We start from the raw sequence: 221,785 nt of genomic DNA, 5'->3' as shown, positions 1-221,785 counted from the left end.
TGGATATTTTGGGAAGCATTTAGCATTTAGTATTCATTTGCACTGCAGTAACTCATGAGAAACTCGTCCAAATCCTGTTCACATTCTAGATAACATTATGTCTAGATAATGCTTGTTTTGTTGCTAATTTCATGTTGTCATTAGTTGATTCAAGTTGAACTGAGTAATGCAGGACTGGGGGGCATCAATTCAGTTTGGCTTCCAAGGGGCGCCTGAAAATAAAAGATCTACTGTATTTGTGGAACCGAGGATGAACACATGAATCTACCGTTTCCCATTAGGCTCTGTCAAAGAGCAGGCATTATTTGCTTCAGTTGTAGCATGTAAAGCTGTGGCAAGACGCACTTCCAAGCACTGTAAAATGTCTGACATAAATACCAAAGCAGCCAAAAATATTTAAGTTGTCTGAAAGAGATGAAGACCATCAGACCCAGGCCATGCAGAAAAATCAGACGCTGCTTCTGGACCACACGAAAAGCTCATGAGAACAGGATCTGACCCAGCTTGGACACCGGTAAGCAGTGGCGGCTGGTGAATTTTTGTCTTGGGGGGGGGGGGGGGGGGCGCACTTAATTTACCAAACCAAAAAGCGGAGTCGGCCAGACCGCAAGAATTAATGTATATTACGTTTACAACCATTTGATGTGCTATTACTATGTATCACTACTAGGGTACACATAAGCACTACTGCTGAGTCAAATAGACAGTTAAATGCAGGTGAATGTTACCAGTTACTGAATTTAAATTTATCAGTGACTTCACTGAATTTTCTCTCTCCATTTTCTCCTTTTTCGGCTCTGTCTGTGACTAGCTAATGATCTTGTTTGCTAATTACTCCGACACTCTGCGCTCAACGTCACTTGCTTGGCGGCTTTTATTACAGGCTTGTGGGTGAACAAACCGTTCGCTCTCTGCTGCCACCCCATGGCCGGTGGTGTGTAAAGCGATCAGAGGGAGACAGTGGGGCGCAGTCAGGAACAAACTGTGCATGTCAAAGTTATAACAAGAGTCAATGGGGGAAGATGTGTGCGCCCGTGGCGCAGCTATTAGTAACTGTAGACAAGGTAGGACATTTCTAATCTGACTATTTAGTGCAGATTTTACATTTTAGTAACTCACTTCAGACTATATTATTCTTTTTGCCTATTTAAAACATAGAATATACATGTAAAAGTCATTTTAAAAAACGTTTAATTAAAGGAAGGGCTGTGTTATTCTACATGATGTGAGACAGAGGGGGTGGGGTCCTAGCGCCCTCTATGGGCCAGCCACCCCTGCCAGTAAGTAAAGTGGTGCACTCTAGCTAGCTTATGTAGCCAGTAATAACTGCAGACTACACAGATGTAACAATCATACCCTTCAATCTATGCTCATATGATTAGCTGAAAGTGAGGGAGACATCTGATAAATAATAATAATAATTCCCTTTTGTGAATGAATTACATAGACTGAACTTCAGGGAACAGTGACACCAAGTGGTCAGGAGGATGCAGGTGACTCATCAAACAGAATTATTAATAACATGACACCAATTGAACTGAAATAATTAGTCAATATATAAGCATAAGACGCAAGGGAAATAGTTCAGTTTTCCACTTTTCTTTATTCAACATTGCCCCGAAATCTTAAAGCAATTCAGGCGTGAGCTGTGGTCTGAGCGTTGCAGCCACAGGCGCTATAGCATGAAACACCAAGAGAAAAGTGACTCCTGTTTAGGTTCTGTAAAAACACATTCCTCCACCAGACTCCATGTTTGTTCACTGTGGTCATGAAAATGCTCTGTATATCACCATAATTTGGGGCTGGCACCCAAGGTGACCACCTGGACAACGCATTTTCATTTGTGTTTGTGTACTTGCGTGCATCACAGCTGTTTCCAGGAAGAAGAGCTTCTGTAATACTCTCAGAGCTTTTATTAAATGCACTTTCATCGCCAGTTTTTAAATGTTAACATTTTAACACATGCATTTCTGCTAGGTATCACAACTGTTAACATTATTGTGGGACTGACACTACTTCCCTTTGCGCCTCGATGTGGCACTGATCACCCTCCATACACATGTGTGGGCGGTGTTGCGTGGAGCCACACCTCCACTGGCGCTGCTGCTGCTGCTGCTGCTGGACTGAAACTGAATGTGCTCGCTTGTTCTCAACCAGCCAGCAGCAGCAGTGGTCGGACCGGAGTGTGATCGCTGTCCGGAGAGCATAGATGTGCAAAACCCCTGGAATATCCGTGCGCTGGAGAGGCCAGAACAGACCACCGTGGAGGACTGCCTTTATCTAGTCGTCAAAAGGGAAAGAGCCACGGGGGAAGCATGGCGGTAGAAGAGGAAGGACTCCGCGTTTTCCAGAGCGTTAAAATAAAAATAGGTAAGAGGAAAAATCCCTACCCCCAGTCTGAGCGCCTCAATGGATGGCTCCATATTAACGGGCCAAGCAGGCAGGCAGTGCGGGCTGGAGACCGGAGGGGGGACTGGTCTGTCTTGTTCCTGCTGTTATTGTGATTCAAATCACACGCTTTCCTTTCTCAGACTGTAAACCGCAAATTGTAAAACTGAAAATGTAAAAGATTCAAAGCCCTGTGGGAAATTATGGGAATTTGGCAGCTGGCATAAGAAAGCAGTGGTAGAGGTCTACATATGAAGACTTGAAGTGAAATGAGAGACATAAAGGCTCCACAGCTGCTCATATCCAGATGCCTTTTCTGGATATTTCACTTCAAATAAACCTTTATTACACCTTAACTGCAGCCGCCCATTCATGTCATTGCAGCCCCGTCTTCTCTCTCTGCCTCGCACCCCCCCAAACAGCTTCATGCTTAACTGTCTAGCTATTGATTGTTAGCCCAGATTTCTATTTTTAGATATCTAGCTGGTCTCCAGTGGGTTCCCTGGGTTTGTAGGAGGCATGTGGTGCATGCATATCTTGTGAATGGAGCCATGAGGAGGCTGAATGATAGTGTGCAATGGAGGATTTAGTGTTTTTTTTTTTAATGCAGTTCGCAGATTGACGTGCCTGTTCAAAAAGTTCATTTCCATGAGTAAAACTGCAGAAATTAAACAATTGAAAGTGGACCTAACCACCTCTATCTCATGGATTATGATAGGTAATAATGACAAATAATAATGAGAACATCACGGGGAAGAAATCATAGTGATTGATGTGAAAAATGTCAGAAAAAAATGAGCAAATAATTATTTCCTGGCACCCAAGGTGACAAATAGGAAAAAAAAAAATCGAAAGATTTTCATTTTATACTGACACAAAACCAACAAATGATACAAATCCTCATATTTAAGAAGCCGGAATCAGACAATTTATGGCACTTTCGCAATTTCGTCAGTCAACTAAGTCTAAAATGCTGCATTGTGACATGTTTGATAACTCTCTTTACCCTTTTAACATCAGAACGTTCAGACAGTCATTTCCTCTGCATGCTCTCAACATGAGACGTTTGGAACAATCTCCTCCTGTTTTCACTGACGTCTGGCACCCAGTTCATCCTGGCTGTGCTGTCCAGTTTGTTTTGACTCCAAACATGCGACAGAAGGGATGAGCATAGGGAAAAAAAACAACAAACACACCAACCAACAAGCTGTGGGGCTGTGTGAGGATGCCAGCCAGCATGAGATAAAAACACTCCGCTGGGCCTTTTTTTCACTTCAGCTGATGTACAAAGTTAGTCTGTGTTTCTAAGCTCCTCACCTGCTGTTGAAACTGGCTGCAGCCACCCTGAGAAACAGCTGGAGGGAGAACCACCCTGTCTGGAGTTTATCAAATAGTTCAGCCCCTGTGAAATGATACGCTCAGACCTGTAACTCCAGGGAGAGTTGAAGTGTTTAATCACAAAGACTCGGTTAGTTTGCTGCACTTTCTGAATGAATGTTCAGTCATCCAGCTGCGTCGAGTTCCTGGGAATGAAAGCTGAATGAGTGGACTTGACATCACAAACGCCTTTCCTAGATGCAAGCCTGCTTACTAATCACACCAGTAAAATGCAGGGGGAAGTATTCAGATCCTTTACTAACTGGTAAAAGTAGCAATACTGTACTGTTAATTAATGTGTTACAAGTCCAGTTTTTCAAATGTTACTTAAGTAAAAGCGCAGAAACATCCTGACCAAAATGTACTTAAAGTATTGAAAGTGAGTCAGGAAATGATGGGGCAGAACAGGCCCCTTGTGAATGTTATATATGCTGTAATATTTTATTTTACTGCACTATTACTATTGCAATCATATGAAAGCAGCGTTTTACTGTTGTAGTTGTCAAGTCTGATTAATTCTCTCTTTAAATTCCTTTAAGTGTAAAATCATAGTTTGTATGTTACCTAGTAGAGCTGCAAAAATGAGTTCATCAATCATCAGCAAAATAGCTGATTAACTTTGTAAATAATGGATGAAGTAATTTCTCAAGCAAAATTGCTATTTTCAGCCACTTAAAATGGAAGATTTTCAGTTTTTATGTAATTGTAAATTGAATATCTTTGAGTTTTGGACCAATGGTGAGACAAAACTAAACATCTGATGATGTGATTCTGGACTAGATCGGACATTTTTCACAATTTTCTGGCATTTTATTGACTAGACCAGTAATTGATTGATTGGGAAATAATTGGCAGATTGATTTAGTTGTGAGTTGCAAGCGTAGTGACAAATAACTTACAGCTTGAAATGGAGTAGAAATATAAAGTAACGTCTAATGGAACTACCCAAGGAAAGTACAAGTAACTCAGTTTGTACAATACATGAGTTTCTTTGTTACATCCTCCACCGGCAACATGACATCATGTAACCCAGAAAAGGGCTTTACAAGTTTTATCAGTCTGTCAGGACTTGTTATTTACAGGCTAGTGACATTCATGAAGAACATTAATGTTGTCGTCACTTCCAAGCCTGGACTCTGGAGTTTCCTCACTCCTTGTACTTCTGTAATGTCGCACAGTGATGGCGGTACAGTTTACACCGTCTTGTTACCTAGCAGCCGTCGTACTCGATGTCAGTCTGATCCCCACGGAGCTCTTCTCCCTGTAATGTCTATGAAGCCCTTGCATCACATTGTTTTCATCAAAGTCTTGTCCTTTGGCGTGAGACTACAGTTGGCTGATGACTCAGAGCTGAAAATCTGCCACATATTTGTGGAAGAGAGAGGCAGAGGACGTATTATTGTTATAGTGAGGACTCTTCTCAGTTTCCTGGAGGAACACATGAGTTTCGGAAACTGAATGGGGCTACTGGGCCCAGGTCCGTACTGTCTGGGGAACACAGGAAACAGGAAACTACCCCCAATTCACTTCCTGATTGGCTGGAATAGACTACAAAAGAATTGTGTTTTTTCCTGCATGGCAACAGGCTAATGCAAAGCAGATGTAGTGAGACACAGAGCGAGGGACAGAGGTGGTGTCTCACATACAGGAGCAGGCTGTGCTTCATCTGTCAGCGACTGTGTCTCCGTCAGCGCTCGGAGAAATGGGAATTCTCGGTGGCACAGCTGGAGTCGGGACTTTGCACTAATTAACAACAACATATGTGTGTTCGACTGCTCTGTCAATGCTAGAAACAGAGTGACAAACTTGGGTGTATTCAGAAAACTGGGAAACACACCAGACTATATCTTTGCACAGATTGTTATACACTGAAAAAATAAATGGCATCTTAAACCCGCCTCCCAGCAGGTCACTCACTGCAAGCTCATTCTGTGCAGCCAAACTTTGCTCCAACCCACAGAACTTAAAGGTACCCCGTGGAGTTTTTGACCACTAGTAGTACTAAAGAGCAGCGTTTTCATGAGTGTTCATCTTTTGTTTGGTATCGTGCAGATGCTTAAAGAGGCACATGCATGAGCACGAACACACGGGTCGCATCCAGTTCACATCCTGCCGTTGGTTTCATGCTATGCCACTAATCGACAGCTGGCAGCATTAAAGCCCGAAGAAACGCAACAACAAAGTCGGTGAAGAAGAAGACTTCATGCTAGCAAACATGGCCGTAAGCCATGCACATCTGTTTAATGTGGAAGGAAGTGCAACATGTTTGTCAGACCTCAAGGAGACACACGATATTATTTGGCGAGAAACACTGAATGTGAGAATGGCGTTTGTTGGTTTACAGAAAAACTCTACAGGTCGCCCTTTAATTCGAAATTCCACGAGAGATTCTTCAAATTCCAAACAGTCGCAATAAATCAGACTGTACTTTGGGGAAATGCGTATGAAATGATCCACCAGATCTCTGATATTTCCACTGGATGGAATGTTGCAGCCATAAAAACGTCGAGTCTCGTAAACATCAAATAGATTAAATGAGGAGTGGAAAGAAGCAGATATGGCAGATTCTGTCATACATTCTGTCAATGCTGGTGCTGTTAAAGCCAAAGTTAAATGTTCAGATCCTTCCTGTACCTGGTGCCAGGTGACGTGGCCAAGGAGAGGCTATTGTATTGGCCTGAGAATAGATCTCCACTGAATATAGCACCCTCTGGCATCAGTCCACCGCATAAGCTCCTCTAGCTGCGTTGCTGAGGCTGTATAGTGTTACTATAGCACTCTGTTGTTTAATAGTGTTATAACAACACCAGTGTAATTTGGGATGTAGTGAAAACACTGTGAGTGGACCACAGAGGAAGAAACTCTAGATTACATATTTTGCAGAGGAGGTAAAGTGTCGGAGTGGGCGGCTGAATTCAGGCAGCTCAGCCTGGACGCCTCGGTGAGCCTGGGAGGGAAGTGTTGGTTTGTAGTGACAGAGGCCCCCCTCCCTCCCTTGACAGCTGGCCAACAGAGGTTCCCAAACTTCCTCCTGTCCAGACTGAATAGGAGACGTGGAGTGACGGGGCACAGGGAGGGGGAGGAATGTTTTAGAAACACTCTGTTTCTGTGTGGACTCTTATTTAGGTGAATAGTTCAGATCCCATTTAGTTTGTTAAGAAAAATAACAAGCTTCATATGAGCCTATGATTACATTATGTTCAGGAGAAGTTCTTCATTTTTTCCCCCAGAAGGCCAGCTCTCTGGGAAGCAGTTTGCTGTAAACATGTGTGTTGACTGTTTAGACGCAGACTGTGTTTCGGTCCAGGCAGCTTTAGGCTGGTGGAATAATCCGGGTTGGGTACAGCGGCTCTCCCTGCTTGCAGTAATGTGCCCTCCTGCAGAACACAGTACTAGGAATAGTGGGGAAGCATTGCCTTAAGCCCAGCATGCAGGGTCAGCAGGGGTAAATAAAGGGCTGGAGAGCTCACCCAGAGTGCCGCTCCTTCAGGATGTCCTTCAGATGCCCCGTGGGAGACGTTGACTCGATCCCTCCCTGGGATGACCTCTACCTGCTGACAATGACACAGGCATGAAAACATCCCCCATGCTGCACAGTAGAGAGAGGAACTCCAGCGTCGTGAACACATCATATCGTGTCTATGCTGTGAATAAACTTTAACAGAGTCGTTAAAAACTTGTGCAGCAAACGACTCTGCGCGCACGCTGATTAAATCAGGTTTTGCAACAGTGGTTCTCTCCTCTGGCAACGCAAGCAACGTCAGCTTGCCACATACAGAGGCTTACACCCAGTGCACTCTGCTTTTCCTGTGCTTGCAAAAGATATCGTATCTTCTCACCATTGAGTATGTCGAGCCTGTTTTTCTAGGGGTAAGAAAAGAAACACAAACGACTCTGAGAATTAAGTAAATGAATAAGGGCTGAGGTTGAACTGTGTCCTCTCCTCATGCTTCTGACTCCGCTGTGACACCAAAAAGACTGCACTCACTCACATCCTGCATGAACAGAGCAGGTTTCTGACCCCGGCACTTTAAAGCTCTGCGCCGTGCGACTGTTGTGCCCTTTTTTGTGTGCATGTTTTCAGTCGTGCATTTTTGTTTTGCTCAAGTTTTCCATCGAGACTCACAGATGCGTTTGAACATTAGCTCTGGAGAGAGAGTGAGTTTGATCAGTAACTGAACACTGGTTTATCACAGAGAATGCGCTGTGCAGCGCAGCCAGACTTTAACTGTAAACTCCCTTTTTTTTTTCTCCTCCTCATCCTCCTCATGCTGCGCCAACAACTGTTGTGGTTGTGTGGAAACTTCGGCACTGAACAGCTCAGCTGGTTTCACTGTGGGTGTATTTGTCAGGGGGTGACGAGCAGCGTTGCTTTTAGCAGAGGATACTGCAGCTAATAAACTGATCCAGCTGTTAAATATGAGAAATCACTGTATTTAGCCTGACGCTGTCATGGAATGCGTAGGCTATTTCCTGATGTGTTCTCAATCAGTTAATCAGACGATGGACTGAAAATGAATTTATTCCAATAAATGATTTAGTGCTGACTCGACAGTTTTACACAGATATTTTGTGCCGGCTAGATTTGTTCAAGCCCAGAGGACATTATTATAAACTGTAGTCAAGATCTGAAACTTTCTAAAGCTATATCAGGCTAGATTCAGAGGTCTGTGTGGAAGCCGCGGACGGCTGCGCTTGCACTAATTTTTTTTTTTAATGCTGTCATCTCAAGATCATGACTTGGTCTCGAGAAAACGAGCTTTGTTATCTCGAGAGAACGCGATAAACGACATGTCATCACGAGAAAGGTCGTTGGCTTTTATTAGTTATGTTTATCAGGAGTGCCATGCCAGCGTGCGTACATGGCAAATGCCAGATCAAGGAGTACACATTATTGATCAATACATTATTAATTAACTTGACCAGCTGTATCACCACGCATGCATATATTCCCCTAACCCTTGTCTGACGTTGGTAGCTTGTGGTCCAAAGGCTTGTGGTAGTTTATAACTAAATGATACTGCTAGGTAGCGTCATAGCTCAGCCGAGGAGGACGGCGTTAATGTTTACATGTACAGTGATCCTCCACCCAGTCTCCATCTTTTCTATCAAACATTTAGCCCATGTATGCATGCAAGGTGGCTGTAAAAAGTTTTAGCGTCTGGCATGTCTTGCTGGTGACGGTGTGTTCAGGAGCGTGTTCAGACAGTGGAGAGGTGGATTTGTGAAACCTTGTCACTCTCTGATGTCTCTGTAGCTGACATGCAGACTGAGCACAGCCACAGTTCTTCCTAAAAAGGACTGGACCACCATCAAAGCCTTCAAGTGGGCGTGAGTTTGAAACTGAAAAGATTCAGGTGGAGTGAAAATGTAAAGGTGAAACCAGAGTTTATGAGGTTAACATGTTTTCAGTGGTAGTGGGTTTCAAGATGAGCTACAGTGAGTGCAGTGGTGGTGAATGTGGCTGCTGTTGGTGTTTGACATCAGTCTCGTACTCATGTCAGTGGTGTCCACAGTACAGGCGCGAATGCAAATATGTCCTTCTACATTTTCATATCATACCACATATGAGGGTTTTGGTGTTGTAAGCTACTTTAAAGGGACATTCCAACAATTTGACATGTAAAGATCTGTTAATGAGGAGTACCGTTGTGTCATGCCTGCAATTAAATGGAAAGATTGAGGTACAAACTAGGCCGGGAAGCACTGAGGCATGAAGAGAAGTGGATACAAGATGGCGCCCCAGTCTAAAGGTTTTTCAATGGAAGCATCTGGTGAATATTGTCTATCAGACCGTTTCAGGCTTCTGCATTTCTAGGTCTAGAAATAGCATGTGTTTAAAAAGGAAAGTAATCAAGGTGGCAGCAGTTTCCTGTTTTGTCACAGTGATCACATGGCGAACAGTAGAAATTCAAGCTACAAAATAATCTGCCATTGACGAGCGTTTGCATGTATTTGACTGACCAAAGCAGCGCCTCGCTGGATGACATCACACTGCAGCAAATGTTTAGCCTGGTTAAACTTTTTTTTGTTAGAGCTTCTTGTGTTGGCACCTCTGCCATGTTGACAAGCTTGCTTCATTCAAATGAACGAGGGCGTTGCATGTTTTCATTCAGGTCTACAGTCACTCTGACTTCCTGCTGGCTTCCCTCACGCGTGAATGGCACCAAAATATGTGACTGATTTGGCTTTTTCAAATTTTGACATTTTTATTGGACCCATTAGCTCAGATTTGACAATGCAGAGAGTTGTATTACAGACTTTTGAAAAAAAAATATCCATAAGCAGATGTCTTTTTGGACCATTTGGGGTCACATGACCCGCAATTACGCTTTTACTTGCATTATGGGAAGTCTAGGATTCAGAGTGTGGACCATAGAAGAGACTTTTTAAAAGTCAGGCTGTCTCATTGTGTGCGGCATTGATTTTAACAATATTTCTTTAAATCAGTCCCTCACAAGTGCCCCAACTTTACAAGAAACTTTACTGACTTTGTGTTGTTGCCTGTATTTTTTGACATCAGTGTTAATGGTAATAAAAACAAATGCTAGTCTCAGGCATAGTTTCAGTGATAAAGGAATATTTTACAGTATTGCTGTGCATGTCCTCACGTGTGTGTGTGTGTGTGTGTGTGTGTGTGTGTGTGTGTGCGTGTGCGTGTGTGTGTGTGGGTGGGTATGGGTGTAATGTTTCAATGTGTAGTCACTGTTTCGGTTCTTGTTTTGATTCTGCGCTGTGCATCAAAGGAACTGAGTATTAGCTGTGGGATAATAAATTGTGTTCTTACAAGTTTCAGTCCTTCTTTCCATTCTCACGGTGCGTCTCTGTCTCACACACACTCACACTCACACTCAGGGGTAACTGGGTTGTTCACTGCTTTTAAACTACATCTTGGATCCAGTTGAAATTCCTTTCACCTCATCTCATTTCCTGTTGTAGCTTTCTCCAAAGCTAACCGCTCTCCAGTTTTCTATCTGACTGACTCCCCCCCCCATGCAGTCTTCCTCCTCTCTCACCCTTGATTGAGTACACTGCTTGTATTTTTCTCAGTAACTACCCCCTTCCTCACTCTCCTTAAACCCTGTGTTTCCCAGGCCTGCTTGACGAGCACGCAGCCACTGAAAGCATTCACGCCTGCGTATCCTCGAATGTGTTCATGTCAGAGAGGATTAGAATAACGAGCGGCGCCTCTGTAACTGTACGCACGAGCGTGGCCGACTGAAACTAGTCAACAGAGGAGGAAGAGGAACAAAGCAACACATTCACTGCATCCATTAGGTTGCTTCAATCACTTGTTTCCTCATTTCTTCCGTCTTTTTGCCTCCCTTTCTTCACTTTCCTGTGCAGGGATGAGGTAGGAAGTCGACCTTTTTTTGACGCTCTCGCCCTCGTTGGAGTGTTCCTGTCATCATTAGTTCTCTGCAGTTGTGCTCAACGCCCCCGTGTTTTGCGTGCACACCACACAGCAGTCGCACACACGTGCCAAGAGTGTGTCTTTGCGCTGTGTGTTTTGCTCAGATACTAGGGCAAGATATTCTCCACGGGCAGCCGCACTGTTGCTTGATGAAAAGAGAAAGCTGCTGCTGTTGTTTTTGTTGGTGGTGTTGTTTAATTTTCTGCTTATTTTGAATCTTGAGATGACGCACATGCCTCTGGAGGAAGTAAAAGAGGGAGAGGTGGGGGGGGGGGAGGGGAAGCAACCAGATATAGAGAAAAGTGAAATGAGGTTAAAGCTAATTTTGAAGAAGGAAAACGAAAGCGACTGTGAAAAAGGCAAGAAAGCGGGTTCAGACAAAAAGAAGAGGAAACAGAGGCACATGGACCAGAATAAAAAGAAAATAAGAGAGAACGATAGACGGGCTGAGACAGAGGATTACAGACTGGTTTTATAATGAAGTCTTTAATCTAACGTGTTGAATGGAGGTTACTGGAAAGGCTTATCTTTTCCTTTGTAGCAGACTCACTCTCCATCACACATAAACACACAAAACTGAAACTTGCATCCTCCACCCTCACTGTCATAGTGAAGAAATTCTCCAGTATCTGCTGCTTATCCACTCATCCAGAAAGACACCTGTCCTGCACTTCCATCTCCACCTAAACAGGAAGCTGCAAGATGTCACCCTGTAGCTGTACCTGTGGTGACGACTGGGCTGATGCTGCTTGAGGGACACTGCTGGTAGCTTAGCATCTTTTTGTCTAATAGCTACAGACTGCGTGCTTTTTCTGTTGCAGGTGACCATTTGCTAAGCATCCATGTAGTATAAAAATCAACATACAGAAGTGAAGGTTTGTTGCAGCTGTCTTTATCTTTGTGATGCAGGTGGATGCAACAGTTATTCCAATGAGTTTCCAGGTGATGTGTTCAGATGCTCAAACGCCGTCTTGCTACACATATATAGCACTTAATCATGATACTCAAAGTGCTTCAGTGAAAGTGGAAAATCACCTCAACTGCCTCGAATGTGTAGCGCCACCTGTGATGCACGGCAGCCATTTTTCAGAGGAATGCTCACCACACATCAGCTTCAGGTGGAAAAGGAGGGAAACATGGAGCTGGTTATACAGGAGGATGATCAGGAGGCCAAGTCAGGTCAGGTTGGCATTTTTGCCAGGACACCCCCTACTCTTTGCGATAAGTGCCATGGGATCTTGAATGACCACAGTGAATCACAAGCACAGCACTGGGATCTTTTATTAGGACTAGAGGGAAGCATACACCCCCACCTGGCCCACCAACGCCACTTTCCAACTTCCTCGTGTGGTCTCCCATCCGTGTACTAGCCAAGCCCACACCTGCTTAGCTTCAGTCATTATGCCGGTATGGCTGCAGACTACTGTGATTACTTTTTTGTAAGGGAGTACAGTTTGAAATTACATTACAGCTACTAAGCCCATCTATGCTCCATTATCTTGACATTTTGTCCACTTGTCTTTTTGGGAGTTTTTGCAGTATTCAGTGGACAGCCCGGTCTAGGATGTACTAGCTTGTCACAGGGGCAGGAGATGGGGGGAGGCGGTTAGCTGACAACAAGAGGACAGACGTGACTCTTGGTAATTCCACGAGTAAGATTTGGCGGATGTGTGAACTGTGCGGCTGAGGTTGGGACTTTTCGAGAGCCGTGTGCAGTCACAGAGGCGAGAATGTGACTTGTGGGTCCGGAGGTTTCATAAAAGTAAAGTTACAATTATTTTTTCAATTCATGTAATTTCATTCCACTGTCTTTCATACAGGTGTTGCAAATGTTTGTTACTTAGCCAGCAACTTATGTACACACCGAAACTGCTCACGCAAAATCGGCTAAGGGTGATATATAGTTCAGAAATCAGTTGGTTTGTTATTCTCAGATGTTGAGGCTTTCATCTGCACATTCATCCACCTACTCAGAAAGCTTTATACCTGCATCACCACGCATCAAGAAGACTAGATGTTCATTGTGATGGATTGCTTATCTCAAGGAAGTTTCAAGTTTGTGCAAGTTGATTTTCATGCCATGTTGGCATGAGTTCCAACTGCTGGCTCCTGGAGGAATACAGAAAAATGCACTGGTTTGGAGAAAGGTCAGCAGTAATGGAAAAAAACAAGTATAAAAAAAATACATGTACATGCAGTTAATGTGATGTACCTAGATGCCATAAAATATGAAGATAAACTTAGTATGAATTGCATGTTCACATCATTTTTTGTTGATGTTTTCCACTCAACAGTAGCTCTGATTTTGGTCTAGAGATTTGTTTCTACGTTGCAAGTTGAGTCATTCAACACACACACGCACACTCATTCATACACAGGGCTGAGAAAGCTGTGGTAATCCCATGATGTTTTGGTTACTAGGATGACCCTGATGGTGCAATCCAATCAAGGGCCCGAACAGGTCATGAATAAGAGAGGGAGGAAAATGGAGATTGGAGGGAATTCAGGAGTGCAGGGAGAATGAGAAGGATTACAGGAGGGAGATAAAATAGATGTGGGAGAATAAAGCAGAGAGAAGCGGAGGAGAAGAGGAGACAGGAGGGAGATCTAATAACAGTGGGAAGAAAAGGGATAAAGACAGAGATAAGAGAGACTTACGTCATCCATCTGCTCTCTCACATAAACACAGACAGAGCGGCGTTCTGTAACAACAAACTGAAGCGGCGGAGCGTGCGTCACGTTTTACAGCTCAGGTGTCTCTTCAATATGTGAATGAATGCTGTTATTGTGAATTGTTGTGTAATGGGCCACGTACTGTATGAATCAGTCCCGAGAGAAGCAGTCATAACACTGTGTTGTATTACAAACCCCCACAGCGGGCACTTAATCACCTCTGTTTGTCTCAGCATGGTCTTATATTTATCCTCTGTGCTGAAAGGTAGAGATGTGGGTCCTCTTTCATGGCCGGCGCGTGTCACTCGGATTGCAGATTGAAATCATGTATTTCTCAAAGGCTTTTTAGGAACAACAGCACATTGTGAAGAAGAGCAGAGCACGCGAAAATGCTAAGTCTGGTGTTTTTTATACATTTCTTATCTTCAACACATCCTCTTAATGGTTGGTCGAGCAGCTTCAGAATCTGGCTTGACCGGGTTTTTGAAAATGACGGCTCACTTGACTGCAGTTATCTGTACTAGCTGGGCTCTTACGTGCTTGCTTATAGCTTGAACAGTTGGATCATTGAGATTGACAATGTTACGAACATAGACAGACAGACACTTCAGAGTTCACTTGAATGCATCAGTTTTGGCCAACTTTGTGCAGAGGTGTTTATGATACCAACTGTCTGTGAACTTTAGATTGATTATATTCAGGCAGCCGTCTTCTCTGCGGGGAAAAGCTAACAACAATCCTCCCTCCCGTGCATGATGATGTTTTGATTCAGAGGGTGCATGCAGAGGAGGGCAGATTCAGACGGGTCCGTTGTCAGTGTGTTTGTGAGAGAGAGAGAGAGAGAGAGAGAGAGAGAGAGAGAGAGAGAGAGAGAGAGAGAGTTCAGAGCGCGGCAAGGAGGCAATGTGAATCAATGTGCTGCATGCAGCTTTGCAATTAAATAAGCTTTTACCCATTTAAAATAGTAGAAATAAGAAATAGAAAATCAATATGTCAACACTGATAGCGTGGCAGGCCGCCACAAATGCGTAACTGTGTGGGAAACACGAAGAAAAATACAGAATATCACCAGGCATATCCTTTAAATAGTGACATTGCAGTGCAGGTCTTTTGCTGATCTGGTTGGTCTCATGGCTGCAGAACAAGCCACCAGTGTGTAAATAAATCACAGGTTTTACCCAAACAGTGTAATTGCACGTTAGTGAGTGCTTCATGACTAATGTGATTGCTCAGCTCCTTCCAGCGATAGCATATGCTACGTTTTCACAGTTGGAACACAAGCTCTTCCTTCTCAAGTTTAAAACTGATAACCTGTCAGAGCTGGACGGATGTGGTGTGGTGTTTCCCACCCAAAGAGGTTACTGGAGAAAGAAAAAAAAACATTTCACTGCTTATTGGACTTGAGAGTGCAAATTGATTGACAAGTCAAATGGGACTGCTGCGTTGATGTGCAGATATATTAAGAGGAAAATGGCTTCTTTAATCTGAAGGAAGCTACCTGTTGTGCTGTTTTACAGTCTGTTATCTAGTATCAAATGTCAGCTCTGTTCACCTCCCCCCCCCCAAGGGTTGGAAACACTACACTGTGTATGACAGCATTGTTTGTTCTGCCATAAATTAGCTCAGTCGTTTCTACTGCATAGTGTATTTCAAGCGTTTCTTAGTGCAGCAACAGAAATGTTTTTCTCTGAACACACCGTAAAAATGATAATCGACTGTTTGAGAAGGTTTATTGTTAAAGCATTAGCACCCCTAACCAAAGGAGAAGCAGAAAAGCCACTCTGGTGGTACATTTTTACTGCATTTATTCCAGTTCTTTGAGAGCAGTGGTTCCCACAGCGTGAGCCGTGTCCCAAGATAAATGCACGGGGTCGAGATGATTTTAAAAAGTATTATATTGTTTGAAATGTTGTTTTGTTCTTATTTTTTTTCTCACATGTATCAAGAAATGTTAGAAGCCTCTGTTGTGAAAGTTTGAGGGACTCTGTCATCATGAAGAAGCTACTCTTATGAAACCAGACATAACAGATTTGCTGCAGCTCAGCTTGTCGGCTGAATGGCAGCTTCAGATTCCCGTGCAGATTATGGAGCAAACAAGGACAATGTTGGACCGACGCTTGTGTAACTACAGACTACAGAGTCCTGTGGGTCCCCAGGGCCCAGAGAAACACAATCAGGAGCAGAGCACTGACAAACACAGATCCATGGCTTCATAAAGGAGAATATATTGCTCCTGAGGGACTGGAGCACCACCTCTGTGTGTGTGTGTGTGTGTGTGTGTGTGTGTGTGTGTGTGTGTGTGTGTGTGTGTTGGTGGGTGGTTGGACCACATTCTTGTGAAAGGGAGTGCTGTCACACATGTTTGATGAACAGATTGAGCTTCAGCAGGATTCAGGAAATGTCCCACGCAGATTCTTTCATTCACAGATCTGATGACACACACACACACACACACACACACACACACACACACACACACACACACACACAAAGTTTTTCACGTCATTTTGAATGCTAAATTGTTGTTTATGTGTCTGTTGCTGAGAGCGTGGCTTCATATTTGTGCATTCAGTGTAAAGGTAGTCACCCTGGCAGAGCTAAGCTCATTATACGTGTTGTCAGATTATTTAAAGCTAAGACAGGTGTGAACTTACATAATGCTATTTTCTGTTAAACTTTGCGTGCATTCAGTATGCATAAATAAATAATCACTTATAGCAGTGCGCCTGAATAAACCCACTGTTATTGCTTACCACAGCGTCCCTGAATATTAACTGCTCACTCTCTCCTTCCTGCTCCTTCTCCTCCTTTGTCTGTGCAGGAGAAGCAAAGAACATCCCTCCGTACCCGGGGCCAAACAGGATGAGGGACTGTTACTGCACTGTTAACCTGGACCAAGAAGAGGTCTTCAGGACCAAGATCATCGAGAAGTCGCTTTGGTACGTTGAGGGCGCTTTCCGCTTTCTCATAGGTCAAAACTCAAAGGCTCAAACAGTAATTCAACATGCCGATCATGTAATCTCAACGTGGTCACTCTGCTCTGTTCCTCTCAGGTCTTCACTTTTCCCTGTCTGATATAAGCTAAAATGTCCAACAAAATGCAAAGATATGAAGCATTTCAATAGCAAAACACCTTTATGATTAGCTTGATTTTGATTTGAAGTGTATCACTGAGCTGTACTCCAGATACTGATCGACTCAAAGCCTGCTAATACCTCAGAGTACTACATAGTGCATCAGAGGTTAATGAACGAATGCTTATGTCTTGAACTCTTTGCCATCTGCACTGCATGTCTCTTTAGCTAACCGATAAACTTGCTCATCTGTTTTTACGTTAAACTTAATTTGAGCAAGCACTCAGCACCTAAGTAGACTCATACAAATGCCCATGGTGGAAATGCAATTTATCTTTACTTGCTTGTGCTCTCTCATGAAAATACACTTGATGTATGCGCAATTCTTAATTTTTTTTTGCCCACTGCATCAGACTGCAGTGGAGGTATCACATATGCTAAGCCTAATCCCCCTGTCTGTCTTTATGGGTACTAAGTAACAGAGGAAGTCAGTAATTGTTGGCAGTGGCCCTCAGGGCTCGGCTCACGAGATTCCCATTGCCATGATTTCTATGGTTGTCATTTAGGTAAAGGCAGTGTGTGTGCAGTTGATGTACCTTCCAGCCACTGGCCACAAACATGCTGATTGTTGTACGCATACACAGTGCACATGATTCATGACAGGATGTAAATTCATGTGGTCTGTTTATTTTCTATCTACCCAAATGATTGAGTGACAAAAGCAGTCTTCTGTTGACAAGAACGATGAACGAATCTTGTGACGTTTGCATGAAGGTGCACCTACAGCCGACCAACAAACACAGAGTCAGACAACACTGAAAAAGATATAAAGTAAAAAGTCAGTCAGTTAATGAATGTTTTAAAGAATGAGTGAGAGCAATAGAACGACATGGCGATTGCACCGTTGACGGTTAATCGTACACAATTATCACACTTATCTAGGTGGGCGGACAGGGCATGTGCTTGATGCACAGTATTTATAGATGGACAGACTTAATAAAACAATGTGCAAAAAAAAAAAAACAGTTGTGCATATGTAGCCAATAAAAGATGACACAAAGCAGCAGATTGTCTAATATATGTGGTCAAATGACATTTCTCTGTGTTATGCTTCTGAATGGTGCTCTTTTTTATGACATGCCACATTCAATTACTTAATACTAAAATTAAGAAATTTGCAAGAATGACTTCCATTACTGGTGCTTTTAAAGACAGTCATGCCAAGTGCTCATAAAATATTGCAGTTCAGTATGTCTCATAAGATAATATAAAGGCCCGTAAGTCAAATTTCTGCAGAAGTGTATCGCGTTTAATCATCATGAGGAAAGATCTCATAATGATCTGATTGAGATCTCATAATTACAAGAAAAGTATCTTGTAATTAAGAGATATTTTTCTTGTAATTATGAGATACACAAGTCATAATTACGAGCTACCTTTTTTTCTTTGCTGAATGAAATGTGCTTCCGTAGATTTGTGATTTTTGGTTATATAATTAAGTTGGCTTGACATTTCCGATCTGGATGCTGTTGTAATCTCTTTGCACTGCAGTTTGTGCAGAATGTGTTACAGAGACATGACTTCAGAGGGTTTTTGGTTTTTATTTTAGACGTGCATTTTTTGACACATCCACCATACAGTTTCTGCAGGAGATTTTATTTTCTTCAATTTCTCGTCTATCCACAGCTAAATATAGAAAACTACGCTTGTGTTTGTGGTAAAACATGCTCTATCAGAGAGATGAATCTCTAATCACAGTTTTCCTTGTGTCTCCGCTCGCCTCCAGTCCGTTCTATGGGGAGGACTTCTACTGCGAGATCCCACGTAGCTTCAGACATCTCTCCTTCTACATCTTCGACAGGGACGTCTTCAGGAGGGACTCCAGTATCGGTGAGTAAACAGCTGCTACATCTGCTGTAAACTCCCCTTATTCCCATACCCCAGCTTAGAAAATGGATGGAGACTTGATGCACGGTGAGTGTTTGGAAGGAGAAGTATGTGTCAGGTTACAGGCATTACAGTGATTTTACAGCAGCTAAAACAACACGGCGTGCAGCTTTTTGCCTTCATGGAACAGCAGTTGTTTTAAAACAACTAATTTTTTGTGTAATTCATGTAATGTGTAATGTCTGGGTTGACCTCAGACTGTCTTTTCAAATATATACTAACCACTGAGTTCTTTTAAAACAGCCAAACAATTGAAACTTCAGTTTCAAGCATTCAAAAAACATTCAAATGTTCAGGTTTAATTTAAATTTTCTGCTTGAATCTTATAATTTCAAACAATGAAAAAAAGTATTGCTGCCTTTATGTGTTAGATAACACTGTAATTGCTAAACATTTAACTGTGAAAGGACCCATGTCATTTTGTGCTTCAGAAATCTTTTTTATTTTCTGACATTTTATTGACAAATAATGTATTATTTAAAAAAAGACATTTATTGATATTGAAAATAAGTGTCTCAGCTCTAAGATTATTCAAGTAAAGCAATTTAGTATTTCCACAACAACTAAGCAGCTAAATCCAACAGTATAAATATTTTATATCTTAAAATATTTAAACAGTGAAATATTTAAATGAGCTTTGGTTAGAGTTGTGCATTCATCAAATACAGTACGATCATATAACTCAGCCAATCAAACCTGGTGATCAGAATATAACGCTTCAGTTTGTTTTGATTGGCTGTCACTGTTGATGGGCCCCAGGTGGTTACATTCTGACAAGTTCTGATTGGCTACCAGGCTGTGTGTCCGTAGCAACATGGTGGAATGTGACTCTTGTTTAGCAAGCAATAAAATATGGCTGCTCGCTTCTGTTGGTTGCTGAAATACGTTTGTTTTCTTACCAAGAGTTAAATGAGAGGCTCAGTACTACTTTCATGTCTGTATGATTAGTAAAAGGTAGCTCTAGCACTTAGTTAGCTTAGCTTAGCTTAGCATAAAGACTGGAAACAATGGGAAACAGCTAGCCTGGCTGTCTGTGAAGATAATAAAATACAGCCATGACTTTAAAACTGCTTTGTTGAATTTATACAAAACAGTTTGTGGTTTTTAGTTGAAGAGGTTTTAGTGGTGAGGGATGGATTTTGTTACGTTTAGACAGACAAGCTAAATGTTTCCCCCGGTTCCAGTCTTTATGCTAAGGTAGGCTAATCGGTTGCTGGCTGTAGCCTCATATTAAACAGACAGACATGAGAGTAGCATTGATCTTCTTCCAACTGTCAGAAAGAAAGCAAATAAGGATATTTCACAAACCATCTTATTATTCCTTTAACGCCATTTTGCAGAGTAACTTCCCCTGAACGCGATCTAAAAAGGCAAATTTTTCAATGAAGTCTGGTACCGTCCGACCTTAGCGTCATTTTTAGCACTGAAAGGGTGTGTGGGTGGATGTTTTTAGCAATGTCACTGGGTGTGCCACTGTGTATATTGGTTGGTTTGTATTTGCGCGTGTGTTTGTGAGACCACAAACTGAAAAACCTCCCTCAGGGTGTGATTTGTATCTTCAACACTATCACTGCTCCTGTTTATGTGCATTTGGGTGTGGGTGTTAGTGTGCGTTAGTTTCAGGGTAGAAATGACGGGGTCATTTCCAGGCCACTGACAGCGCACTGTGGGTATTTCAGCACCTGGTGCCTACGTGCATTAAAAAAGAGGCAGGTGTGTGAATTGACAGTGAGCAGGCGTGTGTGTGTGTGTGTGTGTGTGGATGTTCGTTGAGTGTTTGTGGCAGCTTGCGTCTGAACACGTAGGCTTTAAGTTACGTTTTGAGCTCATTTGTCTTTCTGTGTTAATCTGTGTGTAGGCAAGGTGGCGGTGAAGAAAGAGGACCTGCAGAAATATCATGGCAAAGACACCTGGTTTCAGCTACAACCTGTCAGCGCTGACTCAGAGGTGCAGGTCAGTACAGAGAGAAAACACACACACACACACAAACACTCACACAATTTCACAAAAATCACAAAGCACTCTCTTTTGTTCATTTTTCGAAGAATCTCAGGTTGCTTTGTCTCTCAGCTTCTCCGCAGAAACCACACGACTCTTATAAACTGGATGCTTTAGGGTATTGACCTGGTTGGTTTCAAAAGCTGGCATTGAGCGCTTGTACAGCTGCTTGTGGTTAGACAACATTTACAACAAGGCTACTGTGAATTCTCAATAGTTAGCCCAGTGGTGAAGTTGCAGAGAGAATCAGGCCTCCATCTGGGAAAGGCTAGTTGTAGAGACAGGACTTACTTTCTAATTAATGCAGACTTCAACTGGACAATGTTAAGGTACCATTTATGAAACACAACACTTATACCAGAATCTTCACATTAAAAGCAGCTTTCCCTTAATACAGGCGTGTCAAACTCATTCCACAAAGGGCCGTGTGGCTGCAGGTTTTTCCTCCAACCAATCAAGAGCACAAAAACTGACCAATCAGCTGTCTGAAGACTGAGATCAGCTAATGAAATGAGTCAAGTCTGGTGTACTGCTGCTTGGTTGGAAAAACATACAGTCTTAACTAAAGTTTGATTATATTCCTTATCCATCCATCCATTATCTATACCGCCTATCCCTTTCGGGGTTGCGGGGGGCTGGAGCCTATCCCAGCTACAATGGGCGAGAGGCGGGGTACACCCTGAACCGGTCGCCAGCCGATTGCAGGGCCACATGAAAGGACAAACAAACATTCACATTCACACCTACGGACAATTTAGAGTCATCAATTAACCTAATGAGCATGTTTTTGGTCTGTGGGAGGAAGCCGGAGTACCCGGAGAGAACCCACGCATGCACGGGAAGAACATGCAAACTTCACACAGAAGGGCCCCGCCTGACCCGGGGATCGAACCGGCAACCTTCTTGCTGTGAGGCACGCGCACTACCTGCTGCGCCACCGTGCAGCCCTATATTCCTTATATAATGTCAAAAAAAGTATTGTTTTGGTATTGGAATCGAAATTCATGTATTGTAAATGCACTCATCTCAGAAAATTTAAAACGACACCCAGCCTTAGACGCTTTGGTGCAAAAGAAGATATTGTATGATATGCAATCAGTTTTGAGCCGGATTGGCAGGGACGAATGGCAGACAGCGGTAGACTGGCGAGGCGGGGCAGAGAGAGTTGGCTGATTCTAGATCCAGGTAGTGTATAGCTCAGGGTTTTCTAGCGTGAAGAGACAAAACACAGGAGTCAGAGCACTTGGAGTAAACACACAAACTAGGTTCAAAGGAAGGCTGAGACAAAATACCACAGAGGACACCTGACAATCCAGCCTGGAGCGAAGGACTGTGTTTTATACTGAGCAGATGATTAGTGATGAGCCACAGGTGTGCAGGTGGGTTGGTCACAGGAGGGGCAGGTAACCACGCCTGGCTGAGCTCAGACGAAGACACAGAGAGAGAGAGAGAGAGAGAGAGAGAGAGAGAGAGAGAGAGAGAAAACACACATGACGCATAAGGGATGAGACAGGCAGGAGGATACTGCCTGATCCTGACAGTGTCTGCTTGTTAATGTTTGAAGCAGGGCAGAACTCAAACAAACACAGCGTGTGTGCACCTGAAACATCCGAGCCTGCAGGGTCAAAGTCACCTGGCTCTCCGTGGATACTGTAGATCCCATTCGTTCACCGCCATCACAGCCCAGTTTGTGATCAGCTGGTCAGAGGTGAACACAAAGCTTTTATAAAAACAAGATATGACTGAACGTTACAGAAACATGCTCACGGTTCTGGAGGCAAAGTCAGTTATAACAAGTTATAAACAAGCCAAAAAGTGAATGTTGTTGTGCACACATGAGTTTACCGACTTAAGCTTGGGAAAATACCATAAAGACAAAGACATTTCTGCAGCCACGGACTCGTCTGTGATTTCTGAAATTGTCTCGTAATCGTGTTTGCTGTTAACCTCCATGCTTATTTCATACATGTGCAACATTTCTATTATTCAGTATGCAGTTGTCTCACTCACCCACTTGCATGGTTACACACACACATGCATGCACGCACAGACAGGAACGCACACACCCAGCAAATAGTACCACACACACACACACACACACACACACACACACACACACACACACACAGACAGAGACAGTCAGATACACAGTGAACAGTAACATCTGCAGACAGATGGGTGTGTGTAGCCCTGGAGCAGGGATCTGAAACAGAGACACATTCATCCGAGGAGCCGGCGAGAGGAAGGATGTGTGAGAGAACGAGAGAAAAGAGAGAAAGCGAGGGAGATGGATCAAATGAAGTAGGAAGATAGAGTGTCTCTCTTCTCTTTTCAATAGAGGACACATTGTTTGGCCTGTGTGCACATGTGTAAGTCCGTGCGTTTGTTCCCTCTTGCTTGAATTGGCCACAAAGAGAAACGCCTGTGAGTTTGCATACTGATGCTCTTAATTAATGGCGCTTTTCTAGACAGCTGCAGCACTATACTGTCATTATGTCATTAATCCAATCACTTCAGAGGGAAAATAACTTCAGCATGACGTTCAGGCTCGCAGCTATTTTCATAGTGTCTTGGTGGAGGAATGCCACTTTTTTCACGTTGCTGTAGTTTTGTTTTGAATGGGGATTAATTACACAGGAGCGAGTGTTTTTATTTGTATTTTTACGTACTGTCTATTGATCAGGCTTTTTCTGACAAACTGTGTCCACCCTAGGCAGCCCCATACAGTATAGACAATGCATAAGATATAGGATATGACATATATTCCTGATTTCAGGCAGTATTCGTGAACTGGCATTTAGATCTAAAAGCAAAGCCGCTGGACTCCACCCCGTCTCACAGAAACCACTGATCTGCATGTTTGGTGAATAATATGTGTGAAGGATTACATGTTTTTATGAGTTGCCACCCATGGTTGAACCTGTTTTATTCGTTGTGAAACATGGATTGTCAGTAAACCAGAACAGGTTTGAAAAGATGATATTTTTAGATTGGATTAACTTGCACATTGTTATCGTATTCAGCAGAAATTTCACTTCTCACGCTCACAAACACATTGGAAGATAGTTTTTACTGCACGGTGACCATCCCACCTGTCGCTGAGCACCTGGCTGTATGATGGACATCGGTGTTATCCACGCTGAGGTGTTCTCTGCAGGAACTTGAACATTTAAATTCAAAAGTGTGTGAATTAAAAGTGTCTGTTTGCGTGTTCTGCAGGGAAAGGTGCACCTAGAGCTGCGTTTGAGTGAAGTCATCACGGACAGTGGAGTCATCAACCATAAACTAGCCACACGGTGAGACCGCACCTCCTTAGACACACACACACACACACACACACACACACACACACGCACACACACACGGTCTGTTGCTTTTGCAGTGATTGCCATGGTATTTTGTACAGACATTCGAATTACCCAGAGGAGACCCCTCTTCTAAACCATGATGCATAACATTATGTCTGCTAAACATCAGCACAGTGATTCTGAGCAAGTTCTCAACCTGATTCCCACTCTGTAGTTTCATCAGTAGTTAACACGCTCTTTATTGCATCATCAGTTTGCATGATAACTGACAGCTGTTGAGTCATGCAAGTGTAATTTTCCCATCTCTAAAATGTGGGCTTGTCAGCAGGTAGTAGCGTACATGCCATGAATGCTACTTTTTCCGTTGCGCTGTGGGATTTTTGAGGGTGCTATATAATGGATGAATTTACCCAATGCAGCACATCATCCTCGTTCCAAGGTGCATGGCTTGTTGCCCAGCAACAGCTTTTAACTGGCAGTGAGATGGTTGGAGGTCAGAGCTTTTTTTTTTAGAATAAATCTGCTTTTCAATGTGTGAATCAGTACATTGTGGATGTGACAGTGATGAACTCGTTAATCAGCTCTTACTGCGTTGTTTCCCTTTGTGTTGCCGTGTGTGTAAAATGTGATTATACACGCATGTGATGTGTGAACTTCAGTGTTTGAAGGGGATCAATGATATGCTTATGGATAGATTATTCTGTGTGTGTGTGCGCTTGTTTGCTCTCCAGTTCTTCCTCTGTAACATTCAGCAGTAAAGTCTGATGATGAGCTAGCATGGCTCCGTTCCCAGAGCACATTGTGGGTAAGGAGCTTAGAACAGGAGGTCATCTAGTCAGATTTCTCTAGGAAGACACGTGTACAAGGGAGACAGAGTGAGCTACGTCCATTCACCTCTGCAGCCAACCAGCTGAAAGAATGCAGGCAGAAGAAGTACAAGAATGAAACCACCTATTTCCATTTGATGCTACTTTATTTTAATACTCCATTACATTTTGGCGCTTAGTGTTGTACTTTTTACCCCTCCCCATTTGTCTGGTAGCTATAGTTACCACTTTGAATTATACAAAATCTTATAAAATATGATGTGTTGTTACAGATTGTGCCACTCAACAGTATACAAAGTTAAAATCAGCACAGCTTCCAGAAACTGCAATGCTGAACAGTGCTTACACATTCATGCATCAGCAATAATAACCAAATGATACAATGTGCAGTGACATAACACTCTTGGTGGTCAGTCTTTGTATTGCAATTACTTTTAACTTTTTAAAATACATTGTTTTGCCCATACTTCTGTACTTGTACTTAAGTAATAATCTTAACTTAAGAGAGTACTCCACTGATTTGCACTCCTTTAAAGCTGTTGGACTCACAATGGACAGTTATTCCACACGTTCCTTTTCCAATCAAAGCCTGGCACCTACACTGCCCACAATGCATCTTGGCTGGAGATTCAGCTGTATCGTGCTAGTAGTGGCTAACATAGCCTCGGACTGTTAGTTGAGATGGAGATGGAGTGGGCTACAGAGGTCTGGTAAGCTCACTTTTCTCTAACCCCGCACTTTCTGATTATTTTTTTTATTTCCAAACTCGTAGTCTTAAGCTCCATGTGATGCTGACTCAAGTGACATCACATGAGGCGGCTGGCTCTGGAGCCACAAAGGCTTTCAATAGCTTTTTTTCACATATTCAGCAGAACTACCCAAGACCCTAAAACAGCCTTATACAGTGACAGGAGTGCACCTTTATATACCTCTATAGTTTCAACAGTTTTCACCTGTAATTGTATTTTTCTAGAGTGTGGTTTTGTCAGTTTTACTTAAGTAAAATATCTGAATACTTCTCGCACCACTGGAAAATGCTGAACATGGGTATTAGGGTATTAGGCTGAACAATACGATGAATGACATTGAGGACAGGAAGCACCTTATAATAAAATACCTTTGAAAGATACTCATACCCTTGTTTAATTTCATATGTCATTTCACTCACTTGGAGAGACCCGCCTATGACACTGTCTCATAATCACATCCGCTTGTGTGTGTGGTTTTTGGCACTGTGATGTAATTCCTTTCACTCTTATTTGAGTAAAATTGTTTTTGACAGGATACGTGGGAGTAGAAAAGAAGCACATTAACCTAATATGAGTAATGTCGACTAAAACAAATAAGTCTGCTTTACCACCACTGTCTGGCATGTCAGAGCTCACAGCGGTGATGAGAGAGAGAGAGGGAGAGGGAGAGGGCTGGATAGTAGGGCAAACAGGGGTTATATAAACAAGCTTATTGGACAGGAAGCGCTCTGGCATTAGTGATGCTTAACCCAGCCCACCCCTTATTCCTTATTAGGAACCTGTGTGTGGGTGTGTGTGTCAGCAGGATGGTGCAAGCTGTTGCATGTGTGTTAGTTCAGTTGTGGGCAGCGCTGCGATGTGCTGCGTAATTCATCATGCGGTGTGAGTAGTGGTGCATCACCGTGACACACAGGAAGTGATTCGTCCCGCTGGGTGTCCTGTCCTGTTTGGGTGCTAATCCCCTTACAGCATGATGTCATCAGACAGGAAGAGAGATAGAGAGAGCGAGAGAGAGAGAGCGATAGAGGGAGAGAGAGACTTTCACGCAGATTGACCGATGACACTGTTGAAAAATAGGTAGAAATTATTCTCATATGTGTGATCAAACCTGAGAAAGACCGCTGTGCAGTCAATGTGCAGTCGTCTTCATTTCAATCATGGTTTCCAGATATATCCAAAGACAACACAGGAGCAGGGAGATAAGGAGCATTGTGAATGGCAAGAGTAAAATACCACACCATAGATCTAAATTTGTGCAGTCAGCTTTCTCCAAAACCGAGAAATCAAATTCATTCCAGATATAAAATCTTTCACAACAAAGGTTAAGTGTCTGCTAAAAGCAAACCAGAGCTGTGCCCATTTTTAGCTAACTGGTGCATGGTCTATGTGTACTGGTGTACTGTTTTATTTTATTCATCCGCGAAATGTGCTTCAACGATCCATCTGCACATTTGCCATATTTGAAAAGTACGTCCACTAAAAGTGTTTGTTTTTTGCCACTGACAGGCTCAGATTGTTATTGTAAGTGTCTGGCAACATTATGGAAAGGAAAGAGTGGAAATTAAACATTTGGGGTTTTTTGTTGTTGGTTGATAATATCATCTTTACTGGCTTAGTATATCCTTACTTTTTTTTTTTTTTTTACATACTTTTTACTACATGCAATATTTGAAGATATGTACGTAAAATAAAAAGCATATGTCCAAAATTGTATGGGCTACACTCTCTTGGAATGATTTGTATGCAGTTATCATGATAATAAATTTTGAATATAAAGAATACAAATGATATGTTTTACTACATCTTTACATGCATAAATATATGCGATGTTATTTGGAAAAAGGAACTTCTGCTGAATTAGATAGAAAAATGATTCCCGCTGCTTGTTTTGGTGGTCTGAGGCGCTTGAGTCGTACTCTGGACCCACATTTGAAGATTAAGTCCTACCTGAGCTTTGCTTTTTTTCGACATCTCCCTCGTACGCTGATCTCTCGACCATTGAATCATGAGTCCTCAGGATACCATCTCTTCTGCTTTTTATTTTATTTTTCTCTAGCTTCTCTCAAGTGGTCTTTGTGCTGTGTGTGTAGCTGCTGGATCACACAGGATTTAAAATATTGGCACAACTCTGCGCCAACAGCTCAAATGGAATTACTTCCCTCCATCTCGTTTCATCTGTCCCGCTCTGTTTCTACCCTTCATACATACTGACACACCTAAGATTGACACCAGGGGACATTTTACATGCCGAGAAGACTCTCAGAGAACTCATAACGGGGCCAAAATTCACTTGCAAGGACTCCCAGCGTAGGAGTAAGCTCCACAATGAATGGACCAGATGTTGTATGTCTTTGAAAAGGGGGAAGTTGACTGGAGCGCTTGATATGATGCTCTTTTTAGATGAAGTTTCTAGTCAATAAAAATGCCTTTTTCACTCACTCAAACACTACAGATCTTTACAATTAAGGGTGCTGAGTGAGCTGTCAGTCAAACCATGGTGCGCACCAAAAAACACCCCCTTAAGAGGAGGTGGTCACGGTGAAGGAAAATGCCCCTGTTTGTATGTCCACGTGTGGATTCAAACTAGAAATTAATGCTCTGTTAAGCCATTTTTTACCACATCATCTGCAGAATAATCATGCTCATCTGTTTGTTTACCTGATAATGTAGACCCAGTTGTGGTCTTTTAGCTTCCTGTTGTTTTATAAAGTGTAAGAGGGCAGAGGAGAGCAGCGAGGCTCATGCTGTCTGTGTGGGCCGGTGAAGCTAAAAGCTTTACAGAGGTGTCGGACTGGGTGTTAATTCGCACTGGTCTCTGCAGTGCTGTTGACCCTTTCACATTAGTCGTTTGACTAAGTGATAGTACGAAGATTAATAGAGCTTTAAGTGTCTTCTGAGAGTATATTTCGATTGTTTTGTGTGACTCCTGATATGTAGCATGTGAAAATTTTATTTCCTGTTCTTTTTATATGTACTGCTATTTTTCCTGTTGCTTAAAAAGAGCAAAACTAGCTCCTCCTAACTAGCCATAGAAAAGGTACATTAGCATCATAAAAACACCTTTGCATGGTAAAGATACTGCACTGTCTATATTAGGTTTAAAATGAACATTTTTTTTCACCATCTAACTTTTATACTAGCACATTGAATTCGATCATATTGTGCTAATGGGGCATTAAAATTAGCATCATATTAATGTGTTATTATCTTTTGTGTGTTTCTACAGGGTGTTGGAGTGCCAAGGTCTTCCAATCGTCAATGGCCAATGTGATCCCTACGCTGCTGTCTCCTTACTAGGACCTTCAAGGTAAGATCTCTCACACGATTGGACATGAGTTCACCAGCCACCAGACACAACTGGATTAACTTTGGATAAACATGTGGTTTTTATCTCCTGCCTTTCTGCTTCCCTCAGGTCAGAAGCCAAGAAGACCAAGGTGAAGCGGAAAACCAACAATCCACAGTTTGAGGAGGTTTTCTATTTTGAGGTATGTGTGATTTGTTTGACATTAAATTGTATGTTGTTATAAAGATGTGTCATCATGTTGTCAAAGCCAGAGGGATAGTAAGGCTTCATAACTACTCCTTGTGGTCAAAAGTTTGTGGACACCTGAACAATACAACCTTATGTAATTGTTTATATTCTCATTACAAAGCCACAGGGATTTGTATGCTGTTATAACAGCCTATGCACTTCTGATTTTGGCACCTGGCTGCAGGGATTTGCTCCCATCAGCCACAAGAGCATTAATGAGGTCAGCCACTGATGTTGGGCCACAAAGCCTGGCTTGCATGCAGCATTCCAGTTCATCTCAAAAGTGTTTGTTGGGGTGGATGTCTGAGCTCTGTGCAGGTCACTCAAGTTCCTCCACACCAGACTGGGAAAAACATTTTGAAGGACCTCATGGCTGTGTGCACAGGGCCGCTGTCATGTCGGAGCAAAAAAAACATCAGATTTCTCTTAATTGGACAGTGGTGTCAACATATTTTTGGCCATATTTCTGAACACAGAGAAGTTGCTTGTATCTTCTAAAATTGTGTATTGTGGAACACCCACACAGGTTTTTTTACTTGTTTTTCCTAATTGGACTTCTTCTACTTAACGCAGGAGTGTCAAACTCAAATACACAGTGGGCCAAAATTAAAAAAATTGTTCCAAGTTGAGGGCCGGGCTGGTTCAGTGTTTATTGAAAACTGATTGAAATGACCATATTGCACATATTGAACCTGGAACTAACACAGCCTATAAGGTACTGCCTATAAAACAACATTAATCATGAAATAAATTAAAAATCAGTTGCATTCATTTCTTATGCAATTATCTGCATAAGATAATTTTTCCTTCAAACAAAACCCAAAAATGCCCAAAGAGTGCAAAAAATCAATATATATTAAACCTGAGTGTGCTGCTCTCTGATGTACACTACTCTAAGCCAGACACTTGAACCTGGAACTAACACAGTTTATAAGACCGTTTTTTATCTATAAGCAATATTAGACATTAAATACAAGAAAAATCAGTTGCATTCATTTCTTCTGGCTCTTTTTGCAGCTTTTCCGGAGTAATTTACCTGTCACGGTGTTTCGTTTCATAGTGTCTTCTTATGTTATATTCCTTCATGACGGCCACACTGTCTCCGCACAGAAGACAAACAGCTTTGTCCTTCATATCTGTGAACACATACTCTGTCTCTCACCTGCTTTGAAAACCTCCATTTTCAAAGTCCACCGTCCGTTCAGCCATTTTTCGGGGAGAGGGTAGCTGAAAGTTGACCACAGGTAACGAGCTCCATCAGGCTGCTGATGAATGTGTGGGGCAGGGACTCATGCATGCGGGCCTTTGATTGACGCACCAACGCACTGGCAGTGCATTGTTGGACTTATAGTACTAGTGGTGCGTGCAATATACCGGTGGGCCAGCTCTAAGTAATTAGATATTATCATGCAGGGCGGTTTTGGCCCGCAGGCCTTGAGTTTGACATATGTGACTGTGGGTGTGCTTGAACTGGCCTTGATTTACTTATCTCTCAGCATGCAATTGTTTTTGTTGCACCTGCTTGGGTGGGTCAAGTTACACCTTGATCTTTCTTATGGATTTGTGAAGTTCATGGTGTAATTCCAGCAGAATTCCAGAGGTCTGATTAAGCAAAGAGGAACACCTGTGTGGGTGTGCAGGTCCTGAAAGTAACCACGCAGCAGACCAAGCAAGAAAGCGACTTGTAAAATCAAAAATCTTTGTGAGAAGCCTGATTTCTTCTGAATGTAATCACATCTGCTACTTCTGCTTTTTTCTTTTCTTTTTTTCATGTTCTGATCTTGGGATGATAGATTTCTGTCTGCAGTGGTGGCTTGTGGTTTGTGATTTGTGGTGCGCTTTGAGAAATTAAGGTTCAAAGTATGACTTGCAGTAAAGCCGTATTTTATTGGCCAAACTAGCAGCCGTCCACACTATACTTCAAATAATAATATCAATGTCCTACTACAATTGTTTTTTGTTTTTTTAAGAGCAGCCTTCTAATACTGAGAGCACATGGTGAATGCAGTTATGAGAAAGGATAATTGCGCGTGTTTTCAATTTGGATACCAAAACAGTTGATTAAATCATCGAGTTTCATCGACAAATTTGAACTGATGATACAAGTTTTACTAACAAAACTGCAAAAAAAACTTCTGTCCTTTTCTATGCTCCTCGGGTCTATTTTCTAGGCTGCAGGAGAGAAGTTAAAGCCTGAGCCCAGTTAGCAGCACAGTGGAGTTAGCCACTAAAATGTTCAGCAGCTAGTTAGCTAAAAACCTGAATTCATCTCATCTTCCTACTTATTCAGATTTTGGTTTTCATTGCCTTTACCTCTACAGTAGTCACAATAACTTATAGTTACAAAACATAACATTAATTCTTGCTAATAAGCAAACATTAGCTTGTCCTGTGTAACTGACATCAACAAGCTAGCTGCCTCGCTTAATAATGTTAGCTGGCACAACGATAAAAATCAGCTTTTCACCAAATTCAAACAAATGTGAAGAAATGATTCATCTTTACTAGTTGCCATAGAGAATACACGAGAATACATTACAGTATTTCATTTCAGCACACAATCCTCTACATACCATTATGTAATTATACTGTTTAAATCCATTTGCTAAAAGTTCAGAAACCTGGAAACACATTAACATTTGTCGTATTTATTTGCAGTATTTTTTTTCTCTGATATCTTTTTACATTCAATTATATTCAGGAGTTTATATTTATAGATATTTTTCATACACACACACAGACACACATGTTCACACTGTCCCCGTTAACCCTCCATCAGCAGCAGCACAGCTCTGACATTTTTTCGTCGCCCCTCCCTCTGGCCTTCCCGCTGCAGCACTGGAAGACAGCAGGACAAGAGTATGATTGATTCAGACAAACCACCAAACAATCTGGCCCATTGATTTCAATCCGACAAGACCATCTCATTTATTCCCCACCACATGAGGACCCTGCATGCCCTGTGGTGCTGTCTGCCTTGCAGTCCCCCTCTGAGTCACAGGCAGAGGTCCACGTCCACATGCAAACACAGGCCCATCTATAATGTGTCTGTCATGTGGTTGTCCTTTTTTATTGCTTCAAATTTTATTTTCTTATTGCTCCAAACTTACATGGAGCAGGCCACATTCCAGTCTGTGATAATTCCCAGCTGGATCCAAATCTGCCAGATAGTGAGCTTAGAGTCAGATCCAGGCTCATTTTGGCCTTGTTGAAAACAAAACAACTACTAAATTCAGCAAAATAATGTGCAAATGTGCACATTACAGAACAGTATCACATGCTTTGCAATTTAATGACAAAGCACCTGATCTCTCAATTAGGGCTGCAACTTACAACTGGTGTCTTCATTCTGCCCATTATTTTCTCAATATATTGTTATAATTTCCCAGATGCTAAGTTGCTTTGGCATCATAGATGATAAAGGACCACATGAAGTCATCACAATTGAGAATCAATCAATTAATTGCTTCAGCTTTTGTCTAAATGTGGCTCAACTGTTTGCTTCTACCACCTAATTTTTCAGGATGTAGATGATTCAGTTTACCAGGAGGAAATACTAACTTCAGCGTGGTTTATGCTGAATGTTTACTGTCTGCTTTTCTAGGTGACACGGCCCTTAAGCTACACAAAGCGGCAGTTTGATGTTGAAGAAGAGGACGTTGACAAGCTGGCGCTGAGGTGAGCCGGTAGCTTTCTTAAGGGACAGAGCGCCAGTGTCTGTGCTGAATCTGGTGTCTTTTAAAGCCTCTCCCATGTTCATGTTCAAACTGTGGTTTGTGCTTAGGGTGGATCTGTGGAACGCCAGCAACCTGAAGTTTGGGGACGAGTTCCTGGGAGGCGTGCGCGTTCCTCTGCGGGTCTTGGGTCAGGCAGGGGTCCATGATGCATGGTGAGAGGAACATCGCTCAATCTGTCATCTCTTTTCACACACTCCCCTCTTGGCCCATCAATCATTTCGGGTTCGTTTTATGTTTTTTCCACTGAACACGGCCTGACCCACTGCTGGGGCTGGTTGGGTTTGATTTCATTATCATTGACAACAGCAGAGCCATAGCAACAAGAATCAGCACTGGCCACAGACCTTGTTTAAAGTTTTTTATTTAACCAGGGTAGATTTCGCTGAGCATGAATGCTCTTTTCCAACAGTGCTAACCCAACAGAGTCTGTTTTTGTATTCTGCCTCGGACGACATGATTCTTGTGGAAAACTCAACACTTTGTCTCAATGAATGATGAGAGCGCTGCTTTAGAAATCTGAACAAAGAGGATAAAAGTCATGCAGTCCAACTCAGACCATAACATTTTATTTAAAGGGAATATATTCAGTATCTCAATTTTCTAGATTTCAATCACAATAAACTTTCACTAATAGATTTTTCTGGCCAGCTGCAAACACAACATTGACATATGGTATTATGAAGTTCATATGGTGAGCGTGTAAGCAACAAGTTGCTTATTTACACATTAAGTAGAAATGCTGCAACATTATCATTCATTTGTTGTCATGTTTGTTGTCGCCCATAGAATGCAACTTGGTCTCCACCTACTCATATGAATTAAATATTTGTATTTTAGCGGCTAAATGCTCCACTATGTTCACCAGCTAGTCGCTAACTGTGTCTGTCTGCCGACAGGTGTTGGGCAGGTAGTGTGCAACCAGTTTTTAGAGGTTTGTTCCTGAAAACAGCTGTTTTTTTCATCTTCAGGTACTTTCTCCAGCCCAGGGAGAATGGAGGGAAGTCAGTGAAGGTGGAGGAGCTCGGCTCTCTGCGCCTGAACATCGTTTACACTGAGGACCACGTTTTCCCCTCCGAACACTACACTCCCCTCAGAGATCTGCTGCTGCACTCTGCTAACGTAGGGGTATGTGCACTTGAACGTGCCTCTGCTCTGCTTAGACACATTTGGGTGTTTTGCAGTATCTTGTTCTGTTAACTGCTTTACACTTTACACTGAGTGCTGCATGTTTACTCCTCTGCTCAGCCCGTGTCGGCGTCCACGGCTCATATTCTGGGGGAGGTGTGTCGGGAGAAACAAGAAGCCGCCATTCCCCTTGTGCGTCTGTTTCTTCACTATGGCAAGATTGTGCCTTTCATCAGCGCCATCGCTCACGCTGAAGTCAACCGCACACAGTGAGTGTCCTGTTGCATGAAAAACACCAGAAACCACAGCTTGACATCTAATACTTGTCACAATTCAGCTCTACAGTTGTACCAGCTGTTGCGTAAATTTAACTCCCATATTGTGGACATGCTGTGCAGTGTATTTATCAGAGGAAGCAGAGGAAGTTGCTTCAGATGTTGGAGATTTTCCTTATTGATCCCTTTAATTTCACTCCTAAATCAGGTGCAGATGTAGTCTTGAATCACCACATTGTCTTTATGAGAGATTGTTAATTAAAATGACTTAAGAAAAGAGCTCGTCGTCACATAGCTTAGCATTTTGATTTGACATTGAAAAAATAGGCAGCCACAATGATGTAATTTATTAAATGACTCTTAGAAAAACATGTTGTTTGTGAAGCTGCTGCTCTGATCCATACTCAAAAACAAACACTCCCTGCCCTCTTTGTGTAGGGATCCTAACACCATATTCCGGGGAAACTCGCTGACTTCCAAGTGTATTGATGAGACCATGAAGCTGGCAGGAATGCACTATCTGCAAGTCACACTCAAACCCATCATAGATGAGGTATGCACTGTTGTACTTACCTATTTTTGTCCTTTCTTCAAGTATTTGACTGACTCTTTTTATTGAGCCCATGCATTCGATGCTCAGGCATCTTGTGGTTGCGGGGATTCATAATTTTTGAAAATCCCTTTTCATTGACTGCTCTGTTTTGTACTCCTCGCTTCTCTTAACCTGCCAGAAAGTGAGCAGTTTTGAATCTGGCTTCCTCTTCACATTTTGGCCTTTGGCGTGGCTCTAAAACTGACATCCATATAATGGTGTGGTCTCCATTATATGGAATCCATACCTGATGTATTATGATCCATTGACGTTAGGCATGATGATGCGAGATGAATAAATTCCAGTTTTTGTAATTTTCGCCACCATCTTGACTGTAAGCTTGGTGGACATTGGCACTGTACTGAGTGCACTAGTTTAATTTGTGTCACCATTATCAGTATCTTGTTAAATCAGTTATGAATGGATATTTCAGTACTTTTATAAATCTTCACAGATCTGCACAGAACACAAACCCTGTGAAATCGACCCGGTCAAGCTCAAAGAGTCTGAAAACCTGGAGACGAACAGGGTAAAAACATGAGTGTGTTTGTTTGTTTGTCTGTTTGTTTGTTTGTTTGTTTGTGGTCACTGTGTTAACTGACATACGTGCCCCGTCTGCTCTCCTCAGGAAAACCTTCGCCATTACGTAGACCGCATCTTCAACGTCATCACCACTTCTGGCGTTCGCTGTCCCACCGTCATGTGTGATATCTTCTTCTCTTTGAGAGAGTCCGCTGCCACCCGTTTCCAAGGTAGCTCACCTCCTGAATGGTGTATAAGAGACGGGAAGAAAGAAAGCAAGCTGCTAATAAGGAACAGGAAACAGACTATAAAGAACAGGATGTGCAAGATGTTCAAGGACGCTTTGTGTGCTCTGCTATTTGTGTCAAGCCTGAAAACAATTAAACCTCCTACACACTTATTATGGTTATGTGAGGAGAGTTGCATATGTACCGTGTCATGTATTGTGCTGCCCCCTGCTGGCAGCCACTGGGCACTGCCTTCACAGGAAAAACAAGCTGTTATAAAAATCTTTGTTTCTGTATATATTATTCAGATCACAAAGGACAAATCCCCTTTTCTCCATCCAGACTGACTGTATATGTAATGCCTTAGGTCTTATTTAAGCAAGTATAATCTGTATGTTAAATCCATGTTTTTGTCTTTTCTTTCTGCTATCTAGTCGACCAAGATGTACGATACACAGCAGTGAGCAGCTTCATTTTCCTGCGTTTCTTCGCTCCAGCCATCCTCTCCCCCAACTTGTTCCATCTAAGACCACACCATCCAGTGAGTCAATAACTACTGTATACTCTTCACATGTGTACATATTTCAAGAGCTGCTGCTGGAAATATATATTTAATATTATATCACCTTAGTTGTCCCAGTTTAATGTTTTTTCACAGTCAGGATGTCTTGTGCCTGCAGTTCAAAGTTCATTCTTGACTTTGGAAACAGTGATTTTTGTAGCCAGCCAGGTCCAGGTTAAGACTGTACTTGACTGATTTTATTTCATGTCTTTTTGTCTCTCTAGGATCCTGCCACCTCTCGAACCCTCACCCTCATCTCCAAGACGATCCAGACTCTGGGAAGTCTCGCCAAGTCCAAATCTGTGAGTTTAAAATATATTTTTCTACTTTCATCCCAGTGGCTTCATTTTTATTTCACTCTAAAAAGATGAATTCAAACACAACTTGCTGATTTGTCTCTCGCTGTCTCGCTTTCTTTCCATGCTTTTATTCCTGCCAAGGCCAATTTCAAAGAGTCTTACATGGCCGCATTTTATGACTACTTCAATGAGCAGAAGTATGCGGACGCTGTGAAGAATGTGAGTGTTCGTTTTCTATCCTTGTTACATGCAATAAATCTCAGCTGGTATGGAGACACGTGATCAGATGTCCTCTTCTAGACATTTAAAAAAAGATGTTTTTTTGGACTTTGCCTCCACGATCATATATGTGACATCCTTTACTTCCCTCCACAGTTCCTGGACCTGATTTCCACCTCTGGCAAATGGGATCAGAAGAGTATTGAAACACCGATCATGCTCAAAGAGGGGTAAGGAGCCTACTTACTGTTGAACTGTTAAGAAATACCAAAAAATACCAAAAAAAAAAAAAAAGCCCTCTCACTACAACTGCTAAGGACTTCCACACATGTGATACTATATTAATTTAGACAGTAATTTGAGCTTTTGTAATCATGGTAATGTCAGTGATAATGTGATACTGTGATAATGTCAGTCCCCTCTCCACTGTGAACTAAGCAGCTTCAATGTTTGTCTTTTTAACTCCTGATGGAGGTTGTCTTGGCACTTGTTTCTACCGTTACACAACGTAGTTGGGTTGACCATTAAGGCTGAACTGTCCAGACTCAGAGAATAATTTAAGAGAATAGTTTGCCATCTGGGGAAATATTTGCTATCTTGGCTGAGTTATGAGAAGACTGATATCGCGCCCATGTCTGTGTGATACATGTGATGCTACAGTGAGCAGCTGGTTAGCGTAACTGGAAAAAACATGGGCACAGCTAGCCTCCCTTTGTGCAAGGCAAACAGAATCACCTACTAGCACCTATGAAGTTCACTAATTAAAATGTTACGTATTATTTGTTTAATCCATGCAAAGTCCCCATTTAATACCTTACCATTTCTTGGCTGGCCTGAAATCAGTAACTGGGGTCAAACTGGTTGCCTGCAAACTACCCAGAGGCAGGAAATAGTCCAGTATATGAAAAATAAAAATGAAATACACTTCAGTTTCTGCACAAATTTGACAAACAATACAGGTCTAACATGTTAGTTAGTGAACATTAGCCAGATTTTATAACCGTTGGACAGAGCTACACATGCTATCTTCAGTCTTGATGCTAAGCTAAGCTAACTGGCTGCTTGATAGTAGCTTCATATTTATCATACAGACAAGTGGTATCGATCTTGTCATCTAACTCTGTCAGAAAGCAGATACCTGTATTCCCCAAATGCTCAAACTAGCCATTTAAGTTCTCTCTAAAGTGGAGTTGAGTTTTTCCTTTCCATGTTTGACCTTCATGGTTTTGATTCATTTCCAAAAGGACCGGTTACAGTAAAGATGCAGACTGTAAACTGAGCGCTCTCTAACAACGCATGGGCTTTTGTTTTGGATATATTTGTAATGAGGCTGTAAAGGGGAGGAGAGTTTCCAGTTGATAATAGTTGTGCCAGCGCCTCGCTCATCAACACCCCCACCCTCTTTTGTTTCTGCAACCGGGCGTAGGAGTGTAAAACTCACTATAAAGAGGGTTGATGGGAAGGGGTCAAAAGGCACGAAGGGCAGGTAAGAGCTTCTCTGTATAAAGGCTTTGCCCTTGTGACCCCCTGTGTGTGCACTGTAACCCCACCCCACCCCCCCAAAACCGAGCCGGCCATTTTCTCTCCCACCAACATGCGCTACTGTAGATGCTGCTGCACTTTACTTTATATCTGGCCCGTACGTACATAAGCAACCTACCAAGCGACTGTCACACTGTCTGACACTGTGTGATGGATTTTAGTCTCTGCATGGCAGTGGACTGACGCATACAGTGACTGTCATGGTATAAAGTAAAGTGTTAACTTCTAAGCCTGCTTGCCTCGGAGGCGTCGCTAGTGCTGGTAGCCCTTCTCGTTCCTCGCCGTGCCAGACATGCTTGGTGTGACAGTGACAGCAGGGGTTGGTTACTGTACAAACATTTCTGGGATCTCATATCTGACCGCATCCTGACCCATTATACCCTTCCTCCAGACTGTGACCATATCACTACCATACACAGGAGAGTTTCAGCACAGCTCCAGGCGTTATAGCAGACGTGAAACCAGCACGTTCTTGGCTCAGTAGTGCGAGAAGAGTACGAGTCATGTGTGGGGGAGTAGTAACTTTATAACCCTGGTGCTTCATATTCCATATATCCTATGGCCCTTAAACTCTAAAACCAAGACATCCTGGTGTTTACTTTCCCTTAAAGGACCATACTGGTGGTTTTACATGTTTTAGCCCATTAACAAGAGATCCTGTCAGACATTTTCAGAGCATACCATCATTTTTTAGATTGATGTCAGGTTACAGGCGCCCGCTGGTTCCATTTGTTTCATTAGTGTGAATATTAATTTAGAGATTGGAAACTTCCTTGACGTTGCTAATCCATCAGAGTGTATATATTGGTAGATATATTGTAAGCTAACAAATAGTGCATTCATGAGGCTTTAGATGTTAGAAAATCAAACCCAAAATGGAAGGAAAGTAAGGAAATATGATTTTTTCTTTCTTGTTGATTGTTGTTGAACAACTAAATGATAAATTGACTTATTTCATCTTTAATTTCTTGCAGCCGACATTCTGAGTGTCAGTGCCTTTAGCACATCAGCAGAAAGCTTTTACAAACGACTGCATTACCACATGACATGATAACATAGCATTGCATGAATAACATGAATTTTTCAATGTTGTGGATTTGCTATCAAGTTTCAAGTCTCTGCAAGTTGATTCTCATACTGACAAAAAAAATGGAAACCAGTGGCTGATTGGAAGGAAAACACTCTAAGATATTGTGTTATGATTTGGCAAAAACTCAGTAGTGACTTAACACAGTTCATAGGTGATGGGGTAAAATATGCAAAAACACTGGTACCTTTGATCTGCTGACCCATCTCCTTTTGACTCATAGACTGTTGAATCTATGAGTGCTGTACTGGAGGTTTCTACATGTACAGCAGCGATGAATACAAGACAAGCATGTAACTGGAATGACAGACGTAGAATATCGACTGCACAGGATTCCTTTAACCCGAATGGAACGATAGTTAACAGTATTTTGTGTAAAGTTATTCGTTTACACTCTTATGCAGTTCAGGCACTGCAATGTTTTAGCACTGTGGATGTATAAGGGGTGCATCGCACCGGAGAAATAAAAATATTGTGAGATATTTAACCATTTCTCTGAAACACAAGCTCATCTGTCAAGGTTTAAGTGAAGTTTCTCTCACTCATTTGTCCTCAGATTTATGATAAAGAGAGCACAAGGAAGAAACCGGTTTGGAATGAAGAACTTCAAGAAGAGATGGTTTCGCCTCACCAACCACGAGTTTACCTACCACAAAACCAAAGGTGAGGTCTAAGGTTCATCTGGATCTTTTTCCAGTTGCATTGTTTCCCTGTCTGTTTATGTCATCATGCGTGCTTGCGTAAGAATCAGCAGGAGGCTCAGAAGGAGGGAGAGAATCTGCTGAACGTACATTTAGCAGGAACACAGTGTGCATTCAACACATGTGGTGGAGATTACTGAGCAGGCAATATGTTTGTGCTGCATCCAAACAAGCTCGGGTCAAAACATGCACATGAGCCGTTTCTAAATTAGATTGTGCTGTTGATGAAACTGTTGTCCCACAATGCAATGCACAAAGGGGGGAGAAGTCTGCTCACAGCTGTTAGAACTTAAAGTAAATTGCATGTATTCTGGAAATATGTGAAAAAAATTAAGTTGAAGTAAAATATTTTGCTTTCCCTTGAAACTGAACAAATAAGCGTCATCCCAGTTTGAAGTCTAACACTATACACACACACACACACACACATACACACACACACACACACACACTTGGTATATATACTTTATACCAGAGGGAGAGACGCGAGACAAGGATGGGTGCACAGTTGTTACGCTTTTCAGAATATCATTATCTCTGAATCGTCAATATAAATCTGCATAGAAATCAGAGAAATAATACACTACTTATGACTTCAGGACTTGTCTGAGAAACATTGTGTTTGTAATCCAGTCAGAGTTGTCAGGACATCCATGGGTGCACTGCAAACAGGAATGAGGGGGGCCAGTGTCAGACTTTAAAACCCCTGCTGTGTACAATTAGTATGGAATTGTGATGCAGCTGTGGTAATTTCTCATGTCTGATGTGTTGCCTTTGACCTCCAGGTGAGGGCGCTCTGTGCAGCATTCCCATAGAAAACATTCTGGCTGTGGAGAGGCTAGAGGAGGAGTCTTTCAAGATGAAAAATGTAAGGACCCCACACAGTATCCCCTATGAAATCTTTGGAGCTTTTAGCATTTGGCCCAAGTCACTCCTGCATATATTTAGATTGTTCCCTCACTTCCAGTCCTTGTTTCCCTCCTCCAGATGTTCCAAGTTATTCAACCAGAGCGCGCCCTCTACATCCAGGCCAACAACTGTGTCGAGGCTCGCGACTGGATCGACATCCTGACCAAAGTCAGCCAGTGCAACCGCAAACGCTTGAGCACCTACCATCCTTCAGCCTACCTCAACGGCCACTGGCTCTGCTGCAAGCTGTCTGCAGACACGGCCCCTGGGTGTACGCCCTGCACTGGGTACGTAAAGCTGTCGAAGTCTTTCCAGCAGCAGGTTCCTGTCCTTTGTTTCCACTCTCTCATTCTCCTGTATGCGTCTGTTTTCAGCGGTCTCCCAGCAAACATCCAGCTGGACGTAGATGGAGACCGAGAGACTGAGAGGATTTATTCCCTGTTCAGCACATACATGACCAAACTGATCAAGATGCAAGGTCAGACAGTGAGGAGTGTTTGTGAGCATGACTGCATATTTCCTACGTCTGTCTTCTGTGTTTATTTTCACCCTGACACGCTTGTCCAGCCTCTCACTGTTCTGCCTGTCTTCCCATGCAGAGGCCTGTGGCAGTAAATCTGTGTATGACGGGCCCGAACAGGAGGAGTATTCCAGCTTTGTCATCGATGACCCCCAGGAGACCTACAAAACCCTGAAACAGATCGTTTCAGCCGTGCAGACCTTGGAGCAGCAGCACACCAAGTACAAACGTGACAAGTTCAAGAAGACAAAGATAGGCAGCCAGTATGTGGTTTGTTGTTTATTTATGCATGTATCATTTTACTGTACTGTTACTGTATATAGATATATATATAGCTGCAGGAAAACTGTTAAATCTAGTTCAATACCAAGCAACTTCCTTTTTGGGCCAGCAGGTGGTGCAGCCGTACAGCCATAGTCGCCTGTTTAACATGTATGAAGTATGTTAGAGATTGAATTTAACATCTCAGATAATGCTAACATCCTTTCTTAAACCTCCTCTCTGAGCTGTTGTCTGGATTTTCCCTTCAGCCCGGTCATCTTTGTAGCTATTTTGGCCTCCAACTCTGAGCATCACCGAATGATCTTGACAGAAATTTTTGTTATTTATGCCCTATATTTTTCCTTTCTCCAAAGACCAGTCTGTAATCTCCTGCCAACAAATAAACAAAGTCCTTCTGTGTGTCCTCAGGGAGCACCCGATTGGAGACAAGAGTTTTCAGTGCTACATCCGCCAGCAGTCTGAGAGCTCCACCTACTCCATCTAGCCATGGCCCTGTGTACTGTTTCTATGATGCCCAGAACCAGCATATTTTTCTTTACTGCACAGAAATCCATCTTAACAATGCTCTGTGTCTAGTATTGAGTTCCAAATCTTTATTTTTCCTTAAAACAAGATTTTAAAAAGTCATTACGGTGAGTCACTTATTTCACGTAACTGGCTTCAGTTTTAAGGAAAATAAGAGTCAATACCAGACTGGATGAGCTGTGTGGATGGACTTTTTTTTTTTTTTGCAGTCTCAAGGTGCATCACTCCAAATTTTGGAGAACAGACCTCAGATCAGCAAGAAAAAAAGAGGAACAATTGTGGAGGAAAGGAGGGATACGAATGAAGAGATAATCATACCATGCATCTATTTGGGTCTCCTTTCTGTGACGAGACGAGAGAACAAAGAAACGTTTTCACTGGACAGTTTTGACAGTGACCAACACGCACTTTAATCGCCTCCAAATCTATGGATGAACAAGCCTCGCAGCACACTTTCAAAAAGCTTATTTTATCTGTTTGATTTGTATTTGGTTATTTTAATGGTTGTTGAATTGATCCGTTGTATTTCTCTTTGGAAGGAAGGAAGGAAGGACTGCAATTCCCCCCCCCCCCCCTTTTGGGTGGTGTTGTCCTTGCTCTTTTATTTTAGTTTCATCCCCAACCTCCTCAGGAAGGCTGTGAAGGTCGAGGACACACAAGAAGGAATTGTCGGGACCAAGCGCAGTCAAGAGCAGCTTGATGTTTGCTATTAGAAATCACTCCACAGACAATTTTATCCCTCATTTTTAATCCTTATCATCAACGTGCTAATAGGTGTATAGGCTCGAGTTTTCCCGTTTGGTTTGAAGCCTTGTTCTGTTGTGGTTGGACATCATGCCCCTGTGTAACCAGTACTTGGGTTGAAGGAATAGCTTGTTTTTGCAGAGTTTCTCTTGTTTTTATTCAGCTTACACTGAGTCAGACAAACTCTGTGGATTCCATTTTTGTTTCTTGGTATGCCGCTTGAATGTATGTTCAACAGCTTGCTTAGCATAGCTGAGTTCATGGATGTCAGGTGGCAGCTTCTCTTCTAAAAACAAAAAAAATATGCTGGACTGGCTGATTAGTTCAACTCCATCTTGATCTTCATCTATGAGCAAAGAAATTAGATTATGTATATATATATATTTGTGTAAAAATGTGCAGTGGGTCCATGTTGATTCCCGCAATCTTTAGTCAGTACAGTGTATTGTCTAACTGCACTATAAACCGATACACATTCATTGCCACTTTATTAGGTACACCTGTACAGTCTCTTACTATTAAATACAATAGCTCTGCTGTGATTTCTACCTTTAGAAGGTTTCTAATATTCAGTTCTTAATGATGTGTAAATCCAGATATATGTTTGTAACCGAGGTCATGCTTAAAGGTGTACTGGACTACATTATAATGAGTAGTGTTCTACGTGTTTTGTTCTCGAAATGTATGTACATTAGAGGAGCGGAGCATTTTAAATACATCCGAATATAACGCAGTCCAGTAGAACACTGTCTCTATTACCTCAATGCCAAACATATAAATGACTTCTCTATGAACTAAACATTATAAGAGTCACAAAGGTGGACTTATGGCAGAGCGGTTGTAGGATTGTACAGGTGTATCTATTAAAGTGACCACTGACTGTGTATAGAACAATGTGCATACAGAATTAATAAACACTTTTGTAATTAAGAATCATAAAAAATTTGTCACATGCAGAATCTAGAGCTATAAGGGCCCCTGTAGGTCTGGGGCCCTTGCCCAGTTAGTAGTCCAACCATGGGTGACATGCACACACATCCATGGTGGATAAGTATCAGTAATTCCAGATAAGTAGCTTTAACCATAACATAGCTGTTGCAGGTTCACATACAACAGTGTATTTTTCTGTTTTTAAGAGGTGCTGATGCTTGTTTGTGACATCCAGTAATTGAATTTAAATATATGTTGAAGACGATTGAACATACCTTCAAACTGCATACAGACATAATAAAGAAAAAAGTAAAAGAATAAAAAGCACAGATTTTGTTTTACTCTGTGTAACTAAAAAAAAAAGTAGTTAAAGCCAAAAACTAAAACTATCCCTTCAGCTATCACAAAGCAGAAACTACGTGTTACCACAGCTCATTAATAAGGATGGTTTTTAGCTTAACTTCTAATTAATCAATATACTAACATTTTAACCAGTCTTGTCTCAAGTTATGATTGTGAAATGGATAGTGTGTTACTGGTTGTGTTGCCCTGTTGGCTGCCTAATAATGTAGTTCTTCTGTTTTGTGAGTTTAGCTCTGTCTTACATTGGTAAAGCTGCACCCTGTAGTTTCAAACCTATTTGTGTGCATTCCTCTGAGAAACTGCCTGCTGTGAATCTTATGTCAGCACCCCAGAATCTGTTGAAGGTACAGGATTTATTGTTGTTAAGCAGTTGTGTTTTCCTATGCTACCCAAAGGCGACCACTCTCATTAGCTTTCTCATTCGTCAGCACCCACTCTCGCCAAACCAGTGCATGTGAAGTATAGTTGCAGTCACAGCAGTGGTAGCCTCCGCAGTCACTTCTGTGTGATCAGGTGATCACAAACCACGACAAGATTTTTGTGTTTTGCAAATACCGGGTTATGTAGCCTCGTGATCACAGGATCCCGAACAGTGCCAGTCATCACTTTTATAAAATTCTCTTTTTGAAAAACAAACAAAAAAAAATGATTGTTTAGATATGTTTTTTTTTATATATCTCAAAACCTGTACTGTTTGAAAAACAGACGAGTAACTATTCCGATGACATCTTCTTTCTTTGTCGAATATGTTGATCTGCGAACTAGAAGGAAGGTTTTCAACAATTTGACTCTGTTTTCTATCTTTGTCTTGTCATACAGAAATCTCGCTGTGTATCTGAATCGAATGACTGAGGTGTGCGTGTTTTGTGTGTGTTTGTGAGTGTGCATTTGTCAGGCTTTGCACGAGTGACTGACATAAAGGGTTGTATTGCCAATTGAATTAACCCAGTGTTACAGGTCAGGAAAGGCAGAGTCCCCCTTGTTAAAAAAGAGAAAGTCACTGCCTGTAATTATCTGATTGAGTGTATCTCCTCTTTCCTCTTGTATAGAACCACTGTTCCATTTCAAGGAACCTTTGCCAATTTATTCACCCCAAACATTTTATGTACGTAACTGAGTAACGACATTGATGAAGCATTAAGAGAGCATTAACCTCTGAACTTTGGTGAGTGTTTGTTTCCACTAGTTACTAACTCTGCTCAGGTTGATCAAACTCAGCAGTTTTTTTGCCAAGACCGAGGAGACTCGGACCGAATTATAAACCACCAAACAGCTCTCTCTCATCCCTAACTTGGGAATCATATTTATTATCATTTTCAGCAAAACCTTCCCAGAAACATCAGCTGAGTGAGTTGGTGGGGAAATGGCAGTTACAGTAATGACACCTCCTCCACCCCAAAGACCACAAAGGAATGACTTATGCAATAATGGTGTTTCAGCATGCAATAATATTAATAACCCCTCAGTAAACCCATCAGATTATCTCAAATTAACAGTGCACATTTGTTGACCTTTTGCAGTAAAATAAATGCCTCTTCAGATAAACACATATTATAAAGGGAGAACAGTGTATTTTGTACAAATATTTTAAAAGTATTAAAATAAGCCTGTTATATGTGTACATAAAACTGAATGAATGGTGAAAATGTGATGTGTTTTTTTTCTCCTGAATAACTAAATGAAACCAATATTAATGCCACTGCTGGTGTTTGTGTGATTTGTTAATCTGTTCAGTCTCTGCCTCTAAGCTACACTGTGCAGACTCACATTGAGAGCTTCATTTTGTTTCAGTTAGGAAAGACATTTTGTTAAAATCATGGAAGATGTTTTGATGTTTTTGTGTACTGCTTTAAAAAGCTCTACAATCAGTTTCAGAGAAATGCCTTTTAAATGATGTCAAGCTTTTTTTCCAGTGTGGTCCATCGTTTTCTCATTTGTCTACAATTACGTATGGTGAATCATCAGATTTTTGCCAGGACAAGTTAAAATGGATGTCTTTTTGAATCAAACCCCCAAAACCTGTTTGCAATTGTCTACAAATCTGTGTCTGCCTTGCATTTACTGTATGTCATATGTCATGCATATGCCATTCTGTGTGGATAGTGACGGTAAAAGATCCCAATTATGCCAGTCTGGAACAGCAGATGTGGAGAAATGTTGATGAGAAATTGTTCCCTAGTGCATTAATTTTATAATATTATTATATTATTCAAGCACACGTTAACATGAAGCCAAGTTTTTATCTGAAAAAACAGCGTTTCTGAGAGTAACAAATGAGGTAATTATCTGTACATAATAGAATAGTGGTGCTTAACCCACTGTGCATTAACATGCAGCCTGTACAGCAGTTTTTTTTTTGTTTTGTTTTTATCTTATTGTAGGGTGAAAAGAGAACAGTTTATCAGGTTCAGGGGATTTTTTTTCACAGCTTCAAATATAAACTGAATTTAAGTGTACATATATTTATAATTTTGCAGTAAAAGTACAACAGTATTAGCATGAAAATATACTTATATCAAAAGTAAAAGTACTCATTTTGCAGAACAGTTTGGATTAAAATTATCGATGCATGAACATGTACATCGCTTCAATATTGCAGTTGGTAAATGCGGAGCTAATTTTAATTTCTATACATATATAACTTATTTTTAGAATATTAATGTATTTGTTGATTACAGTCTGTTATCAAATGAATGTAGGAATATAAAGTATAATATTTACATCTGAATTGTAGTGTATAAGTAGAAAACAGCAGAAAATAGCAACATTTAAATGCATATGCAGGCTATAATATGGAAATGTGTATTTTTGCAGTGACTTTAAAATACCAGTAACGTTAATTTTGACAAGCGAAGAAGAAAGGTTGCCAGTCGCCTAGCAACAGCGCATTATCCTGACTTTTGAACGTCAGTTGGACTTTTAAAATATGACATATCACCATGTAACGTTACTTTTTTCACGCCCGCTTTATGTAGCTTTGTGAGTTTAGGACACTCCTACATATCTTGACTTATAGACAGTGTGCTTGGTCAAGCTTTGTTAAACTATTTTCTGCATGAGCCACTGAGAGCAGCGACATGTTGGCATGTAAGTAAACAATAGCAGTGCGCGCGGCTGTGCTAGCAGCGCTCCCTAGCTGCTCTCCCGGCGGACCCCGCCACTCCCCCTCTCTCCACGAAAACACTTTCGGGAAGAATAAAGTTTTTTTTTCCTCACACGGACCTGTGCTCAGCCAGTCATTACCCAGAGCCAAACCGTGGCCTAGCAGGAAGAACGGCTCGACTATGTGGAGAAAGAAACGGGAACTTGGGGAATCCTTGGCTTGTCTCGTGTTACTTGTGACGCTCGTCGATGCTTATCGATGTAAGTATGCTCATGTTTGGTTTTTGCGGTTACATTTTGAACCCTGCGTAGTAAAGGGATTCGCGGAATAGCCCGTTACAGTCTATTTAGTGCCTCAGATTGAAAGCAGCTTTCAACCTGGATGTAACCACTTTGGCACGGTTTCAGGACTTTTTTTTCACCCAATAACTTTTAACATGAGAGCAGCAAATGGAGAACAGAAAGTGTGAGGGGTCATGACTCTTTTCTGCACCGTGAAACAATGCTGGGTCAACACGGGCTGCTTGTTATAGTAACTAAGGGGTAATTTCTGGGAAATAACGGTTTCGCAATGACCTTTTTTTTTTTTTTTTTTCAAGCCAATTCACAGAAGAGTAATTAGGTTGTCCACTTTGTCCATGCAGGCACCAGCCTCATCAGCCATCTGTCATGAAGAAACCGTGGACTTAAATTCCTGCTGGGATCAGTCATGTCTTATTATAATGTAGCTGCATACGCCTGGCTGTATTAATCACACATGTGAGAGTATCAGTCATGGTAGCGTGCACAGTATTAGGCTTGTCCACTTCTGAACATGCAAACAACAACAATGGAAAGACAGCTTTGCACAATGTATTGAATGACTAAGTGTTTATGTCTCTCTCTTAAGTCCTGAGCCAGAGCACGGCCTCCCAGTTCCTGAGCAGGCACAAGAGAGCCAACTCTCTGTTTGAGGAGAGCAAAAAGGGCAACCTGGAAAGGGAGTGCATCGAGGAGCTGTGCAACAAGGAGGAGGCCAGGGAGATCTTTGAGAACCAGCCAGAGACGGTAAGAGGAACAGCAGCTCTCTGATCTCACTGTGTCCTGAGGGTGACGTGGTCTGGTCCCAGACCTCTAAATCTCCACCACATCCCTGTTTTTAACAACAATTCAAATACTGAGTGAAGTGAAACTTCAGTGGTAGTTCTGATGATCAGGCAGAGGGGATGATGAAGAAGAGGAAGTGGAAATGCAGGAATGAATTATGCAGTGAAAGGGAATGAGAATACAACAGATTATTAACAGACTAATCCTGCAACTAATGATTATTCTCATTATTGATGAATCTGCTAGTTATTTTCGCAATTGTCACAATTTCCCAGAGGTCTTCAGATGCTTTTTTTAGATTGTTTGTCAGACCAACAATTCGAAATCCAAATATTTTTTTCATTTACTGTCATAGGGAAATAAGTAAATCACAAAACATTTGCATTTTTTGGCACTTTTGCTAAAACATGAAATGGTAAATCTCATGCCTGTTGTGCTTTTTTTCCAGGAATATTTCTACCCCAAATATGTTGGTAAGTTTGCAGAATATAATGTTTTTTCACATATTGTGATGTCAGTTTTGTTTTCGCTTTTTGAGGCTATTTTGATAAAGAACACTGTTTGTTGCAGCGTGTCTGGGTTCACATCGTGTCGGCATCAGCAGCCAGAACTCTGACTCTGCCATCCCATCAAATCTTCGCACCTGTGTGAATGGTAAACGACTTTTTAGTAGAGATGCTTACAGTTTTATATCAGTTAGCTTGTGAGGCTAAGCGAGCTTAGTCTCACCTGTAAAATGCCTTTATCAATTTTATTATTTTCATCAACATCCTGTTTGTGTGTCCAAAACTGTTTGTTGCATGGCAGAGATCAGTAACCAGTGCACACCATTTCCGTGTTACAAGGAGGGTTCAGAGCGCTGTGTGGACGGCCAGGCCTCCTTCACCTGTGAGTGCAAACCCGGCTGGAAGGGGCTGCGCTGTGAGGACGGTGAGTTCTGGTGACAGTGATTCTAAATGTTTAAATTCAGCTTTTGAATAGGCACATGTGTATACTCTGGGCCTTACCTCTATTCGCATCCTGTGTCAGTACTTAATTCAACTTAAAGCGTACATAAAATCATGCATTTAGCATTTTGAAACGACTGAGCTGGCTGCTGATTAATGTTGTTGTGTGATGTGTTGACTGCACAGACATTGATGAGTGTTCAGATCCTGAATTTCAAGCTGGATGTAACCAGAAATGTTACAACTTCCCCGGTAGTTTCCAGTGCCTGTGTGAAGATGGCTACTTCATAAATAACAAAATCAACTGTGTGGGTAAGACTATATTCATTTCAGTTAAGCTAAACTGCAGTAATGATATGAATTGGAAGGTATTATGTATCTTGTGTGTGTGTGTGTGTGTGTGTGTGTGTGTGTGTGTGTGTGTGTGTGTGTGTGTGTGTATTAATGGATTATGTCACATGTATGGCCCTATGAAAGAGGAACATATAGTGCTACCAAGCAGCTGAGCAAACGCAGATGCTTCTACATAGTATATTATCCTTTTTGAGTACTTCCATTTTATTTATTCTTATGGACAGTGGAACCCTATGTACTTCATAACAAAAACTGTGTTGTCCAGCTGTCGCCCTCGGGGCCCGACCATTTGTTATTTCTAAAGCTGACCTGAGGTGACCTCTTACACAACAGCATGTGAAAAGCTTTTAAAATCTGAAAAGATGGTCTATCCTTTTTACTGTAAACAGACCACCAGTCTCATATCTGTGAGCTGTTAGAACCAGCTTATAGTTTGTGGATGGTTGTTGTCTCATTTCCGCTTATTTCTGCTGGTCCCATTTTGTGTGGATAGCTGACTCAGTGTTTGTCTTTGAGTATGTTGAATGCTTGTTGAGTACAAAGTCTTCACAAACATGGACTGATTTAGTTTGGTAAATTTACTCTGTCCGTTTTTTTGATGTGCTGCGGAGATTTAGAGGACCATACGGATGATTTCCACATCACCCCTCAATACATATCCCAAATGATAAATCAGTGTTGAGCAACTGCAAGCAAACACTGTTATAACTGTTTCTCGTTGGAGCTGCAATTAATAATTCCTTTAAATTAATCTGTCAACTAACTGCAAATTAAGTCATTATTTTTTTAGTCCATAAATGTCAGAAAATATTGAAATAGGACCCTCACATTTTCCCCAAGACCAAAGTGACATCCTCAAATTGCTGATCTTGTTGGACAAACCCAGAGACGATCAGTGAATGACTGTTGACAGAGAACAGCAGCAAATATACACAGTTGAGACTCTAGAACCTCATTTTTTATATGACTAAAGCAATGAGACAGTGAAAACTGGTTGGTGGTGATGGTTTTCGGTCTATCAACAACTCGTTTCTGCATTACGTGGAAGGAGATACTGCTTCTCTGATATTGCTTCTCTGCCAGGTTTCATTTCACATGAACATATCTTGTGAAAGCTGTGGTTTTCAGCTGCTGACTTCTTACTTGAATTCACTACCAAGGAAGAGTTCTCAAACGGTTTCTGCATGCAGATGCACTGTGTTATTGCATTGTGACAATGTAACTTTCACAAAAAATAAAATCTGCATGAAAACCTCTGATATGAAATGATTTGAAGAATGGCGGTATAAAGGATAGTAGGTAAGATTTTTTTTTTTTTTTAATTTCATCCAGAGACCAATATCACACTTTTAACCACTCCATATAGTTGATTTACATTTTATTTTTTAACTCAGGACTCAGACAGCTCATATTATAAAGTCTCACCAGTCCATTTATGCATTGTCACATTCAGTTTACTGTTTTCCAGATATCGATGAATGCCTGATGTTCCCCAGTATCTGTCAAGAACCGGCTAAATGTGTCAATACCCCGGGCATGTATGAGTGCCAGTGTCCACAGGGTTTCAAATATAACTTCACCTCCAAGACCTGCAGTGGTAAGTCTTCAGTTTTTCTATGTTCAAACCTTACTGATGGAACAGTCCCATTAAAAAACAATAAAATAAAAAAATAAAGAGACATTTCGCCTCTGTCTAAATGTTTCTTTTCCTGTTGTTGCAGATGTAGATGAGTGCGAGTTGAGCGTATGCGATGGGATTTGTATAAACACAGTGGGCAGCTATGAATGCCACTGTGATGGTCGAGAGGGTCTTCGTTTGGCTGAGGACAAGCGATACTGTGAAGAAATCCCTGTTTGTGTTGACCTACATGACTACAAACACCCTGAGATGCTTTACCTGGGGGAGCAGTTTACAGGCCTTCCTGTCATCTATCTGCGCTTTCGTCTGCCAGAGAACACAAAGTGAGGGTCAATGGCAAACACGTATACATGCAAATGTAGTGTGTTTATTGTCTTAAATGGTCATAAAAGCGCTTTAGTGCACATATTTACAGATTTTTAGTGATAGGTCTAAAACATTTACATGGCAATTAGCATTGGAACTTTTCCACCAGTCAAAGGGGCAGAACTCTCTGTTGTTGGTGCCTTCAGGCTCCGCTCTGATGATTGACCAGCAACGGCAGTAAGGGTGATTTGTTGTCAACCTGGCCAGGATTTCTTCCAGTGCTTCCAGTGGACAGTCCAATTATTCGCTTGATTATTGAGTTGACTTTTTCCAGGAACAATTAAACCATTTGTTAAATGCCCCCATTGATTACCTGCCACCATGGCTTGTAGGTTGGTCAAATTGAGCTACCACTTCACACATTCACCCGCATTTCCCCAGTGGTAGGTGCGAATTTCCAAACCTGATGGTCAGTGCTATTACATTTGAGTGCAGTGAGATTACCTTGTAAACTCATATTGCTGTCTAACTGTTTCCGGCCATTAGGTTTGCAGCAGAGTTTGACTTCCGTACATTTGACCCAGAGGGAGTTGTGCTGTATGCAGAGTCCTCCCAGGACTCGTGGTTCATGTTGGGCCTAAGAGGCGGTCGCATTGAAGTCCAGTTTAAAAACCAGCACACATTCAAGGTGACCAGCGGAGGAAAAGCCATCAATGATGGGCAGTGGCATGTGGTAAGAAACAGCTGTAGTCCAGTAATTCCCTCCATATACTCGACTTGTTTCCTTATGGCTGACATAGTGAAAGAGGAAGTCCTAATTGATAAACTCAACTGATGGAAAGTGGATTGTGTGGTGCTAAACTGTGTTATAGCACAGTGAGAAAGGCTTATGATGTGTAACGTGCAGATCTCTGTGGATGAACTGGAGAGCAGCATCAGTGTGAAGATCAGCAAGGAAGCCGTGATGAGCATCAACAGCCCTGAGAGTCTCTTTACTTCAGTTAATGGCAAACTGGAGACCAAGGTCTACATTGCTGGTCTGCCCAACCGCACTGACAACATCATCAAACCTGTAAGCTGGTCATCTGAAAGCATCTACACACAATGAATCACACAGCAGACATGGACTTCCTCATTGACACATCTAATATCTATCAGAATCACCTTAATACCATAATGAAATGAATATATATATGGATTTATGTTGGAGCAGCACCAATCTAGTGCTGCATTCAGTGTGTATCATTCCATCCATTAGATCAACCCTCGACTTGACGGCTGCATCCGGGGTTGGAACCTGATGAACCAGGGGGCGTCTGGTGTAAAGGAGGTCATCCAGGAGAAGAAGAGCAAACATTGTTTTGTGTATGTGGAACAAGGATCTTTCTTCTCTGGGGCAGGACTGGCACACTTCGACAATGACTACAGTGAGTAAGTTAAGCTAGATTTGATTTATCCAAAAGGGAAAATTTGGCCTCTACATTCAATCCAGCCGAAATATCTAGGAGCGGTGAGCAGCCACAGCAACAGGGCCAAATGTAGTTTTGAGCATGGTGCCTTGGTTTAAAGGCAGTGACATGAGTGTTGCCAAACATGCATGTATTATGGGGTGGGGGGAAAGTGAAGCACCCAGAGGAAACATATGACCAATGGGAGCTTAAGAATCCTCACTGAAAGCCCTCAGTTGGCCCTGCTTGCTTTCAAGCGAAGGACTTTTTTATGTAGTACTAGAGGGGAACTTGGAGAGGGCAGACCTCCGCCAAAGCCAATAGAGGTTTGAGCAACTACGTTTGTAGGCTACCGCAGAGGATTGCTGGTACCCGTGAATGTGGATTGTGAAACAGCGTCATCGTATTTCTACACTTGGCTATGTTTTGTCACTCTTGAACTTTACTACCATCTTTTGGATTTGAAGATGTATGGCAATGGTGATTTTGATCCACCACAAAAACAGGCAGACCAACCAAACCAAAAAACATAAAATGTAAATATAGACCACCACAGGTTCCAGGTAGATACACCTAGTTGGTTCCACTGTAGCTGTTATATGTATGTATGCTTCATTTATTCCATATCATGACAGAACTTCAACTTGTGTTTCCTTACATCTTTGGATGTGTGTGACTAGATGATTCTGGGAGCTGGAACGTGGATATAAAGATGAATATACGTCCCTCCAGCAGCACGGGTGTCCTCTTTGCTCTTGTCTACAACAACACAGTCCCTCTGTCGGTTGCTGTGGTAACGCAGGGTGAAGAAGATGCTGTGAGTTCATTCAAAGTTTTGATGCGTGTCTCTGCATCTCGAACACTGACTATATATAAAGATGGACGATATGACAGCTCCCCAGAAGTGAAGCCAAGACATCTCAATCGCCCCTGGTGGCTGGCTGCAGCATAGGTCATAAATCCCGCCCACTCCATGTTAGTGGATGGGACCTGGGCAAACTGAAAAATCTGGCTCCAAATGACGTCACCAGTGCAAGATGGCTGCGCCTGAATCTGGAATATTTTGACTTGATTTTTGTACAGTGGGAGAAAGTGGAGACACATTGTCCATCTTTATATACTCTGGGGTCTATGGCTTCAGACATGTACAAGCAAAAAACACACATGATTAAACTTCTCAATGTTATTGCCCTCCATGCTCCAGAACCTGCAAGTGTTCTTGGATGGTGTCTCCGTGGCAACGCTGGACTCACTCATGTTGTGTTACCCCGACCGGCTGACGGTGCAGCTGAATGTGACTCCCACAGAGATCCAAATCTCAGCCAACTCCTCTACTGTTACCTACATGAAGTCTGATGCCCTGCGGGAGGCACTGGAGCGCCTCAACGCCACCATGCAGAACCCCATCAGTACATATATTGGTGGGATACCAGGTTAGTCAAAGCAGCAAGTGCAAAAGTGTTTGGAAGATAAGTATGAGCATAGTTTATTAGCTATGTGATCACCATGAAGGGTCCAGTGTGGTTCCCTGGCTATAATCATTTCAGTATGAATACCAACCAGTCCCAGTCTTTCTGTAAGAAAGCTTCTCCATATGCCAGAAAAGAAGTTCAAAGCAAACCCAAATTGAATATCCTCTCAGTTATGCTGTAATAGCATAACTGTAAACTGCCTTCGCTGCTGGCCCTATGACGCTGTACTTAAAACAGTGGTGCTTTGAGCTAAATGCTGATCTCAACCTGCTGTCATACACACTGCTAACATGCTGATGTTTAGCACATAAAAAGCTGCATTCACATGGATTCAGGCATATGGTAGACGTTAAACCAGATATCATTGTAGTGGATAAGAGCAGGAGTTTTAGGAGAGGCCGGCAGAGAATGCTGGCAAAGACAAAGGTAGACAGCATCCATGTCCTAAATTAAAATATTTTGATTCCACAGTGGGATTTACAACCAGATGTTTGTTATATATCTCCCCTCACATAAGGAGAAAACACTTGTGATCTGGACAATGAGAAGCTAATAACTGAAATGGAGCAATACTCAGAATTATATGACCATGCATCCTGCTGAGATACTACAAGAAATCACTATCCATGTTTGAAATGAAGGAGTGACCCGACATTGGTTTTGCAGGATTTTGCTTATGCACCAAAGTACTGGACAGTTTACATTTTTGACCAGATGATGGCGCTACATTAAAAGTTACCATGAGCACACTATATCATGAGGGGAACATGAATGTCTGTACCAAATTTCATGGTAACCCATCCAATAGTTGTTGAGATATTTCACTAAAACCCAAATGTCAACCTCATTGTGGAGCTAGAGGAAAACCAGGGGAGCAGAAAGGTCATTTTTGAAGGTCTGCACAAAATTTCAAAATGTCATTAGTTACTTTTCCTCCCTTTGAACAAACAGCACAGATTTGTTGTTAAATGTATGACTAAATACATAGATTTAGTTAAGTATGTCTCTCCTGTTGTGGGCTGGAATATTTGATAATATTATACTGTTAAAATGTAAAAACACTGTGAAGTATTTAAAAAGGTTAGATTTACAACCGTCTCTCTTTATTGTCATTCTCACTGACAGTTCCACTCTCTCCCCTTCAGACAATGTCCCATTTCCTGCCACCCCTGTCACAGCCTTTTACCACGGCTGCATGGACATCACTGTCAACGGCCAGCAGCTGGACTTTGACGAGGCTCTCAGCAAACATAACAGCATTAAGTCCCATTCCTGTCCTCCTGTGTCTGCCCCTGAGAGTCACCCTGATGCACCGCACCCGCACAGAGAGTGACCTTAATTAACAACTGGATTACTTTAAAAAGCCTTCACGTTAGTCAGCATCCCAAAGGGGCAACTCCTTGGGATACTTGGAACGACAGATATAGAAGAGGAGATGGGAGGGAGGAAGGGATGAGAGAGAAGTGACAGGAAGAAAAGATAGAGGTTGTGACTTTATAGGTTATAGTCATTTTTGTCGACTTTCTCTGATGGGTTTATTTTAAGATTTTGTTCGCGCTTTTCAACCATACAGTATTATCGCTCCTGTCATGGGAGCATCTTGTTTTTTTTTTGTTGTTGTTTTTTTGTTAGTGAGGCACAACGAAAGCTGGCTTGCCAGTGAGCTAATCGGAAGCTGGATCGCTGGATGATGTAGTTGTAGCAGTTTGTTGCAATGAATTAAATGCTTTCCAGGAAACATTTGAAAAGAGCTGAGCTCTGTAGCACGCATACCATATTTGGAGCAAGAGATGGTTATGTTTGTGTAGGAAAATAAACAAATGGTCACTGTCGACCAGGCTTTGAGACCACCTGCATCTTTGTCCCTGTTGTTAAATCATGGTACTCTCTCTAAATCCTCTTCAAATCTGGTCTCGTGGAGGCAGACGTCTGGAGACAGGTAGCTGAAATTGTGGTTGTTGCTTGTGAAGATGAAAACCACAGAAAAAAGCTGAGCCTTCTGTTGTATCTACTTGTTTGAATCACTGTGCTTTGTTGGAACTCAGCCTTCCTGGACTGTTTGCTTTGGTGTACTAACGTTTATCATTGTATTGTTCCCAGAACCCACCATGCTTGTCTCCAGATGTATACGCCTCTCATTACGGCCGGTCTTGCAAGACCTCAACTTGTGCTCTTCTATTTCTGTCCTCAACTTCAGGGTTCTCTTGTTTCTCCCGTGTTCAGAATTCACCCTGTACATAAAACAAACCATCTTTAATGTATAACTTAAATGTAGTTGTTCAGTGTTGTGTTTGTTTTATGTTTGTTTTAATAAAATTGTTCAAGGCAACCTTATCTGATATATCTGCCCTCACAGAACCACACAGGAAGCTTCTCTTTGGAGTTACCTAAAATAAATTTCTGGAAGTTTGAACTGACTTCCTGATTCTTTCCTGGGGCCATCTTTCCAGCACAGCTTGTGTCCTAAGTCCATGGTGTCACAACAAACTCATATATCAGTTATTTACAAAACACTGTCTGACCTAGGTATGTTTTCCTTTCACATCACGTGATTTCTCCTTCACTTAGAGGTTTCTGGAGGGATGGATGGAAGCACAGCAATACACCATCGTGCTCCATCTGCCACCATCTGTCCACTTTAAACTAGGCAGTCAAAATCATTTCCATTCAATGTATACTACACATATTGGTAAAACCTTTTTATTGATAGTGTCATCACATAATGAATTTTTTGGGAGGTCTCAGCAATGCCTTGATTTGGATGTATTACCCCTCAATAAAGTGAATAATGCTGTTCATAAGTAAGTCACATACACACACACATATATAGTAACAGAATGCTGCAACCTTTCAGCCCTTTCATCTCATATCAACACTAATTAAAGCTTGATTTTTCACTGTGCAATGAGGAGCGCTTGAAGAAAACTATCAAGTGCAGTTTTATTGTAACCCTGTGCATGATAAAACTGAATAGTTCAACACGTGACACACTGTGGCCTAATGGCCCAGATATAGAAATGAGGATACAGAAGAAATGCAAGTCAAGCAAAACTGGAGACAGGCAAAATGAGATGAGGAAAACAGGAAAGGACACAAACAGATTTTTGGTCACAGACGCTTCAAGGGAAACAAAACAGAAAGCAAATGCAAGGCTTTTACTTGCAATGGTAGTTTTGTTTTATTAAGCAAAGGATGTGAATACCACTTCCAGAAAAAATGGAAGTATTCAAGTGAGGTACTTCAAAATTGTACATTACGTGAATAGAAGTATTTAGTCCTGCATTCAGCACCTCAAGTTAAAGAATGTATAGTAAGTCTGTGTTATCTGCAAAATGTACTTGTATCTAAAGTAAGAGTACTCATTGTGCAGTACAATGGTCCCTGTCAGAGTTTTACTATTATATATGAATTTTTTTGCATTAATGTTATATTGTACTACTGCAGATGTTTAAGGTTGAGCTAATTTTAACTACTTTATATACTGTTGGGTAGTTTAATATACAGCAATGCATCATATTCAGTAAGATCACCTGTTTGTAGCTTCGCTGTTACACATATTTCGAAAAAGCCCATTTTTCATGAGCTCAAAAAAACTTTGTGACAATGCATTTACCATCTAAGATGGGTTATTATTATTTATTTTTTTAATAATGTAATGTTCTCAACCCATAGTGGAAGTATAAAGTAGCATAAAATGGAAATACAAAAGTGAATTGCAAGTACTTGAGTAAATGTAATGAGTTACATTACCACTACTTGTACCACCCATGCTGGAAGCACTACATAGCCGTGCTGATTAACTAAGTACCACCGAGCATTGATTTTTAACTTGTTCTTATAATATTATTCCTGTGATAATGGGTGTACACACAAACACACGCGCACACACAGAGAGACGCGCGCACAGTGAAGGAGGGGAGGGAGGGATGAAGGAGAGGAGTCTGCATCGTTACTAACTCCTGCCTGCACTTTTCAGAGCTGCTCCCCCCCCCCCTCCTGAAGCAGCAGAGGCGTGCTGCCTTTCTCCGCAGAGTGGGGATTCAGTCCGGCCAGAGAGGACTCATCGCTCGGAGAGGAGGGTCAAATATAAAGTGCGGACCGCAATGGGGACGAGCTGAACCGCAGAGAGACAAGAGGACGGTCGCTGAGATTGATTTGCTGCGTTATGTGCGCTATGCGGGAGAGGCACACGACAGTTTAGCACGCGACGCTCCGAACGCACGCACGACTTGACATCAAAAACGTTAACCGCCAACGGTCGGAAGTACCTGAATACCTGCAGTGTTTTGCACGAACGTTAGCGTCGGCTCGGTGCGAACAGCGTTGACATTGAGAGCTGGGGGGGGGGACTGAGAAACAGAGAGGGGCAAAGAGAGTCTGCAAGACGGGACAGGAGAAAGTTTCTCAAGCTTGGCGCAGACGCAGCGGTTAAACAATGCGGCTGACCCCGACAAAGTCCCCTTCATCGGCAGCCCTGCTAATACTGCTGGTCGTCCGCTGGTCCGACAGCAGTAAGTAAACAGTTCCATGCTAGGTGGCTAGCTAGCTCGCTAATTCCCCTTTGACATTTGTGTTGTGGCTGATGATGAGACATGCCTGAGTTATTAACGTCATTAACGGTGCTTTAACAGTAGATGTTTCGCAACCTGTCTCAACTGTTTTCGTTTTTGGGAGCCAAAAATATTGCTCAACTCCACAGTTGTTTGACCTTCTCGTCTTCTTGTAGGTTAATTAATGTCTTTTGGGGATGTCTTTCTTCTTTTGTAGTTTCATTGTCTCCCCAAGAGGCGAACCAGTTCCTGAGCAGACACAGGAGAGCAAATCAAGTTTTCGAGGAGACAAAGCAAGGACACTTGGAGAGGGAGTGTGTGGAGGAAAGGTGCTCCAAAGAGGAGGCCAGAGAAGTGTTTGAGAACGACCCGGAGACGGTGAGTGTGATCTATACCGCATTAAAACCCCCAAACCACCACTAAAGTTATGGTTTGCAGTCAAGGTTGCACGCAGGTTTCCTCTCCAAAACACAACACCACTCCTCCTGTCTTCTTCTCCTTTGATGTACTGCAGTACCAAAAACTCACTTAAGTCTATTAACTAATCAAAACACTATTACCAGTTGAAGTATTGTTTCATGATGGACCCAAAACTGTAGTTTTTGCCACCTGGTATTTGTCACAATATATGAATCTGCAGGGTTGGTTGTAAACATCATGATCATATTGACTGAGAATTGGTGACGATAATGTAACACTAGACTAATGATTCATTGTCTGGGCTGCTGGTGTTCATGCTCCAATAAGTCCGGAGCGCTGATAGCTGTCAGTGTACATAATATTCCCATGTCAAAGACAAAGGCATGCTTTTTTCTCCTTTTGTTTGTTTCTGTGACAGACATTGAGTCAGCGTGACTAAGCTTTAGTTTATGAAATACAGTTTGAGTGAAGACACTGCCATCCCTACACCCCCTCTCATATTTATATGCACACACAAACACATGCATTGACTCGCGTGGCGTCTTTTTGGCTTAAATATATTCTGTTTGCTGAAATTTGGCCCAGTCTGTTGGAGATCTGCTTTTCTTAGGCTCCTGCCAAATATGGGGAACACCTGGATATCTTTTCTACCCCTCTCACCATCTGTACTGTATGTCTGCACATGCCAGCGTTTACTGTACATATCTCTGCACACAAATGCATGTGAACGATGCTGACAAACTCCTCTGTTTCTGATTGGTCTCTTCGGGAGCTGATTAGCTGTTGCAGAATGAGCGTGGGGTGTGAATTGTGCTTCATTCAACACAGCAATGCACATTGCCTCACTAATCTGTATCCATGCTCCCACCCTCCTTCTATTTGACGTATATTAACAAAGAGATTCCTTTGCACTGCGTGTGCTCAGGAATATTTGCTGCTGATTAGTTTCCATTCCACATTGATGAATGTACAGATTAGCCTTTCCATCCATGTGGGTACGTAAGCCTATTGAATATGGAAGCATGTGCGTAATACAAACAAACAAGCAAACAAGCTCCAGACCTATAAATAACTTAATGTGTCAGAAAATGTGGAGAGTAAGCTTGTGTGTAGTTCAGACTTTTAAGTCTCCTAACAGACATCTGTGTGCAGTGAGTTGCTTGTGTCAGTGTGTGTGAGTGTTACTCTTGTAGTGCAGACTCTTACCCAAACCCTTTTAAAATGTTAGCTGTCCAGAAATATCAGCAACAGGTACAGCCTGACTTGGAGCATGTTTTTGCTCTGTATGTTGTCAGTTTGACCACTTGATTTGCAAGTCAGACATTCATGGAGGGAGTGTTTGTCAGCATAGCGCCGGTGATGCTGTGCTCTTTAACGATCACTCTTAATCTTGAAGTTTTGCTGTCGTGAATTGCAACGGAGAGGCAGTGAATGAGGCAATCGATGACTCAGAGATTACGCGTAAGATTAGCCGAGTGGAGAGACATGGAAGCTGAGAGAGGACTCAGGGCGGGAGGATTAAAGCGAAGTTGAGCTGGGTTCAGAGGAAAAGGTGATGTCAGGTGACATTCCCTCCAGTTGAGTTTGAATCAGCTGGACAGACATTGCCAGCACAGTAACGTTGCGTGCCTGTAGTTTTCTACCGTCGTGCCACAAAGCTGCAGTCTCATTCGTAGCTGCATTATTCATTCTGAAAGTGCCCGTCTCTGACTCTGCATTTTCTTCTGCTGCAGCTCTCTGGCTCTGCAGCACGAGGGAGAGTGGGGTGTTACTGGATGCTCGTGATTTTTCTGAGCAACACATGCAACCACACCAAGTTTCTGGTCTCTCACTAGTTAGGCAATCATTCGAGAGGGACACACGACCAATAAAAAAGGTGTCAGATCAGACAATTATGTTAAAGTTGAGTTTATGAATAGTCCCTAACTAGATCTGGGACCACGCTACACCTCAACTGAAAGTGACTGACCTTTGCATGTAAGTTGTTGCATCAAATCAGGGCTATAATCTTTACTTTGTGTAGATATTCCTAGCTTTTGCAAACAAGTACAAGAGACTTTTTCACATCAGCCTGCTGCATCTGGCTCCTACTGCAGCAGAGGCTGTCTGAAGTCTCTGTGCCTTCTTTCCATTGGTAGATCTTCCCAAATTTTGACGCACATGTGGAGGAGTACTGCAGCCAAGAGGCAGGAGGGATGCTGCTACTATCAGGAATGCAGAGAATTCTCAGGAAGCCTTTGGCAATGGGCCGCACCCATTAGAGAGAGCACATACACACACACACAGATTACAGACTAATCTTATTGTAATCTCTATCTGAATACTAAACACACACACAGACATATGTTGTGGTTGAAATTAATGGTTGTTTTGAGCTGCTTTTCACTCCCATGAGTATGCACAGCACAGAGATCGAGTAGGAAATAAAACCAAATCCAAGATTATGTTGAATATTAATGGGACCTCCCCACACATTCATTGTAATCATTTATTGAGATTATCTTGTTCTGTTTAATTTTTTTGTTCTATTGCCTGTGTAACTTTATCCCTCTCTCTTTTCATCTCTGCTCCCTCATGCAGGACTACTTCTATCCCAAGTATTTAGGTAAGTTATCATCCTGATTCTGTCTCTTCATCTCTGCTCATAATAGCTGTCTTGACTGATTATATGTTTGCAATCTCATTTTTGTCTCTGCCTAGCCTGTGTGGAGAAGTTTGGAGATGCTGAAAAGAAGAAACAAGATTTGGTCACATGTGTCCACAGTAAGTTTTTTGCCCTTTTATCTGTCTACAGACTTAATTATAGAGCTTGATGGCACAACTGTAAAACTGACTCTGATTCTACAAATGTGTCCTGAACAAACTGTCTTTTCAATGTTTAAGTATTACTACATCCAGAGAGAGTAGTTGAGCTGTGGGGTTGTGATGCACTGCAGTATCACTGCTCTGCATCACAATCAGGCATTCACTCTGTCGAAGTAGAAAAGGGAAAAGAAAGGAAAGCTGATGAAAAGGTGCTGAATATCTTTGGCAGCTCCAGGTCAGTTTTTGCAGAGTGACACACCTAGCTGATTCTGACGTTGAAGTAGCCCAGGTATCGATGAGTAACATTGCAGCACTTTGCTACCGCGATGCTGCACATTGGTGAATGAGCAACACACCCCTTCAGTCGTCACATACTCGCTCACTCTCTCTCTGGGTGGCTGCACCAGCTTCTTCGTGAGCGGAGGAGTGACGTAAAAAAATACACTGATGTGAGTGGACACAGGATTTCTGCTGCATCAGGATACAGGGACCTACCCGGCTTTGCTGCTATTGGCTGAGGAGCCTCAGGAGGGGTTTCCGTGACTCAGCTGCAGCATCGTGGCACGGCAGCTCTTTTTTTCTTTTTTTATCTATCTGTCAGCACACCACTTATCTCTCTCACTGCGAATGTCTGCCCATCTGTCTCAGTGCAGACTACTGGTGGGTGGTGTGTCAGTATCAAAGCAGATCATGACATTCCAGTCATTCCCTTTGTGAAATTTTACGAACATGTAGTGTTACAAACATGGCATGTTATGGTAAGATATACAGTAGTCTGGGCCTCACAGTTGCATATACTAAAATTTGATTAATTTCATTGTAAGCACAGCAGACACTGTTTATTCTTCCACTCCTGCCTGTTTCCGTCCCCTGAGTCAGTTGCCTGCAGACTGAGACTCTTTTGTGAATTGCTTTGCAGAAAAATAGTCATTGAAAACACATTTTCCCATTTTCTAGGATATACAGTGTGTGACATGAATTGTTGCTGCTCTGTAAACTGTGGAGGGCTTATACAAATCATCATTGTGGTGACACCGCAGTGTGTGTTTTATTAAATGAAATTACGTTTTGACATGCTGTTAAGAGACCGCTAGCATTTTAAACAGAGGAAACAAATGAGGCTCCTGTGGTTACCTCTGCTTGCTTATAGACACCAACTATTACTAACCAGGAGCTGGTCAATTTGCTCTGATTCCTTTAAGGACTGCCTTTTAGAAATATGCATGCAATGTAAAGAAGCATATAAATATTGTGGTTCTTGCTGCCAATGTAAGTTTACATCAGTGTTGCATTTATGTACACCTGCGCAAACAACTAAAGGGTTTTTCTGCATGTCAAAGCTTGAAAATCAGCTGATTTTCCCACGAAGCACCCATGTGTAGTGTAGATTAATGTCATGGTGAGTTTGCTTTCACTGTACTTAAAACACCAGATGTTTCACTAATGACATTAAGATGTGTATGTTTTGTACATTATTCAGTGGGAAACAGCCTGATTTGAAGGTTGTGTTTCACATGTGAGCTTATCTCTGTTATGCTTGGCTCATTTTCTCCAGACTCTGTCCTTTTCTCTCTCAAACTGCTCGACATGTCTGGGCATGTTAGCTGGAGTTCAAACTCCATGGCAAGGAAAAGGAAACTGGAAGAGAAGAGAAAAGATTTGCACATGTGCTGACTTACACTAGGTTGGAGTGAAAGAGAGGGCTCAAGTGAAATTATCTAATCGGAAAATAGGACAAACAAAAATGAGCAGACAGTTGAATTTCCATTTGATCTTATTTTTTGTGAGCCAGAGCACAGGTATGCTGGGAAGGATGGAATTAGGGCATCTCCGGTAGGAGGGCTTAGCCAGCATTAGGCTATTTATATTGAACTCCTGATATGCAGAACATAAGAGATGCCCTTCCTGTGGCTTGTTTCGGTATACAGTTACACTCATTGTATGCATCCTGTTTGTACAGACTCAATTTTAAAGCAATAATCACACTTCTTTCTCTGTGTCTGTCTGTCTTTGTCCGTTCCACCCTTTGAAGATATTCCAGACCAGTGTTCTCCATCCCCCTGTAATGCCAGAGGTACAGTGCGCTGCGAGGACAAAAAGGGCGACTTCCTCTGTCACTGTTTCACAGGCTGGGCCGGAGCCAGATGTGAGAAAGGTACTGTCATCACTATGGGCAGGATAGGAGAGGACATATAGTTGGACACTGTGTGCTAGAGCTCAGCAGAGGTAGAACTTTTTGCATCGTCATTCAGTGTCATATCCTGCGTCTGTGGATAGACGTCACAGCCATTGTGACCTTGGTTCTGACAGACGACTCCTGTCCTGTCAACTGATGGACAAATATATGACAAATGAAAGTGATGGGAAGCCAGATCTTTCTAGTATTCTTATTGTTTGTCCTTTTTTTTTACTTCACAAAACTCTACTGTACTTTTTTACTTTTATCTTACAATTGCAACTGTTTGCATGCATTTATATTCTACTGCTGCTGCTGCTGCTGCTGCAGTTGTTGTTAATGATGTGTGAGTGGTGTGTCAGGTCAATATGAACTGCATGTACAGGAACCCCCAACAGGAATCTATGTGTCTTTTTAGAGGTCAAAGCTAGTTACTATGTATACATAGAAGCCTGGTTCCAAAAATGTTGGAAAACATAAATAAAAAATAAAACCAGAATGTAATAATTTGCAAATGAACCTTGTTTACCAGAAACCGTTTACAAAGTGTTCCCGAGCCCATGTGGCAACATCCTTTATATAATCATTTGTTTACAAAGTGGTGAACTTCGCTCCATCCTAGCTTGTAAACAACTGAACCTTTCAGGGATGCCCATTTCATACCGAATCATGATACCATCACCTATTACCAATGAACCTGTTTACCAGTGAAATGTTCCAAACAGGTGTTTTTGGAGCATTCCACAACTTTCCCAGTCTTAAGCTGCTCCTGTCCCAACGAGTTTGAAAGGTGCTACTGCATCAAATTCAGAATAAGCAGATATTAACAAAAATCAGTGAAGTTGAATGTACTGTTTTCAATTGAGTATATGTCAAAAATAAAACATTAAATGTACTGTTTTCAATTGAGTATATGTCAAAAAGGATTAGCAAGTTATCACATTCTTTTTTTTATGTTTTACACAGCATCCCAGCTTTTTCAGAATGGGGGTTATGTGAGGGGAAGCTTGCATCTCCTCTGAAAAAAGTGAAAGGTAGACCAAGGGCTTCAGTTTTAGAAGGAAAATGTAACAAATATGAAGTGTTTGAGCATGAGCTGGAAAGCTCACATAATTTACACAGGCACACTGTGAGGGAGAGGGAAACATGTTTCTCTGATTTATGGCACGGCCACCGTTCCTCACATTTCCACTGTGACTCATCCTGCCACCTTACTGTGAGAGGAAACCAAAACAGATTCAGTTTGATTCGGTCTGAGTCTTTTCCACTTGACGACCGCACTCCTCCTAAACACTCAGCTGCAACACTCAGCCACAGTGACATAGTGTGTCAGTTATTTGTAAGGCGTCTAACAAATGCATGTGAAATTTAAGTGGGCCTTTGAAAGTGTATCAAACTTCACGCTTAAAAAATGTCACTTTCAAAATCGGTTATGTTAAATAAAACCTGATCTGAAATTACAGTGGCAAAACTTAACACCATCCAAACAACCCAGTGCTGTACACAGCCCATGATGATGTTTTTCCTGCACGCATGTTGACTACCACCATCCTGTTTGCAGATGTCGACGAGTGCAGCAAGAGAAATGGAGGGTGTGACCACGAGTGCAACAACACTATGGGCAGTTACCGCTGCTCCTGTCACCAAGGATACATGCTGGTAGGACGCCACATGTGTAATGGTAAGCCACAAACCCTAGATGGACATCAGCTAACAACTGGAGTCAGTTCAGTGTAACAAAGAAAACAATTTGTTTGACTCAGTCTGCGTTTGAACAATTTTCAATCCACTTCAAACTATAGAAATGTTTAGTTCTGCAGATAATGTTGTGTTAATAATTTAAACTAAATTGCAAGGATTTTGAATGTGAGAGTTTTTGTTGTTGTTCTTGTAATATAAGTTCATATTGAGGTTGTTTTGAATCAAGCGGTTCACCAATCATCTGTCTTTTGGCTGGTTTTAATTTCCTACTCCTCAGATGAGTCCAGTTAAGGTATCAGCTGTCTTTTTCTGACGTGTTTTTCTCTTGACACCAATGAGTAAGGTGCAGATAACCTCCTCAGATCCCGTCCTTCCAGCTGAGGAGTTGACTTTATAATCTTCTTGGTACTGTTCTCGGTACATGTCCAGCTGACTGCACTGTTTGTTTTTCAGATGTGAATGAGTGTGAGGACCCAGGTGTGTGTGGAAAAGCACGGTGTGAGAATAAGGAGGGCAGCTACGATTGCCTGTGTGATATCGGCTACGTCTACGACAATGAAACCAAGAGCTGTGCTGGTATATACACACACAATGAAAGAGACACACACACACACACACACACACACACACACACACACACACACACACACACAAAGAAACACACACGGTTTCATGTGAACTGACTGAGGAGCAGCTTCAGCCTCAGCAGGACTTGATGCAGCTGTGTTGTGGGGGTCAGGAAAGGAATGCAAAGACATTTGGAGAAATTCTGTATAAGTAGGTAACAGGTCACCGTCTCCAGGCCTGACTGACCCTGTGAGTCACATTTGCTGGGTACATAACGTTATAGCAAGTGGCTGTTGTTGATTTCAAATGTAGTCAGATGAGCTAAAATACTGTTCACAAACGCAGAAGACATGCCTCCAGGTTAGAGAGATTGCCTTTCAGAGTCATCTTAAGCGCACCGAATCATGCTTTAAACATGCAGTGATTTGAAAACAGCCATCTTTACATTTACACCAGCATCATCATGCCAGGCTTTGAAGTAGCATCAGATGTTGTTGAATGTAATTAAGAGTGCAGATGTACATATATGATCTTGAATATTACACTGTACTTAAACAAGTTTAATCTCATGCTTTCCCCTAAACTTGTCGGAAGAGGCATTAACTGACTGCTCAGCATACTCTTATATAGTCAAGGAAAGGAATGCTGTCGCAGGGCAAAAAAGGGTCTGTCTTGGTATTTAATAAGATAACATAATGAGATTAATAACCACAACCAGTCAGGTCTGTTGGTCAAAACCTTGAATAAGAATTCACAGACTTAAACCAAAGTCATTAATCACTTCTGTGCCCTGTTTAGCTCTGCAGTGGAAACCAGACTTTTCATAACCTCTCCTCTGAGAATGAACATTTATTAGAGCCAACCTTCTCATGGCCATGTACGGTTGTACATGGAGCGGGGGGACACCACCCAGTCGACGTCAAAGACCACTCGACTCAAGTGTTGTTTTCATTCCCTGATATGTTGACAGGAAAGACATCAGATTTTTTTTCATGTCTGTGGGACTGATGTTATTTTTAGGACCTTGACAGTTCATGTTTTGACTAATTCCTCCACTGATGGGACTCTGATAACTTCTTGAACTCTGAGTTTCTGTAACTCATGATTGTCATCTCTGTTTTTCTCTTATCTCTCTGACCTCCTCTGTCACTTGTCAGATGTGGATGAGTGTGAGTCGGGTGTGTGTGCAGAGGAGTGTCTGAACACTCCGGGGAGTTTCCGTTGCTTCTGTGATGGTCGTCAGGGCATGAAGCTGGGCCAGGACCTCAGGAGCTGTAAGGTGAAACACATGAACTGTGGCAAATATTATTCAGCAATATCATATTTCAGCTTTCACCTTTGCAGTCACGTACTTGCAGTCATGAAGCAGCAGCATGCGTTATCTCCAGCTTAGTTTCTCTCTGTGTTTTCACAGCCTTTGACTCCCTGCATGTCGCCGTCTCTGAAGAGGAACTCTCGCTCCCTCTACCTGGGCCGCATGTTCAGCGGTGTACCAGTGGTGAGGCTGCGTTTCCGCAGGAGGATTCAGACCGGGTGAGAAAGTTTTGTTGCTGAAACATAAAGGCAGATGATTTATGAAATGGTGAGAGTGTTTTAGTTTCACTTACAGATGAGCATAGAAGTGAATCTAAGTGTACATTTCAGAAACAATATTTCTTGACTTGTTTAAGGAAGGTTATGGGAATTACGACAGCACCAGACTAACCCTGCTTGAGGACTTGAACATCAGAACATGTTGCCTCACATTCTGCATGTTTCTTAAAAGATGAAGTAATTCAGTCTTTACAAACAATGTGCTTCCAGTTGGAATTTTCTGTGTAGCTTTTTTTTAAACTCACTTGATATCTGTGGTCTTTAGTGGCCAAGCATGGTTGATTGGTTTGAAAGGGTAGACTGTTTTTGACCATACATAGTCACTTTATGAAGTTGTATCAGCTAATTCTAAAAAAGAAAAGAAAAGAAAAGAAAAAAACTTGTAACTCTGCTTTTCTGGCGTGGGCTACACTGGGAAAATGCCACCCCCTTTGTTTGAGTGCCAAGTGGATAGCAGATTAAAAAACAGAAAAAATATTTTTGTCACCGAAAGCAACTGTTTCTCTCCTACTTCTTCCTGCCCCTTCTTCCTTCCATATTCCCCTTATTTCATAATTATTCTCATTTATCTTTGCAATACTTCACTTCTCCCCTTTTCCCAGCTTTTCAGCCGAGTTTGACTTCCGCACCTACGATCCAGAGGGGGTTATCTTCTTTGCCGGAGGTCACCTAAACAGCTCGTGGATTGTGCTGGCTATGCATCACGGGAAGCTGGAGCTGCAGCTGAAGTATGGCACAGTCAGCAGGGTCACCAGCAGCGGACCCATCGTCAATGACGGCCAGTGGAGAAAGGTTGAAGGTTTTACTTACATGAACAGTAACGCGCTGTTTGCATTAGCCTCATTAGCTGATTGAAAGCTCCTTAAATGTCTCGTTTCCTTGTCAGATCTCGGTGGAGGAGCAGGGCCGGAGTCTAGTGATTAAGATTGACAGGGAGGCTGTCATGAAGATCGCAGTAAACGGTGATCTGTTTACTCTAAAGAAGGGCATGCATGAGCTCAATCTCACCGTGGGAGGAGTCCCTTTCAGAGAGGACGGCCTCGTCAATCAAGTGGGTGTTTGTATGTGCTTCTGTATGTACTTGCGTGTTTACCAAAAAGAAATGTTCTTTACATGTTATGACTATGACGTAGGTAAACCCCCGCCTGGATGGCTGCATGAAGGAGTGGAGGTGGTTGACCGGTGAAGATACATCCATACAGGAAACCATTCGTTCCAACGACAATATGCAGTGCTTCAGCGCCGAGGATCCTGGAGCATATTACCCCGGCACTGGCTTCGCGCTCTTCAACATCAGCTACGGTACAGTGTGTGCACATGTAATACATAGGCTGGGGTTTACACAACAGAAAAAAGAAACTAAATTGCTTCTTCCTGAAGTAATTAGTCAATGTTTAATTTGTTTGGGTGAATGTTAGTTGGCTTCCATCGTCGCCTACTCTTTTGTCAACAGTTTGTCTTATCTTTGTTTGTTGATAAAGTTCATGACCCACTGTTCTCTCCCTTCCTGTTCTCATCACTTCAGAATCTCAGAACCTGAGCGTCCAGTTGACCCTGCGTCCAACGTCTGCCATCGGAATGCTGTTTGCACTCATTTACCAGGACAGAGTCCCTCTCTCCATCGCTCTGGCCGACTATCACCCCAGCACCGATGAATGGCGAGATGTGAGTATTTAAACCTGCGTGTGTTTGTAACATGACATGTTTCATCTGTAGACTGACTTTTTCTGTGCCTTCAGTTTGTTCTGGTGTCGCTAGGTGATGTCGTCATCGCCAGCTCTCCTGCCCCCCTGTGTGATGGTGAGAGTCATGAAATCCAGGTGACGATCTCAGGCAACCAGACCCAGCTGCTGGTCGATGGCAAGCCTGGACGTAGCGAAGATGCTGAAGTTCCCTTTGACCTCCTGTCACAGTCCAGCACCTTTATAGGAGGCCTCCCTGGTGAGGACACGCACATTTATATACACTTTTTACAGCATGTCATTCATACTGTATGTGAGGGTTTTATTTGCACAGTTTGCAGTGATAGTGGTGAGAACCTTGGAGGGAGGACAAGTTTAAGTTAGCTAAAAATCCTAGTTTTTAAAACAGTGGAGACTTGATGGAAGGTGCAAGTGTTGATAAATGTGTTTGCTGAGTCTGACAGATTCAACACACTGAATGATACTGTTTTGGATACTCGTGGTTAAGGCTTCTCCGCAGTCTCTCTTGTTATCTGCTGGATCACATGTTGTCACATCCTCCCCTCAGATGTTCCTCTGGTGTCCACACTGGTGTCGGCTCCCTACAGCGGCTGTATGGAGGTCCGTGTTAACGGGCAGCCTGTGGACTTGGACCAAGCCATCCACAAACACAACGACATCCGCTCACACTCCTGCCCCCTGCTGGACTCTTTCCAGTGACCAGAGCGTTCTTCTGCCAAAACTGATCCATACGCAGTTCATTCAGGCAATGGGGATGATTTCCAATATATTTATAAACGCTTTGACTAGTGGGGAGATGTTTTAGATTGGAATGTTAAACAAGATAAAAAAACTGGACCAGGTATCGTGGTGCCGCTTGGAGCCTTAGCCCAGGATCACCCTGTCCTTTTACTGTGATGACACTGCTGCCTAGAGGCATTTGCAGGGAATTTCACAGTATTCTCAGTATAATGACTCAGTAAAGTAGTTTGTCAGCCAATGAGCAACATCTGTACCAGGCAGACGAAATGGGAATAAATGCTGCACAACATTGCCTCAAAAACTGCCCATGTATCACAGCCTTGTAAAGCCCACAAGAACACACAGGGCCTTATGTAGATCAATGTCAGTGGTTGGTCTTGGGTCAGCCTACTACGCCTGGCATCCTGTGCTTAAACGCAGATCTGACTGGAACTTTGTAGGCATAGTGACTCTTTGCTGCAGCAGCTAACCTGATACAGCTGTGGTCATGTTGCTTACATCCAGTTCACCTAAGGCCCACGTTCACAAAGCTTGAAATAATCAAGTGCTAATGTGGAATCTGATGAAATGAAAACATAAAAATAGGGACCAGGTAAATAGTCCTACATCAGCTACCCTACTCAGAAAATAGCAAATAGGTGCTCAGATCTTCATGAGTGTTAGGTGTGTAATGACTTGGGGGTTGACTGGGGATTAAATGAATCTTATTTGCCCCTAAGAAGCTGAATCCCCTCCTTCCCCACAGCAGGAAGGCGCGCTATTAGGCACAACTTTGTGTTCTGTAGAAAACCTTGCACATTGTCGCAGGCAGAAATGGACTGCCTATGAAGCCATTTTCTTGATTTCCTCTCAACTAAAGCAGCACTCCATGTCTGCCTGCAACCTTAAAAATCAACCATGTGCCTCCAAAGAACAACCAACCCGAACATCCCGACAGCTTCCCTCCAAACAGGTGAATCATTTCACAAAGGTTCAGTACTGTAACACACAAACAGAGCTAATGCTTCTCCTAATGAAATGTTGTACTCATTGCAGTTAATACACTATGCATTTCCACCTGTGCATTTTGGAGTATTACAGTTTTTCAAAGAAGTGACTGACACCCCGATTCTCAATAATCTCCAACAATAACGTCGTCACAAAGGCCCCTTCTTTCCCTCAGAATCACCCACTCACAGTTAATACCTGCCATATACCAATCTGAGGACGATATATTAGTCACAGAAGCACAGGGAGTCTGGAAGGGGCCCTCTCCATGAAGGAGGGAGTGAGCACTGCATCGAACGCACCACACAAGCTACTGAGAGTAAAAAGAGTGCGCTGTAATATACTGACTATGTAAATAACGTGACTGTACAATGCTTTATAGAAGACAGAAAGTAAACACTACCTTATGCTCACTGAGGTTTTCTGCACATTTAAGTTGATCCAAAGTCAAACAGTGATCCAAGTCTCTCAACTTCATCTGCTTTCTGAAAAAAGTTTGAGCGATAAATGCCGATTGTTTTCTCGAAATGGTTATAGGGAGACCGTGAGAGCAATAGTTTTTAATTTGATTTTATAGGTGCTGAGCAAATCAAAACACAATAAAAACAAAGAATGTCAGAGGAGCATTGTGATTGAGAATGTCAAAAGGGCTCCAGTGTTGTTTTACTTCCCTCTATAATGTATCATTTTCTAGTTTCCTGATGAATGAATGCCAGAATATAGAGCTTGACGAGTTTTTGTTTATTTTTATCATGTGTTGTGTATTGAACTTGTCTTTAGTTTTTATTTTTCACTTTAACTGCCAGTATGTGTACAATGCTGAGAGGAGTCTGCCTTTTGAGTTTTAACTTCCCTCAACAGTGAAAGTCCTATTTAAAAACAAAAATAAAAGCAGTTGTATGAACATCATAGAGTAAAATTGTATTTTCAAAAAAACGCATTTGTATGCTGTGTGTTTATGTTAAAGATAAACTTTTCCTGTCCTGCTCCATGTGTGACGTTGTTAATGTTCTAAACTCGAGGTTTACTTCATGTCCTGGTTTTTTCCCAGTACAGCTTTCAACTGCATCTCACACCACTTCTCAGTAAAAAGATGTTTTGTTTGACATATTTTTTTTTTATGAAAAATCGCAGTTGGTGCTAACCCCTGTGAGAAATACATTGCCTTTCCTGTGACTACTTCACACTGAAACACGCCTCACATTTTGCCAGTTGAATGTTTTTAATTTAAACCAGCAGTAACAGTAACTTTATACAGCTCTGACATGATGTGAAGACAGTGAGTGAAAACTACTGCATACAGAGGTGTGAATACATCGATTGGCTATAGCTGGAAAAAATGTTGGCAATAAATAGAATAAGAATGAGTTTTGAATTAATAATAGTTGTAAGGATTATACGGGTTAATATTAAGGATTAATATGGTGGTTAACAAAGGTGAGTGAGTGGTTATGAAATCATATAGCAGATGTACACAACCACCTGTTGTCCCATACATAACATGATGAGGACTGAAGGTTTGCTGAAAAGTGAGATTCATTCAAAGGCCCTGGTAAAAGTAAAGTAAACCTTGAGTTTAGAATATCTAAGGTCATGTTGAACCTCTGTGCTCACTTGGTGATTTATTGAGCAACTGGAGAAATGTATTATTAAGGTGAGCCCCCAGTCAGTTATTGCAAAAGTGGCCATTAGGGGATGGGAGGAAATGGTAAATCACTGTGTAGCAGTAGCACAAGTAGTGATGAAGTCAGTGAACTGAGTCAGTAATAAGCATTATAAAGCAATAAAGCAACTACTTTACTAACTGTGCTAATTGGCTGACATTAGCCACTATACAATCAAACCAGACCACATGTAGCTGTAACCCCTGAGTGAAATGAGCTGAGCAAAAGCATTTGTTTGTCATGAATTCAACTTTTTATTTGGAAGAGGAAGAATGTGTGATTTCTCCTTTAGAAAGTTACATAAACTCACTTTGGGGTGAAACAGTACTGTGAAAACAACAGTTAGTACTTATGATACTTTAAAATGTGAGATTCAAGGACAAGTTCTGCACTACAGAAATACAGGAGATTGATACCACTTACATGCTTGCATGACAAATATGAAGCAACCATCCAATATGGCTAACTTAGCTTAGCACAAAGACTGGAAATGGGGAAATAGCCATCCTGGCACCCAATAAATTGTAGTTTTTAGACTTTAGTTTATGCACAAAAGCAAGATGAACTGAAAATTGTGAGCTTCAGAGGAGCTGGAAAGCAGATTTAGTTATTTTTAAAAGATTATCTCTTCACCAGTTTCAGGCTTTATGCTAAGCTAAGCTAATCAGGCTTCATACTTCCTGTACAACCATGAGAGTGGTATCAATCTTCTCATTTAACTCTGCGCAAGCAAGAAAATCCAAATATTTTGCCATACGTCAAACTGTTCCTTTAAATATGAGATTCTGATGAAGCCCTTACTTCACGTGTATTTGTATACATCAGCATTTCTGATAAGTGTGTCTTTAATACATAATGTATATCAGCATCAGCAGCTACAGAATCCTATCCAACAGCAGTTAACATGCATCATCAATAAATAATATACTGTATACAGACATTAAAGTGCACATTAAATGATTCACATAAATACAGTCAAATAACAGCAACATTTAGTCTCTTGTTCTCATTTGAAGAAAGCCCTTTTAATCGCTCATTCTGGAGTTATAGTGAGACACTAAATAGGAAGCCCTGTTGTCTACACAAGTTATAACAGAAACAGCTGTCACATTCAAGTGTAGCACTATACACTTACATAAGCATGTGAGGTCCAGCATTAGGCTTAAAGAAAAGTGTGACATTTTGGGGCTTTCTTGCTGAGAGTTAGATAACTTCCTGGAGGTCATTTGTAGTTTTTGCTCTTCAGTGTTTGTACAGTGAAAAAACGAGATAGAAATTGTTAATTAGTGAGCTTTTAAAGATGCTGGTAGATGGATCTTGTTTCTCAGGCTAGCTGTTTCCGGTCTTATGCTAAGCTAAGTTAGCTGTTAGCTGGCTGTAGCTTCATATTTGCCTATATATAGACATGAGAGTGGTGCCAATCTTATCATCGAACTCTCAGCAAGAAAGCAAACAAGCATATTTCCCAAAATGTTTCCTTTAATGAATGCACATTAAATAACTTATCTCTTTATAATACATAGCTACAAATTTATGTCTCTCTTCAGTGCGAGCACGTGAAACGCAGCATTTACATCAGTACAGAGCAGTCGTGAAGCTCACTGAGTGTTTTCCGTCCACAGTGCAGACTATGAAATGTCTCGTGCTACATTCAGTCTGATCCCATCTAGATATTTTGTCTCCGACATGCCCCATATGTTTGTCTGAGGGCTCAGCAGGCGTAAGGTGGAGGTTTCTCAAAGGGGCTGTAGGAGGATCCGTAGAGGACAGGGGCATTGGGTGTCAGCATGTAGCCGCCGGGTTCCTGGGTGGCTCCCTGAGGCTGTGGCTGGGTGGGAGCCTGAGAGGGCTGCTGGCTCTGGTTCTCCTCAGACAGGCAGGGGTTGGACGCGGGGCCCCCCTCAGGAATCAGCTGAGGAGTAGCAGGTGGCTGATAGCTGTTGTTATGCTGAGGGAGTGGAGACGAGACAGGGAGTGGCAGGGAATGTGAAAGTATAGCCAAAGATACCGAAATCATTTCTGGCATTTTTATGTGAGGTGTGGTTTTTATTTTATTGATCGTCCCGCTTGGTTCTCGGGTAGCAGCCAGAGAAATAGCAGCAAAGATTAGGCATCATCAGTAATAAATCTGTGCCAACCATTACAAATGTCAAATCTATCTGTTCTATGGAACAAGACCAGTAGGAGAATCTATTTAGCTGACTTGCTAAATAGCAAGCTGTCATCACATGTACTCGTTTATTTATTTATTTATTTATTTATTTATTTATTTATTTATTTATTTATTTATTTATTTATTTATTTATTTATTTATTTTTCTCTATTAAACCTTCCAGGCAGCCATTTATGTGCTAATGACTGAGCAGCAATGTAGCTGAAAGCAGGGAGGGACCTTTTGGGGACCTCTTCCTCTTTCGAGTGTTCAAAAGCTTGTTAAAATCTCCAAAATCCAGGCAAGAAAGTGCCAAAGCATACTAATACGCATAATTAGCACTAAACACAGAGTGCAGCTGGGGCAGATGAGAATTTCATAAGCTTTGCTGGTATTTGTTTAGAAACCAAATTTTGACCTGACAATGGCACTGGAGACCAAGAAAGTGATGAGAATTCATTCTGGAGAGACCATGAATGTTTGTAATTTCAGTTACTGAGATATTGCACTTAAAACCACAAATGTCAACCTCATGGTGGCACGAGAGGAAGTCAGAGATCGCCAGTCTCAGTAGCATTCATCTTCGACACCATGCATGTTTAGACTAAATTCAATAGCAATCTATCTCATAACTGACATTTTGGTGCGACCCCTAGAGCTGTGCTATCACCATCCAAAGATTTCTATCTAAGAAAGAAAAACAAAAAACAGCGTTTATCCCTCAGTAGACATGAAACAGTGAGACTGAGGATGCATGCTTTTAGTTTTGCAGGTATCCAACTCAGCAATGTGAGGTGGCAGCAGTGCAGATTAATAGTTTTCTCTCCGGTCAAGTGCTGTGATGTTAGAGTGAAACAGCTGTGCAGCAACAGCACATTTGATCCGGTGCTGCTCATCTGGTTTCCAAACTAATACACCGGAACAGAAGATTGGCCTTTTTCTCATTAGACATTCTGACCTGTCATTATAGGAAAAACACAGATGTTACTAATAACATTAACATGTGTCCCAGTGATCCATGACAGTGTGACAGTGAGCCAAAATACCCTGAAACTGAGGTAGATAAACTGAACTCAACCATCACTGATTTTGTTATTCACACCTGAGCTTTTCTTACATTGTATCGTCAGTGAAAAGGTACCTATTAATGGTTCTTGTCTTGCTTTGGTCTGGGTCCCTCACCTGCATGGGTACTGGATAGTTGGGGTACGCGGGTAGAGTCTGTCCTGAAGGACAGAAGCCAGCGTAGGTGAGCATGTGCTGGGTCGGGTTGTACAGGATGTGGGGTGGCGGTGTTGGGCTGGGAGCCATCTGCAGAGTCGGTTTCTGCTGCAGGAAAACAGTAAGAATGCTTTGGTTAAGATGAGAAATCATCAAAGGAGGCTTGAAGGCAAATGTGAATGAGTGTGCACCAGTTCTACATGAATTACACACACACTTCATTGTATTAGAGTAAGTATGATAGCTGCCTAATGTAGTGTAGCAACAATAATCGTAAAATCAGGACGATTAAGACCAACAAAATCAGATCAGAGATTTTCATGTCTTCTCAACAGATTAACAGACTCCAGTCACGCCTGCTGAAGTGAGGTTTATGTACTTTCATGTGTCGGCGGGAACTTTTTTTGTTGTGTAGTGAAACATCTGCACAAATCTTTGGTAACAGAGCAAAAATGCAAGATACTGCTGGGCTGTCATTAAAATAATTCTAATGATGATTGAAGTCAGGATCCAAGCGAGAAACGGATGTCAGGGATTTTACGTCGTTCAGTGTCAGAACATCATCTGTGTGTGGCCTGGAGGCAAGAAGGAAAGGCTACTAGTTTGAAGTGATGAGTATAATAAAAAGCCTTCAACGAGGTGCTGAAGCTTTTTATTTCCCTCCGGATTCAGGCTGCCTTTAAATCTTCTTTCTGTGAATTTTCTGTGGCCCTTCACTTTTCTTTTCTTTTTTTTTTTTAAACTGCTTGTCCGTAAAGTAAACATGCCGTCCATTTTTCCCCCTCTTTTTTAAGTGGGAACATTTTTTGCACTCATCCTCACTATATCCTTGTACGCTCCGAGGATGGCGGCAGCGATGATTCCCAGGAACAAGCCGATCACGTTGAGCACCACTGAGGCCCACAGCAGACGGTGCAGGTGGATCACATCCCAGCAGCTGCTGACCCCGGTGAACTCGTAGTACTGCGTGTGATACTCTGTGCTAGAGGAGAAAGAGAACAAGTGGGCGGTGTAATCATGAGCTGGTGAGGACTAGACCTGAACTACCATACCTCTGTTTTGTAACTATTATAGCCATAAATCACTTTATATTAAGAGAAGGAGGTGAAGAAAACAAAGAATCCCCCAAACTATCCATCACATGTACTCATTTTACGACCTTTGTCTGCTAATAACTGAGCAGTACAGTAGCTGAAAGCAAGGAGGGACTTTTTGGAAAACTCTTCCCCTTTGGTGTGTTCAAGAGCTTATGGAAAACTCCAAAATGTGGGATTTGAAAGCTGGCTGTAGAATAGGAAACTGCAAGAAACTGCAATGCAAGAAAGTGCCAAAATCACATGATCCATTTCAGTTTGTGTGTGTTTTCTCTGGGTGATTTTCCGACAGCAGCCTGGAAATGCAATTTTTGGCAGCCAGCTCTGAAATCTAGGATATTGTTTTTATACTCGCCCCTGCTCTCTGCTGAATGTTCACAGAATTATAACATTATATCTGATATATATATACATGATATATCTAAAAATAGATAAACATGTTCACTGTGATAGACAGTTCATCTAAAAACATTTGAATGTAATCTGCAGTGATGCCAAGTACATGCATATTGAAGTTAATGGGTTAAAAAGCGCAGACCCAGCTGCATCACTCTGATTTATCCAAAACAAGGTGTGCTCACACACACGCCTACAGACACACACACACCTCTCGCAGTTGTACAGGTAGCAGCAGTAGCAGGTGTTGCTCCTCAGTTTTAACTTGCAGGCTTTGTTGAACGAACGGCACGTCACCTGCAGCGTCAGAGAAGAGGTTCTCAGAGCAGATCATTTGCAATAAAAAGATAAGAAGCAGGAGGTGGACAAACAATCTGGACAAAGAAACACATGGGAAAATGTCTACATGTCTCCATGTAATGTCCAGAACTTCTATTCTTCTGCTTTCAGTACAGTAACATTATTTGACCACTAGGTGTCACTACACGCATCAAGAATTTTTCAATGAAACCCCAAAAGGCTGCAAGAACACAACATATAATCCTGTATATTAACCTAAAATCCATTTCAAGCATCATTTACAACATTTAAAAGACAACCACTATAACACAAACTTAAAGCAGAGTGTACGAGGAGGAGAATTAGCTAAAAGTACAGATCATGAGTAGAAACCAGGCAAGGCTACTTAAGGATATGTATAAAATGTATTTTCTCAGTGTGAAATGCCTTGTATGCTTATACAGCATAAACAATGGCAGGTGATATCAAGTGTGTCTACAGTATGTATGCATGCATGAGAATCACCTCAGTATAGTAGCTGTCGTAGGCGTAGCCCGATCCACTGACGTAGAAGTCACATATGTCCTCCTGCAAAGGTCTTGTGTCCTGTGTGTTAGAAACATGAACCACAGCTATGTGTAAACAGGCAAACTAACAAAGAATGTATAAATTAATCAACTTATCACACACCAAAATCATCTAAATGTTTCTCCAGCATCATTTTTGGAATAAATTCTCCATAATCAGTAATTCACTTTACATGTGTGATTCTGTCCATCCTCCTGTTTCTCTGTGAAGGTTTACAACATGTGCCTGCTCAAAACCTTCCACTTCACCAAGACTACAAACCCTACAGCATTAAACCTCACTGGACTTTATATAATGTGAAATATAATGCAATTGTTCGAAGCTTGAAGGAGCAATAAATATGATTTTTACTGTCCCGCGGGCACCAAATTAATATATCTGCAGAGGTTTGATAGCACTGTTGATCAATATCAGTGAGTTGGTGCCAGGTGCTGAGAGGCCCAGCTTTTTAAACCCTCCACACTCGTTAAAACACACATTAAATTTCATCGTCTGATGTGACACACTGAGGTGTTCATGTCGGATCAAAACACAGAGAGCATCTAAGATTTCTAGGAAGCAAAAATGACCTTATTTGACCTGTCAGCATTTTCTGTTTGTTCCCTTATAGACAAATTCACACATTTGTGAAAACTGTATTTCAGGCATGTTAATTTAGTGTGGGAGTTATTAAAGTCTATACGGAGAGTTTGAAATTGTCCTCTAACTGATGCCGTGATGGTGAGTCTTCCCATGAAAACTAAATTATGAACAGCAGTGAACATGTTTGCAACAGAGAGACAAAAATCTTTGTGGAGTTTCTTTTAATGTGCTAATTTCTCTTTCAATAAAAAATATATTGCAAAATATTTTATATCTACATCAAACTCCAGCAGGACATCGCAGGGATGTTAACCGTTAAATCAATTCTCTGTTGAAATAGAGTTAAAGATGTATTTTTGGAAACATATATTCTTCTTCTGTTGTTGCATAGTATGTGTTTTTATTTCTTTGCTTTGTGTTACAGGTTTCCAGTGTCTTACAGAAAGTAAAGTAATGTTTGGACACATTTCATCAGCCCTGTTATGCTGAATGTTTCTCCATCTCTTCGGGTGGCCCGGCGGCTCTCTGCAGGTCGGGCACTGAGATTAGCTGGTCTGGTCTGGCTGTCTGGTGTCGTGATGGGACTGACAGTTCTGTCTGATTTATCCACAAAGTTCCTGATCTGACCTGCACCTCTGCAGCCAAACTCCCCGTCTCTGTTGACCTGTGTGATTAAATCTGGTGTGTGAATGTGTGTCAGGGTTTGTTCAGGGTGAATTAGCTTGTGTTTCCTTCTTGTCGGTGCAGGCATGTACATGCATGTGATACCTACGATGAACTCTGAAGCGATGATCCCATCCACGATGGCACAGAAGAAAGACGCGATGACTCCGATACTGATGAAAATGATGGCTGCCATGAGCTTAATGAGATGAGGAGAGCGTAAAGGAGGACAAAAAGAGGGTAAAGTCATGAGAAATCATTTTGGAACATCATAATTTCACTGTCCTGAGTATTTAGTATTTGTTTCTTATTCATTCATTCATATGCTGGAGTCAAAACTTTTATCATAAGCAGAAGACACACACGCACACAGTGTGGTGTTTCTGCTGATGCGTGTCCTGATTGTTTGTCTGCAGCATCTGGAGTGCAGGACGATAAAGGAAATGTACGGCTTCTTGTTCTGCCAATGCAGAGGTGCTTTGTGGGTAATTTATGGGCAAAGAGGCAACATATGTGGCCTTTTGTACCAGCAAGGTCAACCTAATTTTCACAACCCCCCCCCAACACACACACACACACACACACACACACACACACACACACACACACACACACACACACACACACACACACACACACACACACAGTCCAGCAGACCCAGCTGGCTGATCACAGATGTCTGATCGTGAACTTCATCACTGAGCATCGTTTGCTGTCTGTTCAATCGCTCCTCCAAGACCAAACCTCCTGTAGTGAAGCAGGAGGTTAAACACACACTTTTTTTCTATCTATCTATCTATCTATCTATCTATCTATCTATCTATCTATCTATCTATCTATCTATCTATCTATCTATCTATCTATCTATCTATCTATCTATCTATCTATCTATCTATCTATCTATCTATCTATCTATCTAATGTGCAGTACATCTACTGATCCTGCATTGACAGGACTGACTCATTTGAGTTATAAAAGACTTTTCCTGTCATTGATTTCTGATTCCTGCCATTAAAAAGTTGTTTTGCTTTGTTTTTAGAGACATTTCCACTAAATTTCTTTCATCCAGAAGAATTTTCTTGGTTGGATTATTTCAATCATTTCAGCTGAAGTAGCACAAGTGATGGCTTGGGAGAGTCAGATTGTCCAACCTTCATTATTTTGCTTGCTCCTGATTGTCTGTCTTTTAATACCTTTTTTTGATCCCTAAACACCCCTGACAACAAGAGTGTTTGTTTGAGCGCAAAGACTAAAATAGCTACTATGACAAGTCAAAATGTCTGCTGTGAAAAGGGCCTATTAACTTTTGTTCTATTACAATACAGAAATGATCATATAATGATAAAAATAACATTTTCTTTCAAATAAGTATGAATTTGCTGTGAGATCCAGCTCCATTAGCTGAAGGTGGCGCACACCTGCACAGGTGTCTTCACTTGTTCTGGCTGATTAGACCTCTGCTCAGATCGAAGCTGCGCAGGAATTATGTGACGTTTTCAGTCAACATGTAAAACAGAATTAATTTGATCATGCTGGTGTACCACTTGTTTGTAGCAGCAAGGGCTGAGAAACCTGCTTAAATGGAGGACAGGTGACATATGAGGCAGCAGGCGTGACACTGAAACCTCCTGCTAATCAAAGAGCAGCCAGTGATAGAGATGCTGCATGTACAATGCTTAAAAGCTTCCTATAGCTTTTAAGTGTTGCCAGAGACAGTCCAGCCCATATGACTGCATTAGTCTGATGCACCGCAGATTTTGGGGGCCACAGGGCAAAAATCTGCTGTTGGACTGGATGATAGTTGTGCCCACCATGCATTGTGTGTGTGCTCTGTCAAGTACCATAGTGTTGCACATGGCAGCGTCATTCTATCACCTAGAGATACACTATGGAAATTTGCTTTATGCTGAATGGATTAATACATCAAATGACAGCATTTATGAACAAATTATATAAAAGAAAAAAAAACAAAATGCTTGCATAATAGGCCTGCTCCACACCCCTGTGTTTTCAGTGTGTCAGATAGTTTGTGGGATTTTGATTTAACACAACTTCATTTGCAAAGGTACAACATGTGAACACAATATAGACTAATTCCAGGACCTGCATGAGTTGATGTTGTACAATTGTCATGTGTCACTCTTGTGCTCTGATTTTCAGCACTAACCCCTTTTCTCTCTCTCCGGCCCAATCCCAAACCAGTCCCTATCACCTAACCCTATCCACTACCCCTCCGTTTGCGCGTTCACGCGCAGTTCCGCCATATTAAGGGCCGTCCCAAACCAATTATCACTGAGTGGAAGTGGCTTGTCAAGCCCTTAAATAGCGAGTCTGCACAGGTGCAGGCTCCCCGGTGTGTGCAGCGGAAATCACGTCCGGAAAATGGAAGAAACAACATTCAAATGTAAGTTCCGTCTACTTCTTCGAAGTATTTTAGATCAAACACACACATTTATCTCCTTGACACTGACTTTAGGCTACATCTCAAACTAAATAGAACATGTGAAAGATCACCAACAAATAACAGAAATTAAAAGGAGATTTGTGATTTGATTAGTCTTTATTTCGAACATATTAAAAAGATGATCACATTATCCCTAAAGCCACATGTAGCAAACGCACAAATGCCTGCGTGCATAAATGAACGTCATCTATCTCATATTTAACGTTTTGAAAAATTATGTGTTTACAGGGACAGTGGAGCACAGGCAACGCGTCTGTCCATCTCCACGACAACTGTTCTTTCCTGTTTCCGGTAAGGTAGCGAGGGCATCCCACTCGTTTGGCTTCACTTTTATACCCTCCCCTCAATCAGGAGTGCCCTCTTGATTCGAAGCGACACTCGGTAGTGAAGGGGCAGTGAGTAGGGACTGGTTTGGGATTGGGCCTCCCTCTGCTCCTAGACTGAGTGCACGGAGGCGGGGCGATCAGCTCAGCAGCAGGGTTGATTTGACTCACCTGTGTCTCATCCTGCAATCAAGCCGGCTACTTAAGCCGGCTTCAAACTTGCCTCTGTGCCAGAGTATTGCTTCTCTCATGTGCCCTGCTCTCGAGCTTAGTTCCTGCCTCATGTCGTTCGCTCCACTCTTTATAGATTTTCTTTGTACTTTGTCAGTCTCCAGTCTGAGCATTCTCCTGGACGTTTACTGTTGTTGTAAGTAATTTGTCTTGTGTTCTATTTGACTTTTATTTGCTATTTGCTGTTGTTACTTTTGGAAAATAAACTTGTTCTTTTGTACTCTGCATTTGGGTCCTGGCAAATTCCTTGCACGAACCGTGACAACAATACTGCTGCAAACGTCCATACCAATTTGCAAGGCTTGGGTTTTGAAGTGCACCCAGTGATAACAGTATAAGCTGCCTCACCTGTGTGGGTGAACCACTGGTAATTAAGGCCTCTCAGCTTTATTTGGTTTTTGGTTCCACAGGTTTGATAAATCAGAAATAAAGATACCTGTTCAATATAGTGCTGTACACATCCAAAACATGAACCGATCAGGCTTTTTGAGCATTCAAATTTATCCAAGCACATTTTTAGTTAACCTGGTGGCCAAGAGATAAACGTCTAGCAGTAATTAACACAAGCCGTAGTGAAAAGAGATGAAGACTGAAACAAGGGGTTTTTAAAAATGAATTTCCCTCAACAAAGTGAAATAAGAGCTGAGGGTTGAGAATAATAACCTTTGCTGGGTGGGTTTTATCTGCCACTGGCCCAGACTCTCCAGTTCATTAGCGGTTTAAATGACTCTGCTTTTATGGGCTGCAAGTGTGAGATGAGGCCAGCAGCAGAGACAATAGAGCCTGACAACTGCATTACTTCACATTACCTTAGCACCAGCTGCCAGCACATAAAACACCTCAACACACACTCTGTCGTCCCCAAATCTCTCCTAATCCAACTGAAGCAGAGAGGAAAATCAAACACTGTAAAAGATTAAAGACACACAGTCACGTACAGTAGATAGTTTTCTGCTCCCAGGAGTCGAGTCAGTAAGGGCACATTTAAAAGTAAAGTAAGTAGTCAGTAAACTTACTCAAGCACTGTACAGTTCAGTACAGTTGTGAGGAACTGTGCTTATTATTTCTATTACATGCTACTTTTGTGCTTTTTATTGCACCACGTTTATGACACAGCTATGTTTCCAAGTTACTTTTCAAATTTTCCATTTAGAATTGGTATAAAATACAATGCATTGTGTAAAAGACCAGCTGAAACAGTTTCTTTGTCATACTTCAAGTACATTTTGCTGATATGACTTTGGTACTTCTACGATCCTGATTCCAGAAAAGTTGGGACACTGTGTAAAGCATAAATATACTCAATAGAGAACAATACAAAGACAATCTATTTAATGTTTGACCTCATCAGCTTCATTTTTGTAAATATCTGCTTATTCTGAATTTGATGCGGCAACATGTCTCAAACAAATTGGAACAGGAGCAATAAAAGACTGGGAAAGATGTGGAATGCTCCAAAGTACCTGTTTGAACATTCCACAGGTAAACAGGTTGATTGGTAACAGGTGAGAGTATCATGATTGGGTATGAAAGGGGCGTCCTGGAAAGAATCATTCGTTCACAAGAAAGGACGGAGCAAGGTTCACCTTCACCTTTGTGAACACATGATTGTATAAAGAATATTCATACATGTTGGTGGTAAACACAATTTGTCTGCACAGGTTTGATAGCACTGTTGATCAATATCAGTGAGTTGGTGCCAGGTGCACTGCATTGTTTTTATTCATCTTTTACTGAGCATTCCAACTTTTTTGGATTGTATATCAGTAGGATTTGAATTAGGGGTGTCATATTGACGGTAACTGTACATTTAAAAAATCATGTTAATGATACTCAATATTGTATGCATAATCCAACGGCTCTCAAACAATTTCCCCCCAAATGAGTTATTTTTTCCAAAACATTTGTGTTCTGTAAAAAAGACTGCGTGTTGTACATCCCAGATTTTTGTTCTCATTTTCTATTGATATTGCAATAATATCATTATCATGAATTCCACGATAATCATGTAATGAAAACCTAATGTTGTGACAGCCCTATTTCAAATGAAGGACTTTTGCGTGTGTCTTTATTGTCATTGTACAAGTACAATGAAATTAAAAAATGCAATCCTTAAAGTGCACACTAATAAATAACAAATAAGAACATAAAAGAACATAAGAGAACAGGAAAAGGCCCATAGCACACATCCAACATTTTCATATTCTGCAGTTATTGCACAATTTTGAATATTACACAGGAAGATAAAAAGTTCACGTTTGCTGTATTTAGTGCAGTTACGGCTTTTGCATAGAAGCTGTTTTTTATTCATGCTTTCAGTGTCCTGAAGCGTCTGCCCGAGGGCAGCAGTTCAAAGTGCGAGTGACCTGGGTGGGATGAGTCCCTGAGAATATTGTTAGCCCTCCTGAAGCAGCGGGAACTGTACAGATCTTCCAGGGTGGGGCGAGGGCAACCAATGATCTTTTGGGCTGTGGTGACGACCCACTGGAGCGCCTTTCTGTCTGCAGCTGTGCAGCTGGGAAACCACACACACATGCAGTATGTAAGGATGCTCTCTATGGAGCAACGATAGAAGGACACAAGCAGTCTCTGAGTGAGGTGGATTTTCCTGAGTACTCTGAGGAAGTACAGTCTCTGTTGTGCCTTCTTGATGGTAGCCGTGTTGCTGCTCCAGGTTAGGTCATCCTCTATGTGGACGCCCAAAAACCGGAAGTCTGTCACCCTCTCCACCCATTCCCCCCCAATGAACAGGGGCTGAGTGTCTGTTTTCCTTTTCCTTCTGAAGTCTATGACCAGCTCCTTGGTCTTAGTGGTGTCCAGGGCCAGGTTGTTGTCTGAGCACCACACTGACAGCTGCTCCACCTCGTCCCGGTATGCAGACTCATCCCCTCGAGAGATGAGCCTTACCACTGTAGTATCATCGGCGAACTTGATGATGGCATTGCTGGGGTGGACAGGGGTGCAGTCGTGTGTGTAGAGGGTGTAAAGTAGGGGGCTCAGCACACAGCCCTGAGGCGAGCCAATGTTCAGGCTGAAGAGAAGTGGGGACCTACCTTCACCCTTTGGGAGTGGTCAGACAGGAAGTCCTTGATCCAGAGGCAGATGGAGTCAGATATTCCCAGGTCTGACAGTTTTGTCATCAGTCTGTTGCGGAGGATGGTATTGAACGACGAGCTGAAGTCCACAATTTGTCTCTACCGACTCCTGAGGGAAATATCAGGCTCTTAAGATGCTACATGTTCCACCATGTCTACCAGCTAGTTGCTAACTGTGTCCGTCTGCTGCTGCTGAGCGGGAAGTGTACAGTGGGTTTTTACGACACTATGAGAGCGATGAGAGTGAACTAAAATAGTAACGCAGCAGGCTGGGCAGCTACACGATGAGCTCAAACTTGTTATAAAGCTCCGTAAAGCCGAGGCTAGCTCCAGGTTCACGTTATAGTTCTCTGTAGGTTCATGTACATTGTTATTTGTCACATAATTGATATAAAAATGTTGATCATAGCCATTTTCTACCAGTATGTAAGATTTTGTGACATCTAGCTGTGAGATGACAGATTGCAACTAACTGAATAGCCGTTGCCTCACCCTTTCCAAGCATAAAGAGATACAGAACCAGAGTATGGTTTGTCTGTTCTGGCCATTTGGACATTTAAGCACTGAAAAACTGAGAGAAATACTGATACAGATGATGAAAGTTTTGGAGAAGAAGATACACCAGTGACTGAGAGATAAAGACCCACAGAGGGATTTTATAGCAGTCAGTAAAGATACTTATCAGGTTATGTAACTAAAGTCGCTGACTGCTGCAAGGTCTTCTTCCCTGCTCAGTGGTCCAGTGACCACAGATGGACACACTGGTAATAAGAACGTGTTGGGTAAAATACGGCCCTTTAAAAGGTTCACCGTTCTGCTCTCCAAGCTGCAAGGTGACCTGAAGGACAGCAGCCTGTGAGATAAAGGCAGTAACTACAGAGGAGGCTGCTGGAGCAAAGAGCATGAGCTACATGAAGCATTTAGTCATAAAGAAATCGTACAGTGCATGAGGGCAGTGAAGCCTGTTTTAGGGCCAGCGAGGAAGGGAGCTTTTCTTTTTTTTCTCTCAGTCACAGACAGAATTTCATGCACCGTGATCCTTTTAAACATTTTGGAGGACGAGATAAGACAAAGTGAAAAGCAGCAGCCTACGAGTCATTAAGTTTTTTTTAAAGCTTTATCCAAGATGTGTCAGTGGTGCACAAATGTGTGTTTTACTTGTAACAACGCCTCACATTCATAAAGAGGACTGGTCTCTCAGGAAGATTTGTGATATGAGCCTTAAAACATCCAAATCTAGGCAAAGAGATGTAACTGGACAGATGCTTAATGCTGATCTGTGTGGTATAAATGCTCTTTCTGTAAAAATTACAGTTTTGTACGGCCAGCCATGTTGTTTTTGTCACATTTTTTAAGTGACACCACAAACAAAATCTTTACCCCCCCCCCAAAAAACGATTATTGTCACAGTTGCTTTGTAGATATTTGACAATTATACAAATTTGGAGAAGATAATTTTGAAAAAAATGGTCATCAGTTTTTGTAGGACTAGATATGAATTATTGTCCTCTACAAAGGACGATCAGCACAAACTCAAAGGACTCAATCTTAGAAACATATACTAATACTACTCAAGTATGCTACACTATCTACACTATACAATTAATGACTTAGAAATTGAAATGCATTGTTTGATGTAAGTCTTTTGTAACCACTTCAACATTCAGTCACTGTTTTGAACTTAAAAAACTTTTGTTTAGCTTTTACTTGTGTTTTCTTGCAGTGTTTCATCATTATTATTTGATTTTCAGTTTCAAGTGTTAATTTCTAGAATGGTTTATGTGGCATATCTTTATTAATTATTTGAATTTTTATTCATATCTTAATCTGTTATTTTTGCTGTGCATTCCAAAAAAGTTGTGCCGCTCTATTGAAAAAAGCACAAAGACAACATATCAAATGCTGAAACTGAGAAATTTCATTGTTTTTTTGAAAATGATTTCCTCATTTAGAATTCGATGCCAGCAACATGTTTCAAAGAAAGTTGGGACAGAGGTAACAAAAGACTGGATGAGTTGTGAAATGCTAAAAGTAAAGATGGGAGGAGTTCACTGCTCTGTGACAGACTGTGCTGGCTGACTGTGCAACAATTTACTTATGTTTCTCAATGCACACTGCAAAGAATTTGGGGATTTCATCGTCTACAGTACATAATATACTTAGAAAAATTGGATTGATTCGATTGATTCGCTCCAATCAAGAGTCAAAAAGAAAATACCTGTTTGACAGCAGCAGAAGAACTAGTCTGACTGTTTACAGTTCAAGCAACATCAAACCCTCCATCTGCTGCTTCATGAGGCCAAAGGACTGTGACATCTAGGAAGAGAAGTGTTGGAGCTCTCAGGTGTCCGTGGCATTGTGGTACAGTTACTTGTTCTTTAATGAGCGACCTCGCTTCTGCCAGGTGGCTCTCATGTTACAGTATGAGCCTCGGACACAGAAGGGAAGAAGACACCTGTGTGAGGAGACCATTGTGTCACATGTACCTCATAAGAGACACTGCAGACCAGCGCCAGTGTGACAGCAATCACACCATTAAAGTTTAAAGTGTAGCCCTGGGAATAATGCCAAAGAGGCAGACAGATACAGCAGGTAGTTAATGCCCGAGGATTCACACATTTAAACAAGGAGAGAAACAAAATCAGGGACTCAAAAGGAGTGAGAACCTGGAGAAAATACTGACCTTCTTACACATAAAAACTGTCTTCATCTTGGTTAAATGTAGGCGACTACAAGGAGTTTTTAACTGACTATGTAACAGTCAAAATTGTAATCTGATGCCTGTGTAAGCAAACAAGACCATCATCAAGAAGATGGGTTTGAGTTCCTGCAAAATCAGATCAAATGATTTAGGGAATATGTTTACATTTTCCACGGCAAAGTCACAAGGAAGCAGAAAAGAGGCGGTCATACCACGTTTGTCCACATGGGCCTCCAAAATCAAACAAAATGAAAGCTCCTTGCGTTAAATGATGCTTTATTTTGAACTATGTTGGCTGTATATACTCACACAGACACTCTGTGAACAGCGTGAACAGCTTTGGGAAAAGTATATGGGTAGGCCAGATTAGATATAGTACACTGTAGCGTAACGTAAGACAACGATACCGTGGATGCCTCATGAAAAATTCACAAGGCACACTGATATACCAAAGTCATGGTGACAGAGGGAATGTCTATCACACCAAGACAAATTCTCTGTTTCTCTGTGCTGTAAAATGTCTCTGAATGTCTCTAAAATGTCTGTAAAGTCCATTCAGGAAAAATAAATGTCACTAGACTTTGTTCAGTTTCAGCTATGATGCCTTTAAAGCTGCAGTAGGTAACTTGTATAAAAGTAATTATTTGTCATATTTGCTAAAACTGTCCCTATGCCCAGACAGCAGTACATGAAACATGTAATCTGTGAAAAAAAACGCTCCATTGGTCCCACCTACTGCGATTTGCAAGAATCCACCGCGCTAGAGGTAAGATCGGCCCTAAAAAATCCAGCCCGACCCAACCCAGGCCCGCGGGTATTAAAGCCCGACCCGGCCCGAGCCCGATTAATTAACTTGATTTGCAGGCCCGAGCCCGAAACAAACCCGAAATTTTATATCGCAAGTTTTCTTAATGTTAAAATAATCTACATATTTTTATGATCATTATAAATGCATTTACACAATGAAATAACGCTGGAAAAGTTTGTTAAAGATATTTCTGTGTGTGATATTGTGCTCACATGGACGCGCCTCTCTGACAAGGAGAGGAACAGCAGCAGGAGCAGGTCTCTGGGCTTCATTGTAGATCACAAGCAAGGGCATCTGAGATACACGGGTTAAAGCCTCCAATGTCGGGGGCGTTTACAGACAGTGCGTCCTTGTCCAACCCATGGCGAAGAACAGTGTTAATGACATGGTCAAGGCACGAGAGGCGCTTGTAAGGCTCCAAAGCTTTCACGATGTTACTCCCCTGATCTGTCACCCACACTATTATGGATAAAGATGAAGGTTCCAAACCAAATCTATTCACCAGAAGCCGCACCAGTTCTCTTCTTATATTCTTCCCCATTTTGGCGTCTTCTGCTGGAAATACAGCAGTGGTGAGGGTTTTGCCGACCAAATTGAAGTCCGTTTCAGTAAAGTGACAAGTTATTGCAATATAACTCATCTTTCTGTAATCATCCGTCCACATATCGGTACTCATGGCGACGTCACAGCCACTTGCTAGAGCTTTCTTTACCCGTTCTATTAACAAGCTCCTTTTTACCTCGGCCTTCTCGATGCACGCCTTTGACACTGTGGAGTAGTGGGGCAGGACCGAGTCGACAGGTACGCGGCCAAAAGTTGACCCAACATTGATCAGTTCTTGGGCCAGACTTTTGAAACCTTCGCCAGTAACTACTGAAAATGGTCTAAGGTCCTGACAGCAAAAGTCAACACACTTGTCTGTGATGGCCTGCTTAGCACGAAGAGGTGCGGTCTTTGGAACAAATGATAATATAGATGTTTGACGATCATCATTTCTGCCAGTGCCAGTACAGTTTTTTAAATGCCTGCTCAGTGTCGAGGTGGCAGTCTTTCTGCTCTCGTATGAGAGCAAAGCGCCACATTGGCTACATTCAGCGAAGCCGACACAGGTTTCTGTAGCATCTTCAACAATCAATTTGAAGCCTTTCCACACCTCACTCTTACCGGTGCATGTTTGTCTTTTCAATTCCCCCGTCTTTAGTTTATTCTTAACTTCTTGCTGCTCCATATCGGGATACCAGGTCAAAAATATGTAATGGATGCGGACTGGGGAAAATTAAAAAGAGGGCGGGGGCCACGGCGTTCACGTGCGCAGAGCATGCTCTGGCTCTGCGCCATCTGCGGCTCCTGTTTAGTAGTTAAATAGCAATTACCATACAGCGCCTTCTCTGTTTTATCCAAATTATTTATTTTATAACAAGTATTCCTTTAGTTTAATATCCATACATCGTTTTAGTATACAATACATAATATATAAATATATATTTATTAAAAAAAATTAGAGAAGCCCGGCCCGACCCGACCCAAAGTTAATAATTGACATTTTGGGCCCGGGCTCGGGCTTAAGATCTTACCTCTACACCGCGCCCAACACAAAACAACCAATCAGAGCCAGAGGAGCATCTGAGGGAGTGTCTGACAGCTGTCAATCATTACTCATACACGCTGCGAACCAACCCCTCCCTCTGCTCAGTCAAACAGCTCTGTGAGCAGTGTCAGGAGGCTAGTGAAAGCTATGGTGGAACAGCCACCCGCAAAGGAGAAACTGCCCATACCGCCGCTGCCAACAACAGCATATACGGCTAAGACAACAAATAACCAGAAAGCTAATCTGGTGATTGTTACAGTAACACTCCGCGGCGCGTACGGTATGTCAGCGACTGTGATGTAGCGGCTGGGCAGAGTTGGCTTGTTTCAGGTGCTAAGACTAAGGTTACTGGTTGTCATGGCTGCCACGCAGGGAGGAGGGGCTTGGAGGCAGGGCACGAGTGCAGCAGAGGGAGGGGGAGTGATGTGGAACTTGTGTTGGTTCAAATTTTCAGGCTAAGTCTGCTCTCTTCTCGATCTTACCTACTGCAGCTTCAAGCTAACATATTGAGCAATGCCGAGCGTTAGCTTATTGCTATTGAGGACACTGAGGTCCTCAGACGTCCTCAGTGATTTTTTGTGAATTTGTTGGCTTTATCACCCCACAGTAAACGAACACACAGCGGGTCTATATTAGTCCTACTGTATAGTATTTCTAGGCTTAATATATCTAAATTATCCGTTTGCTAAGCTACGCTCCCCTTATTGTTGCTAGTTTAGTGATAAAAGAGGCAGATTTACCGCTCAAAATCTGTCGTGTGTGTTTGAAACAATGGGCTCTCGATTTCAGACAGACATACAACAGCAGGCTTCTCATTTCCAGCCAGCGACCGTTGATTTTCTCCGCTAAAATGCTCACTGGACTGGCAGGATTTATCAACAGTAGCTAACTAGCTAATTAAGCTAATGTCAGCTTCGTTGACATTTTGATGTTAGTTTAGCTGCATTTTTATTACACTACACTAGCATTATTACAAAGCATAATTCACTTTTAAGATAACCAGAGACAAGGCTTGAGGACTCTTCTTATCTAACAAAGCAGGACTTTTAGGTCAACAAAAAAATGAAGAATTCAGTATTTCTTTGCCAAAATATTATTCTGGGTAGTGTGTAGAAGGATTAGACACATTTTAGCCCTTCATGAAAAATCCAAATAATTAAAGCATTTAAAAGGCATTATTTTTGGTATTGAATCTTCTATTTTAATCTTTCTTCTATTTGTCCCTTGATTAGACCGTCAGTGCTTTATGTTGAACTGAAAAATTCAATATTCCCGCAGGACGTTTCTGACAATAATTGAGAGGAATAAATGAGACGTGGTTGAAACTAGCTTGGCTTAGCTAAATGAGATGTGTACAAGAAAATAATTAGGACAAATTCTTAGGGGGGAAAATGAGAACTTGCAATCTGCTAACATTTCTGTGTCACTGGTGTCCTCTTCAGTCCTTGCAGGGATGCTGTTAATCTCATGCTGGGTTTCATGTACTGCGAAAGCGATACTGATTACTTAAATGACACGGGGGAAGAGTTTCAGCCTCTGGTTGCCACTGGCCCTCATAGCAGTTGCGTTTCTCTGCAGCTTTCACTCGTAGACAGTTTCTCTTGTATTCTGTTTAATTTCTTTTCCAGGAATATGAAGCTCTCAAACTAAATTTTCTATTTTATTTATTTATCTATTTTACTTTAATCATTACCACAAAGTTAAAAAGGGAGTCTGGCTATTCTGATCAGAGGCTTCCATCTCTTTCCTTACATTTTAAGAGAAGTGAATCTTTGTAGCTCAGGCGGTTGCTCTACCTGTCAGTGTCTCCACCCTGGAGTCATTGACATGATGATTTTCTGAAGCCCCTCTTGTGCAGGGAGGCAAATTGATGATATTATACCTGTGTCCCTGTCTGAAATAAAGGAGCCCTGTCAGCAACTGACCAATACTAATGAAATTTACCCTCTTGTCATTGAAATCCAGAGCCAATCACATTCACTTCCCCTAACCACAACTTCAGTCATGCACGAGGACCAAGAACACATTATGCCGCCATCGAGTAATCAGATTTGCTTCTTGCTCATAATAGAGCAATTTCCCGTAAAACTGTTTAGTGAATTTGGAAAGTCTGTAACACAATCCTCTAATTTATAGTGTCCTGTTTTCCTGGAACAGTGCCTCATTTGTAGAAGATGAATATTATGAAACTCAGACAGAAGTCACCTTGAGAGAGAACGGAAGGCTAAGGACTTTGCACAAATCGAGCTGTTGCCATAAACAAAAACATGGCAAAACGCATTCATACGGGGTACAATTTACACATCCTTCTAGCTGTCCTTTTACCTCTGTTTTGGTGTTCAGCAACTTCATCATCTAGTTGCCAGCTAGTCTGTTTAGTGCAGGGCAGGTCGTGTCTGGTGGGTTTTTAAGCATATTGCACTCAATGTGTGTCAATGTGTGGAGCTGAATGAAGCCAAGGGAGATCAGCTAGAAGCATCTGTTTGTTTGTTAATCACTTTATTGGGCTATGCATGTGCAGGGATAGTTAGAAGCTGACAAGATGTTTATAGTCAAGGTTAAAATACCCTCAGGAAATTAGATTTACTGCCTTGCATACATCTATGCTGTCCCAAAAAAGCTACTAGCTGTTGTTTTAAACACTATGGTAAGGTTTATTTATTTTTCCTAATTCCTCTTAAGCAAAAGCTATCCACAGCTGCTAAAAAGTGAACCATTCAAAAGAATGGAATAAGTGAAATTGTCATTGTAAATGTGATTTTTATATGTGTTACAGTATTTACAGGACAAGCAGAGGAGCAGACTCACCATGGGTCTGCGGTTTTCCACCAGGTGGATGCCAACAATACCCAGAAATGCTCCAAAACTCAGCTGGAGGCACAAAGAGATCAAAGCGGAAGAAACATTAGGGTTCAGAGGAAGAAGCAGACAACACGTCACAGTTGTAGAGCGTTTGAGGGGTCAGTGAGGGGAGGCGTCACTCACAGTGATGCCAGGGTAATATCCAGCGACAGGCACGTTGTCCGTGCGAGTGGCAGAGATCAGACCCACGGTCAGCACCAGCAGAGCCAGAGCCAGCAGAGACACAGTCACCCACAGAGCCGACCTCCTCCGACGCTGGTACTGAACTGAGGACGAAGACGATGAAGAGACAGGGTGACAAGAGGACCTCTCCACAGAGAAAGGACATTGCAAAGACACTACTGTACTAGAGCTTTGACAATATTTTTATCTATATATCTATATTTATATCTAATTATATTCGTGACCACTAATTCCCACTAATTCTGACCCTGATTCTGATTATAAAATCCAAACCTAAATCTCTATGTGTGTGTGTGTGTGTGTGTGTGTGTGTGTGTGTGTGTATATATATATAACAATGTAAAAATGCTCCATTTCAAGTAGAAGTCCTGCATTCAAAACCCTAATTATCAACATTGTTATTTATCACACTCATATGTGTCTGTTTTATAGGCTGATTCATTCTGTAACAAGGCATCACATTTTCTATTCTTATTGTAGGCTTTGTCATCAAAAGTTTGCAGGGTTTTTGATTTGAAGCGCCAATCGGTGAGGTTTTCTAGTGTGCAAGAACTTTTTAAAGACATTGTTAAAATCAAAGTAACTGCATCAGATGATTGTAAGAAGTACAGCATTTCCTTCTGGAAGGTAGCTGAGTATAAAACAGCATAAAAAGCAGATACTCAAGTAGCCTACCTCAGGACTACCTATGTTTAAGTGCAGTATTTGAGTAAATGTACTTTCCACCTGAGCTGTGGGAGCAGCGTTTCAGGTATTTCTAACAGAAGCTTAAGCACAACAAACAAACCTTGTTCACAAGTCTGCATCCGATTTAAACGGAGCAACATCGAAATCTTGCACACTAGAAAAAAAAAAAACATCTTCCATCAAGCGTTCATACAGATCTCATGAAACTTGGCATGACTGTACCTGCAGGATCCAGTACGTCTGTCGCTGTTTGCGGAGTTGCCTGCTGGGTTTCAGGCGGCTGCATCTCGACTCAGTCCGGATGATTTAGCTCTAAAAATGAAAGATGCGGCAGCTGAAGCGACGCGTTTGAATGCTTTTTGTTTTCTTCGTCCCTGTTGATTCAAACCAGAGTCCTCATCCTCCAGGAGCGCGGCCACAGGCAACAAGCTGCGAGTGAAATGAGTGAAATTAGAAGTCAAAAATTTCTCTTCTTTTTTCCATAGATAAGAGTTTGACCACAGCTGATCCTGATCTCTAACAGGCTCAACTTTTCTTGCAGAGAGAGAGAGAGAGAGAGAGAGAGAGAGAGAGAGAGAGAGAGAGAGAGAAGAGAGAGACCGACCAATCAGCTGCCTGTATTCACCTCCGTGATAAATTATTAAATTATTTTCTTTAATGCATCTCAGACTTTGCATTCGTGTTGAAAACACTCGCAGCATGTGGTTAAAGGCAGTAGTATGTGACAGAAAGTCTTCGGTGAGTGTTAATGTTTGCAGGCTGCAGCCCAGACTGGTCATGATGCTGCGCTGTTGAGTTTATAGCGCCTCCCGTCGGCCAACACCTGAACACAAGCTATACAGCCAGCTTTATTAAGATTTGGGAATTCCTCTGCTTATTATTATAATTTACTGTTTTTTTTAAAGACACAAATAACCAGTCAGAACAAATAATAATAATGCTGTATCTCTGTGTTTGTGATGGTTTGTATGAAGTTAAATGTACAAGCATGTTTCACAGATGGTTCATCTGTGGTAGTGAAAAGTTTTAAGAAAAAGATATTTTATAATTTCACCACTTTTTTCTTTTTCAAAACTGAATAAATCCCTTAGCTATTATTATTATTCAATTTAAAAATAAAGGAGTGTGCTCTGGCCCCCATGGATTGTGTGTAGGAACTAGTGATGTACTAGTCACATTTTTGGTGATGCTGCAGAGTAACAATATAAGTGTGTATCCAACAGTCTCAACCACTTAGTTGTGAGTATGTCTTGTTTTCATTTGTCTTATGTGATTCTTTTCACATAGTTTTCACTATTTTGTGACTTTAGATGAGACAATTAATTCATTGAGAAAATCCCCTGCAGATTCATTAATACAGAGAGTTACTGATAATTGCCACCCTAAAGTAATGTATATGCAAGTGTTTGTGAACAGCTTGAAGTTTGTTCATATCTTTTCAAAGGCTAGCAGTTCTTAACTTACAGTAATAAACATGATTGACATAGTAATGTAACGTGATAATGTTACATTTTGATGAACCATTAGCTATATATATATATAAAAAAAAGTTCTGTGTGTATACTTCCACACAGGCAGCAGAGATTATTTCTTGTGTTTTGAATGATTTCAGATATAATTCTTAATTATGTTCCTTCAGGTATCGTTATCTGCTTGTATCTGGCAGCCTTGTGTATTATTGTAGCTCTCGGATGAAGCTGAATTAGATTTGTTCATGTGTCCCACATGAAACACGCTGACTTTAATGGCAAAAATATTTATTTCAGTTCATAAACATCTCTGCAGCAATGGATACAAGCTTATTTACACTTCTGAAGCTGCAGAACAACAATAACGAAGCAAAAAGTGGAAACACAGCCAAAAACACATGCAGTGTTTATCACATGAATGTATTCGTCTTATAAAAAATGAAGACATGAGAAGAAAGAGAGCAGCTGCAGCCAAACACTGAAAAATTTCATAACTGAACTTGCATTGAAACATAAAGTGCAGGTGATATTGTAAATATCCCATTATCTATTAAAGCTGCACTGCTGGTAAAAAAAAAAAAAAAACTTTATTAAATAAATACTTTTTCATCATCATCATCATCATCATAATCAATAAATACACGACCAACCTGTTCTGAAATCTTGTATGAAAAGTGCTTAAAAAATAGAGTGTGATTGACTTATAAGCAAACAGTTCATGTAGGACCATCCATGCGTCGCAGCCTCTTAAGACAGCGTGCAGGTGGAGGACTTGGGCGGCTGCTCCAGGATGGATTCACGTCGCAGATCATTGGGCAGAGTGCCATCGGCCCCCCACACAGTGAGCTCACTGTAGATCCCCGTCTCGATCATCTCCTCCTGCCAGGGGATGGAGATGTTCCCCGAGGCGAACTCATCAAAAAACTCCTTGTCTTTGTCTTCCACCTGCACGCCTTTAACCGTGGAGAAGGCCCCGACGGCGTCGATGTTCTTGGCATAAACTGTCTTGGAGTCTGGCACGAAAGGGGGTGGAAGGATCCCTGAGGACAGACAACACAGGAAGATGTAGATGTCAGATTTCATAACTTTTTTCTTTCTTTTAGTACATAATCTATCACAACAGGAAGGAAAGTCAGAAGCCACAGTCTGTTGGTACGAGCCTCAGTCAGCTGAGCCACCAGGATGCCTCAAACAGCTTCTCACCATCAACGTAACATCTTTGAGTTAACGACTATGAAAGTGTGAAAAGGATATCTGGCTTATTTTATTCTTTATTTTATCATTATTTGAGCACATAGTTGACCTGTGAAGTAGTAGTGCAGTGTGTAGTGCACTCTGTTTCTACAAGTAAATCGTATCAACTAAAAGAGAACCATGAAATTCTCCAAGATTAAACTTGAAATTCACAAAAACTCTGCCTTTGGTGTTTTCATGACAACAGCCATTAGATATACTGCACTGTGTGTACTTTAGCGACACTAAAATATGAAGAAATCCATACTTAGGCATTACAAAATATCAATTGACCAGACTGAAAATAAAACTGTGCGGAAACTGCCTGAACAGATGTGTTTTACTGCAATATGATGCAAAGAGGCATTTGTTTCTGTCTCACACAGACCTGCATTCAGTTTCCTCCAGTTGATCTCGCTGAAGAAGGGATGCGCCCTGAGCTCGTCACATGAGTCGTTCTTGAAGCCGAGCCGCTTGTCGACCTCTTTGACCAGCAGACCCTCACAGATGGACCGGGCGTTCTCACTGAACTTCTCTGGATACGTTACTGGATCATTCAGGATCCGCTTCTTTACGACCTTATTTTCCACCTTGGAACAGCACAAACAGTGGCACAGATGAATTTGCACTTGGAAGCATTAAAAATAATAACCAAGCAGGTACTGACCTGTACAGCTCTTACTTGTCATTTATCTGCAGGATGTTCAGGTTTATGTCATCCAGATATGTTATTTTAATGTATTGCACATAGAAGGAATACTTAAAGTATAAATATGCAATAAAGTTAAATGCAGGGGTGAAAAGTACTATAATCAAGTACAATTCTGAGGTACTTGTTCTTTGAGTATTTCAATTTCATATTACTTTATACTTATGTTCCATGGAGGCAAAAATTGTGCTTGTACTCCATCACATTTAGAGATTAAGTTTTCACAAACCAAATATCTGAAAAATTTCTAAAGATTAAATGATCAAACAGTATATAAAGCAGTGAGCTAGTAGTGTCAGTGGGTAATTTTGATACTTTAAGTACATTTTAGTGATAATACTTTTGTACCTTTACATTAGTAAAATCTTGAATTTTGGACTTTTGCTTGTAACGAAGTATTTTAACTGTAGTTGCTTCTTATGAAAAAGATGTGAATATTTTTTCCACCACCGGTTAAATTAGGGGTCATTGCAACTTGTTTAACACCAGTACCAGTGTCAGCCCACAAGAGGGCAAAGTTGAGCCATCAAATCTTTAAAAACTGTTTTGTACAAGCAGGTTTAAACATCACATGACAGAAAGGGGTAAGAGCTAAGACGACAAAGAACAAACAAATAAATATTTAAAGCACAAAATTAACCTTAAAAACAACTGAAACCATAGATTGAAACGGACAAGGTCATAAACAGCACATTTACCTTCTCTCCTCGGGTCCTGAAGGGTCCTTTGGCAGCCATAAACTCATACAGAGTGACCCCCAGGGTGAAATAATCCACAGAGTAGTCGTACTCCTCTCCTTTCAGCAGCTCTGGAGCCATGAAACCTGCAGGTCATGACCTTTCAGTTACAGAGTGGACATTTGAATAAGACAAAAGGATCCATTCCCTATTTAAACCGCTAAATACATCTGAAATATCCTTTTCTGAAAATACTTTAGTTTGTAAATTTGTGCAAATATTGCATCTCTTAAAACTAAAATCCTGGGATCAAAGAGCCACGTTATCACATCTCAAACACACATTAACTGAAGAACTGTAGCTGTTACTTGTTACTGTTACACTACCAGACATGTTAGTGATGAAGAAAGCTTAATCTCTGTTATTTCAACTTTAATACATTTGGTGTAATTCTCCAATACTCGCCACTTTGCACTGGCTCCCTGTAAAGTTTAGAATAGAGTTTAAAATTTTCCTCCTTACTTACAAAGCCATAAATGGCCGGGCACCTTCTTATCTTAAAGAGCTCATAGTACCTTATTGCCCTACTCGAACACTGCGTTCCCAGAATGCAGGTCTACTTATGGTTCCTAAAGTCTCAAAAAGCAGAACAGGAGTCAGAGCATTTAGCTATCAAGCTCCTCTCCTGTGGAACCATCTTCCAGTCTTTGTCCGGGAGGCAGACACTGTCTCTACATTTAAGAGTAGGCATAAAACTTTCCTTTTTGATAAAGCTTATAGTTAGGGCTGGCTCAGGCTGGTCCTGGACCAGCCCCTAGTTATGCTGCTATAGGATTAGACTGTCGGGGGACATCCAAAGATACACCGAGCTCCTCCGTCCTTCTGTCCCTCTCCATCCGCACGCTCTCATGTCCTACCACGGCGTGTTACTAACTTAGCTCCTTCCCCGGAGTCTCTGTGCTTTGTCGTCTTGCAGGTTCCCATGGACAGTGGCTGAATCTGGATTGTGGATTTCAGCTGCGTCTCCTGCCTTGGCCCTGCCTGACATCCACTGTAACTGCTACTGCTGTTATTACATCCACTGTCACTGTTACTGTGACTGCATGTCTGTCTCTCTGTCTCTGTCTCTGTCTCTCTCTCTCTCTCTCTCTCTCTGACTGCTTTTCTGTCTGTCTGTCTGTCTGTCTGTCTGTCTGTCTGTCTGTCTGTCTGTCTGTCTGTCTGTCTGTCTGTCTGACTGACTGAATTTCTGTCTGTCTGTCTGTCTGTCTGTCTGTCTGTCTGTCTGTCTGTCTGTCTGTCTGTCTCACTCTCTCTCTCTTGCTCTTCCTCTCTCACCCAACCGGTCGAGGCAGATGGCCGCCCACCCAGAGTCTGGTTCTGCTCGAGGTTTCTGCCTGTTAAAAGGAAGTTTTTCCTCGCCACTGTCGCCAAGTGCTTGCTCATGGGGGAATTGTTGGTTTCTTTGTAGATAAAAGAGCTTGGTCTGTACCAGCTCTATATGGAAAGTGTCCTGAGACAACTTCTGTTGTGATTTGGCGCTATACAAATAAAATTGAATTGAAAATTGAATTGAATTGAATTGTAAGAAAATTGTCCAGAATTTTCTGAATTACAGAGTGAGAAAGATAAATACTGCCGAGCTCTTGGTTTTGTACGTGTGGGTGTTGCGCACAGATCTGCAGTAATTATCATTTCGACTGTACCTGGAGTCCCAGCGTAGCCCTTGATTTTGAGCTGATCGTCAGAAAGCTCCACAGCCAGACCAAGGTCAGAGATACGGACATTACCTGCAAGCAAACACCGGGCTAATGTCAAGAGCTGTGCACGTCACAGATATGAATGTTGACCTCAACACACTACGCCTCTGACTCGCTAGCTTGCAGTAGCCTGATAACTGAATGATGTCCTTGTGTTAGACACAGTGTGTACTGTAAGTGTGAAGTGTGTGTGAGTGGTTCAGTGCGTTCATACAGACCAGCATGTGTGTTTTGACCTCAGGAGGCCAAGACTGGGATGTATGTTATAAGTCAAGGTGAGGGGCTATATATATATATAGCCCCTCTGTTGTAGTGCTTACAAATGGATTGGGGTTTAAATTAAAAAAAATTTGACAGTCACATGCATTACCAATAGCACAACTATGAGACAGCTCAGATCTTGAAAAATAACTTCAGGCTGCTCAAACACAAAAGACCATCTTTCTTTTTAGTACATGCGTGTCTGACCTTGATTATCCAGCAGCACATTCTCTGGTTTGAGGTCTCTGTAGATGATCCTCTTCTGGTGGAGGTGCTCCAGGCCCTGGATGATCTGTGCAGCGTAGTAGCAGGCCCGTGACTCCTCCAACCCTGGGTTGTTCTCATCCACGTTATAAATGTGATACCTAGTGGCATAAGAGAAAAGGTGGAGAGTACCGACGTTTATTTTATTCACACATTGTACTGCAAAAATGGTAATTCAAGGCTAAATACATGCTGGGCCAAAATGTAAATACTTAATCCTTATATCTAAATATTGGGTTGCGTAGTGATCTAACCTCAAGTCTCCTCCGTTCATGATGGTCATGACCAGGCACAACTCTGTTTTTGACTGGAAGGCGTAAGCCAAAGAGACAATGAACCTGCTGTGAACTCGGGCCAGGATCCTCTTCTCCACCATCGCCCCCTACAGGACAGGAAGGGACAACAGATATGAGTAGAAATTTAAAGCGCTTACGGCACTCTAGGCTACATATTATGTAGTATGTAGTTTCGGCTCTCTGGAGGTGTTATAAGGTGGTGGGAAGCTGTGACAGCAGCACTGCATTAATCAATTAACATCCAGTCAAGGAAGTCATTGTCCAATATAAATATGATTGCATTTGAATGTAGAGCTCCTTTCAATCAATCAAATGTCAAAAAGATGTAAAAACAGGTCTTGAGTGGTGAGGGCAAATCTATTTCCATGTGAAATACATCATTGCATCTAAACAAAGCCTTTTTCTCCCATAACCAATACATAGGCCTTTACACTGCTAACCAGCACAGTAAACAAATGAAAATTTGATCATTTTAGCAAACTTTTAGAGGCACTGAAGCACCAGAGTCCAGTTATAGCCACCCTATTGTTTCTGTTTTGGGGATTTGAGCAGAAGATTAGGAAATCCACTACAGAGCTGCTCCATTTATAAACATGGCAGGATTGACACTCAATAAGGAGATCAAAATGTTCTAATGCTGAGGGCACTAATCATATAAGCCAAAGGTGCCCAACGTTGTCTGCAAGGCTCCATCTAGTTACTGACTGTTGTTTAGCGGGGAGGATTACACAGACGCTGTACATAAAAGACCAAGAGACAAACTAGACCACAACTCATGTTTCCAAACTTCAAGCTGCCATGATAAAAGAAAAGAAAAAATCTAGAAAAGTTCTGTTGCATCCACAGAATTTATACTCTTCCTCTTATGATATGATTCCTTGCCTCATAGCCTTTTCTCTTCTTCAGCCTCTTTTTGTTGAGCTTTTTGCAGGCGTACAGTTTCCCCGTGGCTTTCATCTGACAGGCAGACACTTCCCCAAAACCCCCTTTCCCCAGCACACGAAAATCCAAAAACCAATCCTCTCCCATGGGCTGCATCTCCAACCACTTCCACTGCAGAAACCTTTTCAGATACATGCTCTCCAGGAAAAAAGTGTAGGGCACTTCCTTGAGAAAGTCCATCACGCTGTCCAGTGTCTCATTGAAAAGATCGTCCCCGGCCTCTTGGTGTTTCTCTTTGACCTTTGTGATGCCGTTTTCTGGAAGGAAGGGGCAGAAATACTTGGCTCCAGGCTCCATGTACCGCGACAAGATCTTGCTCGCTTTCTTGACTCGATCTTCATCCTCGGCCATGTTGTATTCCTCGATATCCTTCCACAGGCGACAAGGGCCTTTATACTCATTGTTGGAGTCTAGAAACTCATTGAAGAGACGTTTGCCGATGGGCTGCTCCACACAGACTGTCTGGAAACCCAGGTCTAAAGTCTCCCGCAGGCCTTCACACACCGTGATGTGGGGCAGCTTGAGGCGGGAGTGATACTTCTTGTCTCGGTTGGATGCAGGGTTGGCGGTGCCATCAAGGCTCCCACGGGCTGAGATGTAGGCAGAGTTGGCCACCACTGTTGTCAGACCACCAATATCCATTGTGACTCAGTTGGAAAGTGAAGCGGAGGCGTGGAGAAAGGTGTGAGATGCAGCAAAAATGACAGAGAGAAGGTGGTACAGGGAGCTGAACGTCTGGAAATGAGAGCAGAGAAGACCAGATAGCAAAAAGAAGAGGAGGGTAGCAGACAAGCAGATGATGTATGATTAATTCCCAGACGAGAATGAGATGAGTATTTCTTCTACCGCCAGTGCTGCAAGGCTGGAGAATATCGTACACCTGACTGTCTACTCACCACGGACAGCCTGGACAGTGTTTCCCTCAATGAGCCTATCACTAAACCTGCAAGTGCCTTCTCTTCCTCCCCTCACACACATGCAGACACACATGCAGATCTACCTGACTCATCACCTTACCCCAGAGGGATTTATCCACTCCGTAATACTTTATCCTGTGCTAAACCATGTGCATGCTATAGAGGAAGAGAGGGAATACAAATACTCAGATGAAGAGCAGAGACAGAAAATGAGAAGGAGAGAGGGAGAGGAGGGGTACATGTGGGGGGGTTCTTCTTTGTGTTTTCCTTTTAATAGTTCTCTTTAAAACTGTGGGGTGACTGTCGTTTGCCAGCATGGCTGAAGGGATGGCAATGTTGGTTGGCCCACCAGTGTGGATTATTATGACTTTGGTTTACTTTCATCCATCCATCCATCCATTATCTATACCGCCTATCCCTTTCGGGGTTGCGGGGGGCTGGAGCCTATCCCAGCTACAATGGGCGAGAGGCGGGGTACACCCTGAACCGGTCGCCAGCCGATTGCAGGGCGTTTACTTTCATTATTACATCAAATTTCAATCTGTCCAATACGTTGGTTTATGGCATATTTGCAAAACTAAGGACACAAGTGCTAGGTAGCAACTGTTAGCATGCTAACACACTAAATTAAGAACATGGTAAACATTAATGTAATACATGCTAAACATTAGCATGTTGGTTTTCGACTGTTGCTTGGACAAATCGAAGAATTAGAAGATTTCACCCTTGCCTTTAGGCCTTTTTTGACATTTCATGCGTTTAATTATTAATGTTGATCTAATCTATGATACCATTGTCCCGGTAGCTACTCCCTTTGATTTTTCTTCTTTTTTACGTTAGGGAAAGTAAAATGTCTGGAGGCCAAATTGGCTCTTTTGCAGGTAAACAATCAAACAGATGCAGGCTTTGGCTTTCATGTTTCAGAGCACGAATCATTTAAATCTGAACAAATCATATCCAGTCTTTCATCTTGACTGTTGTCATCAGTAACCGACCTGCCCGGCTGTTCAAGGTGATCCTGAGGTTTCTCCAAGCACTGAAGCACGTTGTTGCTCAGGAAGAACGTGTACTTGTTTCTACCTTGGCCCACCTCAGCTTTCCTACCTGCAGCGTGCCCACCTTATCATGGCCTTATAAATAGTGAATAAGAGATAACGCAGACATCACTTTCTGGAGTGAGGGCCAGGGGGTGACTTTTACTGTGAAAGAGAATGAGACAAGAGACGAGACATTAGCACAAACCTCAAAGCGCCTCAAAATCTTTGGGGAGGGAAAGGAGAGAGGAGAAGAAAATATTACAGTTTGTACCTGTGTGAGGGAGGGAAGACGAGAAACAAAAGTTAGGACTGAGTAAGGTCTGCTGTGGATCCAGGTCAGCACAGAGCTTCATCATGGCTGCCTTGAAGGAGAAGAGGACTTGTGGGCAGCGATGTGAAGATTTTGGCCATTTTGTCTGGAACTCCGACAATGGGACGTTGATGGGACGAACACCAGAGAAATGGGGTAGGAATGAAATAATAATTTCCAGAACTTCTCTTGTGCAACATTAAATAAAATATTATTATTCAGCCATTTGTTGTTTGACATACTATGTTGTCATGATTGAAACTTTTCCCTTGGGCCATCGGATCATTATTGTGTTGCTGGTGACCAATGCTACTGTACCAAATATTTAGGCAACAGCTACCTCATGAGCAGTGACGGAGAAATACTTCACCAGTACTTTTGTTAAAAAAAAAAAAACATTTAACTATTGTGAATTATACTTTGTTTATCTGAAGCAACACAGACCAACCTTTAAAATATCCAACGTTTCAATACTGTTCAATACTCAAACAGAAGAAATGCAAAGATTTGCTCAAATAAAAGTTAAACGATAGATTCAAAACAATACTCAGATGCACTTCTGTACATTGGAAGAGTTATATATCTCTGTAATCCCTTCAGGCTAATGAGAGACTAACAGTCAACAGTCTTAATTAGTTAAATCAACAGGGTATTTACCAAAGTTACAGCCTTTTCAGTACAAAACCCTTTTTTGTGTTTCCACAGACAATTTTTCATTCCTGAGGTTGATTTTGTCTTGCATGGGAGCACTATTAGGAAGTGATATCTTCATGATCAATATGAACTAGAAGAAGGATTACAACATCTCATAACTCTTTCAGTGTACGTACAATATGAGCGGTGGTGGAAGAAATACTTCTCCAAGATAAATATATTTCATTTCAAATAAAAATTCTGTTTTCAAAATGTTAACTAAGGGTATAAGTGTATGTAAGATTTGCTTAAAGTTATACTTTATGTCCCCATTATGCAGCAGAATGGCTCCTGTCAGAGTTCTAGTATTATATATTATATTAGTGGCTTATTGTTAGGCCTTATTACAATTATTATAAGCCCTAAATTAAGCAATGTTTCATGTTGTAGCTGCTTTAGGTGAAGGTATTTTAATGTGCTTTACACACTATTAGGTAGTTTAAACCGTGTTTTATGTTTTATATTCCATAAGATCTTCATACCAGAATCAGAATCAGATTTACTGAAAAATGTGTGTTAATGTAAGTCAGATGTGGAGATTTTACATTAATGTAACGTACATTGGAGAGGGATAATATTTTGTGTATGAAATACAAATGTGTGACAAACCCATCATGCACTTGTATTCTGCGGGACTTTTTCTGGCCCTCTAGCATGTGGACTGAGTGCGATAAGCCTGCTGTTGTGATAAGCTTTGTTTGTTTGTTTTTTTCTTTTATCAGAGTCCTTCATCCTCTGTTCTATTTGATCTTACAATCAGATTAAACTGAGCTCAACAGAGGACACCTTGACCTCTGCAGGTGTAGATACACGCCTTTGTAACCTCCCCTCTGTGTCATGAGTGTTTTCACGTGGAGCATAACTTCCTTGCCGGCGTACACTGTGAATACAGGAAGGATTATTTTTACAGATCTGAGCCATAAAATGAGACATTTTACAACATCAGAGGAGCACCAGGACAAAGAGAGGAGATGTGACTCTGATGTTTTTCTTCACAGTGTACATCAGTCTGTATTATGTGGCCTTCTACGTGGTGATGACGTCCCTCTTTTCTCTGGCCATCTGGACCCTCATGTACACCTTGGATCCGTACACCCCTGACTACCAAGACCGACTAAGTTCTCCGGGTAACACAGCAACAAGGACAATGACGACTTAAATCAAACCTCAGTGGCTCTTAACCAGCTCTCTGTTTGCTTGTGTGTTCAGGGGTGATGGTGTGGCCGGACACTTACGGAGAGGAAAATGTTGACATCTCCTACAACATATCAGACAAGGCCAGCTGGATGAAGATGGTCAACATCCTTCAAGGGTTCCTCAAGCGTTAGTACTTACTCTCTTGACCTGATTGGTCAATCGCATAAAATTTAACAAGGTCAGACTTCAAAACAAGACGTGAATATTTCCTTCTGCCTCTGTCCTTCAGCCTACAATGACACCATGCAGCTTGAATGTAACAGGTACAACTGCACTAAGGGAAAGTACTTCATCCAGGACACCTTCTCTGCCCCCAACCACACCAAGTGGGCATGTCCCTTCACGCAAAGCATGCTGGGAGCCTGCTCAGGACTTGAGGACCCAACCTTTGGCTACAACTGCACAATGCCTTGTGTCATAATTAAGATGAACAGGGTACGTTTAACGAATAAATGTCTTCGAACTTGAAGTATATTAAGATAAAAAGAAAAAAAAATCACATTAAATAGCCAACATTCTGTTTCGTCCCTGCAGATCATTAACTTCTTGCCTTCTAATCAGACGAGGGGGCCCCCATATGTCAACTGCACTGTACTGGTGAGCAACAACTACATTTTGCAGATTTTAACAGCAGGTGTTAGAGAAAATGAGTTGAACAGTGAATTCAAAGAAAGAAAATCGATGCAGGGGAGGCACGGATATGCTGATCCTACATTTCCCACCAATGCAACTCTTTTCAAAAGACCCTCCTTGCCTGGTAAACACCCATGTCTTTCAGACTCAACAAGCCCAGTTTGTATAACAGACCTTCTGCTATGCATTTGCCATCTCCAAGCTGAGGGTTATTTTCTCAGACTCAACAAATCTCCTCCAGGTCACATGAGACATTACACAACAGTTTTCTAAGACTCAGTACTACTTGTGCAGGCTGATCTTCACGAGTAAAATTGGTGGAATACCCCATTAAAGATGATGAAATTCTGTGTCCATGTTTGTGTGTGTTTAGGATGGACAAGCCAACGTCGCCAACATCACGTACTTCCCTGAAGGGGGGCGTATGGATCTCTCTTACTTCCCTTACTATGGAAAAAAGGCACAGGTCAGCAATGACATATTTGATCACACAAGCACTGAGTAACACTCAACACACAATGACATCAGAATTATGTGTGAGGGCATTTGGTTGCAATATGCAACCTCACCACTAGACGTCACTAAATCATACACATTGGACTTGGGAGTGATATATGTGTATTTTCTAAAATGTCAAACTATTCCTTTGAGTTTTATCAACATGCTATGGACCAAATCTGTATTAAGAACAGTAACCAACCATCTGCTTTGCCTCCTTCCTCCTTTTCATTAGCCTTCTTATGTCAACCCATTGGTGGCCGTTCGCTTCAGCCTGGTTGGAGAAATGGAAGCGAGCATCCAGTGCAGAGTGGTCTCCGAAAAGATCGGCTACCAAAACATCCACGATCCCTACGAGGGAAAGGTCATCTTCTCCCTCAAAGCAGTGAAATGAGAAACAGAACAGCTTCTCAGATATTCCGCAATCATGTAACGACTCACCTGTCAGGATCAAAGATAGCGCAGGTGTCTACAGATCAATGGTGACTATTATTTAACAACCTTTAAATCACATGTATTCAACTTCACCCAACAGTATGACCCCACCCAAATCTCTGTGCTGTGTGGCGCCTTTATTGGCGTGACTTTGTCATGTTTTTCTGAGTGATTCATGAACATCTTTGTCATTTGATTCTTAGGTTTAACCATGACTATTGTGGTGTAAATTGGTGCATGCTAACAAACTTAGCCTCTGTCTGCATATCTCCTCCTCTCCTCTCATACAATACAAAGTAAAAATTTGAGGCTGTCAGAGAGAACCACTAGATTATTCATGTGAAGTTGGGTTCAGAAAACACTGTAGGAAATGTTTGAGCAGTGTCATGACAAATGGTGCCTATGCATTGTGAAAAAAGGATTTCTAAATAAAAACTTCTAATTCCAACTTTAAAGGTTTTTGGGCTTAAGGTTTATGGAAGATTTATTTTAAATTCACATCAACAAAACCATCTAGATTATAACAGAGCTGTTGCAAAAGCAGTATACCCCATAAAAATCTTATCAGCTGCAGTCGGTTGAGTATTTATCACCGCTAATAGGATGATGATGACGGTGATGAGGTTTCTCCCAAATCTGCTGACTGCAGAGTTTTTGGGTTATCAGCTTATACAGCACAGGTGTGCTGGCATGTGTGCAAACAAACACACACAAACAAACACATGTCGGCCAGACGTTTCCTTTCAATCTCAAATCAGGCCGGAGCCTATCTCGGCTGTCAACGGGTGGGAGGCGGGGTACACCCTGGACCGGTCGCCAGCCGATTGCAGGGCACATACACACACCATTCACACTCACACCTAGGGGCAATTTAGAGTCACCAGTCAACCTAATGAGCATGTTTTTGGTCTGTGGGAGAAAGCCGGAGTACCCGGAGAGAACCCACGCATGCACGGGAAGAACATGCAAACTTCACACAGAAATGCCCGACCCGGGAATCGAACCTTCTTGCTGTGAGGCACGCGCACTACCTGCTGTGCCACCGTGCAGCCCCCATCTCAAATCATTTCTCTAGTTTTTTCTTTTCTTGAAATACTGATGTATTTTAACCTCATTAGGGCTTCAAATGAAGCAATCTGAAAAAGTAATTCTTTGGTCACACAATCCATGCACACACTTAAACTATAACCTGTTAAGGGGTAGTAAGTAGACATGGTCTCATTTTTGAGGAGTCACAAGACAAAAAGCGTGGGAACCATATTTTCACTCAGAAATGTTCCTCTCTGATGTATTTCCCCCCAGACCAAGTGACAAGGAGCTTAACGGTAAAGAGGCAGGAGAGTGAGAGTGAGATTGGGAAGATGACGGCTTTATGGTGAGCTGAAGAATCAAGAAGCTCCAGAGAGCTGGTGCTGTTCCTGATGAACAGAGATAAACTGAGAGGCAAGAGGAGACGTGGGGCAGCGCACATGGATATGAGACTCACCATGGATTAAATATAATTCTTAATCACAATTCTGAAACAAAATCAGGATTCAATTTAGGAGGTCTGTGACTCAACACATTTAGAAGGGAGGCCTGTTGAGAAACTCAAAGGTAGTAAAATTGTAGAGAAATGTGCTGAACTTTTAAAAATGTCCTTATAGAGCACGGGTATGCCCCCTCCTCATCTTAGATTTTACAACATGCAAGGACTTTTTTTAGAAATCCAGAGAAGCAGAGTAAACACGGCAAAAACATCAGTATTTCTCATTTTAATAAATACATAAATCAATTAAAAAACTTAAAAAATGTGTGAACATCTTGATGAAAACAGTATTTCTTTGAGCCTGGAAGCTTCAGTGATGGTCATCGACAACAAGTAGCTAAACCCAATCCACTTTGCATAAAGAAAAGTAACCCTCTGTGTTAACATACTGCAGGAAATATAAAAAGAAACCTTTTACACATAAAACAAAATCTAACATGTATGTAGATACATACATACATTTACATTGCACATTGTGGGAGCTAAGACAAGGACATTTCCAGCGTGAGAAGCCACAGAGGTGCTCTCTGAGATTATACTCTTTTTAAGTCTTACTTGTAGTGCAGAGCTCAGGCACATAAGTCTTCAGTGGTAACTAGTGCAGGATTTTTCATCACTAAATACATTCTAATGAACATTTTTTTGTTCTTGTGAGTTCATGTCATCGGTTTCTTTATCTGCATTGCTTACTAATGTGTCTTAAGCATAAATAGTCAGTGAGGGAAGAGTCTTTGTAAAAGGAGTTACTGTACTTCTTAGGTAATGCTCGAGTGCGGCCTCACAGCTAAATTCACAGCTCTACAATGACTAGAATAAACTACAACTACCATATATTAAATACAGCAGATATAAGGTTTGCACTTCAGTTAGGAGTCAAAATCTTTCTTTCTAATAACCACTTATCAGAAATAATAATGTGAGATGGTCAAAAACAGGAATGTAGCTAAATTTTAAGTCACAAAAAATGTTTTCTGTATAAAAAAAATCCAAACATTTCACTCAGACATGAAAAAAGAAAGAAAACATGAAGTTGAACCCTCTGATTTGGTCCCTGGGATTGTTACAAGGAATACGTGGAGTTGAAAGTGCAGAAACAACAATTTCACTGACTTACAATGGAAAACAAAACCATTCACACAGACGGTGGAGAATGTCTTCATAACGCATAAAGTGCATTATAGGCGTCAGAACTGGAAGGATATCAAGTACTTGTGCTTCATTGACCCATCGAGCAGGTGTGCTTGTTATCAAGGAAAGTTGACTTTTGCTAAAGCAGTGGAGGCATTTAGCTTTGTTGCAGTTTGACAGATATTACCTGACATGATATTTTACTACGCGTTGTCAAATAAGATCTGATAGTGTCAGTAACTTTATGTAAACACTGGTGAGGGTGGACAGTCCAGGACATGGAGAGAAGAATGTAGTGAATGATACAAAGCAGAAGACCTTTACAACAGTCTGAAGACGGCATTCTCAAGTCAAAATGCAGCTGATGAGGATGAATTGCACTGAGTCTGTGAAATCACGAAGAAGAAGAGGAGGATTTGGTCCATTTCATCATACGCATTAACGTGAGAGCCTTTCTCACTGGTCAAATACATCAGACTTAACTTCTGCTCCTCGTGACGCCGCTGTCAGCTTTGTAAGAGTGACACTGGGAACCTTTTGGCCCTGAAGCCAGCCAGGTCATGTGAGTGTTTTGCGTTCAGCTCGGGGAACCCATTTGTGTGTGGTGACTCTCCACAGCACTGGAGCCAGCAGCAAACTGAGGGTGGTGACACTGAGAACCAGCAGGTACACCTGAGCAGAGAGAGGGACACGTCGAAAATAGACAGAGAAAATCGAATTATCTGTTTTTATTGGCTTATTTGTTGAAGCTGAAGACTTTCAGCAGAAAGCTGATCAACCAGACATATAATTTCAGACGTAATAATAATCTTCACTGTAGAGTCAAAACAGTTAATCAATGAATTGACCTAAATTTTGGTAATTGATACAGTTGTTGCATCCCGTCCTTGTCAAAACACAGGTTGCAAAGTGCTTCACAAGGCAGAAAGTTCAAAATGATCGATCACTGACCTCTCTGGAAATGATGCCAGCACGACGTGCACGGCTGCTCAAGACGAAGGAGAATTCGCTGACCTGAGCCAGACCAGCTGACACAATCCACCGTATGTGTCGAGAGCCTGGAGGCAAGATGGCCGACAGCACCAGTACGGCCATCACGAACTGGGAGGAAATGAGGAGTAAAGGTGTGAGAGCAGGGACTGAGAGTGTTGCAAAGGTGAGCTGGACAACTGAAAAGAGAAAAAAGAAAAGAGAAAAGCGCTGTACCTTCATGATGACGAGTGAGAGCGTTAGCACCAGCAGAATGGTGAGTTCATACAGCACGAAGGTCGGGAACACGTGGAGTCCTGCAGCGTCACACAACCGCATAAGATCAGTTAAGTTTGACTGTCAAGCATACAAAGGTGCAATATGATCATAAAGCTTAGATCTGTATTAAATCTGACCGATAGAGGCGAAGAAGATGATGGCGAGGAAGTCTCTGATTGGCTCGATGCATCCCATGACCTCGGCGGTAACCATGTGACCCTGCGTGGACAGCAACGCTCCGGCCAGGAAACAGCCCAGCTCCATAGAGACATCCAAAAACTCTGTCACCTGCAGTGTCAGTGAGCAAGAGAAAAATCAACCGCGGAAAGGTTAAACAATACTACATTTGGAGAGAAATGCGGGAAAACAAATGAAAAAAAGGGAAGATATTGAACAGGAAGGACAGCAATGTGCATACCGTCAGCATGAGAAAGACAAAAGCTGCCATCCCCAGCACCAGGATCTCCTTGTTGCCTTTGCTCTCAGCATGCAGCTTCTTGTAATAAGGGCCAATCAGGAATGACTTGAGCAACAAACACAGCAGCAGCACAGCAGCCAGAGAGACCAGGACCTGGGCCAGGAGGCATAACACGTGCAGACTTCCAAACAGGAAGCTGTGTTTCACAAAGTCGACAACAGATTCAAATATACTGTGCGTGTGTGTGTGAGACTGTGTTTGGTTAGAAGAGGGCGCATGCAGGAACAAAAAAGGACTACTTGACCTAACTGACCCACTCTGTGCCTGGATCAGAGTCGGCATGATGGCGATTAAGAGACCGAGCTGAACATCTTGCATCACCAACATGCCGAGGAGAACGCTGCTGTAGTCCAGGTCGCCTGTTTCACACACACATGCACACACTCACATTATTGACCAATCGTCTATGGTACTTTTAATTCAAGTCAAAATGCTATTTATACAGTGAAATCTGCTGTATACTGTCCAGCTGAATGGGTTGTTACTACGACAGCATTCAAAAGATTTCTTTCCTTGCTCTGTTTCAGGGGTGACCTTTACCTGCTTTGGTCACAACCTTGACTTAGCTGACATCACGATGCACATCTGTGCTCATTTATGTGCACAGATGTACCTACGTACCTTCTTTGTCTCCTCTGGACCCCCCTGCTAGGAAGCGGGACACTAGCGGAGTGCTGGACAGGGAGAGACAAGTGGAAATGAAGACAGTCTGGGTGGGTCGAATATGCAGGACTTGTCCCCAAAACAGACCGGCCCCCACCATCAGCAGACTCAGGTAGCATGACCCCTGGATTGATGTCTTCCATACCTACACACACATAAGCAATATGGGTGTTTTTGTGTTAGCGTTTACAGTGTTGGTATGCTACGCCACAAGGGGGCAGTAGAACAACAGAGGAAGAAAGTATACAGACAATTAGTCACAACAGTATGTATACACAGATATCAACCCACTTTATGGAAGTGGGTAACTAACTGCAGTATAAGCAGGTTTATCTTAAACTATGAAACATCAGAGTTGGATGAAAGTGGACATTATTGTACATCCAAATCTCTTATTTACCTTTCGGAGGCGCTCAGGTGAGAACTCCAGTCCCACCACAAAGAGAGTGAAGAACACACCCAACTCCCCCAGAGTCTCCACCTGGACCATCGACTGCAAGACACAGAGGCAGATGCTGACAAGAACAACCAGCACACGAAGTGAATGAAGACAAGGTACTGTTCTTTAAGTCTGATGATGCAATCACACACACACACACACACACACACACACACACACACACACACACACACACCTTGATGCTGTTGAGGCCAGATGGACCGAGTAGGACCCCACAGACGATATATCCAAACATGGGAGGAAGACCGAGCAGAGTGCAAATCCAACCACAGGGCAGGGACAACATCACCACCGACACCAAGTCCTGCACATACATGTTGCAACAAGCTTGGGGGTCAAATTTGGGTACCCTTTAACTGATCATACATAAGGGTACCAAACAAATTGGTTTCCATTTTTTAAGCAGCCTGGATAAAATGGGATCGGACCTGAGTGGGAGGAATAAACCCACCTTGATGAAGTGATGGTCTGCTCTCGGTATAGTGGAGTCTCGTGGTTTGGTCAGGACATACTGGTTGTTTTGTGAGTCGATGAGCATGCTCAGTCCCAGGTCATCCTCCACTTCCTTCTTCTGGGACTTGTTCTTCCTCTTCCCGCCATTTTCCTCATCATCCTCCACTCTCAACACCGCCTCTACGTTTACTCCCTTCATCTACACAACAGCGAGAATATGAGTCAGGCGAAATTTGATGATCTGCTGTTGCAGCCACAGGATTGTGTAATGTGCTACCTGTTTGTTGTTGTCAAAGGCGTGCTCCTCGATCTCCTCCTCCAGCCGGTCTGCTGCCTTCCTGACGTCCTCCAGGATCTCATCCAGCATGGACAGAGTCTTGTTCTGGGCTAAAGCGCTCTTAGCGGCTTCCTGCTGGTGCTTCTCAGCAGCCACCAGCTCCACATACTCCTGTTCCTCCTGAACGGTGAGAACAAAACCCAACAGACAGCTGTGTATTAGCAAGCAGGTTATACAAACATGTTAGCAAAAGATGCATGTGGCGGTTAGCACACCAAGGAGATTCAGACTAAATACACTCATAGGACATATGCAATTATACATGATGTTATACTTTGACATAGAGGTGGACGATGGTGGTTCAAATTTTGTTTAAAATAATTCATTTGGACAACGGTGAATGACATCATGATATGATCACATCTAGAGATGAAAAATTTTTTTTTTTTAAACTTTTAAGTTTCATAAACTAGCCATGAATTTGCTTTAAACTGAATATCTTAGAGTTTTAGACTGTTGTCCAAACATTTCTGGATATATTTCTTGCATCAGAAACTTATCTTAGTTCTCTTAGACTGACTGAATACAGTATATATCTGTCCTACACTCTGACGTAATCCCCATGAAATAAGACTGACCACTGCTCACCTTTATGGCTGCCTCCCTGAGGGCCTCCAGCCTCTGTCTGCTGCTCTCCTTCATGTTGGCCACATCCTTGTAGTCTCCCTGCAGCGCCCTCTGCAGGCTGTGCACCGCCTGGAACACCAGGCGCTCGCTCTCATTCAGCTCCTTCTGGAAAACCTCCAGAGTATGAACCTGAACGCAGACAGGGAGACGTCAGTCAGACATTAACCTGTGCGATGTCTGACATCTTCTATCACTCAAGCTCCTGTATGTGGTTCTTATTTTGAAACACAAGACAAGAGCAGGTTACATGTCTTCATCAGAAATCGGACATGATAAAAAGGACAGAGCAGAGCTGCATAACACAGGCTATAATGGGAAGAAGGGTCATTACTCTGAGATGTGAAAATGATTTACAGTGATTCAACAAGAACCATTTAACCTGCCAAACAACACAATAACAATATAATTAATGTTTGACCTCAGCTTCATTGATTGTTGTAAACAATGCTTAATCTGAATTTGATGCAGCAACATGTTTCAAACAAGTTGGAACAGGAGCAACAAAAGACTGGGAAAGTTGTGCAATGCTCCAAAAACACCTGTTTGGAACAGTCCACAGGTAAAAAGGTTCATTGGTGACAGCTGATAGTATCACGATTGGGCATGAAAGGAGCCACCAGGAAAGGCTCAGTCGTTGACAAGCGAGGATGGAGTGAGGTTTTATATAACGTCTCAACTTTTCTTTGAATCAAGGCTTTAGCTGCTGCTCTAATCTAATCAGGTCATCTCCTCTCATGTATGAAATATGAACATGTATTATTGGTGAGCTATTGTGTCAACACGCAGACAAAGGCAACACACTGAAGAGTTGTGGATGTTATGACTTACACACCATGCACTGCGTCAGGGTGACAGAAAATACAGCTAAACGATCACTAACAAATCACAGCATTATGATCCAAACAGAGGGCCGTAGCTCCATCTGGTATTTACTCTCAGTCTGGTACCTGGAAGTGCCTCTCGGGTTCTGAAAGGGCCCGGTCTTGTCCCACAGCATTAGCAGCGGCTGCCAGCTTCTTGACAACAACATTCTTTTGATGCAGGAGACCCACCAGCCGCTTGCAGTTACTGGCCACCCAGCTTTGGCCATACGCGGGCCCCTGGCTCCGATAAAGCTTGGCCACCTGGTCTTTCTGCAGCAAGGCAAGCGCCCCCGCCGTGCCAAGGCACAGCAGCCAACACACAACCTGCATCCAAACCACGACTTCTGTCTTCACCCAAGGGTGGAGATCGATAAAGAAAAAGAAACCTGGGAATGGAAAAAGAAAGAGCAACACAGACGACAGTGGGAAGGGTATCGGTTACAAAGATGAACAAAAAAAAAAACAATAGGGAGAAGAATACAGCGGTATATATGGACACAAAAAGCAAAGTGTTGACATTGGGAGGGTTAAAATTACATTTTTCTTACTGTCAACAAATCACTTGAAAAGAAACAATGAGCCGATTCTATGAACAAATATTGTCTTTGTATCCAAAGCCTGATAGAGCTGAATGTCTTTGCGCCCTGTTGCTGTCCAAAAACAATTGAAAACATATCAGTGAGTCACACATCTCAACAAATCCACCGCAGAAAATAGTCCCTAATCAATACACTACTCGTTTGAGTAATGTTTGCCCAGCTGAAAGGGGAATATCGAGAGGTGGACTAACACATTGTTTTCGCCTTTTCTTGGGACTTGTTGTTAATAATAAAGATATAGAATTAAAAGAATTGGCATTTATGCCGTTGAATGACCTCTGTGCTTCTTCGCACAGTCATCTCAGGAGACAGTTCAATTCAATTCAATTCAATTCAATTCAATTCAATTCAATTCAATTCAATTCAATTCAATTCAATATTCCTTTATTAGTCCCGCAAATTCCAGTCTACAGCAGCACCAATAAAGTGGATAGAGTAAAAACAATAAGTATATACAAAAGAGTGTAATAGAAATAAACATCATCTTAAGAAATTATAAACTGTATTTGCAGACTGTTATGTACAGGTTGGATTGCACAGATTATTGCACAGATAATTTACAGATTACTTGGAGCAGTTTTTGTTGTGTAGTCTGACAGCTGCAAGAAGTTTCAGCTTTACCTGAAAGGCCTTAAGCAACAGCTGTGTCTACATACCTGTGGCCTGTTCTTCTGCCTGCTTTAAGTAGTTAATGACACCTTGTCATGATGTGTTAAGTGCACAGACTGACCGAGCACGTTACATTTACAGTAAAACCACAAGTAGCGCTCGCCATTCTGCCTCATTCCATGCTGCATTTCTATGCTTGCAATACAAACTGTGCCAGATTAAGAAGCTCCTTTACTGTCAACTGTGGCTTCTCCTACCCGGACACTGCATGCTTGCTTACAGTTTTTTACTACAACAGCATAATGAGTGAATGCATTCAGCTCAGTCAAGCCGGGCCGCACCTCTGTGAGCATGAGTCAAGCTGAAGGATGTTTACTTTCCAAATTGCTCCTCTGTCGTCCCTCCTACGCCTGGACTGCAGCCTCTTTGCCAGTGTCACTGAAAATCAACAGCATTTGCAAAGTGTTGAGTGGATTCTTCTAAAATAATGCAACAGACGCCATATAAACTGATCATAACAATGTTAAACAACTTGCAACTGTAGCTGTGTGTTACAGTGGTGTGTAAGGGAAAATAAAAAGTGGCATCATATGTCAACACTCAATGTACAAGGAATTCAATAGAGTTATTATTCAGTACAAATACTTGGGAAGTTTGCTTTCCACCAGCAAGTTTTGACAGGTTGTCACTCTGGGTTACCCCCAAAACTGGATGTTATTCTACACTGACGGACACATTTAAATTAATAATACAAGCAGCTGAAACAAGTGACATCATCCTGACAATGAAAATCAAAGAAATCATGACTGCCAGGAGTCACCTCATACAAAACTGAATACACAACCCGGACATGAACGACGTTTCACACACACCAGGAAACACCACAGGGCGGTGAAATGATGAATTTGCTCAAACGCAGACTAATGCACTATTTTCACTCAGCACATCAATGTAGAAATAAAGAAAGGCTGGAAGTACCTGCGAAACGTCCTGGCTCTCAGCTCCGCTGCACGGCTGAAAGAGAAGCTGAAGAAGAAGCGAACAATCATGCTGTTGTACGTTACGGCACCACCACCACCACCTCCACCCCTCCTCCACTGCCACATAGCTGAAGCCAGCGTCGATGCAGGCGTTCACCACTTTACTTGGCGACCAACTTCGTGTTTACCTCGACCTCCAACCGTTGGTAACGTTATTCTTGCTAGCAGTGGGATGCTAACGTAACGCCACTTCGTCCAGGTAGGTACGCTGCTCTTGAAGAAATCCCTGAGCAGTTTTAGTGTGTTTAAAGTTCAACTCGTTGTCTATTTTGGAGCTGTGAGTAAAGCTAAGGTAGCTCTCAAATTCCTCAAAGCTGTCAGACCAGCTCCAGCCAGCTGAGTCCACACACTCCCATGACACAACGTTAAGGCTAACACAACTTTGCTAACACTAGCTACATAGCTGTTGTGTACATTAATACCTACAACTTTTTTGGAAACAGCTCATCGGGACATATGACAGTGTGACAAAATGAACTGCAGAAAAAACTGAACAACAACTGCATTGTTTCTGGATATAATCGCGTCGATGTAACTTGGATCCATTTATAGACTACTTCCGAAACATCGTTTATCAGCTTTGATATGGGAGTTGTAGTTTTCAGATGTTTAATGTTTTGTTGCTCGGCCGTGTCAAGTGCACTCGAGTTGTGCTAGTCTGCTCCCTGGTTAAATCTGTTTGGCCTCAACTCAGTGTTTGCGTAACATAATGAAATTTCGTTTTAGAAAACAACAACACGTCTTAAATAAGTTCAAAGCTGTGTTTCATCGACTGTCTTTCCCAAAACGTGTTTTGGATGAGGCGGTAACAGACAGTTTGATGCAAACTCAGAATGTGACATTTTCCCTTAAACGTATTTCAGCTGAAGCACACTGACAACAAGAAAATACTTTTAAAGCTGTTGCACTAAAGTTATTTGAAACACGGCCTGCGCGATTACCGCGCTACAGAACTACATTTCCCATGAATCCAGTGACCGTACAGTAGCGCAGTTGCTGTCGCGCATGCGCACCAGGGGTAATTGGATATCAAGTGGGCCAAAACAGCGTGTGATAAAATGGTAGGTAAGATTAAAAACAAGAAACCGGGGCGATTCTTTAGCTCTGTTAAACAAGTCCAAAACCCGGTAACGACTGTCACTGACGTAAAGGGGACACATCGATACTGGGGATCGGGGTGTCCTCAGCCAAGTGTCGCATTGTCAGGGTGATGTGTGTCGGGAATATGAGGGAAATGGAAGGTCAGTTGTTGGTATTTTGAGATCGGACACCCGCACTCGCAGCACGTACCTTTCCCTTTTTGGTAACTCGCCTACGCTGCTGCCTCGGGTCAGCAGAGAGCCTGCAGGATCACTCGTCCCCTCCCCGGGAAAACTGGGTCGCCGAACATGGCCTGTCATGGTGCATTTGCTGTTTGATCATCGGGTGGGTCAGGTCTGCAGTTCTGCAAAGACGTGCAATCCTCCCGATGCATTAACCCGAGGAGGAGGTATTTTTGTGAACCAACGAAACATTGTGGCGGTGCGACTGGAAATGACAGTGTTTGCGTTTCCCTTAATGCACGTATATATATGTAGGCTGTTGCACGCATGGTACGTATACCAGATCTTGTAGTCATGGCACGTGTCAAGTATAATCCACAACAAGCTATTTTTGGATGCGGATGAAGTACAGGAACTAGTTTCCAGCCAGGAGGTTCTAATGGAAAGCAAACCAATGCATTCTCTGTCAGATGTTTAGAAAGTTTTGGCTGTGTAAATGCTGATGTCCACATGGATGTCTCTCTCTCCCATTTAACTAAAAATGGATTATAGGACAAAGCAGATCGAGTCGGATTCCTGAAGGTCCAGGTTGTGTGTGAAGCAGACAGGTTGTGATCATTTGATGAACTGTTCATTTGTTTGGTCATATGCACCACTTCAGCATGAAGTGTGTGTGTGTGTGCGCGCGTGTGCGTGCGTGCGTGCGTGTGCGTGTGTGCCTACTCCAGCACTGCACTTACCTGTGTGCCTGCTTCTCTATCAGCACAAGTTGAAGTCATCGCAGAAGGACAAGGTTCGGCAGTTCATGTCCTTCACACAGGCCGGGGAGAGGACAGCTGTGTACTGCCTGACGCAGAATGACTGGAAACTAGAAGTCGCCACAGACAACTACTTCCAGAATCCAGACCTCTACTACAAAGAATCCATGAAAACCTCAGTGGACCGCAAGAAGCTGGAACAGCTTTACAACAGATACAAAGGTAAACTGTTACCTGACCTTAATCAAGGTTCAAAGTTCATGTTAATATCAGCTCTGTCTACTTGCTTTGCTCACTCTGAGCTCTCTTTGCAGACCCCCAGGATGAGAATAAGATAGGCATTGATGGGATCCAGCAGTTCTGTGATGACCTGACCCTGGACCCGGCTAGCATGAGCATCCTTGTGGTAGCATGGAAGTTCAGGGCGGCCACGCAGTGCGAGTTCAGCAGGAAAGAGTTCCTGGACGGCATGGCTGAGCTCGGGTGAGCAGCGCTGTCACTGAAATCCACAACATTTGACATGTCCATGATATGTTTATTAAAGTGCTTCTATGAGCACCGATATTGAATCTCAAACTGTATATTCTGTCAGAATTTTTAAATTGTGTCATGTACACACAAACGTCAGACTTCAGATTGTACCAGTTTGTATGTGCAGTTCAGCACTGCTCATAATATATATATATGTTTTTTTTTTGTCAATGTCTCCTGTAGCTGTGACAGTCCTGAAAAACTCAAGGCAATCCTTCCCAGACTAGAACAGGAGCTGAAAGACACAGGGAAGTTCAAAGACTTCTACCAGTTTACCTTCAATTTTGCCAAGAACCCCGGCCAGAAAGGTTTAGGTGAGCACAACCACAAAAAAAGATACCCTGATGTTTCAAAGGTGCAGATCAGTTTAATCTGATTTCTCATCTTATTCCACTTTGTGACCCAGACCTCGAGATGGCCGTTGCTTACTGGAATCTAGTTCTCACAGGTCGCTTCAAGTTTTTGGATCTCTGGAACCGCTTCCTGCTGGTGAGAGAGGACATTTTTGTGACACCCTGTTATTTTCAGTTGCCTGTATGTTTTATACACACTGCATATGGAGAAGCAGAACTATTAGAAACCACCTTATGGGAGAATGCAGTCAAATACAACAAAACAAAATGTTTTCACACATTGTCAGTGACTTAGTTTCACAAAGTTAGTATTTACTTCCGGACTGTTGAATTGATTTCACAAGGCACAGGTACTTCTGATACCATGATGTTTGACTCCTGCTCTTTTCCTCTTACTGTGCTGCATTCAGGAGCATCACAAGCGCTCAATTCCCAAGGACACGTGGAACCTCCTTCTGGACTTCGGCAATATGATTGCAGACGACATGTCAAACTACGATGAGGAAGGTGAGATTATTTAGATTATTAAAGCCCTCGGGATAAAGGCCAGAACGTGCTCAATGTGTGTACATTTTAGTGGTTAATTCCACAAAAAAGACGAACACTCAGTGATCAGTGGCACACGCACAGTCAAATTCACTCTAAATTCCACCACATCTTTTCTCTGAGTAAACTATCGAATATGTGGCAAACAGTAATTGATTTGCACCAAGCTGTCTCAGTAAATCTGACGGTACCAGAACAGTAGTTCTGTATGCACAGAAACATTAAGCTTCTTCCTCATCCCTGCATGCTTCTCTGGGATATTGGTGGGGGGTTTTTTTGCCTTGGACCCAGTGGAGAGGTTGAACACAGCCAGTTCTTCAACCTTTTTCTTTTATTAGAAATTGTATAGCACACTGCAGAATCCAGTCTCTCTTCATTTCAGGCCAGCAGGGGGCACCTGTGATTATTGAGTCCCAGCCACTTGAAACCTGAATGGCTCATTGCTTTGATGAATTAAGTCACTGCATTGTAAGTAATATTCACTGTTTGTCTCTGTCCTCAGGGGCATGGCCTGTCCTCATAGATGACTTTGTGGAGTTTGCTCGGCCGATCGTGACGGGGAGTAAGCGCAACATGACATAGTGTTTGTCCCAGCGTTATGCAGCGGACGGAGTTTGTCTTTCTCCCAATTTTCTTTTTTCTGAATGAGGATTTTTATACAAATGAGCCAAAAAGAGACTACTTCTCAATAAGTCTGTCTGCAGCTTGTCGTTCAGATTGTTCTTCCATCTGCATAAAGACGCCGTGGCTGGGGAGTGACCTGGAAACACCAGATCGGAGAGGAAAGCAGGAGGGGAATCAGCAGGAGAGAGAGATGATGTTTGTGTTGTTGACGTCTGCTGGCAAGGCAAGACTTTGTAATCGCAATATGGAAACGATGGGTGCCCAAAAGCTCGTCACTCATAGGCAGATCACCAATGGGTGCAGCTTCAAACTGCTGCTGTGGACTTGGCTCACTAACCTGCACCCTTGGCATGAAGAGGAGCACAGTACCGGTGAACCTGCAGCATACACAGAGGATTAAGTTATAGATGCAGTAGGACGTGGCCTCTTTCATCGTCAATTGCGAATGGAACCGTACGTTAAAATCTGCATGTTTTTGTCAGCTAGCGTGAAGCGGTGCCATGGATGTTAAGCAGGAGAGACACAAAAAAAAAGACATCTACATAATTTTCACTGAGATTTACGAATGTGTAGCTCTCTGACAATCACTCTGAGAGCAGAGAGAAAGTGTGCTAGCTCATCATTTTGAGTGTGTGTGTGTGTTGGTGGGGGGATGGGGGTTTAACATATTGCCTCTTTTACAATACAGTGCTAAATATTTTCATTTGGTTTTATTATACTCAGAAGGTAAGCAATTCTGATTCACCTCAACTGAGCAACAGTGAGAGAAGTTCAGATCCGTGTTTTGTATTCAGGCTGAGAACTGGATGGAGCAGCATGCTTTTTGAGCTCAGCACCAGCAGAATCTCTACTGTTACAGCTGTAAAATGCTGTACGCAAAGGAATATCAATAGAATCCGTTTAAGAAGAGCTAAAACGTATATCTGAGAGAACAGGTAATGACATTTAGAATCATGATTAGTACATTAGAAACCTTTAGGATCCTCATTTTTAAACTGCTACTGCATTACACACACTTTAGTTCTGTGGTGTGTAAACTGCTGTACACGAAGAGGAACTGACTGTTTTCTATTATCCAGGTGATGATGGCTTTCCAACTCTACAAACTGCACTGATTAACCACTTTTTCTGTTGTCGTAGGTTTTCTTTATCAGGCACCACTGTGTACAGCTACAGAGCTACTCAGTCTACATGACAGTAAGTTCACTTACATACTAGACTTTTTACATGAACATCTACATCCCAGCCAGGAGCATTTGAGCTGTTTGCATACACTGTTTGAGGTTTAAGTCTGTTGCTTTTCCTGGATTAGTAAATGCACGGCAATGGCAGGATGTTAAGCATGGAACTAATACAGTGATAAGAACAGTGCTTACACTGCCATCTAGGGGTGGCTGTGCAGTATAGCATGTCTCAATGTACTGTAGTCCAACACTACGTCACAGCTGGATGTGGTCACAAGTATATGAGAGCTGAGCAAATCCAGCAGGATGTGGTCATTTAACTCATAGAGGTCAGTGCAGCAATGCTTTTCTTCCGTACAAGATTGAGTGTTACTCTTTATATGTAATTATAAACGCTAGTTTGTTAAACACATCCCCTTTCTCGGCTGAAGAGTGTGACAGAAGGTCGAGCTCAGGTACCAGTAGTCCTCTCCCAGTCACAGTGAGCAGCAGGTGGCTTCCTGTATCATGCTTTCTGTTTTAAATAGCAGCCAACAGTGCTGTCTTGTTCTGCCAATTGTCACCGTGATAAACCTTTTGTGTTGACATGGATGGATTATTTTCCCGCACCGGATTTCTCCGTCCCGTCGCCATCTAACTACAGGGGAAATGATTATCATTTGTTTTCCTTCAGTTGACAAACTTGTATGTAAATTCTCATATTAGAGATATAAAATTATGGTGCCGTGTGTGAGGTTGAATTTAAGAAGCTGAGGCAGATCAGGAAGGGGATTTACTATGATTTCAGTCTCAGACTGAATGCAGATGAGTGGCAAAGAAACCAGCTTCATCATGACTGTTAAACAGTCACTGTAGGAGCTAGTAAAAGTGTCATATTGTTCGTCTTTGTAACTAAGCAAGTTCTATATGTGTAGGTGCAATGAAATATAAAGTGTTTCTGACTGTTGGAACAGTGAGATGGTGCGAAAGCTTCTCCCAGCTGATTGTCATCGACTGATATCTGACATCATCTGTGGCTCAGGAGCAAGAAAATATGACATTCAGTATTCAGTTTGATAACATGGTACATTTGGTACGTTTTTATTTATCAAATGTGTGGTCAGCTGTTTCTAGTCATGCAGATCATTCTTATCGAAACAGTATTATTTTTGCCAGCAAGAAAACAGGTATTTACAAAATATTATGTTTATGTCAGAGAAGCATACCCTACGTTGTTTTCTTTAAGAAAGTTGTCAATAAAGCATGTTGTTTTTAACAGTCTTGTAAAAGATGGTCTTCTGTCCTCCAAGTACAGCACTTTGTTTTGTTGCCAGAAACTTGATTTAAGTTATTGAATGCTGAAATCAGTATGAATCACAACATGGCAAGGGTTTGCAAAAACTGCAGCTAAAATATATCTTCAATTCAATGGCCTGTGTTATGCATTTCATCAGGGCTTTACTCATGTCAACCAAGAGCTTCAACCGTTTGGATTGGATAACAGCATTTTGTAAATGATACTACTAAAAGTTCAAAATGGTCACAGTGAGCCAAATGCTGATTGACTTCAGAGATGTGCAAATAGAACAAAAAAGTCTCCATATTCCTGCTGAGACAACTCTGCCCTCCAGTGTGTGTTTGAGAGTGTGTGTAAAATGTCAGCTTGGGAACAGTTGTCCCTTATCAGGTTGCATTCCTGCTGCATATCATCATCATTATTGGCCCTACTGGTAATGCTTTGTGTACCGTTACTCTGAGTACGTTCAGGGCCACGTTCAGATACATGAAAAGCAAGAAGGGCTGAGAAAAACAGATTTGTGTAATTAGCATAGCTCACAAGCAAAATTGAGGCACTGGGTGAAAACTAAAGGAGGAGGATTAATAAATCAGGTTAAAATAGTGAGGTAAGAATTAGAGAGTTGAGCTTCCATAAAGAAGGAAGGGGGCTAATGGAGTGGGGGAGGCATCGGTTGGGGTGATGCTCCATTCTTACCCTCCTCCCATGGGCAGGGTGGGATGTCAACATGGTCTAGCACCAGCTGACGAGCTTTCACTCCAGCCCTGCAGCACATTAGCATCTCTTCCCGTGCGTCCAGCCCCCATGACCACCCCATACTCAGCCGTCCAGCTTTGAGGCTTTAGGGGCCATGGGGATTGCCTTTTTAGGAGACACCTGATCACAGCTGAACTCGCCACCGCCCAGCACAAAGAAACCGTGGCTGATAATGTGATGCTTTCATTTCTATGTGTGCGTGACAACTCTTGGTACTGAGAGACAACTGATGAGAAACTGGGGGTGAGAGCTCTGAGGGTGAGAGGCTGGTAGAGCTATTATGTAGCAGAGACAGAGGTCTGTGGTAGCTTCACATCAAGTGAAAATCTAAGCAAAATTCTTCAGGATGTTTTGAGGAGTTTGAGAAAAGAGTTTGTTCTTTTTCCATCGTTCTGCAACTGTGAGTCTGTCGAGGTAGAGAAGAAGGCTTACAACTGAGAGGAGATCAGATTTTGGCATTTATTCGTGCCAGGAGCGATCCCAATCCAAATCCAAGGAGAGGTGTGACGGCTTCGGTCAGAAGATCTTTTTCCTGTGATTAGCTGGCCGAGCCAACGTGAACAGAGCTCAGTATCATGGAGAAATTCAAGGCAGCCATGGTTCTGGGTGCTGTTGGTGATGCCTTGGGTTACAAAAAGGGCCGCTGGGAAGGCTGCACCTCAGGCAAGAAGATCCAAGAGGAGCTGGCCTCTCTGGGGGGACTGGGGGCTCAGAAACTGGACCCTGATAACTGGCCCCTGAGTGATGCAACGCTGATGCACATGACCACAGCAGAAGCACTTGTAACAGGTACGTTTAGGGTTGATGTCAAGAAGAATGACAGAGCATTGTCTAAAAGGTGGATTACAGCAGAAATCACTGCAAGATTACACACTAATTTGTTTCTTTCTCTTATTTTAATGTCAAATCAAGATTTTACATATCTCACATAATATCTAACTTCAAAAATCAAAAATGTTTCTCTCTTTATCTAATCAGTAATACATACAGACACAACATCAGACCTGTCCAGCCAGGCTTTTGGTCGTCTACATTTAGAAGGACCAGAATAGCTTCTTCTATACAGTCAATGGAAGCTGCTAATCACTTACTGGCAGACCATCCCTGAATGATAAAACCTGCTGACATACCATCATCCATCCTCGTTACCAGTCATCAAAGACAAAATCTCAGGAGAAACCTCATTACGAATGCCGTCACTCAAATGTCATCTCAAGCCCCCACAGGGTGGCCAGGAGTTGCCAGGACAGAAAAGTCCAAAATAGCTGATCCTCAGCTCTCCTTTACTGAACAATAGCGGGTCAGACTCCTCCGTAATCTGCCGGTATCATGTTTGGCTGCAGATGCGGCTCAAAGTCAATGACAGCGGTCCTGTGAAATGGTGATGACATCTTTCGAGATTAGGAGGCCCTATTTAGCCACAATGCCTGCACACATGTACGGCACACATGCACAGACTGGCTCGTCTGTTAAAAGGCATTCCTGGCTGCACGCTTATTAAATGGGTTTATTGAACATATTACAGATTCATATCTGAAGCAGAAGAACATTAAACCAGAAAGACAAAAATCACAATTTTCTGAACTCCCTGTTTACACACATTCATTGAAGGATTTAACGGTGCATTGACAGACACCTTTCGACTCTGTCCTCCCTCATCCTCTGTCACAGAATCTGAAGAACAGCCCAGTCGAGAGGGTCCCTGTCTTTCCTCAAAGTCCTGCATCACTTAATTATAATAATTAGAGGTGATGCTTCTTTGTCAACACTGTCTTCACTCCGTCACACGTATGGTACGCACATAAACAAATTCTAGCAGGATGGCTGTGGGCTCAGCTCGAGGATCCCAGTTGACCTCATGGTGTGTGGAAGTGACACCACTCGCTCTGCAGGCATGCTGGTCCTAATCTGTGGTGTGGTAGGCTGAGGCTAAACTTAGCCCACTGCAGCACCACTCATCTTGCCTTGCATGCCAATCATGGATGACTCTCAGTCACATCTCAGTATGTGTGTGTATGTGTCAAGATTACTGGTGTCTGGAGGATCTGTACCGGGAGCTGGTGCGTCTCTATGTGGAAGCCATGGTGTCTCTCCAGGGCAGAGCCCCTGATCCTGCAACAGTGGAGGGCTGTGTTCACCTTAAACCTCACAACTTCCTGCTCGCCTGGCATACACCCTTCAATGAAAAAGGCCAGTGGAGATCTTAAATACTGCTTTTTTTTTTTTTTTTTTTGTCCAACATAACTGCAGAATATAAGAATGTGTGTCTGGATGTGTCTATGTCCAGGGTCTGGGTTCGGGGCAGCTGCTAAGGCCATGTGTGTGGGTATGAGATACTGGCAACCTGAGAGACTAGACAGCCTGGTGGAGGTCAGCATTGAGATTGGGAGGATGACCCACAACCACCCCACAGGTGACAATCTAACCTATCAACACAAATCTGAACTCAGGGCCGATTAGTGTGCTGCTGATTGCGCAGTAGTGACTCGTGGTGCCACTCTCGGCTTCAGGCTTCCTAGGCTCCCTGACAACGGCGCTGTTTGCATCCTATGCTATCCAGGGGAAACCTCTTGTGACTTGGGGCCGTGAGCTCATGAAGGTCATCCCTCGGGCTGAGGAGTACTGCAAGAAGACCATACGGCACATGTCAGGTGTGACTTCTGTGTTCAAGAGGCATTGTTTTACAGCTTGGTTGATTAATTCAGGTTAGGACATCTCTGTACAAAAAAAGTAAATCAATGTGTTTGTCAGTATATTTTGTCATTCTCTTCAGTATGTGTGCACATATGTCTGAGAGAGCATGACTATGAGCTAATGCCAGTAATGTGTGTTGCATTCCTATGTAGAGTATCAGGAAAATTGGTTCTACTTTGAAGCCAAGTGGCAGTTTTACCTGGAAGAGAGAGAGATAGACAAGGAAGGACAGAACAAACCTTTGTTCCCTGATCGCTATGATGCTGAGGAGACCGACAAGGTAAATCCTCCCTGTCTGTCACAAAAAACTGAATAGACTCATAAAGAAAACAGGGCCTTCAGGTTTTTTACATCAACAGAACCTCTAACAGGAACAGTGCGCTGCTGTTACTCTGTCCTCGTCCTTCCAGATGTATAAGCGCTGGAGCTCAGAGGGCCGTGCGGGTCGGAGAGGTCATGATTCCCCCATGATAGCCTATGATGCTCTTCTAGCAGCAGGGAGTGACTGGGCTGAACTGTGTAAACGAGCCATGTTCCATGGAGGTGAGGACCACAGCTTTCTGCACCTGCACAGCACTTTAAAACGCTGGCAGATAAAACATGCAGGCTGCTCACCTTGACTTCTTGTTTTTTCAGGCGAGAGCGAAGCCACAGGCCTGATCGCAGGTTGTCTCTATGGCCTCATGCACGGCTTGAGCCAGGTTCCCTCCGGCCTGTACCAGGATTTGGACAAAAGAGAGCGCCTGGAGGAGCTGGGAGAAGAGCTTTACAAAGCAGCATCTGCAGAAAAGTGCATAGACAAGTAATCCTGTTCTTCACTGGCCTGAACCCTACTGGCTATCAGAGGAACTGCACATGACTGTAAAACTGCTTACCTTATTCCACACTAGCTTCTAGTCTTCCCTGGTAGTATCTCAATACTCCTGAGTGGCAACCTTTCTTCTCCTGACCTCTCGTTGATTGTGCTATACACAGATCTGTCATAAACTGAAAAAGTAAGAGTGCCTGTCACAGTAGGCGGGAACTGGAGGAAAATCAAAAGAAAGAACATTTAGAGTATTGCGTTCCAGCTTCTGTCTCACTAGACTGTTTTCCTGGAACTACATCTGAAATGAGTTTGCATAAATGACATGTTCTGTTGATGGCAGGGAGTTATCTATCTACACCTCCAATTCCAAAACCGTTGGGACACCGTGAAATGTAAATAAAACAGAATGCAATCATTTGCAAATGGACTTTGTTTACCGAGAACGGCTTCATGAAGTGTTCTCCACCCAATGTAGTAACATCCTTTATACAATCATGTGTTCACAGTGGTGAACCTCGCTCCATCCTTGCTTGTGTTACCTGTGGAATGTTCTGAACAGGTGTTTTTGGAGCATTTATCAACTTTCCAATTCTTTTACTGCACCTTTCCCAACTTGTTTGAGACATGTTGCTGCCATCAAATTCAGAATAAGCACATATTTACAAAAATCAACAAAGTTGCTAAGCCAGTTAAAGTCAGCAAATCAGCAAACACCAGACAGTTTCCTTCTCTGACCTTTTCCTTTTCTGCAGCTAACCTGTATTAACACAAAGCACATGGTTATGTTGTGCTAGGGAGTATCTAATGAGTGAAAATCAGCATAAGACATAGCCTGATTTTAGGATACATCTGTCTCCACAGTATAATTGACATTGGCTTTTTAATGCATGTAATATATGGTGGAAATTTTGAGAAGATTTTAACTTTTATGCATAATGTTATTGAGTTGTAGAACAGTAATCATTTTATCTTATAATGTGATTAATTATGATTTGCACTGTGATGCTCTTAACAGGAATAGTGTACTACATTGTGAAAGCACCATTACATGGTGACTATTAATATGATATGAAAATTAAAATGTACTCAGATATATATCATGCATGAAGTGCCTGTCTCTCTTTATCATAACTACAATGTTTATTTTGGTGAGCAGCTTGTCTCCTATGTTAATTTTTCAACCAGATTTCCTCTTCTTGCTGCACAACCCTCCTCTACAATCCCCTGAACTAATCACCTGTAACAAGTTCACACTGCAAGAACACTTCACCTCAAGTCTGAACATTTACCTCCTCTACTTTGCTGCAGGGGTGGGATGACTACTGGAATATCCAGTTCAAGTAGAAGTACCATTTATTAAGATTATTTAGTAAGCTCAAGATGAATGAGTAAAAGAGAAAAGGCAGTCCTTTTTGAAGATTACTCTGAGTAACAGTGACTATTTTTATCCGGTGACTACGAAAGGACAAATTCACTCTGCTCTAAAAACGAATCCCTCTCCAGTTTAGTGATAGTCATTTGTAGGTGGGCTACAAGAACCTTAAAACCAACCTTCATGGAATATTCCTTCATTTATGCTGGCATGTTTAAGCAAGATTTATCCCAAAATTCCTTTTTTATGATGGTCACTATGACTATATAGTGACCTGTATAAAAACACAAATTTAGCACCATTTTCCAGAACTGTTCAGACGTGGCGTGGCGCCATTGTTTGCTTTCAGACAGGTAAACCCTGTCTAGGCTACTCTTATTTTTCCTTTCCTAAAGGAGAGTGCAGTACTTCAAAGATAAAATTACACTCTAGGGTTTGGGTACAATTTATTTGCTTGGCTAATCCTAATTTATTTTAAAACCACCCATTCTAGACAATTGTTTAGTTCTGTTCAAAATCAAAAGTTGCAGTCTGCACAATGTTGACCACCATGAACACTGCAGATTTTCTACCTGCGAGAAACAGTTAAGATAATGACAGCATTTGTAATTAGTCACCATCCATTCTGACATGGTGGCTGTGTTCCAAGTTAAATACTTTCTCTTTTTTTTACTTTTGGTAAGCAATGATGCATGAAGTATGCATACTACTTGATCATAATATTGCACCATGAACTTTGACCCTGTTGCTTATACATCCATCAAGCTTAATACAGCAATAGTATATCAATGTATTAATTGTCCAAAGAGTCACAAAAAATGTAGTGGTTACCTTGACTGCGCCGTCATCTGTCAGTGAGCTGTCCTCTGTCTGCGCTCTTGATGTGATGCATCATCCGCTGCACAGAGCATCGTGGGTCAGAATACCTAGAAAAGCACGCTGTTGCTAAATGCAACTGGATGCAGTAGGACATCCTGGTATTTTTGGCATACTGCATTCGACATACTCTGAACTGAAACACAAGACTTTACGGCATACTAAACATCTGCTGTCAATATCTGTAACTCTTCAGGTTTGCTTAGGTGCAGATGGCTACAGGGATTAAGTTTTGCATGTCCTCTATGTCCTCTCCATAGACCAGATTCTCGGAAAACCAGCATCAGCCCTGATGCCGGTATGTTGAGGAAGTTGGTTAGAGACCGCAACTGCCGTCCTGTGCTCCGAGGGATTCTAGAGAGTCTTCTGCACTACCTAACACAGAATCTGTCCAAGTGGACCACCAGAAGCAGACACGCAGAGAAGCCAGTGTCGGATACTGTGGTTGAAAGAAACACAGATTGTCCTGATCAGAGAATTGAGGCTTCAGTGAAGCAGACTCAACTTCAGACAAGTTGCACTATTGCTCAGCTCCCTGAAGAGCATAAAATGACCCAGGAAAAGACTGTTGAGACTGGTTTCTTAGAAAAATGCTGGTCAGATCCACAAAAAGAAAGATTGCCAAGCAGGGATGGAGGAGATCAAAGAGACTTAATACCCCGGCGCCTTACCACATTCCAGCTCCTCCAGTCCAAATTCATAAGGTCCACACCCAAACCTCCCACCACCCACCAAAGGGAGGTGGGAACTCTGTCCTCCAGCAGAGGAGTGAAAGGTGATGTGAACCACTGCCAAGACAGTGAGCATAACAAGCACAAGAAGGACCCAACTAGAAGAGAACAAGGAGTGAAGAGGGGGGGTAGTGTGAAAGATATTATAGCCAAGTTTGTCATGGCTGAGCAAAAGGAAAAGGGAGAGAACATATTGAAGAAACAGCCAATCAAACCAAGACTCATTGGAAGAGGGGTCCTCCTATCTTCCTTGTTGGAGAGGTTTGAGAACATGGGCACAGTTTGCAAGGGAAGTGACTTGAAATCTTCCCATGAAAGGCCTTCTGGAGAAGTTAAGATGACAGGTACTGTAAAGCAGAGAGTAGCTTGTCATGTAAGATTGCACCAACAGGCGAAGGATCAAACTGTCCCCAAACAAAACTATCACAAGCAAATGAAAAGTAAACCTGCTGGACAGCATTTGACAGGACGTCGATGTATAAATGGGCAGGAACAAATACCTGGGCAAGCCATAGACATTTTAACAAAAGTAAACTCAAACCTGGAAGAAAAAAATCATTTGAAGGCAGAACAAATGAGGCAAATTGGGGACGAGCATTCAGATCAAAAGGCTGACGGTCAGTATTCATTCAGCCATTTAAGAGCTCAAGCTTATGAAGTTAATGGCTGGAGGACAGGGGAATGGGATGACATTCAAATGACAGTTGAAACTAGTATTGCCAAAGAGCTAAAATATGGACATCTGGAGCTCATCTGTCCAACATCTGTCACACAGAGTTTGCACCCAGAACCTTACAGGCTTTTTCCACAGGTAGAAGCCCAAGTGAACTGGCACGTGGCAACCATCATGACCTCCTCTCCTGTGTGGTCTACATGTGTGGATTCCTCTCCCAAACAATATTCAGCAGAACGATCAGAGAGCTCACACTTGGAAAAAATATGCAACTTGAAGACTGAAGTTCCTGACAGTGCCCTAAAGTATTCTGACGGGGAATCAAGCACAGGTGAACCTCGCAATACAGTTAGTGATGGAAGATGCCCCTTAAAGCCCCAAACTGAGGAGCTTTCTACATATACAGGCCATGATGGCATAGAGAATGGCGCAGCAGAAGGTCCAAATCTAAACAAAACTGTGAACATTCAAAGAAGTTTGCCCAAATACATCATCCCACGTGTTTACAGATTCGATGATCAACAAGATGTTGATGACTGGGCTGATTCCTCCAATCAACCAGTACCACACCCACAAACTGTAACTCCTTTAGTTGCAATGCCATTGCCACACTCTGTTACTTCCATGACTGCTTTTAGTACTGGATTGGTGACATGTCCTCCTGAGAACATGAAGGTACAAACCCTTCATACAACAGCAAAAGAGAAACCAATGGAGGGTAAACCACTAGAGAGAGAACGGGAAGCAAAAGAGGTAACACCAGAGATACCTGTAGAAGATACCAGTATGCTGCAAAGTTTCAGACTTTCCGGAGACACTGCTGAAAAGGCTGCGTTTGAAGACAGCAAGACATCTGCTGTAACATCAATTCAACCTGAGAGAGAGAATCTAAAACAGAGACCAAAGTACACAACAATCAACTATGGGGATCCTTCTGTCAAACAAACATATAAACCCAAAATCATACAATTTACTGACACATTTACTTTTTAGGGTATTATTGAACAGAGAGTGACACACAGTCTCAGATGTAGGATCAGCATTTACTGGTTAAGCACTGGTTCCTTTTTGTGGATACTATGAAAGGAATTTAAATCCAGATTTGAGTCTTTTCAGACATCAGTAACAGTACACCGGTATCTTAGGATGGTTAAATCAAGGGCAACTGGACTTTAACTTCTGTGGAGTTGTTATCAAGGTCACAGATACCACCTGGTTCATTAGTGCTCCTGGCAGTTGTTAGTAATTGGAATCACCGATGCCAAACGAGAGTTGTTGGAGTTGTCACATGAGGCCAAATGTGGATGGATGTTAAATCTCCTGGGAAGGAATGAAAGGACAGGACTGTAGATGGGAGATAAGGGATGTCATAGACTTCATCCTCTGTTGAGGGATGGTTTCTCTATTTTTACGTAAGTAGCCTCCTTTCAAACCATGAGGACAAATGGTTTGACTGGTCAAGACCATATCAAGGCTGAATTGTTGCCAACAGCACTCACAAACCAACACGATAACTTTTCTGTCTGTCCAAAGTCATCATCTTTTCTACATGCAGCACTTGAAATGGTTCCTCAAGGTATCAATACTGTTAACCTTTGGAGCACAAACAGGCAGTGGACAAGCATTGTGATATGAAGACTGGGTATTTTAGATTTTGAAGATACATTATAAGTTAATGCAATATCTTCATCCGTTCATCTGTTTACTACTGCGTATGGTGTCTGGTCGCTATGGCCACAGGCTAAGCAAGGAAGTGACGCCCCTCTTCCAGGCAGAGTTTTCCAGCTCCTCCTGGGGGATCCTGAGGCTTTTCCAAGCCAGATGATCCCATTGTCAGATGCAGGCAGCTCAAGTTTAATTGTCTGCTGCATCATTTCCAACAATGTTACATGAAAAACTCCCTTGTCGCTCTCTTTAACTGTCAAGATACAACGCAGTGTTATATTTTAGTGAATGCTTGTTCATGTTATTTAAATAAACTTCTTGGAAGTATTATAGCACACTTATAATGCTGCAGAATATATTCATTATTGTCACAGTGGAATGTGTTAATTTTGGTAGATTTGCAAACCATGTATTGAGCTCAAATGTATGAGTACAATTTAACAAGAGTTTTGAGACAAGCTGGCTGCTGTGTATACAAATGACTTTGTGGGGGGCAGGTCAAACACATGGTCCTACAAGTCACAAAGCTGTTCATGAGGAAAGACAAATATTTTTTTTTCATGGTCTATCTACCACATGAATGAATATATGAACAATGGAAGGATAAATTGGAGTTAAATTTTAAGATGACAGGGGCCAAATGTGAAAAAGTGAGCAGTGCCTAACACACACACATACAGAAACTGTGTTTCTTTAAAGGGTACAGTGACAATTGCCCAGAACAGATGAATGGCTGCACACAGCAGTGCCAAACATGTCAGCTGCTGGAAGCTCTTCCTAGTCACAGATCCAACCCCGCCCACCAGCAGGATTACACTACTGCTCAAACATGAGTCTGCATTTGGATTTATTCTGGTATTTTCACAAGAGGATAAGAGATCGAGGCCTACATGATCCATCATCTGTCCATCCCAGGGCTTATCCTGGTCGGAAGTGGTGATGAGGAGTATGGTGTTGTTCTTGAGTATCTACGTTTGTATGTAGGGCATAAATAGTCTCACACACACACACACACACACACACACACACACACACACACACACACACACACACACACACACACACACACACACACACACACACAGAGTAAGTCCAAAAAGTGCCACATCAAACAGTTTACTTTTCAAAGTTTTTGATCTTAAGCGTTCTTGACATAATGTATCTGGAGTAGCTACACATCAAGCTACACTAACCACATTTTTATCCCCATATGATTTTCCCTTTTTGCAACTCTGGAAAATAAGAAGGTGCTCAAAAATGGCCACCAAATCCACCAGAACAATGTAATTTTGTGATTGAATCAGAAACAGCTAATGTAAACTGATGAATTTGAGTGGCACATTTTTGAGTTAATCCATTTATTTCAACAAACTCTTGGTTTATTTTCTTATAATCTGTCATATCTGCAAACAGCCAATGCTTTGGTGACTGATGTTCAAGGACTGTCGGAACCCTGACTCACCCATGCAACAGATAAGACTCCAGGTATGTCATTTACTGGACCACCGCTGCCCAGAAGAGGCTCAGGACAGGTGAACAGATGGCTGTATTTACCTGGGATACGTGGCTGTGCTGGAGAGGGCGCGGCTACTTTACAGTCCTTTGCTGCCTTTACTTATTATCGGACATAGTAACACCACTAAATGCAAACGGGTGGCCCTTGGAAATTATGATATGAGAGTAGCCGATGTGACAGTTGTAGGCTGTGTCTGTGAGAGCAGTTGATATTCATGTGATATGTTCTATGAAAAATAGAAATCTGAATCTGTTTTTCCAGACCAAAACCCCTTGAATGCGGCATAAATCCCATTCAGCCGTCCACGAGAGGTCTGAAGTGGGATGTTACGGGAATCACTCGAAAGCAGCATTAGCACTGATTGACGTGCCTGTCCTGGGACAAGCGTCACGAGTCCCAAGTCTTTCACGGAGCAGCCTGGAGAAGAAGAGTGGAAGGGACTAGTATCTGAATCACACTCGCGAACATTCATGTAGGCGTTTTCTTTGAATGTTTTTCTTAGAGCTTCAACGGGCGAGTTGGTTGTACTCCCAGGGGAGGAGGGCCGGCAGCAGGTGCATGTGGATAGCGATAAAACTCGAAGCTCTTTCCACACGGCTTGAACATCGGCGGAGCGATAAAATAAATGAAATAAAACGACTTCTCGTTTTGGGGAGAAACGTAAAAATGTTTTTCGCGACTTACCATTCTCAAGAATAGCATATTAATCCCAGGAAAATGACAGCATCTCGTCTCGTCTCCCCGCACGCAAACATGGAGAAAGTTAATAGCGAAGGTTAACGCTAACTTACCTCAACTTAAACTGTGGCTTTGACTGTCGTATTTCTTGTAATGTAACATATGCTGGTATTGTTATTACCTGTGGAGAAACAAACCAGTGGATACATGGTGAGACTTTAGCTCAGATTTTCAGAATCCCACTGGAAGAGGAAGGAGGTAATGGAGAAGAACAAGGCGACCAACCGGACCTTCAACCCAGCCGGCGTACGAGCCAAAGACCGAGTGGACAGGTAACGTTAGCAAACGGGACTTTGGGCTTTTACGGGTATCTCTGCCTGCTTAAACCACTAAAACCATATCTTACGATCCTGGAAAGGGTCATTGTAACTGAATAACTTAATTGAAAAGTGAAGCCAGAGGCAGCTGGTAACTTCATTCCTCATTTCGTATGAATTTGACGCGGTAACGTTAGCTAGCTAACTACTTTACACCGTTACTCGAGTTGTTAGCTTTGAGCTAACGGCTGCCTGTACAAAACTGCATTACACTTTGTCGTAACGAATCCCGAATAACCGCTGGAGGCTGTTCCTTGGGTTTTCCCAAATTAAATCTCATTTTCAATGCGCCATTTGGAGCGATAATCCACAATTCGAGTACTCTGAATATACTCCAGGGCGTACATGTCTAGTTTTTCATGTGTTTCATGAAGACATGGACTGTTGCGGAGTAATATACTTTCTGGGTGCAGTGGCCTCATAATGTTTATGGTTTTGTTTTGCACAGCAGAAATTGGACAGCCGTTTATCATGTCACATGGTGGTTCAAATAATTTGTTTTGTTTTTCAAAAATGTACAAACATATGTGTGCATTTGGAAAACAATCTGTGGATCTACACTTCGTTGGCAGTGGTCAAAGCTGTTGTTGTAGTAAACTAATGCAGTCTGATAAAATAGCCCTGCAATAAATCCAAACTTTAAGAAGATTCAGATGTTCAGTTTTTGTTGACTGTGGTGTTGACTTAACTTTATGGTCACTTTAGAGGCTTTTAGAGGTGTTTCTAATGCTTTGTACATCTCATTCATATATTGAGGGTAGACAAAATATTAGAAACTGCAGCCTCCAAAATGACCATAAAGTTGAATCAACACCTGTTGTTAACAGTTTAAACTAAAACTCAATGTAATGACCTTCATGAAGACAATATATATTAGTATATATATATATATATATATATATATATATATATATATATATATATATATATATATATATATAGTGTTATATGAGACTGCGCTTTAAAAACTATACTCATCTTTGCAATATATGTCAAATTATTTTTTTCAAAATAAGATGGGTAGGCGACCATTGCACGGATCAAACAAACAGAGATAACAAAAGCAGCGTCTGAAATCAGGTGCAACATTAACAAACTCCACACCGACACATCTAATGTGTGCTCTTGCTTGTGTTTTGGCAACAAAGCCGTTCTCGGATGAGAAACCTAACATTTGTGTGATGGTACCTTATTTTCAGTCAGTGTTATTTACAGAGCCACTCTAATTAATGCCTGGGCTGTGTGTAGTATATACAGTAGTGTAGTGGTTTCATGCTGTTAAGCCTGTTGCGCCTGAACATGTTGAAAACAGATGTAGCGGCCTACCGCATTGCTGGTCTTCTGGTTCTTCTTCAGGGGTGACTTTGCTCTTGTGAAAGGGTTAAGCTGCAGGGAGATTATCTTGTTACCTAAGGCATTAGGTTGAGCCACAACTCCCACAACTTTTTCATCTATAGCCAGATTGTAGATGTAGGTAATGTAGGTAGACATGCTATATATGAAAGATTACATCAACAAAATAGAACCATTAGTATTTCTTTTATGAAGTAATGGCTTGGTCCAATCTAATTATGCCTGAACATAGTGATGAGTCCATTGGATGACAAGGTATAAATACTGCAGGCACTAGAAGTTAATGAGACTGGACTAATGAATAACAATAACAGTTTTTGGACAAGACATGATATATATATTTTTTAGATTAATTGAACATTTGTTTTCAGTCTTGCCTCTTACACAATAAATAACATCAAGCACATAAACACACCATGATACATACACATGTGCACTCAGACTGGTTCAATTTATTTATGGTTTACATAGCTGGGATGTGAATGCGTGGTAATTCTGATGATGGTTGTAATGCACTGATTGAAAACAGTCCTTTAATGTAATTTTATTAACAGTTTCTGACTTTTTGCTTTTTGACCCAGAGTGGATCCATATGGCTTTGAGCGCTCAGAGGACTTTGATTATGAGTCATATGAGGAGCTCATGTCTGAGTATCTAGTTGTCCTCACCCGCCGATCCATCAAGTGGTCCAAACTACTGAAGGGAAAAAGCAAGGTGCAGAAGAATGTAAAATGTGAGTGTGAAGGCTTAACACAACAGTATCCCCACAGAGTGATTGCATGCAATCAAACTGACCTAAACTTCAATGTTTGCCCTCTCTTTCAATGTTTGCCCTCTCCTTCAGTAAAGCGTTATGTACGCAAGGGAATTCCCAATGAGCACCGGACTCTGATCTGGATGACAGCCAGCGGGGCTCAAGACCAGCTAGAGAAGAACCCAGGATACTACCAGTCCCTGCTCGGAGCCCAGCACGACCCCAAACTGGTGGAGACTATCTGCACAGGTCAGGCTGTGAGCACCTTGGGTTCACTCAGAACTTCTAAAAAAGCCCTGACACACACCAAGTCAGCCTCAAAAAACTAGCCTCAGCAAAGACCTACAGTCTTCTGTCATATGTTCTGTCATAACCCACTTGAACCTCTTTCTAACCCCTCAATGGTGGAAATGTATTTTTCATCCAAAGATCATGAGCTTACAAACAATTACTTTCAGGCTAATGAGATTCTGATTAACAGTCTCATTATACTCTATGTTTTAACTCCAAAATAAGACTGACTGTGATTAAATAGTTGCAGCTGGCACTGTGAAGTTTTGTTTTGCACTGGTTTTTGCCACCATAAGGACTTTTGCTTGTGAAACAAGAAATGAGAGAGATTAAAAAGAGGGAAAAACCGCATTAAATGAGTAAAATAACAGATTTCATTTGAACACAGTCACAGAATTCCTTCTAACTGAGTGCCTCTGAGGCTGATTCAGTGTGCTGATTCTGCTGAACGGTAGCTGATTAATGCTGACTATAGCAACCAGCAGGCACACTGCAGAACCTGCAGGCAACAGTCAGCTGCACAGCGCACGGTGATGGCCAACAGTCTGATGTGTCAGAGCACTTACACTTAGCATTACAGAATATTAGTATTAGTTCAGTGTGACATATGTATGGTTGTATGAGTAAGTGAGACTGCTCTTCAGCCAGACCAGCTACCCTATTGAGACAGAAAACAGCACCAACAGCACTCCAATAAAAGTGTTGGTGGGGAGTGTTTCAAGCAACTGTGGAGAGATAAAACATAAACCAGGAAGGCCAGTTTGAGTTATGGATCCATTAGTGTGAGGGCACATCAGACGCTAACACACTTCAGAGTGCTTTATAGCAATATCACCAAGGATTTTCCAACCTTGAAAAGTTATTGCAGGGACAGAAATGTGTGCTGGTTTAGTATATTTCTGGGAGATGGTGTCCAAAGGTGAGTGCTGTGGTGGTGAGGAAGTGCATTTGCCCCTTCACCACCCATGGGCCCTCAATGTAGTATTTAATAACACTGCGATAGTGTTATGAAACTGGAATCTTCTAAATTTGATACAATACCATGAAAATATCTTACGTTCGCACTGCTCTGTAGCTTTGCATTTTCTTGTTCATTTGCTTCAAATGCAAAGGTAAAATTATGCAATGGAACAACATAACATACATTAAAAGACTCTTTCAAGATTTACCTGCAGTGTTACACTTGTTACCAAAAAACAAGACATATGAAGGGTATTAAGCTATTCAAGTTTGCATTGAGATATAATTTCATCTGTAAAAGCAGAAGTGTGTGATTCTTGCTCTTATGCACCCATTAGCAAACAAACAGTACTAAATATGAGGGTTTGCGTGGTCTTCTTCTTTCAGACTTGAACAGAACATTTCCAGACAACATCCAGTTCCGCAAGACGTCCAACCCGTGTCTGCAGAAAGCTCTGTACAATGTGCTGCTGGCTTATGGTCACCAAAACCCAAGTGTGGGCTACTGTCAGGTAATAGGACCCAGAACTTTCTTACAAGTGGAACAGAGATTTTAAAGAACAGTGAGAGAATATTGGGTATTTCCAATGATGTGCTGGTAATATTGGTTAAAAACAACAATGCAGTATTTCATATTGTTTCCTTATTGTTTGTAGTGCTGTGTAACTCAGATTTGCAGTTTAAGGATTTGGTCTATTCTTGGTGTGGATTATGGGACAAAAATATATAAAGCTGACCCCAAAAATCCAATATTTATTAACCAGTGTTTGATTTAAAAAACTATACTGTGCATGTGTGTCCTAAGAAAGGCTGTTTGTGTTTGTGTCAGCTCAGTGTAGCCCTAGGTACATCATTAACATTTGAAAGGCAAATTAAATTCACCCGACTATATTCAGCTTAATTTGCAATTCAAACAGGCAGCAGGCCTGTGCTGATGATTACATCTTTTATAAAATAAAACTAGAACACATCCGGCTATAATCACACTCAAGCAGCCTGTTTTACTTTGATTGTTTTTTTTCCTTGTTTCATGTCCAGTGTACACTTGCTGCTCTCCCCCCCGGATGCTGCGTTTAACAGCTCTTCAGCCTCTAATCAGTCTTGTTCAGGCAGGATTCACGTGTAACATGAGTGTGTTTCTCTTTTGTCTTCAGGGGATGAACTTCATAGCAGGGTATCTGCTTATCATCACAAAAGATGAAGAGAAATCCTTCTGGCTGATGGATGCACTACTTGGTCGAATTTTACCAGGTGCGTGAGTGTAAACTTGGTAGCAGCACTAATGGCAGCAGTGACGAGCTGTTTTGTGTTAGACAAAACATAAGAAATTAAATTATTAGAGTTAAAGTTGAACTATTTTCTGTTTGCAGGTGACTAAGAGCAGTGTATAACTCACGATTTGTGTGTTTGTGCGGATGTGTTTACAGACTATTATAGTCCAGCCATGCTTGGGCTGAAGACGGACCAGGAGGTTTTAGGAGAACTGGTAAAAGTCAAAATCCCCAGAGTCTGGCAGACCATGATGGATCATAATGTCATGTGGACTCTGGTGGTCTCCCGGTGGTTCATCTGTCTCTACATAGACGTCTTACCCGTGGAGGTGAGTGTATCTGTGTGTGTTTCACGGTGCGGCCGGAAGGGAAGTCCTTCCATTGTCGCTGCAGTTTATTTTATTTTGTCTTGGAGCAGGAGTTGAAATGTCTTTGCTCAGAAGTTGAGGAAAACTTGATAACAGACTGTGTGGAAAGTCAGAGATGAATTCTGGTCATTGGCATTCATTCTTCATATATGAGACAGCAAAGTTCATCGAAACTTTATTGGTTTGTGGTTAAAACGTGCTTCTTGTGTGTTGTTAACTCCCTTTGTTGGCCTGGGGAGGGCTGTGGACTGCTATGTTTGTTCTCCAAATACACATGGAGCGTCAGTAGGAGGGTGTAACCCTCCCCCACCCACAGTCACAGCAGCCAACAAGGACATGATCCTGCACTAATTTCCCATCTTAAGACTGAATCAGGGTTTTGGCTCCAGTATCCAAAATTTTCCTCTGCTCACCTTGAGAACAGCACCTAAGTTAGAAGTTAGTGGGTCGTACATCTTTGTTGTTTTCCTGCAGACTGTTCTGCGGATTTGGGATTGCCTGTTCTACGAGGGCTCTAAAATCCTGTTCCGTGTAGCTCTGACACTGATGCACCACAACGAGGCTCTGATTCAACAGGCCAAGTCGCTGCCGGACGTCTGCCAAAACTTCAAGCAGATCACCCAGGGACCATTTGTTGACGAATGTCACACTTTCATGCAGGTAAAAGGAAAGGGAGGTATCCCATGACTGCTGTTCATTCAGAGTGTCACTTCACTGGAGGAAAGAACAGGACGTATAAAACAAACATCCTTGTAATTTGCTTTCTTTAATCCTGTAATCCTGCTCTTTCTTGCTTTTCCTAGAAAATCTTCACTGAACCAGGAAGTCTCTCCACGGCAACCTTGACTAAACTGCGGGCGACGTGTCGAGCTCGCATCATCGCAGAAGAATCCTGAGCTGAACTCCTGTTGCTTAAATTCAGCACACATTCCACTGGGATGAGCACCCAACAGCTCGTTTGCACCTTTTTTTAACTGACTTAATGTCACAGTGACTACTACGTACTGTACAGTACACACACCTTGAGATGATCATACAAGTGTAAATATATGGTTACATGAAAATATTCTTAGCAATGTGCTGTATGGGCTGACAATTCCATTTGAATTCAACATGTAGTTTGTCTTGTTAAATGTGGAATTATGCACTTTACTCCAGGAAGTCAGAGACACTGAAGAGAAGAAGGCTTGGCAGCCAATGGCCCGGTCAGGCATTTCACACTGAATGGCAAATGACTGACAGAACTCCATGCTGGCATTACCTGCAGAGGTAATCGAATGTGAACCACGCTGATTTTTTTTTTTCAACATTTCAAAATCCGATTCATGTGCTTATTAGTTGTTTTCAGGGTTTGAGCAAATGTTGCTGTTCCAGACCGCAATCGTGAAATCAAGTGCACTGTGATGAAATGATCTAAGCACAATGTAAAGGGCTGCTGTCTTTTTCTAACAAAGATGTGTCCAGTTTGTTCTGTGTTTGGGTTTTGTGGCCCTTTAAATCTCATACTACTGATAGCACATTTTACTGCACCAGACCAAAATAACCTTGGCATTGATCCCGGCTCTGAGTATTCTGGGTAATGTAAACCTGATGGACAGTAAACAGCTGTATTTATTTCATACAAAACAGCTCATAAAGCTATTGTTGCATGATATACATGCACAAAAAACAAAATCGGTGCTGGACTTCAAAGATTTTTATTAACTTTCTGTAAGATGCACAATAGAAAACGAGATGAAACCATTTTCTATAAAAATAAAAGATCAAATCACTACAATGGATATTAACATTTCTTTAAGGAGAGGGTGGGGAAAAGCAAGAATAGGAAATAAACCCATGCACCTTGTTCACTTGTAATGTTAAATAAATTTTAGTAATGGCCAGACCGCCACACACTGTTTACAAAACAACAAAGCCCTGTTTTAATCATCAGAATTACCAGACTGTTGAATTAGTTGGATTAAACTGTGCCTCAGTGAACTATTAGGTCACTTCTGGCTTTTTGTTAGTCTCCACTGTGGAGGATTCGGAAAAGACACACATTCAGAGCTTTCCCTTTTATGAGAGTCACTGGGATTACTTTATGCTCATGTAATTAAATGCTGGTGAGCATGTGCAGGCATAAATTGAAATGTGTTTACTTGCACAGACGTCCTTTTCAAACCTTTAGCTAACAGTGGACAAGCCATTGGAACTTTAAAAAAATATCTTTGTCCTACATTTCATTTGACTATCCTTCTGCCTCTTTAATAGCATGGGATATTAAATAATTACATACCTAAAAACAACAAGTTCAAGCAAATTCAACCAATTCTTAGAACATGATGAAACAAGAAAAAACTGCTGATGGTGAACGTGCTACAGCAAATTCAATCTACCTTCATCCTTGATTATGTGAAGACTCTTGTAAAGTCCCCTCAGGCTTCATCAAGATGCACACCATCTAAAGTTAGCAGGTCTTTGGCTTCTCATCATCTCACAGAGAAAGTGAAAGGAAGATAAAATATCCAGGTCACACAGGATATGCAAAAACATGCACTCACCACAGAGTAACAACTGCTTCCGTTCACTCATGCTCGTGTCCAGTCATTGCTCGCTCACTCACACACTGGGGTTCCTCCTTCCACCATTCAGTCTGTCAGTTTTAAGTTAAATGAAGATTCCTTTCAAATGGTCTGGTATCCAGCGTGGCTCCTCTTCCTGCCTATTAGATATGCAATAAGGACGATCAGCACCAGGCCGGCGAGAGCTGCTCCGACAATGATAGGGATGAGCATCTGGTCCTGGTCCATCTGACACTCCTCCGCTGGAGACAGAGAGAAAAGGGGGAAGAACAGTCACAATAAAATGCAGAATTCTGGATGCAGAACGGTGGATTTTTTAAGCAGGTGCTTTCTTTACACTCATAGTGAGGGCTGCCTGACGCAGCCAAAACCTATTATGGCTGACCATTTTAAGCAGTTAATGGTTAAATGTCCGATCAAAGTGCAGCTTGACTAGAGGGATTCAACACAAGAATTAACATTTAAAAGAATAGCTTGGCATTTTGGGAAATGTGCTTGTTCACTTTTTTAGACAAGAAGGCTGATATGACTTCTCATGTCTGTCCCCTAAATATGATGCTACAGCTAACAGGCGATTAGTGTAGCTTAACATGAAAACTTTCAGAGAGAGGGAAACAGCTAGCCTAACTCTCTCCAAAGTTAAATACTGTAGGGCTTACTCCTCTAAAGCGCCCTTATTAACACAGTGTTCTGTGTTTATCTGCACACAAAGTGGAAAAAAGGGACAAGTTGTGGTTTTATGGGGAGTTGCATGCACACTCAACATCACAGGACAACGATGACGACGTGGCGGGTAACAACAAGAATGGGGAAAAAGAATATTTGTACCTGTAGCAAACTGATTAGTAGTGACTGCAAAGGGTTGGATCTGCAGTCTGAATGTGTTGAGGGAGAAGGCCGGTACCACAGCCAGAACTTGCTCTGCATTGCACATGTAGGAGCGACCCAGCGAACCCCGCAGATAGTTGAGACTGGTGTTACTGGCTAAGAGAGCAACTGTGGAGAGAGAGGAGTCAGTAATTCTTTGAAACCAATTACAGCAAAGATTAAAGCATGTTGCTTGTGACAAATGACATACCACTCATATCAGACCAATTAGCAAGCAGAGTTATCGCACTCAGGTGGTACTTGTTGCTTGTGGAGTTCTGTGGATGGGAGGAGACGGGTTAAATAAAACACACACAAGAAGACAACTGACCATGGAGCCAAATTCACAAAAGAGGGGGGATGATCTCACCAGAGTGAAGGTGAAGTTGAGCATGGTAGTTTGCTCCTGTGTCAAACTCAAGGTAGCACTGCTGGCTTCACATGATCCTGATGAATTCGTCTGACTGGGAGTCAGGTTTACTAAATCTTGGATCGTCTGGCAAAGTAGACAAAGATACATTTGGTTCATTTGAGGTTGACTGCACAGAACACAATGAAATGTATCAATTATTTTACTCTGAGTTGTCCTTGCTTGCAAAGCTCTCTTTTACCTTATTCTGAGATCGAGAAAAATAGGAGACGTTGAGCTGCAGTCCCATTTGGGCCAGGAGACACGTAGTGCCGTTGCTGTTTTTTACAGAGTAGGTGCCTCGTTCCGGTGTTCCTGGAGGGGTTGGTGCTGGAGCTGCGGTTGTTGTAGAACTGGCAGTGGTAGGTGGGGCTGTAGTACTGGACTGATCGGCCATACATATGCTTTCTGTGACAAGAAAAATGATGAGGAAATGTGGAACGGAACAACCTAGAAATTCACCAGCTCGGGAACAAGAACGCAATCAGAGCCATACCTGTTGGACTCAGGTCATTTCCTGGCATGTACGCCTCCAGCCTCATATTAGAAAAGGTAACAGTTTCTCCACCTACTCCAAAAGTGCTGGGGCTCACACAGCGGTAGGTGGTGTTGACCGTCGCCCAGATCCCAACTGAAGATGACACCACAGTGACCACATCTGGGACAAAATCAAACATTCAGCAAATTAGTTATGAATCTATAATACAGTCCCTGTGAAATATGAGCCCATGTGTTCTTCATGTACTTGCAAATTTGAAATCTGTTTTGGGAACTGATTATTTTCTTTATTTCTTTACTGATATCAGACCCAAATGCCATAAAGAAATACTTTCAATTTTCCTTGTATATTGACATCCTGTGTGAATATTAGTATCTATACAAGCACCACGTGCACTTATCCACACTTGACAACAATGTGAATCTGCATCGACAGTGTTGCGGTACTTGTTCTCACCAGAGCTGCTGGCCTCAGGGAAGGTTGACGTGTCGCTGAGGTTGTACTGCAGCGTCAGGTTAGCGACACTGTACAGACTTCCATTGGTTGAAAAGCTCAGCCCCAGTGCGTGGCCAGCTCCAAACACCGCCACCAGCCACGGCGAGCTGCTGTCTGTGCCGCATGAGCTGCTGCCTGTATCGACTGTGGCAGAGTCAGGCAGAGAGACCTGCGCTGTTCTCTGAGGAAAGACAAAAGATGCGACTGGTGTTCACATGGAGATACAATAAACAACAACAGTAACAATGCGTTCAGTGATGGAAACCAGAATTAAGTCGTCACGGCACATACCGTGCTGTTGGAGGTGTTGTATGTGATGGCGAATGATGCAGAAAGCTCAGCCTTAATGCAGGTGGAGTTCCCCTCATTCACCTCAAGAGTAACAGCCTGACTACGACCTGCAGCGGAATATGGCACAATAACAATAATGAAATGATAAAGAAAGTCATTCCATTAAAATGGAAGCATCTGAAAAACAAACTCACTCAGTCTGAAAATATACTTGAAAAGTACTTTCAGACATCTTTTTCTCATCTGGATACATAGTATATGACATGGTAATTGCACTTAAGTATTAAAAACACCACACTCTGATTAACATGTTGACAATGCCAAACGTGGCTTGATTATGGAGTAGACCGCTAACAGAGTTCAGTTTGCTGATGCACATTCAGATTCTCTGTGTAACCAACTTTACTGTACTAGTATTAGAATACACACTTGTATACTGAATCTTGTGTATTACTGTATGGGTATCAAGTATTCCTTATGTAGGTCTTCTGGTTATTATTTGACTGGCCTGGTTAGATAAACCAAAATGAGCACAAATGATAACAGTGATGACTGTTACAACAGTACCCAGTGTTACATGATGCCATGGCCTACATACAGAGTACAGCAGTTCACACAAGCCACCACCAGAGGTCTGCAGACAGCTAAAAGTGACAGACTACAACACCCTGACTTGTTCCTGACAAAACTGTAGAGCTTATTAGAGCTGCAGCTCCACTCCAGACATGTAACAGGTGTAACTGAACATCTCCTGAGTGATTGAGTCAGGAGCCACTCTAGTTAGTTATACATAGTGCGGCTCCTATGAACAGAATTACCCAGAAGCATTCACCAACCCCAGCAACCTGGCAAATTGCACTCTATCATTGTAGGCTATTAATACCTTTATGGCCTGGAAACTGCAAACTCAACGTTGTGTGTCTATGCGTGAGCGATAGCGGCTGTAATCCTCGAGCATATTGTGTGGAAGCTGCAGCGTCTATTCAGGACTCATGTACTTATCAACCTGACAACTCAGATCCTTGAAAAAATGTTCTCACCCTTTTTTAATACAGTAACGCAATACAGGAGTTTCACCACTTGCTTCACACTTCCCAGAATGTCTACAGAGAAGTTGAGACAGCTTGGCTCAGATGTGATTAATGCATGAGCACGATTATTCCTCTTTGGTGAACTGTCCGACTGCACAGACCTGGATTCTTCAATAGTCTCCTGTGTTGACTGTTTAATTTCCTTATTCTCTCTAGTCAAACTTTATCTACAAACAACTTATGAGCTGTGTGGGCCCAATAAACCAAAAATTACTCATTAGGCCGTCAGTGCTGGCAGGTTTTAAAATTCAGTTGCCATTATCAATATTTTACTGCTAAAAAGGATTTTTGGAATAGAAAAGATGCTCCAAATAGTAGCTGGTTACTTGCTTACATTGCTGAGAGAAAGATTTATTTAGCATTTGACTTGCGGTTTAATGTGTACTAATTTCATAACTCACTTATTACACAGCTGACTAAGCCTTTCCCCTTTTTCATATTCTTCTCACTTCCCATCCTGCTCTTCCCTTCATCTCGAGCTTTCTCCATTAATATAACCTATTAATCCCATCAGAAAGAGCACTGTGCTTCAGTCATGTGTGAGTCTCTGTCAATCACACCTTTCCTGCCTGCTGCCTTGCTGAAACTTGACCCCGATGTCACCCCCCTGCTCACCCTGTAAACACTGTGCAGACGGTTTACACAACACTGCAATCTGATCATGAGGTAAAAGCGGCTGTGTGTACAAAGTATCAAGCTGCAGATAGCAGTTAGACAGTCAGTGTGGAGAGAATATCAAAACAGAAAGTGTTCGTGTGTTGTGAGGAAATGCTGGTGCTGACGGACTTGAACCCAAAGGTCACCAGGGGTCTCCAGTGGGAAATCCTCACCATGTTGCAGAGTGGAAAACAAAAAAGGAACACAAAGTGAGTCCCGACTTAGGATGAGCATTATGAAGAAAGAAAAACATACTACAACCACTATTGTATTGGCCTGCTTTCCTGCGCCAGCAGCCAGGTGCCTGTGTGTGTGTTTAGGGGGATTAAAGTGGTCACATAAACTACAGTAACACAGTCAGTAGGCCCCTGATGGTCCGTGTGCAACACAAAGCCATCACAGCGGTCATGTGAAGCTCTCAAATCACACAACAATGAGACCAATCTGCCGGTCCACAACATTAACAAAACCTGGGCATTACATTAGAATAGAATAGAACTGAATAGAACAGAATAGAACAGAATAGAACACAGTCCAGGGACTTCTCCGGAAACTCTGTTTGTCTGTTTTGATACAGCTACCTGAGCACAGATGACCTTTGGATTTTTTCCAAAGTCCACGTGAATTTTTGTCCAAAAGTACTGGAGGAAATGCTGATTAATTACACCAGGAAGTCCAATCTTACATTCACAGTTAAGCCATGAATGAACAATTTTATGAAGCTAACCTCACCTTTCCAAACACTACGCCACCTGACGACCTGTATCGTCAACAAATGTGTAGCTAGCTATATATAACCATGTACATGACTATATAACGCTAGCTACATTTACATAACACTTGGCTGCAACTAATAATTATTTTTTATTGTCAAATAGCAAATCTGACGATTATTTTCTCGATTAAAACAATATAAATACACATATTTAGGTAACATCTAAATTGTCAAATCTTGACTACTTGCTTCCATTAAAAGTGGATAACGCTGACACCGACACCGCGGCTAACCAACGGTTCACTTCGTGCTGCCTTCAGGTCCAACAGTAGCGGCACGACAGCCGTTTTGAGTAGCCGCAAAACACTTACCTAACACCGCGAACCAGGCGATGAAGAGCAGGGCCAAAGCGTGAGAGACTTTCATCTTTCAGGTCAGCTCACACTACAGAGCAGGCGTTACTTCTTCGTCCCTGAAGAGGAGCGAAATAACAACACGGACAGTGCGTTGTTGTGACGCCGCTGTAGGCGCAGGTGGGTCTAAGCGGCGGACGGCAAACTGCACTTGACTTCCCGCACCGTTAGCTAAAAGCCAGCCGTCTCTAGTGTCCCTCCTGCTGTTATTTCTCCGCTGTCTGAATATAAAGGAAAGCGTTATTTAGTATTTCCTGAAGGACGCCCTGCTGTTTTGAAACGACCATTAAACACGGTTAGTTATCTGTCGGAGCCACAGTGACTGAACAGCCGTAACACGTCATGTGAACTGGTAGCATTTCGAGCCAGCCAGTCACGTGAGACCACCCCCCTGACTGAGCGCCATTCAAGGCAGCACTGACAAATTTGTACTCTTTTCCTTAATAAAAACAAAACGGCACAAATATGCACAGCAGAACAAGAGTAACTGTAATATGTTTGTTAATAAATATGGCTTATTACACTTACGTAACTGTACGTAATATCAGGTAGGTGATATCGACTGGGTGTAGAAATCTAATGAGAAAAATAGTGCATTTCCAGGAAAAACTCTTTTCTGAAATTACTAATTTTTCGGGGAACTCACACCAGTGTCATATATCAATTCATTTAAAGTATTGACCTTACTATTACAAGCAGTCAGGTTTACCCTTTTTCCTCGCAGCTTTTCACTGGAATTCATATCAAGTATATAACTGTACCTGCAGAAGTTAGCAGCAAGATCATATCATACAATTCTGGAAGCTGCATGACGGATTTAGGAACATATACTTGAACACAACATTGCTGAAATGGCATGTAGAAAATCTTTTTAAAATATGAAACGTATGATCCGGAGCACAAAATATCATTTTGTATGGGGAGGTAGCATGTGAGTGCACAAACGCCCTTTGCTGTGTAGGCTGTAAAGTGCATGTTGTGGGCAGTCAGCTGACACTTTCATCAGTTCACGAGGGTGTGCAAAACCCTAGCAGGAACGCAGAGGCTGCTTTAATGCTGCTGTCTAAGACTTAACAGCACCCTGCGGCATTCCCTCTGCATAGTTCAACCATGCTTTTTAACAAAGGACATGCCATTTTCTTGCCTTAAAATGAGACTACAATGTCAGACAACTAGCTCTTATTGACATAGCTTACTGATTTAAGATGCACTTGTTAATCATCCAAAAGCTGTACATTCCCTGAGGTGATAGTGAAAGTATCATGAAACGCTCTTCCATTTTCAGTTCCATCTTTGTGTAATTTGAGATATTAAAAGCTTGTGGTGTGATGCATTTCTATTGAAGTGATGACTGTTTTTATTGAAAATGGCAGAATGTCTCAAGTGTATGGAAAAAGAATAGACATCAGTCCACTTCCTGGTTGTATCATTTGGGGCCAAGCGATATTAACTACAAAGGGACGACATGGTGTGTTCATGTTTTGATGCTTAAACTGCACAGAAAACAACAATCCTCATCGATACCCACTTGGCCAAACTGCTCTTATTTTGCTATTATTGACATTTTCTGATGAAATCAAATCATGCAGAAGGCGGTGCACACTGTCAGCAAGAGGAACTACGCAGCAAGCTCAAGCCAACGGAGGCAACAGCGCAGACATGTTACAAAAAGAGACTACACTAACTGCTATCTAGAAATCATTCATTGAATCATTAAATATCCATTTATTCAGGTTCACTTTTCTCACTCTTACATAGAATACAATCTGGTCTACAAAAACGTCAGCACATGACATTGGACATTTGGACATTTTGGTCAAAACATATAAGGTACCCAATGAAATACCCAAGTGGCTTGCCTGCATGTCATTTAGCTTCTGTGTCACAAGCAATGAACCCTCCCCTCTGGCCCACTTCATTCTTTTTCAAGTCTCTTCTCGTCCTCAGCAACTGTTTCTCTGCCAAATTAAGCAACCGACCAATCAGGTTTACACTCAGCAGCTTATGCAGCCATTTATAAGGAGAACGCCTCGAACAAAAAATGAAAGGAAACAACTCAAGACAAACCAACTACAGTAGAAAATAAGTGATTTTAGGATGATGTGATGGAGAAAAGAAAGATCCCACTCCAGGCGAGGAAAAAAAAACAAAACAAAACCAAGACAGAGGAAAGTGCTAGTTATTTTCAGTTGAGTTTTGCATTAGCAGATTTGTAAGTCACATAAACCAACCATCAACAACCAGGGTCACTCCTCCAGCCCCATCCCACTAAAGATAACGCGGAGTGGGAGCAGTACAGCCAAGTCTCTCTCGTCTCTCTGGAGCTCTGTGTGATCTGGACGCTGCATCCAGGACCGTGGATGGAGGGAAAGATGGGCACCAGAGGAGAGTCGGGCGGCTGAAGGGCTGTAATGCTGTTTTTGGGGGGCCAGCTGTACGCTTGCTGTGAGGAAAGCATGGCAGTAACAGCGGTACCCCTTCAGGCAACATAGTGGTACTGGTTAGGAGTCTCCTTGTCACGTTCCATGTAGTCTCTGTCTATGAGAGACTCGATCCGCTTCTTCAGATCACCCGGCTGTGGACAGGAAAGCAAGTCACATGCTGATGAGCTTTACGTGTGTGCAGGTGTTGGAAGAAAAATCCAAATAATAAGAAGTTTAAGATTCATCACCTTGACAGGGAACTTCAGCTGGTTGTATAGCTCTGATACCAGTAGGTTGTGACTGAGGGTCTTCCTCATCTTCATGATGCGCACCACAGCTGCATCAATCTGATACTGCCTGTCTTGAAACACACGCTCTGTGGTGCTGACCTGCTCCTCTACCTGTGAAGACAATGTGTTAAAAAATGGTTGAGACCCATCCTTTTGCACAGGAAAACACATGTAAGTGTAACTAAAACAGCTCTGATTGAGGAGGAGGAGGAGTGCGTGATGAAGGGAAAAAAAGAGATGTTGCTAGTATTTTTACCGTTTCCTTCATTTGGATCTGGTTGATCTTGATGCGGAACAGTTTGTGTTTGAAATCATTATTGAAATTGAAACGGTCTCCATCCTCCACGTCTTTCCCTCGTGGGTTTTTGTTGAGGACGCGTGCTTTTCCGCAGGCCAGGGACTGCAGAGTACGCCTGAGCTCTCCCTCCTCTGTGCAGGACAAGAGAGAATGATAATGTCATACAGCAGGTGCCTCCGCCACTATAGAATAGTTGTAATACATATTTAAAGACATGTGTAACCTATGCCAGTGGCAGTGCAAATCTCCTCCACGCTGAATTCCTCTCCCTCATTAAACATCAGCAGCACCAGTGTCTGGAACAGAGAGACCTGCAGCTCCTTCTTACCCTGCAGGATAAAGTAGTCATTGTAAGTGCAGTTCAGACAATTTGTCTCTTTTCTCTAGGGATGTACCATACCTCTTTAAACTCTGCCTTAAGTACAGCATGGCCCAGCGTGGGCTGCCACTGCAGCTTCCTCCCACTGTGCTTCCCCAGGTAGAACAGCTTAAACACCTCCTGGAGTTTTACCATCTACCAAAACAGAAAGAGATTAAATTTGTATGAAGATTGGCTACAGTAGAATAGTAGTACATAAGTAGGATGACACAATCAGTAGCATACAGTGAACTCAGGGCTTTTGTGTAAATAAGTATTGTTTAAACAAATAGTTTGATGCTCAAGTTCACTTACCACACAAAAATGAATGCTGAAATTCAGGATTATACATCTTTCAGGTGCATAAATTGCTACTACTTGCACTCCACGACTCCAATGTGCTGCTTAAGTGTAAGCATAGTGTGCACAAAGAACAGCACCCAAACACAGAAATGCTTACCTCTGGGGGCAAGTGGACCTCCATGGGTGTGTATGAAGGCCAGTAGCCCATAGTAAGGATGTTGACAGTAAGTTCTATGTTGCTTGGCTCACTCTGGTTCTGTATATACTGAATAGAAATAGCATAACTTTCACAATTAGGCACGAGAAATACATTAAATGACACAGTAAAGTGGAATGCATACACATAGCATCATTATTTTGAAGCTGCACATGCATGCTTGATGTGTTTCTTTTTGTGCAGAGACTGCAAGTACCTGTTTGAACTGGATCATTATGTCTTTGGACAGTTCCATGTCCTTGAACATCCCCTCTAGTTTGCTGGTAAACGCTGCTCCGCATTCTGGAGGAAGTCAAAAACCACGACATATCATAGCTGACGTGTTCTCACACCTCACACCACCACATATGCACACATGACTATGCAAGATCTTTTTTTTTTTTACTTTAGAGCTTCATCTGCTTCAACAAAGAGTAGATACAAAGATCCTCTCTGTACACTGCTGTGTTCAGTTGGAGGATTTTTAAGCATTTTACTGTCCAAATTTTAGGAAAATTAACATAATGTTGTTATACTGTACAGAGTAGGCCCAGTCAAAAGAAATTATAGACCTCTTTAAATCCTATAAATTGCTGGTGAGCATTCCTATCATAGCCTAAATTTGTAAAATTCTCAAAAACTTCCCAATACATATTGGGATGGCTGTGGCATGTTGCAGTGTCCTTGAGCAAGACACTAAACCTCAAATTGCTCCCAATTGTCATGCAACTTGCATGGTAGCTTGCTGCCAACAATGCGGGAGTAGGTGTGTCAATGTGAGTCATAATGTAAACTGTATTTAAATGCAGCCATTTACCACACATCAATGAGCCAGATCAGGATTCTGATGACTGAAAACTCTAGATATCAGATGCTGGACTCACCATGTTTGAGCTTGGACAGCATAGACTTTTCAGCATCAACTGAAGCACTCTTGCCAACCAGCAGACGCTTGGCCAAGTCCTTCTTATAAAAAGCTTCAAACACATCTTTTCCTGGGAGTGAAAAGGAGGGATCAAAAGATCTTATCAGAGTGTTATATGGACTTTACATATGCATTCCAACAAACACACACAGAAGTGTAACTGACCATGAATGAAACGGAAGATTATCATTATCTTGTCCAGGATTCTCTCCAGCTCCTCCTCTGTAGCCTCCTTGTTCCCTGCTCTCAATTTCGAATCAACATATTTAGCTGGATGGGAAGAAATAACCAAGAAAGCTGTTACCACATGCCAGACCCAATACAGGCCACAAGAAAATGTGATGTGTCAAATTATTGATGGGGACAAAGATTGTGTTGTGCAAAGCTGTAAAAGCCATTCACCAATAAGTTCAGCAGGTTTGTTGGGCCTCTTGTTGATGAAGGTCTCGAAGGCCTCCTTCATCGCATTGATGAATGCCTCGTTCCGTGTAAAGCAGCTCTGTGCCACGTTGTCCATCTTGTCCTTGAAGTCCAGCAGGTCTTGCACCATGTCCTTGTCTTTCTCTGGAGTACACACAATCTCTCCACCGAAGGACTAAGACCAGAGAAAGTTTCAACAATGTGCACCTTCACTTCTCCAGGACATGACCACGTTTTCATGACAGTAATGCTTTGTGTTGTGTATCTATGCACATGTTGTTTGAGCTATGTCAATACCTTTATGTAATCCCTCCAGAACTGTAGCAGTGTGGGAAGTCCTCCCTTCACCTTGCTGAAGAGCTGGTAAAGGAGGCTCAGCTCAGTCACACGATTCTCATCCAGCAGGGTGCTCAGACCTGCCACAAAATATTACACTATTATTTTACTTTTCATGACAACGACTACATCAAATTCAGAAACTGAAAAATTACTGGATGAAGACGGCATACAAAGAGGGTAGATAACATGAAGAACATGGGCATCTTTCAGTGTAATGTAAATCAAATGAAGAAGGTCACAAACCGCAGCCTAAACCATATGTGGAATAAATTATCATAAGCTTCACAATTGCTGTCTATATTGCCAAAAGCCAAAACACGAGCCAAAAGACAAATGAAAGTCTTTCATGCAGACGTACCCTTTTGTAGTATTGCAGTCATATGTTCTCCTAAAAGCTGTTTCTCAACGCAGCTAATAAGTGGTTTTCTGTGGAAAAAAAGATGAGAAAATAAATTAGGAAATGTATCCAAAAGCTCAACGCATACATATTCCACATCAGTCCTTTGACCCTGTACGCACCTTTCAAGAAACTGTCACCTCCTGACCTTTCTGCACCAGCTAAAAGTCTTACAGTTCTTCAATTATTTGTTGAAAACTAACGAAAACTGGAGCTTTGGGGTCATGCATTTAAAGCTGTTTAGAAACACTATAAACGTGTTAAATTAAGTCTGAGGGTCTGGCCTTGCATGTTACCCCTGTTTTATGCACATGCAGTGTTATCTTATATTGAAGATATTAATCATGGAATAATGTGTATTTTGTGCATGACATGATTTTTGTCACAGTGATGTGAAAATGTAAAAAAAAAAAAATTACTGAGTGCTCTGGTCGAGGTAGCTCATGATACGATCATTCTCCTCCTCCAACCGACGAGCCACATGGTGCAGGTACTCAGGCACCTGGACACATACACACACATATTCATGTCCTTAGCATTACGTGGATGTCAGGTTACATACTAATAGATCCATTAATAGTCTCACTCACATCTCTCTCCTGCATCAGACGCTGTCCCTCTGCTGCATATAGGCGATTAGTCTCAATCAAAAATCTCTCTTCAAAGGAATCTTTGTAAACCTAAAGAAAATTACAGTCAGGAGAAAACACTGGCATTCATTCAGCTCATCAACTGCTTTGTTACGATAAACAGGCGATCAGGTACCTGCAGGTCTGACAGCATTCCCAGCAGACTCCTGAGAAGACTGCGGTCTATCGTCTCTCCGTTACGCTCAAGTTCTATCTGCTCCAAAATGCCATCGACTGTGCGCTTCTGCACTGCACTGTCGCTCACAATGTGGGTACGAAACAGCTCCAACCCAGTGTCCCTGCAGCGGATACACAACACCACCCTCTTACACACACAGTGCATCAAAATAAACAAGAATAATTTGAAGAAACTAATTTTACCAGATGGAGGGGAGTAGAGAGTTCTGAAGGACATAGGTACGATCCAGGAAGAGAAAAATACTTCGAATCATTATCTATAAAGAGAAAAACGAGAGCAGTCTAAGCATGGGATCGACACTTTCCTATTAGCAGCACAGTTTTGATATACAGATCTGTCAAACAGCACACTTACAGTTTGCCTGCAGTGGTCTTGCCAGCAGCGATTCATTCGCTTCAGGAAGGAAAGGCTGTCCAAAGACTCTGTGAGCTCCAAGTTAAGGAAAAAAAAAAATCTTCCTTTCACTCATATCATTAAAACAAAATTTCGATACTTCACACTATCCCGTGGCTTTGCAGCATGTACAGTATAAACCCAGTGGGTGACACAAATGGCTTTTATTCCTATCTATCCTGAGCATGCAGAGGTCCTTATTAGAAACAAACAAAAAAAATGTACATTTCAAATACATAAAGCAAGTCCAGCCTACCTGAAAACAAAGTCTAAAAATGCTAGACAGCAACTGGAAGACATTAAATATGATTTACCAAAAAAAAAAAAATCAAAGGTCCTATAATTGGATTGCCTATAAATTTGAGACACTTTTGTTAGTCAGTGACTTCATGCTTTGTTATAAATCTGCTGTTTTACGGTACAATACATCTTTACCCCATCTGCTAGTGACAGCCATTGCTCCTTAAAGCTGAATTGTGTAGGATTTGGCAATATTAAGGATATCTGCCTAACTTGTTACAGGTTGACCCCTTGTGAGAAAAGACTGCAACAACACCTGAACTGTACCAACAATGACATCTATAAATTGACCTTAAAGCTGCCCATAAAGATGATCATTTAGTCCCAACAGCATGATGTTGCTGTTGTGTATGACAGCAGGCGGGGAATACGCCTAATGCAGTTTTGTTAACAGTAAATCACTGGTTAAATACGTGGTAGTATACCTTCTCTCCTATTTGTCGCAACCTCAAAAGTTCCAATACTTTTGACACATACCTTGCCTGGTGTGGCTGTCCACAAAAAAAGGATATTCTCTAAACTGGTGGATCTGGGCCTGCACATGATCTTCACAGACCTGTCGAAGCTGCTTGTACAACGTTGGGGAGACTTTATATGAACAGAGGTTCTCTACCGCCTGCAAGACAGCAAGAAGGCCAGAGAAAAGGAGGAGAAACAAGAGCACAAGAGATCGTTTTACAATTCTGCTGACAGAGAGACACCAGAGCGAACACTTGTAACTTGATTTCTTGATTTAAAGAAGGATCATTATCACGAATCATGAGTATCTCATGTAAATCCACTGTTATGTGGAAATGCCCTTTGCAGAATTTTTCAAATCAATCTGCCCATTAATGTACACCATTGTAACAGTAAACAAGCATTAAACTAGAGATTCTGTTTATGATGTGACAGATAACCAATCTGTAGAAAGTTACACTTCTCTACAAGTTTATTTTAACCCCGAGCTGAGACGAACCACTGGCAACTTCACTCTAACACTGCTGCACACCGATCAGGGACTAGGAGAAAGAAGAATTGAACTGCAGGTGTTTCAACAAACCTGATAGAGCTCCTCCAGATTGTACTTGATCGAGGTGCTGTTCTGGATGGCACCCACTGCATCTCGTAGCTTCAACCACGTGTCCTCAGTGTAGTTCTCAGCTAGTTTTGGCCTGTCTGTTACAAAAAAACAGAAACAATGTTCATTTATCAGTCATACACATTGGTAGCTGCCAATTACACTATCAGAAACTCATTAAAGCAAAAGAAACAATATTAAAAGTTGGAGAAAACATTCTGACATGTTAAAAACAAACATAATAGGTTGAACATTTGGTAACCATCAACAAATCATTTCTTACTTGACTCCACACATCAGCATTATGCAGTACGTTATATATCTTATTCAAAAAAGCAAAAGGATACATAATAATATTAGTGTTTCATGGTCATTACTGGGATAACCGACAATAAACTAAGAAGCGCCTCCTCCAACACACACTTTGGACTCACAGGTAAGAGAGTAAATACACATTTTTCATGGAAGAAGGTGCAGAGAGCAATTGTGCTTGTTGAACTTGGTTTTGAGACTTTTCACTAAAATATTAAATTTCTGGTTTCTTAAGATTTTAAATGAGCTTAGACAATTATGATTCAGGGTTTCTTTTCTATAAAAATACTTTAAATGTTTTTATTAGTAGCCAATGAAATATGCTTGCTGCTTATTAGAAAATTTTAATGCTATATCATTAGCAAAATTATACAATGATCACATATCAAAATGTCAAGAGGAAAAGCCAAGTGTGGTCACCTACAGCCAATGTAGTACATTTTTGTTTAAAACACGTGTAATAAGTTACTTTTTACAATTAATGCAGTACCCAGTATTTATTTGAAACGATTGAGAGAATAATAATCTCTTTCAACGGACTGCTTATCTGAAAATGCACTCATTGATTGACTGTATTAGCACACACATTGATATCTTTTTTTTTTTAGACCTGAAGGCTGCACCCCATGTGTGCACTCTTCTGATGGCACAACCACAAGTTGTGAGGGGCTTTTTAAAACCAACACTGCCAATTAAATCAATGTATGAAGCAAAATAACTCAAACACAAACACGAGTGATTATAAAAACAAGCCCTCTTCAAACCTGGCATGGGAAGCCGCATACTAATCAGAGCAGTCAGGTCAGCACGTACTTTTCATTTGTTGTCAAAAACATGTCCACAATCAAGAGAAAGACAACTTTTTAAGAGTATGAAAGATAAGTTACATCCTCTGTCTTATTACGATGAGTCGATGTAATCGATGCTGTTGCTGTTAGATAACCAATGTGAAAACGATTGGTGACAATACCTTTGAAATTTTTGATTACTAATTTCTTTGAAGCGCCACTTTTGCTTGAGGCCACAGCAGAGGTCCTGGCCATCCCGTTGGTGTTGTGCTCCGTTATGGCAGAAAAGCTGGCTCTCTTGTCCTGTCGGGTGTCCTCTGCCATTATCAGATTAGCGCTTTGGCTTAACGCTGTATGGTTCAAGTGTTTTGCTAAGTTAGTGTCGGATTGTTCAGTAGCCTGATTATTTACTGTCAGCAACACAGCGTCTTCGGATAACCAGTTGTCTTTGGTTGACAGGGCAGACTGTCGCAATGTATGTAAAACTCATTTACAAACAAAAACTTAATAACACTAGGTTAATTAAGCAGAAAACATAACCACCGTCTGCTAAGTAAACAGATAGCTAGCTAGCTAACAGTATGGTAGCTGGAACTGCAGCACACTTTAACTACCAGTTTTCGTCTTCTCCACAACACTTTAGCTTTAGCTATGCAGGCTAGTCCATGCCATTCCCGACTGACCTACTTCCAGATTTTAACTAGCTCAATTATTGTACTTTCCGACACCAAACAAAAACGTAAAAACGACATAGTTAGCGTTGATTTAAAAGACCTATATTATTGGTGGCTTTCTTTACCAACATAGCTAGCTAGCACAACAAAATGGCTTTTCTCAGACAGTTCAGCTGGACAGGTGCATCTTGGGTGAAAAGCGCCCGAGTTGCGTTCAGCGACAGTTTGGACTTTTATTGACAGTCATGTTATTTGTTTTTTTGTTTTTTTGTTTGTTTTTGTTCTTACACAATATCAAGATATTAGTGGGCGGCTACCTTGTTTCTGCACTCAGACTTACAAACCTTAGTCACAGTGATCACAGCAATGCCTTGTCAAATAAATAATAGGTTGATATTGTAACATTGTATGGTAAAGACATTTGTGACAATACAAGTATTTCATATAAACAGGTTATTTAACGGTAGACATTTTGACGAAGCATTGTAAAGAAAATTACTGATGGCTAGATTCCATAAAGTGTCCCAGTAAGTTTTTCCACAGATGCCAGCATACCATACCATACCATACCATACCATACCATACCATACCATACCATACCATACCATACCATACCATACCAGAACATCCACTGAGTGGTATACAGTTGAATGCAATGTTACTGTGCTTTTCCTGCAATATATCAAAATGTTTGCTCTGAAAAAGATCTAACACAAACTATTGTTGGAATCCTTTTGGCCAGTCTTACAACTTAATGCACCTCCCATCTGATATTTGCTCTCTCTCTCTTTTTTTTTTTTTTTTTGCCATGGTGCAGGCCTTCACTACATGTATCTCATGATACATCAACTGCATGTGAGAACAATCTGTGAACAAACATCTGTGATCATTTGATGCAAAAATTGATGCAGGCTACAAAAATATCCATCTATTATTAATCCTTTTTATGACAGACTGGATCACTGACGTATATTAAACATCTTGGATTGTATGTTGATGAACATGCTTGAGAATTACAGTTCTCTGAGGCTGATTACATCCATCACTAGATTCTTGAAAGTATTTGTAGTAAAACATTTTAATTCTATGAATATATGAAGGCAATAAGAAATGTATAATGTGAGAAAATTAAAAGTGGATTGTTTTGAGAATCATGACAAATACTGCAATAAGACATAAGAAGTCAGTTTGATGCGTTGAGAATTCGTCGTTCCACTTTCGTCCTTGCCAGAGAGTCTTGAACGCAACCCTGCATCACCTGCAACCACCGGGAGTTCAGTGCAAATAGGCGGTGTTTTATATTGGACAGGGAAGCCCTAACGCAGCCATTCAAGCCATATTCTCCGCTGTCGGTGTGGCGATGACCTGAGCACCATGGCTATATCAATGTTTGACTCTAGATATATGTCGTGGCAGCGGTTTTTGGAGTAGTAAGACACGCCTGTTGGTGGTGATCCGGCCTGCCGTCCCGAGGACTGTCAGCAGCGGTAGGTACGCTTGCTAGTGCTAGCTACTCCAGGAGAAACTAGGGAGGGAGTTGGTGCGCAGAGCATCATCTCAAGGGAGGGGAGGCCGGTTGGAAACTAAGTGCTTCTCCTTCGGACAGACATCCCGCAATTGTTGTAACGTAACAATAAAGCTTAATTGACCACGTCATCAATAAGCCCTTCTGTAACCTTATTTAAAATCTAGCTTAGCGTTTGTTAGCTTGCTAGCATAGGTATCACTGGAGAACAGTTCACTGAAGCTAGCATTAGCTCAGTTGAGTAGCTCAGCTGACTCAGAAGTACCTAATCAATTAAAAACCAACCACGACTTCCTGCATGATTTGTCTAAATTAGCTCACTACCAAAATACTCCACCTCCAGCCAGTGTTAAATAGCGATCTTTGTTTTGCTACCGCCTTTAGCCTTGATGGATTTTGCAAGCTAGCTATTGCTAAAGTCATTAGCTTTTACCACTTGAGCAATGCTACACGAGTAAGTATGGTAGCTAAGTGTTGACCAAAATTGTTGTAAAGTAACCGAAGCTAGACTCGCCATAACTACTTATTTCGAAACATGACGAACGTAGCTTCAAGACTTTAACCTGCAGAGGAGATTTTGCTGAGGACTACAGGGTGGTAGGGAAGGAGCTGAGTTGCAATAACATAGAAGACTTTTCAGATTTCTAACATTTATTGCGAATGAAAGAAACACGATAAATTATCTCTATGACCGTGGGCGCTAAGCGATAAGTAGTACTTTTACTGAAGTATTACACACCCCTATGTCCTAACCCATATGTAGGCCTGCAAGACATGTAGTACATGTAGTGGAGAGAAATAACCTAATAAAAGGCAAGAAAAACACATGGTTTAGGAATTAATCAATTAATTGTTTGAGTTGTCACAATATGACAGTCTGACATGAATATGTTAGAGCCCAGAGGAATGTGTTGCCCAACCAACACTCCAAAATCTGATGTGTCATTATTCAGAAGAAAATCAGTCAGAAGCAACTAAAAGTATAAACTGCCTAAATGTAGAATAGACTCGGGACACGCCCATGCCTCTGCATATCCTATTTATGAATTATTATATTGCCAGTGACTGAATAATTCATCACAAGAAAATATTTTGCAGTGTCATTGATTATTTTCATTTGTCTGCAGTCTTGTTGATGCCTGTCTGTTTTGTATCATCTAGTGTAGATGCCTTGGCCGAGATGAGTGTGAAGGCTTTTGAGCTAGTCCCTGCTGTGGAGCGAGATCTCCTCATGGGCGACAAGGCTCGCATCAACATCGAGTGCATTGAATGTTGTGGAAAGCACTTGTACTTGGGCACCAATGACTGCTTCATCCACCACTTCCTGCTGGATGAGGTTACATCCTCCAAAGGGAAACTGAGTTACTCGGCTCAGAAGCTGCTGCACAAATATCTGGGCCTGAAGAAACCAGTGGCTGAGCTGCGTGCTGCCTCTGCTTTGGAGCGTCTGATAGTGCTTTGCGATGGAATGGTGTTTCTCGTTGACATGGTGACACTGGAGACTGTGCCGTCGGCGGCAGGAGGTGGAGCCAAGATCAGAGGTGTGACTGCGTTCTGCATTAATGAGAACCCGATGAACGGTGATCCGTTCTGTGTGGAAATGGGTGTGCTCTCCTCCAAGCGGCGGACAGTCCAGATTTACATGGTGTATGAGGACAGAGTGCAGCTGGTCAAAGAGGTGACAACCCCTGAGCAGCCCTGTGCCGTGAGTCTTGATGGTTACTTCATGTGCTTGGCCCTCGCAACGCAGTACATGATTCTGAACTACAAGACAGGAGCCTCCCAAGACCTCTTCCCTTACAACAGTGAAGAGAGGAGACCCATTGTGAAGAGGATAGGCAGGGAGGAGTTCCTCTTAGCAGCACCTGGTGGTCTGGGTAAGTCAGGACAAAAACAGGGTCTTTACAAAGTATTGAATTTGGTTCTCTCAAAAAAGGCCTCAGAAGGGATTTATTTATTTATTTATTTATTTATTTATTTATTTAATTTTATTTTATTTATTTTTTTTTTATTTTATTATAATGGTCTTATAATTCATTCACAAAGGAATTTTTTTCTTGCCTGCCATAGACAGTAACATTAGTTAGGACTCTTTTTGTATGTGGTTATGGGCTGTCAAGACATGTTTTTATAGAGGCGTTGTCTAAAAACAACAAGTGAGACAAGTGTTTCAGTCCTCACCATAGGACTAGTAAGCACTGACACTACTACACTACTGCTAGCTACAGTAGCTACAAAGCATCCAGTTTAGCAGAAACAAATATTTATTTATATTTTAGCTGGTTGATCCATTCATCAGCTCTTATCTGGGTCCAGGTCACGTTAATTGATTAATAGTCTTACTAAGAATTATACATTCTGGGAAGTACTGGGAAAATGTGATAATAAATCTCAATAAATGAATGTACTCAGTAAATGGTTCTCAGTCATTCTTCAGTGTATGTGACTGTGAATAAGGTATTAAATTAAATACTCTGTGGTATTAAGATGGTCTTAAAAAGTCATGCACTCAATACTTGCAGCTATTATTTCTTCTTCTTCTTCCTCTTATTATTATTATTATTCTTGGATTACATGATAAATACTCTATATATTACTATATGAAAACAGGCTGAACTCCATCACACACCCCAGCTTCACAGACTGCGTGCATCTAATGTTTTTAGTTTTAAAAAGCTGTGAGTATTTCTTGACTAAAGACAATGTTTACATGACATATTCCTGTTTGACCTCAAAATTTCCTCTCCACATCCCCCTCCCAGGAATGTTTGCAAATGCAGAAGGGGTATCTCAGCGGGCTCCAGTCAACTGGTCAGAGAGCGTCATTGGCGCTGCTGTGTGTTTTCCATATGTGGTTGCTTTGGATGAGAGCTTCATCACCATCCACAGCATGCTGGACCAGCAGCTGAAGCAGACCCTTTCATTCAGGGATGGACACATCCTACAAGACTTTGAAGGTAGCCTCACTTGTTGTGTTCTAAAGGAGTTTCAAGCTATGTTGTCCACCTATTTACATAAAAAAGAAAAAATCATAAGGTGGAGTGATTATTTAATTGATACCCTTTTATTTTTTTTAATAAGAAACACTAGTGTGAAATGATTTAAGAAGAAGGTGAAGGACTGATATATGTAGTGTCACCTCACAATAGCATCATGTTTGATATGCATTATAGCCCACCAGGTGTCCTGCCACCTGTATGTTGATTCATTAACATGTATCAACCATGTGAGACATGTTTTTATACACCTGGGGTTAAAAGAGTCCTCCGCTGATTTAACAGTGCAGTCCTACAACACTGTTGAACCTACAATGTATTTGTTTTTTATTCTACACATCCTTTTTCCTTGGCAAAACCCGTTGCCTACATTACCCACAATGCAACTTGACCTCTGACATTTCAGTTGGAGCTTTGGGTGTGTTGTGCCAGTAGTGGCTAATGTAGCCTGAAGCTGTTAGACTGCAGAGTTGAGGAGTGGTCTACAGAGGTCTCATTTTTTCATCCCACACCCCCAGGTTATAGTCTTCAACTGATGCCTCAAATGACATCACTTGAGGCAGTTTGTCAGACTTAGTATAGCTCTGTCTGGAGTCATAAAAGGCTTCATGCATGTTTCTCTTTTTTTCTTCCATGCAGTAGTCCTCCCTACGACCTGTGAACAGACTTTGACGTGTAAATTTGGTAGAGTTCCCCTTTTATATATCCATCCTATGAAGATTATAGAAAACAGTCATCTGTCAAGTGCTTCCTTGGTGTTCACATTTCCCTGAAAAATGCAGTGGAAAGCAGTACAGGGATGGAAGGAGTCATTGCATGAATTGCTGGACTGACAAACCAAAACCTTTGTAGCAGAAAGTGGCTGAAAGGCATGTAGAGCTGAAGACTCGGGTCATGATTCTTAATTGGGTCTTTAGCACCAACCTTTGCGTATTACAGATAATCTTTCAGGTCAGCATTAGAATAAAAATGTTACTGAAGTTAAGTAACTGAAAGGATGTCAAGCTCTGGGCAGGTGCAGAATGGACATGTCAAGTGCAACACACATTCTTATAGCTGATGCTCAGAAACTGAACCAAGCTCTGAGCCCAAACTGGAAACCCTGTCAGAAGATTACTTATTATTATTTATTATTTTTTACCACTGGTTTGCTAGCAGTCATTGAAAATAATGAGAAATACACATGAAGCTGTCTCTGTCCAGAGCCTGAGGCTGTTTTAAGGATGTTGTGTAAGACACAGGATTAAAATTAAGCAGTCTTTTGGTTGTATATATAAAATCCACTCATGATATGACCATTAGTGTTTGAAGCCATTTGATAGTGTGTAAGTTCTGACCTGTGAGTGTTGTGTGTTTTAGGAAAGGTCATTCTGGCTTCCACTAAGGCAGTGTATGTCCTGGTTCCCCTGCCGCTGGAGAGGCAGATCCAGGACTTACTGGCCAGTCACAGAGTGGAGGAGGCACTCATCCTCACAGAGGGAGCACAGAGAAATATTCCCAAAGACAAGTTTCAGGTAACAAACAGTGTGTTGTAGTGATTAGTAGTGATAGTAGTATCATCAATAATCAGTGATAATATGATAACGTTGCCTTGACGAGGATCTTTAAACTATTGATCTTACCTGAATCACATTATTGACAGTATTTTTTTTAACCTCAACACAGTTGTTTCATACATTGTCACTTTCAGATTTTGCACAAAAGAATCCTCCAGCAGGCGGGTTTCATACAGTTTGGCCAACTTCAGTTTCTAGAAGCGAAAGAACACTTCAGGTAAGAATCTGACGGTGCTTTTACACCTGCCCTGGTTTGTCCGGTTAAAACACACCCTACTGTGTTTGCCTGGTTAGTGTAGTTTATTTAGGCTAGTGTGAAAACTGTCAGTTGAATCCTGGTGGGGACCGAGCAGCTGGACTGAGACTGCTTGATAAGATGGATCTTGGTCTGTTGTCAAACCTTTAGCAGAACAAATACTAAAAGACTTCAGGAACCCAATTTTACTGAACAACCAAGTTGCTTCTGCACTGACTATCTTTGTATCTTTGTAATAACTTTGCATCTTCATAATTTTATGGACGAGTCTGCCAAGGAGGTCACATTTTCAGTCCTATGCATTTTCAAATTTTAACAAATATTGAAGATTTGCCGCTTTTAATTGTCTTGTGTGTTCTGTGAGTGTTCCTCTTTTTTCTGGCCTTGAATTGTTGATTGCGTCACTTTTTGCAGGAAGGGTCAGCTGGATGTGCGGGAGCTGATCTCTCTCTACCCGTTGCTGCTCCCAGCATCGTCTTCGTTCACACGCTGCCACCCTCCCCTCCACGAGTTCGCAGATCTTAACCACCTGGCTCAGGGTGACCAGGAGAAAGTCCTGCGCTGCAAGAAATTCCTTATCAGTTATTTGGGAGAGGTAAATGGAGTAAAACCGGATTTATTTACACTGACTTTTGATTTAAATTTACATCATCACATATAATACCGCATGTTTGTTACAGACTGTTTTCCTTCATCTCGGCACACAGGTACGAAGCACAGAAGTGGCCAACGGCTGCAGAGAGGATGTTGACACTGCACTTTTAAAGCTGTATGCTGAGCAGGATCACGACAGCCTTCTAGACTTGGTAGCATCAGACAATGCCTGCCTACTAGCAGACAGTGTCCCATGGCTGGAGAAATACCACAAGTGTGTATTCTATTTGTAGTTTCAGTTTTAACACACACACAGACATTTCAGAGTTTAACAGCCTTCATATCTGTCGAAGCGTTACTACTGGAATGGACACAGAAATGCAATTAGTGTGAAACAGCATCCACACATTGTGAAATTGTGCCTGCACTCTGGATTTGTGAAGTGTCATCATTTAATGTGTATGGCAGCTGTTTGATAAAGAGTAATTGTGGTAAATTGGTCGTCTCAATGCGATCATATGTCATGCTTAAAACTGTGGTAATTAGCAGAAAAATGAACACTCCTGTGGACATTGTGGTAATCAGTATTATTTTAATTCATTATTGTGGCCACAAAATTTGCAAATTCCCACGGGGGCTGTCTGAGATAGGGCTTTGTTGGATAAATACTTTCCCTTGCCCCTTGCTGTTAATTACCACCCTGGTAAAGCTTAAGTACTGTGTCCAGTTTAATCAAGCCAATTTAATTACCATACAAAAATCTAATCTTGAGGGAGAGGCTTTGTTTCATTCAGTCCTTTTCCCCCTCTCCTAGATATTTTGCACTTGGGCTGCTCTATCATTATAATGGTCAGGATTCAGCAGCACTTCAGGTATGTATGCCTAAAATGAGTCTGCTATTAATTCTGACAGAAGAATCAACATAATGTTTAGGAATTCACCGTATTCCCTTTGTTTCTCTTACAGTTGTGGATCCGTGTGGTAGACGGGGATCTGCAGGACTCCACAAGATCTGACCTTTATGACTACATTGTGGACTTTCTCTGCTCCTGCTCCAATCTGGACCTTGTCTGGAAGTATGCAGACTGGGCCCTGCAGAAGGATCCCACCGTAGGTTACCCAGACCTTACATGACCTCAGAAATGTAACTGTGCGTTCAGGCAAAGATTAAAAATGCTGGCCAACTTGTCATAAAATTGATTTTTAAAGTGGTTTAACAGTAATGTTAACTAGCTGCACTGATCTTTTTCCTTTTATTTCATTGAAAAGAATTATTAATTAAAGGAAAACGCCTGTTGAATAACAAAAAGCAAAAGAAACAAAAACCTGCAAATAGGCCAGTTAGTCAAGAGGGCTTTTTTTGTTAGGAGTCCCTGGTCAGATGGTTAAAAGCAACCAACATTTTAAAAATGCATGTATACCCACACCAAATGAGCATAATGATACAGTGGAAAAAATCAGTAACAATTCCCCACAGTTCACACTGAACACTGGACGATTGAGTAGACGTACAAAATGAAACTAGTCGGTATGGCCGGAGAGAGTCACTTTGCTGTGCTCAAGAGCCAGTTCTTCAGTTCCTTATTAAAAATAAAGAAGGTACTGAGTACTCATTGAACTCCCTTATATCCTTTTTGCAGTACAGTGTCTTGTGACACTCTTGCTACTGTGAGTATTTTTTATTCTGCATGTTTTCTCCTTTGTGCCAGGTTATTTTCCCACCATGTTTTAGCTTCATTTTAACCAGACCTTTCTTTCTTGTTCATAGATAGGTGTTCACATCTTTACAAAGAGGCCTGGCAGTAAAGATCGATCAGAACTAAACCCTGATGATGTCGTCACTTTCCTGGGAAAGCACAGGCAGGCGCTGCTTCTCTACCTGGAACACCTGGTGCTGGAGAGAAGGACACAGGTACAATAAAAAGCCTGGTTCAGGTCACTGTGTTGTGTCCTGAGAGGGCTTTCCCTGCAGTATCAGTTCTCCATAGTATTGAATTGCATTATGATCATTGATACATTTACATGGATTGCAGCAGTCTCACTGTTGACCACATTCTGAATATGAAACTGGTCACATGAGACACAGTGGCTGAGCGGCTAGCACTGTCCCTCGACTTCCTCACTCAGTCCTGGTTAGGTGAATTGGGTTGCTTTTAAAGGGTTTGCCTGGCTCATCCCAGGAGTCCTGCAACATAAGCAAAAGTACTTGAGGAATGGGCGAATGTTTGCATTACTTTTTAAATCTTCATTTAACCATCATATTTTCACTTTGTACAACCACAGTCCAATCTGTTGGTTACTGAGACGCTCCTCAGTAGTAGTTGGGGAATAAGTCATGTCAGTAGGATTGAAGATGTTCCCTCTACTTACGGGTAAAATGACAGCTTCCTTTTGGTATCCAATCTCGGATTCACAATCCGTAATGCCAAGTGGGTTTTTGCATATGAGGGATTTGCCTTGTTTTTTGGGGGCATAGCAGCAAACATTACAAGTACCAAAATGTAAAAAAAAGTTAAAAAAGCAAGTCAAGCAGCATTGACCAGAGAATGTGAAAAAGTTCACAGTGTGCAGTACGAGTTGCCTTCCTAATGGAAAGTTTACTGAACTCGGATTGTTTTCATCCATGTCTGTGGACGCAGAAAGAGAAGTTCCACACTCACCTGGCTGTGTTGTACCTGGAGAGAGTCTTGTCGATGTTGTCGGAGTCGCCTAAGGATGAAGAGAAGCTCACCAGAGCTAGAGAGAGGCTCCAAGCCCTGCTCAGGGAGTCCAACCTGTACCGTGTACAGTTACTTTTAGGTGAGAGACAAGTCTGAAGACGCTGTTACACTTCAGTGTTTTTCTCAGTGTTTTTTCTCTATTTTAAATGTAAATTTGCAGCATTTTAACAAGCGTTGTGAGGATTTTAATGGCGTTGTAATGACGTTTTAGCTTGTCATAATACAATCGATAACTGTCATCTTATTCATAGTCCACACAGACATGGGTATTTGTCAAAAAGTAGCTTTTTTCTGTGTGTTTTGGCCTTTTGGTGAAAATATTCTGAAACTCTGTTTGCAGTGTCGATGTGTGGACAGTTTTTGGCTTGGCTTTTATCAATATGACAAAGGTGGCTCATGCCTTACATCACCGCCCTCTTTTAAAAAATACCTTTGTCCGTGCCAACTTGGCGTTAGACTTAACACATATTGTCTGACAGACTGTGGCACCATAATTGCAGTGCAGACTTGGTGCAGCTCTGGATGTAAAGGTGACGCGATGTTGGGCCGTGATTCTTTTATGACTTTATGTCAAAATGGCTGAAGAGATCGTTATACAGGTTATGACTTTTCATGTCTTTCTGCTCTGTTTAGGTAAGACAGAGAACTGTGACCAACTGCTGCTAGAGCGTGCAACACTACATGGAAAACTGGAGGAGCATGACAAAGCCCTGCACATATTGGTGCACAAGCTTAGAGACTTCCCGTCTGCCGAGGCCTTCTGTACATGGGCCTCATCTTGCCGGGATTCTGCTTATCGACAGCGGCTGTTTCACCTGCTCTTGGGGGTGTATCTAGACGGGAACCAGCCAGCAGCAGGAGGTCACAGTGGAGACCTGGAGATGGCGGCAGTGGACCTCCTAAATCGACACGGCGAGGTGTTTGATGCAGCCCGCGTCCTGCGCATGCTCCCTGAGGGCTGGTCACTGCAGCTGCTGCGGCCCTTTTTGGATCAAGCCATCAGGGCCAGCATGCACAAGTGCCGCACCTCCCAGATTGCTCTAGGGCTGTCTCACTCTGAAAACCTTCAACTGCTGCACGACAGGGTGAGAAACGCATAACATAATACAAAACCATGCAAATAAGTTAAAGTACTTACTTCTTCCTCAAAGTGCTGTACTTGTTTCATGTGTTGTTTTCCAGGCTTGGTTAAGACACCATCATTTTTTAGATTATGACCTTTTTTGTGTTGTGACCAAGTTTTTGATTTAAAGCACAAGGCAGCATTAGTTGTATAAAGGTTTAGCAACAGAAGCAAGGGTTAATAATAATGATAACAGCAATGTTAATTAAAACAATCAAGTCCATCCTGATAAATAGGTGGGGGTGGGAGGAGACTGGTTTTCTTGGCAGGTTATTCTTTTCTTTGATATCAATTTGTTGAATTTATTTTATAACTTACTCAAATGTAATGTCTTCAGGCTACAGTGAATTTTACTTGTTGGGCCAGTGGGTCCGAGGACAAAATGAATAACTTGGGCGTCCCTGTCCATTACTTATAGAATCCCAAACAGAGAAGAACAATTACTAGAGTGATTATAACATGCTGAGGGGTTAGCATATATTGATCATTTAACATACGCAGTGTGTTGTAGTTGTGCTCATTATCCCTTTGTACCTTCATTCTAACTCTAATTTGCTTTATTTTCTCCACAGCTGAAAGAACGGAAGAAACCAATCTTTGTGTCGGAAAAGAAGGGGTGCCACCTGTGCCACAACACCTTCAGTGAGCCTGAGGTGGTGTGTCTGCCAGGCGGAGTGCCTGTCCACACTCACTGTGTCGCCCAGAGAGTAAGAGACTCTCCCACAAAGAGACAGTTAACTAATAGCAGTAACCATACGTGAGACTTGACCCTTCAAACTACCGTGTGATCTGTGATCAGAGGCACCAAACTAAAGCAGGACGTGCTGAGTTTTTGGATGGCTGAGGACTGTGGGGATAACAATAAGCACAGAACACCCATTACCATAGTAGAGTCTCCGATGGGGTTGATGGAAAACACAAAGAAAGCTGTGCGAGTGTATGTGCGTGCGTGAGAGTATAAGGGAGAAACAGATGATTTCATCTATTTATTCCTATGCCCCAGTTATACCACACTTTTCATTGAAGTGAAAAAAACAACAGCTAAGTCACCCGGCCCTTTAATCAATTTAAATGTGTAATTAATTCAAGTCAGGCTCCTGTGCTTATCTGTGGGTTCAGTGCTGTCCTGGTCATTGTCTTTGCTTGAACAGTTTGAAACCTGAATTTGAGAAACTGCTTAAACTACAGAACACACAGTATTTGGAATCTGTTGCAGATATTTCTGAAGCATGCATTGTACTACCACTCTTACGGTTCTGGTCTAATCACCTCATATGGGTATTGTATTAATATTGTCCTAACTTGCACATTGCAGTGTTGGGTTTAAATGTGAAATACTACAATGATTCATCAGTACTGATGGAAATGGAGTCTTTTATGTCTGTCTTTTACTCTCCAAGATCTCATCTCACTGCTGTTTCATTTTCCCCTCAGCCATATGGGCAGTGGGTGTTATATTCGCAGTATTTCAGTTGGTCACAATTTAATGCAAACACATTTGGATTTTCAAGGTTACAGTCTCAGTCTCAGTGGAAATCTTGTGTTGCTCCACTAGTCATCAGTAAGTGTAACTGGGGAGTCAATATTCAAACTGCATCAAGGACCAATCACATTGACCTAAAACCTGCACAAATCAAACAGCCTCCACTGAGAGTGTCATGAGATGCATTGTGACAGCAAATGCTACAGCTCAGACAAGTGGAAGATATGCAGGGTATCATCAAATCATGTGAAGTCTAGCGTCATAAATTTTGTCTGGTTTTGAGTTACAAATGAAATAAATCAACAGGGATGTTCACTGCCCACGTGCAGTCATAGGTCCATTTTGTTTCTTCCGCCGAGGTAACATACAGTTATTGTAGATCATTTGAATCCTGCCTCACAATACAAAGATCAGAAGTCAAAACGTGCAGGTGGAAAACGAGCTTTTTCTTCAGGATGGGCAAGGAGGTAATTTGTTCCAAACTTCTAAATAAGTGTTTTCGGTTTCATAAGTATGTTATAAGAAGAGATAATTAATGCATCTGTTGTTACTTGCTGTGGGTATAATTCAGTTATTTTTTCACAGCTGACATGTTAGAAGTGTACATTTTTATCTAAACTGTAAAAAGGTATTTGACCACAAGATGGCAGTAATGTGTTAAATGTTTAAAACAAACGGAACGAACCACAGGTGCAACAGTAAGGGATTACTTTACAGCACACTTTACCTTTATTCTACGAAATGTCCTGAATATGGATTTTCAGGATAATATGAAGCTGTTTGGAACAAATCCTCCAAACTTGCTCCATTGTTGTTCCCTCTCGTTTTCTGCACCCCACCACAAACCATTAATGCAAAAGAAAAAAAGTCGTTGGAACTGTGCTATTAAAGTATTTTCACAAGAATGCTGTGACAGGGTGCAGCACTGGCATGAGACCACCGGAGTAATTGATAGACGTGGATACGGGGGACTTTCAGTCACGTGCTTTCCAAATGTCATATAAGTGTCAGATAACAATAAAGGGCATCTTGGACCTCATAAACATTTCTCCCAGATAGACAACAAGTTGCAGGAGTGCGATGTGTTTGTGTAGCTAACCTGTGTGAAGAGTCAAAATCAGGGACATCTTCCTAAATGTCTGTCTAAAAAAAGTGGTTTATGTCACACTATTTCACTTGACATACTGTTTTTCAAGATGGCAGAAGATACATGAATTTCAACAAACAAAAAAAAAAACATGGCTGCTACACAGAATACATGTTGTATAAAGTTAAATCAACACTTGTCTCTCATTGAAGATGCCCTGCCAGATTCAGCATTATAAAAAAAAGCGGTTTTGATGGTCATAAACTCTCGATCGGGAAGTGTGGAAATGAATCCTTTACACACTACAAACTCTGTGCAAGATGTTTATTCATAGAAGTTCTGAGAAAGAGAAAAACATAGAGCCCCCATGGAGTATAATTTTTAAGTGAGGCCAGTTTCTGAGTAAGACAACAGAAGCAAAACCCAAAACAGAGAAGCTTGTCTCCTCAATTGTTTATTTCAAACTCCTTTTCCAACTTAGACACATCACTGTTGTGGGTTTTTGCTTGTTTCTCTGGTGCCTGTGCTGTTGATGCTCGCCTTCTGTGATTGCAACCCATTTCTGTAGGGAACTCTGTGCAAACATGGGACTATTTTTCTAACATGGAGATCTGAATATTGTCGATACTGCAAGCTTGCCTCACTTTCCATGACAGGAATTCACAGCTTATGCACAGCATCTTTCTGTCTGAACAGTTTCAGTGTAGCTTGCTTAAAAGGCCTCCTAACCATGACTTCACATGATTTTAAAAAATACAGTACAGTTGTGTGAAAATGCTATTGTATTTTATATATATATACATATATATATGTATACTGGTATGTATATACTGCATTTGTACTTGTTTGTTGCTTTCTAAATCAATGCCAATGTGGATGGGGTGTACAAACTGTAAATCCGTCCCACTTTAATAAACATGAAACTGTATATAAACTCATGGAGTCTCAATTTCACATTCCAGTGTAAGTTCTGCCAGGACTCTTGTTTGGCACAATGTTGTGTTTTCCTCTCTTGTAATAGCTATTGACAATGAAAAATAATTAAAGGAAATGCTGAAGAGGGCTGTTTAATAAGCTTTGGTACTTCATTGGATACCGTTTAACATCGCTCTGAATGTGGATCATAGTAAAATAATGGATTTTAGTACACAAAACACGATGTTTGACATACTGTAGCTCATAACTGCAGTGGCTGCAGCCTTGTAGTGCTGAGGTAGTGGGTGCATGCAAATATAAACTCTAAAACTGTTGTTCTTTATCTTTAGACAGCATTAAGCTGACCTTTCTTTTGCAATGCTGAAAATGATAAGCGTCATTGCTCACTAGCGGTTATAGTTTACCCACTTGAAAATGGCTGGATGAGATACTCCAAAGCAGGGCTAACTTGTAGGTTGGGGAGGTACTAACATCCTTGGTAAAAGTGGCAACACTGCAATATGAAAATAAGCCATTACAACCAAAACCACTGCATTAAATGTCACCTTAGTATAATTATGTAAGTGTCAGAAGTATAATTAGTTACTATTGTGTAGTTTAAGTTACATAAGGGGATTTTTTTCATTAACTCATGTTTGGTATGTGAAATCTTAATCTAAAGTAGGAACTCTGTCAAGTAAATACAGTAACATAATTAAAAATATACAATATTTCTCATTTAATACGAGTGGAGAAGTATAAAGCAGCATGAGACAGAGGTACAAGTACCTCAAATTTATAGCTAAGTACAGTACTTGAGTAAATACTTGGAGCTTGCTAACTTGTCACATGCTTCACATCTCAACAAGAACCACAGACAGGGACCGTTACAGGCAGAGGTACTGTTGGTGCAGCTGCAATGAAGCTCCCACTGAGGTCTGTTATGATTGTTATGATTTAGTGCATTTGTTTAGTATATCCTGGATGCTGTGTGTCATCCTGGGCACAAGAGGGTGTATGTGTGTGTGTGTGTGTGTGTGTGTGTGTGTGTGTGTGTGTGTGTGTGTGTGTGCTCTGCTCTCTCTCTGCCCTTATTACAGGTGGGGAGGCGTGATTGGCCGGTGCTGCTATTTAAGGGGGAGGTCGGTGGACCGTCTCTCTCTCCTGCTTCTCCTTCCGCTTCCAAGAGAGGGCTGTGTCAAAGGGTGTTGCTGCCGCTGTGGCCGGTGGCTGAGTTGTGTGTGTTCGTTACCGGGTATTGTGATTATTGTAAATACTATTAATAATATTAACTTTATCCTAACGAGGTGAGTAGCTGTAGGGGAGGGAAGCCGTTTAAGTTTACTTGTTTTCTCCTGTTTTGGGTTAGGGAGGATTAGAGTTTTGTAATTTATTTTATTTTACTTTGGACAGGTAAGAGTCGACAAAATGGAAGTCTTTTGTTTGTTATTTTGGCCATGCCCTCCCCGACGCCATTGCTACTTGATGAAATAAATAAAAAACCTTGTTAGACTGCAGAAAGTTGTGACTGGCCTTTCTTGGGAGCTGGGAGAAAGAGGGAAGCCCTTTTGTGTTGTGTCCTGGTTCTCCTAGTCTGGGACATAACAGGTCGTGAAATTTGTGCGGAGGCCACTTTTCAAGGAAGGACAAAGGGGTCCCCCCCTCCGGATGAACGCCACCTGCCGGCTAGCTAATTGCTAGCAGCACTGGCAGGAGTGAGTAGCAGCTGAGCAACAACTGTACTCAGGGCCGGACTGGGACAAGAAATCGGCCCTGGCATTTTGGACCAGACTGGCCCACTACATTTGAACGCACACCTTTTTGGTCTTTTCGGTCTCTTGAATGTGTATACCAACTGTGCAACTCTTTAAAACCACGTACCTTAAGCCATGCAATGAGTTAACGGGAATCAGTGAGAGTGGACACATTAAATACTTCCACTACAAAAAAGTACACTCCACCACTGCATCACAGTAATGGATCTTTAAGCAGAATTCATCCTATTGGGTGTACCTATGTGTTTCAGCGAGGAAGAAAAAAAGAAAGAATAGAGATGAGAAATGATGGATCAGATGCTAACTCTTCCAAGAGTAGTACTCAATAAATTGTGAACTGGCCCAGTCCAAAAGGATGAATGTAGCTGAACTCCTGAATGAACTTTGAACTCTGTGTATGTATGTTTGAGAGAGAAAAAAAGAGAGAGATTTAATTATTGGCAAATCTTGTAGAAACTGAAAAATTAAGAGGGGTGATGACACATGAATGAAGGTGAGGGCTACACACACAATGTCTTAAAAATACCTGCGTATCCAGGTATTAAAAACTAACTAGAATACAAACTAACCTGGCCATAGAACATTAGCCAAAAATATGTTATTGACGTTTTATCATTGTCAGATTTACCAAGGGGGTGAGCTGCTTTCCTCATTACAAGTGTTCTGAAAGCAGTCCATCTTACTGCAGGATTTACTGCATGTCGCTGAGCAATGTCGCCACCACCATCCCCACCACTGTCATTGGCCATGGGAGCTGATGAAGGCCCTGCCATGGCAAACATAGCAGAATTTTTGGTGCATTTTACAGCGCTGGCTTGAAGAGCCAACTTCTTTTTCTCTCGCAGTTTTTCCGCACCTCCTATTTGTTTTCTCTGGCTGGCTTTCTTCAGTCATCATACTGTAACTAAATGTGTTAATCTGAAATTAGACTCTGCCATGCTGTCCTTTTATGAGACTGTATTTCTTGTAGTAAAATACATTTTGAGGTGTGATCTGTATAATCTTAATCTGTATATAATATAATATAATATAATATAATATAATATAATATAATATAATAATAATAATAATAATAATAATAATAATAATAATAATAAGAAGAAGAAGAAGAAGAAGAAGAAGAAGAATATAATTAACCTTTACCTAACCGTTTTTGTTCGGCGTGCATGTTTGTTTAATGTGACTGCCCCTTTGGAACATGTTGGAACCTAAGATGTTTACGTATATCAAATGCTCTTGGGGACACCTCCAGCTGAGTGAAACGACTCCCTCTATCGACAGTTCACTGTAACTACAGGCCCGACCAACCTCCTGACTGTGCTCGACGCACAAACACAAACGCCATCTTTAACTGTCAGCAAACAGCGGGAGCTGAGTTGTGGAGCGAAACTAGGTCAGGCGCTGGGAAAACGAAAACACTTTGAAAAACTTGCTTCATAGGCTTCTAGTCGGTGTTTGCTAACCCCCGCACACACCGTGTTGTCCTATGGTCCAATGTGTTTGATCGGTCTGCCAGCTCGAACGCAGTTTTCTTGTGTCGGTCCCGGTTGACGTTGACTGTTCGCCTTTTCCGATAAACAACCGACGGAGGTGGAAGCCAGGTAAGAGGAGCACGGTGTCGATAACTGCTGAGAATCTAGACTATGTGTTCAATTTAGCAATTTTTCAACTGTAACTTTATATTAGCTACAACTTGTGTGCTAAGTAGCTAGCAAGATGCAACGCCCCTATTCGGCTAAGCTAATTCGTGTCTTGGTTGGCCTGGCGTGTGTGATGCCATGTTGTCGTTAAACGTTGCCCACATCGTGCTATTTGTGTACATGTAATAACAAAAGTAGTAGTGGTTTGTGAAACCAAATGTATTTTGTGCGGGCAGAAGCTAACTTTTAGCGTATGAACTTTATTTGGGCTGAATCAGACAGTGGTGTGGGTCGAGGCTGAGGGAGGCGTGTCCTCCCACACAATGTTTTCATTCTCAGTCTGCAGAGCCAGTGGAAACACTCTGAAACACACCTGCTCACAGACACGTATGACAGGAAAGAGTTGACTTTTGCTTTTCTGTTAGTCAGTAGTCAGTCACAAGTGTGTTAGGTAGGTCTGGACGATACATAAAGAATTAACAGCACAATAATCAGAGGACCATCTTCTGAAGTACATTACAGTTAAGTATAATTTTCCTTGCATTATTATGGTAAATGTACCAGGAACTCTCATTTTTTGCTGGCATTCTCAAATTAACATGTATTGTACTTTTCAACGTCACATCAGTAAAACTAATACTGATATAGTAAAAGATCAGGAAGTTGTGAAATTTACAACACGGCTCATTATTAGACATAAAGAATTATTAGTATTGATGTTGCTTTTGAGAAGTTGGTTGAAGGAGGTGGTGGTATGAATAATATCTGTCATTGTGCATGTAACATTGGTACTGATGTGCATTGTGCTGCAAAAAATCTGGAAAGTCACTAGAGAAACAGTGAATGAATTAAATAACTTCGACAGGAATGTGTGCTTGTGATTAAGTAATTTCAATGACAATGGCCAACCAGACGTACATGTGGCAGAATCTCGTCATATATTGTTTTATAGCCCAACCCTCGTCTGCAGATGCTTTCAGTATTCTGTTGGTCTAATGTTATGTTTGTTGGCTGACATTTGTCCAAACGCTCATTTCTCATTTTCATTGTCTTTCTTGTCAGGAGTATATCCCATACACAACAAAGTAGAATAACAGACGAATTAGGCTTAACTAAATTAAGGAGTGAAAGTGTGAAACATTTCACATTTCTTGGTTACAGCAACACAAATGTGAGGATTTGTTGCTTTTTTTTTTTTTTCTTACTGTGAATTGTATTTCTTTTATTATTTGAAATGTTTCATGAGCTAAGAAATGAATCAAGAAATAATGAATAGATTAACTTATATGGAAATAGTTGCATCTCTACAACCATGTATTATTTTCACAGATATATGTGTTCAGTATATCAGCATGCATCAACTGCAAGCGTGCTATGAAAAGGATAAATGGGATAGCATTTAGTATGCCAAGCATGTCAGGTCTGGTGATGAAGAGGCCCTGCATAATTAATACCGTTAATCAAGACTTCCTTTCTCCATAAAGTTAACTCGGCCCAACCGTCTGGATTTTGTTAACTCCTCCTGTGTTTATCCAGGATGAAACGAGGTCTCCAAGGGAGTGAGCAGGAGGACGGAGGTGGCACCAGCAGTGGGTCTCAGGAGACTCTTAAACGATCCCGCAAGCAGAGGAGGGAGAAAGACTTGGAGGAGGAGGAGGAAGCCCAGTGGGAGTGTTTGCCACAGGAGGTCCTGCTCCACATCTTCCAGTACCTGCCTCTACTGGATAGGGCTTATGCTTCTCAGGTACCCGTGTAATCATGAGCCATAAGACACCACAGGACGCAGTACATGTTTTGGCTAACCTGCAAATTTTACTCATTCTAGATGGTCAGGTTGTGGCTTGTGAAAACTCACTAATCATACCTGTTGGATAGGGTGGCTCCTAGCTTTGATGTAGGACTGTCATACATCATTTTGTTTTCACTGATCTTATTTAAGACTGAAGTATTTGTCATTGTCTGCATGAAATAATGAGGTAGGCTGTAAATTCAAATGACAGTTCCAGTATTTGGAACCACCTACTACATACCGCAGATGAGCACAGTATGCAGTATGTACAACATACTGCTTTTTATGGTAATATGCAGTATTAAACTTTTCAGATGAGTTTATTTTGCAGTATGTGAGGCCAGGCTTAGCCAGTTTCTGGTTTTGGAAACCAGAAGTAAACAATACCACTGCTGTTGGCAAATAGCCAGTATTCTGTATTTTAAGACCATCTCCTTACGCTCTTAAAAAAAGACAATTTCTAATTGTGGTTTGTCACTATTTTCTGTAAGAACCTGAACACGTAACTGAGAAATGGTTAACGGCTATCTGATGATTGGAAGGAACCAGAGTCTCTGCTGTTTTGTCATTTTGCTTCACTACTAATGTTAGTTTGATGTGAGTTGGAGCTAGCTCTAGTATTTCTGTTGCTTTGGAAGTGTAATGTTCTTGTTATTCATGCTTCAATCAATCTTGGGTACCTTTTCGTAAAACTTGCTGACTGATGGTGTTTTTGTTCATGTTAATGCCCATGCTGACTCAGTCATATTGTGAACATTTCCCCCTTGGCAATAGCTGCATAATTTTAAGTATAAATGTCAAAAACTTAAATGTAATGACAGAATAACCGCAGCCTGAAAATTAAAAATATCTGTCAGTTTGGGCCTGACTTTCCTCTGCCATTGTTACTGAAGTTGTCTGCTGTGTTGGCTGCAGCGCTCTGTGTTACTGTGGGGTAAAAGGGAGGGCGGCTCTGTGAGTAGGATTGGCCGGCTGGCTACTTAGCTATCCCTGCTGTGTATTACTTACTACATGCTAAATGCAGACCAAATGGGTTTTGAGTGCATGCGGTTTCTCACTGTTGTTGCAAAATAGCTTTTGTCTGTAGTCATTTGGGTTCTCAACAATGAACCGGGGAGGGATAAACACACATGCATACACTCATACCTGTTTTTTTCTGTTCCAACAAGTCTTGTATTCTTGTCATTTGTGCAGGGGGGAAGGCCTCTTGCCTGAGGATAAATGGGTGATTTCTGTTCTCTCCTGTGAGTCACATTTAGTCAGCTTGTCAAGGGAATTAAAAAGCTTTTCATGGCCACTAGCTCTCTTGTGGATACTGGTGCTTATTGGAAATAAGACTGATTGTAAAACATTTACTAAGCAGTGAGTCCTCAATGTATTCAGTTTGTTGTCTCCAGTTTAGTAATGGTTAACCAAACAAGGAGTATTTCCGAGAGAAACATATCACTGTAATTAGATTTTGATGTTATTGGTGTCACTACAGGTGTGCCGGGGCTGGAACCAGGCTTTTCACATGCCAGAGCTGTGGCGGTGTTTTGAGTTTGAGTTGAACCAGCCAGCCAGCTCCTATCTGAAGGCCACACACCCAGACCTCATCAAACAGATAATCAAGAGGCACTCCAACCACCTGCAGTATGTCAGCTTCAAGGTACGAACTGAGTTTGTAGCTCGGTTAACATGACAAGGAGAAGTGTGTATTCTTATGTTCTGTTCAAGTGTCACTGGGTCAGTTTCTCTTTCTTGTGCTGCTCAGGTGGACAGCAGCAGAGAGTCTGCAGAGGCAGCCTGTGATATCCTCTCCCAGCTCGTCAATTGTTCTTTGAAAACACTGGGGCTCATCTCCACGGCCAGGCCCAGCTTCATGGAGCTGCCCAAGGTAAACCTTCAGTCAAATCTTTATTTCTGTGTGTCAGCAGGTAAGCTTAGATCAGGGGTGGGCAACCTGGTCCACAAAGGGCCGCTGTGGCTGCAGGTCTTCTTTCCAACCAAGCAGCAGCACACCAGACTTGACTCATTCAATCAACTGATCTCACTTTTCAGACAGCTGATTGGTCAAACTGTGAGCTCTTGCTTGGTTGGAACAAAAACCTGCAGTCACACTGGCTCTTTGTGGAACAGGTTGCCCACCCCTGGCTTAGATGCTCTATTACCACAAGTGTTTGCAGTTACAATTGTAGTATTACAAAATGTGCTTTACTGTCATGGTTACAGTGCACTGAACTCTAACATAGTATAGGGATGTTACAGTTCACCATTTTAAAGCAATAGATGCTACCACCCACATCACCCACAGAACGTACTAATACCAAACAAGCTAAACAGCAAAATAAACAGTGAAACAATCTAAAATGGCAAAAAGGTTTTCTGAGTTTGAAATCCAATACAAATATAATGCAAATGCAGATATACAATAGAGCTAGATTGCAGTTGCTAGCAACATCTGCATGTCAAATTGTGTGATGTCTTGGTAAATAAACTTGCATGTGGGGCTACCGTGTTTACTAGAGAATATGGATGACTAAATGTTTCTCTGTTTTGATCTTTTCAACAGTCTCACTTCATCTCAGCTCTGACGGTGGTTTTTGTCAACTCCAAATCCCTGTCCTCACTGAAGATTGACGACACACCAGTGGACGACCCCTCCCTCAAAGTCCTGGTGGCCAACAACAGCGACACCCTCAAACTGCTGAAAATGAGCAGCTGTCCTCATGTTTCACCTGCAGGTACAGACCAATAGAATTAGTGATAGATCAGGGGTCTTAATGATTAACAGTTACTGACAAACCACTGTTACGTAAGTGCAAACCTTTTGTTCATCTTTGGAACTTTGGTTGCTCTTGTGATGTTTTTAGCAGCTGGACTTTGAGAGGGAACAGTGGAAGTAAAAGGAATACAAAAGCACATGTATTAGCAGTGAAGAAGTTAATTGGGCAGAAGTGGCTCTTGAAGATATACATGTAGATGTGAGGGGATTGTGTTTTTGTTTGAGATATAATGATACGTCATTTCAGTAAATCACTTCCTAAATCTTACAGTAACAGGCTGCATTGCTTTATAGTCTCCCTTAACTTGTCTCTCCGTCCCAGGCATCCTGTGTGTGGCTGATCAGTGCCACGGATTGAGAGAACTGGCCCTCAACTACCATTTGCTGAGTGATGATCTTCTCATCGCCCTCTCCTCTGAGAAGCACGTTCACCTTGAACACCTTCGCATCGACGTGATTAGCGACAATCCTGGCCAACAGTTCCACACCATCAAGAAGAGCAGCTGGGACGCCATGGTGCGCCACTCTCCCAAATTTAATCTGGTCATGTACTTCTTCCTCTATGAGGACGAGTTTGGCCCTTTCTTTCGTGATGAAATCCCTGTTACGCATCTGTACTTCGGCCGCTCTGTCAGTAAAGATGTGCTGGGCCGTGTCGGGCTCACCTGCCCGCGTCTGGTCGAGCTGGTAGTGTGCGCCAATGGGCTGCGGCCGCTGGACGCAGAGCTGATCCGCATCGCCCAACGCTGCACACAGCTGTCTGCCATCGGCTTGGGAGAGTGCGAAGTGTCCTGCAGCGCCTTCGTGGAGTTTGTCAAGATGTGTGGAGACAGGCTGAAGCAGCTATCCATCATGGAGGAGGTACTGGTTCCGGATCACCGGTATGGGCTGGATGATATCCACTGGGAAGTGTCAAAGCATTTGGGTCGTGTCTGGTTCCCAGACATGATGCCTACCTGGTAGAGCTTGGCAAGAAGATTTCGGTTGTGTCCCGGGTTTTTGTTTGTGTGTGTGTGTGTGTGTGTGTGTGTGCATGCATGTGTGTCACTTGAAGAACTATGTTTTTTCGAGACACCCCTCATCAAGGCCCTGTGCCAGGCGCCGTAAGTACGTGTAAGTGTTTTTCTCCCTGAATACGTGAAGAAATTACTTCACTTTGAGTTTCGATGTGATGAAATGTGTAAAATTGATTCCAACCCTGTCATGCTGTTCCATGTGTATATTTTTTATATTTATATGGATATTTATATCTAAATGTATTTGTTTGTTGTATCTCATAACATGTTGCACCTTGTTCTGACACCTGCAGATTGGTTAGATTTTTGCCCTGCGAGTTTTCAGGGGTGACACTTTTCCATGGGAATTAACAGGAATGTCTGGGAATTATTGGGATTGAATGGGAAATTGTGGGGGTCATTTTATGTCAGCGTCAGTCTTTATGGCATTATTTTCAGGCAGATATATGAGCATTTTGCCATATTATGAGTCAGCAGAAGTACAAGTCCTTTGAATAGAAATCAGAAATTTCACAGTTGCAGTTTTATTTCAGTAATGTAACTCGACACAGTTACAGATGTTTTCAAAAGTCATCACCATGCTGAAAGCAAAATGAGGTCAGGCTGTGTGGAAGTTTAGAAAATGGGGATGATCACCATTATAAGCTAATATGTTTTGTTGATAGTGAGTTAAGATCGCCACAATTCCCACCAGTAACTAGTTTTTGTTGTTTACAACCCAGTTGATGACACATGGTGACCGTACAGGAATAAGAAACATTTCATGATGAAGGGACAGTCACGTATGAAGCATCTCACAGATAGGGTGGTTAATCACAGAGCACATAGGAATTACATGTTGATTTTTGTTTGGTTTTGGTCTCTAGGAGTAATCCGCTCCTGCCTCTTATCATCATGTGTCTATTTGATAGCCTCGGATGTGTTTCTCAGTCTCTGAATCTCATTTAGAAACATAGATTTGTCTGTTTCTCTGCCCTCTGATTTGATAGAGGATGATGGACTTCTGTTTGTGATGTAATGATTTACTTTAGCCATAATAATCATCGTAGTCTGTATATACTGTGTATATACCAGAGTGATGTTTGAACATATTTTTGGTGTAATGTACAGTGGCTATATTTCTACATTGCCTGACCCATGTTCCTATAATTGTAAATATCAAGGTGTTATACTGCAAAACAAATGCGAGAGAGACATTTTAATTATGGACATCATATATCTATACATTTTTCCCACTGATGCACTTTCACTCTAATGAAGGACCCAGGATTAGCAAGATGAGCTGCAATGCCATGAGGGCCTGAAATTAACAGATTTTGCAGCCAGGTGACGGTACATTTTGGCAGTGGTCAGTAAATCTCAGTTCCATGAGTCACCCATGATAGTTAACTTGCTTTTGAAGGAGTTATTTTCTATTACAACACTCTTGGATGATTGACAGCTGACACACGAAACTCATTCTGGCAAGCACCAAACCTGCCTGACTGGACAACAATAGACTCTAGTCTGTAGTTTACCCAGGAAAGACACATTCTGCTTAGCATTTGTTTAATATATTTTAGCCCTAATTGTACTAATAGCTACAAACAAAAGGATCACCCTGCAGAAACTCTCAAATCAGTTGACAGGTCTTTTTGACAAAGTGTGTTAATGCTTACTGATGCCGTTAAAAGATGTTAACATTAGCAGTTATGGTCAGTTGACAAACACACTTAATACATATTTTCTGTATGTGAATTCAGCTCACATTTATATTGTAACATAATTAAGGATTGAGGATTTAGCTGCTAGTGCAGGGCTGCACAATTATGACCAGCGCTGTCAGGTTTTTTTGTAGTCTCTCAGGCTATCCCACAGAAACCATGCCGTCTGCTGGCCTGCAGCAAGGACACATTTTACAACTTAAACTGATGGTGGTCTTTTATATTAAGTCCTAGATCATATTTATCTGTTGCATCACAGTGCTTGTTTGGATGTGGAGACTGTTCTAATGTAATAGATAAACTCTCGATCACAGTGAGGTCATTGTGCAGCCCTTAAGACAGAACAGTGTGGCAGCTGAATGTTAATGTAGCCGAGTGTTTGCCTGAATGTGTAAGAATGAAATATACATGTCTCACTATTGTTTTGTTGCAATAGGGTGGAAGAATAATAGTTGGAAGATGTGTTAAGGTGGACTTATCAAGGATGTTGTTTCCTATGGACTTGCTGAAAGATAACACCCTTGGACTGTGCAATGAAAGAGACCTGTATCTCATTATGTACATTTAAAATGGATTATTGTATTAGGGTTTATATTCATTTTTTTGTGTATTTTGTTGCAAATGTTAATTGAAAAATAATCAGTTTCACACTAATCTTTCTTCAGCTATTGCCCTCTAATAGGGGCCCATCATGTCTTAATTTTATGTTTTCTGTTTCTGAAAGTCAGCCTGGCAATGGACTTTGTCCTTTACTGACTTACAGTACATGTTATTGTGTATTTATAGAACCATGCCATCTGCTGGTTGATAGAAACTGCATTTGTATTCAGTGCTTATGGATGATTATTGTAATATTCAAAGAAATGCAGAGTAAGGGCTGCAGTTTTTTTTGTTTTGTTTTGTTTTGTTTTTTTACTTTTTTGAATTTCAGAGAGAAATTACAGTGTCAGTGTGTTGTCTGTATCTTAGTTAAACAAGACTGCATTGACCTGAGGAGATTTATTGGAAAGCAACCTCTTGTATTTTTCCCAAAGACATGTAATATTTCAGTTAAGTTCATAGCTGCATTAAAAATGCCTGTTTGAATAGGTATTCCATGTTTGAATTATTATAAAAAAACTGCTTTAATTAGCTTGTTGTAGTGTTTTGTTTTTTTTTTTTTTTAACCTTGTTGCAGTTATTTCTTGTTTCAATACAATCCAGGTCTGAAGAGAGCTGAGTCTAATCATGCATTTCGTGAAACAGTCACACAAACTATTCTAGGGTGTGGAAAACATCCAGTTAATCATGAGAAATGAATTATGTCTACACACCCTCAGTGTTTTGGTCCAAAGTAAACCTTAATGAATTTAGATCAGTATGTTTATACAAGAGCAGAATGCTTCAATAAGAGACTTTTTTTTTTTTTTTACAATTAGCAAGACTATTTTCTCTGCAGCCATGAGACACAGCAGTGCTTTGAGCTAAATGCTAAAGCCAGCATGCTAACAAGCTCACAATGACAATGTTAAAATGCTGATGGTATAATGGTTATCTAATGGTCCGTCTTAAATTTATGTTTGCATACTAACATTTGCTAGTTAGCATTAAACACAAACTACAGTTTAGGTTCATTGTAATGGCATTAGCTTTGCAGGGATTTGGTCAGAAACAACAGTACTGAACAAAATGAAATTTGGACGTGATGATGATGCTAGATGAAATGTCAGAGTATTACCAAAGTGTGATTCACCATGAGGACAACATTAATGTCTGTACCACATTCTATGGCAAACCATCCAGTTGTTGTTGAAATGTTTCACTCAAAACCACAAATATTAACCTTGTGGTGATAATTTAGGAAATGTCAGGAGATCACCAAAATTAGTGGGATTCATCTTCAGGACCAAGCAGCAGCGTCCGGGTCCGAAAAATGAAGCCAACTTGCAAGTGCCCAGAACTGCAGTTCCTTGAATGGCCACTTGAGGCTGGCTCCAAAAGTGAGTCAATCTCCATAGACCCCCACATTAAAATGTCAAATTTCCCCATTCATGACAACTGTACAGTGGGTGAAATTTTAGGTAGACTATATTAATATTTAAATTAGATTGAGGCTTGAAGTTGCACATAATCATGGGCATGGCAACTTCTAATGACGGTTAGTCACTACATTCAGCAGCCAGGCTTCACAAGACCAGCCCAAGCTCCAACCACACCCGCGCTGCCAAGATGGCGATGGCTGGAGCCACTGTCACTGAGCTTCACAGTGAATCATGTGGGTCACATTATGTGGGACACTGTGATCCTTGTTTCATACAGTCTTTCCAGGGAACACACATTGGATGCAGTACTTCCTGTGATATTTCAGTCTGACCAAAGTGGTGGACTGGAGTAACCTACAGGCCAGTCACTTCAATCTCAGTGAAATATGATTAGCCCAGTAAAATCTTGTTCTGTCAATAATATTCTTTGAGGCAGTCAAGAGTTGGTTGAAGGCAAATTTGTGTGCATAAATATGTTTTAACAAGTAAAACCTGAATTCCGCTGTGTCTTACTGTTTGCTTCTCTAAAGCCCTTTTCACACAGCAGCTTTGTCCTAAATCCTGAGTCCAAACCTCAGTTGGATTCCATGTTTCCTCACCCCAGTCTGCGATCCACACCCAGGTTTAAAAAAAGCCTCAATATCATCTGGATTTTTGGCAAGCCATTCCTGAGCTGACTCAGACTTAATGTCAGTTTGAAAGCACCCAAAGACTGAATCAACTCAGCTAAGTAGTTTTAAATATGCCAGTGATGATGAATCAACAACAGATCTCCCTGTAAGTAAACCTGGCAATTAAAACTTAACTGTCTGAAAGACTGAGTATGCTCACGTGAATAGTATCATGGTTCGAGTCTTATCCTGGTTTTAATCAAAACCAGGACATAACATTGGAACATAACAAACATTGTTATTCATATCCCCGTTTACATGGACATTAGAGGATCCCAGGTTTACTGTCCTCCTGTGAGTGTGTCTTGATTCCTCAACATCTCTGAAAATCATGTCTGTAGTTGAGGATGAGCATAGATCCACTCACCAATCTGCTGCATTGAACTTCTCTGTTGGATCACTGGTAATAGACAACAAGAGCAATAAAAGATTGCACTTCTGAAGTCAGACTTCACCTTAATTTCAACGTTTGAATCATCATTACATCATTTATTTGCCATCATATTACATTTTGTCAAATGTCAGAGTAGAATATGGGATATACGGTGACTCATTTCTGTTTCATCATGTTCAGGCTGGACTATTAGGTTAGGCTTCAAACATCTCTGTGAGCAGTCGATGATTTGTTCATTTTTAATGGGGGATGGCCAAATGGGAACACCACCCTGCTCCCTCACCACCAACCAACACACACCCATGTGCACCTCCCAAAGGACACTTCACACCAAACATCTGTAGTAAAAGAGACTGCAGACTGCAGCCAAATCGGATTAGTTTCTCAAATCAGATCTTTGAGACAGACTGTCCACACTGTTCTTTGCGAGTGATCAGATTGGATTTGTGTGTTCAGACATCACTAACCTATCTGCATCGGTTGCTGTTGTAACGACACAGCGATTAAAATCTATGTATGCTGGTGATGGAACTTTCCAGCTTTGCCTCTACAGAAGCCTCCTCCCAAAGTGTTAGCAGACAAATTGTTTCAGTGTGTCCACTACTGCTGTTCTCTGTGTCGTCCTCCATACTGCTCTGCTAGTAGCAGCATTAATTCTGGATTTGCTGATGATGTTGTGTGTCATGTTGCAAGTGATGCAAAAGACACATTGAAACTCTGATTTGAGCAGCCAGAGCGTCCGGACTGAGGCACATCTGTAGAAATCCAATTGAAATCGCATTTCAAATCACCTCCAGATGTTTCAAAATGGGGGAAGCATTTTGGTCATTTGGTTAACAAGAGGATGGAAGCCCCCTCAAACCGCCTGCTGCCTGTGTGGAAAATGGATCATTACATAGAAAATGAATGAGTGTAATACAATACAAGTAAACGTTATTTATATTGCACTTACCATCCAAGCAGAGTGCTTTCAAGGCAGGTATATAAATAACGGTAAACAGGAAGACATAAAACCAGGCACAAGCAAGACAGGACACATTCAAATAATGGCTCCATTAAGTGAAATCAAATAAAAGACATAACTTGAGTGTTGTCGTCTGTTCCACAGCTGATGAAATTTTAGGTCGAAGCATTTAAAAGGACAATAAGGGATTTCTTGGACAGGAAAAGTGCTAGTAGCACTTTTCCAGGTGTGGAATAAGAGCTGACGAAGTCAGATTGCTGGTGTTACTCAAATCTTCATTATTCCTCCATTATTCCAAAGTAAGTAATTTTTATGAAGATTATCAGCCACTGGGTCTTGAAACCTTCACAGGAACATTATTGTCTTAGTTTTCTGTCAAAATAGTCATTCAGTTGGTTTAAAAACTGTATATTTGTGCGTAGATTTGGAGGCAGCTGTCAAACAGCACTGAGCCGTGCTGCTGGAACATCACACCTAAAAGGCAAGTAATAAATCATGGACGTTTTGAAGGAGACAGTGTGAGTTTGGTGTCTTTGTCAGCAGAGGTTAGTGATTGAGATGCTATGTGCAAAACAAGTATTGCTTTGACTCCTCTGTGCAGTGACAAAGGTTCATTTATTTCCCAGCACACACCCCCACATGGGTGTTTTCACTTGAAGACCTCTTAACTGTGATGCCATGCACTGCACTGTACATCTCCCTCTACTGGATATTGGATTTACAGGAGGAGATCTATGAATAATTTAACTCAGTATATGGAAAATAATGATAATCATCTCAGGATGAATGACAAGTGTTTTTAAGTTGTGTTGAACACACCTTCCACAAAATCTGATTTATTAATCAGATATCTGTTTTTCACAATTATTAGAAACATTTGTTTTGTACATACTTATGCATACTGTATCCCAATATGTTATGTGTATAATATATAATATAATATATGTATAAATATCTGTATTTTGGATCTTGGGCAGAGACATACAGTTTATTCACATACACACCACCAGTGTACTTTTTTGCGTCCCTCCCTTTTGAAATCTAGACAAGGCTCTTAAAAATCCATTTCAGTCCGTGTGGTGGAGCACATTTAGAAAACTGGTAATGTTAAACTTCCATGGACACTCCCCAAGTGGGTGGCCTGAAGCCGCTGCCAGCTCAGAGCCACGGCACGGCTCTGCTGGGAGGGTCCGGCACGGCGTTACAAGAGTCTGTGTCCCTCTGAAAACTTCGGTAACTCGGCGACAGAAACCTCCACTCCAGTTTACCTCACTTTATTAGCTACGTTTCTAAACTTGTTTGCCAAGAGGTGATGCTGGGGGTGGCTGGAATGACGGGCAGGTAAGAGTTTTCGTTAGCTTGGATAAAAGCAAACATCCACAACCGCTAACTAGCTAGCAAGCTAACTGGGGTAAAGTCAGCTAACCGCGACGCTACCGCAGATGTCCCCGTTTAAGGCACCAGCAAAAATGTTATTATCAATGCATACGTTGGTCCACGGCGACAGTTTAAAGGTTGTTTCACAGTCGATAAGTTAATGTTAAAGCTACCGCCCCGACGTTTGCGAAATAACACTAGTGCTCTTGCCTACATTGGAGTTTACTAACTGCAAGGTTAGCATGCTAGTTAGCTGTATAGCGGTTAGCCCAATTACCTCGTCATATTCCATTTTTAATTGTCAGCATTGTGCTAATTATTACCACTCATCGCCCCTTAACTTTAATGTCCTCTATGAGCGTTCCGATATGACCAAGATTGAAGTAAGTGAAATTAACTTAAATGTATGACAGGACATTACTGGGTAGAAAACACACGCTTCATAATTCAACTAAGTTTGGTTAGTTTGAATTACTGATAATTTAGTTGGCCTGATTTTCACATGTTGATCTTTCACTTGAAGTCTCAGTCATCATTGGTCTTGAAGTTTACTGAACTATTAACGGAAACATGGGTGTTGTGGTACAGTATTGAACTTTGTATGGATAAGATAATATGTTCGTGAATGTGTGTGTGGGAAAGGCAGCACATCATCTCTGCTAGGTTTCAGTACCTCTATCCCTTTACCAAATTAGGTGATGACTGCACAGTGAGTAAGAGTGTTAGCGAGTACCCCAGCATATTATTTCCATTCTCCATGGTGACAGCTGAAACAAGTGCAACAGTTAATGCAGAAGTTATGTGAGAAATGATAAACACTGTTCCAGCCTTGCATCTGATTCATTTGTCAGCATAACATATGACAGGAATCCTGGGGAAGTAATGTAGTGATGTGTATATTCTTGTCTTGTGCAACAGCATTGCTAATGCCCTGGCCACTGCGGCCTGTGAGAGATGTAAGAGTGGCTTCGCTGCGACTGAGAAGATTGTCAATAGTAATGGAGAGCTGTACCATGAACAGTGCTTTGTGTGTGCCCAGTGTTTTCAGCAGTTTCCAGAGGGACTCTTCTATGAGGTAATGCACTGTAATTCATTTCACAAATCAATACAGTTATGAGTCATATGTTGTCCACTGCATGAGTGGTCATGATTTGTCTGGTACTCTTTTATATAGATGATGTTTTCAGTGTGTCTTTTGAGTGACAGAATATCAATCTTCTCTTGACAGTTTGAAGGAAGAAAATACTGTGAACATGACTTCCAGATGCTCTTTGCCCCTTGCTGTCACCAGTGTGGTGAGTGTTGGAGGCCTCGTTAATTTAACCTATCCAGATCTAGTATCTGCGGGGTTGTGTGGACCCCAGAAAGACGAGTGATCACCTAGTAGAATAGAACCTAATAGGCAGACATAATCAGACTATCAGATGGACTGTGTTTTAGACTTGGCACCAGAATTCATGTCAGGTGTGCCTCAGTTAGATTTGATTAGACTTTGCTTCCCTGCTCACACTTGATTTCATTTGAGGGGACTGAAGCTAGAGGAAAAAATGACAGTTGCACAGAGAAGTGGATTGTTTTGCCTTTTTAGGACCCTGTGTGTGGGTGAAATTCATAGTCATTTGGCACTGTTAACTCAGCCGTGTGCGGGATGTTTAACATGATATAAGGGCATTAAAATGTCGAGTAAGCATTCATTTATTGCTGTCACAGACACTTCTGTATTCATGTTGCACCAGTGGTTCCCAGACCTTTTCTGGTGATCCCCCTTTTGAGCATAAAGACATTTCTGGATCATCGTCAGTTTGGGAACTACTGAACTATGGTTCATATGTGGATGTAAGGATCCCTGACTTCAATATGTTGTTAACAGAGATCAGATCCCAGTGTATCCCCACCGATCTTTAAGGCTATTTATACTTTTTATCTAGAACTTCCCACTTGTGTCAAGATCACCCAGGATGCATTTTAGTGCTACAGAAGCTTAATTTAAATAGTGCTTGACTGCATCTAGGGAGAGACAGACATGCTTTAATTAAATTAAATGGACAATTAAGATGCATTCAACATTAAAGTGTCACTTTGAGAACACTATAGAAAGCTCTGTAGTGCATTGTAGTAATGCGATAACTGCATAATGAAGTGCTCATTAGAAAACAATGTACAGTACCCAAAATAGCCTCTAGTCCCAAGAAATATTGGAAAAGTCAAACTTCAACTTGCCTCGGGCTGATCTCTCACTTATGGTTTCCCTCAGGGGAGTTCATCATTGGTCGTGTCATTAAGGCCATGAACAATAGTTGGCACCCTGACTGCTTCTGCTGTGACATTTGCCAGGCTGTGCTTGCTGACGTGGGGTTTGTCAAAAATGCTGGCAGGTAAGTATCCCATCTTATTTCAGTCTTAATATAACACCGTGACAGCCTGTAAAGCAGGTGGTTACATACACATCAAGCTGGTTACTCACTCACTTGCTTTCTAGCAAATAATGGAATTTTGAGCAGCCGTGACAGAGTATGTCAAAACATCATTTGACACCGCAGACTCTTCCTTGACAATCCTAAGTTATGTCTTCCTTTCTCATGTACCTCAGGCACCTGTGTCGCCCATGTCATAACCGCGAGAAAGCTCGTGGCCTGGGCAAGTACATCTGTCAGAAGTGCCATGCCATCATTGAAGAGCAGCCACTGATCTTTAAGAATGACCCCTATCACCCAGACCACTTCAACTGCAACAATTGCGGGTCAGTCTTTCCACTCCTCCCCATTACTTAGATCAGAAAGCAGCATGATCTTAGCTTCAGAATATATTTCAGTTCTATATGGAAAATGATCTATAACAGAGGTTTCAAAGCCTGCGTTCCTCTCTATTCGGTGGCACGGTGGAAACACTGTCGCCTCACAGCTAGAAGGTCCTGGATCGATTCCCGCTGTGGGTGCTGGGGGTGTGTCCTCCACCATGCCTTCGGTGCCTGCTGCTCGAGGAAAAAGAGCCTTTCTGTGTGGAGTTTGCATGTTCTCCCAGTGTTCACCTGGGGTATCCTCCATAAAAATACTCCCACTAAAAACATGCAAGAAGATCACCACCTGACCAATGGTGACGGAAAGGAACTGGGTCCCTGGCCACCGCTGTTGGCTGGCACCCCACCGCTCCTGGTCTGCTGCGGAGGAAGGACATTCCAGGATGGGTCAAATGCGGAGAAATAATTTCACAAAGCATGGCGTGTGCATGTAGTGTGTGCATGTTTGTGTAGTGATAATAAAAGTATGTCTCTTCTCTTCATCTTCTCTTCTCTATTTAACATGTTTCATTGATTCTCTGTTGACAGGAAGGAACTGACGGCTGAAGCCAGGGAACTAAAAGGAGAGCTCTACTGTCTGCCCTGCCACGACAAGATGGGTGTACCAATCTGTGGTGCCTGCAGGAGACCCATCGAGGGGCGTGTTGTCAATGCTATGGGCAAGCAGTGGCATGTGGAGGTTTGTGAACAAGAATGAGGCTATTCATTAGTGCACTCGATACATCCCTGCATTTTCCTGCACTCGATACATTCCTGCATTTTCAAATGAATGTAAAACAAGTTACTGTGTGTCACTTTGAGGTCTTGTTTCTTAGTACCTCCTCCGTAACAAAGAAGGGCTTTATGGGGTTTACTTTAGGAAAGATGACCCTGTTGACCCTGTTCATGATTGTGTTTGGTATTTGTTTGAAGAGGAGGATAGGAATGCAAAGATGTTTTTCTGTAGTGGCATAGTGAAGAGTGGACACTATCATTGCCTACGTGATGTGTCAAAATGCCAGGGCGATGTTGACAAAATGGGCCATTAAATACAAAAACTACTGAAATAATTGAGAGTAGTAAGAAAATCATGTGGCATTAGTTCATGCAAAATTTTCTGTGTCAAATTAAAAATGCTCTGCGCATGGCAAGTTGCTCAACAGGGAGTCTGCTTCAGAAGAGACTACTGACAAGTTTATAGTAGTGGACAAATGCTATGTGGAACACATTTTTACAGTTGATGTTATATGCAAATCTGCCTTCACACAGAAGCAGAATTGAAGGTCTATAATTTCATATTTAGTTACCATTATTGATACACAGGAGAAAGAAACTAATGAAATAAACCACTTTAGAACCCAAACACTGTTAATGAGTTAATTTTAGACTGTAGGAGTGATGTGAGTACTTTTAAAAAGAATATTTCTCCTGAGGCAGAGCGCAGCAGATCAAGTTTTGTTCATCCGACTGGAAGCTGCTGAATTTTATACTATATAAAAAGCTCAAGACTATTAACAGTGTATAGCAGTCAATTTAATACTAAAGACAGTCATTAGCTGAAATTAATGTTGTATTTAACTACTTCAGGAACTTTATCTGTCAGGTATGGAAAAATGTGGAACTATTTTAAAAAGATTGTGGCAATACTGTAGAAGTATTACTCTGGTTTCTCCATACACACTTGGGCTGAATGTGATTTCAAAACTGAGCACTGAAGGACTGCTATTGTAATATCAAGTCTGTCACTGCATCTAAAAACACATACTATGCAGTACATATCCAATAAGTGTACTGTAAAGCAAACAAATCTGCACTTGTCCATGTGTGTTGCCACCTACTCCTCTTGTCAGTTTTACATGCCTTTGTTTGCAGTTTTCCCCCGTTCTCCCTCAGCATCATTTGTTTTTATTCACAGCATTTTGTGTGTGCCAAGTGTGAGAAGCCTTTCCTCGGTCATCGGCATTATGAGAGGAAGGGGTTAGCTTACTGTGAGACTCATTATAACCAGGTAAGAAAAAAAATAGCTAAGTAACAGTCATGGTAGAAAAAAGAAAGCATTGCATCATTACTTCACCAAATAAATCTCCTTGTTTCTCTGTTATCAAGCTCTTTGGTGATGTGTGCTATCACTGCAACCGTGTGATCGAAGGCGATGGTGAGTATCAGTAAAATAAAACACATGTTCAGTGCAGCATTTTCAGTATTTCACATCAAATGTTTACTGAAGATACATTAGTGAATGTTGTTTTTTTTCCTTCTGTGACCTCCTCAGTGGTGTCTGCTCTCAACAAAGCCTGGTGTGTCAGTTGTTTCTCGTGCTCCACCTGCAACACAAAACTCACTCTCAAGTAAGTGATGGTGCTCATTAATAGCTTCTTTTTCCCAACCTAATCATGCACAATACTACCAGCTGATTGTCAGTTTTCAGTAACACCTCTACTTAACCTCTGCTAGTGTTAGTCTTCTAACACGAACACTTCTCTTTGTGTATTTCATTCTCCTTCGACAACTTTCCTTCCAATTTCTCCTCTTACATGCTGCACTTGCTGCGTCTATGGTAATTCAGAGACAAGTTTGTTGAAATTGACCTGAAGCCAGTGTGCAAGCACTGCTATGAGCGCATGCCCGAGGAACTGAAACGGCGTCTTGCCAGACGCGAGCGCGATGTGAAAGACCGCAAGAAAAAACCTGCTGTCTGTCTGTAGTTATTTACAGCTTGCCACTCCATTGATCGGTTAGTGCTATCTCTGCTTCCTCTTTCTCTGTGGTGTTCGTTTCTTTCCTCACTAAACTTAACAGTATAGCATGCTGTCATTATTTCTCATTTATTTATTTATTATCCTAAAATCCAACACCCTCCCGTTGTTTTTTGTTAATGGTGATCATTCAGTTGAAAATAATATAAAACAAACAGAATCCTGAAGGAGCAGAAATGAGCACAATTTTATACGGTGGTCCTGAGAGCGCACACATCACAACACAAAAACCCCCACTACAAATACAGAAATCACAACTAAATACAGAAATGCTGCAAGTCACAGAGAACATGACAGAAATTTCTGAATTACTTAACTTTTTTTTGGTTAAACATTCTGATTGCATGGTCCAGACTTGAATTGGTGTGCTAGTAGTCAGTAAAATGCGAATACAAGATTAACAGCACACATCTGAAGTAATATCTGAATTATACAATAAGAATATTAAAACTTAATCCAATAACTTCCATATGAGCCACAAAATACGACAAAATACAAAGAATGTATCCCAGGTATTGTGGCGACTGTCTCACAAAATCTCTGGTCGCTGAGCAGCTGAATAGGGGAAATTGCATGTCATGTCATTCCATGTCAAAATTTCATCTTCAAGTTTCAGACGTTAAAACAGGTGGTCCACAAGCAGCATCACAATATTAAAAGGGTATGATGAACATGAATGCAAGGCAAAGCGAGAGCGCAAAGCATGAGGTGTAAGCGGTCAGCAAAATTAGGCTTTCCCCCATCACCCACTCACTACCAACTCACATAAGACCGTGAACAGCTGATGTCACGAATCCTTACCGCCACCAACACCACGTGACCCAATCACCGAGCGTCATTACGTAGGTGCACCACAGCTCAACCTACGCCTATCTCCTACACCAGGTTTGTCAGGGCAGGTTCACCACTTTGTCAAGTGTTCCCTGGAAACTACAACTGAAGATATTTCTGCGTTCGGTTGTGTTTCCTCTCAGAGCAGTGTTTTTATTTATATATTTAAAAAAAAAAATGCTGTGCATGTGCTGTCACACTTTCTTTGTGTTTTGTGTATTTGCTTTTGCTTAAATTGCAGTGCATTGGCCAAGGCATTTTTTTGGGCAATTTTACTTAAAAATACGCTCAAACAGCCAATTATCAAAATAGTTACTGAACGATTTTCTGTGAATTCACTAATTGTTTCAGCTCTGCTTATGAGCTATCAATGCATTTTTTTTTTTGGTTTTAATGAGATAATTGCTGTCTTGCACTAAAGGGCAAAGCTGCAGACTAATTTCAGTGTTTACCATCATAATTCCAGATCAGAAGATGGGTGCTACCTCTGAAATGCCTGGCCTTAATGCTAATGTAATTTAAAGTGATGGGACTGAGACTTCAGATAAATCAGAGCCGGCAGTGATAATTCTGCTTAAATAAAAACAATGCATGTGTGAGGGGAGTCGGAAAGGTTATTGTGGATTAGAGACAGATCATTGAATTCCATTTTTAGCATCACTGTGGTTTGTCTGTCTTTTGCAGGAACAAGTTTGTTGAGTTTGACATGAAGCCTGTTTGTAAAAAGTGCTATGAGAAGTTTCCTCTGGAGCTTAAGAAAAGGCTCAAGAAGCTGGCTGAGTCCTTGGCACGCAAGTGAGTTACCTTCAGCCAAACAACCTGGAAGTAATCCTGCTATGGATGGTAAAATATTCAGGGGAACTGCTGCATTAATATAAGGACCTGGCACTGTACTAGTACATCAATATTTTTAGTTTAAATGTTGGATCCATTTAAAAATAAAAATGTACTACATCACTGTGGTGTTCTCATAAAGGTGCCTATTAGCAGATGATTTTTTTTCTTGCTGTTTTTTTAAGTACACAAATGTTTATTTTTTTCACACATTCCTAATTTGTCCAATTTTTTTTATTCTTTCATAGACAAGGCATGTGGTGTCTCAGTTGACTTAACCATGAGCATAATTGCTAACTGCTGTGCCTCAGACTGTTGAATATGGATTGTTAAGATAGAAGTTGTTTGGCATTATCTTTGATTGCACTTGTGCCTTGGACATATGAACTATGTGTCTTATAATGCAAATAATGGTTAAAATATATCTTGCATTCAGTTATGCCTAAAGTAAATGTGTCTTAATTAGACAAAGTATCTATCTGAAAACAGAATTTTATTAGACTTCTCACCTTTTGAGCTTTTATACCTCAGTATGAGTAATTACAAAACAACTGCTGTGTTCATGTAGGTTATTATAATGGTGTCACTTATTAACTGGGAAAAACAACGGGTTGAAGAAAATCTCAACATGAGCTTGTGTACAAACCACTAAGTGTTAATGAATCCTACCTTGGATAGGTGTATTAAATGGATGTTAGAAGTTGATATGCAGTGTGTGGAACCCATTGTCTTTGTCACATTTCTGTCATTGTTTCTATCAGCCTGGCTCGACAGGTAGATATTCCACAGGTATTTAGGTATGCAGGGAATTACTCCATGGCAATTTGTCCAATTGGCTCCTTAATCCCAGTGTTTTGAAATCTCAACAATGAGTTGGGAGAAAGTAAGACATCAGAGGACGCTATTATGATTAGTCTATCTTGTAAAGTAAAGACCTTCATTATGTACTGTATGCTTTCAGTGTGTATGGTTATGTAATGGATTGGCTTGTATTGAAATGCCTGCGGTTTGTTAGTCTGATATTTTTAGCCAAATTAACATTTGCCGCTTTCTGAGGGGAAATCGTTCAAAGGAATCCAGATGAAATAAACCTTCAGCTGATTATTTAACATTAATTTAACTTTGATGTGAAAATATCAATCAGTGAGTCAGCACATTGCTTGGGCTGTGAGACGTGCCACACAACAAAGTGATATTTGCTGGATGAGCATTTTTATTATGGAACACTTTTACATATGCATTTTATTTGCCAGAGTTTACATTTGATTTGCAAGAAATGGAGAATTACAGTGTACTGCAGCACACATACTGTATGCGATTTTCTGCTAAATAATCAATAAAGTATTCCTAAAGACATCAAAGATATTTCAACCTAAATATTCAATTAATGTTCTCTTACTTCCATTTTATTAGAGTTCAGGTTTTGCAAACTTGTAGCTTGTGTTCATGATGTCTAGCATAGGCATGTTCACTGTTTCCAGAATAATCTTAGAGGAAAAGTTACAGTACATATAAAATAAAAGAACAACAACAACAACCTAGAATCAAGTTGAGGATTTGTGCATGAGGGAGCCTCCTGTTAACCCTTTACATCTTAAAACTACAGCTTAATTTGTTGATGGAAAACCCCTCAATTTCCCCTCAAATATCTTCACTTGCTTGTCACAGTTTTGTGGGATAGACTGAAAATAGAACCCCTGAGATTGTTATTGTCCTACAAAAGGTCCTATAATATGTAATTATATATTGTAATAGTATTGAAAATGATTTTCAACAGTAGTTGCTCTGTATGTTTTCTTGAGGTGATGTATTTTAAAGCTTTTTTATCTTCCTGATCCTTCTCACCTCTGTCACCCTTCCTTCTATAGCACACTGACAGAGAAAACTCTAACACTGTTGTCTCATAATAGATTTTTTTTCACATTATTTTAAAGTGTCATAGGAGGTGTTATTAGGAACAATAGCTCCGTTACTTTAAAGTGTCGCATCAAGCCAGCATGCATAATACCAGGACCCTGAAACTAAAGCAGTGAACCTGCTTTTCCTACTGTGACTTACTGAAATATCTACTGGGAAAAAATGCCTATAATAGGAACATGTGATCCATGAAAGAGACCCCTTGTCTGCCTTAAATGAATGAATATGTATGTGATAGTTATTTGACATTGTTACAGGGGATTAATCGTTTTTCTAAGCAGTTTTACTAACAAACGTCTATCACAAGCTCCTGTTGCTAAATTAAATGAATGTAATTATTTCACACTTAAACTCTCCAGGTCATGAATGTTACTCATACATTAAGTACAATGTCTTGAAATTAACCTTAAACCAGTTCAGCTGATCAAAGCTGAAAGTTTGGTTGGCCGCTGCGAAAGCAAAACCTTGTTTTTCTCTTCATGCAAGTATGAAATTTGGTGAGTTTCCATCAAATATACAGTATTGTTTCACCATGTCCTAAACTTAATGTAATTGTTGTTCGTGTGTTCACAAATATTGATGACCGAACCAGAATGCCTTAAAAAAAAGAATAACTTTGGGTAAATTGGAATCATGGGCAGAATGTGATGAACCAAAATTGTTGAGTCCAGTCAGGCAACTCATTACAAATAAACGTTTGAGACCAGACAGAATGCAATTCAATTTGGTATAAAGGCTTCATGTCTCACCACCCCCCAGATGAGAAGGCAGGAAGTGATCAATTGAAATGCCTCAAGGGGACTGTAGAGGAGAGGCACGTTTGAGTGGAGGAGGGAGCGAAGGAGAATGCATGTAGACATTTGAGCAGCAGTGAGAGGTTGTGTATGTATGAGTAGTATGAGTTCATTATCACCAGTGACGGTGGTGCAGATGTAGGAACTGTCTGCCTGAACTACTGTATCACCTACCACCTTCTTAAAGAGAAAGAGGTCAGAGGAGAATGGGCAGATATGTTCATCCTAATAGAAGTTAGTCAAGACAAGCTCTTGGCAACAGTGTTGAGCAGGAATCTTATTCCCTCTGAACTGGTTTATAGCTAATTTGAAGACAAACTATAGTGTTTAAAGTCTGACTTAAGTGTGAGCCAACTTAGTGTTAAACAACCCTAAACAAGCTAATAGTGACCAAAAAGAATATTTTATTATTTTGGGAAATACATTTACTTATGTTCAAATGAGACTTGGATGAGAAGATTGATACCACTGTCATGTGGTTACCATAAATTTGGAGCTAGAGCCAGGAGGATATTAGCTTAGCTTAGTATGAAGACTAGGAGCAGGGGCAAACAGATAGCCCTGCTCAGTCCAGTTAGAAAGTTAGAAAACACTAAAAAAAAAATGAACTTGTTGCTATCTTGGTTGTTTAATAAATACAAAACGTAAAACATATTCGGTATAGTTTTAAACTTTGGACAGAGCCAGGCTAACTATTTTCCCCTGCTTCCAGTTGTTATACTAAGCTACCTGCTGGCTGTAGCTTCATATTCAGTTTTAGGGATGTCAGACTCACTTCACCATACTGGACGAGTAATGATGGGCAAGCTGGTGCTGAGAATGAGGAGGTTTCGGTGACATGTTCTTGTATTGTCGGCGTAGATGTGATGGTAAACCCAGGAAGTGCAGTCTGAAAGTTGCCCATTCACCCAAGGTCATATCTAGGAGGTTTTTAAGGTCGTCTGCATCGCCAAAGACCAGTGCTGAACCATTGAGCTTGTTGCTTCTCACAATATCAGCATACTTACTTGGATATTCCATCCTCTCCAACTAGGAAAAAAAGGAAAAAGCATCATAAACACAGAGAAATAATATTACTTAGTTCCTAATCATTGTTAGTGGAGGGATCTGCTATCCCTATGCTTGATTAAAACTGCCTACCTACGCACAAGAGATTCACAGGAAATGATGCAGCATTTAATTCAGCATTTCCCTTTGTCATTTTATCAAACTGATAGCTTTACTGTTAACCCACCCACCTTCTGCTGCGCATTTAACTGGTGACACACGGGATGGCTTTTATTGTGAAGCGGTCACAGGAGATGCAGTGTATTTGTCAGCGCAGTAATCATTCATCAGAAATGCTGAATGCTGTTGCAACCAGAACTGAAAACTTAAAGATTCTCACTTCAGAGAAATTTCTTACCTCTTTACAGACATCCTCTGTGCTCATATTGATGATAGTCGTGATTGGCAGAGGAGCTAGTTTCCTCATCCAACCAGAATCTTTCAGCCTGGATGTCCCTCTGATCTGAGCCAGCTCCTTCTTTATTGTACTGTCCAGGTTCACTGTTGCCACTTCAAATGTCTTCAAGTCCTTTATGGTGAATTTAAAATCTACTGTGAGAAATGTTTCAAACATTTCAGGATCTCCATCCTGCTCGAGGAGGTCCTCAATCTGAGTGCTCATCACATACAGCTCTGCCCTGGACTCGCTGAAGACTTTCCATAAGGTCTTTAAATCATCAATGTTGGCTACATTTGACTGATCAATATTTGCTCTCTGTTGAGCATCTTCCACACACTGGATGATCCAGCTGAGGCGGCAGGGCCACTGATTGGCCATGACCACCCATGCTGCGATGTAGTCTGGTTGAGGAAGCTCTCTCTTCAAGGCCTTCATGATTATCACCGTCATTCGAATGGAGTTGATCACTCTTCTCATAGATATAGCATCTTCTAACATGTACTTGTTTATATTGCTGTCATTGTTGGCCACGATGCTCTTGACCAACATCTCTACCTCCTCCTCCTTTACATCCAGTGCTGCTGGAGCTTTATCGATCAGTGGATTTGACTCTTTCATTTCCAACCCAGTCTCCACTGAAGACACATCTGGGGAAGATTTATCTTTGAGGCCCCTTCTTCTCACTTTATCTGTCCTTGTACTTATGTCCTCAGGGATTTTGGAATTGCTAGTGAGGCTGTAAAATAAACTGCGCTTTGAATCTTCACATAGTGGTGGTACTGTAAAGGCCAGAGTCACAATGGAGTTCAACAGTGCATATGCTCTGTCCTCCTTGCTGAAGCAGCCATCTGCAAAATTCACTTTCTGCACAAGAACCTCTGGGTTCACGGCTAGAATAGAAATAAATGGACTTTCTTCATCTGAAAGGAGAATGTTAATGGCATCCAGAACTGCAACAATTTTCTTGGGGGAGCACCGGTCCAGAGTGGTGATCTTCAGTACCACTCGGATCCTTCTCCTCTCAAAGACTTCCATGAACTGAATGAAGCGAGACAGAAACCACATTTCCTTCCTCACTTCGTTCATGAAGCCCAGTTGGCTGCTGACCCGCTCATTGTCCATGCCCCTCTTGATGTTAGAATCCTGGTTGAAGATCAGGTTCTTAACCATCAGAAAGACAAACCTCAGTGCGGTTGCTGCTGGTACTCCCAATGAAGCAATGACCAAACCCTCCAGCACAGCCACCTGGTCTGTTGTTCCATTCACCCCCTGGCCTGGTTCTATTTCAGGACTGGGATAGCCAAGAGACAACAGGAATACCACGATGATAAGTGGTATGACAAGTAATGACAGGGCGAGAAGCCACAGAGGGCAGCAGCAAACCTTTTTGGACCTCCAGTGGTTAGGACCATCCTCCACTATCTGAAATTTTTTAGAAAAACAAAACAGAGCAAATATGAAGAAGGTTAGATGCCACTACCATGGCTGTCAGAAGATTAATCCTGATAGCTATGATTAGCTAAATCACATAAAGTCACATTTGTGCAGCTCAACAGTGATGTTGTGACCATTGCAGAAACACAACTCAGCTTGCTGTCATTACTTTTGACAGGGAACAATTTTCTACCAAAGGCCTCTAATGCATGAGGAACACAACCTGCTATACATCAGTGTGTACATTGTTATTGTGAGCATGTTAGCATGCATTCATCTTAAAGCACAGCTGTACCTGAGTAGAGCCACGCAGAGCCACCAGCTGTAGACTCTGCTAATAACTGAGAAAAGTTAAGACAATTCACATACCTTCTTCTCGACTTCCTCTTCTTCAATATGTTGAGCCACTCTGTAGAGTATAAGCTGTAATGTCCCAAAGTTCATCTGCATGGCCTGAAACAGACGTATGGCTATCCCAGCCCAAAGCAGGTCACTGCCTGCAAAATGCCAGGCACTAAAATGCACATAAATGAACCTGATGTTATGGTGATGCTGGTTCTCCTTAGTCCAAATGGGACTATAGAAGAGCATTCGCCCAATGAGCGCTAGAAAGCCAGTAAATGAAGGGCTAGCTGAGCAAGGCTTGAATTTTCCTTTGTATTCCTGCTCAATCCTTGAAGTCTCCTGCTTCATGTTCACTGAAGAGACACAAAATATATTACAGTCAGGACAAATCATTTAGCGGGTTATGGTACATGTAGGGATAAACAATATGAATCAAAGCAGGTAAAGAGGAGAAAGCTCTAAAGAGGATAATGAATAAAAGGCTTTTAAAATTTTTTGTGGAATATTTTAGCAATAAGCTGGTGAATTTTACAAAAAATTGCCAGCTGTCTTGCTAAATTTCAAAACTTTAATATTGTGTGGGCATTAATTTGTGAATGTAAGACCTGGTCCAACATGTTCATTTCTGTCTGCCAAGGTTTAAAAACATCATTATGGCAATCCAAGACCCTCTGGGTACCACAAAGAGACAACCTTAAACTTATCTTTTCTATTGAAGCCTGTCAATGTCACTTTTCTATAAACTGAAAATCAGTATTTTCATGTTTGAATCTTCACATATTTCCTGAGCAAGAGGACTTAGCCATCATTTGTGGAATTCTGATCTCTCTTAATGTGCGATTTGTTGGGTTTGTTGTGCACGTTTCTCACTCTTGCATATTTCAAAAATGCCTTGCTTGCCTTTAGAGATCAAGGTGATGTTGTACGTCTGGCATATATTTGCTGTATTAAAATTGATATCGAGGGGACTGTTACATGCAGCCTCTGATAGCCTCACTCACTAAATATCCCATATGACATACATCTGTTGGGGAATCTGTAATGGGAGTTGGGATATAAGTGCACCTTTGTTTGCTGTGCACAGTGTTTGGGAGGATTATGGTATGTGTACTTAAGGACACAGAGATCCCCGGGAGGCCTGCAGAGCAGAAATACAATGACCACTTTTCAATCAGTCAGTGGTGAAGAAGTCATTGAAGCAACCAGCTCAGAGGTGGTGCACGGGTTATTCACATGCCAAGGAGCAGCACAGTGATTTTTCCTCACAGTAGCTAAGCAATGCAAGAATCACACTTCACGTTTACAATGTTGTAATGATATTGTGCTGCCACGCCATTTTTATTGTCAACAGGTGCAGTTTGTATCATAGTTTCACACACTGCAGTCATGTTTGCTGTTAACGCTGTGGAGTGAACACTGTTACATAACCACATTGCATGCAAATATTTGAAGTTTAGTTTTATGTTTGATGGCAGCATTTGAATTTTCAAGACCTTATACAGACATACTGTCGACACTGTCCCTGACCCTGAGTGGTTGATGAAAGCAAGAGCCATCCAGCAGACAAAAAAGATGACATGCTGGGGTACAAATAGAGTTTACATACCTTCCATTTGTCTGAGGATCATGTTTATTCGATTCTGACATGCAGAGTAGAGTCCTACAGTTGCAGGTGATGAAACTTTTGTCAGGGTCTTGGACAGTGCATATGCATAAATATCATCTGAAAAGAGAAAAAAACCCAGCATGGATGTTTTTTTTAATATTTCTCATTTCGCATTTAATTTTCGATCCACATAAATATATCCATCCGCTGTCTGTACCCGACTATCCCTTTTTGGGGGTTGCAGGGGGGCTGGAGCCTATCCCAGCTGTCAACGGGTGAGAGGTGGGGTACACCCTGAACCGGTCGCCAGCCAATCGCAGGGCAACATATACGGACATACAACCATTCACCTAAGGACAATTTTAGAGTCATCAGTTAACCTAATGAGCATGTTTTTGGTCTGTGGGAAGAAGCTGGAGTGCCCGGAGAGAACCCACACATGCACGGGAAGAACATGCAAACTTCACACAGAAAGGCCCTGCCTGAACCGGGGATCGAACCAGCGACCTTCTTGCTGTGAGGCACGTGCACTACCTGCTGCGTCACCGTGCCGCCACCACATAAATATAGCAAAAAACATTAGAGGTAACCTAAGTTAAAAGATAATTTGACGCACCCACTCAAAGAATTTCTCACATTACACCTGAGGGAACTGGATCTATGGTAGACATGCAGGACCAGTTTTTACTGACAACAGTCTTTCCGTTCAATAATGCTGAACTAAGCTGAAATGACAACACAGGTACATGACAGCTCTTCATTTATGCACTAATAAGGTGAGCATTTACTGTATACTCATATCAGAAAAATGTTGACAGCATAGACTGTGTGTAGGAAACATTTACATTTTCAGAGGAAAACAGGAAGTGAAATCTGAGCCTTTGAACAGGAGTGAAGAAGCTGGTTTTTACTGAATATTCTTTTGTAAAGAGTATAACTTGAAACTATAGACTTAGTACATATGTAGGTCTGTCACTTTTGCAACTGCAGATGCTATTTACAAGTTATTTTTAAGTAAATCAAGACTCACTGGCCCTCACTGGTAACATGTGCAGTCTATAAGAGTCAAAACAGTAACAAATGGAAAGGCCCGTGTGGATAAATGCAGGAGGTTAAACAGATAATTCATCCCTCCAAATGATATCGCTGCTATTGCCCAGTGTAACAATAACATAGCCAATTTTCTCCTTGGCATAATGGTATAAACTTTAACCATCTCCAAGAACAGCAATTTTTTGTGTTAAGAAACTATAAGCTCTAAATGCAAATGATCAGTCATTCATATTATAAACAGAAACGCTGTAGAGATACTGACAATGCACCAGAATGATAATGCTTACGATATAACCAAACATATACATCCCCCATGAGGCTGCGCTCTGTGCTTATTGATTATGACAACTGATTAAGAACAAAACAGTCCTAGAGAAGGAATTTCAAACAAAAACCAAACCAACCATAACTGCTGGCTAAATGATCTATATTGTGATAAATGTGACGGCCCCTCTGCTTGGTTCACGCTGCTGCTGTGCTTTCTGTCTTCAGGGCTGTAGATCAATTAGGAGCTTAATCAGCAGCACGGGACACACCTGGGCCTGCTGTGCCTGATGCACATAAGCCTCAGCAGACAGCACAACACCCATGCAGCACATTTTTACTCATTGACTCCCTACGCAACAGACTTCACACATTTTGCGGTAATTTAAACAACTTTGTTATTTAGTTTATGATTTTCAGTCTTTCAAAGAAATGAATTAGACATAATAAGCATTTGTACTCAGTTCATGATGGTGTTCACATACAAGTGTGTATGACTCATTACCTTAGTGAAACTGAAAGTGAAAATTGAGCCCTTCAGAAGAAGAGGGGAGGAAACTGTAGCGTGTACGTGTCATACCTGCAGGTAACTTACCTTTTGTTGACGTATACATGATGAATGTGTGGTGGGACGTGCAACTTTCCCCGTAAATCCCTCTGACCTGCGAGGAAAAAGAGGCAGTTAGTCAGTGAGGTGCAGGCAGTGTGTGTGGGAGTGTGCCTGTACATTCCATTAAAGCTACAGCTTCTCCCTTGATTTCCTCCCTCACACTTGTCGCTCGTGTCGATGTTGGGGTGGACGAATCATAATATGGGACGTCCTACTGTTATTTGAGGATGTGTTCACTCCTGACTTCCTACTACTGTTTATTTTTATTTCATCCAGCGTAGGATGAGAATAGATAGAAGGTGGAGAAATGCTAAAGAAAAAAGAAAAACAGTTGACACCTGATGAATTGAAAGGGCTGTACATTCTGCCAATGCAAACCTTGGCTTTGAGAGGCAGGTACAGTATCCTGACCAGGGACTAATAAAGAAGCTGAATCAACCCTGAATCAACTGTGGCAGGCAAACAAGGACTTGAAGAAGCACAACAGCTGATGTGCATCACCAGTGAGGCGGGCTACAATGCAAAAACCTACTGTTTTGGCACAAAGACAACATGAAAGACGCCGATGTAACCTCTGGGTCTGGAAAAGTGAAACCAATGCAGACGTGCCCTAGACCTTCATTCTTTCTCAATCACTAGTTTTGAGTCTTCTTCAATCCAGCGTGGTTTTCATTTTGTAAATTATGCTCACATTTAGAGTGAAATAGATGACAGAGCAGGGTATGTTTTAGGGCGTGCCTACCTCAGGATTGACAAGTCGCTACCTGTCAGTCAAGATAAAGGCGTAGCCATGTGTATCTATGGCATCGTGTACAATTAAATAAATTAAATTGTTGTGAACTTGTCTTTGGGTGTTGTTCTTGTTTTCTTCTTAGAAGTCTTTCACAGTCTGTGTGTTAATTGTAACATTTTGGTCTCCTAAAAATGTCTCCTACAAAAGTCTCTGAGTTAGCTGATATAGCATTCGCTATGGGCCCCTCCCCACCTCCAGAGCTGTTCAGTCACTCTAGTAACTTTGTTGTAAACTCAGTTCCCTTTTCCCGCTCAGTTCTACATGCCCTCTAGCCAGGAGCCAGGTGCAGACAGATTTCCGGTATAGGTGGGTGTGCACTGTCCTTAGGTTCTCAGTCAGACCCGTCCCTTGCTGGTCTCCAGCTCCACCCTCATGTCTAAATATGGTCACTTAAAGATGGTGATGGGCAAAATGCCAAACAACTGAGGCTTCAAAACAGTAATCCACAAACATGGGTGACATCCCGCCAGCTCTGTGCACTTCTTTTTCACAGCCTATGATTTGATTCAGCATTGATTCAGTAAACTCAGTTAAACTTGAGGATTTGGTATTAAAGATTTGCTTGTTCAAATACTAAACTCCTTTGCAGCAGAAACAGAAAGTACCTAATGTGAGAAGAACGTCTGTGAGAGTGCTTACATAGCAAAAACACAAATTCCCAACCCACAGTCATCGTTTTTTTCCTTCTCTGAGAGTTGATTGACAGGCATTTAAGTGAGTTTTTAAGATGATGTCCTGACATTCACGCATAGGTATACACCCTCCTAGAGGTCAGCCATTTTTTATGAGGACAGAAATGCTAACACGTTTACTGTGGCAATGATTACCTTGCATTACTCAGTCATTTTCCCTACAGGCAACATGTTTTCTCTTTGTGTTCTTGCCTGCACATGCCAAAGAGCTTCACACAGAGTCTGACAGAAGAACAAAACACAAACTTTTATTTTTGAAAGGGTTTATATTTAACTTTGACTGTATGACCTCTGATCAGCGTGAACAAAAGGATAATAAACTACAACTGTAAAACTTCTGTACTGATGCCATAATCTGCCATAAAATAATGCCTGGTGTGTTATTTTTGGGTAGAAATGTCTTATTGATTTAATAAGCTTACCTGATTAGGTTCCAAATGTCAATCCTGATCTTTATTTGGACTCATCTCGAATTGTTAATTTTAACGTATCCGGAAAACAAAGTCCATGCAACAGCAGCAGCTATTGTGGAGTGAACCTTACACCCCCAGGACCTCAGTGCCGTAAAACTTTACAACACTGATAAGAGAGAAAAAAAGGCACCTGATAACCACAAGCTACGTCTATGGGCTGGACATTTTTCAGGAAGTGAAGTCACATTCAAGATGAAATTTTTTCTGAGAGATGAAGCTGTACATTTCTTCCATTCTCCTTTTCCAACCCGTTAACCCATACTCCTGCTCCCAATCTTCTCTCTATTCATAGAATTGGAGTGAAGTGGGTAGTTCCTGAAAGCATTACGAGGTAGAAAAATCCCCATTCTTGCAATAGCTTCTGGCATTCACTGTCCAACTTTTTCAGTCCATGGAAAAATGTAACAAATGAGTGATTTCATGCTGGAGCCTGGGGTCTGCATGATTCATGAACTGAATTCCTAGTTTGGAGTCCCTCAGGTTGAGAATGGCTGGATTGCTCTGCCTGGCCTGAACTGACATGCATAGCAGTTAAGATGCCAGAGCAGCAGCACCAAAGCCTTTTTTGCCCAGAGCAGGATTTGTTATGACATAACTGGTTAGTCAAGCTTTGAAAAACAAGCTTGGAGCCTAATTTCCCTTGGCATATTGACTTTTTTTTTTTTTTTTAAGTATTAGCCTACTTTTACCATCTGGTGTGACAGTATACATCACAACACAAGTCCTTCACAAACTAATACAAATGAACTTGAAGTAAATCATGCCAAGCTAGCTTTTGAATTTAGATATGATTTTTGAATTTGCACATTTATACATGGACTTGGGACTAATAAAGGAATATTGAATTGAATGAACTTCTGATGTTGCCCTTAAAACTGTACACAGTTCACTTTTCATGTGCATCATCATCTTTTGTCGGCATGAGTTCTGTGTGCACAGCTATGTTCAGGGACATATCCATTAGCCACAGCAGAAGGCCAAAAAAAGATTTTTTATTTTATTTAGGTGAGATTGAAGATTGAAAAAGTATGTTTCACCACAGCAACAATGTTTTTGGTGTCTTAGAAATCCACCTGTATGTCCATGACATAATGCACATTTACTGTAGCTAACTATACTGCATTTAAACAAGCACATGTGGTCATCGCCAAAACCTCACAAGCATCTGAGAGCAAAATATTCGACTCTTAGGCTTGTTGCTGACATGAAGTTTAATTAGTGTACATCTGATTGAGATTTAAAGTGCTTGGCCTGGGGGCTACTAATTCTGTCTTTACTCTGAATACCTGATTCTTCAACCGCTTTAATTAACTTGACTGTCATAGAGAGGGAGGCTGTGTGTGCATATGTGTGTGTGTGTGTGTGCGTGTGTGTGAGAGGTTCTCAGTTATCGCTTGGCCAGAAGTCTTTTGCAAACCAATACTGAATGAATTGGATTGTATCTCCCCTTCTATGAACTCTTCACCACACCTCACCCTTTCAGCACATAAACCTTGCAATTAAGGTTAATGCATTCACCTTCATGATTAATCCAAGATAAGTATCAGACACATAAATTATATTTCAGGATTGGGCAGACTTGGAGTATTTTTTTGCTAAAGGCAAGGGGAAATTAAACTAGTATTGTAATATGTCAGGTTCAGGGGATGACAATTCTTTTCTGTCAGGAGCTGGTTGAAAATGTGCACACTTTAGATCATTTGCATCAGCTGTGATGCATGAACAAGTTGATTGAGGTGAGATTTTCCTGTTTTAAAAATTGTGTTCTAATCTAAGACACCAACAGAGGGCGCTATAGTATTATGCATGAAAGCAGGACAATGACATTTGATCAGCTGCCCTTCATCGCACTTCTCTGCTCTATTTGGTATGTAGGAGCAGACCCAACAGTGAAGGAGGCATTTACTGAAAATAGGGTGTGGTCAAGAGCTTAAGATGTGCTAGAACTTCTCTTGGATGGGCTGATGATCATTTAATGTAAATCAGTAACTGCAGCACATAGAGCAAACACACACATACGCACACTCAGTATCCATCTGCCTTTATTCCTTATCCATTGTTCCTAAGGGCAGACAAGCTTCAGTATCGACACGAAGCCTGACACCAGCTTGCTTGGCCTAATTGGCCTCAGGACCTCTTGTTGGTGTGATCTATTGATCAGTCTCACTGCAGATGCTGCTAAGAGAGGACAGCAAAATAGCCAGATATACTGAAAGTAAGCGCTGCCAAATCTAGGCATGATGTCTTAAGCTTAGCTGCTCCCTTGGCAGAGCTGTGCAGCAAGCAAAGATGATGATAGGGTCCTCACCCTGAGGTGCAGGGGTCCAGATCCTTGCCACAAGCTGATTCACACACCCTGATTGTCCTTTATTGTTACCGAGGGGATGATGGCACCAACAAATGGAGGTTTCTGAATGCGGTGACCCCCAAAGATCTATAGACATAGTCTGCTTTAACAATCCCACCAGAGACACTGAGATGAAAAATCCTCCACATTCGTAAGTTCCACTTTTTGCTTGATACCTCTGCAGCAAATATTAGGAGAAAAAAAGGGAGCTATCAGATTGCTTTCGAAGAGCCCTTCTGGGGCAGAGGTGAGTGAGACAGTATGCATGCTGATCTTGTATCTATCAGCACAAACATTCAAGACATGATTATTTTTGCCTGCACCTTCAACCTCCTCTCCATTCACATTCAGATCCCAGATCACATCATCTCACTCTCATCTATTTCCATTTCTCCTCCTCATCCTCTCCCTTCTCAAGCAGTACAGCCATTTCAATGTAAATAGTTTCTATGCTTATCTGCCTCTTAATCCTCCTCCCTCATTCTGTACAGCCTTCCCTCAAATCCCAGAAAAACTCATAAGAGAAACATATGTATGTTTATAAGGCCTGCCACACAATATGTTCTTTGCTCCCCCGTAAAAGCCAATACATTCCTCTTTATGGGGTGCACAAATTTCCTATTCTCTCCAGTGTGTGAGAGCTGCATTCCCATATGGTATTACATTTATGATGCATGACAAGGCTTACAATTCCCCATCTCCTCCGCAGCGCACTGCGAGTAACCAGAGCTGTCCAAAAGTCATGGCTGTGACAACGGGGATCATTATACATTTTTCTTTCTGTGCGGCTGCCGCTCTGTATTCCTCTCCATGCCTCTGTGAAATCTGTCTTTATCCTGCCGTGTGAGAGTATAGCTACCAGGTGCAAACTGAGCTCTTCTCTGGTGGTGGTTTTGGAATGAGTGTCCACTCTTGGACCTTTTCACCAACACACAAATGTACACGCATGTGTGCACACATTCACAGCAACCTGCCGATCCTGCCTCCTGTTTTATTGTCAATATCAGTCGGCTCAGGGGTTGGAGGGGTTGACGGCTGTTGACAGGCCCTGAATTGTTGAGGTAAAGATGATGGCAGCTCTCGCAGAGATAGAATAGCTGTATCTTGAGACCCCTTGGAGGGTGTTATTAGGCAGTTATGAAATCTGCTCCCTATCAGACGTCACCAAAGCAAAGGGGAGGTTATAGCCAGATGCAGTTTCTCCCTTTGTCCTATAGCTTCTTTTTATCTACTCCTCTACTTCTCTCGCACAAACACACATATTTCTCCTCAGTATCGTAGCACCTATACCTGTGTTTTTCAGTCAACACAGCCTGCAGTCTCCCTGCCTATTTGCACAAAGGAATTGCATTATTATATAAAAAAGGGCACTAATCTTGTTTGTTTTATATTTCATGAACATAAACACCTCAAGGCGCGCAGCATGCATGGCATCTTGACGCCAAAACCTGCTGTCAGGTTGCAACTGACAAGACACCTGAACACACACAATGATCACTCCAGCACATCAGTGAGAGTGCTGCTGTGAAAACACTGTAATGTATCAGACACCAGTACAAACGATTACACAAGAAATTGACTGTGCACACATGTGCTGTGCGGTACACACATTTGTGTATCCAACAGCTGTATTCGTCAGCAAGGTCGAATAAAAAAAAATCTGTAATGTAGGAAGAAATTGATCTTGTGAGTGTTTCCACAGCAGAGGAACAAAAGCCAACATCCAAACTCGCTGTTTGATGGTGTTTAACTTTACCTTACAGGTGTGTTTTATGTGTTTCAACCTTTCTGCTTTATTAAGTTTCTCTGCCCATGCTGTGGTGATAGGTTGGTCTACCACTTTGGACCAGACTGAAATATCTTGACAGCTATTAGATGCATTGCCATGAAATTTGGTATACATTCACGATCCCCTCGGGATAGAATAGGTAGGTAGAAACTTTGATGGTTCTTCAACCAGCATCATAATTTGGTTTATGACCAGATATGACATTCTCATCAGCCTCTGCTGTATGTTGTATTTACATCCAATTAGCAAATATCCGAAGCAACACACTAAACTTTGTCAGCATACTGCTGGTAAATTTTAGCTCAATGCACCACTATGATGGCGTGCAGCTGTCAAGAAGGACATCTGGGATGCAATCAGGCTCACGCTCTGAATCAGAGAGAAGAGTTTTGTTATTACTAACTGAGATGAGAAAACAGCTATTAGCGCATACACCTTATTAAATACCCATAAAATGAAATATTTGGCTGCAAATTATACATAAGAAGTTCACCTCAGACATGCTGCCAAATGGTCTTTGGCACTGATTGATTCTCCAAAGTTTGTTTTTTCCTTACTAATGTCCTCGATTGCCACAACACCATCAAATCGATGCTGACTCACACGAAAGTATGAATAAAATTTGCTCTGAATAGACGACAACACTCGTAACAGATTTTTTAGAAAAATCAGGAACTTATATCCGTCTGTTTTTCTTTTTGTTTCTCTGCGCAATGTGCAGCAGCAACAGCTCATCAATAACTATTTTCCTAAGCTGCCAACACAGCTGGAGCGAGCCGTGCGTGCTCGGTGTTCCTGTTTACAGAACATTATCGTTCATCAGGGGGAATGCTCACATCGTTATCATTATTGTTATAGTTATCGTTCTGAGCGTGGACAGCTCTTTAGTCTCTTTTTTAATCTATAAAGAACATCAGTACAGAAAAGTCAAAGTACAAGTGTCTCTCTGATGTGCGGCGAGATTGTAAAGATCTCACTCCTCAAACCCCGTCAAGGCGGTGAGAGACAGGCTAAAGTGTAAATGCAAAATCAATGTACACACATCACCAGTGCAACCTGAATAAACGTTGACACATTAGGTATATTCTGCTGTAGCCCTGTTGATGGCGTTGAAGTATTATCTTGACCTTCTGGGGCCTGTGGTGTGTTCACGACAAAGACGCAGTTTGAATTAAAAGAATAAGTGCTCAGGTTGTTATAGCTTCTGCAGAGCCTGCAGTGTTTATAACAAAGAGTAATACTTTAACACTATACTTCAATACTTTTAATTATGCGTATTTAACTTTTGTAAAGGAAAGAGTAATTTGATTTCACATGGATAGGTAAAATGCAGCTTTAATGGGACATGGGGAGTGGCAGGTATTGCTATTCTTTTGATGGGTGAAAAACTGGTCGCATCCACTCATCAAAACATAATTTGTCACACCTTCGCGCACACACACACACACACACACACACACACACACACACACACACACACACACACACACACACACACACACACACACACACGTATGGAGATTTCTCTTTTTTAGATGCATGAAGATGTAGTAATAATGTCTTCTTATTCAGTGCAAAGGTTCTGCTTGCTCTCTTTCAACTGTTGCATCTGTTACACAGTATTCAGATGTCAGGTCTATTTACATGGTATGCAGATGCAGCAGCTATTCAAACATCCAGGCTGGAAAAAGGCAATAGGTGGACACAAAAATCTTAATGTGAATGTGGGTCTGATTTGTGAGACAAGAATCATTTAAAGTGACTCTCAGAGCTCATTCTAAACCTCTTCTGTCAGCTGTGAGGGAGCCCGCTCTAATCCATTGTCACTGGGTGGATTATTTTGCATAATTCCACTATTGTGCAGTCCCAGATCTTTTTTCTTCTCCTCCTTCACACGCAAGAAGAATTAAAAAAAAAAAAGAAAAAAACGACCCTCACCTCTGCTACTTGTTGCTTTGGAAACAAGGATGGAAATGTGAAGAGAAGTACAGTGGGGAGTGGTGCAAAGGTGTGGAGATGAAGAGGGCGTGAGGATGGAGATATGATGAGCAGGGAGCAGAGAAAGCAAGGAGGAATGAGCTGAGGACAAGGGAAAGAAAAAGGGAAGACTGATAGAGAGAAGAGAGGAAACTACTGTTCAGTGAATGGAATACAGAGCAATTTTCTGTTACTTAAAAAGTCATTTATCTATGTCGACAGTCTATTAGTCATGTATTCGAGTGTGACCCCCCCACACCCCAGCACATCCACCCACACACACGCGCGCGCTTCTCTCTATCACACCCACCGTATGTGTGCACATGTGTGTTCCTGTTTGTATGCTCTTGTGAGTCTGTGTGTATGATGACACTGTATTGCTTTTTCCTCCAGGGAGGGGAGCTGGAGGGAAGTGAGGCAGTACTAAATTGCACAGATAAGATCAATATGTAGTTAAGGGGTGGGGCTGCTCCTTTCAGAATGAACACTGTATAATACTGCATTAGCTCTCCACAGTGTTAAAATGATTATTCTTAGAATGTGAGGTGCAGAACTTGCCTGTTAAGGAAAAACATTTTAGGACCATCACTCTCTGCTCAGTGATTACACTTCACTCCTTTTCCTTCAGGATGCATGGAGGTTAACACTCAGAGCGTCCTCACAAAAAAGCACAACACTACAAGTCATCGCAAAGGCTAAAAAAACACATCACATTCATGTGTGAAAGACCTCTAGTGGTCATGGTAATTATGACTCTTGACCTTCCCAGGAGGAAGTAGTGGGACGTTGTTACAGAGCAACAGATTTCATGTTCAGAGGTCATGTTAGGCAAAAAAAAAAGAGTCAGCCGTTGACACAGCAGACAGTCAATGTTGATTTCTTTTAACCCAAACCACGATCTCTCCCGAAACCAAACATTTGTATGCCTAAACCTAACCATACCTTAACTCTGGAGTTGTCAGATCGTTAAACAGATTCCTTTTTCAACAGTGATTTGTGAGGGCTTTGGAATAGAGGCATCATGTTACATAGTTGCTCTGGATGGGAGTTACAAATGGTGAATTTTTGTCATTTTGCACTTCAGTCACATGCACAGAACAATGCTGTTCCTCAAAACTGGCTTGCATGCATCTTCTTGTTGTTAAGAACTCAGTTAAGCAGAATTCTGTGGTCCCCCTTAACTGTGATGAAATAGCCAAGACTCCTTGACTCTTGCAAGGGCCTTAGTACAGTGCTGGTCTCTATATAAGTAGTGCAGTTATAAATATATACATACAAAAGTGCAGTTGTAATGTAGACATGTGCAGTCTTCTGTAAGTGTAACTGTAGTATTATATTGCTGATTGTCATACAGTCAGTGTTAGTGTTTTTCAGTGGTCAGTTCTCTAATGGCTCTGGGGTAGAAGCTGTTCTCTAGTCTGCTCGTCTGTGACTTCGTAGACCTGAAGCATCTACCAGAGGGCAGCAGGTCAAACAGATGATATCCAGGGTGGGATGGTCTTCCAGTATGCTGACTGCTCTAATGAAGAGCTGAATAAGTCCTCCAAAGACAGCAGTGAGTGGCCGATGATCTTCTGGCGTGTGTTGATGACCCTCTGAAGGGCTCTCCTGTCCGCTGCTGTGCAGCTGGCGTACCACGCAGGTATACAATGTGCCAGCACACTCTCGATGGAGCAGCGGTAGAGGGACAACAGCCGCTTCTTGCTGGTTGGTTTTCCTCAGCATCCACGAGAAGTGCCAACTGTCCAGAATTTGCTGAAATGTCCCATATATTGGGATAAATTGGTTTACAGGACCTCCCTTATCTTGTTTATTGACTGGTACTCTATTCTGCAATCACCACACAGCACTCTAGATGCAACAGCAGTAGTAGCTCATGTGCTGATCATACGATGAGTGAGATCACCTGTCATCCAATCACAGATCCCCTCATGTGCAGGAATTATACATGTACGTGTAGCATAACTCCATAATGTCTGGTGTTGTTTGGTTGGTTTGGCATGTGCAAAATATGGATAACCCTGCAAATATTGATAAACTTGTAGTCATGTCAGGACTTCTCTATGGCTGTGCAAAAGGACAAAGGACTGCTTGAAGTCGAGAGTTGCATAAAATATGCATAATTAAAGTAGGCTTGTTGAGTCATGCCCTCGTTCTCTTTTGCACTTGCCTTCATTTTTTTGTTGTTGCAAAGGTCCAAATTGTAATTTCCAGTTTATTCATGTATATTTATTCGCATATGATTACTTAAAGATGCAGTTTTAGTAAAATTATAAACTAAATGGAAAATACACATTTTTTTCCCTGTCCAATAGAACAGGGATATTAATATACACTGTATATTCACAAAACACCATATTCAAAAGGTGGAGCACAAAAGGTGGTGTGTTGCTCACACTTGAGTGAAGTGTGTTTCCAGACACCTGAGGGCAGGGACAATTTCCAAGCAGTCTCTGTTGATGTAACACGGGTCGGGGTCTGCACTGTTCTTCCAGTAGTCTATTATGAGTTATTTTGTTTTTGAAGAGTTCAGGACGAGATTGTGCTTTAAACACCCTGCTGTCCGGCTTTGGACTTCATCCCTGTAGGCTCTCATCTCCTCCTGAGATAAATCCAACCACGCAATGCTTCATTCACTCAGAAAATGTTGTCTCTTAACATAATCCAGCCAGTGCTTACGTTTTTTATCACAACATAATTAGGAAAACAATGTCGAATAACCGGAATTTGTCTGAGTTGTAAATGGGCTTTAATCTGGTGAAATAATGCACTGTGTATAATCCTCCCTTGGTCAAAGTGCCCTCAGAGTCATGTGTCTATCCATGCGCGGCAGTTGTCATCATGATGTTCAATGTGCCGATATGTAAATTTTGTTCATGGAAACTCACAAAATCAAGAGCAACATGTGTCTCTAGAAATGAAGTTACTGCAGATAGCCCACCTCAAGAACGATGAACACTTTTCACTGCTGCTACATTTTACCCAAGAAATAGTCCCTATGAGAGCAGCTGACCATGTGTTCTGCATGCTCTGGAAACACGTCGCTGTTGATTTATCAAATGGAATTTATCAGTGCTGTGAAGACAAATATTTCAATATCCCTGGACAAGTAAAACCAAAACAATCTGCATTCCTGATGTGATCAGAGGTAAATTAGAAAATAGGTTATTTCATTTGGGTGAAGTGACCTTTTAAAACGGACTCAGATTCAGTGAGACCATGAATAGGTATTTCTTTCCTTCCGCAGAGACTTCACACTGTTAACCCTGCTAGCATGAGATGAGTCTCCCCTGTCGCCTGTCTCTGTCTCAGCTCTCCCACTGTCTTCATGAGCCAAACACCATGTCCTGCTATGATCACCACGATACATTAAACATAATCAGATGTGCTAATGAGGTCATACTTAAGATAATTCATGCATTAATTAGCACATATTTCTCTGTCAACACATCTTTCTCAGTAGTCCAAGCAACCAATATGATCTATAACTGTATTATGAAAACCTGTGTAGTTAAAACAGTCCATAAACTACTGTCTAAGCAATGTCTGCAGCTTTGTTCATATGTTGTCAGAGAGATGTTCGTTGGCATTTTGAGGGCAGTGTTAATGAATGAATGATCCGAAAGCAAGTGCCATGAGTTGAGTGGAATAAAAAAAAAACAAAAAACATTATAGGATCCCTTCAATCAAACATTTATATCAAGGATTTCACCAAATGTAACAAACATTTAAAGTGTTAAATTTGGTGGAAAACGCTCGGTTCTCTGAAGGAAATCAATGAGGATTTTGCAGGGAGAACTAATCTCCCATTAATAAACACATAAAAGAGCATCCAATCTGAGTTCAATCAACGATACCGCACTGGCAGGAGGTTATGTCTGGGCAGTGAGTCGTGACACCAAATGGCACTGGCGTGAATATGTCAGCAGTAAGTGTCAGGTTGTGATGGCTGTCCCGTGCAGCTGGATGAATATGATTGGGTGTTACTAGTCAGGTAGTAGCCCCACAGCTGGTGAATGAACCAGTAACTGAGCATGAATGAAACAGCTGATTCCAATCAGCGAATGCATGCCCCACTGCTCTGCCTGAACTAACAGCATGTTTTTTTTGGCTCAGATGGAGGAACCTTCAGAAACATGCAGGACAGTAGAGAAAAGAGTGTTTTATTGTTGGGTTACTCTGTTTATTATGGAACAGGCTAACAGAAATATCACGTGCTATTAGGGATATCCTAATCAGTGTTGTGCATGTTATGGAAAATTGCCTAAAAGTAACTTACTGTTTTCAGTAAGTCACTGAAAACAGTAATTAGTTACAGTTAAAGGTAGTGACATTACAGTTACAGTAATGTGTTACTCCCACACATCCGAATCCTTTAACACAGCAGTCCAGTCCAACATCCTTCTTTTTATGGATGTGATGTGACCAGCTGAAGACATGCGGTATACTCTGTTTGAGTTGTTGGGGCTACAAGAAACAGTGGTGGTACAGAGTGGAGATTCTTTCCTCACAAATTATCTTTGACAAGTACAGACAGCGTCTTGCAGAGTTTAGGTTCAATTTTGGCCTCTAATTAAGTTTCTCCTAGAATTAATGCCAATTAGCAACAGCTGACGTGATCTGCTGGTTGTGACATTTGCCGGTGCAAGCGACGGTCAGACTGAAAATAAGGAGCTGCGAGTTGGATGTTTTGCCCAGCGCTCTTTGCTAATGACGGAGAGATAATTAGAGTTGCAGGTCATCTGTGTAATTTTATTTGGCCTTTCAGGGTATACCAGTGTGCACATATACATTTGTGTTGACTCGCTGTACTTCCGTTTGACTTAAAGGCTGCCTGGCTGTCATAGAGAGGAGCAGCACTGCAACACAAGCAGGTTGAGGTGAACAAAACACAGTAGAGTTCAGTAAAAGATCGGCTTAATTTTAGCAGACACTGATCCTTTCAAATATGCCTGGCTCGGCACTGATACCAATCTTTAAGATCGGCTTGGGGCATCTCTAATAATCAGTGTTTTTATACTATCAAAGGATCACATGACTCCTGGTGTGTGAATGAACCGCTGAGAATTATCGCCAGACCCCGCAGCTCTGTGGAACATTTCAGCATCTTTATCCTCATTTGGTGGATTTGGTTTTATGGCCTGCAACTTTACTCTTTTCTTTCTGTCTTACCACTCTCATCAACGTTGTTTCCCACTGCATGACACCTGGCCAACACCAGACAGCTGACAGGGAAAATTAGCAACTATCTGGTGAGCATGGTGGAGCTTTAAGATGATAACAAGCCGTATATTTCCCTGGAGTTAGTGAAGACCGAAACAGAGCTAAAAGATAAGTAAGGCTTGCATTCATCAGCTTACCTGAAAAACAACTCCTGATGAGTGGTGATATAGTTTAAAATTAGATCAATGTGTCACTCTCACAGGATGAATTCTGAAAAAAAAAAAGTTTGCGACAGTAGTGCATTTGTTTCAGGAAACAGTCGTGTGATATGTCGTCTCAGAATATTTCATCAATGTCTATTCATCCACAAACATGACCGTGCATACTTGTTCATTTTTCAGCAATGCTTCACATTCAAATACTAATCCTCGCAAGCTGTCCAGTACTACGACAGCCTTCAACTGTCGGCCAATACTGGAATAAAATTGGGTTTCAATGTGGGCCTTGCTCGGGGAGAGGGAGAGAAGCTAAACCAGAAAA

At 41.7% G+C, this 221,785-nt stretch overlaps 16 protein-coding genes across 32 annotated transcripts; 10 read left to right on the top strand and 6 right to left on the bottom strand.

Annotated features, from left to right (window-relative positions):
• The first annotated feature begins 2,085 nt into the window (after positions 1-2,085).
• On the top strand, positions 2,086-46,150 carry rasa3 (RAS p21 protein activator 3). 4 transcript variants are annotated; one of them, XM_070960450.1, is made up of 25 exons: positions 2,100-2,370; positions 16,674-16,791; positions 18,713-18,816; positions 20,732-20,826; positions 24,091-24,167; positions 28,982-29,062; positions 29,171-29,243; positions 32,895-32,968; positions 33,075-33,179; positions 33,996-34,152; positions 34,273-34,421; positions 34,866-34,980; positions 35,474-35,548; positions 35,648-35,771; positions 36,203-36,309; positions 36,555-36,632; positions 36,771-36,848; positions 37,005-37,078; positions 38,275-38,334; positions 40,034-40,140; positions 40,964-41,046; positions 41,166-41,374; positions 41,462-41,565; positions 41,687-41,870; positions 42,298-44,384. In XM_070960450.1, the coding sequence occupies exons 1-25, from the start codon at positions 2,316-2,318 to the stop codon at positions 42,371-42,373; spliced, it is 2,562 nt and encodes an 853-aa protein (XP_070816551.1). In that variant the 5' UTR covers positions 2,100-2,315; the 3' UTR covers positions 42,374-44,384. The 4 variants fall into 4 exon arrangements, with proteins under 4 accessions (XP_070816559.1, XP_070816551.1, XP_070816542.1 ...); XM_070960441.1 differs by having other exon boundaries at positions 40,034-40,145; positions 40,969-41,046; XM_070960458.1 differs by lacking the exon at positions 38,275-38,334 and having other exon boundaries at positions 2,086-2,370; positions 42,298-46,150.
• A 1,428-nt stretch (positions 46,151-47,578) lies between these two features.
• On the top strand, positions 47,579-57,216 carry pros1 (protein S). Its single transcript, XM_070969371.1, has 14 exons — positions 47,579-47,814; positions 48,443-48,600; positions 49,088-49,112; positions 49,210-49,293; positions 49,447-49,569; positions 49,773-49,898; positions 51,409-51,537; positions 51,662-51,902; positions 52,432-52,618; positions 52,793-52,957; positions 53,144-53,312; positions 54,014-54,150; positions 54,538-54,766; positions 55,951-57,216. The coding sequence occupies exons 1-14, from the start codon at positions 47,736-47,738 to the stop codon at positions 56,136-56,138; spliced, it is 2,040 nt and encodes a 679-aa protein (XP_070825472.1). The 5' UTR covers positions 47,579-47,735; the 3' UTR covers positions 56,139-57,216.
• A 1,452-nt stretch (positions 57,217-58,668) lies between these two features.
• Positions 58,669-73,039, top strand: gas6 (growth arrest-specific 6). Its single transcript, XM_070963622.1, has 15 exons — positions 58,669-59,316; positions 59,573-59,733; positions 62,356-62,380; positions 62,476-62,538; positions 64,613-64,735; positions 66,318-66,437; positions 66,911-67,033; positions 68,182-68,303; positions 68,439-68,557; positions 69,220-69,409; positions 69,504-69,668; positions 69,751-69,919; positions 70,143-70,282; positions 70,357-70,558; positions 70,868-73,039. The coding sequence occupies exons 1-15, from the start codon at positions 59,241-59,243 to the stop codon at positions 71,017-71,019; spliced, it is 1,950 nt and encodes a 649-aa protein (XP_070819723.1). The 5' UTR covers positions 58,669-59,240; the 3' UTR covers positions 71,020-73,039.
• A 2,384-nt stretch (positions 73,040-75,423) lies between these two features.
• Positions 75,424-95,915, bottom strand: LOC139331244 (transmembrane protein 255B-like). Its single transcript, XM_070962645.1, has 9 exons — positions 95,852-95,915; positions 94,883-95,025; positions 94,706-94,768; positions 80,797-80,886; positions 79,380-79,460; positions 78,787-78,872; positions 77,908-78,067; positions 77,047-77,193; positions 75,424-75,660 (listed from the first exon to the last, which is right to left on the bottom strand). Exons 1-9 carry the CDS (start codon positions 95,913-95,915, stop codon positions 75,424-75,426), a joined length of 1,071 nt encoding a protein of 356 aa, XP_070818746.1.
• Positions 95,916-97,755: 1,840 nt separating this feature from the next.
• Positions 97,756-104,216, bottom strand: grk1a (G protein-coupled receptor kinase 1 a). The gene is made up of 7 exons (XM_070959401.1): positions 103,181-104,216; positions 102,257-102,384; positions 101,946-102,103; positions 101,424-101,507; positions 99,739-99,863; positions 98,720-98,921; positions 97,756-98,138 (listed from the first exon to the last, which is right to left on the bottom strand). Exons 1-7 carry the CDS (start codon positions 103,880-103,882, stop codon positions 97,846-97,848), a joined length of 1,692 nt encoding a protein of 563 aa, XP_070815502.1. The 5' UTR covers positions 103,883-104,216; the 3' UTR covers positions 97,756-97,845.
• Positions 104,217-105,548: 1,332 nt separating this feature from the next.
• On the top strand, positions 105,549-108,919 carry LOC139335356 (potassium-transporting ATPase subunit beta-like). The gene is made up of 7 exons (XM_070968917.1): positions 105,549-105,660; positions 107,196-107,324; positions 107,407-107,520; positions 107,624-107,829; positions 107,929-107,991; positions 108,401-108,493; positions 108,761-108,919. The coding sequence occupies exons 1-7, from the start codon at positions 105,549-105,551 to the stop codon at positions 108,917-108,919; spliced, it is 876 nt and encodes a 291-aa protein (XP_070825018.1).
• A 1,777-nt stretch (positions 108,920-110,696) lies between these two features.
• Positions 110,697-119,559, bottom strand: tmco3 (transmembrane and coiled-coil domains 3). 7 transcript variants are annotated; one of them, XM_070988282.1, is made up of 15 exons: positions 118,932-119,559; positions 118,295-118,391; positions 116,830-117,131; positions 115,844-116,011; positions 115,196-115,375; positions 114,917-115,117; positions 114,641-114,769; positions 114,406-114,498; positions 113,964-114,150; positions 113,587-113,701; positions 113,283-113,478; positions 113,002-113,152; positions 112,823-112,902; positions 112,568-112,717; positions 110,697-112,288 (listed from the first exon to the last, which is right to left on the bottom strand). In XM_070988282.1, the coding sequence occupies exons 3-15, from the start codon at positions 117,073-117,075 to the stop codon at positions 112,175-112,177; spliced, it is 2,010 nt and encodes a 669-aa protein (XP_070844383.1). In that variant the 5' UTR covers positions 117,076-117,131; positions 118,295-118,391; positions 118,932-119,559; the 3' UTR covers positions 110,697-112,174. The 7 variants fall into 7 exon arrangements, with proteins under 7 accessions (XP_070844383.1, XP_070844256.1, XP_070844563.1 ...); XM_070988155.1 differs by having other exon boundaries at positions 113,283-113,701; positions 116,830-117,137; positions 118,932-118,979; positions 119,416-119,537; XM_070988462.1 differs by having other exon boundaries at positions 113,596-113,701; positions 118,932-119,516.
• dcun1d2b (DCN1, defective in cullin neddylation 1, domain containing 2b) lies at positions 119,079-125,515 on the top strand. 4 transcript variants are annotated; one of them, XM_070988889.1, is made up of 7 exons: positions 119,079-119,192; positions 121,019-121,235; positions 121,328-121,496; positions 121,728-121,858; positions 121,951-122,033; positions 122,308-122,404; positions 122,946-125,515. In XM_070988889.1, exons 2-7 carry the CDS (start codon positions 121,061-121,063, stop codon positions 123,023-123,025), a joined length of 735 nt encoding a protein of 244 aa, XP_070844990.1. In that variant the 5' UTR covers positions 119,079-119,192; positions 121,019-121,060; the 3' UTR covers positions 123,026-125,515. The 4 variants fall into 4 exon arrangements, with proteins under 4 accessions (XP_070844990.1, XP_070844909.1, XP_070844822.1 ...); XM_070988808.1 differs by lacking the exon at positions 119,079-119,192 and adding an exon at positions 119,992-120,054 and having other exon boundaries at positions 122,946-125,509; XM_070988721.1 differs by lacking the exon at positions 119,079-119,192 and adding an exon at positions 120,034-120,418 and having other exon boundaries at positions 122,946-125,509.
• Positions 125,516-126,858: 1,343 nt separating this feature from the next.
• On the top strand, positions 126,859-129,783 carry adprhl1 (ADP-ribosylhydrolase like 1). The gene is made up of 7 exons (XM_070988593.1): positions 126,859-127,072; positions 128,309-128,473; positions 128,571-128,696; positions 128,794-128,934; positions 129,130-129,257; positions 129,388-129,520; positions 129,614-129,783. Exons 1-7 carry the CDS (start codon positions 126,859-126,861, stop codon positions 129,781-129,783), a joined length of 1,077 nt encoding a protein of 358 aa, XP_070844694.1.
• A 7,238-nt stretch (positions 129,784-137,021) lies between these two features.
• On the top strand, positions 137,022-143,874 carry grtp1a (growth hormone regulated TBC protein 1a). The gene is made up of 8 exons (XM_070962608.1): positions 137,022-137,628; positions 139,608-139,759; positions 139,871-140,029; positions 141,419-141,543; positions 142,186-142,282; positions 142,459-142,631; positions 143,145-143,330; positions 143,474-143,874. The coding sequence occupies exons 1-8, from the start codon at positions 137,558-137,560 to the stop codon at positions 143,564-143,566; spliced, it is 1,056 nt and encodes a 351-aa protein (XP_070818709.1). The 5' UTR covers positions 137,022-137,557; the 3' UTR covers positions 143,567-143,874.
• Positions 143,875-144,351: 477 nt separating this feature from the next.
• On the bottom strand, positions 144,352-151,046 carry lamp1a (lysosomal associated membrane protein 1a). The gene is made up of 9 exons (XM_070962594.1): positions 150,630-151,046; positions 147,796-147,902; positions 147,466-147,685; positions 147,007-147,168; positions 146,713-146,918; positions 146,472-146,597; positions 146,313-146,379; positions 146,063-146,230; positions 144,352-145,476 (listed from the first exon to the last, which is right to left on the bottom strand). The coding sequence occupies exons 1-9, from the start codon at positions 150,682-150,684 to the stop codon at positions 145,337-145,339; spliced, it is 1,251 nt and encodes a 416-aa protein (XP_070818695.1). The 5' UTR covers positions 150,685-151,046; the 3' UTR covers positions 144,352-145,336.
• Positions 151,047-152,368: 1,322 nt separating this feature from the next.
• cul4a (cullin 4A) lies at positions 152,369-161,130 on the bottom strand. The gene is made up of 20 exons (XM_070962570.1): positions 160,484-161,130; positions 159,184-159,299; positions 158,654-158,757; positions 157,803-157,872; positions 157,631-157,704; positions 157,386-157,548; positions 157,211-157,300; positions 157,040-157,122; positions 156,582-156,649; positions 156,182-156,300; positions 155,867-156,059; positions 155,630-155,734; positions 155,424-155,534; positions 154,757-154,842; positions 154,501-154,608; positions 154,083-154,196; positions 153,906-154,011; positions 153,641-153,813; positions 153,343-153,495; positions 152,369-153,246 (listed from the first exon to the last, which is right to left on the bottom strand). The coding sequence occupies exons 1-20, from the start codon at positions 160,623-160,625 to the stop codon at positions 153,151-153,153; spliced, it is 2,274 nt and encodes a 757-aa protein (XP_070818671.1). The 5' UTR covers positions 160,626-161,130; the 3' UTR covers positions 152,369-153,150.
• Positions 161,131-162,204: 1,074 nt separating this feature from the next.
• tgfbrap1 (transforming growth factor, beta receptor associated protein 1) lies at positions 162,205-175,246 on the top strand. Of its 3 annotated transcripts, none has more exons than XM_070967057.1 (13): positions 162,205-162,462; positions 163,662-164,377; positions 165,263-165,457; positions 166,856-167,010; positions 167,187-167,269; positions 167,723-167,903; positions 168,016-168,176; positions 168,717-168,774; positions 168,869-169,012; positions 169,671-169,814; positions 170,542-170,701; positions 171,256-171,707; positions 172,318-175,245. In XM_070967057.1, the coding sequence occupies exons 2-13, from the start codon at positions 163,681-163,683 to the stop codon at positions 172,504-172,506; spliced, it is 2,619 nt and encodes an 872-aa protein (XP_070823158.1). In that variant the 5' UTR covers positions 162,205-162,462; positions 163,662-163,680; the 3' UTR covers positions 172,507-175,245. The 3 variants fall into 3 exon arrangements, with proteins under 3 accessions (XP_070823158.1, XP_070823167.1, XP_070823176.1); XM_070967066.1 differs by having other exon boundaries at positions 162,236-162,462; positions 163,667-164,377; positions 172,318-175,246; XM_070967075.1 differs by having other exon boundaries at positions 162,327-162,466; positions 172,318-175,239.
• Positions 175,247-178,315: 3,069 nt separating this feature from the next.
• Positions 178,316-187,043, top strand: LOC139331203 (F-box/LRR-repeat protein 3-like). The gene is made up of 6 exons (XM_070962582.1): positions 178,316-178,606; positions 180,182-180,389; positions 181,918-182,082; positions 182,188-182,310; positions 182,986-183,157; positions 183,521-187,043. Exons 2-6 carry the CDS (start codon positions 180,183-180,185, stop codon positions 184,159-184,161), a joined length of 1,308 nt encoding a protein of 435 aa, XP_070818683.1. The 5' UTR covers positions 178,316-178,606; position 180,182; the 3' UTR covers positions 184,162-187,043.
• A 4,008-nt stretch (positions 187,044-191,051) lies between these two features.
• On the top strand, positions 191,052-199,915 carry LOC139331228 (LIM and senescent cell antigen-like-containing domain protein 1). Of its 3 annotated transcripts, XM_070962620.1 has the most exons (11): positions 191,052-191,308; positions 192,263-192,419; positions 192,573-192,639; positions 193,599-193,719; positions 193,935-194,084; positions 194,670-194,820; positions 196,036-196,128; positions 196,227-196,275; positions 196,393-196,468; positions 196,687-196,854; positions 198,392-199,915. In XM_070962620.1, the coding sequence occupies exons 1-10, from the start codon at positions 191,280-191,282 to the stop codon at positions 196,823-196,825; spliced, it is 1,032 nt and encodes a 343-aa protein (XP_070818721.1). In that variant the 5' UTR covers positions 191,052-191,279; the 3' UTR covers positions 196,826-196,854; positions 198,392-199,915. The 3 variants fall into 3 exon arrangements, 2 of the variants coding, with proteins under 2 accessions (XP_070818721.1, XP_070818729.1); XR_011602177.1 differs by lacking the exon at positions 196,687-196,854 and having other exon boundaries at positions 191,106-191,308; positions 196,393-196,677; XM_070962628.1 differs by lacking the exon at positions 196,687-196,854 and having other exon boundaries at positions 191,128-191,308; positions 198,392-199,909.
• Positions 199,916-202,023: 2,108 nt separating this feature from the next.
• nkpd1 (NTPase, KAP family P-loop domain containing 1) lies at positions 202,024-209,178 on the bottom strand. Its single transcript, XM_070962434.1, has 6 exons — positions 209,146-209,178; positions 207,997-208,063; positions 206,085-206,201; positions 204,503-204,831; positions 202,658-204,121; positions 202,024-202,281 (listed from the first exon to the last, which is right to left on the bottom strand). Exons 1-6 carry the CDS (start codon positions 209,176-209,178, stop codon positions 202,024-202,026), a joined length of 2,268 nt encoding a protein of 755 aa, XP_070818535.1.
• Positions 209,179-221,785: the final 12,607 nt, after the last annotated feature.

This window comes from Chaetodon trifascialis, chromosome 1, assembly GCF_039877785.1.
Source record: "Chaetodon trifascialis isolate fChaTrf1 chromosome 1, fChaTrf1.hap1, whole genome shotgun sequence".
NCBI lineage: Eukaryota > Metazoa > Chordata > Actinopteri > Chaetodontiformes > Chaetodontidae > Chaetodon > Chaetodon trifascialis.
The sequence above is the reverse complement of the archived record's forward strand: the minus strand, read 5'-3'. Positions and strand labels throughout refer to the sequence as shown.

Bases quoted from the DNA above. Each gene is read 5' to 3' on its own strand.
- rasa3 (XM_070960450.1), top strand. From the start codon at position 2,316: ATGGCGGTAGAAGAGGAAGGACTCCGCGTTTTCCAGAGCGTTAAAATA. The intron at 29,063-29,170 runs GTAAGATCTCTC...TGCTTCCCTCAG, and splicing joins TCCTTACTAGGACCTTCAAG to GTCAGAAGCCAAGAAGACCA. The intron at 34,422-34,865 runs GTGAGTGTCCTG...CTCTTTGTGTAG, and splicing joins GCTGAAGTCAACCGCACACA to GGATCCTAACACCATATTCC.
- pros1 (XM_070969371.1), top strand. From the start codon at position 47,736: ATGTGGAGAAAGAAACGGGAACTTGGGGAATCCTTGGCTTGTCTCGTG. The intron at 47,815-48,442 runs GTAAGTATGCTC...CTCTCTCTTAAG, and splicing joins GCTCGTCGATGCTTATCGAT to TCCTGAGCCAGAGCACGGCC. The intron at 49,113-49,209 runs GTAAGTTTGCAG...TGTTTGTTGCAG, and splicing joins TTTCTACCCCAAATATGTTG to CGTGTCTGGGTTCACATCGT.
- gas6 (XM_070963622.1), top strand. From the start codon at position 59,241: ATGCGGCTGACCCCGACAAAGTCCCCTTCATCGGCAGCCCTGCTAATA. The intron at 64,736-66,317 runs GTACTGTCATCA...TCCTGTTTGCAG, and splicing joins CGGAGCCAGATGTGAGAAAG to ATGTCGACGAGTGCAGCAAG. The intron at 70,559-70,867 runs GTGAGGACACGC...TCCTCCCCTCAG, and splicing joins CTTTATAGGAGGCCTCCCTG to ATGTTCCTCTGGTGTCCACA.
- LOC139331244 (XM_070962645.1), bottom strand. From the start codon at position 95,915: ATGCAGCCGCCTGAAACCCAGCAGGCAACTCCGCAAACAGCGACAGAC. The intron at 80,887-94,705 runs GTGAGTCTGCTC...CATCTCATTAAG, and splicing joins TGGAAAACCGCAGACCCATG to CTCATGGCAGCCATCATTTT. The intron at 78,068-78,786 runs GTGTGTGTGTGT...TTTCTCCTCTAG, and splicing joins TACCTGTACAACTGCGAGAG to CACAGAGTATCACACGCAGT.
- grk1a (XM_070959401.1), bottom strand. From the start codon at position 103,882: ATGGATATTGGTGGTCTGACAACAGTGGTGGCCAACTCTGCCTACATC. The intron at 102,385-103,180 runs GCAAGGAATCAT...CCTGTCCTGTAG, and splicing joins AGAAGAGAAAAGGCTATGAG to GGGGCGATGGTGGAGAAGAG. The intron at 101,508-101,945 runs GTCAGACACGCA...GTTTGCTTGCAG, and splicing joins TGTGCTGCTGGATAATCAAG to GTAATGTCCGTATCTCTGAC.
- LOC139335356 (XM_070968917.1), top strand. From the start codon at position 105,549: ATGGCTGCCTTGAAGGAGAAGAGGACTTGTGGGCAGCGATGTGAAGAT. The intron at 107,521-107,623 runs GTTAGTACTTAC...TCTGTCCTTCAG, and splicing joins CCTTCAAGGGTTCCTCAAGC to CCTACAATGACACCATGCAG. The intron at 107,830-107,928 runs GTACGTTTAACG...TCGTCCCTGCAG, and splicing joins TCATAATTAAGATGAACAGG to ATCATTAACTTCTTGCCTTC.
- tmco3 (XM_070988155.1), bottom strand. From the start codon at position 117,075: ATGCAGGTTGTGTGTTGGCTGCTGTGCCTTGGCACGGCGGGGGCGCTT. The intron at 114,151-114,405 runs GTAAATAAGAGA...ATGTGTGTGTAG, and splicing joins CACCTGAGCGCCTCCGAAAG to GTATGGAAGACATCAATCCA. The intron at 112,718-112,822 runs GTACAGCGCTTT...ATTTCCTCCCAG, and splicing joins TCTCACTCGTCATCATGAAG to TTCGTGATGGCCGTACTGGT.
- dcun1d2b (XM_070988721.1), top strand. From the start codon at position 120,392: ATGGTGCATTTGCTGTTTGATCATCGG. The intron at 121,236-121,327 runs GTAAACTGTTAC...CTCTCTTTGCAG, and splicing joins GCTTTACAACAGATACAAAG to ACCCCCAGGATGAGAATAAG. The intron at 121,859-121,950 runs GTGAGCACAACC...TTTGTGACCCAG, and splicing joins CCCCGGCCAGAAAGGTTTAG to ACCTCGAGATGGCCGTTGCT.
- adprhl1 (XM_070988593.1), top strand. From the start codon at position 126,859: ATGGAGAAATTCAAGGCAGCCATGGTTCTGGGTGCTGTTGGTGATGCC. The intron at 129,258-129,387 runs GTAAATCCTCCC...TCGTCCTTCCAG, and splicing joins ATGCTGAGGAGACCGACAAG to ATGTATAAGCGCTGGAGCTC. The intron at 129,521-129,613 runs GTGAGGACCACA...TTGTTTTTTCAG, and splicing joins ACGAGCCATGTTCCATGGAG to GCGAGAGCGAAGCCACAGGC.
- grtp1a (XM_070962608.1), top strand. From the start codon at position 137,558: ATGGAGAAGAACAAGGCGACCAACCGGACCTTCAACCCAGCCGGCGTA. The intron at 139,760-139,870 runs GTGAGTGTGAAG...CCTCTCCTTCAG, and splicing joins GGTGCAGAAGAATGTAAAAT to TAAAGCGTTATGTACGCAAG. The intron at 143,331-143,473 runs GTAAAAGGAAAG...TGCTTTTCCTAG, and splicing joins AATGTCACACTTTCATGCAG to AAAATCTTCACTGAACCAGG.
- lamp1a (XM_070962594.1), bottom strand. From the start codon at position 150,684: ATGAAAGTCTCTCACGCTTTGGCCCTGCTCTTCATCGCCTGGTTCGCG. The intron at 147,169-147,465 runs GTGAGAACAAGT...ATTTTGTCCCAG, and splicing joins CCCTGAGGCCAGCAGCTCTG to ATGTGGTCACTGTGGTGTCA. The intron at 145,477-146,062 runs GTACAAATATTC...CTCTGTCTCCAG, and splicing joins TACTAATCAGTTTGCTACAG to CGGAGGAGTGTCAGATGGAC.
- cul4a (XM_070962570.1), bottom strand. From the start codon at position 160,625: ATGGCAGAGGACACCCGACAGGACAAGAGAGCCAGCTTTTCTGCCATA. The intron at 157,873-158,653 runs ATATCCTTTTTT...CTTGGAGCTCAC, and splicing joins CAGATCCACCAGTTTAGAGA to AGAGTCTTTGGACAGCCTTT. The intron at 154,609-154,756 runs GTACTTGCAGTC...ATTTCTATTCAG, and splicing joins TAATGATCCAGTTCAAACAG to TATATACAGAACCAGAGTGA.
- tgfbrap1 (XM_070967066.1), top strand. From the start codon at position 163,681: ATGAGTGTGAAGGCTTTTGAGCTAGTCCCTGCTGTGGAGCGAGATCTC. The intron at 168,775-168,868 runs GTATGTATGCCT...TTTCTCTTACAG, and splicing joins AGGATTCAGCAGCACTTCAG to TTGTGGATCCGTGTGGTAGA. The intron at 170,702-171,255 runs GTGAGAGACAAG...TGCTCTGTTTAG, and splicing joins CCGTGTACAGTTACTTTTAG to GTAAGACAGAGAACTGTGAC.
- LOC139331203 (XM_070962582.1), top strand. From the start codon at position 180,183: ATGAAACGAGGTCTCCAAGGGAGTGAGCAGGAGGACGGAGGTGGCACC. The intron at 180,390-181,917 runs GTACCCGTGTAA...GTGTCACTACAG, and splicing joins ATAGGGCTTATGCTTCTCAG to GTGTGCCGGGGCTGGAACCA. The intron at 182,311-182,985 runs GTAAACCTTCAG...TCTTTTCAACAG, and splicing joins GCTTCATGGAGCTGCCCAAG to TCTCACTTCATCTCAGCTCT.
- LOC139331228 (XM_070962620.1), top strand. From the start codon at position 191,280: ATGCTGGGGGTGGCTGGAATGACGGGCAG. The intron at 196,129-196,226 runs GTAAGAAAAAAA...TCTGTTATCAAG, and splicing joins GTGAGACTCATTATAACCAG to CTCTTTGGTGATGTGTGCTA. The intron at 196,469-196,686 runs GTAAGTGATGGT...ATGGTAATTCAG, and splicing joins AACACAAAACTCACTCTCAA to AGACAAGTTTGTTGAAATTG.
- nkpd1 (XM_070962434.1), bottom strand. From the start codon at position 209,178: ATGAGGGTGGAGCTGGAGACCAGCAAGGGACGG. The intron at 208,064-209,145 runs GTCTGACTGAGA...TTTTCCTCGCAG, and splicing joins TGGAGACCAGCAAGGGACGG to GTCAGAGGGATTTACGGGGA. The intron at 206,202-207,996 runs GTAAGTTACCTG...TTCTCTTTTCAG, and splicing joins CATGTATACGTCAACAAAAG to ATGATATTTATGCATATGCA.